This window comes from Saccoglossus kowalevskii, chromosome 17, assembly GCF_978046115.1.
Source record: "Saccoglossus kowalevskii chromosome 17, keSacKowa6.1, whole genome shotgun sequence".
Lineage (NCBI taxonomy): Eukaryota > Metazoa > Hemichordata > Enteropneusta > Harrimaniidae > Saccoglossus > Saccoglossus kowalevskii.
Window position 1 is genome coordinate 9,083,702 of NC_140657.1, and position 220,826 is coordinate 9,304,527.

Sequence of the window (220,826 nt, forward strand, 5' to 3'; positions counted from 1 at the left end):
ATTAACTATGCCTATGACCATGGCTGTCTGTCAAACTCCCAGCGCCAGAGTATAATCACTTTGATAGAAAAAAAGGGTAAAGACAAACAATATATTAAAAATTGGCGGCCAATATCGCTAATCAATGTAGATGCTAAAATTGGTTCTCTTTGTATTGCAAAGCGGATGGAAAAGTTTTTACCAAAACGTATTCACTATACGCAATCAGCTTTCGTTAAGGGGAGGGACGTCACGGATTTAATTAGGTTAATTGAGGAGGTACTCCTTAGTACTGATGAGAATAATATCCCAGGTATATTAGTTGCCATTGATTTTGAGAAGGCTTTTGATTCTTTAGAGTGGCCTTTTTTGTTTGATTGCCTGAAAACTTTTAATTTTGGTCCATCATTGATTCGTTGGGTGAAATCGTATTACTGTAACGTGGAAAGTTCGATTATCAATAATGGTTTTACCACGGGTTATTTTAAAGTTCAGAAGGGGGTCAGACAGGGGGACCCTTTGTCCCCTACATTGTTTATTCTGGCGCTGGAAGTGTTTTTAATCTCCATGCGGGCAAATCCAAATATTCAAGGTATTAAGTTGGGTGATGAACTTGTAACAGATGTAACATTTGCTGATGACCTATCATGTTTCTTGCAAGATGAATCTTCTGTATTACATTTGTTTAAGCTTTTGAATTGCTTCCAAAAAGTATCAGGGTTAAAAGTAAACACAGAAAAAACTGAAGCCCTTTGGCCTGGGCCCTGGAAAAGTCGAAAAGACACACCTTTTAGTATTAAATGGCCTAAGGAGCCAACCAAGATTGTTGGTGTTTATGTTTCCTATGATACAAATTGGGCTGCTACTTAAATTACGCTAAGCCAATGGAAAATTTACAGTTAACCTTGAATCTGTGGAAGCAAAGAAACTTAACTTTAATTGGTAGAATACAGATTGTGAAGAGCTTTGCTATATCAAAGTTTGTGTATCTTATGAGAATGGTTTCTGTACCAAAGAAAGTTTTACTTGAGGTAAATAGAAAGTGTTTCAATTTTATTTGGCAAGGTCATGACCGGGTGGCCCGCAATGTTATGATCACAGACATAGGAGAAGGTAGTTTGAAAGCCCTTGATATCTTTACAATGTATGGTACATTTCGTATAATAAGGTTGAAAAGGTACTTTGACCCTTCAGTGACCCATGCATGGAAAACATTATTCTTAAAAAGGTTAAAGCCTGTTGGAGGCAACTTAATATTTAGTTGTAACTACGGACTTGAATATTTGAAAATCAACCTGTCCGAATTTTATCGTGAAGCCTTAGTAGATTGGTCTACTCTTCAAAATTTAGATATTAAAAATTAAATATCACATCATATAATTTGGAACAACAAGGATATCCTAATTGATAACAAATCTGTGTTTTTCCCTACAATTGCCAATAAGGGTATCAGTTGCATTGGTGATTTATTTCCAAATAACACACCCGTTAGTATTGCTGTCTTATCTGCTAAACATAACCTAACCAGACTTGAAATATATCTTGTGAGTTGTGTTTTTAATGCAATTACAAAAAACACGAGGGAAGCTTGGTCACATGTTTCTTATCCTATCCGAAGGTTTTCGTACGATTCAGTGCCAAATATTTGTATTGATGGTAAGAATATACTGGCATCTGTGCTTAGTAAAAATTGTCTAAAAAATAACTTTCTTCGTGCAAAGACTATTCATCCAAATAGTTCAGAGTATTTTATGAAAGATTTTAAACTCAACTTTGCTGCAATGTCTAAATATTACGTTTTACCATTTAGGACAGCAATCGATACGAAATCAAGAGAATTTCAATTTAAGTTACTACATAAAATTCTGTTTACTAATTATGATCTTTTTAAAATGAAATCATCAAAGATTAGTAGTCCGAATTGTTCGTTCTGTCATCAGGAAACGGAAACAACTTTTTTATTATTGTAAATATACCAAAAAAATTTGGTTTGCCTTTAGTGATGTATTTAAAAACATGTTTGGTCCAGATACTCTTTCCCTCTGGCAGATAATTTTAGGCTGTACTGATTTTTCATTGTTGGCAAAATATTTGGTACTTTTAGGGAAGCAATATATTTATAAATGTAAAATGAGTAAGAGTATACCGAGTGATGTATATTTTCGTAAGGTGGTAACTGAAGCATGCGAGATTGAAAAGCATATACCTATATCTAAAAACAAATTGGAATTACATTTACGGAAGTGGTCTATTATCTCTGATAGTGTGTAATTTTTTTTGATTTCTGAATCAGTGAATTAGCAATTATCTTGTTTTGTTTTATTTCTGTTACTCTTTTTTGCTTGTCTTTGTCGTTTTGTATTATGTAATTAATGTTTACTGTAATGTATGTAATTAAATGAAATAAAATTGTGTAAAGAGAAAAAAAAATCAACACAAAAGCCGATAATAAAACCTTGAATACTATTACACTCACTAAAAAATGTGTTTTATGGCCGTGTATGATTACAAATGTTACGGACATCATTGTAAATGTGAATTGTTTCAACTGGTGGAGACAATGCTCCATGATTTCACGTTTGAACTGATCAGCTTGAGTAAAGAATGTCATGGAAAAACAGTTACTTATCTAGCGTTACTAGATTCCAGAAACACGGCAATACCAGTTTTGTACTCGAGTCCAAGCAAAAAACTTGTGAGAAACAAAATGCTACCTACAATTACTAAACTTATCAATGTAGCAAAGCAAATAATAAAGAAAAAGGCCAGATAAGTTAACTACTATAACATATGCCCAAGGAACACACACTACATGAACGAGATATTTTCGGAAAAATGTCGAATGCATGATGAAAAGTCAACAAGTAAGTTAACTTAGAAACAGAGGGATATAACAAATTCAGAAGCTGATGATATTACAGAAAATACTGTACTTCAGTCTGCCCCAGATGATCAAGCACATTCACTGCAATCGCCACAGCCGATTAATGGAAATGCATGCAGTAGCTAGTATTAACTACATGATCAGAATTAATTTTAAGAAGCCCCAGCATCTGAAAGACTAACTTATAATAAACATTTCTGAAGTTAAAGATTTTGTTCTTAAATAGAGTGAAATAGATTTTGTTCTGTAATTTAAGATGTATTCATAGCTAAGTTCGTATGTGTTGTTGGTCATCGAGTCAGTATGATTTGATGTGTATTGTAAAATAAATTCAGTAGTCGTGGCTTTGTTATTTATTCAACAATCAGACATATACTGAAATAAGGTGGATAGCGATGTATGGCCTTGCATACGATAGATACTTGTATAATATGGTATGGTAATACAGTATAATATGGTATGTAGTGCAATTTGCCATAGCGTGGTAGTGCAGTATAATATGTTATAGGAGGATTCCGGCTGAATTTTTATTGTCATATACAAAATGTTTGTCCACTAATATAGCAGATTTTTTTTCTGTATTACGTTACACTCATAAAGGAGTTTATTTCTATATATTTCATATTGGTCGGAACAAACTTTGGGGTCACATATATTATTTTTAAGTAGAATATTCCAGACATTTTAATGTCTATTATAATTGTGAGTCATTTGATGTTTAACTTGGAATGATATAAAAAAGACAAGTACCATGGAAATGAGGGATGTGATTTTGTTGTCCTCATTTTATTCTGCTTTTGAGTTCACTGCAAACATATACTATGTAACTAAATCAGTGCGAAAAGCGGAATAAATTCATGGCGTCTGTAACTTATAACAGGTAACATTTTGGAATCGAAATTTACGTATTTTTGACGTACGTCTATCTAAACCGAAAACACATTGTCACCTGGAAAGTACCAAGTGAGGGATGAACACCATGGCAGAACAAAAATTGGAAAGCTACATGTGTTCTTTGATCCCAGGCAAAAAAAAGCAAAACCCAAACCCATGGTTAGTGTGCCACAGATGGGAATACCTAAACAACTGGCCGAGATGCAATTTCGCACACTCAATTTTATCCAATCAGTCTACATCGATCCTTTTTCATCATTCAGTGAAACAAAGGTACGGATCGACTAATCAGCTCTCTTGTTGATATTTATCTCTGATGTCGTTTCTTGGAAATGTATGTAAAAAAATAACAACTCATGACAATCTCTCATTTGCCAGTTATATCAAAGTGTTGGCGTGCTTTTAAATAGCATAGCAATATTGCGATGACAATCCCATCATGCATACATTGTGTTGATTCAAATACGTTGATCCGTTGGTCAGATGGGTATATGACAGACTGTAGTAATTTATTCATAGACACGTTTATCCCTTCGCCATATGACATAGGAGAAAGAAGTCATATTTCACAACCTCTTCATAGGATCATCACTCTGTACCAAAGTATTCGAACTATAAGGACACCTGTTCAGGTAACTACTACTAATTACGGCACGTTTACTAATTTTCTCACAATGTTTTGACAGTATAATATCTTATGAGCAAACTTTGATAGATTTCTTCTTTAAAACCTCATTGGCCTAGGATACTTCTGTATTGGAGTACAACAATATATAGTTAAACGACATGATTTTTTAAACTGCCCGATACTTTGTTATTTTTATTGAGGCTCTGAAAGGAAATTAGAAATAATAGTCTTATGTGAAGTAGTTGTGCACCAACTGGTAATAAATGAGTAATATTGTATTACAGACTTGAGTATTGTCACTATGTGGAAGTATTGCAGTGTGTTGATTCTGATCTTGAGTGTTTGTGTGTTTTCAGAAGGTATGTACATAATTGAACATGGAGACATGAGTTTAAGATTACCTATCTCCTATTAGATTGGGTTGACATTAAGAAGAGAAACTAACGATTTGATTTGATTTGTTGCGTGTGTACTTGGAGATCACAATAGTAGTTATCATATAAATGATGTCATATTCTGTAGATTGTGACGGACCTTATGTGTATGAATGCAAAACTGGTGAGTGCTTCCCAGCTTATGTGAAGTGTGATAATCACAGTACGTGCCCGGGCGGAGAAGATGAAGAAAACTGCGGTACGTCAAAAAAATAATAATACAGCTGATAATCTAAAGAAATCACCTATATGTGATATATCCGTTCTGGAAATCTATACATCTGCATAAAATTTTGAAATCTTACAAAATATTGTTTGTGAAGATTTAAAATTAGTTATTGATGGGACCAGTTTCTGAAGAAAATCTGTAATAATGTAATGTATGACTAGTTATAGTTGGTGATATAATTATCATTTATGGTGTATATTTTAAAGGACCTCGTTGTTACCAGTGCGAAAATGGATGGCATACTTCTGAACGAGGATGCATTGAATCATGGTCTGGTAGTAAATACGGTGCACCACAATGTGCTGAGGTAAGTTACTTCATTGAAGCATACATTGTCTAGCAATATGTTTTGTCAAAAAGTTTTATAACGTTGAATTTGTTAGGAAGTTGTAGTTATTGATTGTGATATGTTTTATCTCCACAGCATGACGTCTGTATCAACGCCGTAAAGTCAAAGAATAATATACTGAAATTCTTCATGGATTGCATGGATAAAGAGGTACATTTCCCACACATGCCTTATTCTTAATACTATTATGTATCATCTAATAATGGTCAAATATAAAACATTGCCTCCAAATAATTATAACATCATTAATTGTTAAGCAATATTGAAAAACGTGGCTATGGCATTTTAAATGTGTAACACTGACAAAGTTACTATTCTGATCATGTTTAGGAGATGTTACTATTCATGCTGCACAATATTTCTGAATTGCATTGGATCTGACGTTTATTCACATGCTTTTTTTTCATAAATGTCCGGTTCGGAATGTAAGCAATTTTATTTAGTTGTATTTCTCTTTTTAATTATAAATCACATTGCGAATTGTTCTTCAGACGTGCTCAACTCGTGAAAGCAAAAATCCTCCAGAGTGCTATGAGACTCCGGTTAAAGTGAATAAAAAGTGTACATTCTGTTGTGAAACAGACTACTGTAACAAGGATATTTCAAATGATGTCATCATAGGTTAGTTAAACTAAGATAGTTTAGTTTGAGACAATATATCTGTAATAATTTCGTGACATCCAGATAAAATTATATTGACTGTTTGAAGGTGTGCTCCAGCAGTTTTCAATAAGCATGTATTTTATGTAACAACGTTGATAGAAAGATTATGGAATACGAAATGAATATTTTTCCAGGAATATGAAAAAACAAAACGAGCAAGCCTGACGCTAAAAGGCTCTGTTTGATTTTACGCTACATACAGATATGGATGTTAATATAAAATCCACAGAATGTGTATTACCCAACTATTTCCCAAAGCTTGCAAGCTTTAAAGTAAAAGAAATAGTTTTTGTTTGCAATTTGTGTAGCTTCAATTTCTATAAACTATACATTATTTTCAATTGTTTTTTCTATAAACTATACATTATTTTCAATTGTAATTTCTATAAACTATACATTATTTTCAATTGTAATTCAACAAATGACCATCTGGGCCACAACGTGTACAAACATTCAACATTCTTTTAAAATGATTTAACTGGAACTTCAGGAAATAAACTACACGTAATTGCATCACCGTCTTGTAGTCCGCAGTCATATCCATTCTCCGCCCATGCTTTGTGAATAGTCCCAGGTATGCCATCAAACCTAACGTCATCGCCTAGCCATCTAGTGACGTAACAACGACGACGTTCTGAAGTGCTGTGATTCCCAGGTGCCCCGTGTATCGTCATGCCATCGTGGATTAGAATATCGCCTGGACAATAACAAGACAAATAACAATAAAGCAAAATCAACAAGGGTGAGGTATACATATATGTATGACTGAAAAGAAAAACGAAAAAAAAATCACTTATATTCATACAACTCACACGCAGTGAATAGTAATGGAGGGGGTGTTAACAGCATAGTGGTCAGTAACTCGATCGTAACATTGTCCAGAAGAAAACAAAAATATTTACCAGGTAACATATCCCATGTCAAGAGTTCGATTTCTTTCCTTTCGTGCATCGCATCAATATCCGGTATCTTGGAGTATCCGCAATCGTCGTACACATCATCACTGGAGAAACTAGTAACTTGATGTAGTAGATTCAACTTATGGGATACTTTCACATACTGGACACACACATCTCTGGGTACGGAGTCCAAGGCAATCCAAATAGAGCACACCTAGAATCAAAGATTGTGTATTTTAATGTCCATTGCTTATAATAGAAAGTTTACAATCCATACAAGTTGGTAATTATCAGTGAAGGGAAAATATACAAATGAAAAATTTAGAAATCTTCACTATATACATATTAACTAACACACACCTGTGTTCCCTTAAGCATCCAGTAAGACATGTCATTATGCCAGGGTGTTCTTCGTGTTGTGCCTGGTTCTTTTAATAATAAGTGATCATAAAATAAATTAACCTAAAAATATAAAGTAGTTACTATCTATTTTATGCATAAATTCTGATAAACTGTTTATGGTACTGTGTGTTGTGTCTGCGATGTCAACTTGTTTTCTATATGTTTGTCAACATGTTCTACGCAAAGTTTGACATATTGTATGTTCTCTATATTTCATGTCCACCAGTATTACGCAAAGTTTGTTCTCAATATGTTCATCTTGAATTTTCAAGGTGAATGTAGCATTCCACTATCACCTTGAAGTATTTCATTAGGACTATATGTATGCGAAAATGCCCTCACAGTTTAGAATCAGTTTACCAACAGCCAATCATATTGCTTCTTTCTTCAACGCGCTTGGCCAAGCTATCAAAATCTTCGAGGCGGAGATAAGTCACAAACGTTGCTATTTAAGACGCGCGCCACTCTGCCGTGTATTTCTATGGGCTCTGCGCGAGCTGCTGTGAAACACAAGTCGAAAAGCCTGTGAAAATAGCTAAAATCGAGAAAACAGCACAAACTTAACTTTGAAGTAATCCTAAACAACCAAATTTAAATATGTTGCATATGTAGGGATTATCTTGTTACATTGTTTAGGGGGTGTCAACAACCATCCTAAATTACCGTTTTCTGAGAATTATTGGCATTTGTTTTCACCATGATGGTTGCAAGGCGGTGAAAGTGCCCGACCCGAGAATAAATGCTCACAGTGGAAGCTGTGTTAGCTTGGATGTCGATGCAATAAAGCGACGATATCCATACATCATGCAACTCACTGACATGACATTCAGACCAAAGTAATTCAAATTATACTTAGTGCTGAGTCTGAGTGTTCGTTTTTAGTCGCACTGGAAATAGTAAATCCTTAATATGTTGTTATGCTTTACCGGCCTTGCGACCATGAAGCGTGGTAATAGTGTGATCAGAAGAGTAGGTGTTATGCCTCAAAGCTCATGATCTCACTGCAATATATATCTGCAGAAATGAAGCCGAAAACATCAGAAATGCAAAGCTCCAAGCGCTTTCTGGCAGTCATTGTAACAAAGCTGGTCGGTAAACTTTCTATCACGCAACCACGTGACATACACGGTTATGAATAGAATTACCGCACGGTGTTGTAGAGGGAGGAATGTCCGAATGGGACAACACCGTGCAGGCGGTCAATGCTATATTTTATGTCAACCTGTTCCCCGCAAAGTTTGACACAATAAGTAACTGCACTCCCATACAATTGTTTCTCTGTGTAGATGGAGTATAAATGTGTATACGGTATTGTCAACGTACTTTTACTTGCTGTTGAAAGCATGGTCCGTTCCGTTTTATTTTACTTAAGGCCAGACTTTTATTATCCCTTGTTTCGCGAACCCGCCGAATAAACAGGAGCCAAAAATGAAATAAAAATAAAAAAAATTCGGCGTAATTTCTCGCGCTCGCCGACTTGTAAGTGCAAAACAATTCTAAAAAAAAACTTATTTTTATCTTTATTTTTTCCGCCCGCCGCATAACAAACCCAAGTTGCATTTTCGTTGGAATACCATGATCAAAGTACCGAAGTCTCACGCAGGTGAGAAACAAGATTATACATTGAATAAAATTGTATTTCATTTCTTCTCTCCGATCAATGATCTCAGTTACAATACTCTGAGAATCACACAAATCTAATGGAAAAAAGAATTAATTTTATTTTTTTCCACCCTCCTCAAAAAAATGCCTTATAAAAACTCGAGAAACAAGGAATAAAAAAGTCTGGCCTTAAATCATACTATATTGGTCTTGAAAAAGTGTGGTTAATAAACATACCTTTTTCGTGTTCATAAGTTGAGAGGCTATTGTTGCCATGGAAGATGTAAACACAAATTCCTTAATGACGTCAATGCGTTTCCATAGAAACACATATTCGAAAAAACGTCCTGGAGAGTGTAATGAAGTTCGTGTTAAGTTACTACCCAAAAAAACTGGTTTACTTCAAATTTTCAGCAGTTAATTGGTAGTTTAATTATGACTACGAGGACGCTAACGGTAGGTGACGGACTATTTGGCGTCGAAGTTATAGTATAGTAAACGCTCGACGTTCACAGGGAGAAGACGTTTACTAGAACCGAGTTGCCGTACTTTAACGAAGTGATATTGCGATTTCATGTACTGGTACATATTATAGTAAATTACACGTTGCTCTCAACTACACATCGTCTGTTTAAACCCATTCAGTCTTTTCGAATCCAGGTTCTGTGCAATTTCAAATAGTGAAGGTAATTAGTTCTGAAAAAACAGTCCACTCCTAGAGAATGGAAATTATTGAGACTAAAGAAATAGGTACACGGGTACTGTTTGTAACAAAGACAGAGTAATTTCTCAGTGAATGCTGAACAAAAACCGTTCGATATCGAAAAGATATAATATTACATGACGTTCGCATTCTGCATCCTGCCATTTGAAGTAAGCTCATTTGATACCTTTGTATTCTTCATCCTGCCATTTGAAGTAAACTCATTTGATACCTTTGTATTCTTCATCCTGCCATTTGAAGTAAGTTCATTTGATGCCTTCATATTCTTCATCCTGCCATTTGATGTAAGTTCATTTGATGCATTTGCATTCTGCATCCTGCCATTTGATGTAAGTTCATTTGATGCATTTGCATTTTGCATCCTGCCATTTGAAGTAAGTTCATTTGATGCCTTCATATTCTTCATCCTGCCATTTGATGTAAGTTCATTTGATGCATTTGCATTCTGCATCCTGCCATTTGAAGTAAGTTCATTTGATGCCTTTGTATTCTGCATCCTGCCATTTGAAGTAAGTTCATTTGATGCCTTTGTATTCTGCATCCTGCCATTTGAAGTAAGTTCATTTGATGCCTTTGTATTCTGCATCCTGCCATTTGAAGTAAGTTCATTTAATGCCTTTGTATTCTGCATCCTGCCATTTGAAGTAAGTTCATTAGATGCATTTGCATTCTGCATCCTTCCATTTGAAGTAAGTTCATTTGATGCCTTCATATTCTTCATCCTGCCATTTGATGTAAGTTCATTTGATGCATTTGCATTCTGCATCCTGCCATTTGAAGTAAGTTCATTTGATGCCTTTGTATTCTGCATCCTGCCATTTGAAGTAAGTTCATTTGATGCCTTTGTATTCTGCATCCTGCCATTTGAAGTTCATTTGATGCCTTCATATTCTTCATCCTGCCATTTGAAGTAAGTTCATTTGATGCTTTTGTATTCTGCATCCTGCCATTTGAAGTAAATTCATTTGATGCCTTTGCATTTTGCATCCTGCCATTTGAAGTAAGTTCATTTGATGCATTTGCATTCTGCATCCTGCCATTTCAAGTAAGTTCATTTGATGCCTTCATATTCTTCATCCTGCCATTTGATGTAAGTTCATTTGATGCATTTGCATTCTGCATCCTGCCATTTGAAGTAAGTTCATTTAATGCTTTTGTATTCTGCATCCTGCCATTTGAAGTAAGTTCATTTGATGCCTTTGTATTCTGCATCCTGCCATTTGAAGTAAGTTCATTTAATGCCTTTGTATTCTGCATCCTGCCATTTGAAGTAAGTTCATTTAATGCCTTTGTATTCTGCATCCTGCCATTTGAAGTAAGTTCATTTGATGCTTTTGTATTCTGCATCCTGCCATTTGAAGTAAGTTCATTTGATGCATTTGCATTCTGCATCCTGCCATTTGAAGTAAGTTCATTTAATGCTTTTGTATTCTGCATCATGCCATTTGAAGTAAATTCAGTTGATGCCTTCACGTTTTTCATCCTGCCATTTGAAGTAAGCTCATTTGATGCTTTTGTATTCTGCATCCTGCCATTTGAAGTAAGTTCATTTGATGCCTTCACATTCTTCACCCTACCATTTGAAGTAAGTTCATTTGATGCCTTTGAATTCTGCATCCTGCCATTTGAAGTAAGTTCATTTGATGCATTTGCATTCTGCATCCTTCCATTTGAAGTAAGTTCATTTGATGCTTTTGTATTCTGCATCCTGCCATTTGAGGTAAATTCATTTGATGCCTTTAAATTTTGCATCCTGCCATTTGAAGTAAGTTCATTTGATGCATTTGCATTCTGCATCCTTCCATTTGAAGTAAGTTCATTTGATGCCTTCACATTCTTCATCCTGCCATTTGAAGTAAGTTCATGTTATGCTTTTGTATTCTGCATCCTGCCATTTGAGTAAGTTCATTTGATGCCTTCACATTCTTCATCCTGCCATTTGAAGTAAGTTCATTTGATGCCTTTGTATTCTGCATCCTGTCATTTGAAGTAAGTTCATTTGATGCCTTTGTATTCTGCATCCTGCCATTTGAGTAAGTTCATTTGATGCCTTCACATTCTTCATCCTGCCATTTGAAGTAAGTTCATTTGATGCCTTTGTATTCTGCATCCTGTCATTTGAAGTAAGTTCATTTGATGCCTTTGTATTCTGCATCCTGCCATTCGAAGTAAATTCATTTGATGCCTTTGTATTCTTCATCCTGCCATTCGAAGTAAATTCATTTGATGCCTTTGTATTCTTCATCCTGCCATTTGAAGTAAGTTCATTTGATGCCTTCACATTCTTCATCCTGCCATTTGAGTAAGTTCATGTTATGCTTTTGTATTCTGCATCCTGCCATTCGAAGTAAATTCATTTGATGCCTTTGTATTCTGCAACCTTATTTGATGCCTTTGCATTCTGCATCCTGCATCTTAATATAGCAATCACAGTCAGAGGAACGCACACAGCCACCACGTCTCCAACCCCTGTTCATATGACAGCAAAATATAAATGCCTTTGTTATTCTATGCTTATTTGTTAATCAGCATTCCTGGAACCAAGGTATAAGACTTACGGTTTTCAATTTGGGAATATATTATTACATAGGACTTGTATGTGCAAATTTGATTACTGTGCCCTTTTCATAATCACAAAAACAAATTAACAAACCATAAATGAGGCATTATCTACACTGTCCTCGTTTGACAACTAACTAGCCAACTTTACAATCTTGGCAACACTATATACCGTTTTCATATTTCATTACCTACCTTGTCCAGAGTAGTAGTTGCTGACTCGGAAACATCACTGCATTTCCAAATTTACAAAAGCTTTCAACAGATAGATAATTATCCAACTTTATAGAGCCAGTCTGTAGTAGAATGACTAACCAATATTACAAACCTTGTCTATAGATGTGTGACTGGCTAACCTTACTAGCTTTAGTCAACAAATGTTTAGAAAGAACTCTCTTGTTCCAAGAATATTGGCGGAATAGGAAATAGAAATAAGGAATATTTGAAATTAATAACAAATTAGCTTAAATTAACAGATTAGCCATAAACAAAAAGCCTGTGTATGTTACCGGTATATCTAAATCAAAGAAAGCTTAGAAAGAACTCCCATGTGCCGAGAGTATTGGAGACACATTAAATATAATTCGAAATTACTTAGCTGAAAACTAATTATGCAAATCAGAAAATTAATATGACCAGATTTGAGTGTAAAACTAATGAGGTCTGCGCAATGTAACAGAAAATCTATGTCTCCAAGTTTAATTGAAATGTGATTAGAACCAAAAAATTATGAATTATTATGCTTATTAGGGAATTAATATGAACAGATTTTTACCCCAAACTAATTAGGTTTGTACATTGTCCTAGAGCATCTTTGTACTAAGTTTCATTGAAATGGAATAATTAGTACCGTGAAAACTCCAAAATTTCGACCCCTCTAAAAATTCGATTGGCTATTGGCCGGGTTTCGGTGTTTTATTTACCTCCAAATTTTCGACTCCACTAAAAATTGCCGACTCATTCTTATTCGAAAATTGCGACCAGTTTTAGTTTTCCCCCAAACGAAAAAAAAAACCGATGTGAGCGTTCAAACGGGACCTTCCTCGAAGGCATGAATCCGGGTTTCTGATTGACTGAGAGATTTTTATTTTATTGGTAACGAAAATATATTCTAAATAAACGAAGTTTCAAATAAAAACGAACACAAAAATCTCGGCATGCTGCGTTTCTGAATTGTTGATTATTACTGTACTCAGTAGTGATTATAATAATGTACACAAAATAAATTTGTTGAATGGTTATGAAATACAAATAAAAGTCAACTAAGTTTCATCGTAAGCGAATGATTCCGGTCTCGTATAAACGTTTGATGCTGTAGGATATCCGCCATGTTCTCTTAGGTCAAATAGGTCAAATCGCTAATTAACCAATCAAAAAGCTGGATGATGCCAACGTGTTCAAATTACCATAGCTTATTTAAATATGTTAATGTTATTGAACGCAATGCGAAGAGATTGATGTTGTAGTACGATATTTTGGCTTGGATTTTGATGCGAAAACGGCATGATTTTTTTTTAAATAAAAAAATTAGTTGTTTTTAAAAAATAAACTGGTCATCTGAAGAATAATTTAACATTGTTCACAGTGATAACAGCTCATTCTCGAAAGGAAGCTTACCCGCTCACGCTAGTCACGATAAAAATCATACACGTGTACTCTTGAATAGACAGACGTCAATGACTACGGTAAAACTTAGACTCTATTTTAGCCGGCAGGATTGATTGAAATGTCCGAAAAATGACGCCAAAATACACCTTAAAAGTCCCATTTTATTTTCTTAAATCCCATTTTATTTTTTAATCCAAGGGCGAATTTACGGCAGAATTTGGTCCCTCAAATAAGGGACACGTGAGCTTTGATTCTAACCGGATACATTGCACTGGGTCGGGGAGATAGTTTGCTAAACTTCCATGTATCTTTTGTCCAATGGGTATCTGTACTTCGAACATTCGCAAGTTTTCCTAGGTAGTGCGAGACAGCTTTGTCTTTTGACCTATTAGTTTTGTGCTGACCTCTTCTGCGCGTCATGATGTTTTGTTTTGCTTGTCATAATACTCACTGATTGATGACTTTGTTTAGATTTTGAGTTACAACTCGGCCACACTCTAAAAACATGTCACATTTCTAACGCCAATTATTTAAAACCGGTCGAAATTTTGGAGTTTTTACGGTACTTTAGATATCAGTGTGAAAGCTTAAAATTGGTTAATTATGCAAATTAGGTAATTAATATGTACAGATTGTAACCCACAATTATTCAGGTCTGTCTATTGTCCTACAGCATCCATGTACATTCATTGATATGTGATGTATAGTACCTGAGATATCAGTGTGAAAGTTGGTTAATTATGCAAATTAGGTGATTAATATGCACAAATATTTACCGGAAACTAATTGGGTCTGCATAATTCTAGATTCAGTGAAATGTAAATGATTAGTACTTTAGATATCAGTAGAAAAGCTGAAAATTAATTATGCAAATTAGGTAATTAATATGCACAATTATTTACCCTAAAACTAATCAGGTCTCTGCATAGTCCTAAAGGATCTATGTACCAAGTTTCATTGAAATGCGATGATTAGTACTTGAGATACCCATGGAAAAGCTGAAAATTAACTAATTATGCAAATTAGGTGATTAATATGCACAAATATTTATCGAAAACAATCAATCTCTGCATAGTCCTTGAGTATGTAAGTACCAAGTTTCATTGAAATGTAATGCTAACTACTTATATCAAATGCTGAAAATTAATTAATTATGCAAATTAGGTAATTAATATGTACTGATATTACCATAAAAACTATCAGGTCTGTGCAGTGTCGTATGACATCTATGTACCAAGTTTCATTTGAAATGTGATGATTAGTACTTGAGATATCAGTGGAAAAACCGAAAATTGACTAATCATTATGCAAATTAGGTAATTAGTATCCACGGATTATTACCAAAAACTAATCAAAACCTAGCATTAGTTCAGAGCATCTATGTACCAAGTTTCATCAAAATCCAATGAGTGGTTGTTTAGATATCAGTGGAACAGTCATGGAACCACTAAAAAATAGCTAATTATCATGTAAATTAGGTAATTAATATGCACGGATTTTTACCAAAAATTAATCAAATCTGCGCATATGTTCAGAGCATCTATGTACCAAGTTTCATCAAAATCCAATGAGTGGTTCTTTAGATATCAGTGGAACAGTCATAGAACAGCTAAAAATTAGCTAATTATCATGCAAATTAGGTAATTAACGAGCATGGATTTTTACCAAAACCTAATCAAATCTGCGCATTGGCCCAGAGCATCTATGCATCAAGTTTCATCAAAAACCGATGTATGGTTCTTGAGATAGCAGTGGAACAGTCGGACACACATACACACACACATACACACATACACACATACAGACACACTAACTGCAAAGACTCCCATTTTGTGCTTCGCACATGGGAGTCAAAAAGGAATATCTAAAACAAAACACAACGCAACTCCCCACCCCAAGCAAAAACATTACAGTTACATAGCCAGAAACACACAAATTTGTACTGATTACTATTTTTATTTGTTTTCATAGCTCAAAAATAGACAGGTATAATAATATACGTGTAATACAGGATATCAGGATAGAATATATATTTCATCTATTTATGAATTGATGATTGTAACATTATGATTACGAATAGGTAAATAACATAGTTATACCATACCTACAATAGATTTTAATTCAATGTATGACTGTAAGAAAAATTGGTATGTTTCCCATAGATAAATTCAAACAATTTTAGAGTGACATTTCGTACATTTTTTGTATTTTACTATTAATTCTTGGTTCATTTTGAACCATACAGCATAATTCTCATCTTGAATACAATTATTGAAAAACAAATCATGTGGTTTTATATTGTGAATGATGACAACAGTTGATTGAAAGGAGAAATGCTTGGAGACGTTTTATTCTTTAGTTTTCTTGATATAGTCATCAATGACCTGTTCCAGTACACTTATTGATACAAATCCACAACTGAGAAATGCCTCATGAAAATCTCGCACATCAAATCTCTCACCTGTGTGGACAAAATATCAAATTAATAAAAGTGTATTCACTGTAATTCTGCAAGAAAAATGTCATTATGTGATTCAATGTCATTTCAGCAGAAAACACATCTCAGTAATTTTGTTCCAATGCAATATCAACTGAATAATATAATAATCATTATAGATATGGATGCTCTCTTGATTTTTTTCAAGTGTTAGTATATGTAATAAAAATAAATGGCAAACATTTTCTAAATACATTTTAAAATTTTTAGTAATTTTTTTGAAAACATCTTAATATACTACACTTACTAAAAAAGTATTAATGACAGAGATAGCATAGTACATGTAAGTGAAATATATTTAAATATAAACTTACCAAGTTCTTTTTGAGCTTTTTCTCTCAATTCTTTGATTTTCAGTTCACCAATTTTATAGGCACAAGCCTTAAAGAAAAATATTAAAACCCAAACTATAACAACAAACTTATGTAAATGCTTATATATAGACAGGTATCTTGAAAAACACAATTAAAAAATATTGTTAATATTATTCACAAACAGCAACAAAATCACAAAATAATGTTAATGAAATTGAACAATTTTTCTATTCTCTAGCATGAAAATATCTTGTGCACCTCATGACAACTTATCTGAACTCGTTGCCCAACTTTAAAGACCAATGATGATTGGTTGCCAGGGTTTCAAATAACCATTGCAAATTGATAACACATTGCCTGTTGTCGTCGTTTCTTTCACTCATTTTGACTATATGAGGAGACTTTTAGCAGGTGATGTGTTACTGTGGATGCGTGAATGAAAGGAACACCTAATTACCATCATCGTCAGCAAACTTGCTAACGAGTCGCCTGTGTTGATGTCTGGCAATCATTGTCAATTTGAAACACTTTGAGCCACTTCATTTTCAAAAGGAGGCAATGGTATTTACTGAGAGGGGCACACTCTGAAGTCGTTACTTTATGCACAATTTTCGTATTATTTCTCGTTTTGCGCTATTTTAAATGTAATACAATTACAACAACTATAACAATTACTATGGAAAATTCATTCATATACCGATTGTGCCTTTCTATCAAAAGTATCTTGACCTCCAATTGAAAATGGGATGCCCTAATCTGATAATGATCTCCAAACGCCAGTTTGAATCAACACAGGCGATTCGTTAGCAAGTTTGCTGTCGATGTTGGTTTTTTCATGCAAGAATGCTAAATCTGCTTAATTTCGTTTCAGCTGCATTCAAGTTGCATTTGTTGTACAGATTATTAGGCTGGGAATGTTTGGTTTGTTTTCATTGCTTTGTTAGAAAATCTGAAATTTGGGTTTCATAATTTTTTTTTAATGTTTGGCATAGATGCAACTACACTGTATTTCACTATTAAAAGTGCATATAAGTAAACAGTTGCATGTATAGTATACTGAATTACTAACATAAGACTTATCTTGATTACACCTCTTTCATTTACGCAAGTGCATACACTTGTATGTTAGTTGATGTTCAGAACTACCAAGTAAATATATAGCCAATATAAAGTATTCACCTGCCCAGGCCATGTAATGTATCTATCAATTTCCGTTCTAACATTATGTTTCGCCATTGCTGTATTTTCATCCATGTAATCCACAGCCTTGTCTCGACTCCACCCCATGTAATGCATTCCAGTGTCCACTACCAGACGACATGCACGCAGGATCTCCATCGAATAGCGACCAAACCTACAAGGTCATATTTTCATATTAATATGTTGTTTACAATAAATATCAGCAATCTGTGGCTATTTGTGGAGGCTCTCAGCAGTAGATGTGCTAAGTATTAAATGAACATCGAGTAGGAAATATTAGCAGTATATGGTGTGCAAAGTCTTGTATACGTCACTGAAAGACATGTGATTCTGTTCAAAATTGAATAAATTGGCTTAAATATTAATTCAAATTGAGAATCATACAGCTGTGAGCATTATTCATTGATTGCGACAATAATTGTAAGTGATCAGAACATAGTCGCCTGGCAATATGAATTATTGTTATAAAATGTTAACATTTGTGCAAAAATTGAAATAAACTGGAAGTGCCTTAAATAAAATTATTATTATAATTATAGGTTATTCACCATAACGCCATAGTTACAGCGTGTCGTAATTTTGCAGGATTGTACTGGGTATTTGCATCCTACCATATTAGGAAATGCTAATTCCAAATAGGGAACAAATACGTGTGCAAGTGTCCTCAAATAATAAAAACAAACATGGCAGCCCTAAGGGTACTTTATTTGAAATTTCACTTGCACATTTCATTCATAAAAATAGCATGATGTATCCTTGAGAGAAAGACAGACAGTACGTGGTCGCATCAACCTCCGCTGCATGCCAGTGATACATTGTACTGTCTTCCTGTATACTTTGCGGTATCCTTGTTTACTATTATTATAATTATAAAATGAGTATATTTACAGTGAATAAGGATCGTCTTCATAAAGTCCCAATTCTTCACCAAGATATTCACTGTACAACCCCCAGCCCTGAGAATATAAAATTGAGTTACTCCTTATCACAGCACCTATAGTGGCTACAGATGTTAATTATAATTTAAATTGAGAAACATATCAAAATTAACCATCAGCTCAAGGAATACCAGGAATGTTGTGAGAACATTATCTTAATTCTGAAGAAACTTTTATGATACAAAAACAGTATAGGCTTTACTGCTCATTCCCACATTGTATAATATGAAGAACACTTCCCACTGACTTGAAAAATATTACAAGCAGTTAGTTGGCTGAAATAGCTCTGTTGTTTCAAATGCATAATGATAAAGAAATACCAAATCAATCAGTCTAGCTACATGTATTTTGAAGAAAACAACAATATTGCTATTCACTATTATAATGATCTGACAAAGGGAATAATCAAATTAACCCATCCAAAATAATCCATCTAAAGTACTTACAAGTTTATCAAAATTGACAAACTTGTGGTTTTCGAAGAGATATTGAAAATATACTTTTTACCAAAATATTCATTTTCAAAGTACATATATATCTTTATTCATTAATTTAGCTTTGTTCTCTTCTACATGTGTAGAAACCAAAAAAGAATTGTCAAATTTCCTTTAAAGAGGAAATATTCTATTCCATTCTATACATCAATTTTTAACCCAATCGACCTGACACATTTCAGGAAGAAGTTGAAAATATCAAGAGTTTACATGGAAGCGGACACCAATGATGGACAACTGGTAAGATAGCTGTGCTCAATACTTGACAGCAGCATAAAAAAGTTGATGTGGACATTGTATAATTATGTAATCATTCAGGGCCACTTTTCTGTATTTTTCGTCTAAATTGGATTATAATATTCTGTTGGATATGATTTCTCATAAGCTGTACAAAATGCAAAGCCTTTATGCTTACAGGTGTCAGTTAACCACAATTTTCAAAAGGTTACACCAACTCAGTCCTTGACATGTTTAAATTACAATGCAATGTTTATAAAACAGGGCCTTGCACTTGGTCTGCTTGCTCCAACTTAGTAATAGAAACCCAGTATTTTACAGATCATACTTCTGTGAAATACTGCAATGTTTCTGACAGTTAGTCGTTTTTTGATAATCTGCTCTTATTTAATTCCTATATTTACAATTGCCAATCACAATAGTGAACTATAGAAAGATGTAATGCATATTAGAAACACCAAGAGAAATGTAGATTTGCAATTATAAACCCAGAATGTTGGTCAGAGTCAAGTAAATTGCATCAGGAGTGCTAGCATATTAGAGACATGTGTGAATTTGAAAAAATAAACCAACAGCCGTGACATTTGGTAACATTATCAGAAATGGTATCATAACAAGATGCAGCAAAACACATGAACCACCATTTTGTCACACTGGTTTCATGCAAGTAAAAATTTCACAGAAAATCTAAAAACAGTTGGTGAATTGCTAACAAATTATAGCACAAACAATGCAATGAACAATGGTACATTTAAAAAACATACCTCAATGAATGCAGTGTTCATACCAAATCGTGAGGGTGGTTCATAGTAATGACGATCTTCTAAGAACCGTCTAAAACCTGGCATATCCCTCATCTCAAGACTGTAAGCACCTTGTAAATGATGTCCTGGTTCGCCTTCATGTAAACTCAATGCGATCATTTCATACTTTGGTCTAACAAAAAGAGACAGGTAAACTCAATGCCATCATTTCATACTTTGGTCTAACAAAAAGAGACAGGTAAACTCAATGCCATCATTTCATACTTTGGTCTAACACAAAGAGACAGGTAAACTCAATGCAATCATTTCATACTTTGGTCTAACGCAAAGAGACAGGTAAACTCAATGCAATCATTTCATACTTTGGTCTAACACAAAGAGACAGGTAAACTCAATGCCATCATTTCATACTTTGGTCTGACACAAAGAGACAGGTAAACTCAATGCCATCATTTCATACTTTGGTCTAACACAAAGAGACAGGTAAACTCAATGCCATCATTTCATACTTTGGTCTAACACAAAGAGACAGGTAAACTCAATGCCATCATTAAATACTTTGGTCTAAGACAAAGAGACAGGTAAACTCAATGCGATCATTTCATACTTCAGTCTAACAAAAAGAGACAGGTAAATTCAATGCCATCATTTCATACTTTGGTCTAACACAAAGAGACAGGTAAACTCAATGCCATCATTTCATACTTTGGTCTAACACAAAGAGACAGGTAAACTCAATGCCATCATTTCATACTTTGGTCTAACACAAAGAGACAGGTAAACACAATGCCATCATTTCATACTTTGGTCTAAGACAAAGAGACAGGTAAACTCAATGCAATCATTTCATACTTTGGTCTAAGACAAAGAGACAGGTAAACTCAATGCCATCATTTCATACTTTGGTCTAACACAAAGAGACAGGTAAACTCAATGCCATCATTAAATACTTTGGTCTAAGACAAAGAGACAGGTAAACTCAATGCCATCATTTCATACTTTGGTCTAACACAAAGAGACAGGTAAACTCAATGCCATCATTTCATACTTTGGTCTAAGATAAGGTGTCTTATGATGCACTATAATTAGGAGGATATGGAGTCTTGTAATGCATTATAATTAGGAAGATAAGGTGTCTTGTAATGAACTATAATTAGGAAAATTAGGTGTCATATGAAGCATTATATTGAGGAAGATAACATGTCCTGTGATGCACTATAATTAGGAAGATAAGGTGTCCTCTGATGCACTTTGATTAGGATGATAGGGGATCTTGTTATGTAATATAATCAGCAAGAAAATCTTGTAGTGCACTTCAATTAGAAAGATAGGGTGTCAAGTAGCCTGACATATAGGCCTGAGTGTCCCGACCTTTTCAGGCTAGGTGTCATGTGATGCTCAGTGATTACAAGTGTCTGTATTCTAATTTCTAAATTGACATCCTTAACTGTTTCACCACCTGTTTCCTCTTTTGATCACAAATTTGCAAAATAGCTCTGTTTATAGTCTGCACTTTCCATCAGAAGATTGAGACAAAAATAGCCAAATTGTTTGAGTAAAAACTGAAAATTGGCTCCAAAATTAGGGTTCATTTCCTGAAATATTGAAAAATATAAGAAAAAGTGCAGAAAAATTTGGGCAGGGATGTCTGGTTGTGAAAATGTTAAGCTTACAGATTAATTAAATAGTAGTCTACACTTGCGTTTTAAATTTTAAACTACAACCATAAACAGTTGTCATTTTAACCACATCACTTTCACCAAGCTACGTAATTTTTAAATCACAGAACCAGTTCACCAGTAGAAGGCACCACTTACAGTAAGAATGTAACTTTAATGTGGAGATGTCAGGATTCCTGGCCTCCAGCACTGAATCAGGGCTTGAACTTGCCTTGAAGCCAATAGGGTTTGCCTTGGTGCCCTTGTACAAATATAGATTTGCATTGTAATATTCATATGTGCTAAAATAATGTTATCAAATTTTGCCTTCAAAATGGATACCCTCTCAACACTGAAGTTCAAGTCCTGCTGAATGATACGCCAATATATGGAACCATATATTTTATTCTGTGTAATATAATTAGCAATGTTGAATATGAATGAACAATGCTGCCATCACCTTAATAGTACTGCCTGGTTTTCACATGATATGCAAACAGCTGAAGGGCAGGTATATGTGCATGATTGCTGTATAAATACATTATGAATGCTAGAAACAGGATGCAATTTTTTTGTGGTGGATTTGGATCTCAGTATACGAGATGCAAATTGGCATGCTGTATTATGCAGTAAAAACTTGCTCATCCCACTTCCCTTCACTCTGTCATTCAACAAGAATATGGAACTAAAAATTCATCTATTTATTGCTATGTTGAAGTCTAAGTGATGATATATACAGTTAGTTTTAATCTAGTCATGTGATTGGCTGAAGCAAGGTCATTTGGCACTAGAAGACCTCTGATCCGGCCCGAAACTGAATAAACTGGCTCAAATATCTAACCGAATGAAAATCACACAACTGTAAGCACTATTCATGGTGATTGTTGGTGTATGATCAACGGATGGAAATAAGGGGAACCTGGTACAAGTATTAATACAAATTATTATTGCCAAAAAATGTTAATATATAACTCCCGTGAGGAACGAGCACATTCTTAATAGTAAATTATGACCCCCTTAAAATGTATTAGAATAACAGTTTACACATTGTCAAATAAAACCAAAAGTTTATGGAAATCATAATCTAAAGCAACACAGTTAAAATCTGGTATTACCGGTATATTTTCAGAATTGTCACATTATTAAATGGTTTTTAAAAAATGTTGGGAGAATTTGAAATTTACACATGGCAATGTGATATAAGTAGCTATTTTGTAGCATATTTTTTGTGCAAGCAGGTTATAAACAGTACACTCTGGTATTTGATAGTGGATATAGGACATTTCTGGGAAAAATTAGCATATTTGGCGGGAGATAATAACCGAGCGTAAGCAAGGTTAATATCTTCCACCCAGAATACCTGAGTATGCCGTTTATAACCTCAAAATAATTCATACCTCAACACAGGCATTATACACAGAGAATGATGAAGGGCAAGCATAGCACTTTGTGAAGTCTTTATGTCGATAACATGATGGTAGTGTACTTAATATAGCACTAGATATGTGAAAATGATGACCTGGTTCACATTCATGCAGACATAAAGCAACCATTTCAAATATAGGCCTGAAAAATTGAGATCATGTATTACATTATTATGTTGCACTCTGTGTCTTTAATGCGCTTTAATTAGTAGGATAAGGTGTCTTGTGATGCTCTATGATTAAGATAGGGTGTCATGTGATGCAATTCAATTAGGTAGATAAGTTGTCTTCTAATACACTATGATTGAAAGGATAATGTATCTTGTGAAGTACATTAATTAGAAGAATAGGGAGTTGTGTGATGTGTGGTGCACTATAATTAGAAGGATAGGGTGTCCTGTAATGCACTGTTATTAGAAGGTTAGGATGTCTGTAATGCACTATAATTAGGAGGATAGGGTGTCCTGTAATGCACTGTTATTAGAAGGATAGGATGTCTGTAATGCACTATAATTAGAAGGTTAGGATGTCTGTAATGCACTATAATTAGAAGGATAGGGTGTCCTGTAATGCACTATAATTAGGAGGATAGGGTGTCCTGTAATGCACTGTTATTAGAAGGATAGGATGTCCTGTAATGCACTATAATTAGAAGGATAGGGTGTCCTGTAATGCACTGTTATTAGAAGGATAGGATGTCCTGTAATGCACTATAATTAGAAGGATAGGGTGTCCTGTAATGCACTATAATTAGAAGGATAGGGTGTCCTGTAATGCACTATAATTAGGATAGGGTGTCCTGTAATGCACTGTTATTAGAAGGATAGGATGTCCTGTAATGCACTATAATTAGAAGGATAGGGTGTCCTGTAATGCGCTGTTATTAGAAGGATAGGGTGTCCTGTAATGCACTATAATTAGGAGGATAGGGTGTCCTGTAATGCACTGTTATTAGAAGGATAGGATGTCCTGTAATGCACTGATATTAGAAGGATAGGATGTCCTGTAATGCACTATAATTAGGAGGATAGGGTGTCCTGTAATGCACTATAATTAGGAGGATAGGGTGTCCTGTAATGCACTGATATTAGAAGGATAGGATGTCCTGTAATGCACTGATATTAGAAGGATAGGATGTCCTGTAATGCACTATAATTAGGAGGATAGGGTGTCCTGTAATGCACTATAATTAGGAGGATAGGGTGTCCTGTAATGCACTGATATTAGAAGGATAGGATGTCCTGTAATGCACTGATATTAGAAGGATAGGATGTCCTGTAATGCACTATAATTAGAAGGATAGGGTGTCCTGTAATGCACTATAATTAGAAGGATAGGGTGTCCTGTAATGCACTGATATTAGAAGGATAGGATGTTTGTCTATAATGCACTATAATTAGGAGGATAGGGTGTCATGTAATGCACTATAATTAGAAGGATAAGGTGTTCTGTGATGCACTATAATTAAGAGGATAGGGTGCCCTGTAATGCACTATAATTAGAAGGATAAGGTGTCCTGTGATGCACTATAATTAAGAGGATAGGGTGCCCTGTAATGCACTATAATTAGAAGGATAAGGTGTCCTGTGATGCACAATAATGTAATTAACTGTACCGGGTATTATAACCAAATTAAGAAGATTGTATAGCTTTAAAGTTACATGTACAATGTACAATATCCAATCTTTATTAACACTTAACTCAACTCAAAGGAAGAAAAATGGTTACAAATAAAAAATCATAATAAAAATATAATAAAATATTATGGTTATTATAATATTGGAGAAGAGACAGTGCAAACACTAAATAAACTGATACTTACTGATTAGTGACATTGTTACAATTGACATAGAATGTTCCTGGTCTACTGCCATCTTCAGATGGTGCATAATAATAGGCAGCTGGGGAGTTCTTCTCTTTCTCAGGAGTGGCTTTTAGTCTAGTTAACAAACACAGTAAATGTACAACATCCAATTCATTTTAACACTTAACTCAACTCAACTCAGAGGAAAAGAAATGGTTACTATAAAAAAAACAGAGCATCAAGAGTTATGGGAACAAGAACTAGAAATTGGTAAACTTCACTGAAATAGACATGGATTGTTTAGTACCTGTCGATTGTTTTTAAAAGAAAGCTAGGATATTACCTTGGTGTTTGGGAAGGAGACAATGATTGTCATGAGAGTTATGAAATAAAGGGTGGTGATGTTAGACTTTGGTAATGTGAGAATCCAATGAACATAAAGTTCAATTTCAAGAACTTGTTGTGTTTTGACGATAATTCTTTTTGGTGAACTATTTGTGTTAATAGTGGCGTTCACTTAACAAGTTTGGCATGCCTGAGCCCATGCTAACCACTGTTTCCTCCCTTGCAACGCAATTGGGTCTATCTGATATGCAAACATACGAGATTAGCTTAAAACTGAACACAACTGATGTTAATGGACATATTATATACAGATTATTCCTTTTTAATACATCCTATAATAAACACTAATAATAAATACAAATATTTATTGCATTTTCAGAAATACAATTTCCATTGATGGACAGCAATAAAATATAATAATAAGATATAATACATAAAATACTAAATATATGACTTTATTGACACTATCTTTGATACTCACTCTAGTGCTAAATGTGGTATGTTCTGGAAGAGTCTTGGTAATAAAGGTCTTATTTTATTGTTGACTATGTCACTATATCCAGCCATCAATTCGTCCTGGAAAATAAACATAAAAAATTATGGTAAAAAAAACACTAAATTATGCATAACTATTAAAAATAATACATCTATTACAGAAATAAACACTCCTTGTTCTTATTTAATTGTATATATTGTTTTTTCAAATATTTGGCAAATTGCAATTTATTATATTCATATTACTTTCTAAATCTGGCCATCTACTGAAAAATTAGGCTCACCTTATTTTTGTAGTAAAACTGCTCATCTGATTTCAAAAATTCTAGGAAATCATTGAAATTCCCTTCAAATCCAACTTTCTTTATAACCTGCAATTAAAGCATAATACATCTGGCAAGAAACCTATTACAAACAACAGTTCAGTCAATTCTGAATTTACTCTCTCCGCAAGTCTGCAGGATACTTGCTATTTGTGAGCATGTATGTCAGGATGTTAGGCATGATAGATACATTACTAAACATTATGATTTGCTGTATGTATCATGATTTCCAATATGGCAAGCTTCTTTCATGGCTTTTGCGACGATTTAATCGTCAATTAAAATTGTGTGTCTCCGGTAACCCGACCAACTGATATTTTTGGGGAAATTAGAATTTTTTTTTTTTGCACATATTCTCACTTTTTTGGACCAAAAAGTATTTTTTTCCCAAAAATTTCTCCAATTTGCTGTAATTAAAGCATTATCTTCCATTTACTTTTTCACAATGCATTGCGAAACAAGAAAATGCGTTCTTTGTTGACTTTGACATCTGTTAGCAGGGTTACTTGAAATGTAACTTTGAACATGGCCATATTTTGATCATTTATATCAGGCATTTAAGAGATTCATTCCTACCTTGTCCATATTCTGCCTGATTCGGGTGACCTCCTCTATTCCAATATCATGTACACGTTGTGGAGTTAAATCACATGTAATATGAAATTTTAGAACTTGTGCATAATGTTCTTTACCATCAGGCAAAGTTGAACATCCAATTTCTGGTCTCAAATGTTTCATATATTCCTAAATAAACATGAGAGTAAGAATACTAGACAACTACTAATCTGTTAACAACAATTCAAGTTATCTAAAATGTTTCTAGCTTGTATGTATGCATACAAGAGAGTTAATTCTGATGTGAACACTGAAATACACGTGAACAGACTAATAATTCACTGATCATAGCAACAGGGGAAGGGTACAAGTGTGAAGTTGGTGTTGAATTGGGAGAAAGCTGAATTCAAATTGTACTGTTACATTTAGGCAATATAGACTTTAAGGTTGTGTTTCTGTGACACAAAAATCTTGGTTTTTTTATCACAAGGATAAATTTGAATACTAAAACTGCTGCAAACTCATGAATTTTATGTGTTGAATGAAAGAAACTCAACGATATATTAGTAGGCGATAAATGAATCTTTAAGGAATCATGCAACTTTTGTTTTGAGACCTATATCCAACTTGATGCCATTATACTGCAGCATGATAATCAAGAACATAAAATAAAGTCCTTGCCTGAGAGAGGAATGTTCTCAGCTTCACAAATGAATTCATCACATTTTCTTTGATCAAACTCAGACCATGGGATTCCAACTGCTGTTTCCTGTCAAACAAAGTTAGAGATATTTATTTCATAATTAAGTAGCCACAAAAAGAAATTTATAGCTCCTATAACTCATTTGCATATTCAAAAAATATCAAGTTATTGTCCTCAATTAGATTAAATACACATAATTTGTGTAAGAAAAGTACAGTCTTCTTGGGGTTGGCAAGACATTAGATTGTACATTGATTGACCAGACTTTGTGTTTTATGGCTTGCAAACAAATCAAATCTGTTCAAGCCAGAAATATTACATCGAAACAGAGATATAAGGATCTAACTCCTTTAGAGATGTAAACAAAAAGTTGTTTTCCCCTAGTTATAGTGTATTCAGTATTAAACATAACCTCACCTTCTGATAAAATTGTTTTCCCCTAGTTATAGTATATTCAGTATTGAACATAACCTCACCTTCTGACAAAATTGTTTTCCCCTAGTTATAGTGTATTCAATATTAAACATAACCTCACCTTCTGATAAAAGTTGTTTTCCCCTAGTTATAGTGTATTCAGTATTGAACATAACCTCACCTTCTGACAAAATTGTTTTCCCCTAGTTATAGTGTATTCAATATTAAACATAACCTCACCTTCTGATAAAAGTTGTTTTCCCCTAGTTATAGTGTATTCAGTATTAAACATAACCTCACCTTCTGATAAAAGTTGTTTTCCCCTAGTTATAGTGTATTCAGTATTAAACATAACCTCACCTTCTGACAAAATTGTTTTCCCCTAGTTATAGTATATTCAGTATTGAACATAACCTCACCTTCTGACAAAATTGTTTTCCCCTAGTTATAGTGTATTCAATATTAAACATAACCTCACCTTCTGATAAAAGTTGTTTTCCCCTAGTTATAGTGTATTCAGTATTGAACATAACCTCACCTTCTGACAAAATTGTTTTCCCCTAGTTATAGTGTATTCAATATTAAACATAACCTCACCTTCTGATAAAAGTTGTTTTCCCCTAGTTATAGTGTATTCAGTATTAAACATAACCTCACCTTCTGATAAAAGTTGTTTTCCCCTAGTTATAGTGTATTCAGTATTAAACATAACCTCACCTTCTGATAAAAGTTGTTTTCCCCTAGTTATAGTATATTCAGTATTGAACATAACCTCACCTTCTGACAAAATTGTTTTCCCCTAGTTATAGTGTATTCAATATTAAACATAACCTCACCTTCTGATAAAAGTTGTTTTCCCCTAGTTATAGTGTATTCAGTATTGAACATAACCTCACCTTCTGACAAAATTGTTTTCCCCTAGTTATAGTGTATTCAATATTAAACATAACCTCACCTTCTGATAAAAGTTGTTTTCCCCTAGTTATAGTGTATTCAGTATTAAACATAACCTCACCTTCTGATAAAAGTTGTTTTCCCCTAGTTATAGTGTATTCAGTATTAAACATAACCTCACCTTCTGACAAAATTGTTTTCCCCTAGTTATAGTGTATTCAATATTAAACATAACCTCACCTTCTGATAAAAGTTGTTTTCCCCTAGTTATAGTGTATTCAGTATTAAACATAACCTCACCTTCTGATAAAAGTTGTTTTCCCCTAGTTATAGTGTATTCAATATTAAACATAATCTCACCTTCTGATAAAAGTTGTTTTCCCCTAGTTATAGTGTATTCAGTATTAAACATAACCTCACCTTCTGATAAACATTGTTTTCCCCTAGTTATAGTGTATTCAGTATTAAACATAACCTCACCTTCTGATAAAAGTTGTTTTCCCCTAGTTATAGTGTATTCAGTATTAAACATAACCTCACCTTCTGATAAAAGTTGTTTTCCCCTAGTTATAGTATATTCAGTATTAAACATAACCTCACCTTCTGATAAAATTGTTTTCCCCTAGTTATAGTATATTCAGTATTAAACATAACCTCACCTTCTGATAAACGTTGTTTTCCCCTAGTTATAGTGTATTCAGTATTAAACATAACCTCACCTTCTGATAAACATTGTTTTCCCCTAGTTATAGTGTATTCAGTATTGAACATAACCTCACCTTCTGATAAAAGTTGTTTTCCCCTAGTTATAGTGTATTCAGTATTAAACATAACCTCACCTTCTGATAAAAGTTGTTTTCCCCTAGTTATAGTGTATTCAGTATTAAACATAACCTCACCTTCTGATAAACATTGTTTTCCCCTAGTTATAGTGTATTCAGTATTGAACATAACCTCACCTTCTGATAAAAGTTGTTTTCCCCTAGTTATAGTGTATTCAGTATTAAACATAACCTCACCTTCTGATAAAAGTTGTTTTCCCCTAGTTATAGTGTATTCAGTATTGAACATAACCTCACCTTCTGACAAACGTTGTTTTCCCCTAGTTATAGTGTATTCAGTATTGAACATAACCTCACCTTCTGACAAAATTGTTTTCCCCTAGTTATAGTGTATTCAGTATTAAACATAACCTCACCTTCTGATGAAATTGTTTTCCCCTAGTTATAGTATATTCAGTATTGAACATAACCTCACCTTCTGACAAAATTGTTTTCCCCTAGTTATAGTGTATTCAATATTAAACATAACCTCACCTTCTGATAAAAGTTGTTTTCCCCTAGTTATAGTGTATTCAGTATTGAACATAACCTCACCTTCTGACAAAATTGTTTTCCCCTAGTTATAGTGTATTCAATATTAAACATAACCTCACCTTCTGATAAAAGTTGTTTTCCCCTAGTTATAGTGTATTCAGTATTAAACATAACCTCACCTTCTGATAAAAGTTGTTTTCCCCTAGTTATAGTGTATTCAGTATTAAACATAACCTCACCTTCTGACAAAATTGTTTTCCCCTAGTTATAGTGTATTCAATATTAAACATAACCTCACCTTCTGATAAAAGTTGTTTTCCCCTAGTTATAGTGTATTCAGTATTAAACATAACCTCACCTTCTGATAAAAGTTGTTTTCCCCTAGTTATAGTGTATTCAATATTAAACATAATCTCACCTTCTGATAAAAGTTGTTTTCCCCTAGTTATAGTGTATTCAGTATTAAACATAACCTCACCTTCTGATAAACATTGTTTTCCCCTAGTTATAGTGTATTCAGTATTAAACATAACCTCACCTTCTGATAAAAGTTGTTTTCCCCTAGTTATAGTGTATTCAGTATTAAACATAACCTCACCTTCTGATAAAAGTTGTTTTCCCCTAGTTATAGTATATTCAGTATTAAACATAACCTCACCTTCTGATAAAATTGTTTTCCCCTAGTTATAGTATATTCAGTATTAAACATAACCTCACCTTCTGATAAACGTTGTTTTCCCCTAGTTATAGTGTATTCAGTATTAAACATAACCTCACCTTCTGATAAACATTGTTTTCCCCTAGTTATAGTGTATTCAGTATTGAACATAACCTCACCTTCTGATAAAAGTTGTTTTCCCCTAGTTATAGTGTATTCAGTATTAAACATAACCTCACCTTCTGATAAAAGTTGTTTTCCCCTAGTTATAGTGTATTCAGTATTAAACATAACCTCACCTTCTGATAAACATTGTTTTCCCCTAGTTATAGTGTATTCAGTATTGAACATAACCTCACCTTCTGATAAAAGTTGTTTTCCCCTAGTTATAGTGTATTCAGTATTAAACATAACCTCACCTTCTGATAAAAGTTGTTTTCCCCTAGTTATAGTGTATTCAGTATTGAACATAACCTCACCTTCTGACAAACGTTGTTTTCCCCTAGTTATAGTGTATTCAGTATTGAACATAACCTCACCTTCTGACAAAATTGTTTTCCCCTAGTTATAGTGTATTCAGTATTAAACATAACCTCACCTTCTGATGAAATTGTTTTCCCCTAGTTATAGTGTATTCAGTATTGAACATAACCTCACCTTCTGACAAAATTGTTTTCCCCTAGTTATAGTGTATTCAGTATTAAACATAACCTCACCTTCTGACAAAATTGTTTTCCCCTAGTTATAGTGTATTCAATATTAAACATAACCTCACCTTCTGATAAAATTGTTTTCCCCTAGTTATAGTGTATTCAATATTAAACATAACCTCACCTTCTGATAAAATTGTTTTCCCCTAGTTATAGTGTATTCAGTATTAAACATAACCTCACCTTCTGACAAAATTGTTTTCCCCTAGTTATAGTGTATTCAGTATTAAGCATAACCACACCTTCTGACAAAATTGTTTTCCCCTAGTTATAGTGTATTCAATATTAAACATAACCTCACCTTCTGATAAAATTGTTTTCCCCAAGTTATAGTGTATTCAATATTAAACATAACCTCACCTTCTGATAAAATTGTTTTCCCCTAGTTATAGTGTATTCAGTATTAAACATAATCTCACCTTCTGACAAAATTGTTTTCCCCTAGTTATAGTGTATTCAGTATTAAACATAACCTCACCTTCTGATAAAAGTTGTTTTCCCCTAGTTATAGTGTATTCAGTATTAAACATAACCTCACCTTCTGATAAAAGTTGTTTTCCCCTAGTTATAGTGTATTCAGTATTAAACATAATCTCACCTTCTGATAAAAGTTGTTTTCCCCTAGTTATAGTATATTCAGTATTAAACATAACCTCACCTTCTGATAAACGTTGTTTTCCCCTAGTTATAGTGTATTCAGTATTAAACATAACCTCACCTTCTGATAAAAGTTGTTTTCCCCTAGTTATAGTGTATTCAGTATTAAACATAACCTCACCTTCTGATAAAAGTTGTTTTCCCCTAGTTATAGTATATTCAGTATTAAACATAACCTCACCTTCTGATAAACATTGTTTTCCCCTAGTTATAGTGTATTCAGTATTAAACATAACCTCACCTTCTGATAAAAGTTGTTTTCCCCTAGTTATAGTGTATTCAGTATTAAACATAACCTCACCTTCTGATAAAAGTTGTTTTCCCCTAGTTATAGTATATTCAGTATTAAACATAATCTCACCTTCTGATAAAAGTTGTTTTCCCCTAGTTATAGTATATTCAGTATTAAACATAACCTCACCTTCTGATAAACGTTGTTTTCCCCTAGTTATAGTGTATTCAGTATTAAACATAACCTCACCTTCTGATAAAAGTTGTTTTCCCCTAGTTATAGTGTATTCAGTATTAAACATAACCTCACCTTCTGATAAAAGTTGTTTTCCCCTAGTTATAGTGTATTCAGTATTAAACATAATCTCACCTTCTGATAAAAGTTGTTTTCCCCTAGTTATAGTATATTCAGTATTAAACATAACCTCACCTTCTGATAAACGTTGTTTTCCCCTAGTTATAGTATATTCAGTATTAAACATAACCTCACCTTCTGATAAAAGTTGTTTTCCCCTAGTTATAGTGTATTCAGTATTAAACATAACCTCACCTTCTGATAAAATTGTTTTCCCCTAGTTATAGTGTACTCAGTATTAAACATAACCTCACCTTCTGATAAAAGTTGTTTTCCCCTAGTTATAGTGTATTCAGTATTAAACATAACCTCACCTTCTGATGAAATTGTTTTCCCCTAGTTATAGTGTACTCAGTCTTAAACATAACCTCACCTTCTGATGAAATTGTTTTCCCCTAGTTATAGTGTATTCAGTATTAAACATAACCTCACCTTCTGATGAAATTGTTTTCCCCTAGTTATAGTGTATTCAGTATTAAACATAACCTCACCTTCTGACAAAATTGTTTTCCCCTAGTTATAGTGTATTCAGTATTAAACATAACCTCACCTTCTGACAAAATTGTTTTCCCCTAGTTATAGTGTATTCAATATAAAACATAACCTCACCTTCTGATAAAATTGTTTTCCCCTAGTTATAGTGTATTCAGTATTAAACATCAAATTGTTTGTATTTCTAAGTCAGGCATTAATAAATAGTTGCATGTTTTTAATAAATTATTTTTTTTTCTCTTTTTCTAACTGTTATGTATTTTATTAGTTTCAGTTATATTTGTAATTTTGTTTTGTTTTTTTAGATATATTACCTTTATTGTATTTATCAATATCCCATTGTGGATACGATTTCAATAAAGTTATTATTATTATTGCATACAATGTACAAACATTGTGAAAACAGCAGAAAAAAGCTGTGTGTATTGAGGTGACAAAATTAAATGCTGTCTGTGCTTGTGGCAGAGGTAGTATCACATATAGCATGTGCAAAAACCTATGGATGGAGATTGGATCAACCTGTCAAGGAAACAAACCTGCTTCTCTGATCATAGTCATGTACAAGTTTATAGATTCACAGCAAACAATCTCTAGCAGTGAGAGTGTAGAAATACAGATAGTATAAGCGTTTCTATACCTTTGTTCATCTATTGTAGCTACATCACTTAATTTACTGAATGGCTCATAGAATCCACTATCCTTGGCATCGACTTTCAGTATATCATCAAGTTGACTAATCACACCATTCTGTGAGAGAAACAAACTGGTGTGATTGTAATATTATCCGTATATTATAATAAATCCTCAAAAGATCGATGTCGGATAAAAAACTTATTTCCTTTAGTTTGGGGGTGGGGGGTTTTGTCCTCAAAAAGTTTCCATCCTACAAAAAGGATTTTATTTTTTAATGAAGTCAAAAAAATCTTGAAGTATTTGTAGTTCGTTTTTTTCTATCCAATCATGGACAGAAATAACCGAAAAAGAAAAAAAAACACATCCAAGACGAGAAAATGGTTTGGTTCGAGTGTAAATCTGTGCATCAAATGACGTGCATTTGTAAAATCTTTTTACACCCACCCGACAACCAACTGCTACGCAATACTACTGTCCGATTATCAATTTGTATTTAATGGTGAATGTAGTCTGACGCCATGACCAATATTTATCAATTAAGTTTCAGTAGGGGGTAGGGGAGTTTGGAAAAAACTAATTTAAAAGGAATTAAGTTTTTTATCCGACATCGATCTTTTGACATCGTCCCTTTTATTACATGCTATCAGTCTATAATGTGTATAAATATTGGTAGCATGTTTTTTTTTTCAAAACAGCCCACTGCTATATCTCATATTACTTTGTAGTAAGTGTTTTACAATCACTGGATTCCACATGGCTTTCATCAATACTGGACAATCATGAATGGATCCATGTCCATCTACTGTCTGGTAAATCCATGCCTAAATATGATACATATTGCACATACAAAAAATTGATATTCACTGCAATATTGACTGATTGATTTTCACAAAGATGATTGCCCCAGTCTAGCCTCTATCATTTATTCTGTAAAGAAATCGCTGAAATCTGTTTGTAAACAAACATAGGCTATGGACTGACTTTGAAACGTTCCATCCAGATAGGACGGCGCCCTCTCACCCTGATCAATACATTAATTCTAGGATAGATACAGAATATCTAAAGGGGTTGTGTCTTACCATGGAGTACTGGTTATTTGTTCTTTTTTCTTTAATTCCTTGTTTCAATAGAGAAATAATTTGATCCATCTATAACACACAATACAAAATAGCAAAATATGAATCAAATAAAACTGATAGAATCATAGAAACTTGTTTAGTGCAAGAAACATCAAATATGTACATCATGCACCTACCAGCCCCATGTACATTTACATTAATACTTGACTGGATTATGATTAAAACGTTAATTTTTCTTTTCTTTTTCTTTTTATTTCCTGTGTCGTTATTTTTAATTTGACTAGGTCTAGAGGGTAAGCAAATAACACCGAATAAACGGCAAGGTAAAGACTATGTCTAATTATAGTAAATACGTACTGCGTGCGTGACTCGAACCGGCGCTCGCGTACGGCACCTAATCGCCTAGCTTCACGCCACTACACGTCTTCCCCTCGGCCACCGGGCATCCACTATAATTAGACATAGTCTTTACCTTGCCGTTTATTCGGTTTTATTTGCTTACTTTACTTCCTATGTCGACAGCAACTATGAGGTCTAGAGGGTGCCATTCATTGAAATTTTATCGGGCGCCCTGGATGAGATGCCAAATATGTCGCAATTTTGAGGGGCTAAATCTCTCTTCCACTGGCATGTGTTATATCCCATGATAGTGCGTGTCATGTATGGTTGCAGTGAGTGATTGATTTCAACAAATTGAGTTGATTCACTTTGCCCATGCAATTGTCTCTAAAACAATATTTCAGTAAGATTCAATCATCTTTATGTGGTTATATTTAAACAAAAATTGTTCAAAGGCTATTTGGATCAAAGTATCTGAGATTTATAGAATTGTTCAAAGGCTATTTGGATCAAAGTATCTGAGATTTATAGCAGAACCACCATCTCAAAGTAACAAGTATGAAAATATTTGTGACATATTGTGTTCTCTTTACAATGGACTCAAGTAAGGCGAGTATGTTATAAACATAAATATTTATATACTCAAATTACATATTGGAAGAGTGTGTACAATCAGGTAGGCTGTTTTATTGTTGCATCCTGATTTATGCACTGATATGCACAGAATGTCTAGCATTTTCAATCGTTTTATTTAGATTTAATTGAGACTGATTTTAAATCAAAACAGTTTATAAATTTATAAGTATAAACATGCCTTACCTGACTTAGGCGAGGGTTCCCCGAACCCGCCTATTCACATAGTTCATACCCACCATAGACTCCGGTCAGTCAAAATGACTATTTTGAACTGTAGGCATTAATCAGCGATTCTGCCGGTGACGGAGAGATAGAATCCAGGTCAGGGGAAGCCCCATGACCTCAAGATTCTTTTACCCCTTACGTCACGAACCCACGTGACCAAGGCCACCTGGCAGCGCCACAGGTAGCCGTCCTTCACTCTGGTTCCTTTCTCTCCGCCTTGAGGACTTAGACCAACGCGACGGAAAGAGTGGGGAGGTTGGGGGGACCTGGAGTCTATGGTGGGTATGAACTATGTGAATAGGTGGGTTCGGAGAACCCTCGCCTAAATTCACTATGTTCAATTACCCACCATAGACTCCGGTCAGTCAAAATGACTATTTTGAATTGTAGGCAGAGTCAGACACCGATAGGTGGCGGGTTTTTCTGAGCAAACAGAAAAAAAGGAGAATGATGAAAGACTTTTCCCCAGTCCGGGATGAAAACACACCCAAAAACCTAAGTTAAGACCCAAGAAGGGTGGTGTCTTACCTTGCCTGTGCTGTCCCCGAAGCAAGAAGCCAATGCTGCTGTGGTGACAGGGTTTGGTGTGCCCGAGAAAGCTAGACCCAAGCCGAACTCGGGGGTGATAAGCTTGAAGTAGGACCGAAACAGTTTGCATGAGGGCGTAGGTCGACAGAAGCGAAACCTGGGAGCTTCCAGGAAGTGCTAGTGGAACAGACAATCTGCCCGCAAAAATGCAGAGACTGACTTATCGCCTATGCGCAGAGGCCCCTGCAGTCGTTCGGGCTGGGTCAGCAAACAAGGCCTGATCCGCTACGACGGGGCCTAACCTGAAGAGACCCTGCTCAATAGATTGGGTGTCTCCTAGGTAGTAGTTGATGAAGACGTTCTTTCTGCGTTCTCCAGAAGCCTGCCCTCAGAATGTGTTTGAGGGGGCACCTGACGCTAGCGCTAGTGAGTTAGCAATCGCACGGACCTCATGTTCTTGTACTTGGTGTCTCTGCAAGGTCTGTGTTGAGGAGGATAGTGTATTATAGACCTCCAGTACAGTCACAGTAATCCACCTGGGGATGGAAGTCGGGGAAACCGGCTTATCAGGGCCGTAACACAAAAACATGTGTTTGGTTCCCCGTCTAGAAAACCTGGTATGGTTCTCGTAGCAACTCAGCGCTCGGACCGGGCAGAGAAGCAATTCCTCCTGGTCTTCCGGACTGACAATATTTGCCAGCCGGGGGGTGACGATCGGTTGAGGATCGTGTCCTGGGATTTGGTTCTAGGCGAGAAACCCGATTCGTGTCTTTAACACAACTTGATTGTCCATAATGGCGGTACATCATCCGAGAAGGACAATGCCCCCCAGCTCTGGCCGACGCCTACCTGAGGCGAGGACCAGTAGGAAGACTATTTTCCACGTCAAAAATTTGAGTGGTGCTTGATCAGAGAGGCTCAAAAGGCGGTCTGCTTAGAGCGGACAACACAGCCGACAAGTCCCAGTTGGGCAGTTCCCTTGCATGGGGTCTCAGCGTCTGGAAAGCAGTAAATAGTCTCCTAATAGTAGGACAATCGGTTAGTCTTGTTCCCGTACGTTTGAATGGTGGGGCACAAGGCCGACCTGTAGCCAACGATCGCTGCGTAGGACAAACCCACTTCGTCAAACAGGTGGACGAAGGAGCCTGCTACCTGGCCAATAGAGGGATGGTATCGATCAATCTCCTTTCCGCTACACTAATCAGTGTATGCTCGCAGCCTAGAAATGTAGGCTGCATTGGTGGAATCCCTGTTCGCCCTGGCCAGGACGTTGGCAGCCCGCTCAGATAAAGCTTTCGTATGTGCAGGTCTAATGAGAGCCTCTATGTGGGTAATGATACCCGCTGGGCTCGTGGTAGTGCGCCGTCTGGTTGGGACGGCATGTCCGGTAAGTCCGGAAGCACTGCTGGTGTTTCGACTATCGTTTCCGACAGAAGTGGAAACTAGGCCCTGTTTGGCCAATTGGGTGCGACCAATGATAATATGCAGGTGTGCACCTGTCGAAGTCTTCTCCGGTGCCCGGTGGACTAGCGGGAAGGGAGGAAAAGCGTACACAACTAAGTGGGTCTGCGGGGTAGCAAAGCGACCCTGGCCCAGGCTCCTGGAGTCAGCAGGAGTGTTACGTACGTCGGGAGCTTGGTGTTCCTGGGTGCGGCAAACGGTCTAACCTTGGACCGTCCACAGCCGAAACAGCCTGGAGGCTACCCACTGGGGTGTCAGCCACTCTGTGTTCTGGAGACAGAGTCGCCCTGAAAGGGCATCGCCAGACTGTTCCTCACCCCTGGAAGGTGGTGTGCGGTTAGCTCCACATTGTATTCCAGGCACCAAAGGAGGATTTTGCTCCGCTAGGACTGACAACGATGGGGAATGCGTCCCCCCTCCTTCTTGAAGGAGACTACCGCTGCGTTGTCTGTGCGGAGCAAGACTCTGTGGTCTCGAACTACGGGTAGAAAGCGTGGTAGTGCTAAGTACACTGCTCACAGTTCGAGCCGGTTGATATGGTGGTCCCGAAACTATGCGGGAGCCATATCCTTGGGCTTGTTCGTCCAATAGATGCGCTCCCCAACCCTGGGGGGAGGCATCTGTTACCAGAGTCATACCTGCGGCGAGCGGGTCCAAGGGGGCCCCTCTGCCAGAGGTTGGTCAGTGACGACCACCAGGGCAGGGCTTCCTTCACTTGGTCCGAGATCGAAACCCGCCTATCTAGTTCCCATAGGGGAGCTCGGCGTTATAACAAGCGTTATACCGGGCGGCTGCGTAGTGCGGCCTGGGGAACGACCCTTCGAACCGAGGTCATCATTCCGATGATCCGCATTAGTTCACGGAGGGACACCGAGGGAGCGCTGACTAGGCATTCGGCTAGGCTGCTTAGCGCTAAGCATTATGCTTGAAATAGCTAAGCCAAGCTTACCTCTGTGTCAAAACTCCATGCCCAGGGACACCAACTGCGCGTTGGCTCGAGGTGGGACTTGTCGATTTACTAACGAGCCCAACTGGTGAAGTAAATCCTGTGTTAGCCTGATGCGTTATTACCCCTTGCCCGGGTTGTTGGTTACCAGTAGTCTGGGTACGGCTTGAGGTGTACCGACATCTGGTGAAGCAGCAGCACTACCTGTTTCATCCCTCTGGTGAACACGTAGGGCGCTGTGCCTAACCCGAACGGGGGGGGGGCACCAAAGTTCGAATATTTGGCCCAGCTGGGCGATTCGAAGGAGATGCCAACTCGCTAGGTGCATCGGTACGTGCAGGTAGGCCCCGCTTAAGTCTAGCGGGGCTAGCCAGTCAAAACGGTGGATGGAGAGAAGAACCCTGAATATTGTCTCCATGTGGAACCGATCGAGGGGCACGTACTGATTCAGTCTGTCTAGGTCCAAAACTGGACGCCTGCCACTTGTAGATTTGGTACTACGAACACATTTGGGTAGAAGCCTGGACTTAGTTCCGGCTGATGTACCCTGTGTATGGCGTCTTTCCCCAGCAAACTGCTACTTCCTGTCTGATTGCTTCTGCCTTGCCGGAGTCCCCTGGCAGTGCCCAACAGGGGAGACACTGACGGGAGGAAATGGAGATTTCAGCGGTATGCCGTAAACGGATGTCACCACCTGGAAAGGTTCAGGTATCGGTCACCCGCCGTCTCCAAACCGGACTACACCGGCGCAATCTGTGTACGACAGGGATGTGTGGCCATGTGTTCGGCAGTTGCAAGGGGGGGGTGCTCCCTTCACCCATGTAGTAGTCACTAAGTTGTGATCTGGCCACTCACCGAACACGTGCCTGTCCCCCCGGTTGCAGAGGTGAGCGTCAAACATGCTTCCCCTGCTGCCGGGTAGACGTCCGCCCAGAGAGGGTGAGGAGCCACCACCAGGCTCTTACCTCCCTGGGGGCGCGCCACTACCCTTCCCTCCCATGGAAGGGTGTAAGCGCTTGCCTCCTGGCTGACTCTGGCTAGCGGACAACGCCCTAGGGCGTTTTGTTTTCTGTGCTTGGGGTGCCCTCCGTTTGCCCATGGCAGGACCAACTGGCTAGCGGATTCGATCTGAACCCTCTGATTCATTGCACTCCGAAGCTTCGAGACTGTACCCACCATTCCCTGAACAAAGAGGGTGGAGGGTGTCCAGTCTGCGTCACTGAGGTGGGGGACGTACCCCAGCTCAGCTTGTCGGCGAAAACATGTGCGTCTAAGGTCGCGTCTCGTAGCACAGTAGTGGCCCTGGCCAAGCGAGCCAGGCAACACTAGGGGGTGTCGCACGTAGATGTGCGGTGGCAGACAGACACCCAATTGGCAGACACCCATGGAACGCGGCTATCCCCCTTTGCCCGGTTTGCCAAATTCGTGGTACCGGGGTCTGGGGAAGGAGCCTTGGAATCCGGTTGGGGGCGTTTTGGTCTCATCCCACGCTATGGGGTCTGATCCCGAGACACACCGACCGGGTAGCGTTTGGTCCAGTGGGAAGTGTTGCCTAACGTTATCCCCACCCGGGGGCCTTAAGCATTACATCGTCCGCAGCTGACCAACGCCGCCCATCAACACCGTTTGCGTGCTCTGCGCCCCACTCCGCACTCAGACGAACAGGGGAGAGATGTGCCGACGGGGTTGCTTTGGATCCCGATGCCTGTGATCCCATGTGTTGAAGCCACCTTAGGTGGTCACTTTAGGATCAAGGGTGGGGGTATATACATCGTATCACTGGGATCGATGATACTCCGCCTCACCCCAAAAGCGTGGCTCACCGAGTCATACAGATGGAAGACTCTGAGGGACCGCCCAGAGTACCGGCTGTATCCAACGCGAGCGAACTGCGTCTCCTTTAACTTAAAATATGTGAGAGGGAGCGTGTTCGACTGTGCGTCTCATGACAGGGTCGGTTCCCTCTGGGGACGCCCGTGGGTCGGTAAGAAAGTAGTCAAAACCCACAGCGGGGACCGGACACAAGGATAAATTCGTTACCGCTGTACCGTTACCGCGTGACGAACCCTAGCTGGCTGAATGTGGGGGGGGGGGGTCAACGCGTGCCCTGCCCTGAAAGCCCTGCCCCGAGATCGGAGACTTGGCTGCCAGCACCCCGTTGGCATTCAGTGCCCGCGGATCCAGAGAAGGACCGGTGCAATCAGCCTGAGCCTCGGCCACCCCCCAAAATAGTGGGAGAGCCGTGACTGGGAACGGGGGTTCCCCGGAAGAGACGTGTTTGAATGCAAACATGCTTTCGTGTCTCTTCCTGCTTGCCCACCGAGGGGACACAGTGGAGACAGCTCGCTCCGACTGCGTCTGATCTACCCGGCCTGCCAGGGACGCAACTGCCCCGACAGTCCTTCGACCAAAGCCCTCAACTCGGAGGCAAACTCGGCGCCGTGCGAGGAAGGGTCCACGAAGAGACCCGCAACGGGCCCCATAAGAGGAAAACCTCCAGGGGCACAGCCTCGCTGCAGCCGGTAAAATCGGGTAAAAAACACCGCCTGAAAAAACAGACTGTGAGGATGCCCTCCGATCAGCGGGGGAGACCGAGAAAATATCGGTACCTCCGCCGCCGGGCCTCTTACTCGACGTCCCGGTACATGAAGTACCGGTAGCCGAGCGTGAGGACTTTCCACTCATGCAAAACACGCAACTCACTTTAACCGATTTGTTTACTGGACGCGCGACCTTGCTGTGACGCGGTCAGTGTCAGCGATTTTGATGGCTCTGAAAGAAAATCTCAGGCCTCAGAACTCCAGTGAAAAAAACACGCTTTCACACAAAAAAACCCCGGAACCCACACGTAGCCACGACAGCATCTCGGATGCGGGTTCTATGCTGGTAGATTCTGAATAAACCACTGTACGGTTGGCTCGAAGGACGAGGAGACCGGAAGAAAAAGGCAGCGAGCCTTGGAGCTGTCATCACATCGATATATTGCTAAATACATTAAAAATAAAAGACGACATGCATGAGGGAGACGAATTACAGTTGTAAAAGGTGCCGCCATGAAATCAACATGTGATTACGTAGTGGCGCCGGATTTTGATTTCTTTGCTGTGAAAAATACTACACGCAAAGGGGAAAACGACACGAGGGTAAAAGAAAGACAAGGAAAACTTATCCTACCAGCTACCATGTCGGATGCCGAGCAGCGGCAACAACCCAAGCTATAAATCCGGACAGGAAAAAAAGCAGGCGATCCAGCAGAGCTCGCTAGATTTCATCTCCACTCGAGGCGGAGAGAAATTAAGAGTGAAGGACGGCTACCTGTGGCGCTGCCAGGTGGCCTTGGTCACGTGGGTTCGTGACGTAAGGGGTAAAAGAATCTTGAGGTCATGGGGCTTCCCCTGACCTGGATTCTATCTCTCCGTCACCGGCAGAATTGCTGATTAATGCCTACAGTTCAAAATAGTCATTTTGACTGACCGGAGTCTATGGTGGGTAATTGAACGTAGTGAATTCCACTGTATTTAATATCATGTGAATAAATATAGAATAAAAATTAGAATAGTCTGCCAAGATGCTTTACAATTGCAGAGGTATGTAACATTACCTGTGTGGGAAATTTTTCCAGTCGTGATGTCAATTTTTCATAGTCTGCGAGAGTATTGAACTTCATGTAGGATACAGTCTTCTCAAAATCAAGATGAGGACCTTCTAAAAAGTTGACTGGATACAAATAACTGCAGAAGTAGTTGAACAATATGTAAAGAAAAATGATCGTCAATCAGCAAATGGTTTATTTTTAGTGTATATAAATAAATGTATTGCAGACATGCTGTAGATGTCATATCAAACTTGACATGATGACCACCTCGCTTTAATAACTTTTTTTTTGTTCAAAGCATGGGAGTCATCACCTGTGCATGGGGCAGACGACTATAGTGTGTCATTGTTTACAAACAAGCACATACCCATGAGCCTTTATGTTTTTAGCATGCGTTGTTATCATCGCTTAGGACTCAGTTTCTGTGTATGTGCAGGAAATGACCCCATCGCTTTAAGTATATGTGATTATACCAACACACATTATATCATGGGGTTGTAATTTAAAGCAGGAGGGTCATCACCTGCGCACACACAGGAATTAAGTCCCATGCGACTATAACAACACACGCTAAAAACGCAAAGGCTCATGGGTAGACACTTGTTTGTAAACAAAGACACGCTATGGTCATCTGACGCACGCACAGGTGACGACTCCCCGCTTTAACTACAGTACCGGTATATAGGGTTGTGTTTTAATTAAGTTTAATACAGTATGGTGGCCTACCCATTTTCTATACCACTAAACAAATATTATCATAGTACCTACATTTTTGTTAAAAAAAAAATATTTGATTGATTAATCAGGTTTATTCTTTATTTGACAACAACATTTTCATGTGACAATTGACAAGTAGGATTCTATTTCTAGAGTTTGACCCATGCATAGGTCGACATAGCATATCATTTGATGGCTATTTTGTTAAACTTCCAAATTGGTCATTGCCAAATTTAAGATTAACTCCTATTAAACTAACAAATTGAACATCTTTGTATACTACCGGTATTGGCACAACAAACATGTACCTTTCATCATTATGAATAAAATATTTTGAAATTTCAAAAAGGTGGCTGATTGGCTGATTGAATAACATTGGATCTTTGCACACTGCACTCATTATTTGCCCAGTTGGATTCAACTGCCATTGAAATTTATAAATATTTATAGAGATAAAGGGAACAGGTTTGTTGTGCAGAGAATATTTACATCTCTGTGACTTAATATAAACATTTAATTTCTACAATCAATATGACAAACAGCCCCCACCCCCCTTTCCAGGACCCTCCCCTAGATCTGTCACAACTATATATGATATTGTCATTGATCTTACCCTTTGTATCTCATACCTTCCAGGTACATTTTAATGTCTGATTTCAATATCAACATGTTCATTTCATCTTCTGCATTCTGTGTACCATTCATTACATCGTTTATTCTAGATAAGAAGCTCCGACAATCAGTCTAAAAACAAACACACACACAATTCATGTAGGCTTAGAAATAGTACTTCTGTCAGAATTTAAAAAAAGAAAAGAAACAAGCCATTGTAAATGTCACATCTCCCTCTCTTCTCATAGTTCAACATTTGACAAATGAAATGTCAGTATGTACAGTTTGAACTAAATTGGCCACAGCATGCATAAATAACCACCATTCAGCCATTTTTAGTGGAAATACAAAAAAATGTACATTATCAGGCACCCAGCAAATAATACCATCATACCAAATTTAAAACAAATCAGTCCAAGCAAAGGAAGTACAAAAAATTACATTATAGTGAATATTTTTTTTTTAATTTGAGTGATTGAACATAGAAAAAATTTCATTTATGTGGTTAGACACATTTGCCTGTGTACCAAGTTTGAACCCACCTGGGCAGTAAGAATTTGATAATAAATAATAATAACTAATAATAATTATTAAGCAAACAATTACCGTAAAAATGGCTGATAGTAGACAATCATCTGAACAGAAAAAAAATCAAGGGCATATGTATACCATCAGGGGGAAAATCGGTTCATTGCGACTGATGGACGAACGAATGAACGAACAGAGGAAACTCAATTCATAAGCCAGCCCTGTGTCCAGTCTGGGGCTGTAAATGGCATTGGTGTAGTATAAGGGTGTGTGATAGTTTTGTTAATATTTTTAACTGCATAAAAGAAGAAATTATGATAGGTTAGGGGGTCATAAGTTGCAAGTGTTCAGTTACGTTGAGTTAGCGTTTGAAACATTGTTTAAATAATAATTATTCACAAGCATAATATTCAGCACAAATTTCATAACAAATTCAAAAATACAAATAAAGGCAGCATGGTGATTGTATCGGAAGATGTATAGCTACAATGTAATGTACAATGAAACTGCATGATTACCGGTAATAATATGCAAATGGTTTGCATACATGAAGTATAGCATGTGCACGAATACATGTATTATCTACTAGAGTTTATTTAAAGTGATAAAACACACCATCACCATTGTGTGACCCACTCACTTTCTTTGACCTATTTTACTGGATGCCATTTGTAATAAAGCCACCTATTAAGAATAAACACAAGTACACACATATTTTAATTTTTTTGTAATTTTTTTTGAAACGCAGAATTTGGCAGAATGAATTTTTGAAATGACTACGATGTATATAAATTAGTGTCAATGTGATAGTTGGTGCGAACGTGAGGATCTCACTTAGTATCAATATGAATGTAAAATATGAGGATTTAAATTTAAAATTTGAGAAGTTAAATATAAAATATGATAAATGAACTTACATGTATTTAATATCTATCACCCTTCAGTTATTTCAAAACCGCAAGTTTGAACTTAGCAGATTTGAACATAGCGAGCTTAGGTGGCGCTTTTCTGAACATACCCCGGTAATATGTAAATGATCATGAACATGTTTCATGCTACATGAGTGATGGGTCCCATTGGCCAATTGTACGGTGAGCAATATGCCACAGAAGGGGCAGTAAACTGAGCCCAATACACATTAGTCCCACACTTAATTTTTTTTCCATCAAAAAACATGGCAGTCTGGAATCGCGAGTCACTGCCTGTTGGAAAATTTTATATGGCAGGTGACAATGCATTGACACATTGGGGTATACGATTTGAGCGACACTCGTGAGAAACGTTTCTTCACAGTGGATTCCTATGACTAAAATTACTGCCCTGTATCCTGTATGTTTTTATTTTTACCAGCCTGAATTTTCATCTCGAGCTGGTGAAAATAAAAACATACATGTTATTCAGACCACTTTTATCTCCTTCTATTAAGCAGAGTGATTTGATGTGCATTTAATGGGAGACATTTAAACTGATGTGTATATGCAAGGCAATTAACTTTCTGGCACGGCTGCATGGTGAAATTGTAAAGTTACCTGCCCTGTGTTTAAAATTTTGAAAAAATTTTAAACACTGCAGTTAATGTCATAATGCTTGTGATTTTTGATCTGTTTCATGTTGGGTGAAGTGACTTAACTGTTATTTTTGATAAAATGGTATTGCATCTATCAGAATATTGATAATATACTACTGGGTATCATCAAATACTAAGCAAGTTTAGAACAAGTTTTTAGAAATATTGGGAAAACCACCCTGACATAGGTAAAATATAAAAACAATGGTACTAGATAAGATTACACAACTGTGGTTCATTCCTTGTGCTATTAAAATAACCTCACGAGTACTTGTGAATAATTGGGATACATGTAACCATCCTAGCCACGTTCGTCATATTCATAAGAGGTGGATCATTAGAAATTCTGGAAAGGGAATGGAAGAAAAACTGCAAAAATTATTTTTTCCTTCACATAGATTTGTACTGTATTTTTTTTCATTTCCATGATGAATTTTTTTTTATATACTTTGTGCAATACTTTTTTCTCTAAGATTTAGGCATGCATTTTTGTTTCTGTTTTTGCTCCCTGCAGGATTTTTTCCTGTGCAAATTATTGTTTCCGAATTTCTACCATCGCCCACATAGTTCCTAATGGTCAACTCCTTAAAGATAAGTAAAAGGAAATAAAAATAAATCAGTTATCTGTAGTTTATCGTGTAATGCAATGTAATGTTTTGGTATCCAAATTGTTTATCTTTCTTATTCAATGTTTGTCTCTAATCGCTAAGATGATTTTGATGTTTCAATAACCCTGGCGGATATCTGTTGGGTGAGTTCACATGTTGTTGTCCGGATTTGGCTATACATACGTATAACATACATAATGACACACCATACGCAATCACCAGAAAATTACCAGACATTGGTTATGTCATTGTATACTGTAGTTATTGAATTAGTATCCAGAACAGCTACTAAAATAAACAAACTGAGAATAATCAGCCCTACACCATGTCGCATGTTTCGAAATGATAAAAAATTCCACTTTATACAATAATGGGGCAAAACACGTACGTGCACATGGCAACTGAGCTGTGGCAACGAACAAAATGCGGCAGCATAGAGGTGCAGGAAGTGGGTCGTAACATGGAGTCAAAATAGCTCACTTCTAGCACTGTGCTTCTAGTTATTATGGCCACATATTACCTGGCGCCTTTCAAATGAGTCCAAGCTATGGTCGTCCAGTTGGTCATCGTAGTCATGAAAACCCGCCATAGTGGCAAATTCGGGACTTTCTTTGATTCTCCATTCCCAGAAATCGTCTGCTAATTTTCTTGCAGCTGTTCGTCGACTGTCCGCCATATTGAAAAAATGACTCCTCAACTTGATGGAATTGGGTATTCTCCTTCCCAGAGTCCTTGCGCAATTTCACACACGATTTCAACGCGCCGGATCATACCATTATCAAAGGGGTACAAGTTGGTATACATTGCAAAAAATTTGTTTTTTTAAATGAAATAGGGCTTAATTAAAAAAAAACAAAAAACATATTTTTAGCAATGTACTTATTTTACTTTTATTTCAACTGAACTTTCTGTTCGTTTTACTTTTTTATTATCATAATTTTACTCTTTATTGTAATTTTATGTATATCTCAAAAGAGTTTTGATAACAATAAAGTTATTATTACAAACGGGAAAATGTTTTGTGTATTATAAATACCCCTGTCATGACAATTTTAACGAGTTTGTAAAATCTCTCGCATTGACGCGAAATAATTTCTCGTCGGACCACGATTTAAGAAATATTATAAAATTGCCACAGCTGGGCCAGACTTACGTAAAACATCATGATGGAGGTAAATTACCTCCATGCGTATGCAAACAAATGTACATTACTTGGAGCATGCTTGGAGAAAGTGAAAGCAATTTTAAAAATACACATTTCACTTATTGGTAATTACATGTAATGTATGTTATTATTTAAAGTACACGAATGTTTGTCAAGAACCCTGTTACCACGATACATTGTTCCCGAAAACTAGTAATTTTGATTAATCGGAAATGGTTTATACAACCACAGTGCCTCCCACAGCATTATTGAATTCTTAGTTTGACATGAACGACCGAAAGTCTTGTATGATACCGGTGCATTCACTTAGCGATTCATAATGTTTAGAATGTAAAACTAGTCATTTTGTGGGAGAAAATTAAAACAAATTAATAAACGTATTACAAATCTACAGTATGACAAATTGAATAATGCTAATATGGTAGCTCGTTGGTCTAGAGGTATGATTCTCGCTTTTGGTCCGAGAAGTCCTGGGTTCAAATCTCGGACGAGCCCATATTTTAAGAGTCAATGAGAAACTTATTTGCAAATTCCTCATGAAAAGGAGGCATTAACGCGAAATCCCCTGTAACCGCGAAATCACTCCAAATAACTGAAAAAAATCACCACAGCTGGGCCAGTCTATCGTCACACCATTCAGAGCACTGGCAGTTGATAGAGAAAATGTTGGGTTAATGACGTCCTAACGAATTTCGAACAGCATGTGAATCGTAATTTGAACAAACCATGACTAACATGTTTGTAAATTCAGTATTTAAAAAAAATATTCGTTCCAAATAATGTTGGTGTTTAGTCAATCTGATTAAAATAAGATTCTAGTTTGGGCTTTTTTTTCGTGGGCTTTCGCGATTACCAAAACTTAAAAAAATACCAGCAAATAAATTGAAAAAATAATAAAATATATGAAAAAAATGTGAATGATGTTATATTAACAAAAAAACGAAAAAAACAAACAAAAATAACTAGGGCTTATTTTAATCAGATTGGTGTTTAGTTGAATTATTAATAGCAGATAATACAGTTTTTGTAAGTATATATGTTTATGGTATTCCACTATAATACTAGTAAATGACGACCAATCGTTTTTGAACAGCGTAATATGAAATACTTTATTTTAGCTGGAATCAATTTTCACTGAAACTTTTTAGGTGTTTTGTATGGAATTTATTTTCACTGATTTTTGGCGAGTGGAATGTAAAATATAGGAAAAAATAGTATATTCGCTGGATTTTATTTTCACTGAATCATTACTTCAGCGAAAATAGCGAAAATAAAGTGTTTTACAGTATATGAGATTATTTGAGATTTAGTGATGCGAGCTTCCTCGGATTGTTATCATTTGCTGCAGTTTATGCAGCTCTCTTGGTCGTGGTATACGTTGCGGGCGACCAGCGGCCAATAAGAGCTGCTAAACTGCAGCAATCTTATCATCTACTTTATCTCTGAACAACTGGTGAGCTCGATCTAGAATACACTTCACTGTCACTTACTACGGTGAAATAGCAAATAATTTTATAAGTTGTATTAAAATGTGAGTTTAACAATTATCCGCCTTTTTGTTAAAATGCGAAAAAATCCAAAACAAAGTACATATTACCCCCATGATATTAAATCGAAAACCGATTGTTACTCGACTGGCCTCTTGGGCGAGAGAGGTTCAGAATCGGTGACGCGCAGACACGTAGTAATACCGCGCGCGTAGAGTGGCGTCGGCGAAGAACAGACGCTAATGAGAGCGCCGCCAGTGTTCATAGTGCAGGTAACTTGGTAACGCGATTGACGATTCTAAAGTTTCGAATACGGCGAAAGTCATTTTGTGTTCTGCTTTCTTGGCGAAAACATTGCTCTGTATATCGTGCAGACTTCATTGCTTTATTGTTGTACACTTTACTTTATTGCGTTCATTATGGTTTGCAAAAAGATTGTGAAAACTGACGAAACTGAGGTAAGTTTATGAATTAAGTACTGCGGAAAGGTTATTTGTCTCTGATAATGGAAATAGTGTTCTCTGATGCTTGAATTTTTCGTAACGTGAAAAGGTTTGAAAACTAAACGATATGTCTATTCACTCCTCTATAAAACTTTACATCCATATTTACCTTTATTTCAAGGATGGCGAGCTTCTTCGTCAGGGATATCTTTACATGCCAAATGATTCCGAGAATGTTAACAAAAGAAGAAAGTGGAGACGAGTTTTATGCAAATTGTTTGCGCCGTGTCACTTGGAAATTCATACGGTAAGACTATTTATTTATTTATTTATTTATTTATTTATTTATTTATTTATTTATTTATTTATTTATTTATTTATTTATTTATTTATTTATTTATTTATTTATTTATTTATTTATTTATTTATTTATTTATTTATTTATTTATTTATTTATTTATTTATTTATTTATTTATTTATTTATTTTTTATTTTAGCACCGGGGTGCTATTATCTACCTTAATCTTACTGAATATTCTGTGGTATCGAATTTAGAGAGTCTGACTCTGAGACACACAGACACTGACAAACCACATGTAAGTTTTCATTGCAATATATAGATGGAAGACGAACCGTGACGTGAAGCTAGGCGATTTGATGTCGTACACGAGCGTCGGTTCGAGTTTACTTAATTCAACATAGTATTAACAACACCGTGTATCCTGTGGCATTTCCTACTTATTCAATGTATTTAAAACAATTAATTAAACAAGCATAATGTCATTATCTATTTTTTTACAGAAATGTGTTACCCTCAAAGCAAGCTCGCACTTGAGGTATACGGCCTGGCGTAAATGTCTCAAGCACGCTCACAGGGTGGGGCACGTCAAAGAAGATCAACGGCAACTATCGACTTATGGCGACGGCGAGAAAGAACCTGGTGAAGTTGTTGTAAGAGTTCAATCTGCTGAGGAATCTTCTGACAGCCAGGATAGTGACACGGATACAGACAGCGACGAATTAATTCGTGTTACTGAAAGAATGGAGAGACAAATGGAAATGAAAATCCCAATTAGGGAATCGTCGCACTTAGAAACTACTGATAACTATTATAGATCAGAACCCAAAACAGTCATCGGTGATAATTGCAATGAGAATCAAGGTAGATATACTTGCAATGGTATATTATTGTGAATATCGCATAACAACAATGAAGTTGATATAATCCCTGAGTTGTCCGAGTTGTCTCCGAGTGGTCCCACGAAACGAAGGGATAATATTATTCCCGAGTGCACCCAGCAACAAGGGAGATAATATTACCCTGAGTTGTCCCAAGAACAAAGGAGATAATATTATCCCTGAATGTTCCCAAGAAAAGAAGAGTGGTCCAAACAACAAGAGGGATAATATTATCCCTTAGTGGTCCCAACAACGAAGGAGATAATATTATCCCTAACTTGTTTGCAAGAAAAGAAAAGATAGTATTATCCTTAGTGGTCCCAACATCATGAGGGATAATTTTATTCAAGTTGTGCAAAGAACGAAAGAGATAATATTATCTCTGAGTGGTCGCAGTAACAGAGTTAGTAATACGTGTTATTTAGTGATTTTAAAAAATGTTTTGGTAAAATTGTCACGGTACTGTTTTGATTATCATTGCATTTTCATTTTTCATATATTACTTTTGAATTAAGTTTGTTTTGTTTCTATCTTTCCAGAAGATTCTCCATTTCGAACAAAGGTGAAATCAAACTTATTAGGACGGGTCAGAAACGCGTTTGTCAAGATTTTCAGGCGAATGAGTAAGTAGTGGGACGTTATTCTGAGTATACTGTGAGAAAACATAATAATTTGTCTCTTGAACCAACAATCATGATGATTTTGTGTTTGTTTTTTTCAGACTGTGTCAAGGCATCAGATACATTATAGTGATACACCGACTGAACAATGTGGCTACAATTGAACGCCATCGTAACAACATTCCTGAAACACGGGACGAAACCCGACAAGCACGTGTGTTGGGAGGGGTACACGTCCACGTGATAGACATACGTCACAGTTAACACTGAATCAAACATGCTGTGTATGTACATGGTATGGTCACGTGACTGGAACTTCTTGGGTCGCGAAAACTGGTTGACTATAGAAGACTGATGGCACTGTTACTTTCTTTGAGTCTATTCAAAGCTGTATCCCTCGTGGGACAAAATATATATTGTATACAGCAATAAATGATATACTACTGAAGTACTTTGTTGTGTGAACTTTGTTTTTATATTTGAACATTATGAGTTTATCCCGGAGTGGCCCACTGACTACTAGATTACAAAGAACACGCAGACCAGGATATCCAAATGTATATATATATATATATATACTATGTATACTAGACAGTCCGCTAAAACTTAGACAAACAACCAACAAACTAAATGGTTGTGTGAGGCTAAATGTAAGGATATGAGTTGATCATAATGTACGCATACAAGGGCGGGGTTAGTGTCTTTATCTTTGCTAGGTACGATCATTGTACCAGCATCGACTTTCTTTGTGAGAATTTTAAACATATATTACATTACAAATCCGTTGAATTCTACTTTGGACAAATCTACCATTATTCCTTTTTTAAGATTTGCCAGGGATACGTATATATTGGGAAGTACTTGTTGACAGCTAAATCATTCCACGTCCGTCACTGATAAGAAGCGTTAATTACCGTGATTGGCCTGATCCGCCCTTTGCGAAGCGCCGTGGGTAGAGTTGCATACAGTCTCTTGCTTGTGTTTTTTTTTTTATATGTGAGTGTATAAAAGTCGGGTTATCGCGATTTAATCACTCATAATATTTTATTTTATTGAAGAAAAAAAACACACCAAAAACGAACAAGAGACTGTATGCCAGTCTACGCCGTGGGCAGAACTCAGATAACTAATATTAATAAGGGCAGAATGAAGGAGGTGTGGCTAGTCAAATTTAGGGTGCTCACTGATTAATTTGTAAAGTGACAAAACAGTGTATAAATACATATAGTTGTAAACAGATAACAAAGGGTAGTTAATTTACCGTCACTGTACTGTTACTAGAACAATGATTGGTCGAGCCTCAGACCACTAATAATAGTGGTCTGAGGTAGAGCTTATTCACGGGGGACTTCTACTTTTTTTCTATCTTCGAATCTAACAAGGTTCCCAATGAATTTTGACCAATGTTCAAGTAATCAATATAAATTTGGCAAACAATCAGTACTCTGATTCTCATAGTTGTAAGAACGCGTTTGTTATAAATCCATTATATACTATTATATATAGTCGGAATGATGAACCATGGACTTGCAATCCCGGAGTCCAACTAATAATCCATATATAGTATACATATATCATTCTCCTGAATTTATTCCTAAGATGAAGTGAACTTTGGCAACATGGCATATAATCATAATGTTAACATTTCGTTCATAGTCCATGATTCTAATGAGATAGTGTAGATCTTCTGACCTTTGAGTACTCATGACAATACTATGCTAGAAGTGTTTTGAATTGATTTAGACAGATAGACTGTGGCCATGCTACACATGGAGGTAACATGGAGAGTGACTGTGTCTCCATGTTCAACAAGACTGCTTTGCAATTTCCATATGTCCCCTGGTAGTTGACGATCTAAGCTTAAAATAGTTCTCCTTATCAACTCTAGACGTCTCTCAACAATAGTGGTCAGCATTTACAATATAGGTGAACATTTGATCGTAATACGTGGTGACACTATCAGACACAGAAAAATTATTATCGGGGTTAATGTACGTTGTATTCAGATTGGCTCGTTGGTCTAGGGGTATGATTCTCGCTTTGGGTGCGAGAGGTCCCGGGTTCAAATCCCGGACGAGCCCGATTTTGTCTTTAAATGCGAGATATAAAACAGACAGCTAATTTGAAAATTTACATTATCCTCGTATTTCTTTGACATACGATTCCAGTTTACGCTGTTATTCACAAAGTCTGGATAAAAAAATTATTTTAATTTGCATATTGCTTATCACATTTTTAATCACAATATAATTTCAAGTGAGAGTTTTATTTTACATGGTCTGATCTGTTCGGTTTCTCAAACTTGATGTAAACACACTTACCTATGTGAATAAAGTACTGCTAATATAAATATGATAGTTATATAATTTGCATATTATTTAACTCATTTTAAACAGTTTTGAATACCAGTATCCAACTAAGAAATGTTTGTATGTGTATCTCAAGCAGTCAATTACAATTCAAGTTTTGCACTGGCGCATGGTAACTAATTAATGTGAAATTTAATTGATGAAAAACTGTTGATTTGGGTAAAACAATTTTAATTAAGGTATAAAACTAAACATATAGACCATACCTAAATCAGGGTAAATCCGATCTCCAAACAAAAAGCATCTAACACAGATAGATTCACCATTTTGTGGACTTTCTTGAAATTCTTCAATACGTAATGCATATGCCGTTATTACCACTTTTGAAAAATTATGCTCTGTTATTTTCCAAGAAAAAATCTCCAGTATGAAAGTTAGGAAGTTGGATTAAACATGATTTCAAAATTAACATTATTTTGAATATCTACTAGATCTAGAAGTTTTTTTTCTGTATCAATGCCTGAAAATGAAAATGCTATGAGTCTTAGATATTTGATAGCTAGAATACGATCCTATTTGTTTATTTTGTGATAATATTTGACTTCTAAACTGAGAATCAGTGTTTTCATCACATGAATATAAAACAACAAACCCATTAATTATTTCTTCTTCAATCACATAAAAACTAGTTTCACTGCATTTCCTGATCATGATCCACATAATAATTCAATGCAAAAATAGGCATTTACATTCAACAAGATTAATAACACTCTACATTCCAAAACTTTAACATCATTTCCTGCAGTCAAACTTATTTGATTTGGATCAACTCAAATTTTTTTTTCTAATGTTACTACACCACCTGTCGATAACGACCATTTTAATTAAATTCTTTGAGTGTTCGCCATAGACAGGTTTGACTGTACATAATAGGGTATTAACTGAGGTATAATTATTAATAAAATTTCTCTATAGTTATTGATCCAGTACTTCTTAAATTCAAACTTAATTGATCAGACAACGAGCTTCTTATAAAATGCCAAAGACCACACTGTGTAATGCAAATATTTGTTTATTCAGTTATAATTCATAACATGTAGTGTATGAATGTTTCTGAAATGAAATCACCTAGGTGTAATGTGACTGAAGCTTGAAGCTTGTGAGAAAATGAGAATGATAAAAATCTTATTACAGTCTCCATCAATCAGCGGAGAGAATATTAGTAACAGTTGCCAATCCACACTAGCAAAACGATAGCACCCCTCAGTCATCTCTGTTGGAAAGTGTCTGAAACAGTCACCAATTGGCACTGGCAGTGAGAGTCTGTAACTATTGCTGTGATATGCATTTCATACTCCGCCACGGAGTTCCCCGATTCTACTGGACGTTGATGGAACAGTCTTTGGATCGTATCCAATTCTTTCCTGTATCTCCTTTTGTCTAGTCTTGCTATCTGAAACACTGTCCGCCCCCACAGGCTCTTTTTCTTTTTTCTTCTTTTCAATTTCTTTTTTTACAGCATCAAATTCTTTGAGATCCTCAAGATTCATTTCAATTCGTGTTGGTCCTCTCTTAATCATCTTAACAACCTTAAAATGCAAATACAAAGTTGTTTTATCATTTTAAATAATATCAATAATATTGGTACTTGCAGTGTTCTCAAGAATAGACACACATTATGCAAGTAATGTCATATCACAATTTTTTGATCTATAAAAATCAGAAAGTGAGTTGTGTGTTTCCCTGTTACTGTAAAATCTGTATTAGAAGCCACATCCCTAATAGAAGTCGCACCCATTTTTTTTTGAAAAGTTGAGAATCAAAAATTCATCATTTCTGAATCTCATATGTGTAGATGCTCTAATAGAAGCCGTATCCTCTCTGATACCATTTTAATAGAAGCCGCAGCTTCTAATACAGATTTTACAGTACTGAACGCAATTAAAACCAGCTGCAAGGGGAAAAAATGATTCACTCCAATAATCCAATTACAAATTATTAGATTCTGTTGGCACAAAGCCACAGGAGTAACTATTAAATTTGTCTTTATACATAGTTTTACTCTTGGTGTAACAAAGGGATTCCTCCACTTTTATAAATATCACAATTCAAACTGAAACGAGAGGTTTTTATTGGCCGATTCAATAATATTTGAACGATTTCATATTACATCAATGCACACTTGTTTTGGTTTGTTTCAACTGAATTGTGATTTGTGAATATTTATCCAGATGAAGGAATGCCTTTATTATACATGCATCATAAAGGGGAAAATATTTCATTTCTGTTATCTACCAGTACTATTACACTGGACAGTCACCCTAGGTATCCCATCATTACACCAGCTAGTCACACTAGGTATCTCATTATTATACTGTCAGTCATCTTTACTCATCACCCCCAAACCCCTGGATGTAGCCGAGTTGGCGAAATAATTGTAATGACAATATTTACGCCCTTTGGAATTGACTGACAGCCAACACTGTTATACTAGTAATGCATACTTGTGACTTCTGATGAAACAATTTAACAGTTAGTGAAATTCCCGAGTCTATGTACTTAATCACTATGTTTTATAGTTTTGCACAACCATGAACCACAGCACGAGCCCATGTGCACCACAGTCAGATTATGTAAGGCACCTCCACGGCACAACGAATCAAAACCATAACAATTACATCTGAGGGTACATTTAAAATTCGATTTTCATCTCAACACATAATCAAATAACTGTGTCAGTATTGGTGAGCATCAACAGATAGATACACTGACTAGATAAATCACATACCTTTATTTATGCGTGGAACATCAATATCAAAAACTGGCAACCCTACAAACAACCCCATTCACTGCACTTGTCATGCAAGAAAAACACGATCGACTTTTAGAACAACGCCCCCAACGACGAAAACTTTGACGTAGTGACTCGGTAACCTCATTTAAAGGTAAGCCCAATAGTCTTTAATAAAATAATATCACTATTCGTCTCGCTCGGCTGCATTAAATAACGATATTGGGCAGTATTGTTTTTATTTAAGAGATATCAAATGGCAGTAATTTTTGTAACCGGAAGTTGAGAGGGATGCCGGGATACAAATGGCTGCCTCCATGAAAGCAACGAGTTGATCGGACGTTGATTACCATTGTATTCACTCGTTACTAGCTGCTTGATTACATAGCTACAGTCCACCAGAAAGGTAGATATTCAACGAATAGCGCTTTAGAGGTACTCTCAATTTTGGTTTATTCAATTTCACCTGTTACATTTGTATTCTTAGACTTCATATTTACGTTTGATACGATAATAACTGTTTCTATCAATTTATGTACAATGAATGAATGATAACATCACATGCAAGTGCAAAACATGTGATCAGGTTACTACCATCAGATGTGCCCCTTGATCATTCGGACAAGTGTAATACCGTATTTCCTCTGTTAGAAGCGCATCACCAATAGGAGTCATAATGCTCCAGTCAATGTCAACCCCCACCCTCTTAGTGGTGGATTTGGAAAGTATTGTTGTCAAATTTGCCAAATGCCCCATCTCGTGGGGCAAGAAAGATAGGCAAATCCCCACCCAAAACAAACCTCTCACATTTCCCCCACCAATCACCACTGGCACTGTCCACCATGCTTGCTATCCGCAGAGTACTCAATTAACGTAAACGTATGCACAGCTAGCGATGATGGGACACGAAACACGGCTGTTACCCCATCTCCACATGCACAGTTTGGCGATAAACCTTGTCTAATGCCCCACATTTTTGTTAGTATTTTTGTATACAGTTGTCTATGTTTCCTGCATCCTACATGCATGGAAAGCCATTATTTCTACATTTCTATCAAAAAAATGTGAGTAATACTAGTATACACATGCATCTGAAGTAAACTATGAGTAGTTTGCTGTACAGAAGTATCTAACAAGTTATCGGGAATAACTTTTATAGTGACATCATATTGTCCTCATTTCTAAAAATGGCTGACGCCGGAGTTACATGTGGTTTGGAGCACTAAATTCCGGGAAAAGGAACACCAAACTAATGGGTTTTGTCATGGTTTTATTTTTAAAAATAACAAAATTTGTTAATTTAATGACACTAAATGTATCAAAAATTGCTTATATACCATTGCAAAGACTAAATACCGACACAAGAAAAGCTATGGACATTAATCCTTCAGATTTACAATTTTTTCCAAAATTAATCATTTCCAGAAATATATTTTAATGACTGACTAGCGTATATATTGCAGCCAAGCACTTTATTGAAATTACTAAAATAAAACTGACGTAACCATAGAACATTGAGGCACGTGAAATGCAGAAATCCAGTTATTAGTTCATGCATGAGTTGAGTGGGATTCAAGATGGCGACATTTAGGATTTGTGTTCTGCCACTGATCAAAATAACCCAAATCACTATTCTAAGTTGAACTATTTGCAGTCTGTTGCCAGAAATTAATTGCATCATCATTAAACAATATTTTGCTAATGTTTAATCATAAATAAGCTGTTTTAGCTTTTCGTAATTTGAAAAAAAAATGGCGGCGCCTATTGACCGGAAATCTATCGTTTTCAAATTCTTAGGGTATATAGATATCTTCCATACTCTTCTATATATACAAATGTTATCTATAGAGCTCGCTTTCGGGCAGCTTTGGCTACCACAATTTGGTACAGAACATTACATTGCAAAATAAATTTATTTTTGGCAAGTGCTGGGATCATTGCGACAGGTTTATATTAACCATTGTAAAATTTGTGGTTGGCCTATTCATTTTAACAAAATTTAAAAGCGTACGTTTATTTTATATTTTCAGGTTTTTTGAAATAATATTAAATTGATTTTATCTTTATTTTATCTTTTAAAAATAATTAATATCATTAAAATAGCTTACTGTAAAATACTTTAATTTAGCTGGAATTAATTTTTGCTGAAATATCTTTTCAAGTTTTTTGTATGGAATTTTTACTGATTTTTGACGAATTGAATGTAAAATATAATAAAAGAAACTGTATTATCTTTCATAACAGCGCCCTCTATATTGTGAAGGTGATAAGAATGAATACTCATGTCATATCTTCTATCTTAGTGTTGAATAAATTTATTATTATTGTTAATATTATTACGTCCCGATAAACTTTGTAATCATGTTATCACTCATTTGCAGGTTTTATCTAAACACACATCATGTCTGATGATGAGGATTCAACACGTTTTAAACGTCAAAAAATCTATTATGGTTCCCTGGAAGGGAAAATTTCTGATGACAATGGAGGTCGTGGTGGTATGGACTTTGGTAATATTAACTTATCAGAAGGCAAGTTAGTTTTATGTTTTCATTTTTTTAAATGTTAAACTGGAATTATGTCTGAAACGTCTGGCCTTCTTTCCTTACATTTTATGATGTCCAGTCTAGACAGATTTTACTGCATAAAACTTTGCTCAGATTACCATTTGCTTTGTTCGGTCGGTGAATGGTGTCTTAACTGAACCGCTTTTCAAGTACCATCTTCCTGGACATGCACCATGTCTTGTATGAACTGCTTTATGTAAATGACCTCTGTAGACTGCACATTATTCTCCAGTTTCATTGTCGTAGACTGCTGTCACTGTATCATATTTACGCTATTAGTAGTGCATGCTCTTACGTTAATGACTCAGACATGTGTTACGTGTTAATGATCCAGTATATGAAACATACAACTATTGGTTTACATGTGCCTCTAATAAGGCAAATATGATACATGGATATGTGATCATTTGAAATTGAACGATATTAAGTCATAAAATTGATTTGTAACTTGTGTGATACCTGTTGTCTATTGCTGATAACTAGGATACATTTCTCATTGTGGTAGTATCACCCACTGACCTGAATTCTGACCGTAAGATAATTAAAGTACATAGATCTGATCTCTATTTAATGTCAAGTTCATGTGGCAATAATACAAATTTTCACTGGTGGTGCTGTTCATATATGTATCACCAGAGGTACATTACTTGGGGTTTGCAACGTGCATAGTACTGTATGGTGACATCATGTCAAGATCCCATTCAATTCTCATCTCGTAGATAGCGAGACTGATGCTATGACCTTCTGACATGACATACAATGTATATCAATGTTCAAGGTTTACAATAAAACATGCCTCACCACTATCATAGTGAAAAAATGTAATACATCGAAAATGTACAGAAAATATAGTTATCGTAATCTGTCGTATCGTGAGCAGCTATTTTGTTCCACCTGGACTTCCCAGTATCCTGGTTACCTCGGGCATGTGCATTCGCATTTTTCTGAGTTGGGAACGCTTATGCGAGAGCGAGATTGAAACAGGATCTTGGTATCATGTCACCGAAGTTGCAAACCCCAAGTAATGTACCTCTGGTATAACCTAATGCTATACCCTATGATTCATTATAAGGAAATAACAATGCATGGTCAGGGAATTATAAAAATATCAGATTTCCCCATATAAAAATCGGTTCAACTCATGCGATGTACATACTTATCAAAGCAAGAACGAAAAAAAAATTTGAATAGTGAACTGGGTATGAAAACAATTCTCAGGGTTTTTTAATGAGAATTTTCAACATAATCCTAAAATGTCTACCGGTACTCAGTATTTTCCACAAATGAAGCAGAGTTGAATAGTGGTCTCTTATCCTGTCTTGCTTTGTTTACACACAATTATGGAAGTATTTAATAGTGTGTTTTATTATCAGGTGATCATTTTGATTTTGAGGAGCACATTAATGCACAGCGTGAAGAAATGCTTGCAGAGTTTGAGCGCAGGAAAAGAGTAAGTCGTATCATTTATTCTTTTGTACATTGGATTTGGATTCATAGTCACACTTCAACCTATTCACCACCAGACTTTCTCACCCAAATTTTTCTGCCCTTTTTCCCCTCATATTTTAGTAAATGAACCCTAATTTTGAAGCCAACAGACAAAATTTGAATCAATTTTCAGTTCTTACTCAAACAAAAAATTTGCCTTGTTTTTTCCAATCTTCTGAAGGAAAGTGCATACTATAGACAGAACTATTTTGTGAATTTGTGATGAAAAGAGGGAAATGGTGGTGAAAAGATTAGAGCAAGATTTTCACCTTGTTATTAGGAGATATTGAACATCTTGATTTTAATACATATTGTATTTGATGATGTAAAATGATTCTACAAAATTTATTTTTTACATCTTGTTCTAGGCAAGGCAGATACTTGTATCCACGGACGACAGTGAAGTCAAAATAAAGTTAAGAGAGTTTGGTGAACCTATATGTAAGTATGATAGTTAGGTGAACCCATATGTAAGTATGAGAGTTAGGTGAACCCATATGTAATTATGAGAGTTAGGTGAACCCATATGTAAGTATGAGAGTTAGGTGAAACCCATATGTAAGTATGAGAGTTAGGTGAACCCATATGTAAGTATGAGAGTTAGGTGAACCCATATGTAATTATGAGAGTTAGGTGAACCCATATGTAAGTATGAGAGTTAGGTGAACCCATATGTAAGTATGAGAGTTAGGTGAACCCATATGTAATTATGAGAATTAGGTGAAACCTATATGTAAGTATGAGAGTTAGGTGAACCCATATGTAAGTATGAGAGTTAGGTGAACCCATATGTAAGTATGAGAGTTAGGTGAACCCATATGTAAGTATGAGAGTTAGGTGAACCCATATGTAAGTATGAGAGTTAGGTGAACCCATATGTAAGTATGAGAGTTAGGTGAACCCATATGTAAGTATGAGAGTTAGGTGAACCCATATGTAAGTATGAGAGTTAGGTGAACCCATAGGTAAGTATGAGAGTTAGGTGAACCCATATGTAAGTATGAGAGTTAGGTGAACCCATATGTAAGTATGAGAGTTAGGTGAACCCATATGTAAGTATGAGAGTTAGGTGAACCCATATGTAATTATGAGAGTTAGGTGAAACCCATATGTAAGTATGAGAGTTAGGTGAACCCATATGTAAGTATGAGAGTTAGGTGAACCCATATGTAAGTATGAGAGTTAGGTGAAACCTATATGTAAGTATGAGAGTTAGGTGAACCCATATGTAAGTATGAGAGTTAGGTGAACCCATATGTAATTATGAGAGTTAGGTGAATCCATATGTAAGTATGAGAGTTAGGTGAACCCATATGTAAGTATGAGAGTTAGGTGAACCCATATGTTAGTATGAGAGTTAGGTGAACCCATATGTTAGTATGAGAGTTAGGTGAAACCCATATGTTAGTATGAGAGTTAGGTGAAACCCATATGTAAGTATGAGAGTTAGGTGAACCCATATGTAAGTATGAGAGTTAGGTGAAACCTATATGTAAGTGTGAGAGTTAGGTGAACCCATATGTAATTATGAGAGTTAGGTGAACCCATATGTAAGTAGGAGAGTTAGGTGAACCCATATGTAAGTAGTAGAGTTAGGTGAACCCATATGTAAGTAGGAGAGTTAGGTGAACCCATATGTAAGTATGATAGTTAGGTGAACCCATATATAAGTGTGAGTTAGGTGAACCCATATGTAAGTGTGAGAGGTGAACCCATATGTAAGTGTGAGAGTTAGGTAAAATCATATGTAATTATGAGAGTTAGGTGAACCCATATGTAATTATGAGAGTTAGGTTAACCCATATGTAAGTGTGAGAGTTAGGTGAACCCATATGCAAGTGTGAGAGTTAGGTGAACCCATATGTAAGTATGATAGTTAGGTTAACCCATATGTAAGTATGAGAGTTAGGTGAACCCATATGTAAGTATGAGAGTTAGGTGAACCCATATGTAAGTATGAGATGTAGGTGAACCCATATGTGAGTATGAGAGTTAGGTGAACCCATATGTAAGTATGAGAGTTAGGTAAAATCATATGTAAGTGTGAGAGTTAGGTGAATCCATGTGTAAGTATGATAGTTAGGTGAACCATATGTAATTATGAGAGTTAGGTGAACTCGTATGTAAATATGAGAGTTAGGTGAATCCATATGCAAGTGTGAGAATTAGGTGAAACCATATGTAAGTATATATATAAGTATTACAAGGGTTATTTATGAAGTAATATATAATATTTATAAATCTGATGTTTAGGTCTGTTTGGAGAAGGGCCGGCAGACAGGAGAGAACGTTTGCGACAACATCTTGCCAATTTGGGAGAGGAATATGTACTGAAAGAAAAGAAAGAAGAACCACAGAAAACTGAGAAAAAGGTAATTTATGTTGTCCAATGCTTTGTATTATAAATAATGTTCAATCATTGTTAATTGTAATTAAATCATTGATAATTGAAAATCTTGTTTTTTGTGGCAGTATGAACAGAAAACGTGGTACCATGAAGGCCCAGCAAGTTTGAAACAAGCTCGATACTGGATTGCTGATTACTCACTACCAAGGTACGTATGCTGGAAGAATCATTGATACATTAAAACCATGGTTACAGGGGTTGTTTAAACCAGTACTTTGCAATTATTAACCCCAGCAATGTTTCAAGCAGTCACATTAATGACACTCATCTAAACTGATCACCAAATAAAAGCATTATTTCAGTTAACCATTTCACCACGAAACTTTCTCGCCTACATTTTTCTGTACTTTTTTCTATTATATTTATCAATATTTCTGGAAATAAACCTATATTTTGAAGCCAACAGACAAAATTTGAGTCAAGTTTCAGTTTTACTCAAAAAAATTTGGATATTTTTGTTCCAATATTCTGAAGGAAAGTGCAGACTATAAATGGGACTATTTTGTGAATTTGTGATGAAAACAGGAAACTGGCGATGAAATGGTCAAGGTTGGTCAATACAGTTTTGTAAGAACCTTTGGATGTTTTTATGTTTTGCAAATATTGCTATACAAAGTCGAATCTGAAAACAAAAATAGGGGTAACAAACCAAATGTTTTAGATAAACTTTATATTACTGTACATGAATTCAGAGTTAATACATGGAGAACAAATAAAACACAAACTGTTCAAATAGAAAGTTCTTTGAAATTATTTTGAAACACAAGTACTGTAAAATCTGTATTAGAAACCGCAGCTTCCATTAAAATGGTACAATGCAACTGAGGGCTTCTATTAGAGCATCTACACATATGAGAAATGGTGAATTTTGGTTCTCAATTCTTCAAAAAGAATGGGTGTGTCTTCTATTAGGGATGCGGCTTCAAATACAGATTTTACACTATGTATTTAAAAGTAAATAATAGGGTACATACTGATTTGTACAGAATTTTAAAGTTTTAATAGTTTGTATTTAATATATGCAATAGAACACGTTTCCATGGGGAAGCTCCTGTGTTTTCACTTCAAACACACATACAAGGTCAAGGTCTGTGGAGAAGAGATTTTCCTTGTCTTGATGTTTTTTTTGATTTTATCACAGGTGAATCATGATACAGCAATACTATGTAAACCAAATCGTATTTGGTGTAAATAATTTCCCATTGTTATGTTTACAGAGCTCAAGCTAGGCTGGAAGAGGCAAGGAAAAACAAAGCCATCCCAGATTCACAGACCAATGCAAAGCGACAAGAACTTCATAGATTCATCAGAGTAAGATGAGATTTTTGTACGGTCAACGCAACAAACCCATTCCTTTCATTTTCATAACATTTATCAATGTTAATAGTAGCTGAATCCAATCAATGAATGTTATGTCATTTTAAAATGTTCAAAATTAATGTTATGTCATTGGCCAGTAGAAACCTGTTCAATTTGAATTGTAAAATTTGAAAATATTTATAAAAATATGGGAAATGGGTTTGTTGTGTCAACAGGTTCATATATAATTCTACATTATTGTTGCATTAATGCCAGGATGTTCTATGATTATTACATATTTTATTTTATTTTCAGTCTCTTAACAACCAGTGTAGTCAGATTGGTGACACCCGACCCATATCAAGTTGTCAATTCAGTCCGGACGGTAAAATATTGGCCACTTCATCATGGTATGTACATTGTATTTGTAATTATAATGAAGTGCACCCTTTTTGGATCTTGATAAATTTGTGCAATAAAGTAAATATGGAAAAACAAAACACTTACACTCTAAAAAACAATATTTTTTTTTTGAAAATATAAAAAAAATAAGACAAATAATAGAAAAATAACTTGAATAAAATACATGTATATGGCAAATTTGTTATGATCTGTTGTAATGCTTTAAAGTCCCAATTTGTACATGTATGTCACGCTCATGGTCAACATTAACTTTATTTCATAAAATATGATGAAACATGTGATTTACTTATGAAAGGACTTTACCTAATTAATTTCATTTAATACATACAATCCAACGAAAGTGTTTTACTACTGTTCACTGATAGCATTGGCATTCTGTGAATCTCGAGTTAAATTTTTCCCCGACATCAGAAGAAGGATGGACTTATTCCTCCAGTGAAGGCCAAAGCCAATAGAAAAAAGTGTCAATGCATTGACAAATTTTATTATGAATAATACTCAATAATATAAATAATACTCTATGCTGACACAATTTCAAATTTAAATTCGTGCAGGGGGACTTTGTCATTAACTTGATGACATGATTTACTATAATTTTCGTTTAAAGGCAGCAATATTTTAGGCCATCATAATTGTTAGCAACCTCCTATATACATCACCTATAAAACAGTCAATGTTACTGTGTTTATTACAGGAGTGGTCTTTGTAAACTATGGTCTATACCAAACTGTGAACTAATTCGAACACTAAGAGGTACAGTAATAGTAGCAACGAATTTGTTGTGTTTTCAGTCTGATTCAGGTGTAGTCACCTCAAAGTGTGGTGTTTACAGTGTATCCATCTTGACAATGGAAAGTCTGATTCAGGTGTAGTCACCTCAAAGTGTGGTGTTTACAGTGTATCCATCTTGACAATGGAAAGTCTGATTCAGGTGTAGTCACCTCAAAATGTGGTGTTTACAGTGTATCCATCTTGACAATGGAAAGTCTGATTCAGGTGTAGTCACCTCAATGTGTGGTGTTTACAGTGTATCCATCTTGACAATGGAAAGTCTGATTCAGGTGTAGTCACCTCAATGTGTGGTGTTTACAGTGTATCCATCTTGACAATGGAAAGTCTGATTCAGGTGTAGTCACCTCAAAGTGTGGTGTTTACAGTGTGTCCATCTTGACAATGGAAAGTCTGATTCAGGTGTAGTCACCTCAAAGTGTGGTGTTTACAGTGTGTCCATCTTGACAATGGAAAGTCTGATTCAGGTGTAGTCACCTCAAAGTGTGGTGTTTACAGTGTATCCATCTTGACAATGGAAAGTCTGATTCAGGTGTAGTCACCTCAAAGTGTGGTGTTTACAGTGTGACCATCTTGACAATGGAAAGTCTAGTCTAATTCATGTGTAGTCACCTCAATGTGTGGTGTTTACAGTGTGTCTGTCTATGGAATGGCTCATTCAATAAATATGTTTTCTATACTATTGTACATGTAATTAATAAATGTGAAATATTTTGTGATTTTCAGGTCATAATCACAATGTTGGATGCATTGTATTTCATCCACAGGCTACCATTGGTATAGATAACTCGGCTTGTTGTATGGCGTCATGTGACGCTGATGGATCTGTTAAATTATGGTCATTAGAAAGGTGAGTTTCAACAATTTACACAATGACATTGCAATGTCAGACCCCGTCACAATGTCAGACCCCGTCACAATGTCAGACCCCGTCACAATGTCAGACCCCGTCGCAGTGTCAGACCCCGTCGCAATGTCAGACCCCGTCGCAATGTCAGACCCCGTCGCAATGTCAGACCCCGTCACAATGTCAGACCCCGTCACAATGTCAGACCCCGTCACAATGTCAGACCCCGTCACAATGTCAGACCCTGTCACAATGTCAGACCCTGTCACAATGTCAGACCCTGTCACAATGTCAGACCCCATCACAATGTCAGACCCCATCACAATGTCAGACCCCGTCACAATGTCAGACCCCGTCACAATGTCAGACCCCGTCACAATGTCAGACCCCGTCGCAATGTCAGACCCCGTCGCAATGTCAGACTCCATTACAATGTCAGACCCCATCACAATGTCAGACCCCATCACAATGTCAGACCCTGTGACAATGTCAGACCCCGTCGCAATGTCAGACCCCGTCGCAATGTCAGACTCCATTACAATGTCAGACCCCATCACAATGTCAGACCCCATCACAATGTCAGACCCTGTGACAATGTCAGACCCTGTGACAATGTCAGACCCTGTGACAATGTCAGACTCCATCACAATGTCAGACCCAATCACAATGTCAGGCCCCATCACAATGTCAGGCCCCATCACAATGTCAGACTCCGTCACAATGTCAGACTCCGTCACAATGTCAGACCCCGTCGCAATGTCAGACCCCGTCGCAATGTCAGACTCCGTCGCAATGTCAGACTCCATTACAATGTCAGACCCCATCACAATGTCAGACCCCATCACAATGTCAGACCCCATCACAATGTCAGACCCTGTGAGATTGTCAGACCCTGTGACAATGTCAGACTCTATCACAATGTCAGACTCCATCACAATGTCAGACCCCATCACAATGTCAGGCCCCATCACAATGTCAGGCCCTGTCACAATGTCAGACTCCGTCACAATGTCAGACCCCGTCACAATGTAAGACCCCGTCACAATGTCAGACCCGGTCACAATGTCAGACCCCGTCACAATGTCAGACCCCGTCACAATGTCAGCTCCCATCACAATGTCAGTTCCCATCACAATGTCAGGCCCCATCACAATGTCAGGCCCCGTCACAATGTCAGACTCCGTCACAATGTCAGACCCCGTCACAATGTCAGACCCCGTCACAATGTCAGACCCGGTCACAATGTCAGACCCCGTCACAATGTCAGACCCCGTCACAATGTCAGCTCCCATCACAATGTCAGTTCCCATCACAATGTCAACTCCCATCACAATGTCAACTCCCACTCGTGTCCTGGTATTTTCTTGGGGGTCACAAACATTTTTCGCACAAGACATGAATGTCATAGTCCCTGTTATTAGTCCCTGTTCGGACGAAGTCCGAAAACAGGGACTTATAATTCGGTCTCCGTCTGTGCGTCCGTCCGGAGTCATATCTCAGAATCCCTTGGACTGAATCCGTTCATTCTTTGCATGTGCCTAGTACTTTATCTGAGACATATGCACATGCAGTGGTTTAGCGATTCGATTCAAAATGGCCGACTGGCAGCCATCTTGTTTTTTGAAAATTTTGTATTTTGGACATGCTTTGTCAGTTTTCATTCAAATTTGGTACATAGATTATACATTTTAGGATACATGTCCATGACGATTTATTTCACAATTGGATCAAAGATGGCCGACTGGCAGCCATCTTGTTTTTTGAAAATGTTGTATTTTGGACATGCTTTGTCGGTTTTCATTCAAATTTAGTACATCGATCATACATGTTAGGATACATGTTCCCGACCATCCGTGAGTTCCTGAGTCTGTCCGTCCGTTCGTGCGTCAGTCTGTCAATAGTAATATTTCAGAATCCTGTGGATTGATTCCGTTCATTCTTTGCATGTGCCTAGTACCTTATGTGGGACATATGCACATGCAGTGGTTTTGCGATTCGATTCAAAATGGCGTCCTGGCAGCCATCTTGTATTTAAAAAATGTTGTATTTTGGACATGCTTTGTCAGTTGTCATTCAAACTTGGTACATAGATTATACATGTTACGTTACATGTCCAGTACTATTTATTTCGCAATTGGATCAAAGATGGTCGACTGGCAGGCTCTTGTTTTGTTTTTTTATGCGGTATCTTGGAAGTGCTCTGTCAGTTTTCATTCAAATTTGGCACATACATGTACTTTATACATGTTAGGATGCATGTCCATAACAATTTGTTTCAAAATCTGGTCAAGGATGGCCGATTGTCAGCAATCTGACTTTTTGGCCTTACCGGTACTACTATATTTCCACAATTTATGTACCATTTTCATTCGTATTTGGCACATACATCATACATATCAGTGTGTTTCATAATCAGATCAAAGATGGCCAAATAACGGCTGTTTTTATTTTTGACCATATTACTACTACTCTGAACACGTGTTTTGATGTAAATAAACAATATGCTGTATATACCACTTGTTTTTTGTAATTTGATTCAATATGACTGCCCAATGTCCAATTCTTGTGTAAAAGCACTAAATCATAATTTTTTTACAAATCCATCTCCTATTAATGGTTTCAATCTAATCTCAATGACTTCATCAGCATCAAATTGATATGTCAGATCACAAAATTTGGGACGGGGACGGTGTCATTAGCAATGACTTGTTTAATTATAAAATACTCATGTTAAAATAATATATAGAACATCTGCAAACAGTTGAATTAATATGTACTCTATGTGGGTACAACTCATCATAAAGTGATTTCCCTTAATCTGATAACTGAAAACTTTCATTGACTGGGGTCTAAAATTTCAGAGTACACAAGTGCAACCAAACTATGTCTCATACATGCTGAACAAACTGCATTCATAAATCTGAGTAAACCTTGATGTGCCTTTGATAACAACTTGACTTCTTCGTTAATTCAGGTCTTTGTATATTACCAGGACCTGGGTTTGTTTCAGTATGACCACTATAATTCCCATCAAAATGTAGCCCTGACACCCCTCTACAGTTTCCACTGAGATTGGTAATGGTACGACCCATCTGTCACTGATTCAGATCAAGGTCATGATATCACTAAAAACCCTAGCATTACAATCTAAGCTAATTATTCTGAGCATGCTTAGTGGTGCTGGTGGAGGTAGTTTTTGGAAAAAATCATGAAAAAGACCCACTTAGAATTTTCAGATCTGGAAAAAAAATTACGTGCATATTCGGCAGGGACCTGTTCATCAACCTGCCAAATTTCATCGATATCTGCTGCAGAATTTCTGAGAAAATGTTAGAGACGTCACAGACGGAAATGGGAAATAAATATATTTATATAGTTTGTACAACTATTTAGCCAAAGAAGTAAACTACAAGTGTAGTGTTATGCATACTAATGAATGTTTGATTGATTTCAGTGATGAACCAGTGGCTGATATTGAAGGACATACACAGAGAGTAACCCAAGTACAATACCATCCATCAGGAAGATTCCTTGGTACCACATGGTAAACTAAAACTTCTATTTATACTATTGGGTTAAAATTGCATTCCCACTTTGCAAATATGTGAAACATCAATCCCAGAAAAGCCTGAAAGTATAAAATATTTTAAAATAATGCTGTTTTAGGGAAAAATATGAGATACTCTCATTTCATTTCGATTGTCCTTGAGTGTTTTATTTTTTATACCTACCTTGGTACAATTGTGCCGTTCACATTAGTGATCTCAGTATGTGTCGAAATTTGGGGCCGTGTCGGCATTTGTTGGTCGGGACTGAGTTGGTCCTGACCATGTAACGTGAATGCAACTGCTGTTACACTCTTGGCAAACATAATGGATTACAAATGGTTGTCACATGCCAAGACCCTATTATGTGAATGTAGCAAATTTAAGGTAGAGATGCAGTTAACCTGACAGGTATTTTAATTAGTTAATTAGGAAACCAAGATGACCTCACATATTCACAAACTATATATTTTCGGAAAGCTTATTGTATGAATTTTAAAATTTTGTTAGTATTTTTTTTCTATGGACACTGTAGTTTGAAATATGCACAAAAATGTGCTTTTTTGGTCAAAAGTGATTTTAAAAAAATTAGCTTCTAAACCATGCTTCTGTTTCCTGTCAAAATTGGTTTATGGGTACATCTGTTTACTATGATGGAAGTGTCGTCTTGAAAACTGTCTACCAGTTGTCAATTTTGCAGGGCAGCAGCTCAAATTTCACTACTTCAAGTTTATGCATAAATTAACACTCAGGCTAGTTGTCTGTACGATTGTTGTAACACTGTTCAACCAAAAACAATGCCCCGTCGGCGTTTTGAAGATAAACACATTGTCAATCATTTGTGAAAATTTCAAAACAAAAGGTCAAAGCGTCTAGGAGCTATTTTTTTAAAGTTCTGGGATGTGTACTAAAAAGAAGCTGAGATACTTGCTAATTTGCATAACAATTCACTCAGTAAGAAGTTTGCTAATGCTCATCATTAAAATGGCTGTAACAGTTCCAAATTTAAATGTATTATCGTTTTGTTAAATATAGTGCATAATAGGGAGATCCCGTCATTTCTTTTTTTCACCATGTTTCTTTTTTATTATTTATGTACAGCCTTGCTAAATCTTGCTAAGCATTCAAAAGAGAGAATGTTTTCATCTGTTATCTATATTTTAAAATCGTTTTTTGAGTATGTTCCACTATTCACAATTCTACAAAATTTTAACAGTCTATAGCCAAGACTGATTGGATAATAAAAAGCAAAAAAAAAAAAATTCACTCCAAAGTGCCCACGAACCTGCATCTTAACCTTAAGTGACCTTCAAGGACAAACAAAGCCCCTCACTCAGTCAATGTCTGTTGTTTACAAATCTAGCTTAATTTAAGTGGTTCTCTTAAATTAATATTCTGTAGTTAAGTTCTTCATTACCCATCTCAACATTTGACGATGTATATATTGGGCAGTGGATATTACTGCACAGGTTTGTAAAGTAGGAATGTAACTTTAAGGAAGGACTTGGCTAACTAGTGAAAATGCAAAAAATTTAAAAACATGACTTGATATTTTGCTGAGTGAAAGGTACTATCAAATAAATGACAAAAACACATACAATTTGTAAGTACTTGAACTTTTTTCCATGCTTTGACTTTGTGATTTGTTTATGGTATTAACAAATCAACTGCTAAGAGTCTCCATGGATAGTCATGGATAGCCGGTTGTATGTAGTTTAAAAAAGCTCCTGCAGGCAAAGTGTTGAGTGTTTAGCAGCCATTTTGAATTGAAAATTGATCAAAATACATACAATTAGATTCATAATTCAAAAACTTTTTTTTTTATTTGGAACTCAAAGGAAATAATCTTCATGAGCAATTAGCCATGTTCATTCTTTCACTGTTAGGAACATTATTTGTAATATAGTGTGATAGTCTGTGATGAGATGAACCAGTCGTTGGGTCGCACTTTCCATGTGCGTGTCCTACGAAGCTAAATGTAAGCCAGGTCTGGACCGTGCATTCACTGTATGTGGATATGTAAACATATAATGTGATCATTTCTAGCTATGACAGTTCATGGAGACTTTGGGATCTTGAAGTACAGGAAGAAATTCTACATCAGGAAGGTCACAGTAAACCGGCGTACTGCATGTCATTTCAATGTGATGGTTCTTTAGTTGCCACAGGGTAAGTATTGATTAGCATTTAATTAGGATTTACAAATGTTTCCATGGCCTTGACGAAGACAAAATCGTGATCAACAACACGACAACCATGGACCATGAAGCAGGTTTGTGTCCAGATGTTTTTTACTTATTCTTTCTGTACCAGTAAACGACATTTTAATGAAAAAGAGTTTGAATCAAGTCACATACCTGAATGGTCCGAAGAAATGATCTTCAGCAAGTATTGTTGTATAAAATAAGCACTCTTGAACTCAATGAGTTGTTGAATAAAAATTGTTATACAATAACATTTTGCTCCTCTTTATTTATTTATTTATTAAAATTTCTTAAATTATCAACTCACACTGTTTATTAGTCCCCGTCCGTCCGGAGTCGTATCTCAGAATCCCTTGGACCGATTCCGTTCATTCTTTGCATGTGGTTAGTACTTTATTTGGGACATATGCACATGCAGTGGTTTAGCGATTCGATTCAAAATGGCCGACTGGCAGCCATCTTGTTTTCTGAAAATGTTGTATTTTGGACATGTTTTGTCAGTTTTCATTCAAATTTGGTACATAGATTATACATGTTAGGATACATGTCCATGACGATTTATTTCACAATTGGATCAAAGATGGTCGACTGGCAGGCATCTTGTTTTGTTTTTTTATGCGGTATCTTGGAAGTGCTTTGTCAGTTTTCATTCAAATTTGGCACATACATGTACTTTATACATGTTAGGATGCATGTCCATGACAATTTGTATCAAAATCTGGTCAAGGATGGCAGATTGACAGCAATCTGACTTTTTGGCCTTACCGGTACTACTATATTTCCACAATTTATGTACCATTTTCATTCGTATTTGGCACATACATAATACATATCAGTGTGTTTCATAATCAGATCAAAGATGGCCAAATAAGGGCTGTTTTAATTTTTGGCCATATTACTGCTACATGGAACACGTGTTTTGATGTAAAAAAACAATATGTTGTATACACCACTTGGAACTCAAGTTTCAAGGATACGCTCGCGACAACCACCCCCGCTTTAATATGACAAGCACAAAGAGAACTTTCAAAAATTTAACGGGGACTGTGTCATTTTCAATGACTTGTATTCCATGTTATACCAAAGATTATACGATAAGGGAATGCAACTTTTATAAACTAGCTAATCATATTTTGTGTGATTTGCATGTGTGCAGAATGTGTGAACACTTGTCAGTATAAAATATGGAAAAAAGAAATGAGCACGGTTAAATAACTGTATTCAAGGTACTCTGCAAATACACAAAAAAATAATCACCCTATCAGCATTTCTTTCACAGCCTCATTCATTTATAATTTTAGAAAGTTTGTGATCATCTCATTATTTGTGTGACTTCACAGATGTGATCTTCATCTCATATCACACGAGTTGCTGACCCTTACTTATATACCCTTGATTACACTTCATAAACAGTCACTGGATATGATGATGTGACAGTTATATCATTTGAAGTACTGAATACTTATACCTAGAAGTACCGGTATATATCAGAAAAAACTGATTGCTGTTGTCCAACAACCAAAAGCTGTAATCTATTTGTAACATGTTCTAAAAAGTCATTTATGTGTACTTCTACTGGTAATCGTGAAAATACGCTATTGAAAAACTACCCATGTAGTGATTAAATGGATATGTCTGCTGTAGATTCTTGGTATGCGGTTACATGGTACATGTATAAAAGCCTTGTGTTGCTTCACTGTGTGTTTAACCTAGCAAATAGACTTGTACATATTTAATTTACTGAATGAACATTTATACATGTATTTGCATTTAGCATGAAATAATCACATACGTTGAATACGCATTTGAAACCTTGCTTGTAATCAAAGTGTTATGAGTATGTGTAGGAACACTCTATTTGAGTGTTGTTATTTGAAGTAAAATACTGAAACCATGTTAGATTGGGAGTTGTTATTTAATGCTAATGTGTGGATGTGCGGATTTTAATTGCAGATGTATGTATAATGTTGGTACTGCTTAGTCAACAAAATCATGTTAAAATATTTGTCATTTCCTGTTGTACAGTAAAAATCACTGCAGTTCAATAATTGGATTGTACACCATTTGTATTTTTAATATTTACATGAGCCAAAATAGACATAAGACGTACGTACATAAAGAAAATTATTTGTAATAAACATGATTGATGTTGATTACTCTAAATGCAAGAAGTCACACTATTCATGGCCAGTTTCTAATAAACATGTGCAAACCAAAAGATGTTTATTAATAAAATATTATTTGATAAACTAATTAATTGTTGCAGTAAATTAATAAACAAAACAAAACATTGCTCAGGTTGAATTGTCAAGCCGAATCAAGTTCTGCAGTAAGTTTTTGCACCAAAAGTGGTCAATGTTATGACCATTTTGCTCCCTTATTTATTATTTTAGTTGAGCTTTAAACAAAAATGTGAAACTTACATTTTCTGTATCTTGAATCACCTGTCATTAATACAGCATTTACTGATATCGCTTTTTGTTTTCAGTGGTTTAGATTCATTTGGTAGGATGTGGGATTTGAGAACTGGACGTTGTATAATGTTTATGGAAGGTCATCTTAAAGGAGTACTTAGTATTGATATATCACCTAATGGGTAAGTAACTTTATGTTATAACACAGTTAGTCTGAAACTATCCATCTGATTGGCTGAAGCACAGTCCCTCTATCATAGTGTGACTTCTATCATAGAGGGACTGTGGCTGAAGCAAGGGCTTGTATCTGGCACGAGAAGACCTGTGATTCTGGCCCGCAACTGAGTGGCTTGAATATCTACTGAATCAAGAACTCTTGATTTGACACTGTTCATAGTTATTGCAGGTGTATGTTCAACTGATTAAAACAGGGAAATCTAGTAAAAGTACTAGTACAAATTATTATTCCCAAAAGTGTTAATATACATAAACTTTCTTTGACGAATGTGTGCATTCATTGCAGCACAGCGTTTGAATTGAACACGTGAGACCATTGCCACGTCCGTCGTTGCCACTTGCCGGGCATGTTGTCTTTTATGTAAATCAAACATAAATTCAAAGAATCACAACCAAAAACATTGTATTTTTTATGTGCAGATTTAGTGTATTACCACAAGTTTGTTGAAATATACAAGAATTGTTCATTTTCTTATGCGTCTAATTGTATGCTCTACAGAGTGTGAATGTGAATACAAAATCTTGAATGCGCACAGCGTGTAAATTCTAACCTCAAAATTTATTAGAATGCCAGTTTTAGAAAAGACTTTCTGGGTGTTTTGTTTGTATTAGTATATTCACTGGATTTTATTTTCACTAAATCAACCCTTCGGTGAAAATAAAGTATTTTACAGTACATGTACAGGTGTATGTTATCACAAATAAATATTTATTAAGTAATCAGTGCAAAGTGGACATATTTACAATAAATATTCAAATTTCTTGCTCTTAGTTACCACATAGCAACAGGTAGTGAAGACAACACAGTGAAAATATGGGATGTTCGTCAGAGGAAATGCATTTACACCATACCAGCACATACCAGTCTTGTATCTAGAGTCAAGTTTCAAAGTAAGTTGGGTCAAGTGTGTACTATTCAGTCTGTCTGCTTGTCTTGTATACTTGAAATGTTAAAGTTACATAATTCAAAAGATTTCTGATCAGTAATGGGAGTGTGGTGCCCACAAAGTTCACTTCACTTCATATGTCATCCACCTAGCTACAGGTAGCAAAAGTTGTGCATTATCAAAAGATCATTTACAATGTTAAGTATAGGTTAGATCATAGTCACAGAGGAGCATGATTTACCGACTTAGCACTGGCCAATCAGCTCGAGAAACAATTGGTATTAGCCAATCAAATCATAACATTTTAGTACATTATGTTACATTTTATCAAAATGTTGCAACGATGGCCTACGTGCTGCCAGAAGTGTCAGTTGAATGAACTAGATGTTTTCTGTAACTCAATGGATACTTTGTATCTGATCTTGGTGTTATAAATAAATTGTGATGAAAATCCTTTGTTTTCTTGCGTTTTTTCAGCCGTGATCTAAGTGAATTTGTGGTGAAATAGAACCACACTTTATCACGACTCTAATTGGTCGAGGGCTGTTTGCCATGTGTTAATTATATGTAAATTATGTCACATGGGATTCATATTGAAAATATTCACAAGAGATAGAAAGTCAGCAATATGAGAGAATACAAAGTTATACTAACCTTCGAATAATGATTTTTGTGAGTTTGTGTTCCTATCATGTGCAGGACAGAATGATTCCATGGTATTGTTACTATGGTACTACTACAATAGTTTTAACAAAATCATTTTTTTTTTTATTTCAGAAAGTAATGGTGATTTTCTGATCACTTCTTCCTATGATAACACTGCCAAGGTATAGTTTATAACTTACATTTATCTAATAATAGCAGACAACTATGTACCATAACATGGGAGCAATCTGTAAATATACAATGTATGCTGATACAGATACTGCAAATGTCACTTGTTTGTATCTGAGTTTGACATCAGCCTCAGATTTGGTGTCCAACAATGTAGATTCTGTTATCTGTGACAAAGATTTGATTCTGTCATCACTAAGAAATTATGATTACTTGTACCTGTGTACTGCCCAGCTACCAGTGTACTGTCCAGCTACCAGTGTACTGTCCAGCTACCAGTGTACTGCCCAGCTACCAGTGTACTGCCCAGCTACCAGTGTACTGCCCAGCTACCTGTGTACTGCCCGGCTACCTGCGTACTGCCCGGCTACCTGCGTACTGCCCAGCTACCTGCGTACTGCCCAGCTACCAGTGTACTGCCCGGCTACCAGTGTACTGCCCGGCTACCTGCGTACTGCCCGGCTACCTGCGTACTGTCCAGCTACCAGTGTACTGTCCAGCTACCAGTGTACTGCCCAGCTACCAGTGTACTGCCCAGCTACATGTACCTGTGTACTGCCCGGCTACCTGTGTACTGCCCGGCTACCAGTGTACTGCCCGGCTACCAGTGTACTGCCCGGCTACCAGTGTACTGCCCGGCTACCAGTGTACTGCCCGGCTACCAGTGTACTGCCCGGCTACCAGTGTACTGCCCGGCTACCTGCGTACTGCCCGGCTACCTGCGTACTGCCCGGCTACCTGCGTACTGCCCGGCTACCAGCGTACTGCCCGGCTACCAGCGTACTGCCCGGCTACCAGCGTACTGCCCGGCTACCAGCGTACTGCCCGGCTACCTGCGTACTGCCCGGCTACCAGCGTACTGCCCAGCTACCAGCGTACTGCCCGGCTACCAGCGTACTGCCCACCAATCACCAAAATGTATCTTTTTCTTCTCTTATTAGGTATGGTCCCATCCTGGATGGTCGCCATTGATGACATTAGCGGGTCATGAGGGCAAAGTAATGGGGGTTGATGTGTCACCCAATGGACAACATATTGTTACGTCTTCATGGGATAGAACTTTTAAGCTATGGGCCACAGACTAAGTAGACTATTACTGACACACTCTCTCTCAGTGAGACTATTCATAATTGGCTGTTATAATGGAAATCAGCTGTGTCAGTTGTAATGGACATGAATATTACATCACTATTCTCTATTGCATACACATCTGTCCTCATCACTGAAAAAATTCCATTCACTCCCACTACCAGATTTTCTCCCACTAAAATTGTGGTTTGATGTAACTTGTAAGTTTTTGATGTAAAATTTTCTCAAATTACTATCAAACAAATATGATGATGTCTTTGGATGACATCAAAAGCATTTGGTGTCTGATAGATTTTTTACGAGGTTCTTTGTTTCAAACAAACAAGTAATTAAACAAAAACAAAAGAGTCACAGACGTATTTTTTCAGGCAGTAAAATAACAAATCACTAAAAGTTAGACCACAACATTGTTACAGTTTATGGTTGAAACCATGGTTACACATCTGGGCACATTGTCAAGTGCATTTGACGCATTTCATTCTCTGAGCAACATTCTGTAGTTACATGTACATCATTCCCATTTTTAGCTAATCAATGCAAACGTTAAAAACACTACTAACATTGTTAAACATGTAATAGGAAGCATCTACTATTATGAACTACTAGGAATTGCTATTGAAAGAAGACATTTTATTTTTTATGATAATGACTACAACTACAGCTGTTAAAATTATTTTGACTGACATTTAACTTCACTATATGATGCTGGATTTTAAGTTCCCAAATTTGCCTGAGAAACATAGTTATATTGTACACATTCACATAGATTCAATCAGAGGTACATTACTTGGGGTTTGTAACTACGGTGACATGATACCAAGATCCCGTCACAATCTCGCTCTCGCATAAACGTTCCAACTCAGAAAAAATGCGAATGCGCATGCCCGAGGTAACTAGGATACTGGGATGTCCAGGTGGATCAAAATAGCTGCCCACGATATGACGGATTACGAGAACTATATTTTCTGTACATTTTCGATGTATTACATTTTTCACTATGATAGTGACAAGAAAAGTTTATTTTTTTCATTACAAACCTTGAACATTGATATTCGTCATGTCAGAAGGGTGTAGCCTCAGTCTCGCTATCTACGAGAAGAGACTTGAATGGGATCTTGACATGATGTCACCATACAGTACTATGCGAGTTGCAAACCCCAAGTAATGTACCTCTGATTCAATATAGTGTTTTTTACTTATCAATGAAAATAGTGAAATTAAAACCCAGTGGATATATCTTAGTAGTCAAAGGATTATTTTATTACAGTGAATTCCATGAAGGCATAAATGCTTTATATGAAAATTCATAAAATATTCATTAAACATTCATTCAAATCAAAAGAATTTGATTTAATGGCCTTAGAAGCGTTTCGGTCACACCATTACCCATGAGTCTTTGCAGATTTGCTTCAATCATTGGCTGATTTAGTGCCATGCATCTATTAATGTGTTGGTCAAAGTTGTTTTCAACCATCATTTGAAATTTATTAAACATTTCTGAATATTTTATACAAAAAAAAAAAAATTTGCCTTCATGAAATTCAATGTATGCATCTTAGCATATTTTTTTTTTATAAAATAAATAAATAAATAAAATATTTGTATTTGAATGTCTGATGGTCTGTGACACATTATAGCTGTAATCTGATTAAAATCTGATATAGCTAAAGGCTAAATTTAAATTTTTATATTTTTTGTTCATTTATTAATATATTTTTTTTTATGTTCTTGGTGTTATTTTTTACATATAAAAAAAAAACTTAACAGCAAGTAAAACAAACAAAATATTCAAAAATAACTGTAAAATACTCTGTAAAATTGAAGCATATACCTACATCTGATTGCATATACCCTGGTAGTTGTTGCATTCATAAACACATTTTAAGTCACTGGACATTGTGGGCTATAATTGCTGTCTAGGTATACTGTAATGGGGCTGACAATCTAGGTATACTGTAATGGGGCTGACAATCTAGGTATACTGTAATGGGGCTGACAATCTAGGTATACTGTAATGGGGCTGACAATCTAGGTATACTGTAATGGGGCTGACAATCTAGGTATACTGTAATGGGGCTGACAATCTAGGTATACTGTAATGGGGCTGACAATCTAGGTATACTGTAATGGGGCTGACAATCTAGGTATACTGTAATGAGGCTGACAAATCTAATGATAAGACACAATTTATCATTTAAAGGAGAAGTCAACAAGTAAATATGGTAAAAGTAAACAAATTATGTTGAAAATAATAATGATGTGACGTGACCCTGTTTTTTACAACTGAAAGGATTTAAATCAGAACATGAAATGAATGACATGATGTATAATGTTGTTGTACAGTTTCATCATGATCAGTCAATGCATATTGATACATATATATATATGTATGTGCCAAGATGGACAACAGATGTCTATGTATAACTGACATCTGGATCCTGAATGGCAGGAATCCTTGGTTATGATGAATTTTAACATTACAATGGCCGCCATTCAGCCATCGTGAATCTGATGGTCAAACAAATGTATTTGCGACAATATGTATGAAGTTTATATAAAGTTTAAACAAGATAGCATGCCATAAATACAGTGTTGGAAGACGGTTGATTCATCCCAATTCACATTCGTCCCAAATTTGATTTTGTCCCAAGTCGATTCATTCCAGGAGTTTATTGGTCCAGAACTGGATTCGTCCAACAAGTTCATTTGTTCCAAATTCATTTAGTCCTATTTGTTTAGTTAGCCTAATATGTGCGACAAGATCCTAACAACAAACTGTATCTAACCGTTGCCATGCAAGCACTCATTGTGCATACAACAGCATCCTGAAGGATGAACATTAGACTGGCAAAGTTTGGTTTACAAATAATTAAAATATTAATTGTTCTTTCAGTTCATTTAGCGTGATCGCGAAAACTAACCTGTCTGCTAAAAAATAATTCGCAGTCATGCTAGTTTTGACAATTATATTTTTTTTGTAAAACAAAAGTCTCGACTTTGCCAGTCTAGATGAACCCCAGTCATTGTGTCACACTCCACAATACAGCAATCTGTCAAATCGGTATTCATATTACAAGATTATAGTGTAATTAATGTTCCGAAAAATTTGTATTATGGAAAAAGTTGTATATTTCGGAATATCGGGAAAGACAGTAAATATTGTTGCAAGGTCATGTTGCGCTTTCCGATTGTATTTTATATGTATCAGGCCTGATTGTCTTGTTATCAATTTATAAAGGAAGTGACCTTGCACTAGATTGTAAGGCTGATTAAAGGCAATGAGACGACAGTGTATTGGGACGAATCGACTGTGAATCTAGAAACCACATTCACCAAACCAAAGTTGGCCATTTTTAATTTTAATCTGAAAAACAAATTGATGTGCATCAGGGTTTCATTATGTTCATTGTATGAACAAAGTTTGAGGAAAATCCATCCATACAAACAAAGATCTGCAAGATACTTGATTTTGATGAATTTTTGACTCCCAAGTTCAAAGTACTCAATAGGAGTCTTTGCGGTTGGTGCATCTATGTGTGTATGTGTCTGTTCAACTGATATTTCAAGAACCAATAAACAGATTTTAATGAAACTTTGTATGCTGATGCTCTTGGCTAATGCTTAGACGTGATTAGTTTTTGATTAAAATCTGTGCATATTAATTTCCTATTTGCATATTGATTAGCCAATTTTAAGCATTTTCACTTGTTTATCAAGTACCGTTCAGTAGATTTAAATGAAACGTTGTACATAGATTCTCTTGGATAATGCTTAGACCTGAAGTCAATGTACCGGATATATTGAATGTATCTGACATTGTGATATTACTATTGTATCAGATGACTATTTATGATCATCTGACCTCAATAATACGCATAACATCTTTTGCAGATAGAAACATGCAACTGGTGCTATAAATTTGTTGTCTGACAAGATATATGACCAGAATACCAAGTCACCAAATATGGTCATAGTATTATTGAATAGTTATAATTGTTAAAGCATAGCTACTCGGATCCTTTTAAATCATTGCTTAGATATATCAAAGACACTAGAGTTTTTGGTTATATTGTAAGCACATGTGCTTACTGTAACTATGATCAAAATTGGAGATATTTAGATTATTTTGCATGCAATAAACACAATTTTTGCTTGATGTGCTTCTAATATAGTAAATACAATATTACTTATTTGTATGTACTTAATGCCTCCAATACCTTCAGCACACAGGAGTCATTTCTAACCTTAGTTTGATTAACATTGAAATTGCTGCCATTCAGCCATCTTGAATCAGGTGATGAAATAAATCAACATGCATATGTATCCAAAATATATGAATTGTGTAAATTTGATTGGCTGAGGAATGTTGGAGATAAAGGTCCAGACATATGCATACAACCAATTTCAGAATAGATACGAATGGGAACTAATAAAAAAGTTGACCTTTCTACAGGGAGCACACTCGACCACATTAACTCTCATCTGGTCATGTCAATGTAAAAGTACATTAGTCTGACATGATAAGGGTTAACACTCATCTGGTCATGTCAATGTAAAAGTACATTAGTCTGACATGATAAGGGTTAACCCCCATCTGGTCATGTCAATGTAAAAGTACATTAGGCTGACAGGATAAGGGTTAACACTCATCTGGTCATGTCAATGTAAAAGTACATTAGTCTGACAGGATAAGGGTTAACACTCATCTGGTCAAGTCAATGTAAAAGTACATTAGTCTGACAGGATAAGGGTTAACCCTCATCTGGTCTTGTCAATGTAAAAGTACATTAGTCTGACAGGATAAGGGTTAACACTCATCTGGTCAAGTCAATGTAAAAGTACATTAGTCTGACAGGATAAGGGTTAACACTCATCTGGTCAAGTCAATGTAAAAGTACATTAGTCTGACAGGATAAGGGTTAACACTCATCTGGTCATGTCAATGTAAAAGTACATTAGTCTGACAGGATAAGGGTTAACACTCATCTGGTCATGTAAAAGTACATTAGTCTGACATGATAAGGGTTAACCCCCATCTGGTCATGTCAATGTAAAAGTACATTAGGCTGACAGGATAAGGGTTAACACTCATCTGGTCATGTCAATGTAAAAGTACATTAGTCTGACAGGATAAGGGTTAACACTCATCTGGTCATGTCAATGTAAAAGTACATTAGTCTGACAGGATAAGGGTTAACACTCATCTGGTCATGTCAATGTAAAAGTACATTAGTCTGACAGGATAAGGGTTAACACTCAACACTCATCTGGTCATGTCAATGTAAAAGTACATTAGTCTGACAGGATAAGGGTTAACACTCATCTGGTCATGTCAATGTAAAAGTACATTAGTCTGACAGGATAAGGGTTAACACTCATCTGGTCATGTCAATGTAAAAGTACATTAGTCTGACAGGATAAGGGTTAACACTCATCTGGTCATGTCAATGTAAAAGTACATTAGTCTGACAGGATAAGGGTTAACACTCATCTGGTCATGTCAATGTAAAAGTACATTAGTCTGACAGGATAAGGGTTAACACTCATCTGGTCATGTCAATGTAAAAGTACATTAGTCTGACAGGATAAGGGTTAACACTCAACACTCATCTGGTCATGTCAATGTAAAAGTACATTAGTCTGACAGGATAAGGGTTAACACTCATCTGGTCATGTCAATGTAAAAGTACATTAGTCTGACAGGATAAGGGTTAACACTCATCTGGTCATGTCAATGTAAAAGTACATTAGTCTGACAGGATAAGGGTTAACACTCATCTGGTCATGTCAATGTAAAAGTACATTAGTCTGACAGGATAAGGGTTAACACTCATCTGGTCATGTCAATGTAAAAGTACATTAGTCTGACAGGATAAGGGTTAACACTCATCTGGTCATGTCAATGTAAAAGTACATTAGTCTGACAGGATAAGGGTTAACACTCATCTGGTCATGTCAATGTAAAAGTACATTAGTCTGACAGGATAAGGGTTAACCCTCATCTGGTCATGTCAATGTAAAAGTACATTAGTCTGACAGGATAAGGGTTAACACTCAACACTCATCTGGTCATGTCAATGTAAAAGTACATTAGTCTGACAGGATAAGGGTTAACACTCATCTGGTCATGTCAATGTAAAAGTACATTAGTCTGACAGGATAAGGGTTAACACTCATCTGGTCATGTCAATGTAAAAGTACATTAGTCTGACAGGATAAGGGTTAACACTCATCTGGTCATGTCAATGTAAAAGTACATTAGTCTGACAGGATAAGGGTTAACACTCATCTGGTCATGTCAATGTAAAAGTACATAGGGCTAGCAGGATAAGGGTTAACACTCATCTGGTCATGTCAATGTAAAAGTACATTAGTCTGACAGGATAAGGGTTAACCCTCATCTGGTCATGTCAATGTAAAAGTACATTAGTCTGACAGGATAAGGGTTAACACTCATCTGGTCATGTCAATGTAAAAGTACATTAGTCTGACAGGATAAGGGTTAACACTCATCTGGTCATGTCAATGTAAAAGTACATTAGTCTGACAGGATAAGGGTTAACACTCATCTGGTCATGTCAATGTAAAAGTACATTAGTCTGACAGGATAAGGGTTAACCCTCATCTGGTCATGTCAATGTAAAAGTACATTAGTCTGACAGGATAAGGGTTAACACTCATCTGGTCATGTCAATGTAAAAGTACATTAGTCTGACAGGATAAGGGTTAACACTCATCTGGTCATGTCAATGTAAAAGTACATTAGTCTGACAGGATAAGGGTTAACACTCATCTGGTCATGTCAATGTAAAAGTACATTAGTCTGACAGGATAAGGGTTAACACTCATCTGGTCATGTCAATGTAAAAGTACATTAGTCTGACAGGATAAGGGTTAACACTCATCTGGTCTTGTCAATGTAAAAGTACATTAGTCTGACAGGATAAGGGTTAACACTCATCTGGTCATGTCAATGTAAAAGTACATTAGTCTGACAGGATAAGGGTTAACACTCATCTGGTCATGTCAATGTAAAAGTACATTAGTCTGACAGGATAAGGGTTAACACTCATCTGGTCATGTCAATGTAAAAGTACATTAGTCTGACAGGATAAGGGTTAACACTCATCTGGTCATGTCAATGTAAAAGTACATAGGGCTAGCAGGATAAGGGTTAACACTCATCTGGTCATGTCAATGTAAAAGTACATTAGTCTGACAGGATAAGGGTTAACCCTCATCTGGTCATGTCAATGTAAAAGTACATTAGTCTGACAGGATAAGGGTTAACACTCATCTGGTCATGTCAATGTAAAAGTACATTAGTCTGACAGGATAAGGGTTAACACTCATCTGGTCATGTCAATGTAAAAGTACATTAGTCTGACAGGATAAGGGTTAACACTCATCTGGTCATGTCAATGTAAAAGTACATTAGTCTGACAGGATAAGGATTAACCCTCATCTGGTCATGTCAATGTAAAAGTACATTAGTCTGACAGGATAAGGGTTAACACTCATCTGGTCATGTCAATGTAAAAGTACATTAGTCTGACAGGATAAGGGTTAACACTCATCTGGTCATGTCAATGTAAAAGTACATTAGTCTGACAGGATAAGGGTTAACACTCATCTGGTCATGTCAATGTAAAAGTACATTAGTCTGACAGGATAAGGGTTAACACTCATCTGGTCATGTCAATGTAAAAGTACATTAGTCTGACAGGATAAGGGTTAACACTCATCTGGTCATGTCAATGTAAAAGTACATTAGTCTGACAGGATAAGGGTTAACACTCATCTGGTCATGTCAATGTAAAAGTACATTAGTCTGACAGGATAAGGGTTAACCCTCATCTGGTCTTGTCAATGTAAAAGTACATTAGTCTGACAGGATAAGGGTTAACACTCATCTGGTCATGTCAATGTAAAAGTACATTAGTCTGACAGGATAAGGGTTAACACTCATCTGGTCATGTCAATGTAAAAGTACATTAGTCTGACAGGATAAGGGTTAACACTCATCTGGTCATGTCAATGTAAAAGTACATTAGTCTGACAGGATAAGGGTTAACACTCATCTGGTCATGTCAATGTAAAAGTACATTAGTCTGACAGGATAAGGGTTAACACTCATCTGGTCATGTCAATGTAAAAGTACATTAGTCTGACAGGATAAGGGTTAACACTCATCTGGTCATGTCAATGTAAAAGTACATTAGTCTGACAGGATAAGGGTTAACACTCATCTGGTCATGTCAATGTAAAAGTACATTAGTCTGACAGGATAAGGGTTAACACTCATCTGGTCATGTCAATGTAAAAGTACATTAGTCTGACAGGATAAGGGTTAACACTCATCTGGTCATGTCAATGTAAAAGTACATTAGTCTGACAGGATAAGGGTTAACACTCATCTGGTCATGTCAATGTAAAAGTACATTAGTCTGACAGGATAAGGGTTAACACTCATCTGGTCATGTCAATGTAAAAGTACATTAGTCTGACAGGATAAGGGTTAACACTCATCTGGTCATGTCAATGTAAAAGTACATTAGTCTGACAGGATAAGGGTTAACACTCATCTGGTCTTGTCAATGTAAAAGTACATTAGTCTGACAGGATAAGGGTTAACACTCATCTGGTCATGTCAATGTAAAAGTACATTAGTCTGACAGGATAAGGGTTAACACTCATCTGGTCATGTCAATGTAAAAGTACATTAGTCTGACAGGATAAGGGTTAACACTCATCTGGTCATGTCAATGTAAAAGTACATTAGTCTGACAGGATAAGGGTTAAATCACTGCATATGTGATCATTCTATATATAGTCAGCCCATAACAATGGAAGGGCGTTGCCATCTTCTTAACAATTGCGCTTTCTTCCGTTGTGCAAAGATGACAATGGTACAGTTACTATTCGTTGCAAGAATTTGTATTCTGGATACAACCTGTACTGCCAATTTTCTATTTTATTCTTAGTTTACAAATCAACGCTTTCAAAACAGATTTGAGCTTGTAACGGGAAAATCTGGTTCATCCATGAATCTTTCATAAGCCCAATAATTTCAGGGAAATGTCCTTGGGAGAGGACATCCAGGCATTTTCACCATCACGGTGAAAACAAAAGCCGAAAACTCAAAAAACTGTACTTTGGGATTGTTGTTGGGACTCAACATAAATACATGGTACAGTGTTGCGCACGCATTAGCAACACAGAACATTCTATGACGTAGCTCCAACCCATACAAATGCGACATTGATATACAACGCTTTTTATTCTGTACAAAGAAAATACAGGGATTAGGGATTAAATGTAGAATAATCTTGTGATAAAATGAGCAAATCTACAATCATTAAGTCTATCCACAAATATTCTAAAGACATTAATCAAGGCACTGTTGCTATGGTAATCACTCGACCCTCGTCAACCCTTTGATTCTCTATTGCATTTCAAGCAAAATGATCACATCAATATATACACCTATACTATACAAGTTTTACAATAAAAAAAAATGATACATCTATAAAATATCTGGGTGCATGTTTATTTGAAAGAGTACAATACAGTGAAGGGCATGAGGCTGTGGTCATTAACATTTTATAAATATACATTTTTTTTATTAATCAAACTCGGGTTGGATGGTAGGAATGGCATTCTGACATCAAGGTTAGATTTAGTAAATATTACTGAAATAGTTCATCATTCAATTGACAAGTGCCTCTTTTAATATTTGGGCATTTGCAGTCGTGTGAAGGCATGCAGTGCATTATGGGCGTAGACAATGTTTAGCTCTTGAGCAAATCACTATTGAATATTTGAATGAAAGTTGATGATCGGCTTTCACATTTTTTTATAAATACATTTATAAGGAAAGTCCTAGTTTTGTCCCTTTCACTGTACATTGTTATGTGTCCTCTTACAAACTAAAAGTGCTGTTGGGTAAATGTCTGTATTAGTATTTGTAATCAAAATGAAAGAAAAGAAACCTTAACAAAAATATCACTTGATATGGGTATTATTCCCAGCTTGAATACAAATAGACCTTTATAACTAAAACTTAGATATATACTATAAAAAAAATTCAATGTTGATACATTTACTAGAGGTGAAACAATTATTTGGACAATTTTATGGCACATAAATGTACATGTATATATAAACCACATGTATTTAGAAGATAGTTTGTGCTTTCTTTACTCCAAGCCACATCAATTCCTGTAATTAAAAAGCATTATGTACATTATTTACATATTAAGTCAAGCTGAGTTTTAAAATAAAGTGCAGACTACGTCCTTGATAATCTCCATCAAAGATTCAACAATTTTTATTTGTAGATTCAGAAAATTGTCTGTTGGGATCTACCCAGGCCAGTGCTAGCAATGTCGAGTCCAGTCTTTAACTGTGGTATTAATAACAAAAATCAAAAACCACTTTGCCAATGTTCATTTTCAATTCACACCACTTTCAATTCAGGATTAATAATCGAAACTGAAATCTAACAAGGTCATAATGCCTACAATCAGGTTTTCATCCACATACTACTGTGTTATGAAAACTTGAAACCGTGTTTAATATTAAACACAAAAGAAAAATTTGATTGTATTTTGTAAGTTTTGTAACTGATAAATAGGGATTCTAAAGACACAGCGACACAGTTGCAGCAACTTTCATGAAACGATATCACAGATGCTGTTGAATCCTTGAAACATGAAAATTCCGAGCAGTGACAATTTCCACAACGAGCTAGGACAAGAAACTGAGAATATGTTTGAACTATAGACTACAAATGTTGAAATTATTCTCTATCTTTGATATCTCTAAATCTTCTATGCTCCACGTGGTTGATATTATCTTTGGAAGCTCCACGCCAAGGTACCTTCTTGACTGGTTTCAATTTTATCTCATCCACTCTTCCATTCAGAGTTCTTCTATAGAAAGCTGTGTCACCGAGGTCATATTTGGGACCACCATATCTCTTTGGTTTACACTTTGTTGCCATGTCACCCATACTTTTCCGTAGGTCTCGGGTGTCCACTGACTTATCCATTGAAGATTGGGAACGACCTAACAATTCTCCTGCAAATAAAAGACATTTAATTAGCCATGGGGCATCCCAATACCATGAAATACAAGTGTTTACCACAAGAGCTTTGTCCCAATCTATACCAATCCATGATGGAATATAATATCACTATGTGCAACTTGATGTACTGGTATAGGTGTTCTATAACATTAAACTTTGTGTGCCAATTCTGAAACGTATACTTAGCTCCAGTTCACAAGGGCAATTTTTGAATGACTGAATAATAAAGAGATGAGCTTGCCAATATGGGAAATATTTATTTATTCTGTAGTTATTGAACCACATGGCTACCAAGAATCTTTGGATAATCTTCTGGTACAACATACATTAAAAAATGTTGGGCAGTATGCATCGTTAAACTATTTGCCCATTATGCATATCAGAATACACGAAGATGGTCATTATAGTTGTATTTACTCCTACCTTCCATTTGTGATCGTCTATTCATTGCACTGGATGCTCTAAACGACTTGTCTTTAATGGGTGGCCAGGTACCATTAGCACAGCACATCGCTACCTGACTCTGTACAACTCCAAGTACATCAAGGATGGTGGGGATTAGACTCACAGCGCCGCCATAGTAATTACGGGCTTCATCACAACTTAGATGATTCACCTAGACAGAGATTGTATTGGTATATTTCATCAGAATGGGCTTTGTGTCTTGTCTCATTCAATAAATAAATTCATGGTCCAATTTGTTACACTAAGACCGATCATGCTTGGCCATCCCCACAACTTTAGGAAAAGCTGTATTTGACCTCAGTTTTAAATTGAATGATTTGATTGGGCGTGCAAAGGAGTTGGATCCATCAATCAGCATTCTTGTAACAAAAACTTGCATCAATTTTGAATTTAAACTAATAGATTTTGTCATAGTATATGACATCATAGCTCAGCTAATAAATAACATGTGACCTCACATTTCCCACGGACATGATATAAAAGAAATGCTTATTTTTGGCAAAATAAACCAAAAAAAGCATAAATATAAACAACAACAAAAATATATAAATTAAACAAAAAATTGGAGCCTGCACCTCCATTGGATTTAAATCAGATTGATTTAGTGTGTATTGGATTATAAAAATATGATTTATTTTGACAAATGTACCATTATTCACGTAAATGTGTATACACTACTAACAGAGCAAATATAGTAGCAGGTTTTTGTATACTTACTTCTTGATGTGGATATTTAACTCTCAATGATGACATATCATTACTTGGATTCAATAACATTTTCCACTTGTCCATAGCTTGACCTAGTGGACCATTCATTTCTCCTTCTGCATCAAGCTTTCGTCTGAAAGCATCCAAATCTTGTAAGAAGTCTAACCACTGTCTCATGGCTCGCTTATCAGTAGCATTGTGACTACGCTGCATGTATTCTTTAACCTGAGGTGTCAGATCATATCAACATTAGTATACAACGTTAATAAGACAAGAATTTAAGTCACTTATCAGGGCAATATAGTACCGTAAAATCTGTATTAGAAGCCGCATCCCTAATAGAAGTCGCACCCATTCTTATTGAATAATTGAGACCCAAAAATTCATCATTTCTCATATGTGAAGATGCTTTAATAGACGTCACATCCCCTCTGTTGCATTGTACCATTTTAATAGAAGCCGCGGCTACTAATACAGATTTTACAGTAGTAGTCAATTGATTTGTTCTTTGTGGCAACATAATGACAGATATTATCAGTTATACTATAATAACATCATCATGATTGTCCTTTTTACTTTTATATAAATTTTCTCCAGGCAAACGAAAGTAGTTCCGGGAATTTCTTTGATCATTGGACCTCTCTGTTGCTATTGACGATGGTCCGTACATGGCTCACTGGACCTCAAAAATCCCTGAATGTTCCTATTCTAAAGTGTGTGTTTGATTGGTAGTCGGATGAAGGCATGTAATAAACAAAACAAAAACATGTTGTGCACAAACAATTGATTGTTTCAAGTCTAACATAAAGAGGAAGTTTGTCTTTTACTGTGGAATACTTTATTTTCGCTGGAATTAATTTTCGCTGAAAAGGCTTTTTGGGCATTTTGTATAGAATTTATTTTCACTGTTTTTTGATGAGTTTAATGTAGGAAAAAAAGTATATTTCGCTGGATTTTATTTTCACGGAATCATCCCTTCAGCGAAAATAAATTCCAAGCGGAAATAAAGTATTCTACAGTACTAGAAAAAGATCAGTTGACTAAACCAGTAAAAGTATACAATTTTATGCTTCTTCACAGAGTAGTACCATTTTTGAACAATTGAGACCCAAAAATTCACCATTTCTCATACATTTATGTATAGATGCTCAAATAGAAGCCACACTCTGTTGCATTGTAGCATTTTAATAGATGCCGCAGCTTTTCACAGTAGTAATTTACTAGTTTTATAAAGTGTTTTTTAAAGAATTATTATACAAAGATTTAGACACAGAATACAGTGAAGTACAGATTTCTTTTCATGTAAGAGAACATTGTGGTACTAACAAAACTAAAATGCAAAAAAAATGCAGTGGATATAAAAAGAGTACCGGTAGATGGTGGTTTTGACTAGGTATTGTGTATGTAGTACAAGACGATTGTATACATACATTTGTGGTAGATAATTTAGTAATCAAACAAGACATGAATGTCACAATCCCTGTCATTTGATTTAAAATACCAGTACTCGTGCAATACATGTTACATTGTGTTCATCTGCAAATTGTGAATGAATCTACACTCTGTCCAAATGGTATAAGAGAATAAAAACTGGAGATACAATGATCATACAGTTGAAATCACATGAGGTAATACAGTTATTTCCAGATTCATATTGTGTAACTACACTTGGATGCAACTTACTGCCAATACTAGTAAGCCTCATTTTGGAATGTTGCATTTATAACTTCATCAGATGATTCCAGTATTAACTTTTGGAAATCATTATTCACCACATTTCAAATACATTTATTTATGTTAAATGCACAATTTATTTAATTATATATTATTCCAATAGCTTTCATTATGAGAACTGAATCTTGAATCCATGATTATTTGTCTTACCTTTATATTTTTTGTGAAAATTGTGTGAAATATGTGTTGTTAGTTTCAAGTTTCTTAGTTTAAGACACCTATATAATTTTTATTCACTGATACTCTGTTATTGATCTTCTGAGAAAATGCTGGTAACATACAAACACACATACAGATAGACCAAGCCTATGTCCTCTTTTCAGGCTGTGCTTAAATTGGCACTATGAGTAATTTTTATTGATATACTCACCGTAGCGATACATCTAACTGGCCGAGTTCTTTCATATGAATCTGTTCTACAATTATCCAAGGCATATACAAAGGTAAACTGTTGTTGTTGCAAAACCCTGTACCGCGCTTGGAAATTGGCGGTTTCTCGTCTCAATTCACTCAGATTCATTGTTGACACAACCTGCAAGAAACATCAAATGCAGGGTTAAGTAATTAAGTTTGATTGCTACATCATCACAATAATTATGTATGGTTACCAAGGATACAGCAACATTCTCTATTAATGTTCAGGATGTATGCATTCAGCTTAATTTATAATTACACAATGTAATATGTTTGTTCTATTAGAAATGCATTTAGAATAGAAGTGCACATAAATCAAAATTGTAAGCTGAATTATAAAAATTTGACTTATTTTGATTATAGATACTTGTTTACAAGGATTGATGCACTATTAATAAAGCAAATAGAATACATATGCATGATAAGTTTGATTTATGCAGTGGATTGAACATGCATGTGTAAAAAAATTAACATGTGTGCTTTGTTACAGGTCATTTACACCAATATGTGTGCTATTCATAGAGCATAAATGGTAGCCATAGCGATATCTATGACTTTGAATCAAATATTTCAATTCTCAAAGGCTAGAAAAGATCACCACTTGGGAACTTGTAGACCAAAGCTCAACAAAAAACATCTCTTGAACTTGAACACTGATCATGAATGACTCTGGCAAAGAATAGATCAATCAAACAAAAATAAGAAAAGAAATAAACTGTCTTCCCTCCTTCCCTTTGTGTTTAGGGTAGATTTAAGGTTGTTATGATTGTTGTAAAAAACATCTCTTTCACATATTTAATGGATTCACTGTTTTTAACATGTCAATCCTTCTATTGAATTCAAGTTACATTTCCACTTTGTATTAGATGCAGAATACCTTCCATTAATAATTGTGATTACCGGTACCATGAATAATGATAAAATTAATTGGTTTTGCTAAAATATAAATCTAGTCTGTGCTGAAGGTCATGGTGATTATAAATAAACAAATCAAATGTAATTTTCATTGTAGCATGGAGCTAAAAAAGAAGACTGTAGTAATTCACTCAAGGTCATGTTATTTATTTTACTAGCAGCATTTCTCTAAATTTGATTTCAGGATTGGATAGTTGATAGTATTGTGCCCTAATATTACATGTAACTATAGTCGACAATATAATATTAAAGCAAGTAGTACTTTTCTACATCAGTATTTTTAAAATGAGTGGTATGTGGTCATATATATTAATACGTCATGATTATAGTCTGCTCCACCCTGTTCACACACGTACATTGACAACCCCCGGCCTGAACACCCCTCTACCCCGAGGGGCGTTCATTTGCACCATCCAGTTGACACTACATCTTTAACGCTGGGAGTTCTGGGAGGGACGTTCTTCTGTTCCACCCAGGCAAAAAGAAAGCGCCAGGTGCCATACTCTGCGTATGTGTCTACTAAAGCCATGCCTGTATTGCTAGCATTTGTTAAAGGTCATCCAACAACAGGTAAACAAATGGTTGCTAGAGGCACGCATTGAAAGGTGCGATTAATACACAACGCGTTCGCGCTCTACGCCGTAATAACGCAATTACTTGAATAATTGGCGTGTTCAAGCGACAAATAGGGGGAGTGAAATAAAACTTATAAAATCGGGTGTAACTATGAGCCGTCAAATGCAGACATACTGCGTCCAGTGTGTACTGACAATCACAACAGAGGCATTTCACTCGCAGCGAATTCAATTATTCAATCAATGACGAAGGAGTCCGCAGCGCTGTATAAAAACAGTCATATGGTTAAAAGTATTAATTTATACGAGTTTAAACGTTCACTTACCTATACAAATCGGTGAACAGTTATGAAATATCACGCTTGAGTAATAGATTCACGGCTTAAATATCGCTAAGGTTGTCCCGTTTAGTGTTTCCAGTGGTTTCAGTGCGACAATACAAGCTCATTATGCATGCACGCCTGCGTGGAACGCGTACTCACGGTGAAATGTGACTCCGCCTATGTGATTGGTGAGCTCACTGACCAACAGCGTTGTGGTTTTAACGTAATCCGCTTTAGTGATTGTAACACATTTTACGTTGTAAACTGCAACAGGCTGTGTCATCTATAACTTCCAACTCGTCCCATGTACACGGAAAACGTTTACAATTTATCTGAAGGTCCTTTCATTTTTTGTAAACCTTTTTTTCCTTGTATTTAGTCTTAGTTCAAAACTGTGACGTGTACATCCATTGAGCTAGTATAATAATAATAATAATAATAATAATAATAATAATAATAATAATAATAATAATAATAATAATAATAATTATAATAATAACTGTATTGCCTCCATGTAAAAATATTTACATAGGATAAGTACAGCAAAAAAGAGTATTTTTTCTTTTACAAAAGAATGTAACTAGTATTTAAATGTTAAATAAATCTTTTTGTTGTGTAAATATAATTGGCAAGTTCTATAATTATGCCAGGATCTTTGCTTGAGAGTATATATGTGAACTGTATATTTTTATTTTTGGATGAAAGTAGTGTCATGATTTTTTGGATGAAGTTTTTTCTGTGCGTGTTATATTTTAGGCAATTCAATAGAAAATGTTATTCATCTTCAATTGAATTTGTGTCACAGTTATTGCATATTCTTTTGTTTATAGGTTTCTTAGGAAATGAATATCTGCCTTCCTCTATTGCTAAGTTATGGTTACTAATTCTAAATTTTGTCAAAATTGTCCTCTTACGAGTGTCAAATTCATTCATATTACCATGGTAACAGCATTATTTTACTGAGTCAAAGACTATTCAAAAATTGTTATCCGAAGAATACAACGTTGAAGTAAAATGCATTTTTCACTTTTGAAAATGTTGAAATAATTACAATGTGATTCAAAAATCATTCACAATAAATAATTACATCGTGTGAGATGTGACATAATATCTTCATCACATAATTCAATGGCAAAAACACGTTTTAGTGTTACTGCTAAAATAGCTGCCATTCTTTAGAAATCGAAATTCTTTGATCAGTGCACAATTTATTGCGAAATAGACGAATTCTTGGTTATTTCCTTCATGGGTAAGACTCTATCTTAGCGGTTGATGTTTTAGACTATCAGTGATTCACGTGACAAATGTTTGTGGTACCATACTAACATGTTACGGTTCGACTGCGTGTATTTTGTTTTAATTTATTATTACGAACTTTAAGTTCATTTTAGCAATTGTAGCAGACTGTCCGGTCGTTTTTAAGTGTTTATTAGTGGCGATTGGAAGTTGCCCTTTTAAAGAAACTATTGGTTGGAGTGGCATTAGAGGGCGCTTTATACAACAACTTGGAAACTGGGAAGGCGTATGATGGTAACCTGCAGCCCGGGGTACTCCTACAATTGAAGACTGAATGAATAATTTATTTCATCGGAAATGAAATTGTTGTTACAACATACAGAATTAAAAACAAACTGGAGAGGGCCATCATGATGGAAATAAGTCATTAGAACTAAACTAGTCAATCGCATGGCCCGATGTAATTTGTGAATCAAATTTAATGATAAAGTTAAAACATCTTTTTACAAGGACATCGCTATTTATTTTCTATAAAAGCAAAAAAAAACACTGCACACAAATAGACCAAAACAAATATATCTATATTAGAAATAAAAACGTGATATTGTCAAAACTTTAAATACATAAAATAGTCAACTGGAGCTTGAGAAAGCATTTTTCTGACCTGTCTTAAAAGCATTTCTGTTGTGTCAATTTTTAAGTGGCTGGGGGATGTGAACTCCAGAGACGAAAAATAGGCCCAACTGGGCCCAGATGAGTATTTTCCCAAATTTGTATACAGTGTAAGTTAAATGCGGGAGAGGATTAAAAAGTTAGTGCACATCTAAGGACACAGTGTCGGATGCGCGATATGACAAGTGTGACCTTGAAATTTCACGTGCTTGAGTAAAAGTAGTTTGTATTTCTATTTGTATTGCAGTTGTATTTGATAATTCAGCCTAAATTTCAAGTAAAAGAAAGCCGAACTAATAACAGTCAATTACCAAAGATGTATAACATAATAGTGCAAGAAAAAATGTAATGGGAAATAGCTCTGAGGAGCTAGTCTAGTCTGTGACCGTGACTTGATAAAATAAATTATTTCAATGAGGAAGTGGTCTATTAAAGAAATATGTATCAATGCAGGTAACATCAAATATGTACACAATATAATGTGAAACGATAAAGAATAAAAAAATCAATTAAATTACATACACATATTATCAATATAAATAAATTAGTTTGAAAGAATAAACTCTTTTAATTTTGATTTAAACTCTTATCTTTTTAATGCAGGATTTCCTAATTGTGAACTTAATGAATTCCAATGTTTCACAGAAGCAAATTTCAGGTTATGTTGAGAAACAGTTAGATTGGTTGTGGGAAGACATAGATTACCACTAAAAGATAGTTGAGTAGAGTGATTGTGAGAAGGGTTGTCACAGTAATGGCCGCATGCAAAACGACTTTTCCCTAAATCGAAAATGTTTAAACAAGAGTGAAATTTACAAAGCTGGTAGATGTCAATAATTTTAAGAGAACGAAACAATGGGACAGAGTGTGCGTGAAAATCTGAAAAAGTAATGAGACGGAATAATTTGTAGGCGCAAGAGTGGTTCCAAAAGTCGAATAAGTGTTACCCCAAATTTCAATGCAGTATGTTAAATGAGGGAGAATTAGAGTATTATACAAGAGAACAAGAATATACCTTGGGACATACTGTCTGATATGTGAGGTGAATGACGGTGTTAGTAATTTTGTTAATGTGTGAATTCCATGACATTGAAGGATTAATGTTGACTCCCAGATAGGTTACACTGGAAACGCCCTCTATCGGCGAGTTGTCGATTTCTAGGCAGCCATCAACTTGGACGTTATTTTTTGGGCAGGTTTTATTATTATGTAGTTAGTTTTCTCAGTGTTAATTGTGAGTTTATTTGCTTTACACCAGTCTACAACTTTATCAAACTCAGGATTAATATTGTTAAATAAATTAGTATCATCAGCAAACAGTCGGAAATAGAAGACATTAGTATAGGTGTTAACATCGTTAACGTAAAGTAAAAATAGCAAAGAACCGCGTCATTTTATCAAAAAATATTTTTTTTAGTCAAAAAGCACCCAGTTTTCAACTGTTCGCGCGGGGCGGTGGTGATTAAAACAATAACACGCGAGAAAAGTTCTAATAATAATGAAACTACTATAAGTCCCCATTTCCCCTCTCCATTCTTGCATAGAGATTCATATTTATTGTAAAACAACTAACCATAACCGCTAAAGTCTAGCAGATTTTTACACATTGATACATATTGATCTGGTAAATAAGAACTCATTTACACCATGAATCAATAGCACGTCCCCTCAATTAATTTAACTCACATCCCATCCGACCTCGGGATGTTTCACGGTAACAGGCCATTAATTAAGTCATGCATGCCGTTAAATACGTGGACATTTAAAAATATAATTGTTTAACGTTTCAATAACTTTGCTATGAGCGATGCAAGTGCCTTAGTTTGCAATGAATTTTATAACACATGTGTATCTGTCAAATAAAAAGCTAAGTGCACAAAAAAGGGATGAATTTGAAAGCATAAAGTGTTATGATTTCTATAAATTTGGAATTCTTCAGTCAGTTACTTCCGAATATCGAGATCGAGGCTCGAAAAAGATTATGTTAGTACTTTAGAAACGAAACATGACAGCGTTTTCAACTGTTTATCCGTAGAAACGCCAAGCAGTTTGCTGGTAATAGCACCCACAATGTCAAGCAAACCCTTTTTGACATTTGGTGGTCAGAATTGGTGCCGTCAGATTTTGCCCAATAGCAAAACAATTAATAATGCAACTACAGTGCGTTGTACAACTCCCCCAAAGCAGCCCTGTCTCAAGGAGTGTAACCACTCGAAGAGATCTGTAAATTATGTTTCACAGTGGGCACAAGGGGTCCTTTTTTGACATTTTCAGTTCACCATGATTTTGAACTAGCGTATACCTGCTTGTGTTGTGTTCAGTTGATCCATAGTTTATGTATTCACTATATGATTATTTCAGGTCAAATAAATTATACTATAACTGACAGTATATACTTTGTAATAAGGGGTAAGGCTTTCTTAGAATTGTTACATGTGTGTCCATGGGTGGGTTTTTTTTCCAATGCACGTGCAGTGTGACAACGGATAAAAAATAAACATCAATAAATTAATAAATAATGTATTTACATTACTACCCAGGTAACAACGATATTATATTGGGTTTTGAAGCTCTTATATAAACATTGAAAAGAAAGGAAGACATAAATTCACCGAAACACCATTGTTAACTTCGTTGCTAGAAAGTTGCAGAGTTTCATGTCATTCATTGCATGTTATTATGCATGTATAATTCTTTGTCCACCCCAAAGGTGAATTACTGGAAAACCCGAGGTTACCATCAATCTTCCAGGACGTACATTAGCGAATGGTGCGCATAGACACGTGTAACGTCTGCATGGGGTATACACATTGGCAGAAAATCGCATATTTTTCAGTGAATATTGTTTTTACAGATCCTGGACAGTCATATCATGATCGCCTGGTCCATGTAGTATGAACAATCCCAGAGTGCACGTTGAAAGAAGCATTGTATCCTTGTTAAAATGTGATTACACGCCTCTCCCGGGGGCCTCGCCCTGTCGCCAAGACAACAACTTAGGGCGTTGAACAGCGTTTTTGCGACAATTTGCTGAAAAAATTGACACTGACGAATTGCGGCTGGTAATTACGCATGCCCAGTAGACTAACATGGCGATGTATCTTGGTTGTTGAAGAACTGCTGTTTATTTTGACGTTTGGAACTCACTAAAATGGAGGTAAACTATTGTTTGTGTTTTCTATGTTCGCAGGATAGTTCCAGATGACTGCTATGACCTCTGTAGGTCGTTATCGCGACGTTAAGCCAGTACGACTTTGACCATTACGCGATAACAGCCGATAACACATCGATTCCTGATAAACCGGTGAACAGGTCAATCTGTCATTCGGAATGTTTGTTGTTACGGCGAGAAATCGATTAATGTGCTCCACTTGCGAACGCATATTATTATTAGTTGCTGACCACCACGACTGCGTGTACCGTTAATTTTCAATCGATCGTGGTCTGTTGATTACCCGGTCATGTCACTGTGACCTGAAATGCGTTGTAAACAACGATGAAATCTAAACTGAGTTGACGGTCCAAAAATGTAGTGTTATCAAATAACTCAGATCACTTCCAGGATAATGGTGAATATCCAGATTTATTATCGGTAACTAACAAATGTTACAACGTCGTCTGCGTCAACCCCACGAAGTACCCCGAGTTAACCCGAAGCACCCCGAGGCTATAAATAGCTAACACAACATCCCCCTTACAAGTCAAACTCACCATAAAGTACAATTTCAGTACAATGCGAACAACTTCAAAAATACAACACATTAATGCCAATAAGGCTGGCAAAAATCGAAACTATCTGAAGAAATACAGTAATTGCAAGTCAAAAGAATTACAAATCTAATCTCTTGGGAGGTTTAATGACTCTGCCTGATCTGGTTCTATATTCAGTAAAGTTTGATTCTTGCAGAGTAGATGATTCAGGCTGGGGTCTGTGTACCACATTTTGCTTTTCAGTCCCCATGGTCAATGGTGCTCCCTGAACTGTGGTTTCAGATTTTCCATTTACCTCAATTTGTGGTGGGAGGTCATCATCATGACCACATGGAGCTAAATACTTCTTATTTCTACGAATCACCCTGTGGGGCATAGCTACTTCATAAGACCTAGGTTCACGCAATTTATGCACAACCTCACCATGGGACTGCATGTCCTTAACCAGAACTTTTGCTCCTGGTTTAAGTTCAGGCATTTCCTTGACACGATGTGACCTATCATAGTTCAATTTAGCTTTCGCACGATAATCCCTCTCAAACTTGTTAAGATTTTCCATATCCGGCAGTTTGGGTTTTAACTGTGATGGTAGAATTGGGACTGTCGTCCGAATACGACGAGCAAATAGCAACTCAGCTGGACTATATCCATTGGCTAATGGGGTTGCCCGGTATGCCATTAATGCCAAGTATGGATCCGCTGATTTTTTTATAAGCTGCTTAACAGTCCTGACAGCCCGTTCAATCTCTCCATTTGACTGGCTATATATTGGACTACTGGTCACAATCATGAACCCATATTTCTTAGCAAAGGTTTTATATTCCCAACTTGTGAACTGGGGTCCATTATCTGATCTCAATTCATCGGGTATCCCATGGCGGGCAAACATAGATTGTAAATGAACTATTATGTCACTACTTTTTGATGTGTCCTCTAATTTAGCAACTTCTACAAATCTTGAGTAATAATCCACAACCAGGAGATATGTGGTGTTCTTTAAGAAATACAAATCTGCAGCCACTTTCTGCCATGGCCGTTCAGGGAAGTCTGAGGGAATCATGGGTTCTATCACGTCTGGGCTGTGATGTATGCAAGTTTTGCATTTATATACTAAATCGGCAATTTGACCACTAAGACCTGGCCACCATACAGAACACTTGGCTCGCTCTCTACATTTAACAATCCCCTGGTGACCTTCATGTAACATATCTAAAACATCTAATCTTTTTGAGCTAGGAATAATAATCCTAGACCCTCTCATCAAGATTTTATCAACATAACTAATTTCTGCTCGAAATGGATAGTATGCTTTTAGAGTGCCTGATAGCAATTGTCTATCTGGCCACCCATATTTACAGAACTCAATCAATTTACAACACACTGCATCACTATGCTGTTCTTGCGATATGGCTGATAAATAAGAGGATGTGACTGGAAGTTGACTTACAACATTAGAAGCATATGATTTAACTTCTCTACGCAATTGTTTACTTTCTTTATCTGGTTTAATGGCACAGGGAGCTCTGGATAAGACATCTGGTACAATGAGATCTTTGCCTGGTACATGAAATATATCAAAATGGTATCTCATCAATCTAATTCGAAATCGCTGTATTCTAGGTGGGAGCTCATTCAAATCTTTTTGTCCAAAAAGGGGCACAAGAGGTTTGTGGTCGGTTTCAATTTTGAATTTGAGACCAATCAAAAAATTTGCGAATGTATCGCATGCCCAAGTGACCCCCAGTGCCTCCCTTTCTATAGGGGCATAATTTTGTTCAGTTTTTGAAACTGATCTTGATGCACAGAAAACCAACTTCCACTCCCCGTTAATTTGCTTTTGAAACAAACAAGCACCTAAACCAATTTTTGAAGCATCACTGGCAACTTTTGTTTCCAATTTAGGATCATACAGAGCAAGGCATGGGCTATTTACGCACACTACTTTAATTTCATTAAATGCCCTTTCATGGTTAGCATCCCAAGACCATAAGGTGTCCTTTTGTAATAGCTCTCTAATTGGATGGGTGAGATCTGACAACTTTGGGGAGAATTTGCTAAATTGGTTCACCATGCCCAGGAATCTGCGTACATCGTGAATATTTTCTGGAGATGGCATATCAGTTAATGCTTTGAATTTTTCAGAGTCTGGTTCGATGCCATTTTCTGATACAATATGTTCGACAAAATGAACCATACGACGACTAATTTCACACTTAGTTTTGTTTAGAGTCATGCCCGCTTCCTCTAATCGTGCCAGCACCTCCTCAAGCCTAGAATCATGTACAGATTGGTTTGGCCCGTGAATCAAAATATCATCAATAAAGACCTCCACTCCCTCAAGGTCATCTAAAATTTGAGACATTCGCTTTTGCGCATGCTCAGGAGCTGAAGTAATCCCAAATGGCATTCTGCGATATGCATATCTGCCAAATGGAGTGATAAATGTGGTGAGAAGCTGTGATGGCTGGGTTAATGGTATTTGGTGGAACCAAGAATTAGCATCCAGTTTACTGAAAACTTTAGCACCAGGGAGCCTACTCAGTACTTCATTAACACTGGGGATCATATACTTCTCAGTTTTCACATACTTATTTAATTTTGTGTAATCTACACAAATTCTAACATCTACTATATTTCCATTCTTATCTTTCTTGGGTACTGGTACCATAGGGGCACAACATTCAGTGGGTTCACTGACTTTGAAAATTACATCATCCTGTTCTAACTTTTGTAATTTATGTTTTATCAATCTATATAGAGGAACTGATGATACCTTTCTGGGTGCATTGACAGCATATGGAATAAATTCCTTGTCAACCTTTATGTCATATTCACCCTTCATCACCCCTAACCCAGAAAACAACTGTGGGTGTCGGTTTTCAACCTGTACATTATTGATGATTCTCACTACATCGAGTGCCTGGATAGCAGGCTTGCCTAGTAAAGCTTTCTGACACTCTTTGACAACATACACGGTTTGATTTGACTTAGTATTATTGGCGTTCAATCTAGCCGTAAATTTCCCTACACAATCTAACTTTGACTTATTAGCACCAAATAAGAATCTATCTGGTTTACTAAGTTTAACTCCAAGGTCTAAACTTGAGTACACACTTTCTGGTAAAATAGTAACATCAGCACCTGTATCTATAGCAAAATTAACCTTGCACTTATTGACATCCAGTGCTATATTCCAAATGGAGTCTGATTTCCCATTAGCAGTAACATTACCTAAGAATGCATAACTTATATTAGCCGAGGCCTCAGTCTCTGAGGAATCTGAATTAGAATCACTAGATGTACTGCCTAGGTGATCAGTTCCATTTGTAACATGTTGAACATGTGACTTATTAACTTTCATTGGTTTGCCTTCAGACTTAGAGATACAGAATTTTGCCCAATGGCCTACTATGCCACACTTATTACATGAACTGGACTTAGCTGGACAATACTTGAAATGATGTGGTCCATTTCCACACCTAAAACACCTCTGTTTTGTGTTCTTAGATGGTTTGTACTTTGATCTGTACTTTTTCTGATATTTGTAGGAGACTTCATCAATATCCGCTTTGTCTTGCTTTGAGTCATCATCTTCTTTAGTCATTTGTTCATGTTCTTTCTCAACTTGTTCACTCAGCCTTGCTGAAGTCTTGGCCTTTTCTAGGGTTAAATCACTGTCCAGTTGCAGCTTTCTTTGGAGTTTCTTGTCACGAATTCCAACTACAATACGATCTCTGATCAATTCCTCTTTCAGATTACCATAATTGCAATGTTCTGCTAAATGGTATAAGCCGGTAATAAATTCATCTACTGTCTCGCCTTCTCTTTGTTTCCTTTTATTAAATTTGGACCGTTCATAGATTATGTTTCTTCTGGCTATGAAGTGATCATTGAATTTTTCTTTCACTGAAGAGTATTTTGGCCAAGCTACTGCCTGTTCTCCTTCTTGTGGTTCAGGGGCTGGAGGAAATTCAAAACTGTTGAAAATTTCCTCTGCACGGTTCCCCATACAGTAGATCAGTGTGTCTATTTGTACGGATTGCTGTTTATCACCAAGGCCACTAGCAGAGCGGAAACGCTCGAATCTCTTCATCCATGCTTCCCAATTTTCCCCTTTGAATGAAAACTGTTCTGGAGGGGTTATTTGAAACTGGGTAGCCATATTCGATCACACTATCACCTCAAAACTAACTTCGGTGGGTGATTTCTCTAGTCGAGCGTACACGGGTCAGAGTTCATTGACCTCACGAATCGAGATTGTCCGCTGGCTTCTCGCAAGTAATATTATGAATAATCACTGATAATTGTGACTAGGATACTTGATATATGATTAGATCGCTTCCCAGTTGCTGCGTTTAGCTTCAGAAAGTAGCAAGTCACGTAATATATAAATATAATAACACTAGCAACTTTACCGCCAGATGATGGACGTCACTTTCGTCCAGGACAGTCGAGTAATTTTCCAACGATGAATTATTCTTTGACAGCAAATAATTTCATCCAAGGCGGGGTCTCGTGGGAACGTTGACTTCTGACACCATGTAGTGTTATCAAATAACTCAGATCACTTCCAGGATAATGGTGAATATCCAGATTTATTATCGGTAACTAACAAATGTTACAACGTCGTCTGCGTCAACCCCACGAAGTACCCCGAGTTAACCTGAAGCACCCCGAGGCTATAAATAGCTAACACAACACAAATGTCCGAACCGTAGTTTTAAAATATTTGCACACATCGACTCGTGGCTGAGATTGGACACGTCAAATCCGTCAAAAAACGCTCCAAACTAAAGCCATTGGATAAATCTAGCTAATCTGAAGTTTAAGAAGGATGAAATGGGAATATGATTTATATAAAGCTCCATATATTACCATAGCAACATATACTATATATTGTGTCAAACATTGCCAATTTTTCAAGTTTGTTGAAGTTCTTTTCATAACATAACTATTATAAATGCAACATAAAATACCAATTGACCAGCAAAATAGTCATAAGTTGTTAGAGCTGTATTACACTACTAGTACCTATTCATTTTATATTTTCTGTTACCAGTCACAATGTAGACTAGAGCAACCCCTTATCAACTGGTCGATGAAAAATAAAAGCATAAATACAGCCAGACACCAACCCTAGCCTTTTATGCCATGGCTTCATCCATTCCTTCGACCTAAAGCATGGGTTGATCAGTGCTGAAAAAACACTGTTCACACATGAGGGATGGAGAAGTACAAAACTGTGCGTATAAATTCATACCAATTATGACTGTGCTCATAAAATGTTTGAAATGCTTATAAAACCATGATGTTCTTGGCCACGAATGTATTTATTTTTGCAAATATTATTGTTGTTGAGCAAGGTACCATTATAAATAAAACAATGTCAGAGGTGGAGCACAAAGTCCAAGTGATAACAAAAAAATTGTTTAAGTATTACATGTATGTATGGGGGTCTAAAAACTAACTCTGCAACGCGATTGTGCAACTCGCCGAATGTCCATTATTGCACTCTGCGACAGGATCGCAGTGTCACTCTGCGAAGAGCATGATTCCTATTGGTTGGTGGGTCGAACAGCGCGAATCGCAATGGTTGATGTTCACCGCATGCCTTATAAAAATTAAGTTTTAAATGGTAAAAATGGTACGGTAAAAAAAGTGTGTAAACACTATGTACCGGCGACATGCCGTACTGTTCGGTGATCGGCAAGCACATGGAAGACAAATTGTGGACCAAACAAATGACACATGGTTTACGATGATTAGACACATCACACCGCTGGCTAGAAAAATTAAATAGTGTAACGTGCACGTTGGTTTTGACTGCCTATTTACGGTGTAACGTTATCGCCATCTTGGAGTTGTAAGGCTTCGTCCCGACGACTATGCTCATTAGCATAGGCGGCAGCTTCAAAGCGAGTGGAACGCGAAGTACTTTTCACGAGTTCTGCAATGAATGTTGTACGACTGCTTTAACTTTGTTGAGTGCATCAAGGAAAATAATTTGCATGCAGCGAAAAAAAATCATTCACGATGTGCAACGTTTTGCCATGACAGCAGTTGTTTGCAATCGTCTGCCTTCGTTTATATCATAAACGGACTCCAAATTTGTGGTCTACGATCGATTAGCTGGTATTTTAACCACCAGAATTGAAATACTTTGTAACAGTTATGAAAAGTAAACAAAAATTGATAAAATGGTTACTTTGTACCTTGATTCATCATCCCAGCTTTTCGAAATTTCGGAAAGACCAGTGCTCAAGCGCTAACACTACTACCGTTTCGTTAATATTTGCATAATGTTTATAACATGTATATGTATACTACCGGTAATATTCTGTTGTTGACGATTCTGATAGAACAGGTGACAAGCTTCCTGTCGCAAACAACTTGAATGCATATTAATCTAACGTCCATTGTCAGCATTCATGAGCATTATTATCAGTCAAGACTTCGTCTGAGAAATCGTTTTATTTTTTAAGTCTATATTCTATTTTAATAACACTATCTTACTAATGCAATTACGATGAAAAGAAAGAAAGCAAAGACGCCAATGACAGATGAGGCAAAGACAAATCTGCAACTCGGGGTCATATTTACTAATTTAGACTTGCCTGTAGCCTGTTGTGATTCCGATGAAAAATTACAGGACTTTCACGTTCACCCCTCGTTGACGCAATTTATATTTATTTTTCAAGAATTTTTCATCGGAATCGCAACAGATTGCAAGCACGTCTAGGTCATATTATGACCAACCTCGCGAGTGGTTCGAAAGGGACGCTTAGGCTGGAATATTCACATCAATGCGAAAGAGTTTCAACTACTTAACCGATGATGACACCGATACGTGAGACTGTTGAGGGCCGGTGATCAGATGAGAAAGGGAGTACAGGAAATCTGTTGCTCATCGACATCGGCCAAATAAACAAAGCCATCGTTTCCGTGTTTATGCAGAGAGCATGCACCCATCCGTTGACACTGCCGTTTTAGTTTTCTATCTTCTGCAGTAGTTTTAATCCATTCACACAGCTTTACGTTTTTTCTTTCTTAATATTCTTAATAAAATGATATTGATTGTCTAGAAACAGTTTGACCCGCTACACGCTTTATTTGGGAATTCAAAGTGATGAATATAGTCATAACAAATTATGCTAATGACAAAAAAAAACATAACATCGTGTGAAACATACTTCGCGCTCTACTCGCTTTAAAGCTGCCACCTATGCTAATGAGCATAGTTGCGGACAAAGCCTTACAACTTCAAGATGGCGTTAATGTTACCAGCTCCCTGATGTTACACCGTAATATGGCAGCCAACACCAACGTGCATGTGTTTTGTAACCCCTTTCACCCCCTCCGGGGGATGTTATATATGTTAATAAATCAATGTTAAATACTTTCTGATTACCGAACCGTGCAGCATGTCGTCGGTAAATACTTGTTTACCGTAGTTCGCGAGCAGTCGGCGAAATAACCATATAAAACTAAACATTTCTATAAGGCATGCTGTGTACCGTTACATCGATCGACCATGGGAATCGTGCTCTTTGCTGAGTGACACTGCGACAGAGTGCAATACTCGACATTCAACGAGTCGCACAATTGCGTCGCAGAGTTAGTTTTTAGACCCCCATACATACCTCAGTATTGTGTAAAGCATTTACTTATCAAAGAGAACTCAGCACACAGGAGTTTCTTCTAAGTTTTCTTTGATTTTTGTTATCAGTAGTTTTTTATTTCATAGACTTTGTACATGTACTTTTATACATGTAATGTATGTAGAAGTATTGCAGCCATGCTGATTCAGGGTCAATAGTTCACTCTTTGTTTTGACATGTGCCTATTGTCAGTTGTCATGGTGATAACTATGCGTATGTGTATGTAGATACATGTATAATAAGGCATAGATTATTGAAATGGGTATGCTGCAATATGCTGTGGAATACATGTACTAACATAGCAATTGAATTTCTTAGGTAGGTAAACATATATGAACTGTTAACGCCTGGTTAGGGTGGCTTATTTTCAAGCTGGTGGTTCTGTGTCAATCTTCAGTAGTCTCCAAAGTACTTTGATATCTACTGTCGAGTGTGAATACTGAACATAAGTTTCATTTCTCAAGTTTCTTAGTTTGTCATGGTCATGCTCATTTTACTGATTCAGAATCTTATCTAAGTTTATAAACAGAACTGTAATATTTCTGTGGTGACTTAAATATTTGTTTTGGTTTTGTTAGTATATAAATTTTGATTAATTAATGGCTTTGATCTTATTGAGTTCTTTACGCTACTGGTAATGTATATTTTGTAGCTCATTGCCACAAAATAAACTTAATACGTGAAAACTCGCATATCAAATAAAGAGAGACACACACACAAGTTAACAGGTTGTAGGTTAGCGGTGAAGTGCCACTTTTACACGTGTCGTGTCGGCCAGTCACGGCAATGCAATATTTTCATTGTTTTGGCTGATCACGTTTCTGTTTAGTAAAATGTTTAGAGCACATATAAAGAATGGTAGCTTGTTTTTATTTTAATTTCGGCGAAAGAATGTGGTCAAATGTTACCCGACTACCGGACAGGGAAGTTTGAAATTCAACCAGTCCGATACGAAAGTTAATCGTCTCGGGTGTGCGGAAGGGCAGGAATTTCCGACACTGATGACAGACACAAATATCTTAAAATTCTTTATTACGAAAATATAATTAAGTATGTACTCAGGCTTTGCTTCAGTTCATTCAATCACCATACTACCTTCATGCTTATTTTTCAGTATTCTCGTAAAAATCTCAAACATTGTTTGTCTGTGCAATCAAACTATATTGTTCAAATGTTTCAGTGATAGTTTGTTCTGAGGAATACTTCAATATGGACAAGGTTTATCTTGACTCTGGCCATGAGAGTAGTGAGGATGACTATGATGTCGTGGGAGCTGTCCCCCCCAAAAGACCACAGTTAAGACCAAGGCAACCATCCGATAGTACCATTGATCGATTTGAGTAAGTATATACACCTGTAGCCCGGCTTAATTTATATGCTTGTAAGTTGATTCCCTATTGTATTGGCAGTTCCCAATTTAGTTTCTTTTTGCTTCTGACATGAAACATCATATATTACACAGCATACTTATTGACTGAGTATATACCATATTTTATTTTAAAATAGGACGTTACATGTACTTCACTCCTCTGATGAGGATGACTTGAAGGGAACAAAAAGATTCTATGAGCAGTTGTCCAGTGACGATTCTGCTAAAATGAGTGTCGCAGCTCCAAAGAAGCATGTTAGCAGCATTCCAAATGAACTTGAACCTAATATTTCATTTACCATTGGTAAAGCAAATAGCCACACAGCCCCTGTCAGTGTGTCACCAAGACCTGAAACAGTTGTCATGGTAACACCAAACGAGAATTCATCTCCTATAATGCCGGCATTAGATGGATTTGTTATGGCGACATCAACACCTCGGAGGCCACAGCCACGAATTGACAGCGAGGAACTTAATTCAGTCAGGAATGCAGAGCTTGATGAATCAATTGTACAGGAAATTCCGCATAAGAGTATTTTCCTAGCATCTGATTCTGATGACACGGAGTCAGAAAGTGAAGAATCCGAGGAATCAGATCATTCGCAAATGGAAGCATCAAATGAGGAAGGTCAATTTGAAATAGCTTATAATAAACCTAGAATTCCACTTTCTTGTACAATGCCTGAGCTTGATCACTCACTGCCACTCAATGACACCTGGCAGCCCGAGAGAGTTAATTCGGCATCGTTATCAGAACCATTAAACAGAGCTGCGGATACGTTTTCAGAGAGATCATTTATGTCTACTAGTATATTGCCTCCTCTATATGCACATATCCTTAAACAAAAGTAAGTTTTTCACATATCAGTAATCTAGTTGTTTATATTTGTTTCTCCTCTGCAGTTCCAGTAGATGCGTGAAAATGATTTTGTTGGTGCTAGTTTTAACAGACAGGCTTGAACTTTGATGGCGTCATCAAGGGCAATTGCCTTGTTGCGATGAGTTTTTTATATGCTAAGGTCATTTCATGAGTTTTGACCTTGATATTTAAACTGCCCCTCAACTGTTAAACTCAAGCTCTAATCATTCTGACCATAGCACTGCTTACCAACATGTTAGTTTAAGGTACAACGCTATTTAATGTAACAATAGTGTAATTTTTTACGTATGTGATATTTCATGTTATAACTTGCGATGAAGAAAATGGAATGAAATTGTGGGGTCCCTATACTCATTTTGAAGAAAATCAGTGTACAAAATGGAGTTAAAATGACATGCTTTGTTTATCTTTGGAATTTTTTCATACTTTGCATATTGCTATACGTCGAATTTAAAAATAATTTTGTTATGGACCAAAACTCGAAAATAAAACCTGATATTAATTTGTGTGGAGTATGGAGATAATATATTGGACTCTATGGGGAAAAAGTACATTATGATGATAAGACAAGGTGTCACAAACTATATTCTGCCAAAAAATAAAAAAAAGGGGATATGGAGCTTCTTGTAAACAGTTTCAGTAATTCGCCCTATGCTAACCTGTGGACAATAGAACATTGAGGAAATTGTATTGCTCAATCCTAATTAATCCATGTTGGATATAAACTAGGACTTGGGTTCTGTCTGTCCATGTTTTGGTCAGTCTGTGTGTATGTCTTTGAGTCTGTATGTGGTTCTGACATAAGTTATTCAGACATAGATTATTCATAAATAGTATACATGTCCTTGTCAATGTTTTTTTTTTGTTGTTCTTTGACTGTTATTCTCCCATTTGTGGTCAAAAATAACTACATGTACTCACTTGGTGTTGTCTTCACTCATGGTGGGTTACTGATGCACAACAATGTATCCACAATTCAAAATTACCTGTTACCTGAAAATGGTGAACCTATTTGTTTTGATACTTTGATATGTAGGTACTTTGGGTATTAGATTGTTCTTTTCATAATGATAACTTCATTTCTCTAATTCTACTGAATATTTTTGTCATTTTTAGTGAAAGAATGCTTTTTAGTGAGTTTCTCTTAAAGACACCTAGCACAATTGCTATTTTATACAAATGTTTGTACCTTAGTACTTACATAAGAATTGTTTATTTTGTTAATTTAACTTTCATAGTTCACATTTCCTTTAGTATTTTTTAGTAAAATTGTTATTTTTGACTTCTTTTTTCCGGTAATAACTACTATTGATTGAATGCTTATAAATATTTGTTATGTATGTACCCCGGTAACTTAGATTTGTTCATTTTGTGACAATAATTAATTTTCAAATTTTGGTGAATAGTGTTGGTTGAAAAAGTGATATTTTCCACTTTCTGAAAACAGCTAGCCACATTTCTTTGATATTTTATATGATCCCATGGTACTTACATTGTGGATTCAGAGTATGCATCACAAACACTGAACCTATATCAGCCACCTTGTAAAATTAAAGGAAACCTGATGATCTCTTTTTACCACCTGACTTTCTTGCCTAAATTTGTCTGCACTTTTTTTCTTATATTCTTCAATATTCCTGGAAATGAACCCTAATTTTGGAGCCAACAGACAAAGTTTTAGTCAATTTTCAGTTTTTATTGAAAAAATTAAGCTATTTTTGTCGCTATCTTTTGAAGGAAAGTGCAGACTATAAACAGGGCTATTTTGTGAATTTGTGATGAAAAGAGAGAACTGGTGGTGAAAAGATTAATGATAGATGACTACATTATCGGTATTATCTATATACCAGAACTGAATTTCTCTGTTAATGACTATACACTGTGGTTTTGTAGGAGTTATTTGGTTGGAGGTGTTAAGAATACCGGATCATTATTAGGTACAGATGAATTAGAAAAATATTTTCCAGAAAGACAAGTCAAGATATTTGTGTCTACATGGAATATGCATGGGGAAAAGGTAATGTACACAAAATGTTTTGATAACGTATATGTGTGTATGTATGTATGTATGTAATAGTACTTACTATATATGTTCTATTAGTAGAACTTATATAAATATTACAGATATGTCTATTCTCGGGGCGGAGCTACATCACAGAACACTCTACATTGTTAAGATGTGCACCATTATACCATGTATTTATATGGGCTCTGTTCGAGCTGCTGTGGAACCAGGTTAAAGAGCCAGTGAAAAAAAAATGAAAGTCAAGAAAAATGGCACAAGTTCATCTTTGAGGTTATCCTGTGAGACCAAATTTATATACACGTATGTTGCACATACAGGGGTAATCTGTCTCAACAACTATCATTTTCTGAGAGCTTTCGGCCTTTGTTTTCACCATGATGGTTGCCAGGTGGTGAAAATGCCCAGATGTCCACTCCAGAGAATAGGTGGTTTGACATTGGAAAATGAGACAGACTTTAGGCTTCCCTGAGGATCTAATCAATTTTGTGTGTGAACATAAACCTAAATATTTAGGCCAAGCTACAGTATAAATAAGCATAATTGCCACTATACTTGACTAAACGTATAAATTACATTCATGACTTTCTGAAAACTTTTTCACAATTGCAACAATGATGGCTGTGAGAGGAAATCAAATCATCAATTGTTCTGTGGAAGGAAGACCAAAATCAAAGAATTCTTCCAAAGACAGCATTGCACACAAAAAGATTACAGCAATATCTGAAACTATCTGTGAACGCTTATTGTTTGCATTTACTACCTAAAACGACCTAGTTAATAAAACATTTTCAGGTTTCTGTCTTGTATGGTGTTACATCTTGTCATCGTTTGCAGTTGCTGGTTATAAAAACAACCAGGATAATCTTCCATGTACTAGTATACATTTGACATAACACCAAGTGTTTGCAGAAAAACATTTAACTTACAGTACCATAAACTCCTGGAAATGTGTAGTCTTTTTATACAAATTTGGGTAAACAAATGGTGCTTGTCTTGCGTATACCTTGAATAAGCCGGTAGCATCACTGGCGTAATCAGACAACTTATCACTCACACTTAAAACCTTCAAATCTTCAATTCGTCTTTTATTTATGTGTTTACATAGATTGAAATGTTTGAATAATTTTTGCATAAATTAAAATATTTACTATTATAGATAAGTCAGTAGCATCACTGGCGTAATCAGACAACTTATCACTCACACTTAAAACCTTCAAATCTTCAATTCGTCTTTTATTTATGTGTTTACATAGATTGAAATGTTTGAATAATTTTGCATAAATTTAAATATTTACCATTATAGATAAGCCGGTAGCATCACTGGCATAATCAGACAACATATCACTCACACTTAAAACCTTCAAATCTTCAATTCGTCTTTTATTTATGTGTTTACAGATTGAAATGTTTGAATAATTTTGCATAAATTAAAATATTTACCATTATAGATAAGCCGGTAGCATCACTGACGTAATCAGACAACTTATCACTCACACTTAAAACCTGCAAATCTTCAATTCGTCTTTTATTTATGTGTTTACAGATTGAAATGAATAATTTTGCATAAATTAAAATATTTACTATTATAGATAAGCCGGTAGCATCACTGGCATAATCAGACAACTTATCACTCACACTTAAAACCTGCAAATCTTCAATTCGTCTTTTATTTATGTGTTTACGTAGATTGAAATGTTTCAATAATTTTGCATAAATTAGAATATTTACTATTATAGATAAGCTGGTAGCATCACTGGCGTAATCAGACAACATATCACTCACACTTAAAACCTGCAAATCTTCAATTCGTCTTTTATTTAATATATATATGTGTTTACAGATTGAAATGTTTGAATAATTTTGCATAAATTAAAATATTTACTATTATAGATAAGCTGGTAGCATCACTGGCGTAATCAGACAACTTATCACTCACACTTAAAACCTGCAAATCTTCAATTCGTCTTTTATGTATGTGTTTACGTAGATTAAAATGTTTGAATAATTTTGCATAAATTAAAATATTTACTATTAATAATAGATACATTTTATTTTAGTTTGATTACATGGTTTTTGCTGTGAACTGCTTCATTTTCAAACTTAATTTTTTGTGATCTCTGTTTGTTTCAGTTACTTCCAAGGAATCTACATGATTTACTCCTACCCACAGATTTAGTTCAAGATATCTATGTTCTTGGTTTGCAGGAAGCTACTCCATTTACGTGAGTAACAATCTTTTGAGGCAGGGGAGGGTATAGAGGGAGTGATTAACACAAATTGTCATAGGACAGGGGAGGTTTTGTTTAATGAATGAGGTTTGTAGCCATATCTCTGACATACTCTGACCTCGCGTTTAAACCTATTATAATTCTTAAAGTTGATAACTCATAGCATAGACCCTCTACTGGAGGGTCTATGCTCATAGGGACTATGTAATGCAATTACTTGTTATAAGCTGTATAAGTGTCCATATTTCTTTCTCATTTTAGTCAAGAATGGGAAATACAACTTCAAGAGATTTTAGGACCGTCCCATGTGCTTTTACATTCTACAGTTTTTGGTGTTTTACATCTTGCAATATATGTCAGAAGAGAGTACATCTGGTTTTGTTCTCGTAAGTTTCTTTTATGCAATACTTAATGCAATCTTGTATCAATCAATCTTTGTAATCTTTAGTCTTCTATGTATTACAGTTATAACAGCGTCCGGATAACTTTCGGAAATTCCGTCGCGTTTCGGAAAGATTTAATTTTCACAACTTTTGAATATTTATTCATACTTTTAGGCTAGTGAGGAGGTTATAATAATTTTTCATTTCACTTTAACTCTGTTTTTTTCACCCCTCAGACCCCTTTGAAAAGTCACTTCTGGCCATTGTAATGGCCACTTTTTTTTTAATGGCCAGAATACCAAGCAGAAATTTTTTAATGGTCAAAATATTGGCCAGTATTTTCAAACTGGTAGTTATAATGACCACTATTTTTACACTGGTCAGAATAATAGTAATTTTTTATTTAATGATGGAGTGGGTGACAATCTATTTTTTTAATGGGTATTATAATGATCATTTTATTTTTCATTACATGAATAAAATGGTCATTTTTTTTTTCATGTCACAGATATACCCGGTAATGGCACATGGGGATTGACAGCTCTCCTCTTTTTCCTCACTCGCTTCAGTTTGCTTCAATTTTAAGCCAGTACAATTTTAGGTAAATGTAAAATACAAGATTTTGAAAAATTTGAAATATGGAATTATATATCTTGAAAAAATATGACGTTTTGGGTTAATTTGTTTTTAAAATCACAACAAATCATGCACTTGATACTGTTGACTTAATAATATATAGTATAATGCAATAGGTTATTGAACATAGAAGATGACCCGTTTTCAAAATTCGGCCTAAACCCTTATCACGGGCGCTAACGAAGTGTGTGCAAACATTGAGCCCAGGCTAATCACCCAAAATACCATTGTACTTGATGTCCATTTGAAAATTTAACTATTATATTCATAACTATTCTTATTCATAACTATACTAAACTTGACAATCAATACAAGCACATTCTGTGACATTATTCTTGAGATAAAAATGGACTGACAATGAGACTCTGTACTACATCCTGTTCTTATAAAGGCAATATCCAGCATTTTAATACCTTGAACAAACAAACAAACAAGACATTCACTACTGAACCTTTGAAAAGTGTGCAACCCCAAAAATACTCAGCAACTGACTTTCCACCAAAAAAAGTCACATAAACAGCTGGTTACTCCAAAAAGTCACATAAACAGCGAGTTATTAATCCGAAAAAAGAGCCTGTCTTTATGAGTGGGGTTAAGCTCAAACATAAACAAAATTCCCATTTTAATAATGACAAAAAACTAAAGTTTAGTCTTCAAATACACCCAAACTATAACATTTTAAACTTTTCATAACATGTGTTATAAACTGTAGAAGTTTATGTTGAAGGGTTGATGGAAGGTGATTTTAAAGTGGCTAAGACACAGTCAACTAAAAAATACCCATGATGCTCTGCTTTATTTTTATATTTTGCTATTTTCTCTATTATGAATGGTTTAATGTGATATGAAAATTATCTGTGAAAATATTCCACGACTACTGCATGTGTACAAAACTGGGTTGGGTGGTTCAGTAAGTTATATGGGGGAGGGGGTCTAGCATAGAGCTCCATGTGTGTAGCGCTAGCTGACTTAGCAGTGAATGGCATGTTTTTTTGTTCACGGTATTATAATGCTGGACAATAATAGTGTTCATGCTACATGAAGTACTGACTAAGATTTTAGCTGATGTTTGCATTTTGACTAGACCCAATTGCATCCATGCATTGGGAGGGCCAGTCCTTAGCACGGGGGCTAAGGGGCGCTGTTTACGAACGCAAAATTTCTGCTGCTGACATGTTTCATTCTAATTTATGAAGCGAAGTGCACTGGAACACGAGCGTAGACAGACCGACTTATTTGGATGCACAGGAACAGTATATAACGGCGTTACAGAATGCAGAGTTTTATTAGTGCATGTCGTAAACAGCGAACCAAATTGGCGTTGTTGTATGCTCTACTACAGCGACCCAATCAGTGTGGAAGCGTGTACGGAGTAATTAATGACTGGTGGGATACTAGTAGACGACTTCCCCAGAAGTCGAAGATATGGTGTTTCGCATGCGCACGCATGCCGTTTTGGGGTGTAACGTAAATTGCACATGTGATATTGCTTTTGAGTGTACCAATCAACATCACAAAAATTCCCTTCTAACAACTATCAGCAAACTAGTATCGGAAGCACCACAATGGTTTAAAAAAAAACAATTGAAAAAACTGGTGATGATATTAATAAAAAAAATAAGCATTATAAATCAATAAAACATGGAAAAGGAATGAAAAAAAAAATATTAAGGGAGAGAAATATATGGTGGTTGTTTCGATAATTTGTGGTTGGTTTATTTCGGTTAACAGTGTAGTTATGGCACTGTACCATTGCTGTTTAATTGTTTGTTCATAATTGCTGCCTCCCTTGGGAAACAAGTTTGGGTGTTCCATGGAGCTAAAAAAAGATCCATGGGTGTTCTTAGCCAGTGCAGAGACCCTCAACACTGTGGCCTGTGCTATAACTGTTGGGCCCTCCTGTGAGTGAACACAATTGGGTATAGCTGATATGCAAACATTTGGGATTCACTTATATCTTAGCCTGTACTTGGTCAAAGTCCCTCTTATGACTATGACTTGGTGTAGCCTGAAACCAGACTACTGTGGATCAGTGATGTTTTGTATTGGATTACCTCCCTGATGAGTACATTTAAATAACAATGGAAACTAGCATATCACTGGCAACACATATAAGGATTTTGGCAAATTTTCACCGTTTTGTATGAAACTATTTTCACAAAAACATTAATGTTTTACAATAAATTATATCAAACATATGTATAATTTAGTAGTATTAAAACTTTTTAAGTTTTTTTGAATTAAGAATGCACCAATCTTACTAGGAATCTATTCAAATCTAACCCTTAGTATGCTAATTTAATAATGGCTCATCAAAGGTATTGAATTACTGAACACACATCTTTGCATAGTTTCCAAAACTAAAATATTATTTCATGCTCTGGCCCCTCTCATGTAACAGTTTAAGAATACGTACATTATTTAAAATCATTTTAAAAATGCGACTGGAATGTCCAGGCCCAAACTTCTGCTGCTGCAACATCCGTCCATTCTTGCATATACATGCAATTGTTTCTCTGAGATTCTGCATGCAACCAGTTTATTTTTTGAACTGAATAACAGATTCCTAGAAGTTTATTTTGACATTTCCAAATAACACTATATATAATTTAACAATTTCAGGAATAGAGTAGATTGCTTGCTATTCCATTAGAAACTCTTACTTCCAAGTGTGATTTTCAACAAGCGTTCATATGTTTAGCTAACCAAAGGGAAACAAAAGCATAGTGACAGGAAGTCAACACAGCAGAAAGTATGACAAAGGTTTACACTTCAAAAATGACTGGAAAGTAAATAATTTATAACCAAAGACCATCTATGCATAAACAACTAAAGATCTGGGAGGTACAGCTTTGCAAAGTAAAAAAGTCATATGGGGGGAGGGGGGGGGGTTAAAACATTGCTTCAAACACAGTCCCTCTATCGCTGTGCTTCAAAACATCATCTTAATTATTCAGCTCAGTGTACAAACACATAAAGTACAGAAATTGGATAATTAATGAAAACATTAGACAAAACAAGAATATGTAAGCAATATTGAAAGTATGCCATGTTTTGTTTTGTTTTGTTTTGTTTTTGAAAAATCATGATGTAGTGCACAGCCATACAGACTGTTTTAGTGGATAATAATATTTTAGGTTTGCAATGTCATACTCCTCCAGATATTCATCAAGTTTTCTTGAGAGGCGATTAGCTTAAGGAGGGGGCTGTGCAAAATGTTTTTTCTCCTCTTTGTTTTTGTGCTATTCTTTTTCTAGTGTAAAATATTTTTTCTCAAAGATGTAGGCGTGTCAAATTTGTTCATGTTTTTGATCTCTACAGGATTTTTTCAATAATATTTTCCTGTTAATTATTATTAAGAAGATGAAAGATTGTGGAGTGAGTGTGGGTGTGTACAAAAGGGTCAGCAAGAAGAACTATATAAGATAGCTGAAAATCATGAAATACCAGTTGAAAGATGTCACTTTTATTTGAGGGAAAACATAAAAAAAGGAATGTACAGTAACTCTACACACTTGGAACTTTCAAAATCTGTGTGCAAATGTAAAACTGATAAACATGCAAATGCTAAACCATTGCATCCATAAATTCTGGTTCTTCAACTTCTTACGTTCCATTTATATAGTATTTCCTTTTTTTAAATTGTCATTATCTGCAAAAAATAATTCAGATTGCTATTAGCTTACAATGACCAGTTTTTAATTAAGACACTTTGTAATCAATTTTGGAAACAAAAATTTGTGGTGTCTGTGTATTCTGGCATATTTCTGTCCTCACAAATAACAATGTGGATAAAATGACATCTTGTGATATGTCAATTTTTCCCCTATGCAACTCAGATATACTTCCAAAAAGATGATACCCGGTACATTTTGATTGAAAAAATATAAATATCAACTAAAACAGAATAACATCAAATTGTTTCCTAACCGAATATATTAAGGGGTTGTGCCATATATACACACAGTTCATCTCTTGAGAGACTAGGACAGTACACAGTCCCTCTGTGGACAGTACATTGCTGTACTTGGGAACCTAATTTCTGAGAACAATAGGGGGATTTAACTTCCTACAAGAGACAAAAGAATGTTATGTAACAATGCAGCTGCATGATTTTGTCTTTCAAAGTAGGAAGTTGTGTACATACAAAATTATAGAGTCCCTCCACAATGGGAATGCCACCATGCATGTACAACTTCATCGATCCCCAGGTACTTTCACAAAATAAACAATTGTATTATAATTATGATCCAATACAATACCATATTTGCTTTAAAATTACATTTGTGGATACTAAATCATGAAAATATTACATATTTCGACCGTTGAAGATCCCTGTAATTTACCTAAGCGCATGTGCTGCTAATAGAGTAATTATGTTAAGTGTAATATTGTTTCTATATTTTTTTTTCAAAATCAAAAAAATGCTATTAAAAATATAAAAACAGTTTAGTTTGAAAAGTGAAATAATGGTATTCGGATGGTTATGATTTAAGCATGACCTTAGAAAACAGGGTCATGCAACTTCTGTCTGAGACAATGTGCAATGTGGGTTATAACCTCCTGTATAATCTCATTAATACATATACATGTACCTAGAAGATTTATACATCTGAAACAGTTTTTACTAGTATTCCCATTAGTCAGTGTATAACAAGTGCACTATGCTATATCTGTTCTAAATATGATGAAAAATCCACTTGTTATAATGACACAAATTTTCTTGGTCATTGTTTACTTTTAGACAGTTTTGTTTCCTTGCAGAGAAAACTTACCATTTTTGTTTCCCTTTCCTGATTTCATAGTGGAATAAAAATTGTTAATTTTTAGTTTCACTCGCATCAATAGAATGGACTTGGCTATTCAAGTTTTGATCAAATTTAATTTTTCTGATTATATTCCAACCACAAAATTGTCTCATTTTGTGTAGCTACACCCTGGCAGCCATGTTTGGCTTATGAAATAGAAAAAGATGTAACAGTGGTGTTGACATAGCTTTATTATCAGTTTCTCTAAGGTGTTAATTTGGGTAGAGGATTATAACTAAGGTTACATGAAAGGGGTAGCCACAGTAGTATGTCCCTGTTCTCTAAGGTCTATGATTTAAGTAATGTTATACATGTATAGACTAAATATTTTTTTGTCCCAGTTGAGCCAGAGTACCCATGATCAATTTGGCTGACCCAGAAACGCCCAGGACATTTACTGACTGCATATTACACCTTCATTATATTTTGTTTAAGTCTCGCCCATTTGCCCCCTGTATCTTCAATAGTAGTGTTCATGCTACACAAAGTACGGGCTAAGATTTAAGCTAATCTCATATGTTTGAGTTCATGCACAGAAGGAAACAATGGTTAGCACGGGGTAAGGAACGCCCAAACTTATTAAGAATAGGCAAAATCTTCAGAAATTTTAACTATGAGTGCTCAGTAAGAGTAACTAGGAAAGTTAGTTCTACAGTTATAAAACAATACCAAAGCAAATTCAGAAAGTGCAAATTGCAGAATAACAGGAAGTAGCACAGTCTCATCATCGGTACATTTTTTCTTGAGTCAATCTCTCTATATGTGTTAGCGTTGATTGTCATGCAGGAAATGGCACACCAAAATAAAAAGTTATGAATATAGTAGTAAATCTCCTAAATGAACATTAAATACAATGGTTTTTTTAGCCGAGCTAAGCGTTCATGCATGTTTTGTTTTGCCTGTGCTAAGGCTTTGGACTGACCAGATTTACTCTGTACCTAGTATTTCTTAGCCTGTATTCATGCACATTTTTTTAGCACAGGGTAACGTATTGGACCTCTTAGCCTTTGCTAAAGAGCTCTACGTGAATGCTACGAATAAGTGTCTTCTGTTTATTCCTACTTTAGGTGCATACATTCAGGTTCACTTCCCTTTTATATTGATCTCTACAACTCATTCAAATCAAATTGGGCTCAAAGATGAGCAAAGAATATTAGATTCAATTGAAATTTAGTTTAAATCCATGCTAAATTAAAAGTTATTTTGAGTATGAGTTTTACTTTTTTCTTTTGTGCGCAAAGAAAAATGAACTGTTGCACACTGTAGGCATATATCATCTATACTAGTTTACAGGAAAAAGGGATTCTGTATGGTATTTGATGTTATGGGCATAATATATACATGTATAGTTAATACATGATTACTAAATTAGATTTCCCAGTGTACAGTACACTATTGCTGGTATTGTCTGAAGAGAAAAAAAAAACAATATACATAGTCTTCGAAAATTTAAAAAAACAAACATTTTGCAGTCAGTTAAATTATTTTATTAAAATAATTTGAAAACATTGCCATGAATGGAAACAAATTTACGTTGATGTTTTTTTTGCAGATTTCAGGAGTTGGAAATAACCTTTGTTTATACTTTTCTTGTATTAACAAACATAGGAGCTAATCCTCATTAACACCTACTTGAGCTTGTTGTTTGACAATTATGAATAATAATGAAGCATTACTTACACAGTGTGCCATGACTGAACAAAAACGAAAGCCCCAAAAGACTATCCTGCTACATAAACAACAACAAAAGTATCTAATATTGTATTGAAGTCATTGTAAAATGGTAAAATAATTACAAATTCATACCTTGATGTGCCAGTTGCAGTACTGCAATCGTCCTATGATTCAACACCATCTAAATACTCCGCAGGTTATGCAGTCCACCAGCAGTCACTGGCATCAGCGTTACTATGAAATTTCACTGGGGATCGAGGCAATATTCGCGAAATTTCATTTAAGTGTACTTGCAAGCGCCAGTAAAACTTGGGAAAAATAAATTCCCACACGTATATTGAGCTCACACGAGGTAGCAGGCTGTTTTCTGGGCCATTATATTTAGAGACATGAACAAAAATACTGGTCATTTTATGTATGTATGTAATGAAAAATAAAATGACCATTATACTGTCCATCAAAAAAAAATGTTCATCAACTCCATCATTTAAAAAGCAATTGTAATTATTCTGACCAGTATAAAAAACATGGGTCATTAAAACCGCCATTTTAAAAACACTGGTAAATATTTTGGCCACTTAAAAAATTCTGGTCAATACTCTGGCCATTAAGAAAATAGTGGCCATTATAATGGCCAGAAGTGACTTTTTAAGGGGGTCTGAGGGGTGTAAAAACAGTGTTAAAGTGAAATGAAGAATTATTATAACCTTCTCACTAACCTAAAAGCACAAATAAATATTCAAAAGTTTTGAAAATTAAAACTTTCCGAAACGCGACGGAATTTCCGAAAGTAATCTGGACGCTGTTTTATGTAATCTACGTACCAGTATTACTTTAGTCTTCTGTGTACTACTTACTGTAATCTTTGTATTACAGTATTCTATATATCACTGAATTTCTTTGTAATACTGTAATCGAAGTATTACTTTAGTCTTCTATGTATTACAGTTATCTTCTATGTAATACTGTAATCTAAGTACCAATATTACTTTAGTCTTCTGTGTACTACTTACTGTAATCTATGTATTACTGTATTCTATATATCACTGAATTTCTTTGTAATACTGTAATTGAAGTACATGTATTACTTTAGTCTTCTATGTATTACAGTTATTTTCTATATAATACTGTAATCTACGTACCAGTATTACTTTAGTCTTCTGTGTACTACTTACTGTAATCTATGTATTACAGTATTCTATATATCACTGAATTTCTTTGTAATACTGTAATCAAAGTATTACTTTAGTCTTCTATGTATTACAGTCATCTTCTATATAATACTGTAATCTAAGTACCAGTATTACTTACTGTGAACTTCTGTGTAATGTTTACTGTAATCGTTAATTTAGTAAATAATACCAGCCTTAAATTATACCAATATCAAAATGGCAAAACACAGCCTGCCAAGTGTGTTAATATTATGATTATTTGGTGATGAGAAGACCCTTACAAGATTAAAGTGGTTTACAGTACTTTGGTATTGGATTTAGATCTTGAAAATACCTCACAACTTGAGATTACCCTAAACCTATCCGGGAACAGGTCGTCCAGTCAGCTTCTGGTTTATGTTTTCCCGAAGACAGTGAATTAATACTGGACGTAGTATTTACCTTGTCGTTTATTCGGTGTTATTTGCTTACTTTACTTCCTATGTCGACAGCAACTATGAGTTTAATACTGGACAAGTCTTCTGGATTCAAGGACAGATTAAATTTTTTAAATTTTAGTGTTTGTGATATGCTGCATCACTTGTATTTGTTTTCGTTTTGACAGCTGTTGAGGAAGATACAGTAGCAACAAGACCAGGGTCTATGATTAAAACCAAGGTATGTATAGAATTATCAGGAATTATTGTATGGGGGTACATATCTCATGAGGAGATATGGTATGAGGGTGCACTTCTTGTCTAGAGATACAATAGCAGGACACACATCTCATCAGGATATATGATATTGTCTTTCTCACTCAAAGGGTTAAATGCTTTGAGCTAAACCATTGTCCATTTGCATCCTGACTTTAGGTAGAAATGCAGTTTACCTGACAGGTATTTTAATTAGTTAATTAGGAAACCAAGATGACCTCCCTTGTCCACAAAACTATATATTTTCGGAAAGCTTATTGTATGAATTTTAAAATTTTGTTAGTATTTTTTTTATAACACTGTAGTTTGAAAGATGCACAAAAATGTGCTTTTTTGGTCAAAAGTGATTAAAAAAAAATTAGCTTCTAAACCATGCTTCTGTTTCCTGTCAAAATTGGTTTATGGGTACATTTGTTTACTATGAAAACAGTGCTGTCTTGAAAACTGTCTACCAGTTGTCAATTTTGCAGGGCAGCAGCTCAAATTTCACTACTTCAAGTTTATGCATAAATTAACACCCAGGTTAGTTGTCTGTAGGATTGTTTGTAACACTGTTCAACAAAAAACAATGCCCCGACGGCGTTATGAAGATAAACACATTGTCAATCATTTGTGAAAATTTCAAAACAAAAGGTCAATGCATCTAGGAACAATTTTTTTTTAAAGTTCTGGGATGTGCACTAAAAAGAAGCTGAGATAATTGCTAATTTGCATAACCATTCACTCCATAAGAAGTTTGCTAATGCTCATAATTAAAATGGCTGTAACAGTTCCAAATTTAAGTGTATTATCGTTTTGTTAAAAGTTAAAAAAAATTTCACTCCCAAGTGCCAACGAACCTGCATCTCTACCTTAAAATAAATGGGGGACTGTCATTGAGTTGTTTTTTTATGTTCTAATGCAATACACATATTGCTATGTGCTGTGAAGTAAATCAATGAAAAGTGAAATGCATTTTGAATACACTAGCTATTATCTTATTACTTATACATTGTATATTTCATTTTCAGGGTGCAATAGGATTATCTTTCAATTTTTTTGGAACTTCCTTTTTATTTATCACGTCTCATTTTACTTGTAAGTATGAATCTATGATGTTTGAATTTAGATATGAATGTATGTGTTTTGTATTACTAGTATTCATTATTATACATGTAGTATACTACCGGTAGTAGTGTTCTGCCCATTATTGAAATGCAATATTCTACAGTGTATATTTAAAATAAAGGACAATGCACTGCCCTTTATTTTGTGTTATACATTCCCACTACTATCAGAATTAGAGATTTTTATGAAGTCATAGCTTTACATTATCACACGATGATGTAAACCTATATTCGCTTGTAAATTCACTTTATTTAAAAAAAAAAACCCTTGCGGTTAATCTGTCTGTCTGTCTGTCTGTCTGTCTGTCTGTCTGTATGTATGTAGGTGTGTGTGTGTCCTTCTGTTTCACATAGATGCACTAATTAGCCCCCGCCGGATCTGCGATCCGGGCGGGGGGTATTAATTTGGGTCGTGTCTGTGCAAATGTGTGTGCACATTTTCATGTTACCAGCTTTTTCTCACACATGTGTGATCCAATTCAGTTCAGAGTTGGTACAGAGACAGAAATTGATGGCGCTATTGTGCACATCAAGTTATTTTTTCGATTCTTCAAAGTTTCACTGTGTTTTTCCTTGATTTTTAACATTTTTCCTTCAAAATCCGACTTTTCCCGAAATTACCCAAGTTTAATCCGAGTTTTGATGACGCTTACACAGTTCTCGTCTCGGTGGAAATCAGTCATTTTTGTGAGGATATTGTATCCCGGAATTGTATCTTATTTGTGCAACGCTTATGTGGACAAAATTGTGTCTCGTCAATTTCAAAGGTAAGAAACTGTGCTTGTTATGGTATTTATACACTTTGTATTATCGTTTGTGTCTCGGGTTTGGTGATCGTGAGAAACTATTGCTAACCTGGCGAGAGTTTCGCCAGAAAAACTGCCTTTTTATTATGGTTGTAGGAACTGATTATGTATTGTGTAAATTGAAAGTTTACCTCGTGATTTAAGAGGTTTGCAGTGCTCTCACTGGGATTCAAACGTCGTGGTGGCGTCGGCGCAATGCTGCTCTGAGACGCTTGCCAGACTCTGCCTCGCTCAAAATCATTATCGCCATGCTTGATTTCCGCAACATTTACATTTGTTTATGATTTCCACAGCTATTGTTCTATGAGATGCGTCCTCGCTGTTCATAAACAGCCATAAACAAGTTTAGTTGGGTCGGCATGTACTCATTGAAAGTGTTGGTTTATTTACGTAATCCACTGATCACGCAATAGGCGAAGTTAAAAATATGTCGCTACTCAGGAGAGCTTGCCCACAACGCTAAATGTCCCAATATAAACGTACCGGTACGTTTATTTTTTCCACAGAAAAATTCCACCCGGTACATTTTTATTTGGGACGGTACGTTTATTTATTTTTCTAAATCCGATTAAAAAAAATCATGCCTTTTTCCCCATGAGAAACGAAGCCAAAAGATCGCACTAAAACATCGGTAAATCTGGTCTTCCGTGTTGCTTTCACCATGAGGTCGCTGAACTGTCATATTTAAATGCTTTATCCAGCATTTTGATTGGTTGATTAGCGACTTGACCTATCTGGTCAATAAACACGCATCGTGGGCATGGATAACATGGCAGATATCGTCTCATCGAGCGTTAACATGTAACAGAAAACATTTGCTTACGATAAAACTAATGAATTTATTTTTTGTACGTTAATATAATCACTACTGAGTACTAATCAACAATTACAACACTTCGAAAACAAGTAAGCTACCGTACCGTGATCATTTGCTACCAACAAAAAAATAATGCATAATAAATATAGTGAATATTTTTTGTTGTCATGTGAACAGTTTTTTTGATTGACTGTAATTTTCCAACATTTCATGACGCCTATTGTAGAACCTAATTAGGGCCTTTCACTCCTCCTTGACGCCTATTTAAACGATTATACGGCATCTTGTCGCCAGCCACGAATGTCACACTAGACGAACTTGATCGATACTGCTGACCATTCCATGCATTTTTTCGACGCACGACAACACGCAAATCGAGATGTATATTCCTAATTGCTCAGTGAAAACTTGCAATTTCTTTCTGGCTGGTATAAATATATTAAGTAATATGTTTTCGTACTGAAAAGACGGTACACAAATATCTTTTTTAATTAAATTTAACAGCTAATGGGAGCATATACCAGTATGCTACAACCTCTGCTTACTTTTGACTAAATGTTTTTTTGTTTTTTTCAGGTGCAGAGCCAGAATTTTTTTCTCGGAAAGCAAAGCCACTGAAACTGCATATATTACAAAAGCATACTATTCGCTGCATGTCTGACAATTGTATAAAGTTTTGCAGGTCGTCTTTTTTTTCTTGCACTTTATTTGTATCATTGTCATATGAGAAGTACTCTTGTCCTTATTTAGAGATATTGAAACTAATTCAGGGCCACAAACTACATGTAGATCTGTACATGAAGTACATGGGAAGTAAAGTTGTTGACACAGGTAATGTACACCAAGGATCATTGCAGTTTCTCAGTTCCTCATCTGGTGATAGTACTTGTATGACAAACGGTATCTTTGCCCTGTTACTGTTTGAAATATCAGAAGTTTTTCGCTGGAACAGTTCTGTGATTGACAGTGTTCTTGTATTAGGAATACAGTTGTACAAGGAAGTTTAATCAAACAGACACAACACTGACTCTTCAACATATTTGCAGATCTGATTTGCATACTTGCAAGTCATTTTACCTGTTGTACTTGTTTGTTGTTCTCTGGTGTTCTTGCTGAGACCAGGATGGAGAGTGCTATAAACTTGAAAATGCCATAGAAATCATGTTTGCCAATTTACATCCATGCCAAAAACTGGACAAATTATATGTTGCAACTTTCAGTGTCATTCATGACCTGTTTGATTGGATAAAGACTTGTAGGCCATTTTTTCCCTCAAAAAAACAAGCTTTTTCTAGCTGTTAACAGCTTTTTCTCAGATATGTGTCATCCAGTTTTGTTCAAAGTTGGTACAGGGACAGGTAATAATTGTTTACAAGTGCACATCGCATTATATGTTTAACAAGTTATAAATTGTCTCAGAAAAACCAAATGAATAAATTTTTACCCCACCCCCTAAAATCGTAACACATCAATTCTGAACATTTAATAACGGAATTTTAATACAGCTCATAATGAATTACATGTAATTCACTCTGACACAAACTAAGTTCATTATAAGTTTTTAAATTTTTTTCTGAGCGGGGGCTATGACATGACATTTAATTAGGTTTTATGACATGACATTTAATTAGGTTTTAGTTTAAATCCATGCATATTAATTACCTAATTTGCATAATAATTAACTAATTTTTAGCTGTTTTATGATTGTTCCACTGATATCTAAAGAACTACTAATTGGATTTTGATGAAACTTAATTACATAGATGCTCTTGGATTATGCACAGACCTGTTTAGTTTGGAGTAAAAATCTGTGCATATTATTCACCTAATTTGCATATTAATTAGCTAACTAATGCACAACCCCCGATGAGAAATCAATGAGATATGAATGTAATATCTTAAAAATTGTTGCAGATAGGAACATGTAACTGGTGCTATATTTGTATTGTCTGACAAGATATATGACCAAAATATCAAGTCATCATATATGGTCATTATTTCATTAAATATTTATAATTGTTAAACCATAGCTACTTGGAATCGCCCAGATCATTGCTTGCAGTTATATTTTTAAATGCTGTATTTGCTCTAATAGAAGCATGTGTGCTAACTTCATGCCTTCAATATCTTCAGCACACGGGAGTTTTTTCTAAGCTTTATTTAATTTTTGTATTATTTCTAATGGCTTATAACAACAATAATTATTTCCAAACAGTGTCATATTAGGTTCGGAGAAGTATCTAGGCTGATAATGTGGTCTATTTCGTTCCACTCATTATCTTGCCATAGACTATTCTCGTCCAATAATACAGCTGTGGAAAATTCATTATTGTTTAAATAACAGGGATTGGACAGGCATGTTCACTACAAAACTTTAAAGGTCTTGACTGCATCTTGCCCATTATTGACCAAATCTCCAGCCTTCCCCCTGTTATTACGCAATACCTTTAATGTAATGAAGGATGTGTGGTCTTTGCCAAGTCAACTCTTGACAAGGACATTTATCTATACCACCTTCACATAAGATTTGTTTTCAGTTGTAGATTTATTGTGTAGAAAGTGTTGTTTATATTTGCCATTCTCCAAAACCATTGACTGATTACTGGCATGCTTGAGGATCCCAAAATTAGTCTCTGCTACATTTCAGGGAATTACACATTTGTTTTAAATACGTATTATCATTCATCTAGAATACCTCTGAATCATTATTTTAATATTTTTGCAATATGATATGAAGGTAAAAATTCGCAAAATATGATAAAATAGCCTCAGAAACATTGCCAAACACAACGAATTTGGTACGTTTCTAAGTGCAATGAGTTCAGTGCGAAAAATGTGATTAGCATTGCAATTGTCAAAATGACCCGAATAAAACACAGAAAATAACTACAGATGTTTAAACATTCACTGTATATACGGTATGTATATATATATATAAGTGTGTGTTACGAATATTTGAATGTTCACATTCACCCGTGTCAGAGATAGATTCAGCACGTTTGGTTGTCTTACTGTATATTACAATCATTTGTTTTTTTCTAAACAGCTGATGATGAGAAAGTAAAAGAGAGAATGGAGGATTATAAAAAGATATGTGTTGGTCTACAACTGCCAAAAAATGTACCACTTATGAATCAATACACAACAAAAAGTAAGTCCTGGTAACTATTGCACTATCCCTTGGTAGCTATAGCAACAAATAAGTTTGGTGAAAAACAAGTCTTGTTATTGGCTGATTTTAGAATTGAAGGTGATTCATGAAAGGTCAGTTAATACAGACTGTTCCTATTGATGACAAGTGTACAATGTACACACATCTGATTGTGATTGGTTTATATGCTTGAATCTGTAGTTGTAGCCAATCTCATTGATTGGAAGTACTTTTCTTGGTGCTCTGGCCAAAGTAAAATAAATTATGTAAATTTTTTGTTGATCTGCCTGTGATGCCATATTAAATGAGAACATGTATGTATGTCTAGCAAGCTGCCCTGGAACATGTATATGTTTTCTAGCTAGTTGCTCTGGAACATATGTGTGTGTGTCTAGCTAACTGCTCTGGAACATGTATATGTTTGTTTAGCTAGTTGCCCTGGAACATGTATATAGGGATATGTATACATTGTATATTGGTTGTGTATATTGTTAAATGAGACAATGGCTGCGGTAGTTAATAATGATCAGTGACCTGTCATTTCTCTAGTTAATTTTATGATCATATATTATCTTCAGGTAGATAAATACCTTGCTGTCTTCATCTATGTGTATTGTGTTATGAGTTCACCTACTTGGCCATTCATGTCAATCTTAAAATTTGTGTAACTGTGAAATATTGAAGTAAGCTTTGATAAGGCCACACTGGTTTAATTTTATGGATGACATTCTCTAGAGACCCCAAAACTAATGTGAGAGGGCGAAAAAAAAAAATCCTGCCAAAAAAATAAATGCTGCTAAAACCTCAGGACTATGGAGCTGGTATTACGAATTGAACCACAAAACACAGTGTATCAAAAAAACAACAAGAAGTCTTTATTTGTAGGAGGCACATGTTGATATACACATCTCGTACTGTATTACTGTCACATGTATAACCATTTCAGACAAGCGCTAGTACATGTAGTCAGAAACACTGCATTCAAGGTACAGCATGAACACCATTTTCAGTTTAAGTCAAGGCGGAATGTACATATCACTACTTTTAATTGCGTCAATTGCGTTCCAGTCTACAACAATCCCTCCGTTTTTTTTGGTATTCCTTGGCAATGCAATACGCATGTGCAGAAGATCATTTACGACAAAATTGGTTTTGAGGTAGTCCAAAACGAGTTTTACGACAAGTCGACGCTTTGCGACAATATGAGTCGGCAAGTTCGGACAGAAAATCGATCTGTGGAGACTCATCGTCGTAGATTTTTTTTTTCTTGAGAACAGGCGAAAACTAATGCGCACGCGGATGTCATCCATAAAATTAAGTCGGTGTGGCCTAACAGAATGAAATAACTGTCATCAGAGAAACTCACATCAAGACAGTGGTATGTGTCGGAGGTGATGCTGCAATTCACACAAATATGATTACTATAGATGAGTAATAATACTTAATACCTGTGTGTTTTCAGGGGATGTGATCACCAGGTTTGACCATGTCTTTTGGTGTGGTGATTTGAATTTCCGAATTAACAAAGAGATATCTGAAGTGCATAGTATATTATCACAACTTAAGAAAGACGGTCATCCTAACTTCCAGGAGCTGTTGAAGTATGACCAACTCACTGAGCAGATGAAAAAAGGTTTGTAAAAAATTGATCATGCATGAAAAAACATTGCTTAAAACATCTGGTTGTATTTAGTCAAGGACTACAATTACCTACTAAATTTTCTGTATATTACTCATTCCTAGCAGCTTTCTTCATATTTTTAATTTGACCTTTCCTGTCCACTGTGTTTTCCTCAATTGACTCATGGCTCCAATAGAAGCTCATAAGGTACTGAGTACACACATCAAGTGCTTACAGTTCATTTAGAAGTTACTAAATTCATTAATGAAAAACTGAGAGCTTGTGTGAGTTACTGAGTTTATTATTACCAAGTTCATTCACAAGTTACCAAGTTAATTTATAGGTTGTCGAGTTCATTCATGAGTTATCAAGTTCATTCATGAGTTGTCAAGTTCATTCATGAGTTACCAAGTTCATTCATGAGTTATCAAGACCATATATGAGTGTCTGAGTTCATTTGTGAATTACTGATACATAGTTTGTTCATAAGTTACTGAGTACATTCATGAGTTTATTTATGAGTTACTGAGTACATTCATGAGTTTATTTATGAGTTACTGAGTACATTTATGAGTTTATTTATGAGTTACTGAGTACATTCATGAGTTTATTTATGAGTTACTGAGTACATTCATGAGTTTATTTATGAGTTACTGAGTACATTCATGAGTTTATTTATGAGTTACTGAGTACATTCATGAGTTTATTTATGAGTTACTGAGTACATTCATGAGTTTATTTATGAGTTACTGAGTACATTCATGAGTTTATGAGTTACTGAGTACATTCATGAGTTTATTTATGAGTTACTGAGTACATTCATGAGTTTATGAGTTACTGAGTACATTCATGAGTTTATTTATGAGTTACTGAGTACATTCATGAGTTTATTTATGAGTTACTGAGTACATTCATGAGTTTATTTATGAGTTACTGAGTACATTCATGAGTTTATTTATGAGTTACTGAGTACATTCATGAGTTTATTTATGAGTTACTGAGTACATTCATGAGTTTATTTATGAGTTACTGAGTACATTCACGAGTTTATTTATGAGTTACTGAGTACATTCACGAGTTTATTTATGAGTTACTGAGTACATTCACGAGTTTATTTATGAGTTACTGAGTACATTCATGAGTTTATTTATGAGTTACTGAGTACATTCATGAGTTTATTTATGAGTTACTGAGTACATTCATGAGTTTATTTATGAGTTACTGAGTACATTCATGAGTTTATTTATGAGTTACTGAGTACATTCATGAGTTTATTTATGAGTTACTGAGTACATTCATGAGTTTATTTATGAGTCACTGAGTACATTCATGAGTTTATTTATGAGTTACTGAGTACATTCATGAGTTTATTTATGAGTTACTGAGTACATTCATGAGTTTATTTATGAGTTACTGAGTACATTCATGAGTTTATTTATGAGTTACTGAGTACATTCATGAGTTTATTTATGAGTTACTGAGTACATTCATGAGTTTATTTATGAGTTACTGAGTACATTCATGAGTTTATGAGTTACTGAGTACATTCATGAGTTTATTTATGAGTTACTGAGTACATTCATGAGTTTATTTATGAGTTACTGAGTACATTCATGAGTTTATTTATGAGTTACTGAGTACATTCATGAGTTTATTTATGAGTTACTGAGTACATTCATGAGTTTATTTATGAGTTACTGAGTACATTCATGAGTTTATTTATGAGTTACTGAGTACATTCATGAGTTTATTTATGAGTTACTGAGTACATTCATGAGTTTATTTATGAGTTACTGAGTACATTCATGAGTTTATTTATGAGTTACTGAGTACATTCATGAGTTTATTTATGAGTTACTGAGTACATTCATGAGTTTATTTATGAGTTACTGAGTACATTCATGAGTTTATTTATGAGTCACTGAGTACATTCATGAGTTTATTTATGAGTCACTGAGTAAATTCTATTTTTTTTAAAGGTAATGTGTTCGAAGGATTTAAGGAAGGACAAATTGCTTTCTTTCCAACGTACAAATTTGATCTGAACAGTGATACGTATGATAGTTCCTCTAAAAAAAGAACTCCATCTTACACAGTAAGTCATTATTTGATCATTGACATCAGAACATGCATAGATTCTAGGTATTTGTTGTAGCAGGTCTCAGACACCAGAACATGCATAGATTCTAGGTGTTTGTTGTAGCAGATCTCAGACATCAAAACATACATGGATTCTAGGTATTTGTTGTAGCAGGTCTTAGACACCAGAACATGCATATATTCTAGGTATTTGTTGTAGCAGGTCTCAGACATCAAAGCATACATGGATTCTAGGTATTTGTTGTAGCAGGTCTCAGACATCAAAACATGCATATATTCTAGGTATTTGTTGTAGCAGGTCTCAGACATCAAAACATGCATAGATTCTAGGTATTTGTTGTAGCAAGTCTCAGACATCAGAACATGCATAGATTCTAGGTATTTGTTGTAGCAGGTCTTAGACATCAGAACATGCATAGATTCTAGGTATTGTTGTAGCAGGTCTCAGACATCAAAACATACATGGATTCTAGGTATTTGTTGTAGCAGGTCTCAGACATCAGAACATGCATAGATTCTAGGTATTTGTTGTAGCAGGTTTCAGACATCAAAACATGCATAGATTCTAGGTATTTGTTGTAGCAGGTCTTAGACACCAGAACATGCATAGATTCTATGTGTTTGTTGTAGCAGGTCTCAGACATCAAAACATGCATGGATTCTATGTGTTTGTTGTAGCAGGTATCAGACATCAAAACATGCATAGATTCTATGTGTTTGTTGTAGCAGGTCTTAGACACATGCATATGTATGTATATATGTACTGTAAATTAATCACTGACTATGTCTTATCATTTGTATGTAGGATAGGATATTGTACAGATCTAAGAAACTCAATGATGTACATCTAGATGTCTATAACAGCTGTAGCAGTATAAAAATATCAGATCATAGAGCAGTGTATGCAGTATTTAGTGCTAAGATACGACCTGGAAAAGATAGGTAAGTCATTCTTGGCTATATTCTCCCATTTTGCATGAGTTCACCAATGCCCTGTGATGATCATGGTGTTCTCCATGCCATACATCACTTTAATATTCCATGTTTTAACACAGCCCAAAAATGAGGAATTATGAATTGACCTTTATCTATATGTATGTGCCTGTATTCCAAACATGCTTCGGCTGATCGCATTCAGACTTCGCATACATCTCAAATTTGTGGGTTAATATGCACTTTTTTGATCTGATTCAAGACGATTGAGTGGCAGCCATTTTAATGTTAAAATTTCATCAAATCAAAAGTTTTCTTTCATTGGAATCAAGTCTTAGTTGTATATGAATGGATTTTGTTCAAACTTGGTTACCGGGTACTTACATTATGGGACCTTGATGCACATAATTTTGTTTTTCAGATCAGATTTAAAATGGCCAATTGACAGCCATTTTGTTTGAATGAATGATGTTGAAGAGTCATATCTCTGACATGTCTTGACCAATCATATTCAAACTTTATGTGTACAACATGTTACACATATTGCACATTAATTTTTTGAAAATTCATTTTTTGGGGTAATGTCACACACTATTTACACATTCTGTTTTCATTACAGCATGCCTGTATCTGGTGGAGTTTTTAACAGAAATGTGTTTCTAGCAGGTAATTATTAAGCAACAATTTTAATAATGGGATACATCTCTTTAAAAAGTTCTGTTGTCCATTGATACTTGCATCACGTTATGTCAGCATGTCTGCTATCAGGGCCCCTCTACCAACAGATATGTACATTAAAGGAAAAGTCAAGGCAAACAACATAATGATCCCAGATGAATGAGCTCCACAAATGTAGGAGAATGTAATTTACAGTTTTTTAAATCACTTTTCATTCAAATTCTCATCAGTATTATGTAGTACACCATCTTGATTGTCCAGCAAAGGATTGTGGGTAAATTAATTGAGAAAATGCTTTCATCTGTAACATGAGAAATACTGATGTAAATTAGTTAAAATTTTCGATGTGCATATTACTTGTGTATATAATTATAATAATGGAAATTAGAATGTTACAAATTCACAAAAAGTAAAGATATTGCGAAAACATAAAATAAATTTATTTTTGTGGCTGAAAAATAAAATGACACTTTTTTGTTCCCTTTTTGTGGTCAACAAAAGTATATCATCATCCGTTTATATATCATCCGTTTATATATCATCCGTTTAACCTTCTTGCATCGATGAATTGTATAAAATATGCGAAAAATTGCCATGACAATTATTTTTCATGCATGTTTGGCACTGGTACATGTACAATGTATGCTACATGTTCTAAACTTTCAGCCAATTTGAAGTCATACTTTTGAAGTTATAGATGAAATCATTTTCTCACAACAGTGGATATGACGTCATATTTTACCCATAATTCTTTGCTGAAGAATTACGATAGTGGATTACATAAATTGATGAAAAGTTGAATATCTAAAGAAATGAAAAGTGATATAAAAAAATTGTAAATTGCATTTTCTTACATTTATCATGCTTTTTCATCTGGGAGCATTATGTTGTTAGCCGTGACTTTTCCTTTAACTCTGTGGTGTTTGCTTTTCTTTGTTTTTACTTTCTATGAAATTATAATTATTTGCACCAATAATCAAAGGTCAATCAAAGGTCAAAGTTTCTTTCTTTTATTTCACAGGGTATAAAAGAAGATCTGAAATATCACGGAAAAACCAGAAAAGCAGCGCAGTGTGTTCTCTGCAGTAATTGTGCAGCACTGCTTGCTGTGTGTTCTCTGCAGTAATTGTGCAGCACTGCTTGCAGTGTGTTCTCTGCAGTAATTGTACAACACTGCTTGCTGTGTGTTCTCTGCAGTAACTGCAGCACTGCTTGCTGTGTGTTCTCTGCAGTAAATGTACAACACTGCTTGCAGTGTGTTCTCTGCAGTAATTGTACAACACTGCTTGCTGTGTGTTCTCTGCAGTAAATGTGCAGCACTGCTTGCTGTGTGTTCTCTGCAGTAACTGTGCAGCACTGCTTGCTGTGTGTTCTCTGCAGTAATTGTACAACACTGCTTGCTGTGTGTTCTCTGCAGTAAATGTGCAGCACTGCTTGCTGTGTGTTCTCTGCAGTAAATGTGCAGCACTGCTTGCTGTGTGTTCTCTGCAGTAATTGTACAACACTGCTTGCTGTGTGTTCTCTGCAGTAATTGTACAACACTGCTTGCTGTGTGTTCTCTGCAGTAATTGTACAACACTGCTTGCTGTGTGTTCTCTGCAGTAACTGTGCAGCACTGCTTGCTGTGTGTTCTCTGCAGTAAATGTGCAGCACTGCTTGCTGTGTGTTCTCTGCAGTAATTGTACAACACTGCTTGCAGTGTGTTCTCTGCAGTAATTGTACAACACTGCTTGCTGTGTGTTCTCTGCAGTAAATGTGCAGCACTGCTTGCTGTGTGTTCTCTGCAGTAACTGTGCAGCACTGCTTGCTGTGTGTTCTCTGCAGTAAATGTGCAGCACTGCTTGCTGTGTGTTCTCTGCAGTAATTGTACAACACTGCTTGCTGTGTGTTCTCTGCAGTAAATGTGCAGCACTGCTTGCTGTGTGTTCTCTGCAGTAATTGTACAACACTGCTTGCTGTGTGTTCTCTGCAGTAATTGTACAACACTGCTTGCTGTGTGTTCTCTGCAGTAAATGTGCAGCACTGCTTGCTGTGTGTTCTCTGCAGTAATTGTACAACACTGCTTGCTGTGTGTTCTCTGCAGTAATTGTACAACACTGCTTGCTGTGTGTTCTCTGCAGTAAATGTGCAGCACTGCTTGCTGTGTGTTCTCTGCAGTAACTGTGCAGCACTGCTTGCTGTGTGTTCTCTGCAGTAATTGTACAACACTGCTTGCTGTGTGTTCTCTGCAATAATTGTACAACACTGCTTGCAGTGTGTTCTCTGCAGTAATTGTACAACACTGCTTGCTGTGTGTTCTCTGCAGTAATTGTACAACACTGCTTGCTGTGTGTTCTCTGCAGTAATTGTACAACACTGCTTGCAGTGTGTTCTCTGCAGTAATTGTACAACACTGCTTGCTGTGTGTTCTCTGCAGTAATTGTACAACACTGCTTGCTGTGTGTTCTCTGCAGTAAATGTGCAGCACTGCTTGCTGTGTGTTCTCTGCAGTAATTGTACAACACTGCTTGCAGTGTGTTCTCTGCAGTAATTGTACAACACTGCTTGCTGTGTGTTCTCTGCAGTAATTGTACAACACTGCTTGCTGTGTGTTCTCTGCAGTAATTGTACAACATTGCTTGTGTGTTCTCTGCAGTAATTGTACAACACTGCTTGCTGTGTGTTCTCTGCAGTAAATGTGCAGCACTGCTTGCTGTGTGTTCTCTGCAGTAATTGTACAACACTGCTTGCAGTGTGTTCTCTGCAGTAATTGTACAACACTGCTTGCTGTGTGTTCTCTGCAGTAATTGTACAACACTGCTTGCTGTGTGTTCTCTGCAGTAATTGTACAACACTGCTTGCTGTGTGTTCTCTGCAGTAATTGTACAACATTGCTTGCTGTGTGTTCTCTGCAGTAATTGTACAACACTGCTTGCTGTGTGTTCTCTGCAGTAATTGTACAACACTGCTTGCTGTGTGTTCTCTGCAGTAACTGTGCAGCACTGCTTGCTGTGTGTTCTCTGCAGTAATTGTACAACATTGCTTGTGTGTTCTCTGCAGTAATTGTACAACACTGCTTGCTGTGTGTTCTCTGCAGTAAATGTGCAGCACTGCTTGCTGTGTGTTCTTTGCAGTAATTGTACAACACTGCTTGCTGTGTGTTCTCTGCAGTAATTGTACAACACTGCTTGCTGTGTGTTCTCTGCAGTAATTGTACAACATTGCTTGTGTGTTCTCTGCAGTAATTGTACAACACTGCTTGCTGTGTGTTCTCTGCAGTAAATGTGCAGCACTGCTTGCTGTGTGTTCTCTGCAGTAATTGTACAACACTGCTTGCAGTGTGTTCTCTGCAGTAATTGTACAACACTGCTTGCTGTGTGTTCTCTGCAGTAATTGTACAACACTGCTTGCTGTGTGTTCTCTGCAGTAATTGTACAACACTGCTTGCTGTGTGTTCTCTGCAGTAATTGTACAACATTGCTTGCTGTGTGTTCTCTGCAGTAATTGTACAACACTGCTTGCTGTGTGTTCTCTGCAGTAATTGTACAACACTGCTTGATGTGTGTTCTCTGCAGTAACTGTGCAGCACTGCTTGCTGTGTGTTCTCTGCAGTAATTGTACAACATTGCTTGTGTGTTCTCTGCAGTAATTGTACAACACTGCTTGCTGTGTGTTCTCTGCAGTAAATGTGCAGCACTGCTTGCTGTGTGTTCTTTGCAGTAATTGTACAACACTGCTTGCAGTGTGTTCTCTGCAGTAATTGTACAACACTGCTTGCTGTGTGTTCTCTGCAGTAATTGTACAACACTGCTTGCTGTGTGTTCTCTGCAGTAATTGTACAACACTGCTTGCTGTGTGTTCTCTGCAGTAATTGTACAACATTGCTTGCTGTGTGTTCTCTGCAGTAATTGTACAACACTGCTTGCTGTGTGTTCTCTGCAGTAATTGTACAACACTGCTTGCTGTGTGTTCTCTGCAGTAACTGCGCAGCACTGCTTGCTGTGTGTTCTCTGCAGTAATTGTACAACACTGCTTGCTGTGTGTTCTCTGCAGTAATTGTACAACACTGCTTGCTGTGTGTTCTCTGCAGTAATTGTACAACACTGCTTGCTGTGTGTTCTCTGCAGTAAATGTGCAGCACTGCTTGCTGTGTGTTCTCTGCAGTAATTGTACAACACTGCTTGCTGTGTGTTCTCTGCAGTAAATGTGCAGCACTGCTTGCTGTGTGTTCTCTGCAGTAATTGTACAACACTGCTTGCTGTGTGTTCTCTGCAGTAATTGTACAACACTGCTTGCTGTGTGTTCTCTGCAGTAAATGTGCAGCACTGCTTGCTGTGTGTTCTCTGCAGTAATTGTACAACACTGCTTGCAGTGTGTTCTCTGCAGTAATTGTACAACACTGCTTGCTGTGTGTTCTCTGCAGTAAATGTGCAGCACTGCTTGCTGTGTGTTCTCTGCAGTAACTGTGCAGCACTGCTTGCAGTATGCTCTCTGCAGTAAATGTGCAGCACTGCTTGCTGTGTGTTCTCTGCAGTAATTGTACAACACTGCTTGCTGTGTGTTCTCTGCAGTAATTGTACAACACTGCTTGCTGTGTGTTCTCTGCAGTAATTGTACAACATTGCTTGCTGTGTGTTCTCTGCAGTAATTGTACAACACTGCTTGCTGTGTGTTCTCTGCAGTAATTGTACAACACTGCTTGCTGTGTGTTCTCTGCAGTAATTGTACAACACTGCTTGCTGTGTGTTCTCTGCAGTAATTGTACAACATTGCTTGTGTGTTCTCTGCAGTAATTGTACAACACTGCTTGCTGTGTGTTCTCTGCAGTAAATGTGCAGCACTGCTTGCTGTGTGTTCTCTGCAGTAATTGTACAACACTGCTTGCAGTGTGTTCTCTGCAGTAATTGTACAACACTGCTTGCTGTGTGTTCTCTGCAGTAATTGTACAACACTGCTTGCTGTGTGTTCTCTGCAGTAATTGTACAACACTGCTTGCTGTGTGTTCTCTGCAGTAATTGTACAACATTGCTTGCTGTGTGTTCTCTGCAGTAATTGTACAACACTGCTTGCTGTGTGTTCTCTGCAGTAATTGTACAACACTGCTTGCTGTGTGTTCTCTGCAGTAACTGCGCAGCACTGCTTGCTGTGTGTTCTCTGCAGTAATTGTACAACACTGCTTGCTGTGTGTTCTCTGCAGTAATTGTACAACACTGCTTGCTGTGTGTTCTCTGCAGTAATTGTACAACACTGCTTGCTGTGTGTTCTCTGCAGTAAATGTGCAGCACTGCTTGCTGTGTGTTCTCTGCAGTAATTGTACAACACTGCTTGCTGTGTGTTCTCTGCAGTAAATGTGCAGCACTGCTTGCTGTGTGTTCTCTGCAGTAAATGTACAACACTGCTTGCTGTGTGTTCTCTGCAGTAATTGTACAACACTGCTTGCAGTGTGTTCTCTGCAGTAAATGTGCAGCACTGCTTGCTGTGTGTTCTCTGCAGTAATTGTACAACACTGCTTGCAGTGTGTTCTCTGCAGTAATTGTACAACACTGCTTGCTGTGTGTTCTCTGCAGTAATTGTACAACACTGCTTGCTGTGTGTTCTCTGCAGTAATTGTGCAGCACTGCTTGCTGTGTGTTCTCTGCAGTAATTGTACAACACTGCTTGCAGTGTGTTCTCTGCAGTAATTGTACAACACTGCTTGCTGTGTGTTCTCTGCAGTAATTGTACAACACTGCTTGCTGTGTGTTCTCTGCAGTAATTGTGCAGCACTGCTTGCAGTGTGTTCTCTGCAGTAAATGTGCAGCACTGCTTGCTGTGTGTTCTCTGCAGTAATTGTACAACACTGCTTGCTGTGTGTTCTCTGCAGTAATTGTACAACACTGCTTGCTGTGTGTTCTCTGCAGTAAATGTGCAGCACTGCTTGCTGTGTGTTCTCTGCAGTAATTGTACAACACTGCTTGCTGTGTGTTCTCTGCAGTAATTGTGCAGCACTGCTTGCTGTGTGTTCTCTGCAGTAATTGTACAACACTGCTTGCTGTGTGTTCTCTGCAGTAATTGTGCAGCACTGCTTGCTGTGTGTTCTCTGCAGTAAATGTGCAGCACTGCTTGCTGTGTGTTCTCTGCAGTAATTGTACAACACTGCTTGCTGTGTGTTCTCTGCAGTAATTGTACAACACTGCTTGCTGTGTGTTCTCTGCAGTAAATGTGCAGCACTGCTTGCTGTGTGTTCTCTGCAGTAATTGTACAACACTGCTTGCTGTGTGTTCTCTGCAGTAAATGTGCAGCACTGCTTGCTGTGTGTTCTCTGCAGTAATTGTACAACACTGCTTGCTGTGTGTTCTCTGCAGTAATTGTACAACACTGCTTGCTGTGTGTTCTCTGCAGTAATTGTACAACACTGCTTGCTGTGTGTTCTCTGCAGTAAATGTGCAGCACTGCTTGCTGTGTGTTCTCTGCAGTAATTGTACAACACTGCTTGCTGTGTGTTCTCTGCAGTAATTGTGCAGCACTGCTTGCTGTGTGTTCTCTGCAGTAAATGTGCAGCACTGCTTGCTGTGTGTTCTCTGCAGTAATTGTACAACACTGCTTGCAGTGTGTTCTCTGCAGTAATTGTACAACACTGCTTGCTGTGTGTTCTCTGCAGTAAATGTGCAGCACTGCTTGCTGTGTGTTCTCTGCAGTAACTGTGCAGCACTGCTTGCTGTGTGTTCTCTGCAGTAAATGTGCAGCACTGCTTGCTGTGTGTTCTCTGCAGTAATTGTACAACACTGCTTGCTGTGTGTTCTCTGCAGTAATTGTACAACACTGCTTGCTGTGTGTTCTCTGCAGTAATTGTACAACACTGCTTGCTGTGTGTTCTCTGCAGTAATTGTACAACACTGCTTGCTGTGTGTTCTCTGCAGTAATTGTACAACACTGCTTGCTGTGTGTTCTCTGCAGTAATTGTACAACACTGCTTGCTGTTTGTTCTCTGCAGTAATTGTACAACACTGCTTGCTGTGTGTTCTCTGCAGTAAATGTGCAGCACTGCGTGCTGTGTGTTCTCTGCAGTAATTGTACAACACTGCTTGCTGTGTGTTCTCTGCAGTAACTGTGCAGCACTGCTTGCTGTGTGTTCTCTGCAGTAAATGTGCAGCACTGCGACTCAAGATGAGAATATGGACTACTAAATATGACTGTGTCATTGTATGCTAATTGTTTAGGTAGCTGACCTGCGAATATTCATGAAAGGTTGGCAATATGTGGGTGAGGTGTTTTGAAGCCATGGCATATATAGCCTTTATTAATAAACTGCACTGTATTTGATTATTTGGATTATTTATAGATTAGTATTCTTGAATTCTATTTCAATGTATACAGGTTCACAACCATCTGCTTTGCTAGTAATTTGAGTTGACATATTTCACACTTGGCAACATGCTGGTGCTGATAACTATATAAATACCGGGGTAGTACATGTATCTTTTTGGAATTCAACTATCAATAACATAGAGTAAAACAAACATATATTTAGCTTACTATCTCCGTCCATCCATTCATATTAAATCTTACCATAGTTAGCCGCTGATTCTGATTTGCACTCGTACTGTAGTGGGATGGTTAAATTTTCAGAATTTGTAGTTTCAATACAATAACAGATATGTGCATCAAAGCCTTATTGATGTAATTCCAGATTTCTGCCTGTAATAATCCAGCTATAATACTACTAATATTACAACATAAATAATTATTAGCATGATGGTTTGTTTATTGATGGTTTCATTGAAGTCTTGCATTGCATTATATACAGATAAATTAAATGGTACACCTAGGTATGAATACATGGTATTCATAGCTATAAAACAAATAGTCATATCTGTGTTAAGATAGAAGCCTACTCATAAATTAAAATACCCAGAATTTATTCATTTTGCAATAAACTGTACTCCAAGGCACTATAAGGATATTGACTTAAAAAAAGTTAGGGGTCACCAGCCTTACATGTATTTTTGAGAAATTGATGGTATTTTAGTGGAAAGTGGCCATTTTGGCACTATTATAACACTTTTACCACAGGTTCCTATGGCAAAGATATTATGCAATATCTCAAAATCTAGCCTGGTGACATAGGCTGAAAAAAATCATATATTGTTGAAGATGGAGTACTTTTTGTTTTTCTGAATTATTTAAAAAATCTGGGTTTTAAAAAGTGTCAAAAAATACATTTTTTCTTTAACATTGTGTTCTATGGAATTGTATAACAATTTTCAAGAAATATTAGAACATATTTCTCAAAACGGCTCAACTGTAACACAGAATAATGCTATTTCATTGTACCATGGGACATTAGCTACATGATTGTACATAATAAACTAATGAACATTGTCATGCGATTTATGACCAATTTTGTCAAAAATTATGAGACTTCTACCGTAACGACCACATTTATAACTGTTTATAGTGACCACTTAAGTTAGTCTCAAGCCATAGTGTATGAGCATCCTGTGTATAAACCACTACCTGTCCTCTTTGTTTTGAGACCAAAATAGTAACATTTCATTTTATTTATTTTCTTTTAACTTTACTTTTTTTCTACTTTATTGATTTTGGTTTTTATCAACTCAAATGCATGTGTTTTATTTGTAACAATATAATCTCATAATTTTCTGGACAAATATTTTTATGTCAAATGAGTTGACGATCCATAAAAAATAGTCAACCATATAAAGGCCACCTGTCTATAACAACCATTTTAATGAGAGTTCCTTGGGTGGTCACTATACACAGGTTTGATTGTCCCTTTGGTGGTTGCTATACACAGGTTTGACTGTCCTTTGGGTGGTCACTAAACACAGGTTTGATTGTCCCTTTGGTGGTTGCTATACACAGGTTTGACTGTCCTTTGGGTGGTCACTAAACACAGGTTTGATTGTCCCTTTGGTGGTTGCTATACACAGGTTTGACTGTCCTTTGGGTGGTCACTAAACACAGGTTTGATTGTCCCTTTGGTGGTCACTATACACAGGTTTGCCTGTCCCTTCGGGGTCACTATACACAGGTCTGACTGTACCTTGGGTGGTCACAATACACAGGTTTGATTGTCCCTTTGGTGGTCACTATACGCAGGTTTGACTGTCCCTTGGGGGGGGGTCACTATACACAGACTGTTATTTACCCTGTGATATTATAATTTAGAGTAGAACGGAATAAGTTTACTTTATCACATTTTACAATTTGAAGTGAACCTTCTTGATAGAACAGGTTCTACTTAAGAAATGAACATGTACTTATAATTTGAATTTTAAATGTTATTTATTTGCATGACTTACTATTTTTATATTTTATTTATAATTAATTTTAATGCTAGAATATTGTTAGTATGCCAGTCTGTGAGTCGGGAAATGACTTCTGTGCTGATGGATACAGTATTGCATCTGATTATTTATTCCCAACAATTGTTGCACCTTTACTGCTATTTGCACTGCTGACTCCTGGTGGATTTCTGTTCTATTGTTTTATCCACATGTATTTATGTACTGTAAATTACTTTATTTTCACTTAGAATTTCTTTTCTGCGAAAATTAATTCTAGCTAGTGTGAACAGCTACCCCAGCTGCATTTATTGAAAACAACTGAATACTATAAGGTTATTACGAAGATACCTCAAAGTATGCACAAAGACAGTACAGCGGCAGTATTGTTCGACACGCAGCGGAGGTCGATGCGACAGCGTACTGTCTGAGTGCATACTTTGAGGTATCTTCGTAATAACCTTATTATTCCTTCCAAGGATACATCATGGGGAATGCCGAAATCTAAAAAGTTTAGAACTTCTTTGTATGGAGTCCTGTCAAACCCTGGTGGCAGCCATGTTGTTTTTTTTATTAGAGGACGCTAACGTGCGTGATCATTCCATATTTGGAATTCGTATTTCCTAATATGGTAGGATGAAAATACCCCGTAAAATACCGCAAAATTACGGCATGCTGTAAGTTATGGCGTTACAGTGACAGATGTATAATAATGTAATTTAATTTTATTTTATTTTAGCTTGTACTCATAAATGTATTGTACAATTGTACATTCTATCTATCAATATATTCTTGTATTTATATTTATTATTTGTATTTACTTGATGTATATATTGTTAAATATTTTGGAAAAGATTATTTTAGAATGATTCAACTTGTAAATTATTCAATACAGGTGTCTTTGGTGTTGTTAGATGTGGTGAATTGTAATATTAAAATATTGTAATGTTTGATGTATGTGACATCCAGGTTTTTTTTTTTTGGTAGCATGATTCTGCATGTTGTGGAATTTTTATCACGTAATACGACAGGTGTCTCTTTTCAACACTATCACATGGTTGCTGCTAGTTACCAAGTCATCGCTGGTACACCTGCTTACTTATCTTGTTTTTAAATAATATCTGTTGCTGCAAGGTGTAGGAAATAAATACTCATTTCAGCAAAAAATGTTTCATTTTTTACTCTGTGTGTGAAGAATGCAATGGGAGTCTTTGCAGTTTGTGTGTGCATGTGCATGTGTGGTAACAACGTTGTGATGACTTCAATTTAACTTTACATCGACTTGTGACGGCAGGACCTACATTGTGACGACCCTTACTCACTCTGTTTGATGTATATTATAAAGCTGTGTATTTACCATGAAAGGTTAACACCTGGTAGCCTGGTTTCTGTCGCCAGAGGTTACTACTACCACCCAAGATGTTGCTAGCGACCTCTAGAGGTGGGAACTATGCTAGACTCCCAGGGTGCATTTGGTTAGTTTGAATTAATTATTGAAATCAAGGCTTTAAATAAAAGACATAATCGTGATTATTTCCCCACTCGCTAAAATTGCGAATTGTTTCAACCTTTTCACCACCAGTTTCCTCGTTTCATCACAAATTCACTTTCCTTATGAAGAATGGGACAAAAATAACCCACTTTTTTGAGTAAAGACTAGACTCAAATTGTGTCCATTGGCTACAAATTAGGGTTCAATTCCAGAAATATTGAATATAAGAAAAAAGTGCAGACAAATTTGGGCAAGACAATCTGGTGGGGTTAAGACCTATTTTCACTCTGCTCTTTGTTCTAGCAAGGGCCGCCATCATCTTTAATCTCATTCCAAAGCTTGATTGGTTAATCTGTAGTCCTTTGTTGAGAGACTGTTGTTAATTAGTTGGATAAAACAAACACATCTCAGTTTGTTTTTATACGCACATGCATAACTTGGTTATATGATGACTTGCCATAGAGGGCGTCAACATAACTCCAAACCATTTACTTTGATTCCCTAATAATTTGATCACTGAACAGAGTAACACTGGCCATTATCATAAAGGTGAAGTTTTATTTGCTGTAAAACACTATTGAAAGCAGTGTCCTAATTCCCGGTACTCGAAATTCAGGTAAATGTGAAATATGAAGACTCCAAAAAGAGCAAAAGCAGCAACCCTTTTCAGTCCACATTGTTTATGTACACAAACTAAAAGATTTACCACAGCCCCCCCCCCCCAACCTTATGCAATGTTAAAGGGGCACCTTCCAGTTAAGATTAATTTTACAACAAATTTACTTTCTGGATTAAAATAACAATGGATAACAAAAGATAGATTAACATTGTAAACAACATAAACAATAGTGTCCCATGATTCTTTGGTGCAATCCATGGGATTGAGTGGTTCCCCTTTAATGACAGTTTTTTACACTGGATATGCAAGGACACTCTGTACAATAGACTTAGAACTTTACCATAGGGCTGGGAATATGCCATAAAGGTATTTGGATTACAACACTCTGGATATCTGCAGTAGAGACGAAACATGTATACACTGTACCAGCGCAGTTGTGGACAAACAAGCTACTCTGATTGATCCGACAGTTAGGGCTGGGGAGCCAATCAGTCACAATCATGTAACTTAGCAGTGATTAAATATTTGGCATTAGTCTAAGCTAAGCCCACAATGAAATGACAATCATGTCATTAATGACACTACATTATACTTAAAAGTTCCATTTTGCGATAATTTGTAATAAACAAATCTGGTACAAATATCAGTGCCCCCCCCCGAAAAAAATAAGTACCCGGTACTTATAGCACTACTCTGCACGGTGAGCAGAACACCCCCCCCCTCACCTCTGAGTATGTTTAAATCATGATTTATAGCAGATATTTGGTCATCATTGACCTAAAAATAATTGTTTTCCTTAATTAAGTTAATTACAAATGAAAGCATTGCCAGAAACTTTTTTCAATTATTAGATTGTTGCTATTTAATCTCAAAAAAAGACAAATTTGAGTAATTTCCTGTGCTGATTTATTGTTAATGATTATTTTAATGTACAGTTAACATCACAAGACAATTATACACAATCATAACACAGACATGAATATTACAATCAGCACCAAGTCATTTGTGAAAAAATAGTTCTAAGAGAAGAAGTTAAAAAAGCACTATTTGATATCAATTTACATTAACTATATCAAAAGCTTTGTACAGTACATGCATAGTTTGAGCACTCGCAACAACAGGGTACCAACTTTAAACAGTTTTAACTGTTAAGTTTAGACTCGTAGAAAATAGTACATATGATATACAGAAATTTGGAAATTGAACTATGTTCAGATCTGCAGTGGGGCATATTAAACCAAATGTTCCTCCTTGCCAAGAAATGTCAGTAATTTAAATACCACCATAGATTGCTGCTACAACTTATCAGCATGGAAGCTTTTCCCGAATTATAATAAAAGGTGTATATATATTATTATTATACTCAATGTTCTATTTACAATGCCAGTTAATAACAAAGAGTCAATTTATTTATCATAAATTACATAGAAAACAAAACATTTTGGTAAAAATTTTTGGTACCTTTCATATAAAAAAAATCAAAAGCAAGGCGAAGTGTGATTTAGTGTACACATCAATTCTGTTGCAAAATTCACTGGATTATTTTTTTTTTACCTTTTGGTTTTATTGTTATCTGCAAATCAAACTTCACAAGAACATAATAGCAAAATCTACATTTTAAAAATATACATTAAAATTACTACTTAATTATTTACATGTGTTGTGAGTCAACCTGGCTGGTTAGAAAAAACTACTTGTTTTTTTTACATTTGAAGGTAGGTAGGTTAGTCATGTACATATTTTTTACCATCTGCATTAAAGTTTTATAGTCATGGATATGTGTCAATCAAGTTGGAAGAGTTGGTTTTGTTATATTGCTGTGATTTGAACATCTCCATCATTACGTTCTTTCCGCCTGTGCACAGTACTAAGGACCATAACAGTTTCAGTGAGGAGTGATTCAAAAATTGAGTCTGAAAGTTGCATTTTCACCGCTAGCTCGTCATCGTCATAGTTCACCCATTCGGGTTCCTCCTCTCGGAGTTCTTCAACCAGGATTTCATCTACATGGTCTTTCTTTTTCTTATTGATCCATTTTAAAGACACCAAGTCAGACTGAGGTCTCTTTTGCAGACTAAGGAGGTAGTTCACTTGCTCCTCAACAACGGCTGTGAGCTCAGAGATACTATCTGGAGGCTGAGGATTATGATAGTATTTCTTAGTTACTCTTTTTGGCTTCATCCAGGCTGGTCTGTAAACAGGGGTATCATCAGAATAAATGTCTCTGAATACTTCTCGGGTGAGATCAAACACCATGAGTTTGTATGCCTTTTTACTGACGCTTTCAACGTCGGAACCTTTAGTGTCAGAGCCGAGAAAACTGTCTGGAACAGCAATGTCTGAGATCTGCTCTCCAGATTTATACTGATTGAAAAACACTTTTGCAGCTTCAGAAGTGAGACCGGAGACTTCTTTCTTATTGTGAGGCACAGCGTAAAACAGTTCTTCTGTAAGTCTTTGCAGTTCTACCTTCTTGACGCCTGTAGATCTCTCACCAGATGATATTTTCTGAGAAACCCCGGCAGAGTCTTCACCATCGGGATGCGTACGTTGTGGTACATTTACAATTGAGTTACCTCTAGGCATCGAACCAAAATCATCATCAAACCATTCACCATCCCCAAGAACATCAGCAAAATCCTCTTCTAACATCTTCCACTGAGAGTCGCCAGTTTCTCCAGGTATTGGAGAACTCGGTCTAGCTACTGGTTCTGGGAAGGATGTATCATCCTGGTTATTCTCTACTCTGATTCTATCTGCAAACACTTCATCACTGAGAGGTTCATCATCATCATCTCTTTTGTTATCTACAGGACTTGGAGTGTAGGGTGTCTCCATACGAGAAACAGGAGAAAGAGAGTCATACTGTTCTTTTTCTGGACTAGAAGCACCTGAAACTAAAGACGGTGGATCTATCTCACTTATTGGAGTAATTCTGCCATCTTCTTCACCAGCAGTAGCAATCTTTTGATCCCTTTGTCGTTTAATGTTTTGCATCTGTGCTACAGCTTCTGTTAGCAGAGTCTTAGTGAAAATATCAACAAGCTTATCATCACCTTTAGTTTCTGTGTCCTTAGAATCCACCTGTTCTTGTTCCCCTAGTAACATGTCCAACAAAGGTGTTTGCTTTTCTTGGGGTGATAACTTCTTTTCTGACACACTCGAAACATGTATCAAAGTGTCTTTGACAACAGCGACTGTTAACTGATCAGTGATGGAGTCAACAACGTCTTCCATTGTACGTCCATGCATCTTATCCTTCTGTGATTGACTCAAGCTTGTTTCATTAACAGACGATTGTGATGACTTAGTAAATTCTGTTGATTGACTGATAATTCTCTCAAGTTCACTCTCGCCCAAAGTAGAATCTCCATCAGATATTTCTTTCTTCCCAGCATCAACGGTGCCTGACTTGACAGTTTGTTTTGAAGATTCACTTGTCTCATATCTATTGATTTCTTCATCAAATATGTCCATTTCTTGAGACAGACGTTGTGGGCTTCTGGACTTCATCTCCTCCTCAATACTTTCAATGTCTGATTCAGTTTCTTCATATCGATAACCATCTGGCATGGCACTTAATTTATCTGGTGGTGCAAAGATACCATATCCAGGATCACAGATAAAATAAATTTTTCCTGCATATGAACCATCATTAGTTCCATTAGGACTGTCAAGTTCAATACCTCCCCATATCCCATCAGCAAATGATGTATAACCTTTGAATCTTAGAGTGCCAGGTTTTACTCCACCAACAAGAACTCTGTCTCCCACATTTAAATGTATAAGTTCATCATCTTTAGGTGTGGGCGTCTCTGAAGGTGATGCAACTGGAGTTTTATCATCATCTACCGGTGTCACGCTCCCATCAGGACTTGCTCTGCCTTCAAAAGCAGGTTTCATCTCCGCTTCATATCTTTCCAAGCCAGCTTTGAGATCTATAACCAACTCTTCTGATTTTTCACTGGAAGACTTGTAAGACTGCATACTGAGTTCACTTATCTCATCGTCAGTGCCCGATTTCGATCCTGGACTTGCCGGTGACGGAGAAGTGAAATCTTCACTGTAAGTATACGACTTTGATTTCTCACTTTCTGAGTGTTCAGATTTGTCAAATGACCGTGTCAAGTCCTCTTGTTCTTGTGACCCAGAGTCTGTGACAATTTTTTCAGGCAACCTGATCATCTCAGGGCTAGCTTTGGCAGACACTTCCTTGTCACTCTTTAGCAAGATTCTTGGTGATGGTGTCTCTGATTTACTCACATCTTCAGTTATTGCAGAATCCTGCACTTGGCTGGGAATTTCTTCAGGAATATCAGACTGGGATTTAATTTCCCCGGAAGACACATCTGATTTTTCTTGGATATCTGGCAATCTTGGTGTTGTGTATTCAGACAATGACTTGGCACTTCTAGCAGATAGTGGAATGTCTTCAGGAATATCTGATGCATCAGTGATATCAGAAAGACGTGATGTTGGGCGGGAATCAGGGGACTGTGACCGTGGTGGTGGCGGTCTTGGTGTAATAACCTCTGGACCTTCCTCACCCAAACGAATACTAATGCTATCAACACTGTCTTCTTTGTAACTTCTTGGTGTTGCAGTTCTACGTCTTGGACTTGGGTCTGCAGTTCTTGAGTCTGTAAAAAAATAAAACATTTTTTCTTTGTTAATAAAGACAACTCACAAATTTATTATTACACATTAACAATTTTCAGATACAAGAACCACAATTTCACAAGCTATTCAGAAAATATTTAAACTGAATTGCCATATGTGAAAAATACACAGAACTACATTAGTTACTGTAAACAGTGTTTCTTGACTAATAACTCACCTTCAGTTTGAATTGTAGTTGAAGCATAACTCTCAGATTGGTCATCAGCAGAGGATCTACTGCTAGTTTTACTCGTGTCTAAATCTTTCTTCTCTGGCGTACTCGTCTGTAATTTACTGGTATCCAGTTCACTCAAGGTTTTCTGTTGCCTAGGCGATGTCTGATCCTTTATTCGACGAGATTCCGCTGCTTTAGGTTGCTTGATTTGTGGTTTGACAGTTACTTTATCAGTACTTTTCTCCTTCACCAAGTCTGCTTTGGTTTTCTCAATGTATTTCTCATACGCCTATTGTAAAGAAGCGGAACAACTTGAACATCAGGGGATTTGTGTCTGAGAATTGTCTTCTTCAGAATAATAATTCACTGCATAAATTACCCTCAAACAAAAATTGCTTGTTAATTCTTACCTCCAACTGTTTTTTCAAACTTGCTTCTTGAGCACGTAATTTCTCCCTGTGTCTCTTTTTCTGTTGTTTTCGTAATCGTTCAACTTCTGTTTTACGCCTTTTCAGTTCATCTTTCAGAGCAGTAATGCGACCCTCGACATCACTCAAATCAGACGTAGTCTCTGTCATCAAAGAAAAGCACAAAGGTCAGATGTGTAGCTGCATAGCAATTATAGCACCGGTTATGAAACCCATGACCTGATTGGCCGGTGCTTCCAATCATATAACAGACACTTTGATTGGTTCATTCAGCTTGGTACATACAATAATAGAGATAAATAATAATACTTTATTGCACACATACGAGTTAAACACATAATAATAAATAAAGTATATTTTGATATTTTTAAAATACACTAAAAACTTGACGTAGCAGCCCAATATCAATTTTCTCTCCAAAAAAACCCAAAACTCTACAGAATGATGACTCACCCGATTGGGTCAAAGAAAAAGATTCTTCTGATCCGCTTTCTTCATCTCTTCTACCTCTGACTGGTGACAACGGAGAGCGTATAGAAATACTACGCGGGGTCCTAGAACGCGGTGTTAGCCCACGACTTGTCACAGTCGTTGTGTTATCAGCAGATTCAAATTTCTCATTTGCATAATCTTCAGTTATCGTATCATCGCTTGAGAAACCGTTACCAGTTGGAACATGGAAACTGTTAATAAGAGGGGACATAGATAATTAGTTTTAATTGAATGACACAATTATAGTAATATTTTGCTATGTCATATATGAAAGATAGGTAAGGTACCGTATTCAAAATTCTTTGATAGCCAAGTCAACTTTTTTACCGTTGAAAAAAAAAAATTTTCATAGATTTTTTTCAAAATTTTGATCAAGACCTGAATATAGAAAATAATGTCCCTTCAGTCCAAAATACTCGAAATATATTATGGAAAAATACTAAAAAATAGGCAAAATGATGGTGCAAAAGTTTGGCAGGAAGGATTATGGCATCTAAAAGGTTAATATTATATTGATCCGCAGTCATTGTCAATATCATTAAATAAATGCTCTTGTGAGATTTATTTTAAAAATATTATAAAAGTACATGTACAAAATAATGCAATCCGTAATTTTACATCACAGAACACATTGTCAGTAATACAAACAATGATAATACATCATTCTTTTTTATAGCATTGATACATTTCTAAGACCTAATTGTGATGCAATAATTACAGCTATTTATAGCCCAGATGTAATGAAATGTAGTACACTTTTGGGTACTTGGCTGAGCCATGTTTTTTAATACATTTATTATGTACATTTTCTTGATGTTAATATGAGCTAGCACTCGAAATAAAAGTAAAAGTAGGTAAATCACTTTTATTTTGGGACAAAGAGTTTCTCAAATTTCACAAATCAATGAAAAGCAGGATTTTTGTCTTCATGATTACCATAAAATCCTGAAATTTAAACAGGAATTGTTATAACCCCGCTATCAAATTCAGAAAATGTTACACATAACTCTGGCACTGTAATAATTATTTGTATTAGTGCAGTAAGTACAGCATACACCGCTGAAACTGTCATATTTTAATGTATTTGGAAATGTACATATTTAGCACTCACCTGTTCTTATCAGTGGCAGACTCTGTAGGTATATCTTCAGGTATACTACTAGCTTGGCTGATATCCTCTGTAATGGAACTATCATCTTTAACATCTTTCATCAATAACAGTTTATCTAGAGATGAATACAAACACTTTTTAGTAACAGGGAAAAAAATATCAACTGTAAATCATGTGACATGAAAGAAATTTTATACTCAATTTATAATCTCAGCATTTAACTTTTATTCATTTCACCTTTTTCTTTCTTTGTTTTATCTTCCGCTTCTTTCTGTTTACCGTCAGTTCCTTTACTCTCCTTGGATGCTTTGCTTGCTTTGGCTTTTTCCTCCAGCAGTCTCAATGCTTCTTTCTCCATGCTCTGCACTTTAAGTTCTTCTTCATCAAGTTTCTTTTTCCACTTCAACAATTCTTCTGCCTTCAGTCTTCTTTTCATCAGTTGTTGCTCTCTTCTCGTAAGAAACCTACAAAGAAATGTCAGTGTCAATCAATCTGCAATTATGAGGTTGGTGTGAAAATAAAAATAGATTTATAAATTCCTTAAAGTGAACTTCTTATAACAATTCACTTTGAAATCCATTAGGCTTAAGTAGTTTTGGGGAAATAATAACCATCAAAACTTACTTTTCATTTGACTGGTTTTTCATCTTTTTTAATTTCTGCATCACTTTGGCTTGTTTCTCTGAAGCTGACAACTGACTGTCATCTGGAATAAGAAAAATATAATTTGTTATTTCAAAAAATAGTAGCACATATTGTAGTGATGCACATATGCTATACATTATCACAAAGAAATTCCCATAATAAGCAATAGAAAACTATTACCCTACTGGGAATTCACTAAATTAAATTAAAACTTCATTCTGGTGACCCCATTTTTTTGTTCATTTTTAGTATCCTAATAACATGACCCAATAATAATGAATATACATGTATGAGGAAGATGACAGATAATCTTCCATTTGGCAAGTTTGTATTTTATATTATGTCCCTTCAGATTACAAGTTTTATACATTTTGCTATGTCTGATTACTGTTACCGTCTACAATGGATAACTGAGATATCTAAGACATCTAAGCAGAAATGTGAATAAACCTTTCGTTCGGTCCATCTTCGTTGGACTTGGGGAAGATCCATCAGATAGTATTTCAGGAATATCAGAGATAGAGTCATCAAGCTGCAATAAGAACACAGTAAAGTAATGAGAAAATGTCAGGGCAATAGCAGACTCATCAAATATGGTGATGTGTCAGGGCAATAGCAGACTCCAAATATGGTGATGTGTCAGGGCAATAGCAGATCCTCCAAATATGGTGATATGTCAGGGCAATAGCAGACTCCAAATATGGTGATGTGTCAGGGCAATAGCAGACTCTCCAAATATGGTGATGTGTCAGGGCAATAGCAGACTCCAAATATGGTGATGTGTCAGGGCAATAGCAGACTCCAAATATGGTGATGTGTCAGGGCAATAGCAGACTCATAAAATATGGTGATGTGTCAGGGCAATAGCAGACTCATAAAATATGGTGATGTGTCAGGGCAATAGCAGATCCTCCAAATATGGTGATGTGTCAGGGCAATAGCAGACTCTCCAAATATGGTGATGTGTCAGGGCAATAGCAGACTCTCCAAATATGGTGATGTGTCAGGGCAATAGCAGACTCCAAATATGGTGATGTGTCAGGGCAATAGCAGACTCATAAAATATGGTGATGTGTCAGGGCAATAGCAGACTCTCCAAATATGGTGATGTGTCAGGGCAATAGCAGACTCCAAATATGGTGATGTGTCAGGGCAATAGCAGACTCTCCAAATATGGTGATGTGTCAGGGCAATAGCAGACTCCAAATATGGTGATGTGTCAGGGCAATAGCAGACTCCAAATATGGTGATGTGTCAGGGCAATAGCAGACTCATAAAATATGGTGATGTGTCAGGGCAATAGCAGACTCATAAAATATGGTGATGTGTCAGGGCAATAGCAGATCCTCCAAATATGGTGATGTGTCAGGGCAATAGCAGACTCTCCAAATATGGTGATGTGTCAGGGCAATAGCAGACTCCAAATATGGTGATGTGTCAGGGCAATAGCAGACTCATAAAATATGGTGATGTGTCAGGGCAATAGCAGACTCCAAATATGGTGATGTGTCAGGGCAATAGCAGACTCCAAATATGGTGATGTGTCAGGGAAATAGCAGACTCTCCAAATATGGTGATGTGTCAGGGCAATAGCAGATTCCAAATATGGTGATGTGTCAGGGCAATAGCAGACTCTCCAAATATGGTGATGTGTCAGGGCAATAGCAGACTCCAAATATGGTAATATGCCAGAACAATAGCAGACTCCAAATATGGTAATATGCCAGAACAATAGCATGCTCTCGAAATATGGTAATATGCCAGAACAATAGCAGACTCTCCAAATACGGTAATATGCCAGAACAATAGCAGACTCCAAATATGGTAATATGCCAGAACAATAGCATGCTCTCGAAATATGGTAGTATGCCAGAACAATAGCAGACTCCAAATATGGTAATAAGCATACATGTCTGGGATTTAAACTATTTATTATGACATTAGCTAGCCTGTCATGTGATGGGATGTTGGGAAGGTACATGACAATATGTTTTTTGAGACATTGGAATCATAATTTAGGTTAATGCAAGCTTTAGTAGATAAATAACCATGGAAAATAGTATACAACACCAGCACCACTGTGATACTATTTGCTAGCACACAGAATGATATTAATGACTCTGTCTTCAAAAACACATGGCTGAAAATGACCTCTTTCTCTTTATCACTGAAACCATAATAAGCCATAGCTGTTGACTGACATTCTATTATTGATTTAGTACGCAGTCACTGATTGGTTAACCTCAGTCTGCGTGGAAAACGCCGTAATATTCTATTTCCTTTTTTAAAAATTAAATGGTAGTTGTGTTCCAGTTTTTAGTTCGTGCCCAACTGTGGGTCAGTTCTACAAGTTTATATGTATTTATCAGAAGTTTATACTTTCGTTGAAGAGTTTTGTTCGCAAATAAATGCAGTATTGTTGTGAAATCAATTGATTCGTGAGAGTTCAAGTTGTTCCACTGAAATCGTACTCAAGTTGGAATGTGGCCGACAGAACCCAACCACACTCTTGATTACGTGCAACACCATTACTATTTACTACAAACTAAAATTTTGAAAGTTGTCTCACCCCTAAGCTGATATCATCATCACTCTTAACATCATCAGCAGATGGTTTGCCGTTGACTCGCTCCCAGTAGGCCTGTGCACTTCTTTTAATTCGTGATATCTCCTGTTGTTGGTATAATAACAGTTTTCTTTCCTCACTGGCAGCTTTATTAGCGGCTTTTAGTCTTTCAATCTCAGCCTGGGTAATAAACACAGCAAAAACTTTAAATTAAACCTTACACATAAGCTACATGTAGAGGGAGTGCAGCTGTCACATGGTACAGGCAGTGCACAAGACATAAGAGGGATATGTGATACTCCTACCTACCACGGAGGGCGATGCACAAATTTGGTTTAAGGTTCTGGTGGTATCAACCACTTTCACTGATTCAGTATTAAAGAAAAGTGCAAATTTATAACTCAGTTCTAACTTGGTAATGCAAATGAAAAAAACAACATTAAACCAATCGTTGTTATCATATTCTCCCATGTTTCTGTTATGCAAGTTTATTGGTGGAAATCTCTACTGTGTTGATAAAATCCAAATATCCAAAAAATAACAACATTAAGGACACCAAATGCATCAGAAATTACAAAAATACCATCACAAAGACTACAGGTACAGATCAACACAAAAAGATCTATGTACCAACATCTAGTGATAGATGGATACCAGCTGATCTACTATTACATAATAAATGGAAGGCGGAGTCTCTAAATGCATTCAGGAAATGTTGTCAAATATTTGATTACCTGTTCTTGTTTGAGTTTCATCAATAATCCACGTTGTTTCTTTCTTATTGGAGGCATGGCTTCATCTGTACCTTTATCTTTCATTCTTCTACAACAAATAACAATCATGTTTATTTTTCTATATAAATCAAAAATCATTTGGTGGGCTACGCATTCAATAATTCCAGATAGGAGATTGAGTACTTATACACTATATTACACATTGCCTGTAGATGCTATGTTTTGTTATAAATTTTGGCAAACCGTGGATACTTTCAGCAGACAATTGCTACGTTCACACTACAGGATCTTGGCACATGGCAAAATTTGTAATCCTCCATTCTTTGGAGAGAAATTACAGTAGATGTGTTCACGTTAGTCGGGACTCACTCGGCTCATGCCGAAGACACACCCTCATTCGCTGATCAGTTATTTGACCCAAACATGGAAAACGACACGCATATGATGATAATAATAATTGCAATACTGAAATTATATCCATTTGTTGTCATGGTATTTATTACGAGTCATCATGCACATGAACAGCAAAGAAGATTCGAAAAACAATTATTTATCGGATTTTTATAAATCAGTTACAGCAGCTCATAAATATGCATCGCTAACAGTTTTGCATTCATTTTCCATCATTAATACAGCATCCGACCATATATGGCTTCACTTCCTCCATTGTCATGTCATACTAGTATGAATCAGTATATGTTCTCTTAAATTCACCACTGAGGTTGTGATTTCGGTTTGTGTAAAGCATTCTCGGCTAACTAAGTTGTTAATTAAATTATATTACTTGTTTATTTTATATACTTCTAAAACAACCAAGAAGATGAATTAAAATAATTAGTAGAATTACTGAAATTCATGAAATGACACCCCCAATCCCATCCCCATAAAATAGTTACAGCTGAGCTATCAAGACTCTAATATTGGTCAGTAATGTCCACTTGGCATACCTTTTCTGATGTTCCAACCAAGCCATCTCGGCTTTTGTCTTTTCTTTCAGTGCTTTCTCACGAAGTCTGAGTAATGCTGCTTGATGCTGTGCACGTAGCTCTTCCTCTCTCATATACTGACGTACCATTTCAGCAGTAAATTTATTGAACGATTCTTCGGCACTGAATGGAGAACAGGACATGTCATCCATTCCCCATTGAGGTGACTGTACAAAGAATAAGGTTTTGGAAGTTGATCATTAAATGAACTCATACTAAAACTACACACTAGCTATGTATTGGCTGTGTTCTGACAAATATATTTCATTGAAAAAGAATAGCATCACTTGTGCATAAACTGGAGGAGACTATATACCTTAGGGCAAATGTTCTTGTTGCGCGAGCGTAGAAACACCAAAATTTGGGAAATAATATTTTTACTATACAACTCTCAGTCATTATACATGATGTTTCACTCTCCAAAATAATTGCAGACATTGCGGGTTAACGGGACTCTGTCCAAATTTTGCGATAGCCACTATCGTAAACAGTTGGATGTGTAGCAGCAGTCAATGATCATTACCAGTTTCACTGGACAGCAAAATAATCCATATTCATGTATCACAGATGTGTGTAATTGATTGCATGTAATAAGTGTGTGAAAATAAATATATTTACCTTGGAAGCATCATGTGTTAAGGTAGTCTCATCCTGTAAAAATAAACACACCATAGTCAATATACAGTCATTAACAGTTGACACAAGTATTCCTCATAAATATACAGTATTCACAGCTATTTACATTTCTCACTACTAGCCAGAGGCTACCAACCACATAATTTTGTTGACCTAAATATACATGTTACTGGCCAGCTTCACAATTTACTAGCCAGCACCTAACACAAACTAATAATATATTTGAGAGAAAAATCCATGCAGATTGAATTATGATTTTCAAGACTTTGGAAGACTCAGTATGAGTCAGGATTTTATTTTATTCTAACATTTAACCTTCAATCCTCAACTGTTCTCAACTAAAAACCATGAAAGATGTTGACACAGACAACATTCTACTTAAAGGTATTTCCACTGACCAGACCAAGGGGCAAGAGTGGATATAAGAATGTGAAAGGTCATCAGATCACTTATAGGTTTTGTTGTTTTACTTTAATCAACATTTGGCATTATATTATTGCACAATCATAAACCCAAACTTTTCTTTGTTCACCAGATTTCTATATTTTATTAGATTGGCAAGCTACTAATTAGTAAGATTGTCATGAACACAGTGACACGAATTAATGATGGCTAAGGACCATTCAATACATTGTTCCAGTATTGCCATGGTGACAATAAGAGTGAACACAAGGGGAACATCTTTCAATGCTGGGTGGGTGGAGACTTCATGCATCAATGATTCACAGTTATTTCAAGTAAAATGACAATAACAACACCATTAAAGGTGACTGAACCGATACGCTATAAACTATTTCTATCTAAAACGCACCCAGTGTAGCAGAGTTACAACACAATGAATTCCACTAGCCATTTCATATTCAGGTTTCTTTCCAACAAATGATCAAATAACTGATTAATTTGCATATTCAAAAACAGGTCTTGATCACCCCCCCCCCCCAATTGTTGTAAAATTAAAGCTAGACAGCTATGATAAAAGAATCAACGAATAGTTTCTGATTTTATATAGAAGAAATTTGTCTTTTCTAATTTGCAAAAAAAAAAAGAAGGACGTGTGGTACCATGGTTTAAGTTTAACAATCATATAAAAAATAGAGAATCATGATTTATTATATAAAACTTACAGACGATGAAGCATGGTCAGAGTTGCCACGAGAACTCCTCCTCCGATGACTCTCTGATGGCAGTAACATACGGAATGATTTCTCATCTATTTCATCCTCGGTGTGAGAATCAAACTGCATGGAATAGTCCTCTCCACTCACTGTAAACACAACAATCATTTATTGAATGTCACCTTATAACAATGTGAAGACAGTAACAAACTATCACAGAACAAGAAATTCACACAGGACAACAGGAAACAAGTCATTGTCAATGCCATAGTCCCTGTTTGTACTATAGACACAAGATATACAACCTGATGTGCGATGTATATATGTGGAGTTGATTGGTCCAGGTAAGTATGAGACATGTGCAACTGCATTGTTTAAAAAAGATGGCTGCCAGTCAGCCTTTTTGGATTTTATGATCTAATACCAAGTCTGATGTATCAGATGTCCATGCACGACTGAAATATCAGTCTGGAATGGTAAAAATGTGTGATTTTTGACTTAAAATTCCTGTTATTCAGCCATTATTAATGGGATCATGGAACAATAGCATGTACATATGCCCAATATAATGTCTGATGTATAAGTGGATTTTACACTTGATCGGTCCAGGCATGTAGAATATATGAATTCAGAACTGCATTCTTTAAAACAAAATTCATACTGGCCAATGGGTGAAGAGATATTCAGCGGACACAACTGATAACAGCCAATCAAAGAATCAAATACACATGTTTGTTTGTTGGTTACCTTTCCCACTTGTGATCTCCTCAGCAATACTTTCACTCTTAGATGAGTCCTTGGCAACACTCACATCGGTATGAATAGATGAATCATCAGTTCTGATCTGTGAATTATCTCTATCAATGGACACATCCGAAGCTGTCTTGATACTACTATTACTCTTAGCCGAGTCGACAGCGGTCTGCAAAGACGAGGCCGTACTGATCACGTCCTTGTCTTTCTTTTCTTTATCTTTCACTGGAGATTTTTCTGATCTGTAGCCATCAGATACTGAATAACTAGGATGAGGTGGTGAACTAAATCAACAATAGAACAACATTTTAAGTTTATAATATTAGCAAGAAACGTGCTGGCAATTTATCAAAAACATCACAGTCATGTGGCATGCATGTGAATTGCGTGTAACCAAACATGTTGTATTACATTGGATACATATTGAACACAACAGGACACAGTGATTGGGGCACATTATGCACTCAACACTCAACATGACATAACTCTTTTGATATAACTTAATTAGCCTTCATCCCTTCAGCACCCTACATTGAAAATGCTGCAGTGTTTAATGGTAAACTGTTGCTATGACAACTGTCATAGGTACTTTTGCTGTCATGGAGATGTACTTTACAATTCTCTGACTACACACACTACTTACTTGGGTTGTTTTGATTTGGTTGTAGTACTGCTATAGTCAGTGAAATCAGACAAGTACATGGTTCTACTATCAGCTCTACTAGATGGACTTGAACTTGCTGTCATTGAATATTCACTCAGTTGTTTAGCTCTGTTGAAAACAAAAAATTATAGCATAAATCATTTGGACAGTTTTTTTGTGTTTATTCCTAGTTTCCTTATGTACAAAACGGCAGTGATTAGAAAACAGTCATGAAAACTTACTTTTTAGCCCTTGCTTCTTTCCAGGTTTCAACCTGCTGCTGTCGCTGTCTTTCAAGTGCAGCAGTCACTGCAGCTGCTGCAGCAGCAGATGCCGTTTCAGAGGCAACTTTTGTGGGATCAAATTTCTGCATTGCCGCTACTTGTTCTAAGGATGCATGTCTTGCCTGTAAATGTAAATGATAAAATGATGAGAAATGTTATTAACCTACGTACAATACACTAAAGAAATTGTCAAGGCATTGCAAGAAATTACTAGTCTGAGTGCTATTAAAGTTTAAATCAAATTTTTGAAAATTTCTATGACAATTATAACTGTGCCCAAATCCATCCAATATTCGTTGAGCCAGGCAACAGTTTCCAACAATGTCACACTTTGCTTTCCTCACATTTTGAGCAAAGTATAAGCACAGTGCATTTTGCTACAACAACCATATTTTTCATGACTACAAAATAGGCCAATATTTATATCCTAGTGGCATTATGGCATTTTAATGTGTTATCCCCAAGCCACCTAGGCCCAGCGGAACATTGAATTCATGTCTCCCATTCATGAGCCTGATCCAACTGCCACTATGTGATCGATATCCAGCCCCAGCAGTATATTTATCCAATTTTGATTTAACAGAAATTCTACATCCATTAGTTGTCTATCTCAACTATGTGTAATATGATATCACAGGAAGATGTGAACAATCAAAAAATAACACACCTCTGCTAACTGTTTGGCAGCTTCAGCAGTGACTTTTGCAGCTTCAGCCTGCGACTGCATCAGTTTATGTGCAGTATCAAGTTTGGCATCTTGTGCTTCCTTTCTTACTTGCACCAACGTCTTTTCCGCCTGCACAGCCGATGCTGCAGCTCTACTGCGTGCTTCTTCTAGTTGACGGGTCGCTGCATCTGCTTCTTGCCGAGCTTTCATTGATAATAGCTGTAGTTCTCTCTCGTGACTCTGTTGCCTTGCCTGCAGAATAACAAAATGTAATCTCGTAATTATACTAATACAACTTAACAACAACAACTACCACTATGTATGTGACATTAGTATGTGAATTCAAACTCTGTTGTGCATGGCACCTATCAGCAGAGTTGCACAGCTTAATGTTATCGCTTTCTTGTATTCATCCTTGTCTTAAATTGAAGAGTGGCCATCAATGCAACATGTGCCAACCTCCCGCCCCATTCAGTGTATACAACTCTTATAAAATTTCATACCATGCAACGACTGCTGGAAAAAAATCACTACTATTACTACTACATTTGAGAGAATCCTAGAACAGCGTGTACACAAAATTACTATACCTTCAAAATTTGAGCCAATGAAACACTTTCTTGTTGAGCTAGGGAGACTGCTCTGGTTCTTTCTACCTCAGTTAATTGTCTCATTGATTCTTCCATTGATTCTAATAGATTCAGCTCAGCGGCCATTTTGAGTTCAAGTGCACTTGGTGACATCCTAGGAGGGCCGTCTGTAACTGGTCTTCCATGCGGCACAGGCTAGGAAGAATATAAAAAACATTAAATAAAGAAACCCTTTGAAGATTTATAAAGATTGTATCTACAACTCTGAATAGAGAAATAAAAGACCAGAGTTAGGCTAAAAAAAGTAGGTAATGCAGTTAATAGTAGACACAATTTTTAAAAAATGTGTGAGACACAGGTTGCAAACTGATGTATTTGATGGTGAGAAGCAACAGTTTTTTGCCCTTAGTGCAATTCTATGGCATTTTATGTTATGTTACAACAAACCGTGTGTGTAACTGGCAACAGAATAAAATGTAGGGGATAAGCTTTTCTTGTAGATGGTATGTATTACCATAAGAAGGCATCAGCTAACACTAAACAGAAAGCTCATAGACTTGGATGGGAGTGGTTATTTTTGGAGATACAAATTACTTACCCTGTACAAAACATCTGATCTTCTTTGTTGCCTTGACAACGGAATATCATTTTCTTCTGGCACTTCTTCTACAGGGTGAAAACCATTAACATAGTCTCTTGTAACAGGTGACCTGGAATTGACCGGTGATTTACGGTCTGAAACCGGTGATTTCCTTTCACTGACTGGTGACCTTCTGTCACTAACTGGAGATTTGTTTCCAGTGGCAACCGGAGACCTAACACCAGATTTTCCAGATGTCGTCCTTGGACTTGGCGTCCGGGACCTTTTTACAGAAGCCCGCAATGTGTCTTCTTCAGAACTGTTAACGAAACAAGAATTCAGAAATTGAAAAAATCAATTCTGTAATCAACACACACAGTACAGAAATAAATAAATACAAGAACTTTGACATTGGTTGGGAATATTGACTTGTACATATGTACATGTACCAAGGAATGGAATTTTAGTATTTAGAAAAAAAATAATTTCTGATTATTCGGGTGGTGCATCTAATGGCCTTTTTAACCTGCATCATTTTTTTGATGAGAGATTTACCCAATGTCTAACTGCCTAATGTGGTTAATGCGGTCAACAGTGGACAGTTGTGATAAATCTGGTTGTCAAAGATGCTCAGACAAATATAATTCTGATGAGATGGCTGAGGGTGAGAGAAGACAGAATATACACACCTAGAGAAACTGTGCGAATATGTCGCTTCCTCCAGAGTGTCCTCTCTATTAAAAGACTTGGGAGTTCTCTTTTCAGATGACTTTTTGGAAGATTGATCACTTGGAGTTCTCTTTGATGCATTAGATGAACTAGCAGTGAAATCATCGGTGTAAGTGACTGCTTTACTCAAAGATCGCTGTAATAAAGAATTGATCAGTATTAGTCCTTGACCACCAGTTCCCTTTTTTCATCACAAATTCACAAAATAGTACCATTTATAGTCTCTGCACTTTTTTTCAGAAGATTGTAACAAAAATAGCCAAATTTTTGGAATAAAAACTGAAAATTGACACGAAAGTGGTTGCGTTGTCAGGAAAGCCCAAGTAACGAAATGTAACAAAAACTTATATCCATACATATTAATTTAAGAGATCCAGATATGGGGTCTTGTATCAATATCATATTTGCTTTAGTAGCAGCTTACATGAATGACAGAGGTGTGACTATGATCAAAATAAGTCATATTTTAATAGTCCAGTAAAAATAAAACCAATTTTTTTTGTTTTATTTGCACAAATATCAGCATTCCTAGGAACAGGTTCTTGGATTAGAGCATATACTGATCGTAATCCAGTGGTTCTCAATTACATGATATGAATGTACTCCCTGTGAGGAATCCCTGAAATGATAGACAAATAGTGAATGCAACATGCTATATACAGAGATAGACTCTCTCTGAATGCTTTCATCCATGTTATCTTTGATCACATTGACTGAGAAGCTGAAAAGCCATGTCCAGAAAATGCTTACCTGTGTTTTATCAGCTGGACTTGGTGATCGTTGATACGCATGACTTCGTGACATACTAGCACCAGTGAAATCATCTTCATATGAATACGACTGATTGACAGACTGCTCATGCGGTTTACTGGAATAATAATCTGAAGCAAAAACTTCCTGGCATTAATTTACAATGCATTATAGATAATGACATCGTAATCAAAATAAATCTTGGACTGCAGAACATTTAAATAATCGTGACTGATTTAAAATGTTAGTAAAACATTTGGAAGTATTGATGGTGGGTGTGAGAGGGTTTATGACAGACTCTAACCTTTAGACACCTTCCGAGGTTGATCTTTGCCAGCTTCTTCATATCGTCTTGTAAATATATCAATAACACTGAAGCCATCCGCTTTGGGTTGGTCCCAGTGGTGATTGTAGTAATCTCTTCTATTGCAAGCATTGGACAAGAGTTCTCGGTACGGACTCTCAGAATCTTTTACGCGCTGCGACCTGTCAATACTGCGGTGCTCAGCACTTCGCATCAACTCTTTAAACTGCAATGACAATAACAATATAAACAATAAACCTCTATGATCAGCGACTAGTTACCACATGAAAGCAGTAATTGTCTTTGTTGATCTTTTTTGATCCACAATGCACATGAAAAAAAAAAAAAGCAATGAAATTGAAATCTTACTTTTGGTCGTGTCTCTCCATAGTTGTCACTGAGTGAGCTGTCAGAATGATGTGGTGATATCTATCAAACAGAGCACACAAAAAAACAAAGTCAGTAATACATAATACTGCACTCAGCTTTCAAATCACCACAGTAACTGTACTGAACTGTACAGATGGAAGTACATTATTATAATCACTACCGAGTAATAATCAACAATTGTGAAATGCAGCATGACCAGATTTCACAACCGTGATCATTTGCTGCTACGCAATGCAGTTGTGTTCGTTTTTATTTGAAACTTTGATTAGAATATACTTTCAATACCAATAAAATAAAAATCTCTCAGTCAATCAGAAACTCAAGATTCATGCCTCTAGCCGAAAATTTGGAGACCCAACAATCAATTAGGTGGCTGAAGTTTTAGAGTTTATACAGTAAATACCTCATGCCTAACATACAATGAAATAAATCAAATCTGGAGATAGAGAAGTTTAGTTTGATACACTTTTTCAATTCACAGTGCTCAGTATAGAGAGGTGGCTTACCATAGGTGAAGTCCTTTCAGTACGATGTATGTGATCTCCCAATGTATGCCCAGATGGTAATTTCCACATCAGACCTTGTCTCACGTGATGCCCTCTGTATGCAGCCTGAATCATAGTGGCCGCTTTATCTTGTTGTTTCACATCAGATGCTTGTCTGGCATGATCTGATAAGCTTCCAATACCTACAATTCATATGACAAGGTTAACGATTAAAAACTAATGTCATTGATACTGGTACACACATTTCAGTCATCTGACTTTCTAGTCCTCACAGTAATACACACATGTGAGTCATGTGACTGTAGCCCTCACAACACTATATATCATACCTGGTAGGTCAGTTGAAAACACAGAGTAGTCGATTGGTGCTCCAGAGATTCTCTCATATCTGGTGGTTGGTGGAGATGTATGCACGGCGTCAGTTGGATATGCCCATCTTTCTGATCCAGATACTAGAATTCATAAAGAAGCCATGCGGTAATAAATATTACTGATAATCTTGTTAGAGGCATGATCTCATCAGACATACATTTCAGCTATTATATCATCAGAAGTGAGCCCGCAGCCAATGACAACCAGAGAAACTCGTTACATCATGGTTGCATTGATAACATTATCTTTCAAAAAATAAAAATGTTGAGTCAGACTTTGTAATACTCACCATCCAATTTAGATCGGTTTGCACTTGTATCAAGATCACCTGCCAATCTTCTTGCCTCAGCTTCAATTCTACCTTGCAAGGCAGAGGCCATGTCTTTAATAGCTGCCAAACGATCCGCTTTACTCCTTTGACCAGCGCTGTGTGATGCTCCAAAACCTGTGAACATACATGAATAATATATAAGAGCTGCATGCTGATATTATGAAGTCACTTTATATACATTATACATACTGTATCATGAGAACAATTTTCTAGTGAAATTTACAACAAAATTCCATATAGGCAATTATGGAGCAGAACCCCCAGCCTCCCAGAAAGAAGTTGTTCTGAATTAGACGCATAATTTTTCTTCATGAATGTGCCTTCAAATATATGTTACATTTTTACAAGAGTAGTCTTGAAATGTGTCTTAATTTAAGTTGTTTCATGGTTCATGTTCACTTGATTTAATATGCTAATACCATTAATTTGGGCATTTGTTGCCAAGTATTGGACAATACACCTCACAATATTTAAGAAAACTTGACGTAACATCTGTCACACACATATTTCTGATTACCCCAAGCTGTATGTCAAGCTGAGAATATTTCTTCTTGGCATGAGAATGCCTGTGGCATAAGCACGTCTATAACACAGTGTCAAATTCCACGAGGTAATACTCTAGTAATAAGGACAACTGAAATAACTTCCAACTTTTCTGAATGTAATTTCAGTCATCGTGGAATTGCCAATATGATGAAATGCACATCTTCAGCATGGATGACAAATAAACTAGCAATTCAATGGTGACACCAATCTCCAAATTGTTGTATTATGAGATGTTTGCTACTGACACTAAATATCAATCGTACCTGGTGTGTAGTTACTCCTGTATCTCAAATCAGTCATACTACTGGAATACGGCCGTCTTTTCATGTCCAGGAAATCAAACTCAGCTTTCCCAATCCCTGTCAAGTTATCAATACTGGTTGTCCTAGCACCTGGTTGACCTTTTACCTCACTTCTAGGTTGGAATGGACTTCCATCATGGTGATACTGGTTCATGGTAGGTTTGGGAGATGATCTCACTTCTGTGTTCAATGGTTTTGACTCTCTCGGGCTAAAATATATTGCAAACCATCTTTATCTTCCATATATTGGATATTGCTAAGTTAGTGAAGATGGAAACACGGATCTATTACAAGCATGACATTTAATCTAAAAAAATTACTGCGTACTTACCTTCTATCTGCAGGTGTTGATGGAACTAAACTGTCATCACTGTAAGTAGAACTACTAGATGTACTATTTAAACCTTTGTTTTCTTTATCAGATCCACTCAATTCAACCTACAAATAAACATCACATCAGAGTTTACAAAGCCATAATGCATTCATTGACTGTGAAGCCATCATAATTACTCCAAGGCATTTTTGTTTTTAGGTGCCTTTAGAATATCATATATATTTAGAAATCATCAATATTGTGCATAGAAAATGTGGTTCCAAGATACTGTAAAATACTTTATTTTCGCTTTCACTATTTTTGCTGAAGAAATAATTCAGTGAAAATCAAAAGCAGCGAATATAGATTTTTTCCTATATATTACATTTAAATCAGAGAAAATAAATTCCATACAAAACATACAAAATTTTTTTTTCAGCAGAAATTAATTCCAGCTAAAATAAAGTATTTTACAGTACTAGAAAAGTGCCTTGGAGTGAGCAGGGCAAAATACAGGTCTTATATGTGCACAAATTTATTGAAAAGTTTAGAGCTTAGAGATACGCATATAGTTAATATTATATTTGAATAGAAATGGTACACATTCTACACTTACATTTTCAAGATCCATCATATACACTGCCACTGTTTACGCTTGTACATGTAATTTATTTCCGTTGAATAAATGATTAAAAAAAAATAAAATCCAGCGAATATACCTTTTTCCTGTACTTTACATTCAACTCATCCAAAATCGGTGAAAACACCAAAAACCAAAGACTTTTCAATGAAAATTAATCCCAGCTAAAATAATGTATTTTACAGTTATGTAATGTAATGTACTGGTAATGTAATGTGATGTACTGGTAATGTACTGGTAATGTAATGTAATGTACCGGTAATGTAATGTGATTCTTACCCTTTTCCTTTCCTGTGGGAATGGATGATGCATTGGCATCTCATTGGGATATTTACTAAACGTTTCATCCAGTAATCTCCTTGACACATTTTTTTTCCTATCAGCAACTTTCACAGAATGTTTTTGTTTTTTATACAATTCTTCCAATTGTTTATTTTTCTTATCTTCTTGAATTTGTTGTTGTTTTTTCATTTCCTGTTGCTTTTTTTTTCGATCTGCTTGTTGTTTCATCATAAATTTTCGGACATCATCACTGTCATAATGGCGTACTTTTTGAGCTGGTAGTTGCGGTTCTGGTTAAATTAACAAAAATCATCATTGTTAATTACAGATCAACTAAACACTTTTTAAATAAATATATTGCACATCCTAGTAAATTCAAATGAACAGCAAAGAAAACAACTTATAACACAAATTGCAAATCAGTTGTAAATACTGCAGGGCATGCCATACTAGTATATTACCTGCACTATATTTGCCAAGTTTTCTCTTGGAAGGTACACCAACTTTTTTCTTTGATTTCATAGAGGTTTTGGAAATCAGTTTAGAACCCGACGTGCCTCTATTATCATCATGTTCATCATCTGAGTCATCTGTGAAGATTGCAATACAAAAAACAAATCAATTATGAAAAAAGACAATATCTGCATTCTGTTTTACCCTTTAACTTCATACTCCAAGCATTGATTGCTGATTGCTGTCATTGGAGACATTCTTGTGACACCATGAATCAGTCTCAGGCCAAATCTATAGGATTATGCATTTTTTTTAAATAGGCTATAATATTCATGTTTATATGTATTTATAAATTGTATATAAAAATATAATATGAAGTAAAAGTTCAGCAAAGGTGATATAGACTTTCATCTGTGGCAAAGACTGATTAAGGCACTCTCAGTCAATGCTCCGAAAAAGCTCTAACTAGACATTCCATTTTTTTCCTGTTTTTCTGATGAAGGGTGTTCATCTATAACATATAGTCCTTAGAGTTTGTTTTGCTGTAATATTTTTGAGTGCTTTTTTATCCCACCTATTTACCATTTTATTGTTGTTTTTCTAAAGCATTCTGCAGTTTTGAGAGTATTTGACATTCTAAGCATTGCTTGTCATTACAAAGCGAAGAAGAGCATCAGATTAATTAGACCAAAAGAACATGATTATTTTTCTCATTTGTCCATTAGACAAAATATGCTATTTATAAATAAATATATTTCCAACCTGATTTGTCAAGGTGTAAGTCTCCAAGTACTTCTTTAGCTTGTTCAGATAAAGCAGCCGTATTAGTCGGTTTGTCAGTAGACTCTATGGTATGCTGTGATAACTCTTCGTCATCTGATCCCTTCATCTGATGTTGATCCATGCTCGGTTCTATTTGCATTATAACTTCATCATCATCATCATCATTATTTTCTAACAAAGACAAATAACGAGACAAAAATATCAATATTACATGCTCCTCATGAAATGTTTATGATTTACATATGATATTTTATATATGAAAGCATATTATGGCCATAATGTTTTAACCCTTACACCACCAGTTTTCCCTTTTCATCACAAATTCAAAAATGGTTCTGTTTATAATCTGCACTTTTCTTCAGAAGATTGGGACAAAAATATTCAAATATTTTGAGTAAAAACTGAAAATTGACTCAAATTTTGGCTGTTGGCTCCAAAATTAGGGTTCATTCCCAGAAATATTTAAGAATATAAGGAAAAAATGCAGAACAATTTGGGTGGGAAATTCTGGTGGTGAAAAGGTCAAGGCACTGTGTGTGGTTTTCTATGATGGCTGCTAATTACAATATTACAGTCTTGCTATTTTTACCATAACTGCTATATTTTGTAACATACTTAATGGTTTATGTTCTTTTACTGGTTCATGTATTTTCTTTTTGGGAGGGGGTCCTAACACTTTCATGGCAACTTTCTGTCCTTCCCTCCAGGATCTTGCAGTGATAATACCTGTAAAAGAAAAACTCGTAAGGAGACAACCAAAGTCTTTCAAATTCCGTAATTTTTCAGTATATTCCAGGATCATACAAACTCTGAACTAAAGTTTACATCATCAATCTACAATCTCAAGGATGACTTAAAGAATGCATTTTATAATCACAATTATGTCCAGTGAATGTGAAAATAAAACCTAGCATGCAGCATGCACCTGTTGTTGGCATGGTAACAAGGCCTCTGCATAGTGAGATGAGTGAAATAAAATTCCAGGACTCTGCAGGTTTTTTTATATCAGTTTCCAGAAGAATTTCTTTGTAACGTTGGTAATTTTTTGTTTTTTTGTTTAAGGGGAGTTGGTTTGTGTGAGAGAGGCTAGCTTTCTACAATTATCATCTGAATAATTCATTTCTTGACATTGTAAGTAATGGATTTTTATGCTAATTGCACCTTTTTCAAGATTTTCCAGGACAATTTTCAGTACATCCCAAAACTTTTCAGTACATGCTAGAACCATACAAACTCAGGACTTACCTTGGTGGTCAATTCTATGTGGTTTCCTGTCTTTAGGAGCTGACACTCGTTGTATCTTTCTTGTTACTTTTCTTTTCTCATCTCCAGTTACTGGCACACTTGTTTTATTAGACATGGATGTTTTATGTGGCTGTAAAGCACGCCCTGTTGGTTAAAAATATTAAAATTATAGTCATGTGACTTGGCATATCATCTGATTGACCAAAACTTACAGAAAAAAAACTGCTGTAATAATAGGAAAACAACTATAATTAATTTGAATATCAATGAGACATTGATGTAATAGGCACTGGTCCTGGTACAGAATCACTATTTGGCACATTTTATTTAGTGTTACCATATTAACTCACTCCACTAGAAATATATTTCTAAATGGAAATGTACATAAACCCAAAAAATCATTTATTGTTAACTGGATGCTTGAAAAAAAACTTATTTTCATAAAATTTACATGTCATTTACATAATTAATTAAATGTATGCACTTCAATGTAAGAAGTGTTAACATACACATACCTTCATTTTTTCTTTCATTTTTTGAAGGTTTTCTTGTTCTCACTTTTCGTTTCATTTCACCTTCTTTGTACATTTTTCCATCAGGTGTTACTATTTTGGTCTCCGCTTCATTGAACCCTTTGTAAGTAGAGGGGGGAGGTACAGTCGCTACTTTACGCACTTTAGGTTGCTTACTTGTCAACACTGTTGTTTCTTTGGGTTTGTAGACTTCGGATGACGGTACAAAGTTCACTGGATCATTTTCATAGTGACGAACTCTGTTTACTGATTCATCTGATGGATAAAACAAATCAACACAATGCATAAATGCTAGTGTTTGAAATTTACAAACTTTATTGAAAGTATGCTGTACTACATAATTTCTAGTAGTTTACTAAATTTGGAAAATGGTAGTGCGAGTAAATGAATTGGTAGTCTTCCCAGAATACTAATATTAATAGCCTATAAAAAATGTAATCTTTAGAGGCCAATTATGTATATATAAATTATTTAAAGAGTTTGAATTTTCAGGGAACTCATGTGACGATTGCAGCTACCAATTTTTTCACAGTAGTGTTTGTAACGTCTCTACCAAGTTGAAGTAAATTTCAGTTTTCAACAAACAATTCAGTGAAAACAAATCCTGCCTGACATTAATCCATCATGTATAAACATACGTAAATCCATGTAACCTCAGTTTTGTTTTTAAACTATTGATCATGTTGTTGTATTTGTTTTCTGTTTTTCTACAATGAGTTTTACCCATTTCTTTGATGGACCCTATTATGGTAGTTCCCTAGCATTAAAACATATCAGTAAATCATCAGAAAATTATTGTGTGATAATTTACATAAATGCATGTCATTCATATTTGAAATTTTTATGGAGAAAAAAGGATGTGTTTTCAAGAAAACATATGCAAAACAATCCAAAAAGCAGTCATTTCGGAACATTTTAGAATCAAGTTACACACATAATTCCATGGATAACTTAAACTAATATTCAAAATTTTCCACTTTCTCATAAAAGCCATATGTAGCCTTCATAACAACAAATTTGGGGATATGAAGCAATGTTTCTACCATAGAAACCATATTTATTACCCAAAACACACATTTTGATCAATTTTCAAAGGTGGTTTTGTGAAAAAATATTTATTGAACATAAGTGATTAGTCCAAAACCCCTGTTTGCTGTATTTCAAGGATTTCTGAGTATTTTTTTAATGGTAGCAAACTACCTTAAATAGGTATTTATGTCAATCGGCAATCCATCTAAATAATAAATACTGTAAATCTTTTAATTTTCACAGTTAGACATGTTTGCGATATCAGCATTTTATGGCATTCATGAAGTCACTGAAACTTTATGTAATTTCACTGTCTTTGTTTAGCAGAATACTGTAAAATAGTTTATTTTTGGTAGAATTAATTTTCACTGCATAGACTTTTTGGGTGTATTGTAAGGAATTTTATTTTCACTGATTTTTGTCAAGTGGAATGTAAAATATAAGAAAAAAAGGTATATTTGCTTGATTTTATTTTCACTGAATCATTCCTTCAGCGAAAATAGCGAAAATAAATTCCAAGCGAAAATAAAGTATTTCACAGTACCAATGTGAACATTTATTAATCTACCAATGTATGCATTTGGAAATTCATGTTGTTACCTTTAGTCGCTAGTTTTCTCTGCTTTTCTATTTGCTCTCTGACTTTACTCAGTCCATCTGTGGAAAAAACAAAGTTGTAATTTACTTCAGATAAGTATAAGAAAATAATACCAGTGTGACAACATAGTGCATAGAGACAGAGATCTAAATAACTACTATGAACTTATAGTTCACATGAAAATGTTGTTGTCAAATGAAGATTTTGTGTTTTTGAAATGACGACGTTTGTCATCTTTCACAAAATAAATATTTATTGTTGACAAAATGGGCAAAGTTTCAACATTTATTTGCCCAATGATCAAAAAGTGGTTGCCCAGGACAACCAGACAACTGCCAATTTTGATCCCAGGTGGATGGTATGAGCGTTTTATACTTACCGCTATTAAACCTAGATATTTTGGTATCATTAGAAACTGATTGTTTAGACACATCAAGGTTTTCCATCCCTGGTTCTGAGCCATATAATCTGTTATAAGCTGAAGTGTAAGAATTCTGTTGTGTCCCACCACCAACACGGTGATAATTAGGCAAGTCATTCAACACACGTATTTCAGTGGTGGTGTCAATAGCGGAAGTACTGCGTTCACTGTAGGAAGGGGAGGCGTAAGCATTTGCATCATAGTCATTATATGCACTGTATCCCCTGTGTTTGCCATCCACATTATCGTTACTATATCCAGAATCCAATTTGGCATAACGTCCTTTTTCAGTCGACTCAAAGTCGTCCAGTGCACGTCCTTGATATCGCTCCGATTGAAACCAGTCATCTCTCAGTGTGTGCCTGATATCCTCATTGTTTGTGACGGGACTATGTGATCGATAACCACTTGTAATTCGGCTATTTTTAGTTGTGAAGTCATTCTCTATTACTTCAGTATCGTCTGTAACAAACGAGTGATTTCAATTAACATACAGGAATGAAATCAGCTGGCATACATACATAGTTTTCGTCAGAATTTTGCTGATACTGGAAAATTTATTCCTGGAATACCTCAAAGAAATACATGAATTCAAAGTAATTGTGGTTTATTAATCTATTAATGTCAACTGACATACCTTTTATAGTTACTTGCTTTCTCGGCGGTGTTCGAGTATTCAAATCATGAGTATACTGCCCTCGGTGGTCAGGTACCTAGAAGTGAAATAGAACGTCAATTACATTGTGCACATAAAACTGTTATTCGTTTTATCTAAAGTAAATGATATTGAATATGTGTACATAACAAATACAATGCAGATATACATTGTAACCTCGTTATAATGAACACCTTCATAAGGAATTTCCTTTATAATGAACACATTGAATATCTCCCACTCATAACAAGCATAATGCTTCACTATAGTGAACACTTCACTCATTGTATGTTTCCAAAAAAGTTTGTTACAACAAGGTCACAGTGTGAAGTGAGTTAGTGCAGTTGTACATATGCACACAAACCTCATTTTATTTTATGCTTGATCATTAAAATCTGAAATATTTTGACACACCTCAGTCATTTACATAAGCACATTCGAAAAAAACAATAAAGTACTGTAAAATACTTTTATTTTCGCTTGGAATTAATTTTCGCTGAAGAAATGATTCAGTGAAAATAAAATCCAGCGAATAAATCTTTTTTCCTATATTTTACATTCAACTTGTCAAAAATTAAAATAAATTCCGTACAAAACCTCCAAAATATATTTTACAGTACCTAAGTATACTAGCTGTATTTTTTAAATGAGTACAACTATCCCCTCACACCAGGCTTTTAACCAGTCATATGTCTGACTGGCATTTTAGACAGGCACAACCACATTTTAATTGGGCACAAAAAAGGTTTCTTAAACCTGTCCATATATAATCAACAAAAATATAAGTCTATGTTTTAATTTGATAAAATTTTAGATCTTGCTGTACACACCTTATAACCTTTGTTTGTCCCCAATTCAACGGTTGGCACGCGGTCAACAGCAACATTACGCTCTGTATTTGTATATTTTTTTGTTTCTTGGCTAAGAGGTGAATACGGTTCTGTCCTGTGAGTTTCAGCATCTTCTAGTCTTCTTTCTGCTCTTCGTAACTGTGGAAAAATGTCACAGTGGAAATTCATAATGAGAAACCGGGTTTAAATTTTCTCATGTTGTATTTCTATATCATTTTACTCATAGTTAAAAGTATCTGAAGCTAATTGAATGAAATCATATGTATGCTGTCTTTTCTACAATCAATAAAATGAAACTATTACTGTAAAACTATTAATTTTCACTGACATTTAATTTCCCTATCTTCATGTTTTGAGCATATTCACTGTGTTTTAATTTCACAAATTTAGCAAGAAAACAATAAGTTTTATTGTTATTTTCATGTAGATTTAATTTAGCGGATATTACTTTTCTGCAAAAATAGCAAAATTAAAACCCAGTGAATAATTAATGCATTTACAATACTTTGATATTGCTGACTTTTTATTAAGACATCTTCACACTTTATCTCTTTGCATCAAACTACATCAAAGAAAGTAGTTACATTTATTAATACAAGTGATCTGTGTACAATATTATCCATATATCATATTGTAATATTGACTTAGCACCATATATCACAATGTTTTTTTATGTTCACTGTACTAAACACAGCAAAAGTACAATCCACAGCGGTAACTCGGCTGCCCCAAGTACTGTGATTTACTAGACAAGATTACTTCAATCTAATCAAATTTTAATGTTTTTGTCTTATTCCAACTTTCAGCAATACAAGTAAATACTGAACCAGGATATAACCATTGGTTGAATACATTTCTAATTACTACATTGTAAGTTCTTTTTATTTCATGTCAGGACAAGCTCACACTAAGTCATTATACATATGTACATTACACTAGTGTATCAACAAGACGCAACTGAAAAAGAATATCTTGTAATTAACAACTAATTAATTAATGAAAAATAATTAACACTTCAATTAACATGTATGAGCATGAATGTAAGACTATCTTTGTAAAAGTGAAATATACACGTCTATAAACAGAGATGGAGTGATCCAGATCATAACCACTAATCAGTGTCACAAAGGCAGATCAAAATTGGAAGTTGCATGTTTGTCCTGAACAACCAATTTTATCATGCAGCAACCAAATGTGGAAATTGATTGCCCATTGAGACCTCCATCAAACCAAATAAAGAAATCACACTATTACATAGTCCAATGTAGTATTATCTAGTGTCTACATTTTTGTTGTAAAAAACAGTTTAATTCAATTTGTTGAGCAGTTGTTTGAAATGACAGATCCACCATGATGTCAGTGCCACCAAAAATTATTCAGGTGGCATTGATGTTCAAAAGGTTAAACACAAAGTTTTATTGGACAATTATACTTTTATTTGGACAGAAGTTTGTGGTTTTACCACTGGAGGACATGTTTTTTTTTTCAATTTCTACCCCTGCTACAATAAATGAGATGCAGCAAAGTTAAAAATGGTTTCTCTGAATGAGTACAATCCATCAAATTAAATTATTTTTTTCAGGGGATATGTTAGGACTTAAATAAAAGTTTATCTGGCTGAAAGTAGCTGATCTCTCATTTGTATAACACATCACATGATCAGGCTGGTTAGTCTGACTATTGATTCAGGTCAAAACAGCAATGTGTTCCATTTCATTGTTGATTTATTTAATCCTAAATTGCATTTTAGATAAGGTTGCATGACAAGTGTAAACAACAACAAGATATTGACAGCATTTGCTCTAAAACAAAATAACAACAAATACAAAGAACTTACGTCTGATTTGGCTTCTCTCATATGGTGCCAGAGATCTGATAAAAAGAAAGTCATAGAAATTATGATACTGTAAATGTTAGCATATAACTAATTATAACAATGTGATAAAAAAAAAAATGTTTATTTTCAAAACAGTTTGACAGTATAGTGACTACAATGCATGTTCAATTTCTCTGAAAAGATGAAGAGCAGAGAAAACTAAACAGTTACAGATATTAGAGTAAAATGTTAGCAAAAGGATACTTTATAAACAAGTTCTGATACATGTATCATGCTATGCAACTAAGTATGTATGTTGATATTGTGATACAATGCACAATGACTTTATTACAGCGGGCACAAATGAGATAACTATCAATTTCCGATAACCCAATCAACTTCCCTCAGACAGTTGAAGCGATCGCAAATTCATCAAATAATTATTTTTGTTTAGTCAAGACAATGTTGCAATATGAAAACAAAAAAAAACTTAGCCATAGTATGTGCCTAGACAATTCGATCATTTGAGAACGCCAACGAAAAAGTCATGGAGATCACTATATAGGTCACCAGACTGTGACAACATTCATCATGTCACTGATCAACACTTGCTCACAATCTTCTGTTTCAATGTTGCCCCGAAAATGTTCTATTAATCGTGACACATACATTTACATTTAAAAACAGCAGCAAACAACGCTGTTATTTTATCAACCGGTGTGAACAACCAATATTCGCAAAACAGTCACTGTGCATTTGCGCAAAATGGAAACAAATACATGTACAACAGACTATTGATATAATACGTATTTGCATTTATACAATTCATACATTTGGTTGTTGTCAAACTATTTGTTTTACATTAGTAAAATCATGGAAATGTTCACAACTCAATGTGTTTTCTACATTCAAGAGTAAGATGGTGGTAATTCTTATTTGGACAAAATGCATAAAGGCTACATCAAAATTATGGGTTATATTTCCCAGTTGAGTACTCCACAAAAAATATTTTAATAAATAACAATACCGTAATAAATGAATTCTTTTTGTGTTTTGCCATATCCAAAAAATTTATGGGAAAGTAAATGTATAAAAATTAAGTTGGTTGAGCGCAAAGTATACTGCATAGCAATATAAAATAATTTTGACTTGAGTTCTAAATATAGGGACTCAAGATATATTCCATTGTGAAAGCCCTCAAATTATCAATGATTTCTAGCAGTAATAGTACAGTAAACATCATATTATTATGTACATGTAAATCTACATGCAAAATTAAAAACTGAGTTGAAAAACTGAAATTTAATTGTGTGGTTAAATTGAATTAATTGCAACCTACCATCGTATTTTTCAAAAGGTGACGGCCCTCGTTGAATCAACACTGGTTCAGTTATCCGTCTACCTTTTACTGTGTGCGACATAGCTTAAATTATAGGAAAACTGGAAAAGACAAAACAAGATATAGACTCAACAGTACATACATTGCATATTTTCTTTATTTTGTTCTACGTATCAGTTTGTGACATGAATTAAATCCCCTTTAGCTATTTATAGACAAACTGTACAGAAATGCAGGTATAGGCAATCCCTGTTATAAAGCTGAAAACTGATGGGAGCTATGGAAACTCTCGTATTATATACCCACCAAACACATATACAGTAACTGCCATCTGCTTAATATTTACTCCCCAATGAATTAGCAGCTTTATAATCTACTGTTTCATCTTGTATGCACATACATGTAAATTTAATACAGTTATCAGACTGGAAATAAATTATGATTCTATCTACTCAGTGATCTAATGTAACAACAACACCACACATGTGACTTGCATTAACTAAATTATGCAACATCAATCAACAATAATATTCATCTACAGTGTACCATCCACACTGAGAATAATTATATAGCAGACAACTTATTTAACAGCCTGTCTTTGATTTACAATAAAATTACTACTAATTAATTGAATTAGATTACAATGAATGCAAGAGAATCATTACACAACTACAGCAATAATAGCAAATTTTGCATTACAAAATAATTAGCAGTTCTGTTGTACTAAAACTCAAGATTCGGTAATTCAATTGACTTATTTTGCCAAAAGTTGATTTTGATAGAAGCATAAAATTACACATTTATAGTTATGTTAAATAGTAATTAAGATCAGAAAAAACTTCAATATGTACAATTCTGAATAAATGAAACTTGAATGCAGCATGCAGAAATACTCTGATCTGAATGAATACCTAACATACAGGCACAATAGTGAGCGGCCAGGTGATCTATGGCGCCCATTGCAGCAAAACACGTCTGGGCATACGTGTTTAGGCATGCCCTCTCTGGACTAACTAATATTTGAAGACCTCCGACAAAATAAATCAATTTTACATGAAATTATATTATATATCCTAAGAACATCGTATGACTCACTGAACAAACCAACGGTAAAACTGCGGAATTTTGGTTCTGCAGAAAAAATAACAAATGTCAACAAATAAATTCTACTCCGACGTGATTACCGGCGCCCGCCTAAAGCTATCTCGATCTGGAGCCCGAATGAGTGAAAAGGAATGACTTACACATGAGTCATATGCCGTGGCAGTTATTTCAGTATGAGTTACAGCAATACAAATATGATAACAAATGAAAGCATACATGAATCACAAGCACCTCTCTCACAGTCACCCCGAAATCACCGGTAGGTCCCGCGACCGCGGTAACGAGCTGACACATGAAAATAAGTTTTATGCAACCAATAACGATGATTTATATTTATAAACAAATTATTTTGTAAGAAGTAAAAACAAACACCGTTATGCAGTTTTGATATTCAGGTTGATCGCTCATACACACAATATATGCGCTTCAATCGGTGGAATCACAGGAACAAAATATAGCGGTAGCCATTTTGAACATCCCGATGCAGCTCGAATTAGTAAATTAATTAATGATCGATCGCAACACAGTCAGCTAACTATTCCTTGCAATAAACACTGAACTTACCTCTAAAATGATAATAAATCGATGAATTCCACGGATACGTAGAAATGAGTCCCTAAACGCGAAATATCCTGGAGAAAACAACGGTACATCAAAACGTCGCCATATTGAAAAGTTTGTTAAGTCGCTTATGTTGTTTCTCAACTCCAATTAGGCCACACCTGACTGAAATGTCGAGAAAACAATGCGCGAGCGCAACTTTCAAAAAAGTGCTTATAAAACTGCCATGATGAGTTTTGTGTACAAACTTCACAACTACAACAGTAACTCTTATTTACTAATAATGCGATTTGTTAAAATAGCTAGTAGTTCACTTGTAAAACAAGGGCTAACATGTTTTATTAGTGGAGTAATGTGTAAACAACAAACAATTGCATGTCAAAGGTTAAATTTGATAAATTTTATCAGGAAATGAAGAGTTCCACGATGGTGATGATGTCAGAATGTTTGTTGTGATTGCAATATTGTTCATTTGAATTGTTTTACACGATGTATTCACTTTCACGTAACCACGAGCATTGTATTATCAGCTTAAAATCCGCCAGCTTTGTTATTTTACTTGTATTCAGTGTAATTTTACAAGTAAATTCAGAACCGTTCACTGCTGGACTCAGCGCTTTTGGAGCGGCTGGCCTGGCGGCATTTTATACTGTTGCTGACAGGTTATGGTGTAATTTTAAAGAATGCTGTACAGAAAAATACATCCCAGCTAACATCACAAGTAAGTTTGGCACTTGTTTTCTCCGCGTTCGCTATATGTAAATTTTAAAAAAAAATCTAAATACAACTATTAAAGTTTACTTAACCCTCTTCTTACCGACGCCATAAAATACCATGTGAAAAATGGAAACCTATTTTCCCAGCATACATTTCGCACTAACTAGCCAAGACTTTTTGTGTAATTTCAACCAATTTCAATTGTCAAGTACTGCCTTTTAAGTAATCAAATTGACATTAAACTTTGTTTTCCATTTAGAATAGAATATTGTCTTCTCATTTCATGAAATTCAGACACATAAATTAAATTGTACGATTAGAGGAGGGTTAAAAAAATATGCTAATTACGATAAACATGACAGCTGTGAATTTTGTTAATAAATCATGAAACCAGAGATAAAAGTGAACTTTCCTAAAAGAGTAAGTCATGGTTTATCAAGTAACTATGCTACTTGAGAATTTGAATTTGGGGGGTCCAAAAAAATGTTACCCCCCAAAATATGGTTTTGTATGGCTTGGGGTGTTTCCAGTCTAAAATCAATTATATGGTATTTTATGCGTTCAGATTGTGCAGAACATAGGGCATTTATCTTATGGCATTATATGGCTACAGTAATAATTAAAGATATGGTACTTTATGGTTTCAAAAGGAATAAGTACTCAGCCAGATAATATGGGTTTTTATGGATTGGGAAAGGAAATCATTGGTCCATAAAATACCATGTTATGGTAAAATATGGTTTGGGGAATACACGTTTATTTTATCATAACCTCAGGACCACAAAATATGGTACTTTATGGTTTCAGAAGGAATAAGTATTCTGCCAGACAATATGGGTTTTTATGGCTTGGGAAAGGAAATCATTGGACCATAAATACCATGTTATGGTAAAATATGGCTTCAGGTTTTTATTTGAGAAAATATAATTACCTAAATGCGACGATCAAATTCTGTTAAACTCTGAATAATTTTGAAACTCAAAATGATGTCAACAGATTTAGCATTTACATGTATTGCCCGTGTAGTAACCTTTTCGTGGGCTAAAACAGCTGTCATTTTGAACATGTTAATTATCTTCATTTGTTTATAGACTAGTGGCACTAGAAGAATTTGTTTATCAAAAGAAATGAACATTTCTACAGTTTGACCACTGATATATTTTGGCTAAAGAAAAACTAAGTATAAATATGATAAACAAAAACGTCTGGACAGATAGAAGCAAAAATATGTCATTAGTCCAAACAGATTTGCACCTGTGTATCAAATTTTAATGAAATCTTGATGGTATAGTAACACATGGTTTAGTGAACTCTGACACCATATATTACCATAAAATTTTAAATCTGAAGCCATAATATACCATTTCACAATCAAGTATCATATAAAATGCCATAAATTACCATATTCAATCCAAGTGTAACAAATTTTACCATAAAAAAACATAATGTTCATAATAGCAGATACCATAATAAACCATAAATCCATACCAACAGCAATATGGTCCAATCCATAAAAAGCCATGTGTGATTTTTTAGTGATGACTAGAAAAATACCTTTCGTGTATTTCATAAAAGTAGTATAATACATAAAGGACATCATAATAGATATAATGCATACAAGAAGTTGTAAGAATATTCCATAATCTAAAGTTCGGGAGATGTAAAACCAAAAGAGACAATGTGCAAAAATGGCTATGGTATTTTAAGGTATCAGGCAAAAATGCCCTCTATTTTCACAAGGTTTTTTATGGTGTTGGTAGGATAACACAAAATATATATTGGCTAAAAGAGGGTTAATCACTTCAAGTTGTAACAATTTTCATAATACTGTGGATTTATTATGTTCATGTGATACAAAATGAGCAGCTCTGTACACTAGGTGCATTGACCAGTTTCTTGCCTTCAGATCACAAAAGCAATAGCATTAAATTTATTATCATTATCACCACAGGTGATTGCAAACTTATCATGTAACTCTGATTATCTGAAACTATTACAAAAAACATACAACATGTTTACAAGCTTTCAATCTGCTCATTTAAATTTCCACCTGAAACGAATTGTCAAGTTTCATTAAAGTGTTTTTTTTCATTAAAATCCAATTGAGACAACTGGATATTGGGTACTATAAGTCACATGCTTTTCTATGATGGAACACAAAGCCAATCATGTACATGTACCAATACTGTACCCTGTTCATTTTCGAGTTTCCCACTGCATACATGCAAACAGGTTCGTCTCTTTCATATCAGGAACTATATCCAACAGCAATTATTCTAATTTATCAACCACAGTTATTTATAAATATTTTATAATTAGGCCTCAAAAATGGAAACTGCTTTTCTGAAAGCGCTGTATGGTGTAATAAAATTATCATTATTATTATTATTATTATAACATTGTGAAAAATTGAGGTATTTTTTCAGAGTTGTATAGAAAATTGAAACATACATGTATAACTGTAGCATAGACTTTTAAAGTATTTCATTTACTTTTCTATAAATTTTGCCTTGAGAATTCATGGCGTGTAGTACACTGGAGTCAACAAACCTAAATATTTATAAACTAAAATGATAACTTCATTTTAGTTTATAAACTTGTATGAGCTCATGTAGTGGCATAGATTTCTGTTTGATTGATGCATTAGTGCTTCATAGATTGGAGAGGGGTGCCAGCCTGAGCTTAGCCAATCAAATCATCTCATTTGGATTTTAATGGGACTGATTTAAAATGAAAACAGTTTTTATAATTTTATAAGAATTTACACATGCCTATACAAATATAAGCCCCAGCTCACTGATACACTTTCCATGAAGCACAGTTCTGTGCTTTTTATGTATTACCAATATCTGCATATAAATAGTGGTAAAGTTTTTGGTTTATAGAAAACACTAAAAATAGGAAAGAGCATTCATAAACAAAAATATTGTTTATAATTATAAAGTATATTAATTGTCATCCAGTATAGATTATTTATCACCTTTTAAATATGTTATCTTTTAATTTAATATAAAGCTTGTGTAGTTACTATTTATTCACACTCATTCATTTATTTATTCATTCATTCATTCATTCATTCATTCATTCATTCATTCATTTAGACAGTGAATTTCGTGAAGGTTTGTTATAAAGATTTATAAAATACTTATACAATATTTATCTCATGCTTCATTCAAATATGTCATTTAGGAAAGCCAATCACCCATGAGCCTTTGCAAGTTTCTTTCAATCATTGGCTGAGGACTGCCTTGCATTCGGTAATGCATTATGATTGGTCAAGTTGTTTTCAACCGTCATTTGAAATTTATGAGTAATTTATCAATATTTTATATAAAAAAATATTCATGTTTTCATGAAGTTCTCTGTACAATTTTCTGTCATGCTTTTTATTTTCATAATTATTTATTTATTTATTTATTTTCCAGGTCTTTCCATGGATTTACAGCAGAAAGTGTATGGACAGCATTTGGTGCAGACAGTGGTTTTAAATACAATTCAGGGTCATGTGACCAACCCCAACCCCACAAAATCCTTAGTGCTATCATTCCATGGATGGACTGGTGGAGGGAAAAACTTTGTGAGTCATATTATTGCTGATAATATCTACATGAATGGTATGGACAGCAAGTACGTCCACTTGTTTGTTGCGACATTGCATTTCCCGCACAAAAAGGACATTGACCATTACAAGGTAATATTGCCCTCTTGTGGCTGATAAAGATTTTTCTTTGTTTTTATTGGTACATTTGTTCAAATCAGGCCAATTAGTTTTCAAAGGTATTCATGTTTGTACCATTTTCAACGATATTGACATCAACTTCAAGTGCTACATGACATAAGGACTCACCATACCAATATTCAAGTTTGTTCAAAATAACTTTTTCATCGATGTCTGATTTAGGTTTAAGGGCGATGGTCATCCCGTTTAATCCTCGGTTAAAATACATTGTTTGTTTAGATGAAAATTGAACACGTACTGCATGATGACCATTGCCCTTTAACCCTACTAAGATGAAATATATTTGATTACATAGGATCAGTTGATTTCCTGGATCAAGGGCAATGTGACTCAATGTCAAAGACAGTTGTTTATATTTGATGAAATGGACAAAATGCACCCAGGATTAATCGACGTACTCAAACCCTTTCTTGATCATTATCCGGAAATAGATGGAGTTGATTACAGGAAAAACATATTTATATTCCTGAGGTAAGCCTACAAAATTTCATAGAATGGGAAAACACAAACAGAATGATTGATTGTGAGGTGTGTGGGTATACCTAGTATTAAGGATCTAGCTACGACTTCAACTCATCTTGAGACATACCCTATCGTGACTCCTTGAAAGTAGAGACACACACCCTTAAAACATGTTCTTCTCCTATAGTATTTTACTGAAAGGCAGACACTTTTAGGACTTCACCTCCTCTTATTCCTAAATAAAACCTTAAGACTTTAATTTCTCATATCCCTGAAAGATAGAGCCATGCTTATAGGACTTGATTCTCCCATATCTTTGTGACATGCCCTTTAAACTGTCCTTTTTCTATTCTTCAAAGGTAAAACTTTACTTCATATTTTCAAAAGATAGGAACACATACTGTAAATGCATTAATTTTTCACTGGGTTTTAATTTCACTATTTTTGCTAATGGGTAAAATTTGCTTATAAAGTAAATCTTTCCTTGACACATTTGTAAAATTAAATCACAGTGAATATGCTCAAAACATCAAAATAAGGAAATTAGCTGTCAGTTAAATAAATGGTTTTACAGTAATGTGATTAAGCTGTATCTTTAACTGGTTGATTATACCAGACATTATGCAGGCCTGGTGTCTCGGAAATGGTGTAGAAGCTAGAAATGGCTCTCCAGAACACTGTGATGAAAGAAATTATGGGAGCTATGCTATTATCTGTTTTACCAGTAAAAACTAAAAATTGACTTGATTTATTTGTTGAGTCCAAAATTATGGTTCATTTCCAGAAATATTGAAGAATATACAAAAAAGTCCAAACAAATTGGGCAGCAAATACATGTAGTTAAAATCACTTCAAAATATGTACATGTATGGCAGAGAGATAATTAGGATCTTGATTTGAACGAGTGGAGTACTATAAAATACTATTTTACCTGGAATTAATTTTCGCTGAAAAGTCCTTTTGGGCACTTTTATGGAATTTATTTTCACTGATTTTTGATTAGTTGTTGAATGTGAAATATAGGAAAAAAAGGTTTATTCCCTGGATTTTATTTTCACTAAATCATCCTCTTCAGTAAAAATAGCGAAAATAAATTCCAAGCATAAGTATTTTACAGTAATCACTCATCTTACCTTTTCACCACCAGTTCCCTTTTTTATCACAAATTCACAAAATAGTCCCACTTATAGTCTGCACTTTCTTTCAGAAGACAAAAATAGCCAAATTTTTTGAGTAAACTGAAAATTTACTGAAATTTTGTTGGCTCCAAAATTAGGGTTCATTTCCAGAAATATTGAAGAATATAAAAAAAAGTACAGAAAAACTTGGTCGAGAAAATCTGGTGTTGAAAAGGTTAAAAAGTAAGACCTGATTATTGATATGCCTGGTCTGAATAATTCAAATTGATTTTGCATTATAGTAATACTGCTGGTAATGACATAACAGTGAAAACTTTGGAAAATTGGAAACAAGGACATGATAGGAAAGACATTACTGTTAAAGAGATGGATCAGCTTCTGAATGTGAATGCTTTTAATGAAGCAGGTAAGATAGTCAAATATGTCAATAAAGTAAATATTACCTTGTTTAATCAATAAATGTCTCTCGAATGATCAATGTGCTCTGATATCAGTTCTATAGTTTCATTGTATCTTGGGAGATAATTATGATTATGTGCAATAATTTTTTGGGTGATTGTTCATTCAGTTTTATTGCTTTATCTGTAATGAAATGAAAGTATAAAAGTTAGCTTGTCTGTCTGTCATTGTTGTTGTTAGTCCCCGTTCGGACGCAGTCCGAAAACGGGGACTTATGTTTTGCCCTGTGTGCGTCCGTCCGTGCGTCCGTGCGTCCGTGATCACCTGTATCTCGAACATGCATGGACCGATTAAGTTCAAACTTCACTCATACATCACACATTATATGGGACATATGCACATGCATTTTTTTCATGATCCGATTAACGATAGCCGAATAGCGGCCATTTTAAGGCCGAAAATGCATCAAAATCGAACATTTTCACCATTCCGGACCCGGATCTCAGTTATGCATGGACGGATTTTGTTCAAATTTGGTACATACATTAAACATAATAGGACCTTGATGCACGTCATTTTTTTTTTTGGATCGGGTTCGAAATGGCCGACTGGCGGCCATTTTGTTTTAAAGAATTCAGTTCTGGATCCGTATCTGAGACACGCTTGGATTGATCGAGTTCAAACTTCACACACACAAGGTACATCATGTCACAAATATGTATGTGCATTTGTTTCATGATCTCATTAACGATAGCCAAATGGCGGCCGCTTTAAGGCCGAAAATGCATTGAAATCGCACATTTTCACCATTCCGGACCCGGATCTCAGTTATGCATGGACGGATTTCATTCAAATTTGGTACATACATTAAACATAATAGGACCTTGATGCACGTCATTTTTTTTTTCGGATCAAGTTCGAAATAGCCGACTGGCGGCCATTTTGTTTTAAAGAATTCAGTTCTGGATCCGTATCAGAGACATGCTTGGATTGATCGAGTTCAAACTTCACACACACAAGGTACATCATGTCACAAATATGTATGTGCATTTGTTTCATGATCTCATTAACGATAGCCAAATGGCGGCCGCTTTAAGGCCGAAAATGCATTGAAATCGCACATTTTCACCATTCCGGACCCGTATCTCAGTTATGCATGGATGGATTTTGTTCAAATTTGGTACATACATTAAACATAATAGGACCTTGATGCACGTCTTTTTTTTTTCCGGATCAAGTTCGAAATGGCCGACTGGCGGCCATTTTGTTAAAGAATTCAGTTCTGGATCCGTATCCAAGACATGTCTGGATTGATCAAGTTCAAACTTCACACACACATGGTACATCATGTCACAAATAGATATGTGCCTTTGTTTCATGATCTGCTTAACAATAGCGAAATGATTGCCATTTTAAGGCCGAAAATGCATCAAAATCGCGTATTTTCACAATTCCAGAACGAGATCTCAGTCATGCATGGATGGATTTTGTTCAGATTTAGCACAATGTGTTGTACATATGCAGGTGCATTTCGGTCATGATCTGCTTTGAATGTATATGTAACTCAAATATGAACGGAACGGGGACGTGTCATTGACAATGACTTGTTGTTGTTGTTGTCGTTGTCGTCGTCGTTGTTGTTAACAATTTCAGAATAACTCAAGTCATTTTTCTAAGATCTGACCCAGACCAGACTGTATAGAATCAGTCAACTTATAATTGAGGTGCTGTACTATGTTGGTGCGTCTGTCACATATATTGTTGGAGATATTGGTGAAAATCTACATTGGTTTAACATTGGCCTTACTTGATCAAAAATTGTATTTAATATGCTGTATACGCCTATAATATACATATATATTGCTCATATTGAATAGTGTGGTGTTTAACTGTAGCTCTTCAAGATATGCTACTGTAGTAAGTATGGTGTTGTATAAATCACCACCCGTCCAAAAATTTGACTAGTAGATGTACTCTTCCCACCACATTTTGGTCAGTATTGAATGTTGATCATTTTCGCTTATTTATGTTATTGTTTGAAAGCTTGTTATCAGTATCTGTTACAGGTATATTCTATGAGGGACAGTTTATGTAGTATTAATTTATAGGACATTGATATTTTTTTTTTTCTGTGACTTGCATTATGTATATGATGTATTATAAATTTGTGTATCTCATTCTAAATTGCCTAAAACTAAGTAGATATGTTTCTCTTTCAAGATTGGTCGTTATGTGGGAAAGGCTTCCATAGTCATGCTATGTTTGTTTTTTTTTTTCTTACTTTTTCTGTTACCATCATATCTGCACTCAATACAAGTACATTGCATGATGGGTATGTATCTCATCTACCAATAAAAATAACATAGCACCAAACCACCTACACATTTGGACACTGGACATACACCTAAAAATGATGCTTAGTAACGAATTTTATTTCACAGTGCTGTGTTTGATACGTATATTGGTGCTGTTCATGTGATTCAATTCTTGTATAAGTTTACTACATTAAATTCAATTTGCTGTTTATACATTGTTATTTCATTGTTTTACTTCAATATAGAAGCCAGCAGAGTTTGCATTGTTTATTAGATTAGATTCACCACCAGTTCCCCTTCAGAAGATTGGGACATCAATTTTTTGAGTAAAAACTGAAAATTGACTCAAATTTTGTCTGTTGGCTCCAAAAATGGAGTTCTTTTCCAAAAATACTGAAGAATATGAGAAAAAAATGCCAAATAATTTGGGCAAGAAAGTCTGGCAGTGAAAAGATTGATAATAATAAAAGTATTAAATCATTCAATATGCTTGTATTTTGCAGGAGGATTATGGCACAGTAACCTTATTGAAAAACATTTGATTGACTTTTTTGTTCCGTTTTTGCCTCTGGAAAGGCAGCATATCAAAGAATGCATAAAGGATGACTTGAAAGAAAAACGGTTAGTTGAAAAAATCCAGCGAAGACTAGGACAAAGTGAAATAGATTCAGTCATTACAGAAATTGCAAATGAACTTCAGTATTTTCCCGATGAGCATAAGGTATATTCTAAGTCTGGATGCAAGAGAGTCTCACAAAAAGTTGATCTTGTTGTCGGAGAGATGTTGGGATTTTTGCAACTAAGGAACACTTTATAGTGCCTTTGCACATTGCAACACACTGTGTAATGCTTTATTTTAGCTGGAATTTTTGCTGAAAAGACTATTTCTACAGCGAAAATAGCAAAAATTAATTCTAACTGAAAATAAAGTATTTTACGGTATATATATGTCAACTTTCTGCTAAGTGATAGGAAAGCAGTACATTGTATTTACAATTCTATACTTATCTCAGATTGTGATCTTGAACCATGATCCATTGCAGCTGTAAATCTTAAAACTAATGTAGCACTTAGATTCATTGCAAAATACATAACTGTACATAAAGTACATTGTCAATAGTAAAAAAATATTATGAAAGCCACCTTACAGTATTTGCTATATAGAAGAAGCACATCTCCAACTGAAGCGCATTTAAACCCAAAATAGCATGTGTTGTATAATGAATCATTAAAATGCATCTTATCCCCCTATAGAAACTTTTAATGTTCATCAGTGCATACACTTCTAATAGAGAAAATATGGTAATTTGGGCAAATGATAAGTTATAATATACTTTAAGAATTGACATAACATTTTTGAAAACATTTTGAGTGTTTACAAATATGAATTTCTAAAACTTAATATTATTCAGAGATTATTTATTTAAAGAAAAATTTATCTTGATTGAAAATGGGTTTGTTTTGTGTATATTGTATATTGATTGTTGTATGTCCATTAGCAATATGTTTGTGTTATGATATATATATTAGAAAGGGTTCTTTCTTTCAGTGGTTATGATAAAGGTTATAAACCAAACAACACATTGTACTGTACATGTATAATTGAATGTTTCCAATAAATCATGTTAAAATAGTCGCTGTATTACATTATCAGAGACTAACATTTTATGATTCAGTTGTATTTTCATTGTTTCCCTTAATTTTACTCATAACAAATAATATATGCTGCAAATGTTTTTTTCTGAAAATAAAAAAAAATGTGTTTGCACATATCTGATTTGTGATGGTATTTGGTGTGTGTTTACATAGGTAATAAAGGGTTGTATTTAGTGTGTGTTTACATAGGTAATAAAGGGTGGTATTTGATGTGTGTTTACATAGGTAATAAAGGGTAGTGTTATGTGTTTACATGGGTAATAAAGGGTGATATTTGATGTGTGTTTACATAGGTAATAAAGGGTGGTATTTGATGCGTGTTTACATAGGTAATAAAGGGTGGTATTTGGTGTGTGTTTACATAGGTAATAAAGGGTGGTATTTGGTGTGTTTACATAGGTAATAGAAGGTGGTATTTGATGTGTGTTTACATAGGCAATAAAGGGTGGTATTTGATACGTGTTTACATAGGTAATAAAGGGTGGTATTTGGTGTGTGTTTACATAGGTAATAAAGGGTGGTATTTGGAGTGTTTACATAGGTAATAAAGGGTGGCATTTAGTGTGTGTTTACATAGGTAATAAAGGGTGGCATTTGGTGTGTGTTTACATAGGTAATAAAGGGTGATATTTGATGTGTGTTTACATAGATAATACAGGGTGGTATTTGGTGTGTTTACATAGATAATAAAGGGTGGTATTTAATGCGTGTTTACATAGGTAATAAAGGGTGGCATTTGGTGTGTGTTTACATAGGTAATAAAGGGTTGTATTTGGTGTGTGTTTACATAGGTAATAAAGGGTGGCATTTGGTGTGTGTTTACATAGGTGATAAAGGGTGATATTTGATGTGTGTTTACATAGGTAATAAAGGGTGGTATTTGATGCGTGTTTACATAGGTAATAAAGGGTGGCATTTGGTGTGTGTTTGCATAGGTAATAAAGGGTTGTATTTGGTGTGTGTTTACATAGGTAATAAAGGGTGGTATATGGTGTGTGTTTACATAGGTAATAAAGGGTGGTATTTGATGCGTGTTTACATAGGTAATAAAGGGTGGCATTTGGTGTGTGTTTGCATAGGTAATAAAGGGTGATATTTGATGTGTGTTTACATAGGTAATAAAGGGTGGTATTTGATGCGTGTTTACATAGGTAATAAAGGGTGGCATTTGGTGTGTGTTTGCATAGGTAATAAAGGGTTGTATTTGGTGTGTGTTTACATAGGTAATAAAGGGTGGCATTTGGTGTGTGTTTGCATAGGTAATAAAGGGTTGTATTTGGTGTGTGTTTACATAGGTGACAAAGGGTGGTATTTGATGTGTGTTTACATAGGTAATAAAGGGTAAGTTCATTTGTGTAACTATTGGATTTTGCAAAGAATTGAAAGATTGAAAATGGACTATAGAGGGCGTTTGTGGGAAACTCGTATCGTTTCCATACAGCTAACATAAACTTTCAAGCAACGTAAGACGAGGTCAAAGCTAAGCGAAGAGCGCCATCTATGTTTAAAACCTGTCTTTGAAATGCAAATTATTGCGCGTTCAGTGTATTTCAGACAAAATTTGTAACATTTCTATTATTTTGGACTCAAATTGCTTTCAGCTTTGACACCTCATCCTCATGTTTGTCAAAACGTTTAAATGTAGAGCGTTTTTTTGAAAAAAAAATGGAAGGAAGCAAACTTATACTTTTCAGTCCGAGTACCATCGGTCCGCATTGCGTTTATTTTCCACTAGAACAATAAAAACACAGCACTATTTATTGCATACAAAATACAACGTAATTTCGTGATCAAGTCGTACATGCACGTAACTGAGGGACACCGTAGTCGCCCATAATGGCAAATAGCTCCCTCAACCTAGGAGTCGTCATACGGCAAATGCATTTATTCCTGTTAACGTTCAGTTGACGTCCATTCCTGACGTGACCGCTTGTTTTTTCCTATCATACTGCTAGTTTATTGATGATATGTGGAATGGTGTTACGACGGCGTTTAATTATGGCCGCATTGGTCTGTCCATTCATTGTGACGTTTTAGCTGAGCGTATCAGATGCACGGACACAGCCTGAAAATACATAAACATGATTGTCAATTCAAAAGAAATGCGACTAATTGATATTGTCTTGTTTTACAACATCTGCATATACTAGTACTTAAAATAACGTTCCACTACTTACTTATTCGCCTGAAAATCTTGACAAACGCGTTTCTGACTCGTCCTAATAAATGTTTTTTCGCTTTTGTTTGGAATGAAGGATCATCTGGAAAGATATAAAAAAACATGTATATATAAAAATATATTGTTGTTGTTGTTGTTGATGATGATTAAATTTAATGCAAATACATGTATTAATTAATTAATTGTGATATTCATAAATAATACACCATTGAAAGTATAGCTACCTTGATCCGTATTGCCAATGACCCTTTTGGGTACTGGTCTATCATAGTATTCAAACGCTTCGAAGTGCGAGGATTCCCTTATTCGGATTTTCATTTCCATTTGTCTCTCCATTCTTTCAGTAATACGAATTAATTCGTCGCTGTCTGTATCCGTGTCACTATCCTGGCTGTCAGAAGATTCCTCAGTAGATTCAACTCTTACAACAACTTCACCTGGTTCTCTCTCGCCGTCGCCAGAAGTCGATAGTTGCCGTTGATCTTTTTTGACGTTGCCCGTCTTGTGGGCGTGCTTGAGACATTTACGCCAGGCCGTATACCTCAAATGCGAGCTTGCTTTGAGGGTAACACATTGCTGTAAAAAAATATATAATGACATTACGGTTGTTTAATTAATTAACAGCATTATTAACATTACTAAATATGCAAATATGTGGAACAAATAAAACAATCAATATATTGTAATGATGTATGTGGAAACTTACATGTGATTTATCAGTGTCTGTGTGTCTCAGAGTCAGACTCTCTAAATTCGATACCACAGAATATTCAGCAAGATTCAGGTAGATAATAGCATCCCGGTGCTAAAATAAATAAATAAATAAACAAACAAAAACAAACAAACAAGCAAACAAACAAATAAATAAATAAATAAATAAATAAATAAATAAATAAATAAATAAATAAATAAATAAATAAATAAATAAATAAATAAATAAATAAATAAATAAATAAATAAATAAATACTCTTACCGTATGAATTTCCAAGTGACACGGCGCAAACAATTTACATAAAACTCGTCTCCACTTTCTTCTTTTGTTAACATTCTCGGAATCATTTGGCATGTAGAGATATCCCTGACGAAGAAGCTCGCCATCCTTGAAATAAAGGTAAATATGGATGTAAAGTTTTATAGAGGAGTGAATAAACATATCGTTTAGTTTTCAAACTAGTTCACGTTATGAAAAATTCAAGCATCAGAGAACACTATTTCCATTATCAGAGACAAATAACCTTTCCGCAGTACTTAATTCATAAACTTACCTCAGTTTCATCAGTTTTCACAATCTTTTTGCAACCCATAATAAACGCAATAAAGTAAAGTGTACAACGATAAAGCGATGAAGTCTGCACGATATACTGAGCAATGTTTTCGCAAAGTAAGCAAATAACACCGAATAAACGGCAAGGTAAAGACTATGTCTAATTATAGTAAATACGTACTGCGTGCGTGACTCGAACCGGCGCTCGCGTACGGCACCTAATCGCCTAGCTACACGCCACTACACGTCTTCCCCTCGGCCACCGGGCATCCCCAAAAAAGGATGCTTAATAACCGAGCTTATTACGTGCAGAGAACGTGAAACCCGTCCACGCGATACGCGCCACACAGCATGGCCAGAATGCGGCAAAGGCCTTCAGATCTGGCTGTAGTAGGATGGTGAAAGTAACGGTACAGCATTTTAACAGTGAATAAGTACTGAGAAATAATTTTTAAACTCATAGTTGCTGTCGACATAGGAAGTAAAGTAAGCAAATAACACCGAATAAACGGCAAGGTAAAGACTATGTCTAATTATAGTAAATACGTACTGCGTGCGTGACTCGAACCGGCGCTCGCGTACGGCACCTAATCGCCTAGCTACACGCCACTACACGTCTTCCCCTCGGCCACCGGGCATCCCCAAAAAAGGATGCTTAATAACCGAGCTTATTACGTGCAGAGAACGTGAAACCCGTCCACGCGATACGCGCCACACAGCATGGCCAGAATGCGGCAAAGGCCTTCAGATCTGGCTGTAGTAGGATGGTGAAAGTAACGGTACAGCATTTTAACAGTGAATAAGTACTGAGAAATAATTTTTAAACTCATAGTTGCTGTCGACATAGGAAGTAAAGTAAGCAAATAACACCGAATAAACGGCAAGGTAAAGACTATGTCTAATTATAGTAAATACGTACTGCGTGCGTGACTCGAACCGGCGCTCGCGTACGGCACCTAATCGCCTAGCTACACGCCACTACACGTCTTCCCCTCGGCCACCGGGCATCCCCAAAAAAGGATGCTTAATAACCGAGCTTATTACGTGCAGAGAACGTGAAACCCGTCCACGCGATACGCGCCACACAGCATGGCCAGAATGCGGCAAAGGCCTTCAGATCTGGCTGTAGTAGGATGGTGAAAGTAACGGTACAGCATTTTAACAGTGAATAAGTACTGAGAAATAATTTTTAAACTCATAGTTGCTGTCGACATAGGAAGTAAAGTAAGCAAATAACACCGAATAAACGGCAAGGTAAAGACTATGTCTAATTATAGTAAATACGTACTGCGTGCGTGACTCGAACCGGCGCTCGCGTACGGCACCTAATCGCCTAGCTACACGCCACTACACGTCTTCCCCTCGGCCACCGGGCATCCCCAAAAAAGGATGCTTAATAACCGAGCTTATTACGTGCAGAGAACGTGAAACCCGTCCACGCGATACGCGCCACACAGCATGGCCAGAATGCGGCAAAGGCCTTCAGATCTGGCTGTAGTAGGATGGTGAAAGTAACGGTACAGCATTTTAACAGTGAATAAGTACTGAGAAATAATTTTTAAACTCATAGTTGCTGTCGACATAGGAAGTAAAGTAAGCAAATAACACCGAATAAACGGCAAGGTAAAGACTATGTCTAATTATAGTAAATACGTACTGCGTGCGTGACTCGAACCGGCGCTCGCGTACGGCACCTAATCGCCTAGCTACACGCCACTACACGTCTTCCCCTCGGCCACCGGGCATCCCCAAAAAAGGATGCTTAATAACCGAGCTTATTACGTGCAGAGAACGTGAAACCCGTCCACGCGATACGCGCCACACAGCATGGCCAGAATGCGGCAAAGGCCTTCAGATCTGGCTGTAGTAGGATGGTGAAAGTAACGGTACAGCATTTTAACAGTGAATAAGTACTGAGAAATAATTTTTAAACTCATAGTTGCTGTCGACATAGGAAGTAAAGTAAGCAAATAACACCGAATAAACGGCAAGGTAAAGACTATGTCTAATTATAGTAAATACGTACTGCGTGCGTGACTCGAACCGGCGCTCGCGTACGGCACCTAATCGCCTAGCTACACGCCACTACACGTCTTCCCCTCGGCCACCGGGCATCCCCAAAAAAGGATGCTTAATAACCGAGCTTATTACGTGCAGAGAACGTGAAACCCGTCCACGCGATACGCGCCACACAGCATGGCCAGAATGCGGCAAAGGCCTTCAGATCTGGCTGTAGTAGGATGGTGAAAGTAACGGTACAGCATTTTAACAGTGAATAAGTACTGAGAAATAATTTTTAAACTCATAGTTGCTGTCGACATAGGAAGTAAAGTAAGCAAATAACACCGAATAAACGGCAAGGTAAAGACTATGTCTAATTATAGTAAATACGTACTGCGTGCGTGACTCGAACCGGCGCTCGCGTACGGCACCTAATCGCCTAGCTACACGCCACTACACGTCTTCCCCTCGGCCACCGGGCATCCCCAAAAAAGGATGCTTAATAACCGAGCTTATTACGTGCAGAGAACGTGAAACCCGTCCACGCGATACGCGCCACACAGCATGGCCAGAATGCGGCAAAGGCCTTCAGATCTGGCTGTAGTAGGATGGTGAAAGTAACGGTACAGCATTTTAACAGTGAATAAGTACTGAGAAATAATTTTTAAACTCATAGTTGCTGTCGACATAGGAAGTAAAGTAAGCAAATAACACCGAATAAACGGCAAGGTAAAGACTATGTCTAATTATAGTAAATACGTACTGCGTGCGTGACTCGAACCGGCGCTCGCGTACGGCACCTAATCGCCTAGCTACACGCCACTACACGTCTTCCCCTCGGCCACCGGGCATCCCCAAAAAAGGATGCTTAATAACCGAGCTTATTACGTGCAGAGAACGTGAAACCCGTCCACGCGATACGCGCCACACAGCATGGCCAGAATGCGGCAAAGGCCTTCAGATCTGGCTGTAGTAGGATGGTGAAAGTAACGGTACAGCATTTTAACAGTGAATAAGTACTGAGAAATAATTTTTAAACTCATAGTTGCTGTCGACATAGGAAGTAAAGTAAGCAAATAACACCGAATAAACGGCAAGGTAAAGACTATGTCTAATTATAGTAAATACGTACTGCGTGCGTGACTCGAACCGGCGCTCGCTCGATCCTTTTTTTTTGGGGATGCCCGGTGGCCGAGGGGAAGACGTGTAGTGGCGTGTAGCTAGGCGATTAGGTGCCGTACGCGAGCGCCGGTTCGAGTCACGCACGCAGTACGTATTTACTATAATTAGACATAGTCTTTACCTTGCCGTTTATTCGGTGTTATTTGCTTACTTTACTTCCTATGTCGACAGCAACTATGAGTTTAAAAATTATTTCTCAGTACTTATTCACTGTTAAAATGCTGTACCGTTACTTTCACCATCCTACTACAGCCAGATCTGAAGGCCTTTGCCGCATTCTGGCCATGCTGTGTGGCGCGTATCGCGTGGACGGGTTTCACGTTCTCTGCACGTAATAAGCTCGGTTATTAAGCATCCTTTTTTGGGGATGCCCGGTGGCCGAGGGGAAGACGTGTAGTGGCGTGTAGCTAGGCGATTAGGTGCCGTACGCGAGCGCCGGTTCGAGTCACGCACGCAGTACGTATTTACTATAATTAGACATAGTCTTTACCTTGCCGTTTATTCGGTGTTATTTGCTTACTTTACTTCCTATGTCGACAGCAACTATGAGTTTAAAAATTATTTCTCAGTACTTATTCACTGTTAAAATGCTGTACCGTTACTTTCACCATCCTACTACAGCCAGATCTGAAGGCCTTTGCCGCATTCTGGCCATGCTGTGTGGCGCGTATCGCGTGGACGGGTTTCACGTTCTCTGCACGTAATAAGCTCGGTTATTAAGCATCCTTTTTTGGGGATGCCCGGTGGCCGAGGGGAAGACGTGTAGTGGCGTGTAGCTAGGCGATTAGGTGCCGTACGCGAGCGCCGGTTCGAGTCACGCACGCAGTACGTATTTACTATAATTAGACATAGTCTTTACCTTGCCGTTTATTCGGTGTTATTTGCTTACTTTACTTCCTATGTCGACAGCAACTATGAGTTTAAAAATTATTTCTCAGTACTTATTCACTGTTAAAATGCTGTACCGTTACTTTCACCATCCTACTACAGCCAGATCTGAAGGCCTTTGCCGCATTCTGGCCATGCTGTGTGGCGCGTATCGCGTGGACGGGTTTCACGTTCTCTGCACGTAATAAGCTCGGTTATTAAGCATCCTTTTTTGGGGATGCCCGGTGGCCGAGGGGAAGACGTGTAGTGGCGTGTAGCTAGGCGATTAGGTGCCGTACGCGAGCGCCGGTTCGAGTCACGCACGCAGTACGTATTTACTATAATTAGACATAGTCTTTACCTTGCCGTTTATTCGGTGTTATTTGCTTACTTTACTTCCTATGTCGACAGCAACTATGAGTTTAAAAATTATTTCTCAGTACTTATTCACTGTTAAAATGCTGTACCGTTACTTTCACCATCCTACTACAGCCAGATCTGAAGGCCTTTGCCGCATTCTGGCCATGCTGTGTGGCGCGTATCGCGTGGACGGGTTTCACGTTCTCTGCACGTAATAAGCTCGGTTATTAAGCATCCTTTTTTGGGGATGCCCGGTGGCCGAGGGGAAGACGTGTAGTGGCGTGTAGCTAGGCGATTAGGTGCCGTACGCGAGCGCCGGTTCGAGTCACGCACGCAGTACGTATTTACTATAATTAGACATAGTCTTTACCTTGCCGTTTATTCGGTGTTATTTGCTTACTTTACTTCCTATGTCGACAGCAACTATGAGTTTAAAAATTATTTCTCAGTACTTATTCACTGTTAAAATGCTGTACCGTTACTTTCACCATCCTACTACAGCCAGATCTGAAGGCCTTTGCCGCATTCTGGCCATGCTGTGTGGCGCGTATCGCGTGGACGGGTTTCACGTTCTCTGCACGTAATAAGCTCGGTTATTAAGCATCCTTTTTTGGGGATGCCCGGTGGCCGAGGGGAAGACGTGTAGTGGCGTGTAGCTAGGCGATTAGGTGCCGTACGCGAGCGCCGGTTCGAGTCACGCACGCAGTACGTATTTACTATAATTAGACATAGTCTTTACCTTGCCGTTTATTCGGTGTTATTTGCTTACTTTACTTCCTATGTCGACAGCAACTATGAGTTTAAAAATTATTTCTCAGTACTTATTCACTGTTAAAATGCTGTACCGTTACTTTCACCATCCTACTACAGCCAGATCTGAAGGCCTTTGCCGCATTCTGTCCATGCTGTGTGGCGCGTATCGCGTGGACGGGTTTCACGTTCTCTGCACGTAATAAGCTCGGTTATTAAGCATCCTTTTTTGGGGATGCCCGGTGGCCGAGGGGAAGACGTGTAGTGGCGTGTAGCTAGGCGATTAGGTGCCGTACGCGAGCGCCGGTTCGAGTCACGCACGCAGTACGTATTTACTATAATTAGACATAGTCTTTACCTTGCCGTTTATTCGGTGTTATTTGCTTACTTTACTTCCTATGTCGACAGCAACTATGAGTTTAAAAATTATTTCTCAGTACTTATTCACTGTTAAAATGCTGTACCGTTACTTTCACCATCCTACTACAGCCAGATCTGAAGGCCTTTGCCGCATTCTGGCCATGCTGTGTGGCGCGTATCGCGTGGACGGGTTTCACGTTCTCTGCACGTAATAAGCTCGGTTATTAAGCATCCTTTTTTGTGGATGCCCGGTGGCCGAGGGGAAGACGTGTAGTGGCGTGTAGCTAGGCGATTAGGTGCCGTACGCGAGCGCCGGTTCGAGTCACGCACGCAGTACGTATTTACTATAATTAGACATAGTCTTTACCTTGCCGTTTATTCGGTGTTATTTGCTTACTTTACTTCCTATGTCGACAGCAACTATGAGTTTAAAAATTATTTCTCAGTACTTATTCACTGTTAAAATGCTGTACCGTTACTTTCACCATCCTACTACAGCCAGATCTGAAGGCCTTTGCCGCATTCTGGCCATGCTGTGTGGCGCGTATCGCGTGGACGGGTTTCACGTTCTCTGCACGTAATAAGCTCGGTTATTAAGCATCCTTTTTTGGGGATGCCCGGTGGCCGAGGGGAAGACGTGTAGTGGCGTGTAGCTAGGCGATTAGGTGCCGTACGCGAGCGCCGGTTCGAGTCACGCACGCAGTACGTATTTACTATAATTAGACATAGTCTTTACCTTGCCGTTTATTCGGTGTTATTTGCTTACTTTACTTCCTATGTCGACAGCAACTATGAGTTTAAAAATTATTTCTCAGTACTTATTCACTGTTAAAATGCTGTACCGTTACTTTCACCATCCTACTACAGCCAGATCTGAAGGCCTTTGCCGCATTCTGGCCATGCTGTGTGGCGCGTATCGCGTGGACGGGTTTCACGTTCTCTGCACGTAATAAGCTCGGTTATTAAGCATCCTTTTTTGGGGATGCCCGGTGGCCGAGGGGAAGACGTGTAGTGGCGTGTAGCTAGGCGATTAGGTGCCGTACGCGAGCGCCGGTTCGAGTCACGCACGCAGTACGTATTTACTATAATTAGACATAGTCTTTACCTTGCCGTTTATTCGGTGTTATTTGCTTACTTTACTTCCTATGTCGACAGCAACTATGAGTTTAAAAATTATTTCTCAGTACTTATTCACTGTTAAAATGCTGTACCGTTACTTTCACCATCCTACTACAGCCAGATCTGAAGGCCTTTGCCGCATTCTGGCCATGCTGTGTGGCGCGTATCGCGTGGACGGGTTTCACGTTCTCTGCACGTAATAAGCTCGGTTATTAAGCATCCTTTTTTGGGGATGCCCGGTGGCCGAGGGGAAGACGTGTAGTGGCGTGTAGCTAGGCGATTAGGTGCCGTACGCGAGCGCCGGTTCGAGTCACGCACGCAGTACGTATTTACTATAATTAGACATAGTCTTTACCTTGCCGTTTATTCGGTGTTATTTGCTTACTTTACTTCCTATGTCGACAGCAACTATGAGTTTAAAAATTATTTCTCAGTACTTATTCACTGTTAAAATGCTGTACCGTTACTTTCACCATCCTACTACAGCCAGATCTGAAGGCCTTTGCCGCATTCTGGCCATGCTGTGTGGCGCGTATCGCGTGGACGGGTTTCACGTTCTCTGCACGTAATAAGCTCGGTTATTAAGCATCCTTTTTTGGGGATGCCCGGTGGCCGAGGTGAAGACGTGTAGTGGCGTGTAGCTAGGCGATTAGGTGCCGTACGCGAGCGCCGGTTCGAGTCACGCACGCAGTACGTATTTACTATAATTAGACATAGTCTTTACCTTGCCGTTTATTCGGTGTTATTTGCTTACTTTACTTCCTATGTCGACAGCAACTATGAGTTTAAAAATTATTTCTCAGTACTTATTCACTGTTAAAATGCTGTACCGTTACTTTCACCATCCTACTACAGCCAGATCTGAAGGCCTTTGCCGCATTCTGGCTATGCTGTGTGGCGCGTATCGCGTGGACGGGTTTCACGTTCTCTGCACGTAATAAGCTCGGTTATTAAGCATCCTTTTTTGGGGATGCCCGGTGGCCGAGGGGAAGACGTGTAGTGGCGTGTAGCTAGGCGATTAGGTGCCGTACGCGAGCGCCGGTTCGAGTCACGCACGCAGTACGTATTTACTATAATTAGACATAGTCTTTACCTTGCCGTTTATTCGGTGTTATTTGCTTACTTTACTTCCTATGTCGACAGCAACTATGAGTTTAAAAATTATTTCTCAGTACTTATTCACTGTTAAAATGCTGTACCGTTACTTTCACCATCCTACTACAGCCAGATCTGAAGGCCTTTGCCGCATTCTGGCCATGCTGTGTGGCGCGTATCGCGTGGACGGGTTTCACGTTCTCTGCACGTAATAAGCTCGGTTATTAAGCATCCTTTTTTGGGGATGCCCGGTGGCCGAGGGGAAGACGTGTAGTGGCGTGTAGCTAGGCGATTAGGTGCCGTACGCGAGCGCCGGTTCGAGTCACGCACGCAGTACGTATTTACTATAATTAGACATAGTCTTTACCTTGCCGTTTATTCGGTGTTATTTGCTTACTTTACTTCCTATGTCGACAGCAACTATGAGTTTAAAAATTATTTCTCAGTACTTATTCACTGTTAAAATGCTGTACCGTTACTTTCACCATCCTACTACAGCCAGATCTGAAGGCCTTTGCCGCATTCTGGCCATGCTGTGTGGCGCGTATCGCGTGGACGGGTTTCACGTTCTCTGCACGTAATAAGCTCGGTTATTAAGCATCCTTTTTTGGGGATGCCCGGTGGCCGAGGGGAAGACGTGTAGTGGCGTGTAGCTAGGCGATTAGGTGCCGTACGCGAGCGCCGGTTCGAGTCACGCACGCAGTACGTATTTACTATAATTAGACATAGTCTTTACCTTGCCGTTTATTCGGTGTTATTTGCTTACTTTACTTCCTATGTCGACAGCAACTATGAGTTTAAAAATGTTTTCGCAAAGAAAGCAGAACACAAAGTGACTTGAATCGCGTTCGAAACTTAGAATCGTGAGACGCGTTACCAAGTTACCCCACTCTGAACACTGGTGGCGCTATGACCGTTCTCGGTCAGAACAAATCGGTGGCGAATCGTACGTATCGCATATCACGAATTCTGATTACAGCTCGCTATTGGTGAAAACTGCTAGGACCGATAAATATAAAATATAGACAATGGTATTAGGTAATTGTAGTTTCAGGTAATTATTCATTATAACAAGATGTTTCGAACAAAGTATCTTTTCTCAAAGAATGATAAATACATGTATGAATAGACATGAACAGTTCGACGTACTTGTCATTATACACAAGGCAATCTACTTCCCACAGGTCTTTGCGCCTTACACAGTACTAGTAGTACTTCAGTCACTTGTTGCCTTCCATTTTGTGCTCATTCTGTTATTTTCAGTAGCTGTTTTACTTGAAAATGTTCCACAACAAGTAATACACTGACACTGGCAGAAGCTTTTTAGGAAGTTGTAAAATTTGAATCACAGTGGTAAAACTGACGGCAAAGTCACAGAATGTGCGATTGCGGTTCATCAAGTTATCTTATTCAAATCGATTGCTGGTCTGGATTATTCTCGGGAAAAAAACAAATATCACATGCGCATGCGTAAATAATCAATTTTAGTAATTCATTTTTAAGTTTTGGCCAAAAAATAAAAACAAATGAGGCATAAATAATATGATTAGATTAATATATGTATACAGCCTCTTTTTTGTATAATGATATCTTTATTTTACTCAAGGAATCCTGTTTACAGAATGCAAATTTCGTGAGAAACCATTGGAAATATGTGGATATCCTGTCAATCTGTTCTGTTTTTTAAAACTCACAGGGCAAAAAGCGGTTGGTTAAAATGTGACACCCTATTTTTTTCTTAAAATCTGGGTAATTAACTTTTGTATGTTTTCAGTGTATTTTAAAATAGATAGCGATTAACAAGTAAGAATAGAAAGTCGACAAAAATACTTCTATACTGTAGAAGGTATCAGTCTCACATGCGCCTTAATACTTAATGAATAAAAGTTTCGGATATAAAACCGTGTGAGTGGACGATATCTAGTTTTTGTTCCCCTGAATTCCAGTACCTGATCTGCTAAAGAAGTACTGAACAATATCTAGTGTTCCTCTCAACTGTGATTGTCTTGCTGATTGTTCGTCTGTTGTAACACCTTTGCATGACGATTTATGCATCCTTTCCCAAATCTTGTTACTCTCATGGCCCCTCCTATCGCCTTTTTTATATTTTTCTGTAAATCAATAATGAGTTATGACTCAATCAATGTGTTGACTTGTTTAATACACTCAGATACTGTGTTAACAATTTCGTTGGTAATCTAAGCTGATTGTATTCTCTTTGACCCCAATACTGCGATAAGGACTTTCCGTTTCCAACATTGTGAAATTCCTTCGTTTTTATGCAGAAAAATCTTTACCAAGTAAAATCATATTTATTAAAGGTATTGTTCATACATGAGTTGTTGAACACACTACATAGTTTGTAATTACATTCAGCTTCTTACAGTCATAATTAAAGACAAATAAAAGGCAAACATTTAGAGAATATAGCAAATTATCTTTTTAGGTGAAAACATAAGTCCCCGTTTTCGGACTGCGTCCGAACGGGGACTTATGTTTTCATCTGTGTGTGTCCGTGCGTCCGTTCGGACCTATATCTTAGACATGCCTGGACCAATCTCAATCAAACTTCACACATACACCATACATGTTCAAACTTGGTAATACAATTCAAAATGGCTGTACCATACATAATATTATACATATACACATCAATTTGTTTCACGATCTGATTCAAGATGACCGAATGGTGGCCATTTTTGTGCTAAAAAATCATTAAAATCGAGCATTTCTGGCATTCCGTTATGGATGGATTTTGTTCAAATAGAATTCACAATGGCTGTCTGGCGGCGACTTTGTTTAAATGAATGCGCTTATAGAGCTATATCTCTGATATGCTTTGACTGATTATGTTAAAATTTTATATATTCGTTTTACATCATATATATATATATATATATATATATATATATATATATATATATATATATATATATATATATATATATATATATATATATATATATATATATTAATGTTAAAAAATCATCATAATGAATCTAGATCCATATTTCTGACATGTTTATGTTATATGACTATATTACTATAAACAAAACTATATATCTTAAATTTGATAACTAACGGGCTTGTTTCTTTAATATTTTTGTGCAATCGATGAATATGAAAAATAGTGCATAGGAAATACATTTTTTATGAACTATTCTTAATACACATTTCTGAATTGTCTTGTAAAAATCTTGGTTGGATGGACCTAGCGTGGCTAGTCTGCTGGTGTTCACTTGAATCAAAGCCAATTTGATGTGAAGTAAATTTCTTTTATACATTTTTATTTTATTTTTATTTTACCCTTTTTTTTAGTATTATGTTATTTTATTATTTGTTTTCAATTATTTCCCTAATTTTCAGTTTTTGTAAATGTATGATTATCATAGCGAAAGCTCAGAGGTCTGAATGACCTCCATAACAAGTCTGTTAAACGCAAACTTCAATAACCAATCAGAAAAGACTTTACATAGAGCCATGGTTGGATTTTGTAGCTTGTGCACAAATGGCATAATCGCTATATACATGGCCGACACTAATGAATTGACGAATCTGGTTATCTAAGATCTCGCGAACGGGATCTTATATGGCGGTTGCTCAGATCTTTTGGCGTTCGCAGTCAAAAATTAAAAAAAAAATAATTAGAAAAATAAATTTGAAAAAAATATAACTAAAATAATAAATGAACAATTAGAACCGATTTTAATCAGATTATGACGCAACAAGATGTTGGGGCGTTGACGCAACTAAAATTACACGTTGATCTTGTAAAGCATCTTACTATAGTTATATATAAAATATAATTCACATTTTATAAACAAAATAAGTATAAAAGAAGGGAAATCAGGGGCCATAGCATTTTTGTTTGTGTCTAAGTCTCCGAAATAGTCGCATACGATTTTATTTTGTTACTACCTACCTTCCCAGCAGTCAACAAGAAACAAACATAACCTGATTTTGGGGATTCCATCTGGAGCCAGGATCGCTACAAAATCATTCCTACTAAAGGGTACTCTGGAATTAAATCTCTTAAATCCATATATATTTTCACTGTGTTCGGTCAGAAACACAGATGACCACAATATATTAAAAAATGATAATGGCGTATACGAAGGTGATCAGTAAAACGTCATAGCTTTGAAAAGTACACGGACATAAAATATGTTCGTTTGTTATTTACTTTGTTATTTATTGGCCTCCATGGGGTTTAATTGCAAACACTTCAATTGCCTACCCAAGCTACAGTTATAATTAAAACATTAAACCACTGCAATATTATTTCAAATACAGTTTAGAATATACACAACTATAAATTAAGTGCGCATTGAGGTTCACCAATGATTTGAAATTTGCGTTTCGGCCAAATGTAGGGCGCCCTCATTCATGAGAATATTAGACGACGTAAAACTGTTATCTTTTGAATATGCATAGATTAGCACCCTGTTTCATATTGGTATTGGCGACTTTGATTATCGTGTCAGTGTGGCAGTAAAGTGGCCGCACTTCTAATCAGATTGGTGTGTGTTGAAGCGGCAAAAGTTGGTTGGCAATGGGAAATATTTGGTTGAACAGTTGTGAAAGTTGGTTTGATAATCATAACGGCTGGAATGTTGGAATGTAGATAACATTAGAATGTTGAAAGAAGTTTGTTGGAAGATCAGAAAAGTCGCGGTGGGTTGGAAAGTCGCAAAAGTTGTCTTGAAAGCTATTAAAGATGGAAAGTTGAAATATTTGGATGGAAAGTAGTAAAATTAACTGGATAGTCGACACAAAATTGTCCACAATGTTATCGTAGACAAACGAGCTGCCATACTGAATTATTTTATACGCATGCGCATATCCATGCTGTAAAAATTACCATTGCCATTTTTTATCAAGTTTGTTCATACCTTGTCACTGGGAACTTACTATACTAGTATACTAGTACTATAAAGTGCTTGGAACACATTTTATTTACGATTCAGATCAGCTGGCATTCTCCACTGCAATTCTCGAAGCCCCTTCTCTTACAGGTATTGATGTGAAAGACAATTGTTTTGAGGTGATAATATGAGGGTTCTTTAACTTGAACAGTATAATGGAATGACAGTTACTGTCTCCAATCCAACACTCTAACACTCTCCCAAACCTCACACCGTGTGTATTATGGTCTGCACGGAATGTACTATATGTTGTATTGCTAAAAGATTAGTCACTACAAACACTGGATCGCAATTGGGTGAAAACTTGGGTTGGGTGATTTAGTTAAGTGAGCGAGTGAAATCGTGACATCTATGGCATTAATTGCACATTAGTATCGGGTTAGACTTGAATAAGATTAGTCTACAGGAATAAGTCTGGACGGAGCAAAACGAAGTAATTTGCACTACCCCTTCTTAGAAAAATCAGTATTGCTGTTACAGATGTTAATATGTCACTGAATATGTTTATAAGGTTTCTCTTGTCCTACAATATACATTCTTTTCGCATAGCTCGACAAAGTTATACTATATCCATGATTCTTCTGGCTTATAAACTGTAACTTTAGTAAGCCGCTTAGAGTGTAAATAATGCTTACAATATTGGCGCACACGTTACAGATCTCGCCAAGTGCCGAAAGTGGGCACCGATACCGAAGCGTGTGTGTGAACTATCGGGACCGAGTTGGAACGCGCCCACATTTGCTACCCGAACGCTCGGCGCGACGAAAACACGCCCTCGGCGGTGGATATATACTGATTCATCCTCGGGGCGGCATCCGGGCATTTTCTACCGCCTGGCAACCTTCGCGGTGAAAACAAAGACCAAAAACTCACAGAAAACGGTACTTTGCGATGGTTGTTGAGAGTGCCCTGAACAGTGTAACAAGATTAGCCCTACCTGTGTAACATATATGAATTTGGTTGTTCAGGATTACTTCAAAGTTGAGTTTGTGTTGTTTTCTCGAGTTTTCACCGGCTCCACCGGCGTTCCACAGCAGCGCGCACAAAGCCCATAGAAATACGTGGTACAGTGGTGCGCGTCTTAGCAACGTAGAACGTCCGTGACGTAGCTCCGCCCCTGAGGATACTTCTCTACTCATATGACATAGCGATAGAGGAAAGTGTAGCTAGATAGGGTCGGATGATGTAGTAATGAATGAAATGAACGCAGTTGGCGATTGTAATGTCGAGAATGCAAATTTATGTGCTGCTGTTGTTTTTTCTTGCAATGCTACATATCATAGCAGCAAATGAATATGATTTCAATAAAATAATTATTAGTATCATTTATGTGCATCGTCTGCTATGTTTGGGTCTGCCAGATCGACGATTGAGGGCGTGATTTTGGCACGAACTTAGTTGGTCCCGCGATGTGGGCCCGTGTAACCTCTCTTCCGCAACGTGTTTAATGAACTAATTGTGATTAGTTAGCTTTAATGAATACTGATGGCCCGGCTAAATGTAATGATTAGAACAGAGTAGTTGCAGAAAAAATGCATATAGTGAACTTTTCTTGAGTCATGAGACTCTCTGATCTGTACTTGATTCTACATTTGTAATTTGTACACTCGTTTTTATGCTCATTGTTCAAAGGGAAAAGGGTGTAACAGTATGTTGTACTGTGGACCGAACTATGACGTGATCTGAACTATGACGTGGTCGCATAGTAGTTGCTAGTACGCATGTTTCAGAGACTTGGACATGGCGTTGTCAATTAATCAATGCACAGAAAAAAAAAACATTGTGACCGTTAACTACCATTATACCACTTTCGAGAAAGTACTTCCCCTCTACCAAGACATTCAAATCTATTTGATTTAAACTGAACAAAGATTATGTGATATTGAACTATACTTACGTCACAGTGTTCATCCGGGTCACATACCTACCCTGGAAATAGACATGATACCCTATAATAAATCTGGTTAAAGTCTCGTCTCAATCGCAGCTCTCAATCGCGTTAAATATGTTCATTCCTCTAACAAGAGGTTGTGGACAAGTACCTACTGCATATTTTGAAAACAAATTCTATGTTCAAGCCCTCGTTACCCGGATTAATGTGGTTGTTACTCAAAACTTATTTCGAATGCGACACACGCCCTCAAGTAGAGTTGCTTGTCAGACTCGCTATGTCAGGCATAATTACAACAAGCATTTTCAATGAAAAATGAATAAATCAATATCTTGTTAAAAGAAAAACATCACGTGACTTGGTCAAATTTAGTGAAATTTAATGAAAATACAAATTAAGTACAGTCTTTCAAGAGAGTTGATTTTTACAAGACACAAAAAACATTTTCCACAATGGGTTTTTTTAGACAGTTTCGCCGTAGAATTAAAAGTTGAGTTCAGTTGTCATGATCGAGGTTGGCGGTAAGTGACGTCCTCTACGTCCATAACGTGAAATTCCACCCAGTCCTGCCACAGTTTTCGGCCGAGGTCTTGATCATGTGCCAGATTTGTGACAAGACTGCTGCTTTGAGTGAATAAACACATTATACTTCCCCCAAAGTATGATATTAATGAATGAACGTAATAAACATCAAAAGTAAGAAAAAATCAGCACGATCGACGTCATTTTCAGGAGGATCGTGCTATTTTGTCCAAACGAGCACCAGTGATAGGAGACAGGATACAGATACCACAGTGAGATCTAGAAAGCCAGCAGTGCCATTACCTAGAAAATACAAAATATTTTATGTTATTGGGATATTATATTCAATATGAATACAATCTGCTTCGATAGTTGTTATTAATCTACATTCAGCGATTTATAGCCGCTGGATTAATCCGGCGTCTATGAACCAGCGATCGTATCTTTAAAACGACTAAATACCTTATCATATATAATTGAGCCATACCTACATGGGGGGATAGCATGGCCTATTAAGTGTGTATATATGTGAAAATCTATATTTATAAATGGATCAAAATATATATTAGACAAAAATACAAATATAACATTTTTGAGACGAACTTACCCGCACTACTGCATTTTTTGCTGCCTGCACCTGCAGGGGGCGCTGTCCCAAAAGGAAGACAGTAACCGTTGTTGGTGGCGTCATCGTCAGCGGCTGCAGGTTTCAGTACTACACACAGGAATTCGTAGGCTTTACAGTTTGCCGCACACCCAGTGATGTTAACCGTAGATGTAATCCCCTGTACATTGATTGTGCCCTGTGTAGTGATCGGACCTTTCACTAAATCACGTCCGGACTCACCCTCTGGAATAGTTGTCGTAAAACCACATGATGTCTCTGTCGCCGACTCTGATTGGTCGTAGAGAAATACTTCAGCCGTAAAGTGGCCATTTTCAGCAGCGTCCAAAGCGTCACCGGTGTTCTTCACTTCCAGGTCGAATGTGATCATCGTGCTGCTGCTCTTTTCTGTGAACACAGGCTTTTCGGGGGCAGTAATGGCATATTTCACCATTACTAGATCTAAAAAAAGAAAAACATACACATTCTGATTAATAATAAGATAGTACTAAAATATAATATAATTGTTGGTGTGTGCTTCCGACTGAGTTATTATTTTCGCTATAGGTGTTCTTTTTAGTGGTTATGGTCACTACGTGAGTAACTTTCTGTTGTATTTTAACATTTGTTGGTGTTTTTGGAGTGTTTTTGCTTTTGCCTTGGCAAGGTGGTCGGCAACCAAGATGGCTGCCGCTCACACAAAGCCACCGTCAACAGGTCACCGTACTATAAACCATGCATGCGGCACGGTGTGAAAACATTGATGGCATTCCGGTAGAAACTTATGTGGAGTTGCAGATTTAGTCGGGGCCAGTAATATTGTGGCTGCATCCCGAATGAACCGATCGGTTTTAATCCCCTTTTTATGATCATGGCAAACACAATAACATGCGCAACATATAATGTCAATGGTTGCCGGGACGCCCTCAAACGGTACAGTATTTTCAATTACCTTAAGCGTGACCATCTCTGTAATATTTATATGTTGCAAGAAACACAGTCTCTTGTCTCTGATGAAAATCTTTGGAAACTTGTGTGGCGTGGCCGTGGTATTTTTTCTCATGGCACCTTTAATCGTGCGGGTGTGGCAATTTTGTTTTCTCTAGCAGCAACTGTGAAATCATGCCTGGATACGTGTTGCACGCTCATGTTCGAATTAATGAAAATCTTGTTCATATAATTAATGTCTATGCACCCATTAATGGCGCTGAGCGTGTGGAATGCTTTACTAAAATTGAACAATTCATCAGTTCTCTAAATAATGACCCAGTAATCATGGGAGGCGATTTTTATTGAACTACTGACCCCGACATTGACCGTAATAGAGGGACTGAACCGGACATGCGCACTACAAAGCTCCGCAAATCTGTCCTGAATCACCACAAACTGTTTGATGCATGGCGCCAATACCACGGGAACACATTAAACTTTACTTGGGGGCGTGGTGGTACGCTTGTGCGCCTTGATAGGTTTTATGTCAGCAAATGTATGCGTGGGAAAATTAAGAATATTGACATAAGCAATGGTGCATTAGCTTTTTCTGACCATTCCCTTGTCCACATCAACATCGCCATTGGTGACAGTAAAAACAAAAGTCCAGTGTGGTGTATGAATACAGAAATTCTGCGCGATGAAGTGTATGTGGCTATCTTAACTGATTCTTGGTCGAAATGGCAAATACTTCGAAACAATTATGTAAATATACAGACATGGTGGGATATTGGCAAAAATAAAATAAAATTACTCACACAACAGTATTGCACGCTCAAACAAGATAAATACAAAACCAAAAACAAGCATTGGAAATGGAAATTAAAGCCATCGAACGTTGCACTGCTATCAGGGGGAAATTCTTCTCCTCTAGGGTTCTCCTCACGTGCCACAAGGAAATCTCGTCTTGTTTCTCTATCGCGTCCCCTTGAGGTACGGGATCGGGAAAGTCACTTAAACTTTCACAGTCAAATAGACGCACACAACAAAATACGTTTCAACTCTCGTCTTAGTCGGTCAGTCGAACACTCTATAAGACACAGCGCCCTGGGGAAAAGTCCCCAAGACTATCCCAAGGTTGACTCAAGACTCTGTCCCAAGACTAGACTGTAGACTACGTCAAGACTGCCCCAAGACTGCGTCTGTTCTGGTGTACTCGCCAAGACCAACTAAACAACTTTATTTATTTTCAAAACATTAACCAATTACAAAGAAGTATAAAGACTCTAGGGCGTAACTTTCAATCATAAAGCCAATCACACTAAATACTAAACACCTCATAGCTTTTGATTAATCGTTCACTATATTACTAACTGCGAATACCAACTGTCAGAAATAGTAGTCCCAATAGCGACGGTTATATCGTAATTAGTTTCAAATCACTGAACCAAGTTCCGTCCAGAACCTCGCATGGGCCTAAACGATGACAGACATAACACAGCCATTCGCTAGTAATCAGCTAATTAAGTCGATTAACAGATACGTGCAAATAATTTCATCATACTGCACACGGTGCACCACTCATAAACAGTTATACTGAAAAAAAAAAACTACTCGCACGCCTTGTTCAACACGAACACAAAAGCAGTCAATGCGTGCGCGACATCAGTTTTTAAATGAATGTGATGTTTGCAATTCCTTCTTTGTCCTGTTAGAGAAAAAGGCGATCTTCCAGCTGAGGCGCCAAGATAACACTCTTACTGAAAATCAAACTGAAATACGCAAAATCATACACACCTTTTACAATGACCTGTATACACCTGATAACATTGACACTTAAGCTCAAAATAGCCTTCTTGATGGGCTACCGAAACTGAAACTGAAACTGGTCGTGATGACCTTGACAAACCAATCACGTTTGACGAACTGTGCCACTGTCAAACTACTTCCCTATGGGCGTACTCCCGGTATCGACGGAATACCAAACGAGTTTTACCAAACGTTTTGTCACATCATTGGAGGTGATCTGTGCGATATATTTACTGCTGCCACAAACGAAAATGTGCTCCCTCTATCCTGCACAAGGGCCGTTGTCACTCTTCACCCTAAAAAAGATGACGTTACCAACGTAAAACACTGGCGACCTGTGAGTCTGTTATGTCGCGATTACGAAATTTTCACTAAATTGCTTGCATTGCGTTTGCAAATAAGCCTTTTGCGCTCAGACACTTTGTGGACGCAGGAATAACCAAAGTATGTGATTTGGTATCAGAAACGAATAAAACTTGGTTGGAGGCCGCTGATATGTCGGATAAAATTAAAATCCATTCGGAGCGTATTCTCCATCTCAGTATCAAGGTCATTCACGATTCTATTCCTACCAAATGGTAAGATACTATCAACACCTACTTCAAAGGGAACGGGAAGTGTAATCAACCTCCTTCACATCATCGCTTTCAACTGCACTTTTCTGATGAACTAAATTTGCCACTATATAAGTTTGAAAAGGGCGCAATCTATAAATATCTAATACGTGTCCAGTCAATAACACAACACCCACAAAAACGTGACACTGTTTGGCGTGACATCCTTAGTCTACCTGAAAATACTAAACCCAACTTCAAGGATTGCTATGAGACACCAGTCATTAACAAATATGGGGATCTGCAGTGGCGTATTGTCCATGGTGCCTTTCCAACGGGGAGATTTGTGTTCAAAGCTCGTTTGAACAATTCTGATAAATGTCCTTTTTGTGATGAAGTTGACACACTTCAATACATTTTTTATGATTGTCCATCAAATGGCGCCTTACTCCATTATTTTAATAACATCACGTCACGACTGCTTCAACCAGACTTTCACATTCCTATTTGGTGGTTCACTATTTTACCACCCTATCGCTCAAAGCACTTTATGTCTAGCAAGGCACAAGGTATATTTTGTTTCTTAGCGTGCATGGCTAAGGTTGCAATTCATGTGAGCCGTCGTAATAAAAGGCAAAACAAAGGCTCGAGTGAGCCTCTGGAAATTTGTATTCAAAGTATTAAGTCGAGGCTTGAAACAGAATATGAATGTTCCCGGATCATGAACCAACTTCCTGAATTTGAAATTATGTGGATGGTAGAGGATGCACTTTGTAAAATCGAGGATAACACACTTCGCATTCTACGGTAAATATGGCAAGTAGGATCAATTTTAATACAGAAATTTGCCTTGTCTTATTAAACATTAATACAAATGAACACCATCGCTTTAGCAATCTTAGCACACGCACAGGAGCCAAGAGTTTTGTCCTCTTGGTGGGCTATCATTGCACACACTTGCAGCAGCGCATATATGTTTTATGTTACTTGTTCTGAGTTTTAAATGTTTTGATTTTCCCTTGGAATTTGGCAGGGGGGTGGTACCCCCTTAAGTGCGAACCGGTGTCACCGGCCTGCCTACGGGGTTCCAAGGTGTTTTTTGTACTGTTACGTAATCGTCTTTTTTTATTTATTTTACCCGTGAAACAAAAACCATATAATATACTTACCCGATGCCCCATACACAGTTGGCAAAAACACCACTAACACAATGAAATAAAAATTCATTGTCTTTGAATCACATTCAATCTGTAAAGCGAAAATCACAACAAGATTACATGATTGCGCCATCAAGAGCGGGTCAAAACAATTACATTAACATAGAAAGTACATTACATTGTTTTACCCTATATGTATATGTATATATATATATATATATATATATATATATATATATATATATATATATATATATATATATATATATATATATATATATATATATATATATGTCATTGTTAAAGTGATACTCATTGTTTGAATGATATCGACAGTGGTTATTATAGACACGTGTGACACATAAGCATTGTGACGATAAATTTAATTGCTTTAGTGACCTAGCAATATTCTAAGGTGTACTCAATTATCTCGTTTACATCCAGTGCTCAATTTAATTTTGAAGGTCGGTACCTAAATGGTCGTATATCAGGGTCAAAAAGTGAGGTAATAGACACGCTTTTAAACCAGATAAGCGGCGTTGTTCACAATAAGGCATGGGTGTAAACTGTGAGATCCAGTACGATTCTGGAAAACTTGAAATAGTCACATATTTGTTTTCACCTGGTTTCGTGTAAAGAATCTTCAAAATCAGCTGAGAAACATTTAAGCAAAACGCTCCTCGCTGCCCTAAAACATACTCAGTAGTGGTATGGTATGTTATGACGTAGTTATACAATCTGTACATGCATAAAGTGATGTCAGATGTTTCTAAATAAGTGAGCATATTCAGCTCTATATATGGCACCCAGCATATTTCATTCTCAGTCATAATCAAGTAGTTTTTGTATGACACCTAATGTCCACATCAGACAGGTAACATTGATGCCATCGGAGATGATTTGTTGTAACATTGTTATTGTATTTCCCACAAGCTCGTTCTATCTGCCAAAAATATGTTGAATGTTTTAGTCAGTCTTTCTCTACAAAAAACTAGGTTAGTCTGAGTTGATCGTCGTTTTGTTCAGATTAAAGGCACAAATCATACTTGAAATTTAGTCTTTACAAACCAACTATTTAAAGCTTTCAGACTGAAATTATAGGTAGGTTTAATTAGTAATCTCATGTACTATCGCCCATTCTTCCTGGCAACCCTATATATGTCATGGGCACCAGTAAACAATGATATATTTCCTATAACAGTTTGCGATCCGTAAACAATAGTTAGCATTGTTTACACGTGGCACCATCATCACTACATGACGTAATTAATCGTTCTGTTATCAGGGGGAAATCTCCTTCTCTCGGGTTCTCCACACTGTCAGGGGGGAAACTCGTCTCGTCTCTCTATCTCGTCCCCTTGAGGTACGGGATCGGGAAAGTCACTTATACTTTACAGTCAAATAAGACGCACACAACGAAATACGTTTCAGCTCTCGTCTTAGTCGATCTTTTGGAGCACTCTATAAGACACAGCGCCCTGGGGAAAAAATCCCCAAGACTCTCGCAAGGCTGAACCAAGACTCGCCCAAGACTGGACTGCCTCAAGGCTCGCCCCTGGACTCTCTCGGACTCCTGACTGCCCAGGACTGCACTCGACTGCGTCTATCGTGGAGTATTCGCCAAGACCAACTCAAACTCTTTTTATTCATTTTCAAAACTCTAACCAATTACAAAGCAGTAAAAAGACTCTAAGGCGTAAACTTCAATCATAAAGCCAATCAAACTAAGTACTGAATACGTCATATCTTTTGATTAATCGTTCACTACATTAATAACTATGAATACCAACTGTCAGAATCGCGACGGATATCTCGTAATTAGTTCCAAATCACTGAGCCAAGTTCCGTCCAAAACTTCAAATAGGCCTACACGATGACAGACATAACACAGCAATTCGCTAATAATCAACTAATTAAGTCGGTTAACAGATACGCAAAAACAAATTCATGACACTGTATTCACATATGCGGTATCTTCGTCAGTCACTTGATTATCGCCGTTTCACAACAAATATTTCAAAAGTATATAACGGACAATTTAAATCATAGGACCGCGGACATTGACTTGAACTATTCACACAATGTGGCGGAAGTCTTCATGACATGAGAATGTTGAATGTTAAAATTACCGAAGTTACGTACGTATATAAACATTTCTAATCTGCTAGTAATTATAATTTAACTTCTCTTGGTTCAATGAAGGGACAAATCAAATGTAAATCCCGGCAAAGCTGAACCCTTTTGTAAAGAAAAAATAGTGTTACCTTCAGATTGATATCAATGCGATGCTGTTGTAGGTGTGTCTCGTCTGCGTGGCGTGGTAGACTGTTAGATACTCAGACCGTTCTGTGCATCTGGATACTCGTTAACACATAAATACACACGTCCGTTGCCATCAATAGTCGATTTATTACCAATTTACTTGCTATCATCATATCGTCCATTTAACATTGACTCGGTGCTTGTTCTGTTGTATGGCAAGGGTGGATAATATAAGGGCAGTTAATATTGAAATGCAATGAGGATCCTGTTGAAATCTCAAGTTAAAACAGATTTCTAGAAATATATATACTGGAAGTTTGTTTTCAAATAGGCAAACAAATCAGTTACGGGACTAAGAGAGGAGTGAATGCAGCACGTACGCGTCGTATTGTTTTGTGACTGTACACACACAGTGTGATATTACCATGGAAACTGACGGTCTGTAAACTCGTTCAGTATGTGTGGTCAAAAATCCATAGTAACCATCACTGTTAATTATGAGCATAAAATAGGTTCCCGCAGTTTAGTTTATTATTTTAAATTATCATAATGTCATTGTTAAAGTTTTCGGATTCTAAAATGCTCAAGTAGACAATACGATGCATGCGTCACAGTAATTATCATGCATTATTATGCAAATACACTGTATCAAATATGTAAATATTTGTGTTAATTCAGTTTATATCGTATGTCTCAATTATGGTACAACCTTAAAATATAATAGAAACATTACACGAAATATTGAAAACTCGATGTTGACACACAATGCGTCATTTACACTGCATTACTGGATTCGACGCATATCGGGTCATTAGGCAAGTCCGAAACATAAATAAAATAGTACTATTCTACCAATGATAAAACATGAATGACGGCGGACTAAGACAAAAATGGCGACTACTTCTTTTTCATAATTTTGCTTGTAAACGATATGGTAATGTACACTGTCATTTCGCATTTACCTCTACAATTTAAAAAAAATATCATCTTCCCTTTTATTGTAAAAAAAAATCATCACCATCCTTACCGCGATCATAATCTTGCATTCAAACCAATCATAGTTAACAATTCTCGGCCATATGAAATATCATAATTATAATATACCTACATTTGAACCATGGAACTAATCTATTTTTAGCTACATAAACCTATCAGTATATTTCCGAGTGGAGTTTAACATCGTATACAGGTCAATACAACAACCTAAACTGTCTGAAAATTTGAAAGACATTGCAAGCATGCTTTCGTTGAAATAAGATAAACGTAAATACAGTTGACTATGGCACTCAAATTCAATTTGGAATACCAACGTGCTTACAACACATGGTAATATATATGTTCGCCCGCGCTCTTCCACGAGGATTTCAAGTTCGATATATTCCAGCCCCTCTAGCCAGTACTAATATCCCATTCAAAGAGATACGTCGCATAAAAAAAACACAACAAACATAGTTTAACACAATACCTGGCTGTGGGCAGCCTACAATTATAGATTTTGTTCACACTGTTATAAGGAACAACATGTATACCACGCACGTCCAAGCAACCACATAGAAAGAAAGAAACATGCTATTCACCACAATTAACTCAATACAGTCAAGTAAATTCACAAAAATAAAAACAGAAAAATTCAATTTATACATTTACACATAATCAAAATACCACACTATAGTTACATTATCATACTACATGTACCTTAAATATTGTAACGGGTTTTAAACAAAATATTTTTTATTACCATATCAGTTATCACATTTTATATTTTCGTTATTATTGAAAGTTTTATTGTATTTTCACCACTTTTATTTCGAATGCAACCACATTAGAAATGTATATTTTCTTAACCGTTGGATTAAAACTTTTTCTATTTTTATCTGATTATAAACACAACACTAACACGTGTCAGTCAGCCAATGTCCGAGTCGGGACATTTTATTTTATGGTGTGAGCATTTCAGTATTGAAGCTATATAATTAGATTTAGATTTAACAACCCGTAAAAGAAAACTGCAAAACTCCTGGAAAACCGATGTAGACAGGAGCGTCATCTTCTGTAGGGAGAGATAATAACGTTCGTTTACGATATATAATTATATTAGGACTTAATTTCACTCATACATACAAGCAGCTAATAGGATTTGGTCTGCCTGCGAGGCTGTTACGGTAGTTGTTGTTGAAAATGAAGTTCTATATCCATATCCTGATCAGAGCAATTCCCCACCATATATGTCACCACACGCTGAGAATTGTGCAACATACACTGAACGTAAACTTTACAATTATGATTGATCAAAGCAAAGAGCGGCGCCTTTGAAGATGCCAGAATGTTTTACTCTGAGCATGTTTAGTGTACCCCCTTGTGTGTGTTATTGAAATATTCTGTAATTATCAACACGTTTAACAGCATTTAATAATAGAACATTTTGATTGATTTTGATTTTCACATCTCAAGGTTTCACAGTACATTGTAGGTACAATTGAACTAAACACATTACAGCATATAATAACTGTATTTAGCGGATAATTTAACACTTCAAGTTAAATACATACATGATAAACTTATCAATAACGGCATTGAAGTGGATGTCCTCGGAATTGTGGATGCTGTATAAGACACCCGTAACGCAGTATGGGTAACACAAGACATTTTCCGACCTGAAACTCACTACTCGCATCGCTCGCAGTACGCCACACAATCGGTAAGTTTTCATATTTTCTGTTTGCATAAAAATCTGCGTTGCTCATTTATTTGCCTGGAATTTATAATTATATTCCTTAAAGATACAATATAAACGGGAACATGTAGTTTTTATTATTATTATTATTGTTGTTTGATACTGTATATTGATGTTTACACTGGGCTATGATTTATCATAAACTTGGTTCTTGTAGCACAAGTATATTTATGGGAGACAATATAATTCTTTAATACGCATACCCACTGGTTGTTTTGGTACGTGAAATAGCAGTCACTCGTACATGCGCACTAGTGGTTTTGATTTTTCATCTAACGATTAATTAATAGGTTAGTTTATGATGAATCATAATCAGATATGGTCTACAGTATGGAACTCCTAGAAACAATTTTCAGATAAATACATGTTTTCCTTCATGATGCATCTTTGAAGAAAAATGTGACGAATTCAAACGAAATGCAATAGATTCGAATCAAACACACAACCAGGTTGTATAAGAATTCAAACAAACAAAAACTTCGATAAACGCAATTGGATTTTATGTTGACGACTATTTACCTGAAACAGGCAAATCGATATTTTTGATATTGTTGTCTGATACTGTATGTTGAAAACTAAATTGGATTACGATTTATCGTAAACTCACAACTCACAGCATTATATCGATGAAAAATTGAGAAGCCCTAATACGAATTAAAGCGTGGGAGTCGTCACCTGCGCATGCGTCAAATGGCCATAGCGTGTCATTGTTTACGAACAAGCGTCTACCCATGAGCCTTTGCTTTTTAGTGTGCGTTGTTATTATCGCTTGGGACTCAATTCCCGCGCGTGCACAGGTGACGACCCTCCCGCTTTCACATTGATTGCAGTGCTCATACGTATTAGAGAATTCAGTCGAACACTCATGATAAATTATAAGTAAATGTATTAATCAACAGATAGTCTTAAACAACATTATTAAAAAGTATATGATGTCATCCACATTGCTTTTTTAATATACGACCAGTTATTTTTTACGGTGAAGGTGTGCCTGAGAAATAGGTAGGACACATGAGAAAACAAAATGGCATTTTGAATCATATCAAAATGTCCTGCACCAGTAACGTACCATGAATGAGGGCACGCAAACAGAAAACCAAAACATATGTCCCGTGTCGGTCTACGTTCAACGGACAGAAATAAATATAATCACCTACACACAACATTTATATGAATGTGAAAGTAAGACTGTCTCTCTTGTTTACAGTCGAGAAACTGACCTATCATGATGCGTGTTACTGTCACACTTGTTGTAAGCCTGCTGTTGATTGGCCTGGTTGCTTCGAGAACTGTTGAGAATATTGTCACCAGAGATGTGAATGAAGAAGCCGCAGTGAACCAGGAAGAGCGTGGCTTGGGCGAATGTTTCAAGATAACTGACCCCGCTGCCCAACAGGCGTGTATATGTGCAGAGACTGGCAATGGATGTGCGTATTAGCACTATGAAACAAACCACATACTCGAAGATCTGAGATGAGCGTCTTATTAAGTTTTAAGTTTGGATACATTATAGTAGTTATTTAGAAAATAAAATTGATAATAAATAATGCAATATTACAATAAATTGGCTAAATGTATACAACACACGCATAACCCTGATTACCAAACCTCATTTTTCCTATTGCCATTAGACTATTCATATTAGAGAACCCTGTGTCTAAAACATATCGAACAACTCATTTGGTTGTTCAAATCGTTCATCATAAAGCAAGTCACTGTTCGATTACCTAAGAACACCACTTTTACAAAACCACCGTTTAACTGAAATCGTAAAATACATTGTTTGTTTACGTGATCCTCCCGCTTTAACTAATTCGGTTCAACTTACTACTTTCTGTCCCACTGTAATTACCAAAAGAGATCTTGAGCCGGATTTGAAAAAGCTAGATTTCCCATAAATTGTCTATTTACTTATTGACTCTTACACAATCCCCAGGGGGAAAGAAAATGGTCACAAAGTACAAGAAAGAAAAAATATAAAAACAATATACTAAACACAATCACAATCACTAAATCACTAAATAATTCAAAGTCTCTAAAGTACTAAATAATATGAGATTACTAAAATGACAGCAGGCAGTAAGATGTCAAGTAAGACCCTGCTTCCTGACTTCAAAGCTTTTACTTAT

The 220,826-nt window shown here is 36.2% G+C and overlaps 9 protein-coding genes and 1 non-coding gene across 10 annotated transcripts; 5 read left to right on the top strand and 5 right to left on the bottom strand.

Annotated features, from left to right (window-relative positions):
• The first annotated feature begins 4,356 nt into the window (after positions 1-4,356).
• Positions 4,357-6,573, top strand: LOC144344219 (uncharacterized). The gene is made up of 6 exons (XM_085492166.1): positions 4,357-4,389; positions 4,670-4,744; positions 4,908-5,018; positions 5,255-5,355; positions 5,473-5,547; positions 5,889-6,573. The coding sequence occupies exons 2-6, from the start codon at positions 4,687-4,689 to the stop codon at positions 6,021-6,023; spliced, it is 480 nt and encodes a 159-aa protein (XP_085348292.1). The 5' UTR covers positions 4,357-4,389; positions 4,670-4,686; the 3' UTR covers positions 6,024-6,573.
• Positions 6,574-15,790: 9,217 nt separating this feature from the next.
• LOC102808491 (uncharacterized) lies at positions 15,791-47,500 on the bottom strand. Its single transcript, XM_006825717.3, has 15 exons — positions 47,327-47,500; positions 44,105-44,235; positions 42,781-42,910; positions 35,045-35,113; positions 33,970-34,079; positions 27,584-27,671; positions 26,924-27,091; positions 26,309-26,395; positions 26,011-26,105; positions 25,203-25,319; positions 20,299-20,470; positions 18,754-18,821; positions 17,845-18,019; positions 16,666-16,732; positions 15,791-16,315 (listed from the first exon to the last, which is right to left on the bottom strand). Exons 1-15 carry the CDS (start codon positions 47,480-47,482, stop codon positions 16,203-16,205), a joined length of 1,746 nt encoding a protein of 581 aa, XP_006825780.1. The 5' UTR covers positions 47,483-47,500; the 3' UTR covers positions 15,791-16,202.
• A 6,209-nt stretch (positions 47,501-53,709) lies between these two features.
• On the top strand, positions 53,710-53,781 carry TRNAP-UGG (transfer RNA proline (anticodon UGG)). Its single transcript has one exon. It is a non-coding gene; the product is annotated as a tRNA-Pro (tRNA).
• A 1,284-nt stretch (positions 53,782-55,065) lies between these two features.
• LOC100367098 (anaphase-promoting complex subunit CDC26-like) lies at positions 55,066-56,924 on the bottom strand. The gene is made up of 2 exons (XM_006825712.3): positions 56,798-56,924; positions 55,066-55,598 (listed from the first exon to the last, which is right to left on the bottom strand). Exon 2 carries the CDS (start codon positions 55,587-55,589, stop codon positions 55,359-55,361), a length of 231 nt encoding a protein of 76 aa, XP_006825775.1. The 5' UTR covers positions 55,590-55,598; positions 56,798-56,924; the 3' UTR covers positions 55,066-55,358.
• A 162-nt stretch (positions 56,925-57,086) lies between these two features.
• Positions 57,087-79,512, top strand: LOC100368011 (U4/U6 small nuclear ribonucleoprotein Prp4-like). Its single transcript, XM_085492530.1, has 16 exons — positions 57,087-57,235; positions 59,182-59,331; positions 60,741-60,817; positions 61,224-61,296; positions 63,109-63,227; positions 63,328-63,410; positions 64,480-64,573; positions 64,877-64,971; positions 65,679-65,737; positions 66,500-66,623; positions 70,075-70,164; positions 72,212-72,334; positions 74,858-74,965; positions 75,793-75,911; positions 76,685-76,734; positions 77,683-79,512. The coding sequence occupies exons 2-16, from the start codon at positions 59,202-59,204 to the stop codon at positions 77,824-77,826; spliced, it is 1,488 nt and encodes a 495-aa protein (XP_085348656.1). The 5' UTR covers positions 57,087-57,235; positions 59,182-59,201; the 3' UTR covers positions 77,827-79,512.
• A 7,579-nt stretch (positions 79,513-87,091) lies between these two features.
• On the bottom strand, positions 87,092-94,184 carry LOC100367856 (sperm acrosome-associated protein 9). The gene is made up of 5 exons (XM_002742157.3): positions 94,057-94,184; positions 92,197-92,358; positions 90,102-90,317; positions 89,343-89,535; positions 87,092-88,912 (listed from the first exon to the last, which is right to left on the bottom strand). Exons 2-5 carry the CDS (start codon positions 92,344-92,346, stop codon positions 88,632-88,634), a joined length of 840 nt encoding a protein of 279 aa, XP_002742203.1. The 5' UTR covers positions 92,347-92,358; positions 94,057-94,184; the 3' UTR covers positions 87,092-88,631.
• A 4,840-nt stretch (positions 94,185-99,024) lies between these two features.
• Positions 99,025-135,499, top strand: LOC102808256 (phosphatidylinositol polyphosphate 5-phosphatase type IV-like). Its single transcript, XM_078006300.2, has 14 exons — positions 99,025-99,118; positions 108,511-108,670; positions 108,837-109,547; positions 111,473-111,596; positions 113,736-113,827; positions 114,095-114,219; positions 123,111-123,163; positions 124,209-124,275; positions 128,974-129,078; positions 130,541-130,711; positions 132,679-132,794; positions 133,605-133,741; positions 134,352-134,398; positions 135,432-135,499. The coding sequence occupies exons 2-14, from the start codon at positions 108,540-108,542 to the stop codon at positions 135,497-135,499; spliced, it is 1,947 nt and encodes a 648-aa protein (XP_077862426.2). The 5' UTR covers positions 99,025-99,118; positions 108,511-108,539.
• An 11,177-nt stretch (positions 135,500-146,676) lies between these two features.
• LOC100367703 (centrosome-associated protein 350-like) lies at positions 146,677-180,018 on the bottom strand. Its single transcript, XM_078006298.2, has 41 exons — positions 179,708-180,018; positions 178,040-178,140; positions 176,722-176,756; positions 174,864-175,022; positions 174,016-174,091; positions 173,337-173,840; positions 172,960-173,016; positions 171,313-171,585; positions 170,798-170,941; positions 170,168-170,278; positions 169,532-169,723; positions 168,778-168,906; positions 168,314-168,606; positions 167,413-167,519; positions 167,043-167,290; positions 166,192-166,347; positions 165,860-165,982; positions 165,531-165,712; positions 165,004-165,063; positions 164,635-164,860; positions 164,331-164,461; positions 163,541-163,716; positions 162,870-163,170; positions 162,272-162,466; positions 161,682-161,933; positions 160,973-161,136; positions 160,731-160,859; positions 160,082-160,371; positions 159,344-159,483; positions 158,202-158,234; positions 157,545-157,750; positions 156,598-156,685; positions 155,867-156,043; positions 153,748-153,829; positions 153,277-153,358; positions 152,890-153,116; positions 152,653-152,767; positions 151,503-151,732; positions 151,032-151,192; positions 150,625-150,910; positions 146,677-150,427 (listed from the first exon to the last, which is right to left on the bottom strand). Exons 2-41 carry the CDS (start codon positions 178,119-178,121, stop codon positions 147,597-147,599), a joined length of 9,453 nt encoding a protein of 3,150 aa, XP_077862424.2. The 5' UTR covers positions 178,122-178,140; positions 179,708-180,018; the 3' UTR covers positions 146,677-147,596.
• Positions 180,019-180,115: 97 nt separating this feature from the next.
• LOC100367552 (torsin-1A-like) lies at positions 180,116-190,247 on the top strand. Its single transcript, XM_002742155.4, has 5 exons — positions 180,116-180,425; positions 183,847-184,112; positions 184,456-184,631; positions 186,043-186,167; positions 188,979-190,247. Exons 1-5 carry the CDS (start codon positions 180,194-180,196, stop codon positions 189,290-189,292), a joined length of 1,113 nt encoding a protein of 370 aa, XP_002742201.2. The 5' UTR covers positions 180,116-180,193; the 3' UTR covers positions 189,293-190,247.
• An 18,236-nt stretch (positions 190,248-208,483) lies between these two features.
• On the bottom strand, positions 208,484-216,026 carry LOC100367398 (uncharacterized). The gene is made up of 4 exons (XM_002742154.3): positions 215,966-216,026; positions 213,714-213,792; positions 209,255-209,713; positions 208,484-208,950 (listed from the first exon to the last, which is right to left on the bottom strand). Exons 2-4 carry the CDS (start codon positions 213,769-213,771, stop codon positions 208,868-208,870), a joined length of 600 nt encoding a protein of 199 aa, XP_002742200.1. The 5' UTR covers positions 213,772-213,792; positions 215,966-216,026; the 3' UTR covers positions 208,484-208,867.
• Between the last annotated feature and the right edge of the window lie 4,800 nt (positions 216,027-220,826).

What these genes read in the sequence shown, in the direction of transcription:
- LOC144344219 (XM_085492166.1), top strand. Translation starts at nt 4,687, where the DNA reads ATGTGGAAGTATTGCAGTGTGTTGATTCTGATCTTGAGTGTTTGTGTG. An exon ending in GTGCACCACAATGTGCTGAG is followed by an intron (nt 5,356 to 5,472) that starts GTAAGTTACTTC and finishes TTATCTCCACAG; the next exon opens with CATGACGTCTGTATCAACGC. An exon ending in TGGATTGCATGGATAAAGAG is followed by an intron (nt 5,548 to 5,888) that starts GTACATTTCCCA and finishes ATTGTTCTTCAG; the next exon opens with ACGTGCTCAACTCGTGAAAG.
- LOC102808491 (XM_006825717.3), bottom strand. Translation starts at nt 47,482, where the DNA reads ATGGCGGACAGTCGACGAACAGCTGCAAGAAAATTAGCAGACGATTTC. An exon ending in GAAGACGATCCTTATTCACT is followed by an intron (nt 18,020 to 18,753) that starts GTAAATATACTC and finishes ATGACCTTGTAG; the next exon opens with GTTTGGTCGCTATTCGATGG. An exon ending in ACATTACATGGCCTGGGCAG is followed by an intron (nt 16,733 to 17,844) that starts GTGAATACTTTA and finishes TTTTTCTTTAAG; the next exon opens with GCTTGTGCCTATAAAATTGG.
- LOC100367098 (XM_006825712.3), bottom strand. Translation starts at nt 55,589, where the DNA reads ATGATTAAGAGAGGACCAACACGAATTGAAATGAATCTTGAGGATCTC.
- LOC100368011 (XM_085492530.1), top strand. Translation starts at nt 59,202, where the DNA reads ATGTCTGATGATGAGGATTCAACACGTTTTAAACGTCAAAAAATCTAT. An exon ending in AGTTTGAGCGCAGGAAAAGA is followed by an intron (nt 60,818 to 61,223) that starts GTAAGTCGTATC and finishes ATCTTGTTCTAG; the next exon opens with GCAAGGCAGATACTTGTATC. An exon ending in ACTAATTCGAACACTAAGAG is followed by an intron (nt 65,738 to 66,499) that starts GTACAGTAATAG and finishes TGTGATTTTCAG; the next exon opens with GTCATAATCACAATGTTGGA.
- LOC100367856 (XM_002742157.3), bottom strand. Translation starts at nt 92,346, where the DNA reads ATGAATCTGAGTGAATTGAGACGAGAAACCGCCAATTTCCAAGCGCGG. An exon ending in CAGTTAGATGTATCGCTACG is followed by an intron (nt 90,318 to 92,196) that starts GTGAGTATATCA and finishes CTGACACCTCAG; the next exon opens with GTTAAAGAATACATGCAGCG. An exon ending in TTAAATATCCACATCAAGAA is followed by an intron (nt 89,536 to 90,101) that starts GTAAGTATACAA and finishes ATCTCTGTCTAG; the next exon opens with GTGAATCATCTAAGTTGTGA.
- LOC102808256 (XM_078006300.2), top strand. Translation starts at nt 108,540, where the DNA reads ATGGACAAGGTTTATCTTGACTCTGGCCATGAGAGTAGTGAGGATGAC. An exon ending in AGTACCATTGATCGATTTGA is followed by an intron (nt 108,671 to 108,836) that starts GTAAGTATATAC and finishes ATTTTAAAATAG; the next exon opens with GACGTTACATGTACTTCACT. An exon ending in GAATCAATACACAACAAAAA is followed by an intron (nt 129,079 to 130,540) that starts GTAAGTCCTGGT and finishes GTGTGTTTTCAG; the next exon opens with GGGATGTGATCACCAGGTTT.
- LOC100367703 (XM_078006298.2), bottom strand. Translation starts at nt 178,121, where the DNA reads ATGTCGCACACAGTAAAAGGTAGACGGATAACTGAACCAGTGTTGATT. An exon ending in TGAGAGAAGCCAAATCAGAC is followed by an intron (nt 175,023 to 176,721) that starts GTAAGTTCTTTG and finishes ATTTTTCCACAG; the next exon opens with TTACGAAGAGCAGAAAGAAG. An exon ending in AACTACAATTCAAACTGAAG is followed by an intron (nt 150,428 to 150,624) that starts GTGAGTTATTAG and finishes ATTTTTTTACAG; the next exon opens with ACTCAAGAACTGCAGACCCA.
- LOC100367552 (XM_002742155.4), top strand. Translation starts at nt 180,194, where the DNA reads ATGTATTCACTTTCACGTAACCACGAGCATTGTATTATCAGCTTAAAA. An exon ending in AACATATTTATATTCCTGAG is followed by an intron (nt 184,632 to 186,042) that starts GTAAGCCTACAA and finishes TTTGCATTATAG; the next exon opens with TAATACTGCTGGTAATGACA. An exon ending in GAATGCTTTTAATGAAGCAG is followed by an intron (nt 186,168 to 188,978) that starts GTAAGATAGTCA and finishes TGTATTTTGCAG; the next exon opens with GAGGATTATGGCACAGTAAC.
- LOC100367398 (XM_002742154.3), bottom strand. Translation starts at nt 213,771, where the DNA reads ATGAATTTTTATTTCATTGTGTTAGTGGTGTTTTTGCCAACTGTGTAT. An exon ending in AACTGTGTATGGGGCATCGG is followed by an intron (nt 209,714 to 213,713) that starts GTAAGTATATTA and finishes TTCTTTTTTTAG; the next exon opens with ATCTAGTAATGGTGAAATAT. An exon ending in CAAAAAATGCAGTAGTGCGG is followed by an intron (nt 208,951 to 209,254) that starts GTAAGTTCGTCT and finishes TGTATTTTCTAG; the next exon opens with GTAATGGCACTGCTGGCTTT.